This window comes from Poecile atricapillus, chromosome 1 (genome assembly GCF_030490865.1).
Source record: "Poecile atricapillus isolate bPoeAtr1 chromosome 1, bPoeAtr1.hap1, whole genome shotgun sequence".
Taxonomy (NCBI): Eukaryota; Metazoa; Chordata; class Aves; order Passeriformes; family Paridae; genus Poecile; species Poecile atricapillus.
This window is the reverse complement of record NC_081249.1, coordinates 24,944,928-25,233,285: the sequence shown is the minus strand read 5'-3', so window position 1 is coordinate 25,233,285 and position 288,358 is coordinate 24,944,928. Positions and strand designations below refer to the sequence as shown.

Below are 288,358 nucleotides of genomic sequence, written 5' to 3'. Positions count from 1 at the left end.
CAAAAACAGCAAAGAAGCTTTTGGTGAATACTGAAAAGACTACAATTTAGCAAGGAAAGAAACTCCTTGCAGACATTGGAGAAGGCTGAAAAATAGCTGGTTCTCCACGGAACATCCCATATCAGACAAGCAGAAGTGTATATCCCTCTGGATCACAAAAAATGCAAAAACCTTGGGACAAAGGGGAACATGGCATGACAAAGTTCAAATGGCCTGCAGACTCCAAAAGCAATATTTGCAAAAGGTAGAGCATTTTTCCCCATTCATCCATGTGTCTGGTATATAGAAAAGGCAGCAGATAAAGAGGAGTAACCTCTTGAGGAAACTAACCTGTGTTTCAATTTGTTTAAATTTTTGAAGCTTAAAGAAAAAATGCAGGATATTTTCCCCATTTCATCAAGATTTGTTATTTCACCTTGATTTTTGAAACCTATATATTTTTTGGCATTTTCTATTGCATATTTGTGCATATATTCAGGCACCCATTTTGCATTTCAAATTTTACTTTTAATCTAAAACAAAATCAGAGGACTCTTAGGAGTAAACGAAGGCACCATTGCTTCCAACATAAGAATCAGTACCTAAGCCAAATTACTGTTTAGGGCTATAACCCAGAAATGCTGTAATAAATTGATCTCAGTATAAGAACAAAAATCAAATTCCTGTATTTTAACATATGCATCTGTATGCAAATGCCCACATAGGCAAGCATAAGTATACCTGTTTTTAAAACTAAATGTTGTTATGATGATTGAATCTGTATTAATTTGTCCTGGAAGAGGTTGTCCAGAGAAGCTGAGGAATATTAATCTTGAAGATATATAAAACCCATCTGGAAGTGGTCCTGGGCAACCTCCTGTAGCTGACCCTGCTTGAGCAGGGGGCTTGCACTTAATGACCTCCAGAGATGCACTCCACCCTCCAGAGATGTACCTCAACCCTCCTGTGATTCTGTAAGCCTCCTGGGTTTCATCCATTATTCACATATCCTGTGTTATTTGACATTTGAAATTCCACAGCCATGGGATTCAAATCATCATTTAAAGCTAAAGGCATTTTTAAATTCTCTTAGTAGGACACTTATCAACTACATGTACATATATTCTAAAATCACTGTAGGCAATCCTAATTACTACAGGAAAGCATTTTAAGAGGAATCTGACCTGAGAATTAATGGAAATGGAACTGATCCTCACTACATTTCAATTTAGAACTAAACTCTAGAATTTCCCTGATCAGCTCCAGTATGTTACCAGTAGGAATTATGGCAGCCACTGCACCTCGCATTCAGATTTTATGGTGGTTTAATATTGGACTCTGTATAAATCAGTGCATATAATATTTTTTCTCCTTAAGAACACTTTTAATCATTAATAATCAATAACAATAATTAAATATGAGTTGGGATGCTTTTCCTCTTAGGCCTGGACCCTACAGGTTTTGAAGGTCATAGCAAAATTTCAACCTCAGTCACACACAGCCAGGCGCTTTGCCCATGAATAAAGACATTAGAGCTGACATCATTCTATTTTAGCATAATTTTGCTGCTTGAAATTGAGGAAGCCTGTCTGTGTTTAGCAGATGTGTTTCCTTAACTAGCATTACTAGAATAAAATCTCGAAGAGGATCATTTTATGTTTATGAAATATAAATATTTTCCAGGTTCTACTGGGGTTTTTAGATAATCACTTACACAGTCAAATTAAGCAAAACCACAAATGCCACCCTACCTCAACTAGAAAAAGATTAGCATGTCAGCGTTCATTAAGTCTGTTCTCAAAGGAGCATGTCCATTTTTATTGTCACACAGAGCAGCTAGGATGACAAAATAACGTCCCATGAATACCATCAGGAGTTCACCACAGCATATCAAGTAATGTGACAATCCAATCCATGGATTAAAAACCAAGATGCTGCTTGTAAGAATAATTTTTAGCTCATTCTGTATATCATTGTATTTCCCAATCTGGCACCGTGAACCATAAATAATCCTATCATTTATTAATTACATTTTCTAACCTAGTCAAGAAGAATCCTGCAGTGTGAAGCAGCAGATCATGAATAAATGGTTCATTGAAAAGCAACTCTTATTGCCAAGTAGTTGTAAATTAGGGTTGTGATAATTGCTTACTTTAACCTTTTTAAACAGGTTCCTCTAAAAAGCTCCAGGATGGATGTTTTATTGTAACAACTTTGACCTCCAATTTGTTTTGCATTATAATAAAGGGATGTTGTGATTAAAAATTTGGTACATTGCCTTACGTTATAAGACATCAGAACAGTAGGTTTGTTTAAGTTTATATATACATACAGACTTATACACATATGCATAAAACTATAAAATGCTCATCATAAAAAGCACAGCTACAGAAAACACAAAAGGCAGCTGAACTGCAATGTCTTGGTGCAGCCAAGATAGTACTTTGCTAAATATTCTGTAAAAATACACCTTTACAGAAAAAAATCCATGTGTTGCTCCTTCCCCTGCTGATCATATAAGCTGTGATTATTGAGCAAGCAGGGTGAAGGTTTGTCAGGGGAAGCAGCTGGTTCTGGGGACCTGAAGTCTGCACTCTTCAGGTGGTTTTTATTTCAGACTGGGTCTGTTCTGTTCCCAGACACAACATGCCTATTAGTGGAGTGCATTAGGTGATTCCCAGAATGCATCTTCCAGTTTAATCCAAAAAGAATTCACATACTAGGAGGCTGTTCTGCAATGGGAACTGCAGTGCATTACATGGAGTCAAAAGACTGATGGTCTCAAATTCATGCTCCTGAGCCAAAATAAAACACACCTCCTCCGTGCAGCACAAGATCACACACCAGGCTAGAGACAGCACAGCCACGCTTCCCATCAATGCCGCTAAAATGACTGCAAAAATATTACTAAATACTGCTAAAATGACTTTGCACCAGGAATTGGCTCATGACCCCTGACATGTGGCTGTCTGTACCTGTACCAGTGTTGCCTCAGCAATAATGGGACTGTGCCCTGCCACAAGATCACCAAGGCAGCAATGGAGCTTTAGAACACTACAAAAGGACAATGACAGGGGAAAATTTAGTTCTTAATGTGCTTTTCATGGTCATAAGAATCATCACATTTCCCTCTCTGTTTCGCCATACAAGGACTGGCTTGAAGGGGAAAAATTGGCAACCACCTGCCCTAGAAAGAAAAGAGCAATCGCATATATGACCTTTGCTATTGGTGGCTATAATTGTTTCTCACTTAAGCAGCAGAATAAAAAAGAGTTTTAGGATTCACTGGAGAATTTAGGAGGTAAATTTGGGTTATCAGCAAACAGTCCTATTCAAACAGTGTAAACAGCAAATACTGCACAAACCCACGTCAAAATAACTCTGAAACCATCACTCAAAAATCCTCTCAAACCTCATCTTTGTATTGCTACCCTTTCTGCCACATGGGAGGTCTTAATTTTGGATTTACCCACTTGTCCTCTGTTTCCCATGTCATTTTAGATTAAAAGACCCAGTCATGGACACAACTCTGGAGCTCTCTTCCAAGTCTCTCACCAAGCTTTCCTAGAATTTGCTAGAACAGTGGGTTTAGCCTGCAATTGTGAAGCAATCATCCACCTGGAAACTTTCTGTTGACACATCTTTCCAATCATACCAAATTCACACCTTTTATAGCTGTGCATCACCTCATTAGTCCAATCTGTTATTTAGCCAACTGGTACCTGTCAAGGTATAACATGTGCTTTAAGTGTTACAGTATTTCAACACTCCTTTAATGTACAGAAACAGAAATGTCATGTTCTGAACATTCCCTTCTTCATAGAAGTAATAGGAAAAAAATCCATTGAAAGCAGAAAGTTTGCCAGCCAGAAGCAGGAGTGGTGGGATGTTTTGTTACTGTTTGGGAGAGAAGTACCATACTCCCAACTCATGAAGTGTGGCCTGGGATTAAGCATCATTCACTTTAAATGTATTGTGAGCAAGATGGAGAGACCATGGCTGGAGGAATTCTCCTCTCTAAGAGCCAAAGATGGCTCCCATGGACAGCTTTAGATAACCAATGTAAGGTCTATGAAATACTTTGTGCAGATGATGTGGAATTAGTTCTCTCTGAACTAGGGATAAGATTACACGCCCTAAGAAAAATAACTTCTGTACATTCATTGCAGTTTTACCAGACCTTGTGTTCAAACAAAGTACCTCAGACCATACCTTACTCTTTTAATGGTGGCAGAGGTACCAGAGGGCTCCACAGGGCTGCAAGTCTGGCCCTGCTTCGTTGCTACATACAGGTGCCTCGGAGCCCCTCATGTTACTGGGTTTTTTTCTAATAATGAGTTTCCAGTGGTATATTCTCTCAAGCCAAAATCTGATGAAATGCAATAGCAAAGCACGGATTTCCTAAGTACATGGTTTCCCTTGCCCAGGCTGCAGCATAAAAGCCTGAGGCACAAACCCCATCTAGCTATAGGTGAAGGTGGATACTTAAGGGTCATTTAAATACTCTGGAGCACAAAAGAGCTGCTTCAAAGCTATTTACTGGCATAGAAATAACAAAAAAAGCCCACAAGATGTGCAAGGAGTAGAGTCCAGGACAGGTAATAGGGCAATGTGAGATTTTTTGAAAACATCACTGCGTTATCATCTTCAAGAGGAAAAGAAAGGGTATTTAATGACTATTTGTCAGAGTAGAGTCATGGAAGTAACTATCGGCTCTACAACTATGCACAGTATCAATATTTGCTTGTTTCTATGGCTCAAAGATTTAAGATACTAGAAAATGAATAAATGTGGTTTTAATATGTTTTATTTCTTTTCCCGAGGGATTTTTCCCAACAAAGACATGAGTGGCAGAAGTAGATTTAATGATGACATTTCAGCTCTCACTTCTTTGGTAGCAATTATAAATGGTTTCATGATATGAAACAGGTGTTCCAGCATGTTCTATTGGGCAGCACAAGGAGTATTTTTCTCCCTGATGTCATCATTGTACATGATGTGTTAAATAATTGCTATTTTCCGATAGCAAATACCTTTAGATGTGCACTAGGAAGAAATTCAGCCGGCTTGTATGTTTTGATTGGTCTGTTAAACAGGAATTTCTTTATTTTCTGAACCGTATCAGCTTTTCCAAGCCCTTGACAAGTGACAAAAAATTATACAGGAAGAACTCTTCTTTTGATTCAGTCACAATGAGACTAAGAAGTCCCATGCACTCATGATAAGAAACAGATAATTTCCAGGATGTTTTTGTTTTTTGAAGAGCAAACACTTGATGCCAAAACAACTGAAATAACACGTCCAAGGATGTCCCTTGATGACTCTCCTTAAGTATGAATTCAGGGATGCATGAGTTAATAGGCCCAAAATGCATCTCAATGCTCTTTTATGCTGTGATCCACTGCTTGATAAAAACGGATTTCCCCTCCTCTTCCAAGACTCTGTTCTCCACCAAATACAAGTCTGGCACACAATCAGAGGGCTGACTGTTCAGCATACTCACACACTATCCAGACTACCTCTGAATGCTGAAGGAACCAGGATTCTGGAATGCACTAGACACATCACTACAGTTAAACCCAGCTTTGCTTCACTGCTGGCAATGATAGGAATACTGAGATGAAAGCATGAAGGAAGACCAGGAGAAGCTACTTTGGGAAAATATCACCTCAGCAAAGTTAGAATGAGAGAAATAACACTAATTATGATATGATAATTGTACAAATGATAGAGCAATAGCTGTTGTCAGGATGAAGAAGCAGCTGTTGAAATGGACAAGAGGAACATAAGGGCAAAGTCAGCCATTAGACTCCTTGAGCAGTCATCAGTGCCTGGCAAGTGTGGAATTTACTGGGAGCATCTATATTACAGCCTGCCCTCTACTTCCCTTGTGCTGCCATAGCCCCCGCTTCCCAACATATGATCCCAGTGGGCTCCAGGAAAGGCTGGAACATGGCAGAAGCTTGCAGAATTAATTACAAAGAGAGCTGAGCAGGTGTCATAGCTGAAACAGTCTTTGTCATCAGTTCAGATGAAATTCAGAAAACACCACAATGGAGGCAAAAGTCATCTCAACAAATTTTTTTTTAAACAGTCTTTATTCTGAAATATAACTTGAATTATTTTGAAAAAAGGAAAAAACAGTCATTCTGCCAAAATTGGCAAGGTGCACTAAATCTGAAGTTTCAGCAGAGATGACTTTTTTTCCCCTCAGAAAGCCTAACTTATTTTCCTTCTGTGATAATCTAAAACGTGACATCCTTACACTGATGTTTTTAAATAGGCCACCCAATAAATATTACCCATATTTCAGACAAGTTTTTTTACAGGCATACTACACATTTAACTGCAGTTGAAACATCTTTTCCTCTTATTTAGAATTTGGTACATAAGCACCATTGGTAGCACTTCTCAATTCACCTTACCAAAAAAAGCCCATATTACTGGACATAAACTGGTTTAATAGCAATTCTTTTTGTTATAATTAGTTATTTTATGTTTTCTTTGATACATAAATGTTGGTAGTACTGTCAGGTTTGAAAGATAAAAAAACACCTTTCTTGATGTTTTTGTAAGCAGGAGAAAAAATACCAGACAAAATACATTTAAATTGTATTGTTAAAACCCCACATACATCCAACATGTATTTACATTGCAAACTATGTTGAATAAAATAATTACTACACTTTATATCCCAGATAAATGGTGGAATAGAAATAAATCATCTCTTTAGTGTGGAATTACTCTCCACACATAAGTAACTCTTCGTTGTAAATAACCAGCCTCTATTGTTTATGCTGCAGCCAGCAAACAAATGCAATTTTCAAGGATATGCTAAGCACAGGCAATAACCAATGCTGGCCTTGGACAGTGAACATCAGACACCCTCAGAATGTGAACTTCCCTTAAACATAACTGCTAAACCTTGGCTTAGCCAAAGTCAATCACAAAATTCCCATTAACCAAGGCTAGGCCTGGTTATGCATTTGGCCTTCCTAGTTACAGACCCTAGTCACACTGAGGCGTGGATGAATTACCTGAGCTCACAGATCCCCTGCAGAAAGTCTGTGGATGCTCTGGATGCATCCACAGACTTTGATGGGGAAGATGTGGAATCTCCCAGTTCATCCTGGCTGAAGGGTATCCCTGAGACTCACTGCTCCACTTCTGCACTGCAATATGTTAGCTGTCCTACCTGGAGAATCAGTCTACAGAAACTGCTCTCCTATTTTGCAGTGGCTTTTAAAGTGAGTTTCATTGATTGTACGCAGAATTAAATGCAAATCCAGACACATGGTTTAAATGTGCAGCATGTACAGAACACAAGTGCATCTGTTCCTGAGACTGAATGCAATTAAACCAAGCACACAAGCCATTCTTCATCATTATTAAAAGAAAAGCCATAACCAATCCAACAGGGGAGAAAAAGAAATCCGTAACTCAGCCCTTTCAAATTAATTTCAGATTTTGGGTACCAAGTACAATTTACAATGAAGAACAACCTGAGAATTGTTTGTGCTGAGTGAGTGACGGAAGGTAAATGCCAGGGAAGACCCATGTTAATTGCAACAAGCAATGCTGATGAAGGTTAGGGCAGTACAAGTGTCTGCACACTGTCAGAACAGTCACCTTGTCAAGCCTGTGGGCTAAAGGTAGGCAGCTCCTGCTCTTCTATCCTCTCTGTCACTAACTATTGATCACTTCCTATTTTTAAGCTTCACACCAGTGGCAAAGGAATAAATTGACAGCTTAATTATTTGGCAGCCCTATAGACATTCCCAAAGCCTATCCTCAAGGGGAAAACTGCCTACAGATGTACATATAAAACCAAATGGGAAAAGTAAATATTCCAAGCAGAATATCCAGAAACATGGAGCCATTTCTGAAACTGACTCCTCTCTCTTTGTTCTTTAGTTAATGCAGGTAAGTTCAACCTCCCTTGGCTCCAAGAAGCCAAATGTACTGTATTGGAACCAATTTCAACACAAGAGGAATAAAAAGTGACCAGGTAAGATCAGGCCAGACTGCTGTTGTTTGAAATGAGAGACTTCTGTTCCTGGTGAATGTGCACCTGTAGCCCTTTGGGGATGGATTGGTAGTCCCTCAAATGGACTGAATTCAGAATGGCAGAAACACCTTGATAATGCCATTGCAGAACTTCCCAGAGTGCTCTGCCGGAGTGTTGGGGAGGGTGAAACAGGGAAACCTTATGAATGTGATTGTTTGGCAGAAGATTCTGAAAATATGAAGGCTAGAATCAAAGTAGAAATGAAAGCCTGCTTTGAGTCATAGGATACTGAGTACTGGTTACTATATAACCAAAGAACAATAGCCTAGCCAGCTAGAGGAGAATCCCTGTTGATTAAACAATGTCCTTCTGCTGATAGAAAGTCCAAAGTCAAGAAGCAAGGAAAGAACTTGTAAAGCTTTGTAGAGTCTAAAATGCAACACTGTATGTTAATATAGGGAAGCTCATAGGCTGTATGTAAATTTTTTAGTGGGTGTGTCTCTTAGTAACCAATGGTGATTGGTTACTAAGAATTAGAATATTCACTATAGGAAAGCATATATTGGATTGTAACAAGAACTTCGCTCTCTTAGCTTTTCTCTCTTACCTCTGAACCCTTCTCCCTTAACTCTTACCCCTTTACCCCTCTTCCCCACTCTTAACTCTCAGCCTCCTCTCCCTGCTCCTACCCCTCTCTAGTTTTCCCTGCTCTCTCCCTCTGTTTTTTCCCTCTTTCCCACTGTTGTTCTTACTCCCTCCCTCCCCTTTTCCAACCTCTCCTGCCCTGCTCTCCCCGCTCTCTCCCTCCTCCCCCTGCCCACGTGGACGCCGAGGCTGGTGGCGGACACGGGTCTCCCCCTCTCTTTACCCTTATAATAAATTGCTTGTACTTGAACAGCTTGACCCTGGAGAAGTCTCTCACCACGAGCGAGTGTTTTTACACACCAATACCAGAGGAATGGGGTTTGACCCCTGACTCAGGATGTACCCTAGACCTCAGGGCTCTCAGGAACCTACCCCAGAGCATCCAGCTGCCAACACAGCACCTGCTGCCCACCCAAGGTGTGGCAGCCCAATGCCAGCAAAGCAGGGTTCTCTAAGGGCTACCCTGTCCAGGCTGAGCAGCTTTGTAGAAAAGATAATTCAGCTTCTTTGTAAAGCCTGTAAAGCCACAGAGGGACATGTATGATATACTTCCACCTGTTTCCCTCTCTCTTGAGCTTCACGAAGTCCCTACTCTCTCTTCTTCAATGGGCAGTTTTATTCTCTTATTTGTCATTTAACTGCAAGAAAGCATTCCAGTGTTTTACCTTTGATCTCTCCAGTCTTACATAACAGCTTTCAGAGGCACACATGGCAGCTCATGCAGGCAATACTTTCCCTTTCTGCTGCCACAGACATTGGTATCACCCTCAGTCAAGGCAGCTCAGTATAGTGCTTCAATTGACTCTAACACCCTTCCTCTGGGGCTTTTTCTCTTCTTGTCCCACTGAAAGGCACTGCTCAAAGCAATGATTTCCCACCTGGCACACCTTGCTGATGTGGACTAAAGGCAAGAAAATTGCTGTATTTGTTGAACTCCATGACAGCTGGTAATTATTATAAAAAAACCCTCACCTCTTAACGTTAAGGTCTGTTCAGTGAAGTTACAAAGTAGCAGGGTTTAAAGTCCCGTTACTACAGAGACATGGCAAAGCAGAGAAAAAGCTGGATGCCTGATTTTGTATAGGACATGTCCACTTCATTGCAAATCCTAATTAATATTAACATATGGTAGCTGTCTCGGGTATGAGGATCTTTTAGATTAAAAACAAAATAACAATAATCTTGGTAGGTAGCTACAATTTTATTTGTATGCATGTATTGCTCATAGGGAAACAGGAGTTCTGTGCTCGTACTTCCAATTTCTATAAGATTTAACTCTGCACACTTTGTTTAGGTCAAGAAACTTCTCTAGGACTGAATAGAAGACAATGTCTGGAATATCACTGCAAATGTAATGGACGGAGTAAATTGACAGCAGCTCCAACTAAATTACAGTTTAAAAGACAAGGGAAGACTCAAGGGACATCAAACAAAGGAAACTCTAGCTGACCAGCGCTCAGGTAAAATTGAATTGGAAATGTTCCCTGACTGATTAACATAACAAAAGTCCCAGTGTTTAAAAAGAAAGTCATTCTGCAGAAATAAGGGAGGAGGGGGGGAAAGAAACTGATCTTCCTCCAAACAACAGTAGGTATCTTAAAAAATACACATTCAGAGAAAGATCTAAAATACTAGAGTAAATAAGGAGGGTTTTAACAGTTTTTTAGCATTCAGAAACATATATATTTTTAATAGAATATGATTTGAAAATGTCTCCAGTGTTATTCCCCCAATTTATCAGACAAAAATAAAAGAAACTCCAATTAAAGATTTTAAATTAAAATTTGGAAATATATATATATTTAAAGGAGAAAGAGAAGTTTAAAATAACTGAAAATTAAATTAAATGAATGTAGCTTTATTTCTGATAAAAAAGTTGTGTGAAAACATAACTATTGAAAAAATCAAATTTTATTTAACATATGTGTAGATTTGGAGGGGTGTTTAATATATAACAAAGGTATTTTATTAGTCTTATCTCTCAAATACATAAGGAACAGGAATAAATACTGATGGTTTTTAAACCAAGTGTTTTCTGTAGTGCTTCTCTAGTTAGATTTTTAGAAGATCATCTTATTCATGTATCTGCATGCTTGGAGGATGCATGCAGGAGCAAGCAGATCAACAAGGCTCTTCATAGCCTTCAAAACTTTCTGGGTTGTAATTCAGGGAAAATCTTTGTCTCGTCACAGTGTTGTCTCTGAGTGATTTTGTTTTATCATCCCAAGAAACTGTGTGACACAACACATTTCTTTACAGCTTTGCTGGTGGTGAGAACCCCTTGGAGGTGGTGCAGCAGCCAAGCCCCTGCAGAGGCCAGGTAAAGCCCAAATTCACCTATTTATCATGAGGGTGATCCATTGTCTCAGCACCCTGCCAGTTTGTGCCGTCCAGCCTCTCAGCCCACCCTCTCTGAGACAGGGAGCTCTCCTAATGGTGCTCAGAGCACAGCTTATCCCAGGTTCCCAGCTCACAGGGGCTCCTGGTCAGCTGCCCTGTGCAGGGAAACATGAGGGTCCTGTCACTTCATCTAAAGAGATGCTGATGAAGTAACAGGTATCAGTCTTTTTATAGTATATTAGTTCTCAGGTGATGGACATTTTTTAAAGTCTGGATCTACAAAAAGATTCAAGTCTGTGAAAAAACAGCAATGGCAAGACTCAGAGCTCAACTTATATTTATCAGCTTCTTGCTTCTTAGTTATTGCTGACAAGTTCCTGGTTTATCTGGGATCTCAAATGCATCACCCCACTGGGAATGGAAGCAGGTTCTAGTTACTAGGCATAGCCAGAAGAAAGAATGCTCAGAAGAGTATGAACTGGAGTGGGAATGTAAAAAATTGCTCAAATGTTTTGCTGAAATGTATCTAATTTACAAAATGGAGACTTAATCGAAAAGAAGATTTTTTCTTACATTGCATGAAAATGTTGAGTATTGTGAGACAGCTAAAAATAAAGAAGTTGAGCATCATGACTCACGATGACATGGGGACCTGCCAGACAAGGTTAGCCAGTAGATTTTGTCTTTTCTACTTGTGTGGAGGTACTGGTGCTGTGCCTCTTCGTCCTCTCCTGTTCCTCCTAACCCTCTGGAAAATGACAATGAACATTCAAGTCTGACACACAGAAAATCCCCACAGGTTCCAAGACCTGGGTGTCAGCAGTGGTAGTGTCCTTATTAATGTACCTCTGAGTTAGGAGAAAGGGAGGACATGGAGGATCTCCTCCACGGCCTCCTGGAGCAAGGCAGGAGACAAAAACTGTAGAAAAATAACCTTTGGTATTGCACTACCCAGAGAAGTGCAGGTTTAATTAAATTATTCTTTTATTTCTCTTTTTAATGGGTGGATACCAAAAGTAAGAGGCAGTTGCTGGAATAGAGCTGCCTACTCAACTCTAAACCCTCAAATTTTTTTTCCCAGCCTCCTGCTGTTGTCCCAAAGAGTCACAGCTTTCTACCAGGTCAAGCTCTCATCTTCCAACCCAAGGTGAATGTCTCACACACCCTTGGCTTTGCAAAATGCCTTCTAACACATGTATTTGCAAATATATCCAAAGTGTTCCTCAAATAAACGGCTACTTCAGGAAGTACAGGTTGACATTCAAATTATAAATTCCCTGGTTCTCTTATTTCATGATATGGTCATTCCTTCACACAAGCCATGGACACACATGTACAAAGCACACTTGGAGAGGCTTAATTTTCACAGCACAACACAAACTAAAATTCTGTCTTTGGCCGTATGCTAAACTGCATCTGACACAGCCAAGAGGGTCACAATCCCTCCATTGTGCTTTAGCATCCAACACTTAAATGCATGCTAAAAAGAAAATAGTTAAAACACAGATTCTTCCTTTTCTTTACAATATACTTTGTAGAATCAAAAGCAAAGGACACACTAAAAGGGACAGTCAATTATTAAACTGTACTTCATTATTTAACTCTTAGTCAATGGAAAAGGTGTCAGTCTGCCTGGTAGGACAAGTAGAAACAAGTGTGTGGAGGGGATAAAGAGTGGGATGGAGGATGTGCTTCTGTAGAACTGACACAAGACACTGAAGAGAGGATTAGATGCCACATGCTGCCTGTGAAACCTGCTTGAAGAGAGGACAAGATAGCAACTTCAAGAGTTTTACACAGTTTTGCTGTACATGTGTTAGCCAGGATATTCTGACCATATGGTACAGCCTGGAAAATGTCTTTCATCCCAAACCTTTAAATTAAATGCTTACTTCATAAGCTGTTATGATTGTGTTTGGTACTTACTTGATGTATTGGTTTCATCTAAAGAATAAGAGGAAACCTTTAACAAAAAATTCAGGAAATATTTTGAAATGAGTTCTTTCATTTAAAATGAGTGCTAAGTATTTTAGCACAGCATTTAGATGGAAATATCAAGCCTTGTTTGATCTCTGGCTACTTCTTTTGATTTCCAAAATTATTTTTCCCTTTCTAGAAAGATGTTAGTGTTTGGTGTCTACAGGATTTCCTTGAATTGTCTTCATGCAGCCAAATCCTTCCAAGTGCCCAATTTGGAGACTTTGTCCAGAACAGTTCTGTCTCCCTTTTAGGTCAGCTCTCACAGATTTCCTTTTCTGTTCATACTTTTAGCAAAGTTGGCAAGCAAATAGAGTCTGAATTGTCACTATTTTATTTTGGAGTATGTTTCTCATGGAGAGGAATATGGTGGGTGCTTCTGCTGACATTTTGTCCTTTGGAAGCTTCTGAGTATATACACTGAGACTGCACAGGCATTGAGCATGCCTGTAAACACTTGCACTGCAGAGCTAAACAATGAAATAGTTCAGACATCAATCACCCTCCTTAATTATGCATTTTCTTCACAAACACACATTCTTTTCTGTTGCTCACAGAGGATGGCATGTGGGAAATACAGGCAAGACATTGGGAGATCTGTGTTGAGATGAGATCTGCTTGCCACCACCACCTGGCTCATCACATCTGTTTTGGAGGTATTATTTACCTTTAACAGCAGCGTATTTTCGAAAGTCTTAATTCACTTCTGTCAGGCAATCAGATTGTTGCAAAATATATAAATTCTATATACAAATACCATCAGATGATGCAGCAGGCAATCACTGTGGTAATTAATCCCACGTTTTTGTAGTTGAAGTAACAATTCTCATTTCAGGATAGAGTTTGAGTAAGAAGAGCCTATCTATATCTGTAAATGAATGATATCATTATTTTGGGAAATGAAAGTTTAAGCTCTGTAAAACATACAATCCCATGGAGATCTCAGCAGGGGAACTTGTACGTGCAGGTGTTTAATGTGATAAGGTACGTTACCATTTATCTGTGTACTTACAGACAAATATTAACATAGTCATGAATTAAGCTTTTAATCCCTTTTATTATAAATTGAATATCTTTATTTTAACAAACATCAACAATGCACATTATTGTGCTCCAAACTATTCATTACTATTCCCCACAGTGTACCATTACATGATACGCCATAATACATGTGTTAATATAATGCCAAGCATCTGCTTGAGTATTCCATAGTATATTTCATTCTCTCCCTCTCTCTCTCTTTGTTTAAACAAAGAGGCAATCTCACAAAAGACGTTTTCTATATAAGAAACCACAGAGCCATTCAGCCTCATGCTGGAGAAGGACAGAAACACAGTGTGTGTCATTTTCTGATGATTCAGGCTCTAGTTCCAAGTCTTCAGATTCCTTGACAGCAAGAAATAGACTTGGGAACAAAAAAATATAGAGGTAGATGTGAGGAGGTGGATTTAAGTGATAGTGCTCATATAGGGTCACCAAAACAATGTGCAAGCAATTTGTTCGTGATCTCCAGGTGCCTTTGCTCAGAGCTGCAGTACCAGGACCTGCCGGTGCTGGCACCTGGAGGGAGAGTCGTTTACTCAAACAAGTAACACCATTAACTTCAGAATTAATTCCTCAGGACAATTACCTTTGCGTTAGGATCAGAGAATCACGTAATCATTAAGGTTACAAAACACCTCCAAGATCATCAAGTGATCAAAGGTTGGGCTTGTGTTTCAGTTTCCAAAGAAAGACTTATACTGAAAATATTATATTAGTAGTAACCCCTGATGACTTCAGTTTTGCTGTAACTCAAACTACCAACTGCAACCTTGTAGCTATTTTCCTTGCAAAGGGATTAAAATCCCCCATTTGGAGTCAGCAAAAACATTGAGGCAATATTACTGCTGGCAGAGAAAAAGGTACATTTCTGTCTAAACAGCTAACTAGCTTGTTTGTTTCCATTTTGGTAGAATTTTTGTTTTTCTTCTAGGCAAGCCTGTTAACAAAAATGGCTAATGATTATTGCATTAAATGAAAGGTTATTGTTCCAAAGACATTATCCCAGAGATCTCGTCAATTACTGTAAAGGAATTCTGCTTGAAACATATTAGAATAGTTCAGATAAATTGTAGGTGAGCAGGAAGAAAAGAGAAAATGGATGATGGTACATGGGTTATGTTTTAAAAGCTGTACATTGAGTCTAAACAATTCAGTGTAATCTGCATTATCCCCCAAAAAGCCTTTTGATTGTTTTATTCCTTCAAATGTGCCCTATTTAAATATTTTTCAAGGTTTACATATGGTATCTATGTTATTAGCTCTCTAAAGTGTTTACATGTAGTCTCAAAACGCAATCCTCAAGGCACTGTAATTTACAGAGAAGCTAACACTGTCATAATAACATTTTTATCCTACAACAGATCAGAGCTTAAAGTAATATTGCAAAGTAAAACAAATCCCATTAAATAAAACAGAACTACCAGCAATAAAATTACAGTAAGCTGAATCACCCTTGAGAGAGCGCTGCGGAAGCCAGGCTGTGGAAGGGTGCTGAAGCAGAACGCAGGAGCAAATGATGGGGAGTGAACAGATTACAGACTCTGCTAAAAGTTAAATATGCATTCTTTCGCCTCTAGGTCTCAGGGGAAAACAAAGACAGACTTCCATATGTAGTAATTAATGCGATTTAGCAACTTCTCTTTGAACAAGTCTATGGCCACACAAAGTCCAGGACTTAAGGGGTGAGTATGTATTTTCTGCATTGCATGGAACAGACCTCCACTACAATAAACCACAAACCTGAACAAAATACAGAACTTTGTTCCTACAGTTTTTTAATTGGCTGTGATAAATCTGCAACATTTTAAACATTTCTTGAGTTTCATTGGCAAGTAAAGAATGTGTCCCACTGCATGCAAACAAATAGCAACAAAACACCACAACAGCACAGGGGAATTATCAGGTTGACATGCTTGTCAAAAAATACCTGGTAAAAAAGCATGATTCTAGTGGTAGGGTACCATGAGGTTTTGGGGGAAGAAATACTATTTCCAGTCTATTTTCTGCTATGTAGTTGCCACTACTTGTAATGTGCACTGTAAGTGCCACCTTCTCCATCTGACATTGTGAATTGCTGGCTGGCAGCCCCAGGCTGGCTGACCACATTATTCTCTGCAGTCTCTGTAGCACATTTAAAACAATATTTCAAGATAAATACTGCAGGAGAAAATTTTGCATGTTTTCTCAAAACTTACTGAGTAAAATTTTAGATTCTGTGAAACATTTTGCCATTGACTTCAGAGAGTCCAGGATTTTATTCTCTTGGTATTTATGTGCATGTTAAATGATCAGTGCTACTCTCTTTGTAGCTGAAAATAATTTCATCTTATTCTGAAGACCTAAGATATACCAAAATGATCCTGAAAAGTCACAATTTGCTCTGTCTCAATTGGCTTGAAATACATCTCTGCTGAAATTTCTTTCAAATGCAAAATATCTATCACTGCACTGATTAAAATACAGAGAAAAATATTATTGCAGAATAAATAATTCTTTCTCACTGAACTGGGAAAGATTTGGAAAGAAAAGGCTGTTTTTAAGTATAAACAATTGACTTTACAATGACCACTGCCATATATTTAGGACTGCAGACTAGATTTTTAATATGTTGAGGTGTCTCATTAGCCATTTCTTCTTCAAAGGTGTTTTTTTTCTGATTTAAGAAGTAAAAGCAAATCCCAGATGTCTTGAAAAACTACAGCATTCTCATTTTTAAAGAGTCACATTCTCTTCCTTGAAATGTTGAAATTTTTTGATGAATGTGTCCCCTGAAATCCAGAAATAAAATGTGGACAATGTTTAAAGAAATTGAATTAGATTACAGTAGCTCCTTCAAATGTGACATTTTCTGTTCTGCACAAATGCACTTGGTCAACATACTATAAGAAACACATTTATGATTACATTCAGCTATCCTTATCTCAGATCTTGAGCAAACTTAAGACCCCCTCTGAGTCTTATGGCATTATAAAATTTTCTTCATTTTCCATATGAAGGATACTCCTCAGACCCCACTATTACTGCAGCCAAACAGCCTGAGATGAGAAGAGCAATGACACGTGTTGAAAAAAAACAAACCCAAATGGGACCCAAACCACCAAACTGTATCATGAAAACCACAAAAACAACTTAGCAAATTCCCTTGTCTGCTCACAAATATTAGAAAAAGACAAATAAATTCCAACACACTGCTCTTTACTTGAGAAACTGGATAGGATCATGGGATAATCATAAGGTTGAAAGCTGTGGATACTCATAAAAAGGTTTTCATCTTTCTGAAAGTATTTCCAATCCATTCTTTTGTTCCACCAACAATATGTAAACAAGCTAACATATTAGTTCTCCATTCTTAAACAAGTCTCTTAGAAAAATCCCTCTAGCTAATGGATAAAAAATGAAAATAAACTCTTTTCTGTCAAACTGAATTCAGAGACATGGAGTATGTCAGTTCAGGACCATGGAATTAGTAAATTTAAAACAAATTAAAACATTTTACACTGAAAGAAAACTTCCACCACCGTATAACATTTATGTAGTCCCAAATAAAAAATGAATGTTACAGCAGTGTTGCATATTTGTAGACAGCAATATTTGGGTGCATATTCTAAATGTCTGTGGTAGTCTGTGCAATTAGCCAGTGGCAAACAAATATCTATGACTGCTCTGTAAGATCCTCAGTGTGATTCCTGACACACAGGAATGTGCCTGTGCACAGGCCAAGGAGAAGTCTGTCCTGTGAAATGCCCTGGACACTCAATGGTCACTGCTGCCTCGAGGCACTCCTTGGAGCACCTTCTAACTAGAAGGGCAGAAGGAGACCCAGGCTTTTTCTCCTTCTTTCCAAAGGACGAAATACAAAATTGTTGAATTAATTTGAAAGGAAAATCCCACCATTAATTCACTAGGAAAAGTAGTTTAAAATGTTTTTCCCATTCATGGACCTTCAAAACTCCATTAACAGGATGTGATTCCAGCTTCCTCATATATATAGGCCATTATATGACATAATACAAAATGCATTGTATAAAAATAGTTTTTTGTTGTTCATTGACGCAGCCCAAAATTTACCAGGGAAGCATGAACCTGAAGTTTAAAGCAAACAGAAAACAAATACACTTATTCTATCTTCAGCACACAGTAGACCAGAGGATTTCATCATCAGGGTCATCATTACTGAGCTCAGGCAAAGGTATATGAGATATAAATTGATTCGATCTAAAGACTTACAATCCATTAGCCCCCTATAAATATTTCATGACTAGATATTTATAAAAATGAAAAAAATTACTTTATTTATTTCTACTCTATATCTATTTAAGATGAGCTTCCATCTGAGCTATTTATGCTTTTTTCTGGTTTTTCCTTCTCATACAGGTACCATACATCCACAGTATAAAGATCTAGACCACTAATTCAAAAGGATAATAATTGTACTATATGAATATAAGAGGAAGACAATATGAATTGGATTGGGTTATCTTGACATTACCATCAATTATCATAATTCCCTCTTTCTATTACTGCAGTGTCAAGAGGAACCAAATGATACTAGAGCAGTAAGTTGAAAACTGCTGTAACAGCACATGCCAAACACAGTCACTAATGGTAAAGACACTAAACAAGGCTGGTGGGGCAGCTAATACTGTGATTTTACCAAGTGAGACCTGAATGACAAAGATCTGCTGAAAGCCAAAGAGGCAGCTTAAGAATTCCAGGACCTTCCAAGCCTCTTAAATCTTATCCAAATATTTAGATTGAAGTTCTTCTCAAGTTACTTTCTGATATATTTTCTCAATCCTACTACTCTAAAATTTTAGCAAAATAAGGTTTGCAACTCATTCTGTGTCTTCACTGTGCGCTGAGTAGTTTTCTGTGAAAATACTCTGTCCAAAAGTCCAACTAACTTGGAAAATGACTCTTCTTCTACATAATGTACCTCTTGGCTATTATTGGGGTAGTACACAGAGATTGTGGAAACTCTGCAGCTAGGTAAAAAGCCATAATTCCAAACACCATACTTATAAAACAAAAATGATTAATTTAGCTTTAAAAATCACTCCTCTGTGCCACTTGTCACATCTTAACTAGGCTATCTTGAACTTTCCATTTGCAAAATGACATTAAAACATGAATTAATTAATTCTAAATTGACTCCCTGATGTGAAGGCATAATGTAATAAGTTATTCTAGTTTCTTTGTTGATGCAGGAATCTGAGACAGAAGCTAGGAACCTCAATGTCTAGCACATCAGAGCAGTTTGAGGCTAGGTGGCATGATTACCAGTGCTAGATCTAAAGAGGTTTACAACATGATGTTTCCTTCACAGAGACTTTCTGAATAATACACAGCAGAGTTAGGTCCATCTTTAACAGAAAAAGCTGTTTGTTTGTTTTTTATTTTAAACAACATAGAATTGTAAAAATCCTACAAATAATCAAAATGGAATAGGATGTATACATTATATATATATGTGTGTATGTATATATATATATATATATATATATACACACACACATACAATATCTCTTGCAGAAAGGTGTGTGCTATATTTAACTTAAAAAATCTCACAGGTCTCCTAAAGTCAAAGTATACTTGTAAATAATAAACTATCTAAACTGGTTTACACATTAATAAGCAAAAAGACCTTAGGCCATGCTCACATTAAACTACAACTGTGCCATCAGTAAATGAACATCAATTGAAATCAATTTAGCTAGGATAAAAAGTCCCCTTCCCCTGCTGCTGCTCATCTGGTGTGCTAACAGCTCCCAGTGATGAAACAGGTGCTTGTAAATTAATTAGCCTACTGAAACACACCTTAAAATGAATTTCCCAGAACACCCTGGCAGTGAGCCATCCTGGTCCCACGAGCTGATCAGTGTTCTGTAAATATTGAGATTTGATAAAGTAAACGCTACTCTGGCAGCAGATGGTTTGGAATGCTCTGTTGACATTGCCTGCGATTACTTGGATATGAAGACTTTGCTTCTCATAGACCTCCTTTGGGAGCCACTGGAGGACTTGATCCCCTCTCCAGCTATTTGCCTTCTAATTGAAAATCCTTATTCCCAGATGGAGCATAATGCTACTGCTTCAGGCGTCTAGCTCTGCACTGCTTGACTGTTGATACATGGGTAATTGCTTTCAGTAATGCAGGTTAAATGTGACATTTAGTGCTTAATAAAAATCATCAAGGCCAAAGCCGTTTATCATTCTTACACTTGGGCTGTCAGTTCTAAAGGAATTTTAAATTCATTTGAATTCTTGTTGAAGAGGCAAACAGCTCCTCCCTGGGAAAGGGGGAGAGGTTGAAACCAAATTTGGGCATTTTTCTGCTTTGTTTCTAAGACCTGTTTGCTAACAAAACCCCTTTAAAATTAACCTATCAAACATGGCAACTATCTGCCTTTGTAGTTAGTATGTTGGTGAATAATTTATAATCAGCAGCCACTGTGTACACAAACCACATAAACCAGATGCACTACACTGCACCTTCTGTGTGTGGCTGGAAGCTGAAAGTTATTCCTCTTGTAGCATCATAAAGAAATGAACCTGAAAGGAATGGACTAGGCAGAATTGAGTAATTTCAAATTCTAAGCATTAAAAAGAACAAGGAGGGAAAAAACATCCATGTCATGGTAGGCATGGAAGCTTCAGTTCATTGAGAGTGTTCAGAATAGTTTCTGAAGTGCTTTTTTAATCATTTTTGTTGTTGTTTTTTAATATGATCATTCTTATTGGGGAAAACAGAGTAACATTCTCATAATGGATTAGTGATCTGATAATGCTGCGTTCCACAAAGCTTCAAATTAAGAGATTGAAAATGAGGGTAGACTGGAATCTGCTGATTGAGCAGTAAGAGTGCAGTAACATCCCTGCTTTCCCGTCTGGCCATCAGTTTTACAGGCATGATCTTTCCAAAGGGTATACAAACCTCTGAGTTGTGGATAAGCAGATCAACATTTAGACCACTCCTACTCCCAAAAGTTCATTTTCTTAATTCAGAGACTTGCTTCCTGTAACTTCTGTCTTCTTCTGCCCACTCTAAACCAACACAGAAAAGTACTTGCTATAGAAGTATTTTGGGAAAACATAGAAATAAGTATTTCCCCTTCTCATAAAGAAAAAAATAAAAAAATTTGAAGAAGCTCTGCCATATTGTCCATACAGAGGTCCAGAACAGATCTTAAATTTAGAGAGGTGTATGGATCTGTCAGCATTCCTACTGCTGACTAAATTTTAAGGATTAGTTTCCTAAATTTTAAGGATTAAATTTAGCAGAAGATTGTTTGCTGTAGATACTTTGCTCTTTTTCCTCTTTGCTGGAATACCATATATTAGGAATTCCTCTTGGGAAAATAACTTTTAAAAAAATATAGTGGATGCTAAGTAACTTAATGGATAATAAAGTGCCTTGTGCTTCTGGGACTGCTATTTAAGAAGCAACCTGATGTTTTATGTAAAATAAGTATTGCAGTCTTGGGACCTCACCCCACATTTCTGTAGGATTAACTACAGGTAAAGCACTTTTTCCCAATAAGAGCACACATTTCTATGAGTCATTAACAAGCTCCCACAGGACAAATGGCCTTTTTTGCTGCCATCTCCTCCACTCTCCCATTCCTCCCCCAAAACTTGGGAGTTGCTAAGTAAAGAATAGCGAAAAGAAAATCAGTAATAAAGTATCAATACAGGCTGGGGATGAAGGGATTGAAAGCAGCCCTGCCAGCAAAGATGTGGGGGTGCTGATGAATGAAAAGCTGGATATGAGCTGGGAGCATGCACTTGCACAGGAAGCCAGCTGTGTCCTGGGCTGCATCCAGAGCAGCATGGCCAGCAGGGCGAGGGAGGGGATCCTGCCCCTCTGCTCTTCTCTGGTGAGACCCCACCTGCAGGGCTGCATCAGCTCTGGGGCCCTCCGTGCAGGAAAGATCTGAACCTTTTAGAGCAGGCCAAGAGAAGGGCCACAAATACGATCAGGGGGTTGGTGCACCTCTCCTATGAAGACAGGCTGAGAAAACTGGGATTATTCAGCTAGAGAAGAGAAGGCTGCAGAGAGACCTTATAGCAGCTTCCCAGTACCTAAAATGGGTTTATAAAAAAGATAAGGACAGACTTTTTACCAGCGACAGGAAAAGGGGTCAGGTCATGCTTCTAAACCAAAAGGGGATAGATTTAGGCTAGATATGTGATAATTTTCTTTCAAATGTAGTGGGGAAACAGTGGAACTTGTTTCTCAGTGAGGTGGTGGATGCCTCATCCCTGGGCAAGGGGATAAAGGGGCATTGAGGCCAGGTTGCATACAGCTCTGAGAAACCTGATCAAGTTAAATATGTCCCTGTGCATTGCAGGGGGTTTAGAGTATGAAGGTCTCTTCTAAACCAAACTCTTCTATAATTCTCTGTAAATGCTTCTTCACCACATAGGCAGTGGTACTTAAGTATAGACTCAGTTAAATATAGCAGTACCCAAAATTTTGTATACAAAAAGTACTTATTTGTGCTCTCATGTAATGTATTAAAATTTGCAATTAAGCAGTTCTAGTGCATATGCTCTATTGCATATCTAAGCTCACCTATGGCTGGAGTAGACCGCTCATCTGCTGTATTGTCTTTACATGGGACACTATATATTTCTTCAGCACTGAATGCCACAGAGGGTTTGTATAGGAATTTCAACTATCTTCAGAAGCAGTGGGAAGAAAACCCTCATACTGTTCTGTGGGTAGCTGCACACAAGGCATTGTAGTCATCTAGAAAGGCAGCGGTATCTAACCATAAATATTGGGCTAGAAGATCATTTCCAAAAATGATTCAGGGGAGGAAACAAAGGGCACAAAAAATCTATTGGATACTAGGCAATAAAAAGGAAAAAACATTATCCACCAATCTTCACTTGCTACTTTCGCCTTATGCAGACCCATACTTTAGTTTCAAGATGAAATCCTATTTTCAGAGTAGTCTTTGGGATCTTTAGAGAAAAAATCTCACAGTGGCTGGGCAGAGGAAGCAGAAAGTAGGAACTGGTTAGAAATGGGAATCGATTCCTTCTTCATCCTCTTCGAGTAGCGATGTTACTCAAAGCAGAAAGAAACAGTTATTTCAAAGATCTGAAAAAAGAAAGGTTGAAGAAATGCTCATTTAGATTTTGTAGTTGTCACTGCCTTAGTTGAAGAAAAAACTCCTTGAGTAAAACTCGCACTCCCCTGACACAAAAGAGAAAATTACTTCATAATATTCCCACCACTATGAAGAAAATATTCATCTTGCTTCATTTCTCCATGTGCTCAGTAATCACAGCCACAGTAAGTTAAATACAATAAATATAGGAAACGTTCAGAGAATGGCAAAGCATTCTAACAATGAGAGGTCTCACTTTGGTCTCCAAGCAGCTCCTTTGTAGCTTTGGAAGAGCCAGCTGCAGGGTTGGCAAGGCGGGCAGGAGCAGAAGGGCCACCTTCATTAGCACACTCAACAGAGATATGGAGCTGCTGCTGTTATTCAGAAAAGACACATTTGAAATCCCAAGGAAGTTCATTATAACAAAAAGTTTGACTGGGACAAGGCAGTCAGTTAGAAAATGGTATATCAATAGAAATCATGCATGTCTCCTCTGTGTGAATCTCTTTTCCTGTGGTTTAAATTTTCAAGTTCATTTTAGACTTGACTAGTAAAGTTTGAGGTGGCAGTTCCTCAGTTCTAGTTGATGACAAGTCTAAATGACCTACTTTGGTCCAGGATTTTGTTCTCTTTCTAGGCATGGTACAAAGAGTGACATGGCCTCATTAACACTGCCTTCTTTCATGGTTGTACACGTATGAGCCTGGAGTAGTAGAGCACCGCTGGGAGAAGCGGCTTATTGTCAACCCTCTACATTTTTATCTACCACCATCAAATGCTCTCAAAATTCACAAGCCTCCCTGCAACAGACTTGGTCTGTAAGACTTATCTCCTAATTTCCCTTATCAGCTTTCTTCAAATGTTACCTCTAAAAATCACTTGTGCTGTTACTTTATTGTCTCTAAGACTCTAAATTCTCCCTAAGACTCTCCTCCTCAACTTTCCTTCCAACATATCTTGTTTTTAACTTAAATATCTTTAGCCAACTTTAATCTCCCTCTAGCCTGGAAGCAAGTTCTGGTCTCTATGTCTCACTCAACTTTGAGAAAATTATTTCCAGGATTCTGAACTTTGGAGTTTTGAGATGCTGATCTTTTCCTGACTTCTTCAAAACATACAGGTTTTGCACTTCCTCTGCATCATCAGTCCTTCTATTTCTTAAATTCCAGATATGCATCCAGCCTGCATATTTATTTAGTTAGTCCTACACTATAATACCCATATACCTGCTACTAATTGATATCTTTATTAGTAATATAGGGTATACATTTTAATCTAATGTAATATACATACACTTAACACACCCAATAGTGTATGAGAGGTGCCTGTCATGATGCTTCATACGTGATATGGTTAGAATTGAGATTGACCTGAGTATTAGACAGATATTCCAATTTCACCTCAGCAATACACTGGCATGAGATCTCTATGCACAAGTGATTGAGACAGAGTTTACAATTTGGGTGGGAGAAGGAGTTAGTCCCTTACACCACCATTTCTTTTGACTATGTGCCTATCTCTTGACTAATTCCACTTAGACTCCATGACCTGGCAGTACTATCAACTTCATCTACCCAGTAGCAGGCCCAGCTTTGACTCTGTAACAGAAAATAATATTTAAATTTGTTTAGAATGAATTAGCTCTTCTCAAAAGAAGACAACTGTTTCTGAAACAAGAAGAAATTTTACAATGCTTTTGAAGAAAAAACCACCTTTTTACAAGTGTTCAAAGTGGCCTGAACAACTGATTTCAAGGTTATTACCAATGTTACATTTTCAGAGAAGACATTTTATGTCTGTACATTGAGCTGGCAATATTTTTGACCACTAGTGTTGATTCTTTATCCTAGAAAACAAATGAAAAGGGTCTCAACACAGGTTGGCTATCATTATTGTGGGCCAACTGCTGATAATACCCTCCCCAGCACTACTTCAAACTTTTCAAAGGTAATAGCCAAGAGGTACTGAACTTCCTTCTGCAGCAGTCATTGTGTGGAAAATAACACCATTCTTCATAACTGAAATTTATTTAGATGTTCCTTATGTAAAATATGATATACAAACAGTGGGTTTTTTATACTCAGAATGCACAATTTCAGTGGATGTCCCCTGTGCATTTGCCCAAATAAATAATGCCTGCTTCTTTAATGCTACATCAATGTTAAAGAATTTCATTTTACCAGTTTTTGGTAATAATATGTGAATCTACTTCTACAGCTGTTTTATTGTGAAATAAATCAATTGCTCAAGGACTTCTTTCTTAATTTAGGCTAGTGACAATATATAAGGTTCTTAAACCCATTTTGAAATAAATACTTGAAACATGAAAGATAAAAGGGTGTTTTTCTGCTGCCTCTTAAAGTAGGAGTTTGGTCTATTATCATCATCATTTCTGACTTTTTCATTGTGTGTGAACAGGTTTAATATGAATTTTTAAGGGCTGTAAAAAGTCTTGAAATTCTAAATACTCTTTTAAATGCTGACATATAAGAAAGATCACTATTATTATAAAAGATAGTTAATTATATTTGGTCTGTATTAAAATTACACAGATAACATTATTCATTCATGTGATAAAATAAGAAGTTATTAATCAACACCAGACACTACCCAAGTAGGTTAATTGTATGGTCAGTAGAATGAAACAAAAAAAGTGTTTATATTTCCAAATCTGGAAAGGACTGTCAACAGCAAGTGCAAAACAATTGTTGAAAAGGAAAAATATAATGTTGTTATTATGGTATTTAATTAAATCTTCCTATCCATACTATGTTTAAAAATATGGTTTTGTTTAAAATGTTAGGCAGAATTATTAATGCTAGGAAGACATCTACTCTTTAAAATAACTGTAAATTTAGAATTAATAGGTTATGAGCCACTGTCCCTAGCTAAGGATATAACAGATTGCATCTGAAATGCAGTTTAGTCTGAAGTTCATAATATGGTAATAAGCCAAACCTGGGTAGGCTGTAACAGTCACAGGATGCATTAGATTTATGCACAGATCTCACATATACATTAATAATTTGCTTACAGATCAGTTTAAAAATAGGTTTGGGAGTGGATGCTCACCTTTACTGTCCAAAAAACCCCCAAAACAAACCCAATTCCTTTTAGAAGGACAAGAGAAAATGATAGCGAAAACTGAAATGCTGCTTCAGAACTGAAGGAGTCTGGCAGGCCTACAGAAATCTATACCAAAATAAAGGGCACAGGGAGAATATCTATAATGTAATGCATGTGTGAAGACAAGTCCTTCCTGCCTCTGGAAATACTTCAAGAATTCAGAATAGTTTCACAGGAAATCCCACCAAGACTGTGAAAGTAAATACAATTATGCATTGCAGTGATAAAATAAGAAGTTATTAATCAAAAAAAAGACACTATCCAAGTAGGTTAATTGTGTGGTCAGTGGAATGAAACCAAGAAAAGTGAGTATTTTTTCAAATCTTGAAAGGACTGTCAACAGCAAATTCTAAACAATAGGTAGAAAGGGGAAAAGTTTTCTTGGCTTTATATTTTCACCAGTGCTTTGGACAGGCTGAGCTTAATGGGGCAACTATTCCTGTGCTTGCAGTATGTTAACCATTTCCATCCAAAAAAATTTAGGAATGGCTAATTTCAGAGCAACAAATTTTAAGTTGGTGTGACAAGTACGGTTACCTAAGACCAAGTAAAAGAGCCAGACCCTAAAGGAGGTTAAGAACATAGAAAATATATACCAAAATATCTGTAAGGTCTTTAGCATAATAGAAAATTCAGGCAGGGCTGCATGCACAGGCAGGGGCTTGGAACCAGTACAGAAAGGTAAAGAAAACAAAATATCTGGAGGAACGATGATGTGTGAATCTGAAGTGTATAATTGCCATCTGGAAACTATGAAATTAAAATGCAGTATAAAAGTCACCTAGAGATAGAGATGTGTAATAATAAATCCTGTAAGACCAGAAAGATTGACCTTCTTCCATCTGCCAAAACTATTTGGGTTGTCTCCAAAGATAAATTCAAAGGTGTAATTTGCCTGCTATTAATGATTGTATAGTCCAAAACTACTGAGTTCCTGGTTCATCTTATAGCTAATATTTTTTGCTTGGCATTCAAACTGTTCATACTAATGAGGGAAATACCAGTAGCCACTTTGCTCATATTCATATTTTGGCAGAAATATGTTGAAAGAGTTTAAAGATAGGCAAGAAGGAACCTCTGTCCAGCAACAGGGATGAGTACCCCAGGGCAAACTGGGAATACTGAAAGTAATACACAAAAAGCTTTTTCTTGACATTCATCAAGACTTCTTAAACTGCCCACCCTTTTCTCAGATGCTGATTGTGTGAAGAGTCTTACAATATACTTAAATTCACCACAAACAGTCTAATAGCCAGCCTAACCATGGAGCTTCTGTACATTTTATCAACCAATAGCAAATGTATGCTGATTTATATACCTCATTTCTCTGACTCTGATGATTAGACACTAGTAAACACACTATAGTGCTAAGTGTTGCTATCACAATGCTACTGACATTCCAGACTTGATCAGACTTAAAATGACCATGATCTACCCAAGCTTTTCCCTGACTCAAGGGAGACCCTTGGGGGAGAGCTGTGCTTGGTGCAAGTTGATGAGGTGGTTGACTGTGATTAAGTCTTTATGTCTTGAAATGCAGAAGACATTCACAAAGCAAACAGATCTTTCCTGTAGTGAAGTTGTCCTGAGGAACCCCTGGGACAACAGGAGTCCAGAATAAATGATTGCATGAAGGACAAGGGAAGGAACACCTGGGAGTGATTCAGATGAAAGTTCTATGACTTATTTCTTCTAGAAATGTGAACTCTAAGATGGAGACTTATGGTCCCCTCAGCTAATTTCCTGAAGCAAAATTTGCTTCTGAAGTTTCTGAGTTTGAGCTGCAGATAATCATCTAAAATCAATACTTTTATAGCTTTATCATCTTTCTTTTGTTTTTATGGTGTGTGTTTGGTTTGTTTGGTGTTTATTTAACCTCATGCTGTTCTCGGTCCTCATTCTGCTTGCTATGGCCTGGTTTGGAAGGGTCCTTAAAGACCATTGTCGTGGTTTCGAACCAGTAATTAACAAAAAGGGGAAAAAAGAATTACTTATTTCTTGCTGTGAGATATGGATTAAAACAAGAGCAAACCAGGCATAAAACTTAAAAGGAATAAAGAAAGTTTATTGACAAACTACAAGAATAAGAACACCAGAATAAACTTTTAGAAAAACCTTTTCATTTCTTACTGCCCATCATTCTTTTGTTCACATGACAACAGAGACAAAAATTTTAGAATTTTGATGGTTTAAACAATTCTTAATTCTTTCTATAGTCTTTTCATTAGTCTCTGTAGAGAAACAGAAGTTCCTTTCTGTTAATTTATGGAGTTTCTCACAAGAAAACTATTTTTGTTATAGTTTCCCGTTTCTCTGATATCAGCTGCTCAGAGCTGCTGTTATCAGAGCCCACCCCTCCTATTCCACATCACTCTGAAATGTGTTATAGGCCATAAGTTTGAGGATAGCACTTTTAAGGATAAGTTATTCAAAAGCAAAAAGTATTCTTCATCTGTTTCTGTGAGCTTCACTAGAAAACAGTTTTCTCATTGCCTCTCAAGGCTTCAAATCTCCCAGCACTTCACTATACCATAATTACTCTACTTTTTACTCAAATTTATACTTTGAACACTCTATTCCTCCCCATACTCTATCATGAATTAAAGGAGTTCTTTTCAGGACTTCATTGTCCATCCCCATAGTTTTAACAGAAAGATATTTCAGCTTAATTAAAGCATCTTCTTAATTCTCTACCTTTCTTGACGCTTCTTTTCTTTCTTGCCACTAGTAGTTTATAAAGTCTCTTTTCATGTTGATCACTCTCCTTTTCTCTCTCTGGATAAAAAGATTAATCCGCAAGTCTCATCTGGATAAGAAAGAGTTAAAATCCTGCCCAAGCTTTTGTAGATGGTTCGGTAATCGCTGCTGAACAGGAGCTGGAGCTGTCTGCGATGAAAAGTTCCTCATAGCTGCTGTAGAGAGTGTAGTCAGTGTCTCTGCTTGCTGCAAGCTTAGAGCTCTTCTCCTTCTTTACTCGACAGTTTTCTGGTAAATTCCATCACGGCAAAACCTGCAGCCAAGCCAGGAACCGGCCTAGCCCGGCTTGGCTCGGAGCAAGCGCCCGCAGGCCCCATCTCCCGGCCGGGAGACGGGAGACGCGGCAGGCCCAGCCCGGCCCCCGCCCGGCCGCGTGGCCTGGGCAAGGAACCGGAGGCCAGCCGGAGCTCTGCCACCTTTCACAGCCAAGAAACAAAGAGAACAAGAGAGTTCTGGTTTTTTACTTTAAGGTGGGGTTCACAAGTTGATTCCACTTTTCAATGGCTAAAACTGCTGTCAATTCTCAGCAATGACTGATAATTGGTCAGGAGAAAAGACTCCCGGCAGTCTCCAGCAACTCCAACTTTCCTTAAAGGTAAAGTAACCCCATGACAACCATCTAGTTCCAACCTACCCACCATGGCAGGGATACCACCCACTAAACCAGGCTGCCTTTCCAACCTGGCCTGGAATGCTTCCAGGAATGGAGCAGTCACAATTTCTCTGGGCAATGTGAGTTCATTTCCCAGTCTGTGCTCATTTCTGGAATTTCCCCAACCCAGGCACAGCACCTTGCACTTTGGCTTGTTGAACTTCAGCGGGATCTTGTGGGCCCAGTTCTCAAGTTTGTCCAGGTCCCTCTGGTTGGCATTCAATCCATCTGTTGTGTCAGCTGAACTGTTCAGTTTCCTGTTATCTGCAAATCTGCTGAGGGTGCACTCAATCCCACTGTCCTTGTTACTGAAGAAGCTATTAAAATGTCCCAAGACAGAGCCTCAGTGCTCATCACTGGCCTCCACCTGGACATAGGGCTGTTGACCAAAATTCTCTGGCTGCTAGCCAGCTCCTTATTCACTGAAGTCCACCCTCCAAATTCAAATAAATTTGAAGACAAGGATGTAATGTGAAACCATGCTGAAGGTTTTTGCAAAAATCTAGATAGATGACATTGGTCAGTCTGCGCTTGTCAACTACGGTGAGTCTCACAGTCTGTAGTTCCCAGGGTTTTCCTTTCTATCCTTTTCAAAAATAGGAATGATTCTCCCCTATCATCTCCAGCAGGCAGCCTGTTTGCTCTAGCTTTTGTGGAAAACAAGCAAAAGCCTCCATCTGACCTTTGTCCCCCAATTCTTGCAATAGTGGCAGTGCCACTGCCGTAAATGCCAGCTTGTGACAGCTCCCAGAATCCCCACTTGGCTCCAGGCAAGTTTGGGTCTTGGTCTCTGTGGGCTCCCTCTGCACTCCTTGGTGCTCCAAACTGCCTTGAACCAGCAGAAGCCTGAACTAAATCCTTTGCATTAACATTCCAGAGGATGTGGTCACTCACTGCCTCTCCTTATGAAATCCACAGGGTGACTCCTGCCAGATGCTTCAGCAACACCAACTTCTCTGTAAGGAGCTTCCCTTCATAAGACCATGGAAAGCAGAAATCCACCACAACATTATTTGTAAACAGGGAAATCTGAATAATCTTGTATTTTTACCCAGGGTTTTCTGACTGGTATCTTCAAAGAAAAGGAAATGTCATCCATGCAGAAATGTCTGGAAGGTCCAGCTACCCCAAATATACCTGGCTTTTAAAATACATTAATTTTTAAAACTGATTAACCATGATTTTCTGTTACAACTCATTTGTTTAATCCAGAAATACAGATTAGTAGAAATACACAGCTCTCTCTTACAAGTAGTAAGTGAAATTATTAGGAAACAGAGAACAATATGTATGTTTGCTTCTCTGAAACATGTTTTGTGAGTTTCATAGAGCTATAATAAATGATTTTATATTGCCATATTCATGATGATGTTTTAAATGAATTCATAGTAGCTCATAATATTTGCAGTGGTTTTCTGTAAATTCTGTAGAACTAAAATTAGTAATTTCATTACCTCTTTATCTCAAGGGATTATCTTTACAACTTCAGATTTTTAAAGGTTTTAAGTCTACTCTGAAGATTACTAGTTTAAGAATATCTAGACACATTATTTTATGAGTTTTGTCTTTCTCAAAAATTGTATTTTTCATGATCTTTCACTGTCCTTAGGATGTCTTACCAAGTAACAGAACTATGCATGTGCTCATTTTTATTACACCCCAATAGATTTTTCAACTGATATTCCTATGGTATTCTGACATCATGTGCGTGATATTTAATTATTTGTAAACATTCTGTGTAAACAATCAGAACACTGTAATAGGGTAGGATTCTAATTTATCACACTCAGATAAGCATAAATTTTCACTCATAATGTCATTTTGTTTTCTCTAAAATTACTGTTTTGCAGGGTTCTTAGAAGACTTGCTTGCTGTTTTTAGAGTTGATTTACCACTGGAAAAGTCTCTATATTGCTCCCTCCAAATGTTCCTTCTTGCATTCTGCAGGACTGAAACTCAAGTGAAAATCTTTTTTAATCCCTATGTGAAATGACTGTTTTCTGTAGGAAAAATTGCTAAGGAGTATGATGATGAGTAATGAAATATGAATCTGTTTTTACTTTGGTCTAAAAAAAATGAAGTCTTACTAAGAAGGAAAAAAGCCTTTTAGGACTGAGAATATAAACAAACAATCCAGAAATTTCAGTTGAATTGTGTGTATAGGGCACTTAAAGAACAGTTCAAATATTATTTGTCAGAATACACACATACAAAGACTTACAGGCACAGCTCTGATGATAAACAAACACAATTTTAGGTAGATCACAGAAAGTCCAGGGCTTAAGCATGCTAAAGCGTTAGACCAGACATCAAGACAGCTAATATGTGATGGATGGCCTCCGAACAACACTTTTCTTCACAGCCCACCTAGCCACCAGATGCTAGCCACCAATATTCACAGGCCCCAGGACCTGTGAAAATGCCATTTGCACCAAGATTGTATCTTCACGATACCACGTTTTTCACCATCCTTGGGCTACTTAGCACACAAGACCACTGCTAGTTAAAGCACTGTGAGAATTAGCATTAGTCAATACTACAAAATCCTTAATTTATCTCCCACCATTTTTTTAGGTGCTTCAAATACTTATCTCTCAGTTAAATCTGAGAGGGTTTGGGGGGTCACAAAGTGCTGTGTTTTGCTTGGCCCAAGGACCAGGAATCACCTCTAGAAGCACACACAGCATGGGAAGATCCTGACCTTCTCTGATACTCTAAGCATGTTAGGTGAGCAGGAGATGCCTATGCTGACAGTTAAATGGACCACATGCCATGACCAAGGTCACTTTATGGGGTTAATCTTGGCTCCTCTATGTCAGAGCTCTCATTAGGAATACTTTGTGGAATGTACTATCCCCTGGTCCATGCAAGGGTGCACACTACAGCTGATGGTGGGACAACAATCCAGCTGTGGCTTGGCTTTGTTCTACTTCTAAACATAGCACCACCATTCAGTACCTCTCACACAGCAAAGAAACTCTAACCAATCTTACCCTAAGAAGTATCACAGCATTTCCAGCATGATGGATTTTGTACTAAAGGCAAAATTCCCCTGGGAGATGAGGGAGAAACTGTAACCAAATGCCTTGTAATTCACCTTCATATATAAAATGGAACTGCTTTAGTTATCCCACTAACAGCTGCACTGCTTCTGTGTGCCATAGCTATGGACAGAAGTTGGGATTTCTGAATGTAGCTTAGTAGCCAAGAGTGCTTCAAGCGTTTCTGTAGGGATTGGTGCCCAAAAAGAAGTTAACAATTGCATTGCCACTTGCATGCTAGAGATCTGCAGTGGGGGAACCCAAAGGTTCAGGGTCCACATTGGACTAATGATACACATGGGAGTAGCCTAATGGCAGGATAAAATAGGTTTGTAATGAGTTAATTTTATTCAAAGAAGGTGAAATGAAAATGAGATTCTTGTTTCATTACTATAAACCCGATATGGTGAAGCATGCAGCCAAATAGAGATAATTAGCTTTTTGGTTATTTCTCATCAGTTATCTTTAGGAGAGAGAGAGATGAAATCAGTTTAGTAGGTTCTTCTGAAGCTTGCAATACAATTCACCATTTTTCCTGAAAGGTTATATCATGGATGATCCCACCAGCATAGAAGACCAATAGAAAACACATTAAAAAGTCTCCAGTTAAGTTAAATGCAAAATAACTAAGAGCACTTAATATTTTAGAAAAAGCTTAATGTTTAGAATTCAAGTAGTTCTAGCTGAAATATTCAAGTGCTTCCAGAAAATCTCATGATAAGTCATCAGTTAAAGAGTTAACTACCCACTGTTTTAAATACTCTTTTCTCAAATTTCTCTCATCTTACAAAGAGAAAGGTAGCTCCCCAGCCACAGTCAGAAATACCCAGTTTTACTGAATGTATATCTTTGGTGTTCACAGTTTCATCTCAGAGACAAATGTTTCCCGATGTGTAAATGTTATCCTATGTAGCTGAGAAAAAATAAATCAGTTTTCCTTTAAGGAATAAAACATATATAAAGCTACAACGTAAATAAAGCTGAATTGCTGTTGCTGTGGGAACCATAACTTTGAACATCCTCACTATTGTACATTTAAATTTCCTACCATAATGTTGCATTAACTTTTTTTTCTTTTTTTGCATTACATTTATATCTAATGTGATTCCATTTCCCACTCTTTACAGATGCAGATTAGCTACTGTAATGTTCCTGATGCAAAAACTGTTTTTGGTAAATCATATCAAAATGTTTCATGGAACTCACTGAGAAGTGTTGATATATGGAAATTGGTCTTTTAAAAAACTCTTCCTAAACCCCAAATTGCATATTTTGAATGGCACTCCCTCCTCTTTCTCTCACCACTTCCCATATATCTGAAAAATTAAAGGGAATGGCACATTCGTGACATTTCAAAAGGAAAGTTTCTATTATTGCTGGTCTAATACTTATTATGGATACACTGTACAACATGTTAGAGTAACCTAAACAAACAAATGTTAGTAATGAAACTTAACATCTTCCCAAATTTTTCAGGCTTGCATTGATATTTTCCCAATGAATGGTAAAGATCCTGATATAGGAAAATATTGCATAGCTTTGGAACTTATTCATAGCAAAGTAATTTTAGATTATAATTTGTGACCAGTGACCTATGAATCAACAATTGACCGTAAACTTATTACGGTATTTAAAATATACTGTGTGGTATAACTTTCACTGGAAACTGTCTCTCCATTGTTAGATAAACCCTTTGGAAATTTTCACTTCTTTCCCTAATAATTTATTGTCATTTTGGCTTCTTCCAGTTCAGAACAAGATAATGACAAGTTAATTTCAGCTAAGAGTCAAATTTTTTTAGGTACTACATGGAATATATTTATAATGAATATAATTGTAATTGTTTAGATTAAGGTACTTAGAGACAAATAGAGTAGGTTCTAGAGAGAGTATTACAAGAGGGACCATTAAAATCAGGACAGAGCATAGATCAATAGTACTTAAGAAACTGGTTGCTTTCAAACAATTCATATGAGAGATGTTAAATTATATCAATAAATTATATTATTTCAATGAACATACTGGTAACAAAAGTTGAGAGCACTGAATCAGCTAGGGCTCTGTTCATTGCAAAATATTTTTCCCTTAGAAAAATTCTTACAAAGTTGTGCTGCAGTGGAAATGAAGCACAGCAGTAAAAAGCAGAGTGTTTTGTTTCTCACTGTAATTGAATAAGAACGGCTCTGCACTTCTCTTTTTGCAGCGCTGCATTTGCTACTGATTTCCTATGGAATCATCTGTGGGTTTCAGGTCTCTCCAAAAGCCATCCATGGCAGGTATTCCCACTGATTTAAATAGTCTAATAACATGCAAAATAATATTAATGAAACCAAACCAAAACAAAAATCTCGTGGAAGAGAAGGCTCTACTTGAAACTGTATATAAGGAGGTGTGGGTGAGCAAACATATGTATGTGCATATCCATGTATGTATACATATATTTATACAAGCACGGGTCTGCATTTCTACACTGAGCACATGCAGACAGGCAAAACAACACACATTTAATTGAAGGCATCATTAAGGAGAGTATATGTAGGAAAGATGAGTATATTACACACTTCTGTAATTTGAAATTGATCACAAGTCATTCTTAGATGATCCATTCATTACAGTGTCTTGCTAGCTCTGACTTATATTTATAATCTAGCAAGCACTTAATCAAAATGTTACACAGCTTTGACAGAGAACTTTCCTATACTCTACAGGATATGACTGTAAAATGTCTTCCTTTCTTTGACTGCATGATTGAAAAATCAAGCTTTGAAATTTTATTTTAATAACATTGTTAAAGGTCTGTGTATTTCATTTCATTGTCAAAGTCTAATAGAATAATAAACCTTGATATTTCATCAGCCTTAAGTGTTTTCTTTTTTCTCTCTCTTTTTTTCCCCACATAATGGTTTTAGGATTTTACTTACTTAGTAGATTTAAATTGTTCTCTTGGCATCTTTGTTATTGATTCAGGTATCCTTAACCTCTCTGAATATGTCGAGACATCCTTTCATATTTGTATAAGGTGGAGATTTTCACTAAAGCTCCATTTAATTTATACAGATTCCCCAAAAAAACGCTCAGAACTTGATTGCTTTCTGGAATTTCTTTAACTTCTTCTTCTTTGACTTCTTCTATATTTTGATAAACATTAGTAAAAGAATGAGCGTCATAGATAAGGATAAATAATAAATGTTACAGTAACATTTCTCTGAAAGTGATTTCCAAGTACAAGTAATTCAGAAGTAAAAAATTAAAACAAACCACCTTTTTGGTCTAGTATTTATCACCTCTTTAAATCTCCAACTAAAATGATCGTGCAAGTTTTGTTTTGTATGTCATTGATAATAGTGATCACTAAAAGGAAAAAAACAGTTTTTTGTTGAGAGCTTAAAATATTTTAAAATTGGTTTCATTTCTATCATGGTCTAGTTATGACTAAATATACAACACTTTTTTGGGTTTGTTTGGGTTTTTCCCCTCCAATTATTTTTTTTTTTTCCTCTAATAATTGAAATCAGCATTTCAATAGTACATATTTGCATGTTAATTTTAATCTGAAAAGTCAAAATGTCTTCTGCCCAGGTTCTATACCTGAGTTTTTCCCTAAAGAACTACCTTCTTTCTTCTCTCCCTTCCCCCTTGCCGCCCCCCTCCCTCCCCTCCCCAACCTTGCTGGTATTACTCTGAAAGGGGGGAGTAATAGGGAACTATTTTCTGACATATGCACATAGGTACTTTGATACCCATTTGAAACTGAAACCAAGGTGAATGATGGGAAATGCAAGTGAGAACAGATATATTTCAGCACAGAGCAAATCTTTAAAGAGTGCACTTACACTCCTTCAGGGAAGGCTTCCAAATCAGAGCCCACTTCCTCCGTGAACTGTAGGGGCAGGGGGTTCAAAAGGACTTTAGCACAATCTTAGGCTGTAAATATTGTGTAATTGCATCAACTCCGCTTTAACCTTTTAGTTCTCACCAGTTCCTGATTTGTCTCCTTTTTTGTGTCCTTTCATATGGCAAGGTGAAATATCCGTTCCCCATTTGTACCCCGCAGGCTGACCTCTGATCTAGACTGTTCACTCGGAATTCAGTTCCGAATGACTAGTGTTCTGTCAGGCAAAATCTACATAATCTGCTGTCAAAGACTGTCAAACAAATGGTTGACTTCATACACCCCATTTCAGTAAAATGATCAAAACAACAGTAAGGAAAAAAAAATCCTTCCTTGAGCTCAAAAATATAGTACAAAAATTGAGAAAATAGCCTAAAAAGGAAAGAAACCTTTGAAAAGGTAAAATTTAAATTATCCTTGTGAAGATGTAAATAGCTGCAAAACGCTGAATGCATACTCTTAATTTTACTTCAGTTGTGGGAAGAATTTCTCCCATTTCAGAAATGAATTCTGTAAATTTATTTATGTATCTATATATAGAAAATGCTCTCAGATCCAGACTATAGTGCAATTAAATTTGTGAAGACGTACTAAAGAGCAAGCAATTATACATGATCCAACAATTGTATGGGAATAATTATTTAAAGTCCATAGGTCTTTGTTTAGAAATGTCATCAAACCAGTTGATTGGATATAAGCCACCATTAAAAATAAGTTTACATATTAGTTTTCCTCAGGGGAAAAAGAACAGTTAATACATCCATTTTTAAATGTAATTACATTTCCAGTTCTACAGGTATTTTATAGCATAGCTTGTATCTTACTAAATAATTTTCTTTTGTTCTTGCAATAAAGTTCCTTAGAATGTTAAATGAAGAAGCTGTAGACATGCTCCATTTAATCTATGTCTGCTAGAAATTACATATTTTGCGTTCTAAGAGTTTTACATCCTTTTCATACATGAGGTTGTTTTCTTTTTACTGGCTTTATATGTATAACAATTTCACTTTATTCTGTCTCTGTGGTTTTGGTTTGTTTTTTTTTTAATTAATAAACCTTCAGAGATACTTTATGCTTGCCCTGAGAAGCAGCAATTCACTCTGCTAAAGGTAATGTGCTATTTTGTCTCATTATAATAAACATCAATGTTTTTACAACTGCAACAGTTCTCCACCAGTATTAGCATATTTTGGCTGAGGTATTGTTTTACTGTGACCTGTATAATAAGTGTCACATTAGCAACACAACAAATCAAACGTTTGTTAATTTCCCTCGCTTTCCCACACAGCTGCTGGTGTTATCGTGTCACCAGATTTTAATTAATATGATAAGTAACACTTGCAAGACAACAGGCTGATTTTTTCCCCCCTGTGTGTATGTGTGTCTCTGTGTGCACACATGTAGACCAGAAAAACAGCAAATAAGAGACTTTTGTGGCAATTGCCTCGTTCACATTTAAAGCAACTCAGTATTAAAAGATAATTCACTTCTACCTTGTCCTGAGAATCCAGAGGATGAGTCTGAAAATATGTTATAAATGTACTTGATTTTCCCATTCTACTGTTTAGTTTTTTGTATTTTTAAGCTTTCATTGCCTGAGATATACATGGCAGTCTATTTGAATCTGCCTCATTTCTTTTGCCCCTATATAGGTAATAACAAATATGTGCCTGACTTACAAAAACCCCAGCAAGTGGGGTTTTTTCAGGCATTGCATCCTTCTAACTGAATTGCTCTAGTACAAGTCAAAAGTGCCATCTATTTGTAACAGCCAGAAATGCACCGGAGGCCACTGCTGGATGGTTGTGTGGGATAACCACATTCCTCCCCTGCGTGCTGCCTCCCAGCCCACCCTGGGGTCACCAAAAAGCCAAAGAGGAGCCAGAATATAGTTTGAGGGAATTGGCATGGGAAATTAAAACCCATTTTTGTTTGTAGCATGTAAATCACACTATGATCAGCATCTAGAAGTAAATTCCCCACTTCTGCAGAGGTACCTAAATGGGTTTTTAGTGTGCCCTAGGAAGCACAGAAAAGAACTGACTTCAAATTAAACTAGGGAGCTTGCCACATTGCCTGAAGGCAAAGATCTCAGCAACAATTCATTACAACAGGTTTTTAAATATCAATAGGAGCATTCAAGATAAGTGTATATACATAAACCCATAATTTTGTCTTTTTATTGTGTAATTATACAATACACAAATAGATTCTTGTAAAAGATATGGTACAAATGAAACTGCAAGTAGCAAGTTAACTATCACACATTTCTAGTACAGTTTTCATTAGACATAGTGAAATGTCCTGAAGATTTCACCTCAACCACTGCTAAGACCTCCCAGTAAGTAGAAGGATTCTTTTCAACATATATGAAAAATAGGGCCATTCCTTGAAGAAGTTTTGACGTCAATTGTGTTCTCTATTTTAAGGGCAATATCGAGCTTCCTACAACCTTCAAGTGGGAAGGTTGAAGAATATAACATATATCAAAATGAAAGGAGAAAACCCTGAGCAGCAGGGATCTGAAAGCAGAAAAGTGAGATGGGAATGGGTCTTGCAGAGAAAATTCCCCTGCTGATATCAAAGGAAATAAAAGTGCACACACAAAAATAAAAGACACAGAGCTGCCTTTTATAAGGCCCTGTTATAAACTACTGCTGATATTAGGCTGCTGAATTTTAATTCCCTCCTCCACTAAAATGCCCTTTTTCTTTTAACCTACTACTCATTATAGCTTGCAAACCAACAAATTCCCCAGAAGGAGACTGCTGTGAGAAAAAAAATGCCCTTATAAACTCCCAGAATCTCTACACCATGCAGATCCCAAGTTGAATCACTTGTGTGCCAGAGAAAGGGAATGGCACTTGGACATTTTGTTAGAGAAGAAACAAATGTTATTGAGCATTTCAGAAAATATTTAATAGGCAAAGGGAATGCACCAACTGTGATTAAATACTGGTAGATATTATGACCTTAAATTAGTCCTAAGGAAAAGGCACATCAAAGCTGTACAATTCCCAAAGGAACACTGAAATATATATTCAACCAAGCCTGGCAGGCTTAGTCTGTTGCAAATTAAGTTAATATGATATTCCCATTCATATCAGGAATAAGATTGAAGTAGAGTGCACAAATAGTAGCACATCTCCCAGAGCAATGCATTTTGCTAGATGTCTGGACAACACCTCGGTTAAAGAGTGCTGTCTGTAAGACAAATGTAACACCAGAGGATAAATGGATATGTAATAATAATAGCCATGTCTTATGTGTCTCAGCAGAATCAATAAGGCTTTTTATTCTGTGCTTAAAGAGCTGTGAAAAGGCTGTCCCAACATGGTCCTGGATACTGACACCTAATCCCCCTGAAGAAGAGATCAGTAAATTGATATTTCTGTGCATATAAACTAAGACACGCAAGAATATGCACACTAAAAAAACAAACAAACAAAAAATCCAAGCAAAAAAACTTGCATGTTTGATACTACTGGGTCTAAAACCAAACAGGTTTTAGATTCTAATTGGGGGAAAATGTTTAACATCTTGCAAAAAAATTAAAAGAAATAGTGACCATTTTCATTGGCTAAGCAAACAAAAGTTACTTCTGTGACTAAGGGAACTAACTAAAATACATCTTTTCAAACTTTGCAACTCCCTGAGCCATACCAGTAACCTACTGAAAGCCAAGTGCCAACAAAATTTCCATAGATATTTACATGAATCTAAATGCAAATCATACATCTATACAGATATAACACTGTCACTGCATTTTTATGCCCTTTGACTGACGAACAGAAATTTCTTATGAGTTCTTCAGGAATTAAAAAAACCCTGACAAGAACTAGTCCAGAATGGTCTAATAGTTGCCCTATCCTTGGACTTCTGGAGATAGAGAACATTTGGGGTAGATGCAGTCCAATTCCAATGAGGGTGCCAGCATGTCCCATGGCCCCCAGTCATCTTACATGTCCAAGAAACATGTCTTGGCTGCCTGTGTAGATGGGGAGAGCTAGATCTGCACTTGGAAACCCTTTGACTACATTGAGAGGGAAAAGACTTTGCAAAACAGCCCACAGAGCTGCAGGCTGGCTCCTGCCAGAAGCTGTATACCTTCAATACTTCCAAAAGTATTCTCCACCAACCTGGCAATATTTACAAACTGCTCTCAGACAAAGTTAATAACAAGAGCGTCTTTTCCGCCCCACATTACAGCTAAATAAATACATTCTTTGAAGTAAAAAAGCTCAGCTGGAGAAAAAAAGCTCAGCTGGAGAAAAAAAGCTCAGAAAACTTGATTAAAAGACTTTCCTAGGCACTAAACTCTTCCAAGAATGCCAGTTGTGGCACAATTGTGCTACTAGTTAGGTATGTAGTAGGTGAGAGTATCTGGGCTTGAGACAAAAGTTAACAACCATCAGAGACAGGGAACTAGCTCAATCAGCTTGCTAAATCCTTGCTTTCCTAAAACACTACACCAGGCTGTTGGACATCGCAAGGGTAACTCTTTAAACTCTGTGGCACTCCTACCAGTTAGTCATCAGTTTTCCAAATTGGGGTGTAACTACTGCAGTACAACAGAGCTAAACTGTCCAGGATGTTCTACATACGGATGCAAGTAAGGACACTCCCACTCCATGGAAAACTTTCACATTTATGTTTGTGTCTAAGCTGAAGTGTTTAAACTGGATTTTTATGTGCAGATTTGCCATTCATGTGATAAATGTCTACAAAGAGAGACATCTATGGTCTATGTGAGCTCAGTTTTTCTCAAATACAAACTCTCATTCAGGAAAAAATGTCAGCTTTAAAATTTTGTTTCCTGAAAATGTTAATTCATACCCTCCCTCTAATTCATACATTTGCGTCAGTTGTCAGCACTGAGCTGGTAAAAATCTCTGCAAAATTATCAAGCAGATCTTGATTCTCTCTGAGCTTTGTAGTCAAGCCAGCCTTTCAAGGGGCATTTGAAAGAAGGACTGACCAGTTGGCACACTGAATCAGTGATCTCCTCCCTCATCTGTATATTTAGTTCTAACTAGTTAAAATAAATAGAAGATCATTGTGAGCAATGTGGAGCAAGTTTTGTTTGGTCAGTTAAGATGTTTTTGAATTTATTGCAAAATTTTAGGGAATACATTTAAATTAAGAATATTTTTGATTGAAAAAATATACACTATTGAACCTAGTGTGTTTCTCTTTAAGAAGGTGACTAGTCTAGTCTGAACACTGCATTATGGACATTTGAGAGATCTGAGAAATCATGTGAGACAGTAAATGATTCAGTAAAATTGTGTTCTTGTGCTTTTTTTTTTGTTAAATTCCTACAAAATTGTACTTGTAATGTAACAATCGCTTCGTCATGAATAGGGCTCTTTGTCATTTGTTAGCTGACCCATCTCTGCTGTTGCAAAAATCAAAAGAGAATTGATTTTGACGAATGACATGCAGCTTTAGGGTAACACAACCACCAGATGAACAAAAAGCCAGCTTCACCACCAGTAGGCAAATCGATACTGTACCTGTGTCAGGTATATGTGGTTATAAGGAAAGAAGTAGAAAGAAAATCCAAAACTATACTCCTCTTAACATCTGAGACCTTCATTTGGTCTTGTATTTATCTGGGGGTTTTCTAGTGTTCTCATCAAGAAATTTTTATGTCTTAAGAGAGGAGGACCCTGTCCACAGTGATGCAGATATATTCATATGTATGTCTGATCAAGAAACCTTGAAGACATAAACCACACCTTTAGCCCTGAATGTTTCACTCTCCTATAAACAACACACATGAATAAACAGAGAATACAATTTCTCTATTTTAACTGATTATAATAAAAATAAAATTACCACTCATTATACAAACCATTCAAGACAGTGCAGGAGAGAAAGTGGGAAAAAATAAAAGGCCATTACATCATATGTGATTCCTACTTTTTCTTCTAATTTTAGTGATTAATTTTAGTTTAACCTGGACATTTCATTAATTCTAACATCCCTGCATCTTTTATTTCTGCAAATATAATGTTCAGGAAGAAAGTGGCTATGAGGCTTGCTCCTAACTCATCTGTCAGGTCTGCCTCTTATTTGAAATAGAAGTGGCAACCTTAACTGTCTAGACTAGGTAGAGTGGTTGATTGTATTATAAACACAAGTTATGACGTACTGATACATGTCGTGGTGTAGAGCATAATTTTTCATTGTATCACAATGATATTCATATTCTGTATCAGATGCACATAGTTTTAAACATTTCTAGGAAAATATCTCTGGTACCAGCATAAAGAAAAAAAAAAAAAAGCCCTCAGAATGGTTTGTACAGTATAAACAGATAATTAGATGTGCCAAAAATAAACCATATTTTCATTATAACAGCATTGAGGGAGATCTCTCATAGACATGTTGCTGTTAAAGGGGAGTAATTCCTACAGTTTTAATTCACCTGAAACATCTTCACTCACATTAAAGGAAGGATTCAATTGAAGAAAGGCTTTTGGATCAGGTTGGGAAAACTCACTGTTGTCCATTCACTTATCTGCTACACTGCCTTTTAGGAAAAAAACCCAGACTCACCATAGTTCCCACCACTTTTGTGCTCTTTGTGCATCTTGAATAATGTCAAGGGATAGCCAGGAATAGGCATATCCAGGGGGCTGGAGTTGTTTATCTTGGAGAAAAGGGGCCTCTGAGGAGACCTTAATCCTCTACAACCACTTGAGAAGAGACTGTAGCCAGGTGGGGCTCAGCCTTTTCTTCCAGGCAGCTGATGACAGGGTGAGAGGACACAATCTTAAGCAGCACCAGGGGAGATTCAGGTTGGGCATCAGGAAGAACTTCTTCACAGAATGGTATGTTGAACATTGGAATGTGCTGCCCAGGGAGGTGGTGGAGTCACCATCCCTGGCAGTGCTCAAGAATTGACTGGACACGGCACTTAGTGCCATGGTCTAGTTGACAAGGTAATGCTCAGTTAGAGGTTGCACTCAATAATCTCAGAGATCTTTTTCATCCTAAATTATTCTGTGATATGTGCAAATGAAAACTTTGTTTAATAAAATTATGTAGAAAGAAAATTCTTCCCGTGCTTCATTAATAGGATATTCCTAATTTTTATTTCATACATCCAAAAATGGACATATTCATAATGATCTAATTTACTTTTTTACCTCTTCTATAAATCAGTTTCCTATTTGTTCTTAGATGTGTTCATTTGTGTCTTGTGAATTTTAATGATATACATGTATTAGTATGCTGTCATGTGAAAAACCTTGATATATTGGTGTCTAAAACTTGATAGCATGCATGAGAATGAGTAGCAGTTAATTTTATTCACAATTTGTAAGAAAGGCTCTCAAACGTATCACAAAAGCACTAACACACATTATTTCTGGTTTATTATTTAATGGGGGGGTCGGGGGGAGCATAGGCTTGTTAAAGGTCTCTTCAGTTAGATAGATCTGTTCTTATTCCTTGGGAATGCTTCACATATTTTCATATGTAAACATCAGCTAATGCAAATCATAACTAACTGTATATTTATCTGAAAGACTAGAATTACCCTGAAGCATTTGTTTTATTCTCTCAGAACTATGTGAAATGCCTTTAAAGAATTACCTTGTTATGGAATATTTGCCAAAGAGACCGGACCCCAGTTCCTTTTCTTTTCATACCCAGCACTGAATTTCTTTTATGCTTCTATTAAAAATACTCTTGGGTAAATTTGACACAAAAAGCTGTGATTAAGTAATAATATAATGGTGACAGAAACAGAGAAATCAACAGTTAAAGCTCCCATTAGTGCATGCACCTGCTTCACAAAGGTATGTTGCTTCATGTATCAATGCAATATGTGTGACAAAGCAGAATATGTTTTCCTTGAATTTTTTAACCTATGGTTGTCTGAGATAGTTACACATCTCCCTGCTGCAAATCAGCTGAAAACTAAAAGTAATATGTTGTATCTAGACCAAATTTTGCTCTAAATAAGTGTGCTTGCAAGAAAAAATTAAATGTTTATGATGCTTTTTGTGAGCCCTAAATGCTACACAGTACTTTAGTTATGGTGGAACCTCAGACAAGGACACTTTTAAGTTCATAATATTGGTTTTACAGGGAGACTTCATATCAAATCTGTCTGATCATGCCATTTGTTCAGCAGCCAGAATTATAAATAAATAAATGAACCAGAATATTAACTGTAGCTGCAGGAAACTCTCTCAGCAGATGTCAAGCTGGATGATGAATGGTGCCTAAGAAATGGTAGTCTTCAGTACCACCTTGGAGTAAAGTTGGATAGAGATACTTCAACTGTATTTTCTGTCAGAGATGTCATGAGTAAGGGAGCAGTGCTCCAGTGCACTCCCACACAGCTCTGGAAGATAGGGGCATTTAATGTAGCATTAAATAAGTGATAAATAGTCATGTAAAGAACATAAGGAACAGTTTCATAGCTTCCCAAAAACTAAAAACTTAGTTTAGTTAAAAACAAAGCAAAACAAAAAACTTGCCCCAGACCTTAGACCAGGTGAAATAAATGAATGATATATCTCAGGTGATTCAAATCTAAAAATGGATATAAGAGCTGTTGAAAGGATTAGGCAACTAAATATAATGCATTTTTGTTCACTGATAAACATATATAAACTACTTAAACTTCCCTTAAAACTCTTACTGGATACCACTAGTTTTGAAAGAAAAGCTTTGTTATAGACAGACTATATGACTGTAACGTACTTGGATGTCAGCTGCTGTCCTGTCGTGCATCACCTCTGCTAATGGAGTTTCCCATTTCTAAACAAAGGTGCCAGTGCCAGGAAGAAATCCCTATTCTAAAAGTAATAATTGAAAAATTGCCATTTACTGCTTTTATGACTCCTGACGAAATTGTTAAAACCTGGAGTTGCTCCTTAAGAGCATTTGATGTTTCCTTTAGCATCAAAGCCTTTACCCAGTTCTAGTTTGGGTACATCTTTGTATTTTTCTCTATCCCCTATGAACTGCACCCAGTCTTACAAAGGAAGCTATAACTCAGAGGGGTCTTGGGTTCATTTACATGACCTATCCTGCCCTAAAGCTGGAGAGGGATGCTTTACAAGGGCATGTAGTGATAAGACAAGAGGGCATGACTTCAAACTGAAAGAGAGTAGGTTCAGATTAGATATTAGGAATAACTCCTTACTGTGAAGGTGATGAGACACTGGAACAGGTTCCCCAGACAAGCTGTGGATGTCCCATCTCTGGAGGTGTTCAAGGCCAGGTTGGATGGGGTTTGAGCAATCTGGGTTTGTGGAAGGTATCCCTGTCCATGGCAGGTGGGTTAGAACCAGATGATCTTTATGATCTCTTCTAACCTAAACCATTCTATGGTTCTATGAAGGACATGAGTGATGGAAAACCTTTCAATGGTCTTGGATCATAGTATTTATCCTGGAGGTCAGCTGTAAGATTGACAACTGACAACCATTTATTGAGATTAAAATAGAAGAGTACAACTCACACTGCCTTTCTGGAGAAAAAAGAAAAGAAAAAAGAAGAGAAAAGAGCTGGTCCTAGAGGTTGAGGGCAGCTTGTTGTATGGGTCTGCTGAAGCCCTCTATTCATGCTCAGATTGTTCAATGCCTTGCATTGGGCAGATTGGCAACCCTAGATTAAAAATGGGGAAAGATAAATTCAGTATTTCTCTGCAGTGTGGGATGAGCAGAGAGTAGATCCAGAAGGAGCTTATCCCCACCTTCCAAGACAGCTGCAGAGGAAAAGTTAATTTTTTTTGCAATCAGTAGGCATTAAAGGAAAATCAATTACAAGATAAAAAGACTAAGTAAAACAGTTATTTAACTAGTCTGGATGCAGCCAAGTTATCTACCTGAATGGAGACCCACACTCATCAGTTCAGAATCTTTCTGAGTTAAACAGGGGGGGTGAAGTTTCCTATTTGCTCAGTCAAAAGTTCTTTCTCAGGGAATAGAGGCTGTTGTAATTTCATTCTAGTCTGAATTTCCCAGGAGATCAGACCACACTCAAGTTTGAAACTGCCTTTTAAATAAATGAAAAGGAAGAAAGGGTATTTGCATGCCAAGGTGCAAAAATACTGTATTTAACTCAACTTTTCATATTGCAAGCCATATAGCAGAAATCAAGTTTTTATTCAAAAGTAGACAAAAGAGTTTATTAAAGACAGTATAACCAGGGTAACTGAAGATTTTGGCTTAAATATTACTTAAGATTTCTACAAAAATTATTCAATAAGTTCTAAATTGAGACACTCTGAATACAGTTGTCTGGGATATGACTTGATATAATACTTCTGAAAAATTCTCAAAATTCACAACTTTGCAGCCAAAGACTAGATGTAATTGAATGCAATTTAAGCCCTCACATCATAGCATGTTCATTTTGAACATATGGTGCCAGTCTTTGCAATGAAGAACAACTAGACAATGAGCTGCACAGGAGGACAACCCACAGGTCAAGGGAGCTGGTCTGTCCCTTCTACTCAGCACAGGTGAGACACATCTATGGTAGAAGCATGGCATAACTGGAGCAATTCCAGCACAGAGACACCAAGATGGCCAGCTGGCTGGAGCACTTGATGTACAAGGGGACACTAAAGGAGCCAGCCTGCTTGACTTTGAGATGGCAAATGTAAGGGTTTCATTGCTATCTACAACTCCCTAGTGGGAGGTTTGGAGCACAGGAAGCCAAACTGTTGTCAGAGATGCACAGTGGTAAATCAAGAGAGACTACAAGATGAAATATGAGACTTTATGATTTCCTGTGAATTAGGATTTTTTTTTTTATTCAGCAACTTAAGGTACAACAGTAAGGGGCAAGAGTGCAAGCTTGTGCTTCTGCCCCCAGCTTATGTGTGTGCCAAAGAGGTGGCCTGATAAAACAGACACCAAAGCTGTAAACTTATCCCAGAGAAAACATGATGTTGATGCTAGTAGACAGCACAGCAACCATTAAGTTGTTTTACTAACAGAACACACTTGTAGAGCCACTGATCTACAGAAACACATAAAATGTTACTGCTTTATTTATTTGTTTGTTTGTTTTCTTAATTCCGAGAACAAATATGCAAAAAGAGACAAAGTATTCTCTTAGCTAACGGGGCAGTGTAATATGAAAACCGGCGCCCAGACAGATTCCTGGCAATTCTGCCTGTTGTCAGCAGAGAAGAAAGGCCATGAAACCAAAGATGGCCAGGCTATACATGTTTTTGCAAATAACAAGGTAAAATATAAATTTTAAAAGGGAGAGGAAAATGAAGAGAGATGCATAAGCAGGGAGATCATTAGAGTATTAAAAAAAAGCCATGGGAGGAGGAGGTGGGGTGGTGAATATTTCTGGCTTTGCAAGTGAACTCTATGTCCAAGAATAAGATCACTTGTTCTCCCAAGAGCAGGAGGGAACACAAAAAGCTGCTCAGTTGCTTGCACTGTGAAGGGAAGATGCTGCTGCCCCGGGAACAAAGCAACAAGAGCTGCACTCTGCTGCACTCTAGCATACCTTTCTTGCCATTGGTGTTCTCTGGCTCCCTTTCAAATCATCAGCATAGTCTTGAGGGTTTCAGAGGGTCATGACTCCTTCAGAATATAACTGCAAATATTTTAAGACCATCTTGAAATACTGCAAAAATATTTTGCCCCCGTATAATTGTGCTATACACATTTTTCTACTTAGCAAGTGCACACTGGATTTTTTTTTCTGTCCCTTTTTCACCATAGCCACCCAGATACTAAATTTTTCTCCCTGCTGAGTGGAACAATGAGATTTCTTTTTTATCATTATTTCAAATGTTTTTCACAAGCTTGATTCAAAAAAGGATAATTCCCTACTATATTTTTGGTCTGATTATCAGATGATGATGGACAATAGATTGATAAGAGTCACTCAAGAAGATGCAAGCTCTTGTATATAACAGCCACTGCAATTATCAGACACTACTAAACTATTATTGATCCTGTTCACATTGGGTGATAACTGAGCATTTTCCACTTATTTAAAGTGCTGTTAGCCAGAAACTCCCATCAATAAAAAGCAGTAGACGAATTTCTTCAAACGCGGTTCGATAAACAATAACACATGTAGAAGGTCTATAGTTCCTTAACATCAGTGAAACAACTAACTGTGAGGCATAAATATACCATCCAGTAGCTGCTAAATGGTTGATTGCAATAAAACAGGAACCTCCACAAGGTCATTTAATATGAACCCAAGTATTGTGGGCAGAACTACTGCAACCCTCCAGAAAAAAAAAAGAGCTGTTGCCTCATATAGTCTCAATAATATCAAGAAGAGAAAAAACGCTCTCTGGATCAAAAAAAAAAGTGGACTTCTCCTTATAACATCATGGGGCAGATCTCATTGTCTTAATCGCAGAAGAAAGGTTTCTCATATATAATTGCATTATTTCAAAGGTATGTAAAGCTGTGTTTAATATTAGACTGGTGCATTTTGATAGAACTATAATCATAGGAAAAGTGGTCCTTATCAGTGAAATTCATATTACTTTCATTTTGTTCTCTTTAATACTGGGGACATACAGGACGTGATCTGATATTGAGTGTATTATATTTCTCAAACAGGGCCAGAAGCAACATAGCAGTGGACTACATGTAAAACTGGCTATTAAGGATATTAACTAGTAATTGCTTAGAGTAATCTCTCTAAATAATCAGTAATTAAAAAAATAAATAAAACGGCTGACCATTGTGATTTAAACTCAGATTAAAATTGATCAAAAAAGTCAATTGGAATGGTTTTAATTATTTATGGTGCTGTATTTTCCTTCAACAGAAATGTTTTATATTTTACTGCAGACAAAATAGATAATCTGTAGCTACAATGGCACCTCTTTTATCAGTTGAACAAGTAATGCACAGTATTTTGGGTCAAAAATATGCTTTCTTGATGCAAATAAACCATTAACAAGCCAGTTCTGTTTGAATCCTCTGCCATCACAACAGCAAAACCCATCAGCAATATATATAGAGTCTGAATGAGTAGATTTGGTGAAAGACCCGGATACCTTCTCAGCAACTGTTAGAGATAAGTTTTTGCAGTTTATGCCCAAGGGCAGGGACACAGTGTACAGATTATGTGTTTTCCAGACTACAGCTGATGATTCATGCTAGTGTGAGACTCGGCTTGGCCTTGGTGGGGTTCAGCAACATGGGGTTTAGTCTTGAAAGAATGACTGCAAGTCTTCTAGAGTCCAGCTCCTGCACCTCTTGATCCATGGAAAGGCAAGGCAGAGGCAGCAGGAGGAGGACATTAGACACAACAAGACATTTTAGAACAGCAGGAGTACTGATGTGAAAGCCAGTGCAATAAATACACAGTTTGTTACCAAAGAAGACTTTATACTGGTGTAATTTTAAGAAATACAGCTATGGCATCAGTGAAAGTTTGTTACTGCACTTTGAGCTGCAGGTGGTAAAGAACCAGGAAACAGAATTATGAGCCTAAAATGACTGAAGGTGCTTATAATTAAATCTAAGCATATCAAATTAATTGAAATCTTGGCACTTTCATTTGGACAGTGTATATTTCTGCCACTGTAAATTTGCTGGGGGGAAGCAGAATGCCTTTGTTGCACTATTCACTAACAGCTGGACACTGAGTCATTCTTATATAAAATGGAAAAACACTTTTCAGACATTAACAAATGTTGATATTTCCACTTTACTTTAAGAAGCCTAAAAAGCTGATTTCCAAAGTTATTTTCTCAAGATTAAAATTCTCAGACCATCTAGGGGAGGGGTCCATTGTTTTGAACTCAGTGATAACACACTAATATCATGCAGTACTAAAGTAGATTCTAGGACTTCAAATCTGTAAAATTCATCAACACAGCCTACAAAAAGCACATCTAAATAGCATAAACTGGATTTTAAAAAAAAGATTATAATAATGTGAACCCTAGTATCTGTCTCAAGTACACACCCTATTCGAGTTTCAAGCCTTCAAAATCCAGTTGGGTCTGTTTTTCAAGTTCCTTGACCAAACATGATTAAGTTTCTTTTTTTTTTTTCCTCATAATAAATACTATTCCTTGCTCTGTCTTTCTGTCTTATTTTAATGCAGGCTGAGACTCTCCAATATTTACTTTATTTTCTGAAGCTAGAGCTTTAGGTGCAACACCAGATGGTATGAGACTGCCATAATGCTGCTGAGGGCAGCAATGCCAGAGCTGGTGCAGCCCCACTGCCCTCACTGCAGGAGAACGTGCTTCACTTCAGGCTACTAGGGATGTCCACCATTGCACAAGTAAACTAAACTGCTTTTTGGTGCCAGTTGCAAAGAAAAGAGATATTTGTGCAGTTATTCCATCAATGCCTTGGACCTAGATAATATTTAATGTCCCTCCCAACATAAAACGACATATGATTTTATAAGCATTAAAAAGCATTTAATAACACAAGCTGGAATTGTACTTATAAACTCTGTTTCATCAATTAAAATAAATTACTTAGTCCCCTTTTGTTTGTGGGGCTTTTTTGCTTTTTTTCCCTTTCACCCCTGATCCTCATTTTTCTTTGTAATAATTTTTTTAGAGAATACTTAAAGTGAATAATAATAATAAAAAAAAAGACAGGAAATGGAAATTAATCATAAGGATGAGAAGGATTTTCCTTGAGCACTGCAATGTGTTCATCTGGTGTACTTAGGTCTCCTTGCACTTAATAAAAAATAAAACAGTAGACAAAAATGTTTTTGAACACTGACACAATTCATCCACTTGAGTTTATCCTCCAAATCCTTTTGGAGGCACACTTTGCTGGATAGTCTCTGAGATGTACACTGAAAAAAAAGCTTCTTGAGGGGATCTCAGAATGGCAGCAAGTGTAAGATCCTGGAGGGTTTCAGGACTTCACTGGCTGAAGTTCACTGCAGATGCAGCATGCAACTCTCGCTGCTGAACTGCACAAATAAGGAAATGACAGAATCCTACCAAAAACATCTCATAAAAGTAAGGGGCACAACCAAACAAAAATAGGCTTATAAACAGAACTGCAATACCCTTAACTTTAAATACACAGTTTCTGATCATCTAGCAGCAGGGCACAGAAATGCAAGAGGAACTAGTGAGTGAACAAAGAGAGACTTGACATTCGCTTCCTCTTAACACCGACGCAGAAGGCAAGAAGCTGCAGTTCGGTATCACACAATTATGTGGCTCATTCATTATTACCACATCATTGACTACACCATGAAAGAAATGACAAATTAGCAATTTCACAGGACTAGCATAATACTATCATTTGTATCACAAAGTCAGCAAAATCTAACCTCCAATAATTCAGCTCACCATTCTAACCCAGGGCAGGCCATCAATACGGTTTTATGTGGCTTGTACTAATCACTAAAGTCAGATAATATGCAAGGTTAATGGTTGCAGACAGTCTGGGGAAATATCCAAGATCTGATAAGGAAACCCCACATTATTGCCGTTCTATGTGTGTATATCCCAATCAAGAATAGGCAAAGGAAGGAAATCGATGTCTAAGGCAGTTATAATACATCTCTTGGTGTAACATATAAATTGGCCTTTCATTGCCCATTCACATTTCAGTTAATAAACAGTTCAGACATAGGACACATGGATAGTGAAAAAGTGTAACCATTGTATGTTTGTCCCCCGTACTTTAGATTTATGCCGTCTTAGTACAACAGACTCTATCCAGTGCTTTTCAATTACTTCACCAGTCCTTTAAAGAAAATAAGAAGTGATGCTTAATCCTGATCAGTACTTTGTTATATAGTCCACCACCTGAAAGGAACTTGATGCATTTTTCCTCATTTAAACAAACAGATAATCAAGCAGGATATTCTCATTCTAATCATACCCCACCACTGCTTACAGTCACAAATATATATTTCATCTCCATTGCCGATAATGAAAATTCCTTTTTTCAATACTAGTTACAGCAGACAGGTTCTTGATTTTCTTTTATATTTAGCACTGAGCTAGCCAAGGATACTCTATAGTATTTGCAGAATAAGACTGACCTCAATATACTCATGCATATATTTCACATATTATTGCTTATAAAATATAAATTCACATAATTTAAATCCATAAATGTCTAGTGTTCCTAAAATGCCAAACCCCACACTTTAAAACTTTTTTTGAATTTTTTACCTTCTAATGTAATTATATCACTTTACTCTCCGCAAACCAAAACCAGGCAGGCAGTGTATTTAATTCATAACTGTAGCACTAAATGCAAATGTAAAATTGGCAGCTTTGATGTTGCAGCATTAAATATAGCTTATCTCACCAGTGACAGTGAGAAACAGGCACTCTCTTAGGACTGTGAGTTATGACAGTCTCTCCAATGAGTGAAAAATCATCCCTGTACAGCTGTCACTGATGAGATTTTCCTTTTCTTTTTCTTATGGCATATGAGTGCTTCAGTATACTTGGAGCCACCATGCTGGTGGCAAAAATGGAGACTGCTTTGATGCAATGAAGTGTGCCCTTTTGTTCTGCACAGTTTTCTTTGCCATATTTAAAAAAAAAAAAAAAAACAACAACAAAACCAAACCAGAACCTAAACCAAAGAAACCAACTTTTTCTTAAGAAAGGAAACAAAACTTATTGGATACAGTAAGTAGCTGGTGTTAAACTAATGTACTATTTGAAGAAGGGATTAGAAAATGATAAGCACACAAAGCCAAGGTTTAAGAGATGTCTCCAGTGCTCACACTATTCAGAGCATGACTTCTTTTTGCAGATGTGTATAGGTGCACCTTTGCTCACTTCAACATAAGAAATACACAGTGCAGTTCTTTAAGGACAGCATCACAGTACCAATGAGCTTCAGTGACAACTGAGCACACTGTGTAAAAGAACTCAGTGCAAAATGCCTTTCCAAAAAGTTTGCAGTCTGATAAAAAGCAGTTGTTTGCAATTGACATCTAGTGCTGAGAAGAGAGCAGATCAGTAAGAAATACATCTAAATTTTGGAAAATGAGGCTCTTTTCATTATGCAGTTGTGAAATACAGACACCTCTGTCTTTCAAAATACTCTTGGAAGTTTCAATCATAGCAATTTTAGATGAACACTGCGTGATAAATACTGGTAAACAAGGGAGACTGAACATGTCACAGATATCTTAATTTACCTGCTTCTGTCTGACTCTGTGACGTTACATGCCTACCATCCTTTCTGAGTCTCTGTATGGGCAACAGATATTGCAGGGGGGCTGATGGTCAAAGGACACAAACAGGAAGACACAGTGCAGCCACTTCTTCCACAAGAGAAGAGTGCAAGATCCAGACTCAGTGGGCTCCACACAGACTAAAAGGATAGGGAAGTGGCTGCAGAGATCTGTGTGACCAAACTTACTGTTGCTTTACCTATTTCCTATATATCTTTATTTGAATATGAGTTTATTTAATAACAAAACATTTGGGAGCACCTTTAACAACAGACCCACATATCATCCTCTCCCTTTTCCCTCCAAAATTTCCTGGGTGATAGCCTGTATGCTTGGAGCCACATGTTCATATCCCAGGGAAATGAAAGGAAGGGAGTGGTGACACTCCAGTGTTCAAGCCTCAGAAGTTTCCTGAATCAGAAGGCAATAAAACTTCTTATTTCAGGTCTGCACTCTAGAGGAAACAAAAGATGCATCTTATATGCAGCCTATTTCGCAAGTGTGACACTGTCCTTTGACTGCCCATAACCCATTTGTAAATAAATGTGCAAGAAAAGCCTGTAAGCTTTGCTTCCTCCTCCTTGTACCTTCCAGCAAACACATTCCAGTAACACTAATTGTTTGATGGCTAAGTATACAGCCAAGTCTTCCTTAGCCCAAATTTTGATGCCCCCTCTCTCATGACTGCTCTTTCTCTGTTCTTACCATCCATCATGTCCCCAGATTTCCCTTTTTTTAGGGCACTTCTAATGAAACCCTTTGCTGCCCTCAGCTTCTCTCTTACCTTGATCTAGTGGTTCTCAGGAAACTCACAGGTCCATCTACTGTATCCACTATTTTTTATTTGACAGCAGGAAGGGGAAGTCTGTTCACTCTGACAGATAATAACCCTAAATATGTGTGATGTTTTATAAGTAATTTTTCTTAAGTGCTTTTTACGATATTTATGGTTGGGCTGACCCCTGCATGAAAGATCGATCACAAAGCAACCTCAATGATCTTTTTCAAATTTTTCCTCAGAATGCTCATCCAAAGACAGATAGACAAACAGTGGCCTGAGGGTACAGATGTAAAATATCTCCAAAATAATGTTCTTGGTTTTATGCACTCTTTGTGTATTCTCCATGCATATGACACCTCTTGTGTCATGTTATAACACCTCTTTTACTTAGGAGGAAAATTATGAAGAATTTAATATTTTTTCTTTGTTCTAGGACCTTTTATTATGGCTCATTTCAAAAGTGATGAGCTGGCTTGGAGGTCTGGGGATTTCCATTTCAAATGGAATACTCCATTAACTGGAGGGAAGTTCCTTGAATTAGAACTTCCCAAGAGTCTTCAGAAGAGAAGTCTAACAAAATTTCATCCCCCTTTTTTCTAGCTAGAAAATCTGGACAGGTGAAAACTTTTTTTTGAATTTCAGTAACAGAGGATTCATACCAGGGTCAAAGGTAACCACTGCCAGATTTGGACAATGTGGTATTTCTCTGGTGCCTACCCATCTCCTGCTCTCTCTCACATCTTCATGATCAAAGCTGCCTCTTTCAGGAGCAGAAGCTCTGCAGCAACTTGCAGCAGCTCTCTGGCAAAAAAAAACCCTACCTTGAGAATTGCTCAATTATTAAAGCAAGCAAGCTAAAATTGAATCCTAGATTTACCGTCATACTGAAAAAGCAGCCAGGTTTCAAGGGGCAGAGAATAATAATACAGTTATTCTTAAAAATACAAGAGAGAATTGACCATCAATTTGAGTTTTCTTTCCCTCACTCAGAAACAGAATGCTGCAGTCCTAGATTAACACTATCTGAAGAGAAACAAGTATCCAGTGCATCAGCAGTAAGGCCTGGAGACCTCAAACAAGATGAATTCACTCTGAACCCTTTTGCCACCATTGTGCAAAAGAACTGCAAGGAGAGTATGAGATGGCAAGGCATGAGACAGCTGGAGTAATGACTAGAAGAATTCTGAGCCAAAGAAGCAAATCCAAGGTGACAAAATATTTACCATGGTTTTAAACTCCCATTAAGTATTTATTTGCACACAAGATGGAGCTTTTATGTAATTCTCAGCCATACCTTGATCCCATGGAGAGGGATTTCCTCTTGACCACAACACCAGATTCAGTCTCAGCAAGACCCAAAAATGAGTTCTGATTTACAAAAGAGATTACCCAAACTGAATGCCTAAAGGCTACACATGCAGGAACTCCCAAAGGCTGGATTTTTTTAATTTGAATACTAATAAGAGGACTGCCCCTCCAATGTCCACATCTTTCAGCACTATTTATGCTTTAGCAAGGACATTTGAGGACTAAAACGAGTTCTATTTGGGTTTTTTTAATACATAAAATAGTGAAAAGTTTCACAGTTCAACAGGACTAGAATTTTTCTGCAAATGAACAAGAGCTCATTGTGCAAAGTACTGACACTTTCTTTAAGGATAAATGAATAATAGCTCTCTTCAAAACCCTGAAAATATATGTTTTGCATTGTTTCTCTCAATGCAAAAAGAAAAGCATGCAAGGGTTGAAAGAACAATTAAAAGATAAGGACAAGAAATTGTCCAGCAAGTTCATTGCAACAGCTAATTGCAGCTGTTTTAAGGTAGCCTTTTCTATTCTACTACTAACAGTACTTCTTTTTCAACTCATATTAAGCAACAATGCTTAATTGTTTTCTCTCGGTCTCAGGGATACTGGATGAGGTCATTATGTAGCTATGTTCTATCTTTATTTCATTCATACTTATAGATCATAAATCATATTTTCACAAGATGTGTATTTCAGCAAGAAGCTGATTTGACCACTAAAACTTCCACTTTCTTTCCCTTTCCTTTGAAAATACAGAATTATGATGGTTCGGTTGGCGTCTAACACTCTTTTTTTCTTTGTTTTGCTAAGAAAGTGGTTAGATCACAAGAACAATTTTTGAAATATTACCTGAATAATGCATTTCTGAAGATGTCTTCCTGAATCTGAAAAGAGCCTGAAACACCAGTTCTGAGATGCAGGTTACCTCATTCACTGCAAGGATTGATAAATGTGACTAATCACAGAGCTGTGTCTGTCACTGCTGTTAATTACATCACCACAATTAAGGCTTAAAAACAGAAGCATTGTCAGCATTGATGCACAATTCTCAGTGACACGAGAAGCTAACCAAGTAGAAACAGTTGTAAAGTTCAGAGAAACAAGCTCTGGAGATTCTAACACTTAGAATTATAGTGAAGTACCTCAGAAAACAACATCTCATACTAGAACATGATACAAATAAGACATATTGGGAGAGCCAGTAAACCTGGGACTGGGAAGGAAAATCTTCTACCATTAAAATTCATGGCAAAATATTGATGTGAATAGATCTGGTATTTCATACCATTCTCTTCTCTTGGCCAAAGTAGTTACACATGGGACGTGTTGGAAAGAATAAGTCTCAATCCAAAAAGGAGCCGCTACATCGCAACTCTATTCTCCTTCTCATTTTCCTAATGTACTTATTTTGTTAATTAGATTAAAAACATTACTAATACCAATACAATGAAAATAGCATCTAGAATTTTTTTGCTGCTTAGACATAGAGTAAAAACTTTCAAACTAAAGAAGGTATTGAGCTTCCTAATTTGGTATTATATTATCAGAGATCTTTCTGATAGGAAAAAAAAATGAAATGAAATGAAATGAAATGAAATGAAATGAAATGAAATGAAATGAAATGAAATGAAATGAAATGTGAAATTTGCCTGATCATGAGCTTCTCCCATCAGAATTTTTCTCTCTTTTCTCTTTTTATTTTCTTTTTATTCTCTTTCTTTCTATTCCTTTTATTCTTTTCTTCCCATGAGCTTCTTCAATTATTAAAGTAGATTTCTTCTATTTTTCACTAATCAACAGCTCAATGCAGAGGGCAAGATGAACGAAGAGATTGATTTTGGATTGGCCAGTATACAGGACATGGGTCATACAAATATTGGTTCTACAGCAAAAGTCCTGCATTCATGTTTATTACACCCTCTAAGGAACTCTTCAGTGTTATTGTCCTCATTGACAAAAGGTTTATGAGAAAGCACTGGGAGTAACCTTGGATGTTTGAAAGTTTCAGTTTTGAATGCAAGGACTAGGACAGTTTGAGTTCTGAATGGGCACCCTGAAAATACAGTATAAACATAAAAACAAGGTGTATAAACTTGTGACAATTGCCTGGTCCGAAGTGAGTAATTTTATTCAGGAAAACTGAAATAATTTGTCAAACAATGTTAACCACTGAAGCACTGCTGACCATACTCTGAATGAGTGGAGGCAGCTTCCTACTCAGCAGTGGGAATGTGGGGCTAGATGGGTCCTTATCAGAAGCTCCTAAAGTTTGCCTCTAATGTTGGTGGCTGGATAATGATTAATTTTTTTTTTCCCCTTTTTTTTGAAAGCCTATCATCAGTACTTCTCCTACCCCAAATTTTCTATGGAAGCAATGGGGACCAAACATAGCTGATTGTGAACTTGGGAAAAATGTGTAAAGAGGTTTTGATTGTAAGTGTCAAGAGTGAAAATTATAGCTGTCTGCTCCTGGAAACTGAGTGCTTTGACACAGAGGAGTAGCTGAGAGACTATACAACCTCAGCTGTACCTTCCCTATTCAAGGCTGTATCATCTTTCCAGAACCTTCTGCCATAAAGAACAGCACTGCTTCTTGGAGGGGAATATTTTGTATGAAGTTACACAGCACATGGAGTTTGCTGTTCAACCTGATAACTGATGTGAGTCAAAACCTACATATTCCTGGGAAATTATTTTTGTTGCCTTATATGGGATCTGTCCATCCCAAACTGCACTTCTAAAAATGGAATTCAATTAGTAGTAAGCTTACCTATCACTTACCAGCTGACCATGTAAATAGCCTGCAAAATAGTAAAAAAGGCAGGTAGTAATCAAATGGGATAATAGCTCAGGGAAAAAAAAAATATGCTATTAGCCCTGCTGGACTCCACACGGCAAACAGCCCTTTCCACTCATAAAACCAGGAATAGATCTGCTGCACAGCAAGAAATCAGCTGGGTTCGGCAGCATGTGTCAAGGCAGCGAGGGAGTGAACCTGCTCTTGTGAGACAAAGGGCTACACTCTGTGAGATAAACAACATTGAGGCAGTATGATCAAAGAATATTTAAAAATAACCACATTCAAGAAATTCAGAGGGAAAGAAAATGTTCAAACAATCTAAGAGGAATCTGAATGAAAAATAAAATAAAATATTCCTGCCTTACTCATGCCAAAACATTGAATCTGCTACTTTGGAGTCACACTTTGTGTTCTTTCTCCTGCTGTTTCAAGGAAGCCAATATATAGAACAAGAGAAAGAAATGTAACCTTTGCCTGTTCAGCCCAGGTTGGTACTGGAAGCTGGGAAGCAGGGTGTAGGTTAACCACTGCTGACAGTCACCTATCCCTACCTCTGGGAAAGTGCCAAGGAGGAGGACAGAGGTTCTAAACTAAAACAAGTCCATTATTTTGCTACTTTGAGCCCTTTTCAACTATGAAAAAACAGAGTAATGATTTGTATTATTATAAGCCAGCATGAGATTCCCTGTGCCTAGGCCATTTTCCTGTTCCCCGTGAGGAGTCTCACTGTGAAATGTCAGGGCTGGAACCAATGGAAGAATTGGCTGCACAAAAAAATTCCAGTGTCTCCTTCAGCATGTCATTTAACACACCTTTGTCTCCTGTGTCCACCTCAACTCTAAAACAGAGGAAACATGACTTATTCACTGGCTGCATTAGTGGCTGTGTGGCTGCTGGGGACCCTCAGGTAGTCTGGCAGAGGCATCACAGCAAGGATGATTCAAAGCAATGGGCTGTCTGCATTTCTTGGGGAAAAGGCCTAGCTGCAGGCAGCAGGTCACCACACAATTATTAAATCAACAGTTGATTTTTAGTAAAGCAGAGTATTTACTAGTGTTAAAGTCCTGATGGTAAAGTCCCAGTGCAAGAAATTGATGTGTTTCACACAACACTGAGTTACAGTACAGACTCTTTTCCTGACAGATTTGTTTTACTTATCTATGTCTGACATTTACAGTTTTCCAAAGCTCACATACATAGGATTTAAAACATTTGAATTTACTTTACTTCCTCGCTGTGGAAATAGTCTGTATTTAAATCTACTAATTCCTAGTGTCACTGAAAAATATGCACTCAGTTTATCTACTTACACACAGCTTGAAGCAACTCAGCAATAAAAGATTAAACACCTGAAATAGGATTTTCTGAGGTGCTGAGTGCCAAAATATCCAAATGTCCAACAGTAGCTGCAGAAGTTCAAAGCTACAAAAATCTATCTTCATATTTTCCGGTCTGATGTAAACAGATTTAATGAAGGAAGGACTATGGAATTTGCAGTTAGTTTACAATTAGTTCACTGTTTCAGGGCAGATAGTCCTCTTGGAGGCTGAAGAAAGGCTGGAAAGCAGTGGCTGATGGAAGAAAAAGCAAGAATAGACACCAAGAGCAAACATGGAAGAAAAAGTACCACCTCTGTATTTTCTTTCAGGGACAGAGGCACATCTCTCTCCATATGCACACATCACTTAATAAGCATGCTGACTGTGTCACCAAAGCATCTCTGGTACAGATGAGAAAGAGGCAGACCTTTTGCTGTGCAGGAGTTCAGAAAAGCCTTTCAATATTTCGGAAGACATCCAGGGACAAACTGTTCACTAGACCTTGTGCTCACTACCTGGAATCAGTTCTTTGTTACCAGAAAGTGTAAGGACATTGCTTTCAGCAGTGCTGCTTCCACTCTAAGTTTTCCCATAGATACCTTTCAACTTGTTTCAGTGTGGGACAATGCAGGCAACTGCAATGGTCTTCTCTATCAAATTAAATATTTATGTATGCTTATGTCTAATGAAGAGCACCATTATGCTGACAGGTTAATCAAAAGAAAAAGCAAAGTATAGGGAAAGTACATTCTGTGAATATCAAACTTGAATGAAAAATTAAGAATGATAAGTAAAACAGGGATGAATTTATCATCCTATTTCAGTCTCTGACTGACTCTCTCCTCCACTTCTTTGTTCGCCTTGTCTTTAAAAGATGAACAACCATAATTTAATAGAGACTTACAGCAGACACATCAGTACAAGGTTTCCAATGACAATCCTAAAGTATTTTTTAAAGTTTTAGTGGAAAAACAATTGCAAAAAAAAAAATGGCACCAGCCTACTGATTTTTTTTACATAAAGTAATGAACTGAATATACTCAAACAGATCCTCAAGGTGGTGCCAGCCACATGCAAACTACTCTGACTCTGCCTTTGTTTGGTCAGACCTCTCATTAAATTTTGTTGGTTGGCATTTATGCCTCTTCAGACTATAGTTGGTAAGCTAACAAACCTGAGGTTCACCTATTTCCTGAAGTCTCCTCTTCCATATCAGTCACAGTTTTTTACTTAGACATTTTTTCCTTAGACATTTTTTTCTCTCTCTTGAAAATTTCCAGGCAAGAGAATGACAAGCACGACTTTACACAAAGATGTCATTATCTTCTTTTCATACCTTTCAGCCATCAGATCAGTCTGAATTCGTGTTTTTTACAAGAATCTATGTACATGGAGGGGTAAACTTCTGTCCAATTACTTCACAGTTATGTCTTCTGCATTTTGTGTCCCAAGGTACCATTACACCTATTCCTGAAGAGAAGGAATAGATAGAGCATTATCACCAATGGTCAGCTCAGTGTTGCTGACAAAGTGTCAACTTGTGCTGACACTTCTGAACAGCCGCTGTACAAAGAGAGTATTCACGATGATTAAGTGTTTGCAGTCATTTGTGGCCCAGGTGAGGAAGACAACTTTTCCAGCTGCCTACAGTCCAGTTTCTCTTCTACCTGTTAGCCATTTATTGCCATAGGTGCAAAGCAGACCATTAACAAAAGAAGTAAGCAAACAAAAGGTCCTGTCATTCACCCAAGAAGCAAACATCTGCTAAACAACTGATCCAAAAGGTGAAGCACTCCTAATTTTGTAACATTCAAGGTAATAGAAGAAATCAAAACAGGTACAGCCATGTCAACATGCTTTCAAAATGGGATGATATTATGCATATGTACATCCCTCAGTGAGGTGGCAGTTCACATCAGTGTAACACCAGGTGGATATGCACACTGCTCAACATGCAATCACAGTCTGCTTTCATCACCTAATTACCTGGCTGAGGCTCTCAGACCTTGTTCACAAGTTCCACCACTCCCTAGGCAAGGCTCCCTTTCTCTGACAAAGGCAGCTTCGCTGACTCTCTCCTCCAGACAACTCAAAGTATCTCGTTTAGTTGTGAATTGATGCCACCACCCCCCAAATAGTGCCATGCATTCACCATGAGCTAACTGCTTGTCTTCAAGAGCACCACAATTTTCCCAGTGACAAGCAGCCATCTGCTGCCACCAGCCTGAGTCCTGATAGTGAAGTCACTACAAGGGGGTGCCCAGCTCTCCTTTCCTCAGAGAAGTGAAGACCGTGAAGGCAGCATCAGGAGGGCACACAAAAAGCACAACAGACATTTTGCATAAAATGAACCACACCTGTGGCATCTGAGAAAATATCTTTGTCTGCATTGCAAGACTAGCTTATAAAGACATTATTGAATTATTAACAATTCATGGAAAAACAGCACTGAAGTTCTGAGAAGCCAGGAAAATGAAAAAAAGAACAAATAGAGCTAATTATGTAATTATTTTACACATTAAATCGAATGTACACATTGAAAATGCAGGGAACTGAGACAATAATCTGTATCGCTCAAATTAGAAACAAAAATAGCAGAAAATTAGACTTTGCCACAGGTAACACTATTACAGACAAGTAGGGAAGAAAGGTCCACTTAAACTGGTACTTACTTGTTTTAGAAGAAATAAGGCAGCAGAATGTACTAAGTCCCAAAATGATAAAAGGTGCAGGTTGGGGAAATGTTCTTATCTGGTTTGTTCAGTGGGTACGTCAGGATGTTGGATCAAGTCAAATCAAAAAAGTCTGTTGCTCTGGCTCCACTATTAACCTAAGTCCTCTGTCATTACAATCTGTAAGTGCTTTCTCAACAAACACATTTTGCTTTGTCAAAGCAGGTTTGAATCAACTGAACTTTCATCCAGAAACCAAAACCCCTTGCTCCAGGCTGCATGGGGCCTGTTACAGCTCCAGCAGTGGTAACCAGGGATCCCAGTAGAGCAGCCCCAGCCCCAGCACAGAGGTGAGAGCTGAGGATTAGCAGTGAGTCCCATGCAGGCAGGGAGCCTCCACTCTGACAGCTCTGACAGGTGTAAAAGGCATTCTCGCAAGACCAATGGACTGTGAAGGTGCATTCCTTTTGAAGGTGTATTCCTTTTTTCAGTCCTTTTAGGGTTTATCCCTCTTGCTGTCCCCTCAAAGGCCCTACTCCTGCAAGTACAGTAGGGATGTGTAGTCCTCACCAGAAACATCCATGGGAGTTAGTACAGAATAGCTGATTCACTGTAAACTCATGCTTTTGCATACCACTGACAATCTCTCCCATGTAAATAAGCAGTTTAAATGTCACCCCTATTCACCAAGGTGTTTATTGCAGACACAACACTGACAGCATGAAACCAGTGCACTGAGACTTAATTCTTAGATTTTACACTTGGGAAAAGCAAAAATGACAGTCATTCATATTTTGTGTGAGATCACATACCTACATCCCCATGTATCTGCAAAAGATACTATTTGCAGGTATAGGGACTCAGAAGCCCTCTCAGCTCCAATTTTTGACAGAATCAGAATGGGTCAGACTGCAAGACACCACAGGGGATCATCTGGTCCAAGCTCTCTGTTCAAGAAGGGCCATCCCAGAGCATATGGCACAGGACGGTGTCCAGACAGCTCTTGAATATTTCCAGTGAGGGAGACTCCAAAACTTCTCTGGACAATCTGTTCCAGTGTGGGGTCACCCACACAAGAAAGAAGTGATACACGTTTTAGAAACCCCCATGCATGAAAGCAAAGAGACTTTGTATGTTTTATAAAATTAGTCTTAATGATTACTTCAGGTACATCCAGAGAATGTAAGTTATTTGGGAAACTGATGTAAATGACAAAAAAAAAAAAAAACCCTAATCAAAACTGATGTAACTTTTTGCTGTTATCAAGCTTGTGCCCTTGAGCATTAGTGTTGTGAGTTTTGGAGGACTCCATACAAAGAGAATTAAAATCACTTGTAACATTGTATTAAGGAAATGATCACACATATACATGTACAGGAATGAAAGAAAAGATAGGTAGGAAAATCACAAAATAGGTCATAAGGATAAATTAGTGCCTTCTTCAGAGACCCTGAAGTAAAGAGAGAGAAAGAAGCCAAGCAGCCTCATTGTCAGAAGAGCATTTACATCCTGCAGCCATCCATTCTGTCCTGCATAGGAAGTGCACGTGCACAGCTCTTCACTCCATTGCTGCCCTGTTTATCCCTCGCACTTCACAGGGCAGCAAAAGTGAACTGACCTCATGTGACAACCAAGCCAAATGTCTGGTTTAGTTTACTAACTAAACACGTACACTTGCCATGCTCAAAAAGCTGATATTGACTAATACAGAACTGCACGCACAAATTCCTCTTTGCTTACGCAGTTATGTAGGTTTTTGACTGAGTTTCTTGAGAAATTGAATTTTTTGAGGGGAATGTTTTTTGTCACTGATAGGTTGGATTTTTTCATTTCTTTATTTACTTCCAGAGGCTAGATAACAAATTCAAATTCAGGCATCATAGTTGCAATCAGTATTTCATAATACCCCAACTTCATGGGTAGCTTGGCTGGCCATTTTTCCAGTCCCTATTATCTTTATCTATTTAATGGCCCAGATGTCAGAACAATAGAACATGTTAAATATTGACACTGGAGAAGCATAAAGAAAATTAATATTGCTTTTGTTTATTTTTATTTACTAGTAAATGCTTGTTTTGGTGAGTTACCCTAAATACTCTGCACTGTTATGGAAGGCTTTTTCTAAAATTAACTGTTATTCACAGGTTAAACCAAATTCAGATGTCACAGGAATTACACATTTTACATTCTAGCAGTTGGATCACCTCATTAATCCCATTAATTATGGCTAGTCTCGTGTCAACTGCTTTGTGTGACAGATATTTGCTCAGCTGAACAGCATGTATTGCTTCTGTTTGCAGTGATCCTACCTCCACCAGCCTGTTTTTATTTACAGATACTTCTTTCTCACTTGCCTGGCTTTATCTCCATTGCTAACATCCCAGAAATCATGATACAGCATGTCTAACTACAGCAGCTGCTGCAGATCGAGGCACAGCCCAGTAACTCTTCAAGCAACTCAGTGTCCTCAGAGCATATTTCATTGAACAATTCATTTGTGGGGAAAACCTGCATTTTCACCATCTCATGCCACTATTTACAATATGAAAATACATTTGAAACTAAGCTGCTTCTTTGGAGAATGCAGTGGACAAAGAATATAAATATTCCGGATAGATATAAACATTTTGAATAGAGTTTAAGTGACTTCAAGGCTTTGAAATAGCTGGTACGATTAATTCTGGTTTTAAGACACAGTGCAGGACACACAAGGCTATTTTTTTCCCTATAACATCCATCCTGTTTCTGTGGGACAAGCCATCCAACATTATAGCATAATTTTCTCATAGGAGCATTTAATAAATGTTTATTTAATACTTTTAGAGCTCCAGAAGACAGAAAATGAAGATTGACAGTGCACTTCTGTTTGCTTTCCACTGATGATTTATTATATTAACACATTCACAGACAATGACTATGTGATGCCCTATTATAAAGGTGGTTGATGACATATTTTCTTTGAGATTTCTTCAGAAATATAGGTAACATGAAAGTGGCTCTTGGCTCATTACGGTTTATTTCCGCTTATCATAGGAAGATATCTTTTCAGTGGTGTCATTGAATTGGAGGTCTTTGGGGACAACTACAGCTCACTTTTCTGAGATTACAGTCTCCTTAGCCACAAGATAAATCCAACTCAGCCCAGCAGGACTGAATGAACCTGCTGAACAGTTTTGTTTGCAGAGCATGGACACCGTCTCTCCAGAGATACTGCAGGAGAAGGGAACCTAGCATGGAGAGAGGGAAAGGTGCTTTTGACCATCATTGCTTGAAGTCTGTATTGCCATAAGGGCATTTTCAGTTCAGGACTGTAAATCAGCATTTTAGTTTTAGCCTCAGGCCTCTTTATTGACTTGACTTTGTTTTGTCAACCTGACATATCATCTAAGAAATCCAGCCCAGCTACACAGCCTATTTGTGCTGATTTAGCCACCCTGGAGGTAAACACTCCCAAGAGGCTCAGGAGGTCTGAGAATGTCCAAAGGCTGAGGATGAGAGTCTCATGGTTTCCCTGCTGTCCCCTGGGAGTGGGCTCAGCTGAGCCTGAAGGACTTCCAGCACCACAGAGGAGTGACCAAAAGCCCTGCAACCCTCACCTTGGAGCTCTGCACCACGGGAAACACTTTGTACACTGAGACCCTAAGGCCTGCAGGTGCTTTTCACAGCAGTTTCTCTTCTAAATAACTTCTCTCAAATTAACCTGTCCTGTAGAATGTCCTGGTATCAAAGAATAAGGCATGTTTCCCTTCTGGAATGCTTTTTGACATGTTATCTCTGCAACACTCAAGAGTGAATATTAAGCTCAGCACCTTCTGGCCTTGAACACCTTCCGCATCTCCGACATCCAAGGGTATCACTGAACAGGTTCCTGGTTGTGCAACAGAAAGGAGACAAAAGGAGTAGCTATTGGTTTCTAGCTCAATAATGGGATTTGGCACAATTTGCAAGGATTGAAAACCACAGAGCACTGCTGTTTGACAGTGCACGTTGCCTAATTTATTTATATCTTATTTCAAACAAAGACAAGTAAACATGCACTGTACACCAGAGCACAGTGGAACTAAAGGCACAATAGATGCAGGAGTGTATAATAAATACTCCATTAAGGAGAAAAAACAAAAAAAGCCCCATGTTAAAATAATGTTCAAACAACCTACTCAAGCATTCAGTGATCAGAAAATACACACCATAGGGCTGCTTGTACAGTCGGCAGAAGGTGCTGTCCAGAAATTCAGCAGCTACAGCTGCAGCTCTATAGGTTTCCCCGGACACCTCTCCTGCCAGGACGGATGGGTGCAGAAGGAGATCACTCAGATGTCCTCCTGCACAGGTGATGCTCTGTGGGCAGGCTCCCCAATCCCTCTGCACACACTGAGCCCAGCACAGAGCTGCTGTCAGCCAGGGGCAGCTGCTCTAAGGCAGTACATGGTTCTGCTGCATCCAGGTGTGATCAAAGGTTACAGATAAGGTCCTTAAAACAGAATTAGACACAGTCTTTTCATGTGACAGAACATGATGTCTTTGAGCCTTAATAGACATTTTTTTCCTTTGTTTCTTTTCTTTTTTTTTTTTTTTTTTTTTTTGAGTTAACCTTTTCTGTCAAGGGAATTGTGTTAAGAAAAAAAAGAGTGAACACCTGCTTTTGAGGGGAAAGGAGGAGCAAGTTCAAGTAATATGCACTTTGAGATGATAGTTTATATCAGCTGAAAATTAGAACTGTGAGATATTAATCCATTGCATTTTTTCCTGCTTTCAATGTGACTGAGACGGTCATCATTCCAGCTGGAATTATTTAAGCAGAAGTCATATCCTAATGCATCAAGAATGAATCATTTATCTAATTATCTGTATTTGTCTCTGTTCCCATCCAGTTTTGCATATTGAAAAAGATAAGTAACAAGCATGATCTATTTATTCTCCCATTGGCACTTTTAAATATTAGCTTTTAATAAGAATTCATAGAAAAAAAAAAACATGGCAACTAAAAATGTTGAGCATAGTGCTGTTCTTTGCTTTTACACATTTTAAAATAATACACTGTGTCTGATTTGCATTCTATATCTCATTGCTTGAACTAGATTTTTCTAAAGAGAAAAAGTTAACACAAAAAGCACTGGGGCAAGAACATCTGGAATTAAACATAGAAAACCCCTCCCTTTTCTAAAGTAAAATGGACTAGCTCTTTGCCAAAGTTTTGATCAGAAGAAAAAAAATAGGCAAGGCTCCTATCCGGCATTCCAGACTAACCCTGATAAAGAAAATTTTAAAAAGTTAAGAAATGGTGATAAAAGCAGGATGAAGGGATCAGGTGGGATAAAATGATAGCTGAGAAATAGGCACTAAAAGAGAAAAAGCCATAGATTGGAGGTTGGGGATACAGAATTGGATTCCAGAATAAGAAATAAGCAATTACAGGGATCCAGGAGATGAACAACATTGATTTAGACACTGGACTGTGGGTCTTTAATGTCCATGACCTCCTTCTTTCAGAACAAAAGCAGAGAAAGCAAAAGAACATCCTTTAAAAATGCATTTTGATGCTCAGGGAGCATTTTAATCCTCGGTGGAGGATGGAGCAATTTAACAAAGGACAAGGACCTGTACTCGGAGGCTCCTGAGGGACAAAGTGCCTCGGGGTCAAGACCTTGCGGGCTCTCTGTTCTCACCTGCTGTCGCTGTGTCACACTGGCTGCAGCAGAGTCCCAGGCTGAGCACAGAGTGGTCGGGGTCATGGTATGCAAATTTTTTACTGTTTTACTCAAAAATTGCCATTTTTGTACTCGTGTCCCTAGCAAAACGCTCAGGTGTGGATTTCCACGAGCGAAACTCGCTGAAGCCAGCGGCCCTCAGCTCCCCCTTCCCGCCGGCACCCGGTCCCAGCCGGGGCAGGGGGGTTCCCAAATTCCCGGAATTTCCTGGTGCGCCTCCCGTTCTGCGATGTGCGGCAGCGCTGGAGCGGCCCCGAGCCTGCCCCGCTCCGCATCCCTCAGCCCGCATCCCTCATCCTACAGCCCGGCTGCTTTTCCAGAGGGATCTGGCGACATCTGGTGGCACCGGGAGGGACGCCCGGGCCGTCAGGAGCGGGCGAGGGATGACCGGGAGATGCGGGATGGCCGGGGAGATGCGGGATGGCCGGGGAGATGCGGAATGGCCGGGGAGATGTGGGATGACCGGGAGAGGTGGGATGGCCGGGGAGATGCGGGATGGCCCGGGAGATGCGGGATGGTCCGGGAGATGTGGGATGGCCGGGGAGATGCGGGATGGCCGGGGAGATGTGGGATGGCCGGGGAGATGCGGGATGGCCGGGACAGGAGGTGCCGCCTCAGCCCTACCCCAGCCGCCGCTCACCTCCACAGTGAATCGAGAAGGTGAAAGCAAACTTCGTGAGCTGAGACAGGAGCAGTTTTAATAAGAAGTATTATTATAATAACATTCGTTATTATAATAACGAAAATAATAATTGTAATTAAAAGGAGAGAGAGGAATAAAACCGGAGACAGACAAGAGATGCACAGTGCAATTGCTCTCCACCCACTGACTGATGTCCAGCCCATCCCTGAGTAGCAATCAGTGGCTCCCAACCTGCTCCCCACTCCATTTAACACTGAGCATGACGTTCTCTGGTATGGAAAAACATTTTCATCAGTTGGGTCAGCCCCCTGGCCATGCTCCCTCACACTTTCTTGTGCACCTACTTCTTGGCAGAGCATGAGACACCGAAAAGTCCTTGACCTAGGGCAAGCACTTCTCGGCAACAACCAAAACATCAATGTGTTATTAATATTAACCTCATACTGAATCCAAAACACAGCACTGTACCAGCTCCTGAGGAAAAAAATATTTACTGCATGCCAGCCAAAACCATGACATATGCTGAGATGAAAAAGTATCCTTGCCCTAATTAGTACATGGTGGCTCCAAGAAACTTCAGCATCCTAGGGAACTCTAAAGGTCAAATAAGAACAATCTTACTGTCAGGGTGGTTGGAACTAGATGATCCTTTTGGTCATTCCATTCTATCATTCAATATCTACTGTCTTTGCAGTATTTGTGCTGTTCTTGTAATGCAGCCTCAGCAAATCAGAGGTCTGAACCCAGGTATGAGCTCCAAACTCTCTTAATAGGCTGTGTCTCATCATGTCAAGATACAGAACATCTTTCAGTGTAGAAAGAACACACCTTAAAAAATACTCACGATTTTACTGGAAATGTAAATCGCACAGAAACTAGGTGTTTAAGTATATTTCAAACATAGCAAGCTTGCAAGAGTTTAAGACTTTCATGGAAACATAATTCTGCTTCCAAAAGAAAGCAAAAGAGGCATCCTGAAGGAACAGCTATTAGTCAATTTCCAAGTTGGTGCTTTCAGCATACTTTTTTACAGTTTAAATGTTGTGCCTGACTGATTCTCATGCTGCAAAGGAAACCCCAGATAAAATTTATGAGTTTTACCATTTTAACCAATGAAATTCATAGGATTTTTTGTGCCAGACTCTAGATTACATCTAGTTTTCCCAGAGAAGTTGTAGATGTCCCATTCCTGGAAGTGTTCCAGGCCCGGTTGGATAAGGCTCTGAGCAACCTGGTATAGTGAAAGGTCCCTGTCCATGGTAGGGGGGTTGGAATAAGATAATCTTTAAGGTCCTGTCAACCCCAACTATTCTATGATTCTATCATATCAGTACATTGACTGCTATGAAATTATAAACCTTTTCCCCAAAAAATTGATAGCTATTGGAGGTCACTAAGAATACCTGTGCACATATCTTTCAAACATGAACTTGTCTGGTGAATCCTTCCTCATCTGGATTCATCACATGGGCCAGCTGACCTTCCAAGGTCATATTGAGGAAAATGGAAATTTTAAGCAAATGAGTTTCTCAGTTCTGCCTCCTGTGAGAAGCACTGCCAGAATCCCCACACAGCAAAAGTTAGGAGCCTTTAGACTTTAGAGAACTTTCAGAAGAGCTGTAGTTACTTAACAATAACTCATATCCACGCATTTCTTAGATTTGAACATCATAAATATTCCACTAAACCTCTAGCCACCTGGATCCTATAACTGAATGTCATGTCCATAGAACAGCTAAAAATCTTGAGGTTATGAGCTCATGCTCATAGTCAATTGAGCATTTTAAGGTTACCCTTCCTGGTAGATTCAGCACCTCCACTTGAAACTGGAACCATCACATGCAAATGTAGAGAAGAGAAACTACAATTACTATATAAATGGAGTTTGAATTTGGCTTGAGAAGTGCCCTGAGGAATTGACTATAACATGGTTAAGCTCAAGGACAAATTCTTTGCCTGAGTGGTGTAAAGGTCTTCTAAGCTGGAAAAAAAATAAAGATTGGGTCCTTTGCTTCTCTGAACTGTAGGAGAGGGGATTCTTGTTCAGGGCAGTTTAGGACTTACTTGAAATAGGTATTCCCAGAGAATTAATTCATTTATGTTTCTGCCATATATCAACATACCAAATATGTATTGCTTTCCAGGAATCACAGACGTTACAGAGAGGGAAGTAGAGTTGGAAACTTGGGTATGACAGAATTGATGTGTTTCCTCTTTTCAAAGAAGGCAACAGTGATTCAGCCCTAGATAATCACTGAAGCCTTGACTCCAGCATGCTGTGAATAATCCACAGTTAGAAATCAAGGAGTACGGAATGTTTTTCTCTATAGTGGTAGGTGTGTTTCTAAGAGTGGGGGTGAAGGAGAGAACATGACAAGGACTCTCTTGCATCTCAGTGAGTCTTGACTGTTGGAGTGGCCTATTGACACTGCTGGCAGCTGATACAGATTGAAGTACATTGTGAGCCACTCCGTCTTGCCTGACAGGGACTTCAGCTCTACTCAGCGCTGCTAAGGCAGCAGCAAGAGTGTGATGTCTAGATTTGGTCACAGCACTTCAGGAAAGATGGGAGCCAAATGGAGAGAGTCCAGAGAGGCAATAAGAAAGAAGAGAAGTGTAGAAAACATAACCTGAGGTAACAATTTTCCCTAGAAAAGAGAAAACAAAATACACAGTCCATGAACTATCCTCAGAAATGTAAACAGTGCAAACAGAGAATACATCCTTCGGGGTAGGAAAAGCAGTAATTGATTAAAACTGAATCAAGGGTACACTACATTTTCCTCACGGTACAGTGCAGCTACACCTCCTGGTTTTAGTTGGACATGAATCATTGCACTGCTCAAATATAATCTCAATATTTAATCCTTATTTATCCTATGTGCATTTTTCTCTACTGCCTTGGAAAAGTAATCCATATAGTCAAAATACTTCTAACAAGATCAGTGTGTACCAGTACCTTATTTTCTGTATACCTCAGTTTACAACATTCCTATCTACTTCACGCAGTTGTGAGACCTACTCAAACACCTGCTAAGCTATTTGAAAAGTGTAAATGTGAATAGCATTATTTTATTAATACATAATGATATTGTGTATATTTATTAATATCATATCTCAATATATGTTTAATAGTGGGTTTTTTATACATTATTTACAAAACCAATAAAAAATGAGGCCCCAAACTGTGACCCTGCTTTCACCAGAAATTTTTCAATCTGGCATCTTTTAGTCATCTATAATTACACAAAGCTGGCAAAAAGGTTGTTGGGATTGTATTCGAATAACTGAGGAAAGAGACCGGGTCAGTAGAGTCATGCAGGCATCTTAACAGACCAGCATCAATAACCTATTTTTTCAAAAGAGAAATGTAGTCAATAAAACATAAAAGAATAGCATTTTAAAAATTTAAAAGCTTTTCCAAATGCAGAAAGTCCATATTATGACAGCAACTGGCCACTCCAGGATGCACATTACCAAAGCATGAAAGCACTGATGAGGTGACTGAAGTCATTCTGCCTTTAGTCTTGTGTCTCCCAGCACATCCAAGGCACACATTAATGGCTTAATGTGTTACTGCCTAATTAAATGATTGAATGCCTTGCATGTAAAAGACAATATGTTAAGTGGTAGGTTCTGGCACACCTTGCCCTGAAAATACATTGAAAGCACTTGCCATCTAAAAAGGAAAGAGATGGGGGCACAAACATTTGGGTTCACACTACAAAATGAATCCAATAAAAAGTGTCAAAATTTAATGACAATGACTGTGAGTGCACAAAATCATGAACCTGCTTTCAATCTGCCAGAAGGGAATGAGGAAACAAAAAAGAAAAAAGCCTGGATTCATATGTAAACCAGGTGGCAAATGCCTTCTAAATCTCTTGCATGCAGCATCTGTGATGTTTTGTGGAAAAGCATGCCAACACAGAGGTAAAATCTAACCTTTGTGCCAGGCATTTCGAGGTGCATATTTTCACTAGTAAAATCATTGCTGTTTGTGGTCTGACTACACCTGCTACACAAAACATCAAAAATACACTGTAGCTGTATTTTAGTGAGATTGTGTTGCACTTTAAGGGTAGATTATAATCTAGAGATTGCTAAAGGTTAAGGAAACTGCATTTGCTCTTCCTTTAAGTCCAGAAACCATACCACAAAAGATTACTAAGAGGTATTGCTTAAGACTGGGCTTAATCACAAAGAAAAAGGGCTAAATGGTCTAGTTCATCACGTAGTTCTCCTAACGTCCACAATTCTTGTATTTCAGTGGCAAAACCAAAATAGGACTGCTTAAAGCAGAGCACAACCCTAACTCTTGTCAGCTGAACAGAAAACCACTCAGTCACTGTCTTTGCCCCATCAGAAACTTCAAAAAACTACATGCAGTGCTAAAAAAGAAGTTAGAGGAACCCTTGAACCTGATCCCTCAAAAGTCACAGAAGCAGCAGAAACCCAGCCAGCAGCAAATATTTTTCTTAGAAAGCTGAAAAGAGACAGTGCCCAAGGTAACAGCGCATGTGTTTAGGTCAGACACTTAAAGCATATGCAGACTTTATTTTAAAGGTTTTTCTAAAGACAAGAGCTGGAGGATGACAATGACTTGAGGCAGAAAATGCTGTAACAACCACCTGAGGTCCCTGGTCTCCATACAATTGGCCATGTACAGCTGTGCATGTCCCAGAAGCCAGGAGGCTGAGCAGCAGGCTGCCAGGCAGCAGCACTGCAAAGAAAAGTGCATTTCTGTCAGAATGTAGCTGAGCTACACAGCCAAAAATTGCCTTCTGGTCTACTCTGCTTTTAAAGACAAAACCACAAGGCACTTCTGCCTACCAGGACATAGCAAACTCCCAGTCTGGCCGTAAGAAACAGGGTACCTCAGCTCAGTTGCTCCCTCAGGCAGAGGGAGCTCAGTGTGTCACACCTCAAGAGAGGCTCCTGACTGGAAGTAGGCCTGAAACAGGAGACAGTTTCAGACAACTGAAACTTGTTACAGACGATGGGTTCTTGCTCAATGAGGAGAGGAGCATTACAAATTCCTAAGCCCAAAATGCAGCCACTGCCACACAGGCACCCACATCCCAGCACCCCATAATATCATAGAAAAGCTTGGGTTGGAAGGGATCTCACAAGTCATTGATTTCCAAACCCTCTGCCTTCAACCAGGCCAGGTTACCCAAAGCCCCATCCAACCTGGCCTTGAACACCTACAAGGATGGGGCATCCACGACACTACCTCTAATGTCATATTTTATGTGTTTAATGCGACGAAACACATATTTTGAAGATTCTGTAGCTGTAGATTGCTCTTTAAAGCTCTGAGTTTAACACATAAAAGGTACTTTCAAACCGCTTCAGTTATGACTGCTATGAACTATAGCCTAAAGTTTCACTCAGAGCAGTGAGGGTCAGGAATATGTGCTGTGTTTTACTCCTGAAAGGCATGTTATCATCTGAGCATGACAGGAATGCCTAACATTAATCACCTTCACTGATTATGATCATCAGTGAAAGCTGCCAAATTTGGCAAGTGTGAGTCATTTTGGAGGCTAGATATATGTAAAGAATTGATTGTCAGTCTTTGTATTCTCCTTGAGTTTAAAATATTGAAACAATGGTCTCCTCTCTCAATGAGCTGCTGAGTTTACAGGGAAAGTAAAATATATGGGCTTACCTGCGATGGTCACATTTTCATGATGGGAAATAAGAATGGGAGAAATGTAAAGGAAGTACAGGTTTTTTTCATTTCCCTGGTTCCTTTTTTTAAAATCAAATATTTTCAAAGCATTCAAGATAGATTTTTGTCTGGTCTGTTTTCAAAACCCTAGACTGCATTATCTTCACCCAGAACAGTCACATGTGCTAGTATGTGCTTATATTTACTGTAAGAAAATATTGCAGTTTGTCTAACTTGAAGTTTGTTGCAGTTTAAATTCACAATTTCTTATCCTGTCAGTACAGCATGTAGAAAATAGTTTCTCCTGGTTTTGCAGCTTTCTCATCTATTTGATGACCCGTTCCCCTTTCCATTTGTTGTAGATTAAATAATTCCAAATTATTCAATATTTAGTCATAAAAGTTTATTCTATCATTACCAGGCTCACGGTTTTTCAGTGAATTTAAGTTTTGAGGCCTCCCTAGCAGTTTATCAAGCATTTCAGCAGAGCCTTCCTCATACCAAGTAGAGAAAATTACTGCTTCACAGTATGGAAATAATTCCCATGACTTTCTCTTTCCACTAGATATCTATGCTGTGGCCCAGGAGAATCAGTATTATCTTCTAGTACTTTTTTTACCATGCCTCTCATCCTCACTTAGTCTGTTGTTTTGAAATGTGAGGTTTCACCATTTTCCATCCCTGCCTTCCTCTGGTATCCTGTATTTTGTGACACCAAAGTTCATCCTGTTTATGGTTTCCTTTGGGGTTTTTTTGTGTAGAGTACTTTTCCAATTCATTAAAATACTTTTGAATTGACACTGTCCTTCCTTATTCTGAGCATTCTTTCCAGCTTCACACTGCTTGCAAACACTACCATACCACTTCCATCAGAATTGAAAATCCTGCATGGTACCAGCCCAGAGATGTCATGAATACAAAGGTTGCCAGCAAGTTAGTAGTTGGAGAATTAAAATGTCCTTATGCTTTCCCATAGACATTAAGAAATGAGGGCCTTTGGCTTCGGTCATCCAAGGTCAGAATCATGATTCATTCACCCACAAGGTTCTACAATGTTCCTACTTGCAATTTGATATTTGTTCAGCTTATCAGATTTCAGTTATTCTTGTAAAGACTGCAGAACTAGTCCTTATGCTGGCTGTGACTGGCTATGGATTGGCTCCTTTTTCACTGATTCACCCAAACAGTAGACTATTTTTCAGTATCATTAAAAATATAATCTCCTTAGCTGACCTCCAGCAGGAAACAAAAACAGAGGTCTGTTTCCATGAAAGCAGCTCTAAGACACTCCATCATACTCAGGCCTCTCATTGGTTTAGTACCACTAAGCTTTGTCCCTGGCATAATATTTAAACTAGATGACTGGGCAACAGGCCCTTTAGAACTGCAAGTCAACCTTAATAAATTTAGACTAGTGACACAAAACAAATTGAGTCTGACTGCTGTAACGCATGCTGTTGGCATAATTTCGTTCAGGGAAATCAGAAGTCTAGTGGATTGGTCAAGGTCACTGCTATGATGATGTTCCCTTCCTTCATGCCCCTGCTGTTTAAGGGATGCATGCTGAGATAATGAATCAGATTAAGTATCTTGATGACACTTTTGATTACGCTCCTTCCTCAGAAAGGTCATCAGATTTTGGCTGGTGGTTGGCAATCAGCTTTGGAAAGGCAGCAAATTTCAGAGACACAAGCTGTCCCTTTTTGGTAGTGCAATGACCTAACAACAGCAACATATACACTTGGGGCCAGAAGGCTTGATTATTGTAATTCAGTCCTACCAGGACCTTTCCAGTGCCTGCAGCTTGCAGGGGGTTCAGAAACGGGTACGTGCACTGGAGTAAGCATCGCAGCCTTACTCCAGTAACTCTAGAACTATAATTTCCTATGGCAATAACTTTCACCTCAGTCAATGGAGCTGCCCCCAGCCACTTCCCAGTGGCAGAGTTTGGGAAGCAAAATCCTACAGTAGAAAGCTGTCCCTGTTCCCACATATGCCTCTGTTATATCTCAGGACCAGGTACTGGGACCCAGGATGTGAGTACTTATGTGGCAGAAGTCCAGCCACTTGATTCAGGAGGGTCGTGGTGAAGAGGTGCTGCCACCCGTTTGTGCAGCTCCTCGGAGCCGCTGCCAGCTGAAGCAGCACAGCTCCACAGCCTCTGCCAGCCTCGGCAGCCACGGATGTCACAGTGAACTGTGTGTCCTGTGGTACAGGTAATGCATGTGCCACAGGGCACACAGTGAAACAACCCACCGGTTCAGGGTGCAGCCAGTGCGATGAGTGAATGCAGCCATAGCTAGAAAACACGCCTCGTGTTTGGGTACTGTTTCGCTCCAAGCAACATCTTCAACATCTCATCACTAGATGGCGGCGACCTTCACAAATTTCTAATCAATGAGAGCTTTATTTTCAAAAGTGCTTGCCAAATCTCTGCCTTGTCTCTTTCAAAACCACTAGAACCTCTTTCTCTTCTACATAACAGTTTTCTGCAGAATGCCTTTGCAAACAGCGAAGTTTTGTAGTACAGGTATTTTGAAAAATAAAAGTATGTTTCACTAAAACTGCCTTAAAACCCATTTGGCTGAACAGAGAACAAACATCCTGCTCTGAGTTTACATCTGATTTATGTTTTTATACCCAAGTCTGTATGGAGAGAATGCTTGTTGTCTTCATATAGATCAATCACTTATGCAGTTCACCTATGTTATTTTCATGGGACTATCCCATCAGAGAAAATTCTGTGAAGTCATCCCTTTTCATTCAAGTTACCATTAATTTTTCTAGATGTTTTCAAAAGTCATTTCACTCAATGTATAGGGAAAAAAAGAACACAAAACACAAAGAAAGGACACTTATGTAGCAGGTCTTCCCCATCCCCTCAGAAAGTCCTTTGGCCCTGTCTAGCAGACTTGCCAAGTGCCACACCTGTGATACTCACTCCCTTGGCCCAGGTTCACGTTCCCTCCTGCCCTCTCTTGCAAGTCACGGAAGTATTGTCATTTATCTCCTGCAGCAAAAGCCGGCATTGCTGCAGGTATTTCACTATCTACCAATCAGAGGTATGTCACACATGGGAGCCTGGGGCTGAGAAGCAGCTCCAGTACCGCAGAAGCGCAGAATCTGATGTCCCCCAGCACACACGGTCTGAAGTACCTATCTGGAAGATGCATGCATCCCAGTTGCAGGCTTGTACCACAAGTCCTCCATCCCATCCTCTGACCTAACACAGAAAAGGCATATCCACTTCATGAGCAAGCAGTCATGAGCCTCAGGAACTGAGTAGCAACTGCTAGGCACTTTGTCTTCTTCACTGCTGTGCCAAAGCTGGGGCACAGTGACACAGAACAAATCTCAAGTGACAAAGGGACTGAGCAGACCCCCAGCTTTAACCACAGTATTAAGATCACGTCAGATCTGGAGCCAGTTCAAACTTTAGCACTGGATACCAACTAAATGACATCAGCAAGGGTGCAAAGGTAGTTTACTCCAGTTCTGAAGCTCAGAGCAGAAAGAAAACCTGCTTAAAAGAAACTCAGTCTATCTCTACATATCAGTTCATAACAGATCTTACAGTGCTGAGCACAAGGTACACATTGGAAATACATGGTAAGATCTAAATATAAGACTAATAAACTGAAAGAAAACATGTTTGTTAAAATAAATATCTGTTCTGAGTTTTTTTAGCATATTATTATGCTAAATATACATAATAAGACTGAAGATTAAGCTTTTCAAAAGTAATTCTTTTCACTTCATACATGTAGTCTTGTAACGTCACAGTTATTTAATGCTTAATTAAATTATAGTAAAAAATTTATCTAATCCAAGTTTACTATTAAGTTGATCCAATAAAACCAGTTTACCATCATATTTTGTAGTTTAAGGATAGATTTCTTTCATTGGTCCTTGTGACAGAATCAAATTTGAAGCTGAAAGCTGAGACTTTTGAGACTTTTCCTCAAGGTTTGTCACTTAAGAAACCTCTTCAACTTGAATGTCTACATAAGATCTGCTGCAAACAATTACGAGTGACCTTTGCAAGTTGGAGGACAAGCTCAGCCATGGATGGCTGATAATGGGGGCGTAACCCAGGAACACATGGTGTAAAGAGCACAAAAAAAAGGTAAATATGCAGTGGTAATTCTTCCCCAGTGTCCATCAGCTGATCTAACACAGATGTGGCAACTGATGGGCCATGGACGCAGCTCACATTCAGTCAGAGGGAAAGATTACCGTTGTCTTCCTAACATTTCAGTCTCTGGAGTTTTACAAGGTAGTGTAATACAATATTTCATATCTCAATTAGTGAGGCTTTCATCTCCCTCCACTTCACTGCAAGCATCTAAGAGACTGCCTAGTCTGGGAACACAGTCTCTTTGTTGGTGGAATAAATCTCCTTTGGAGAACTCCCTTTTCATCTCTTTATTGACTACAGAGGCTCTTTATTGGGCATCTCTCTGAGAAGCCTGAATTTGGAAGAACTTCCTTAAGTTCTTTTTAATAGTGCATTTTGCTTCAAATATCTGCAAATAAGCACACAAAATTTATGGATTCTCTTGTAACTTAAAGAAAAACCTAATGCATTTCAAGAGAAAATATTTACTTACTCTGAGCAGGGAAAAAAGATGGGAATGATAACGGCAAGCTTCCTGTAAGATATGATGTTGCTCTTCCAGAACTGCAGCAATGTTCAAGATATATTTATTAGGAGCAGCCCAAAGTAAATAGATTTGAGTTTATCAGAAGTATTTCAGTTTCTCAAGCTATCATTAAATCAGACCAAACCCTATCAGACAATTGGAGGTTCAAGGTTTGGTCCCAATAATTCTGACCTGATCCTAATTGCCAAGAGTCGCTTGTCTCAAAACCAAAATTCCACAAGTGGTGAGTCAGAAATTGTGAGAATCCTTAGTCACGTAAAGTTCTGCTCCCAAACACAACCAGAAAGAAGCACAGCCATGCTGAATATACACTTCAACACAGCTTATATCCAAGCATAACCTGAGTACTTTTGAAATTATTATAATCTTAACCTTATGATGTTATCAAGTACATATACTAAAATTGGAACAATATTAACAGAATATTATAGAATATTAGAATTAGAATATTAGAGAATAACAGAATAGCAGAGAATATTAACAGAATATTAGAATATTTTCTACCTGAAAGGAATTTGTAGCCAGGTGGGGATCGGCCTCTTCTAAGCAACCAGTGACAGGATAAGAATACATAGTTTCAAACTCGGCCAGGGGTGGTTGAGATTGGACATCAGGAAGAATTTGTCCACAAAAAGGGTTGTTAAACATCAGAAGGGACTGTCCAGGGAGGTGATGAAGTCGCCATCCCTGGTGTGTTTAGGAAGCAACTGGAGATGGCACTTAGTGCCATGGTCTAGTTGACAAGGTGGTGAGTGCTCAAGGTGTTGGACTCAATAATTTTAGAGCTTGTTTCCAACCTAGTAATTCTGTGATTCTGTGTAATTATTACACACCCAAAAATAATCTAAAACTATTATCGTTTTGTATCAGAGCACAGGCTTCAAAGTTTCCCTGACTTCCTCACATACTTAAATTCCTAAAGCTCCATTCTGAAAAAGATACTGACATAACCCAGTCAAAAGCACCAAGGTCCGATTGACATACCAGCCTCAACCAAGGATAACAGTGTTCCAATTTCTAGTGCTGTTTCATAAATTAAATGGATGCCATGCCCACAATTATAAAACTGATGACTCAAAGATTGAGTCAAATACAGTACCTCTATGGCTTTTCAGAAAAGGAAACTCTCCAATCAAATCAAAAACAGATGGCAACATGGGAGATGGAAAACTCTTCTGCAAGAGTCAACTCCCATTGCTTTTCTAACCAGCTGTCAAGTGACCTTCTGGTGAAACAGACTTAACCTGTTCAAATCCTCGCTTTCTTTACACCTACAATGTCCAACAACATTACCTGGAAAAATGAAGCAAACCAAATGTCTGGTTTTCAAGTAAGACTGTAAAACTCAAAACATTTGGTAATCTTTTTGTAAAAGCTTTTCCTTGAGTTTCTCTCACAGAACTTTATTTTCCTTCCATTAGTCCCAACATCTCAGATTCCAAATACTTTAATATACTTAAAACTCCACTCTTCTGAGTTGAAGTTACAGTATCACCAATATATTTCTCAATTCTATTTCATAGGAAATTTGTATTTGCTTTCAGCAATATAGTTTCACAAGAGAACATCAGTACTTTCAAGAATGAAGACTAGGAACTGTTGAAAAAAATTTCTGCCTAAACAAAAGTAACTAGGAAAACAAAACATTGAGAAAAGAAAATCTTGATTAAATTAATTTCCTTTCCACAATTTTTTGTTGAAAACTGAAATATTAATCTTTGTGTGGATTATTCATTGTCTAGTGAAAGTACCTGTGTGGTTTTAGCCTCCAATCTGTAACAGCAACTTAATGTACATTACAATCTGTCATGATTTATGGCTCTGGTCTTGAGAAAGAAACTCCATGATGTATCAGAATATTAACTCAGCCAGTGGGAAATAACACCAGGAAATAATGGAGGATATACTGGAGCTACTGTGAGGAGATGTCGCTCTATTAGGAACGGCGAGAAGAACGACACAGACTCTCTTGAGAGTCGATCAGGAGAATTTTCTCCCAGTTTATTACCTCAGGTCTTTTTTATAGACCGATATGTGAAAAGTACAGAAAAGAAACTCTTATTGGTTAGTAAACTAACACATCACCATCATTGGTCAGTGGGGTTCACCACCCCTTGACTTTCTCTTGCAAGAAAACAAGGAACAGACAAACAGCACCTGCAAGGCTGTTCTCTATCTCTGAGGATTGTTTTAATTCCTCCCTATGATTTCCCAGGCTACTTTCTCAGGCAAGACTGAGAAAGATATGTGGCCTGCAATTTCCACAGGCACCGTGCTCTCTGTTTCACAGTTAGCATCCACAAGGAGCTATGAGGCATAGTATGGGATTTTTGAACACAAATTTTCCAGCATTCAGTTTTAAATTTTCTCATGGAAGATGTCCTCTTGCTACCTTCACTGCTGCTATAAGAGACATAAGGATCACAATTGCCTCAAACACTGCCAAGGCCACAGGAAGGAAATTACCATAAGATAAGCCTTCATAGCCACAACTTGAGATAAGAAATAGCTGAGACATAAACTTGAGACAAAAAAAAACCCACTGAGACATGAACTTCTACTTGCTTTGAATAAACTGTTTTGGTGCCACTGCAAATTCAAGATGTTTATTTTCATCTGTTGTCGTCATAACACTTGAAGTCACCAAGAATACTCAGTTCTCATGATGAAGTTAAAATAAAACCAGATAATCTGTTCTTATTACATCAATTATATACTGTAATATATATATTATACATATACATATACATACATACATACAGATAGATAGATAGATAGATAGATAGACAGACAGATATTACCTTTTTTTTTTTTCCAAATAGATGCTGACATCCCACACCTTGTAATTGACAATGACTTATTCAAAAATTTTACCAGGGACATGATGTGAAATAAAAAATCCTGTTACTTTAACAGCAAATGGAACCTATGCTGAAAATCTCCTTTGGGCAGTAATATGAGATTTTAGTTCATTTCTTTGGCAAAATAAAACTTAAAATAAAGACCAGGGCAAAGTGGGGGATTGAGAAGAATCCACAGCTGGGGTAAGCCCACAGTTTAAAAAAAAAAAAAAAACAAAATAAGTAAGTCTCCAGAACTCTCAACTTTTGATTTGTATGAAAAATCTTGAAATATTTTTTTTTAATATATGCATAGAGAAAGTTTCAAGAACATAATTGGAAATGTGACAAAATATTCCCCATTTCCCCCTCCAGTTACTCATTTAATATTCAGCTTCAAAAAAAAAGACAGGAAAAAAGTTCAAAGGCCTTATAGTAAATTCCATCTATTTCTTTTTTTTCCTGGATTTTTTAAAGTTGTGCCTATGTATACGGCTTTTATCATATACTTTTTTCTTGCTTTTAAAATGCCATGCTGGTCAAATACACCAGAAATTAAAACCGCACGAATTTGCCTGAGATGTAGTTTGAAGTCTGTCATGTTGGAGCACTCAAAACTTTGCAAGTATGAAATTATAAAACTGAATAACATAATTGTAATTTGTTTTCATGTCACTCCATGAATGCATACACTGGCATGTCAAGACATATCTATCCTCTAGAAGTAACCACATTGAAGTATTAGAAAAACGAATGTAGGTTAACAAGTAATCAAGGACATGCATGATGCAGGGCACTGAGTTCCTTCAGATTGTTAGGTCATGCAGGAAAACAGAAAGTGAGTCAGAAAAACTTTCCACAATGCATCTGACATGTTTCTTCAGGAACATATCCAAAATTCCTTAAAGTATACTTAGTCAGACCAAAGCATTTCTAGAGAACACAAATGGTTTAACAGAAAGACAATAGGTTTTAGCTTTGTATGTTTGAAGGCACATTTTTATCTCCATTATCTACTATTTCTGCAGTACTGGACTGCATCACTTTCATCCGTGTGCCCCTGACTGGGAGCTGCTTATCCCCATTTTCTCAAACCTCTAGCACAAAAGCAATCTTCTTCCCCGTTCCAAGAAAACTGAAACCCAGGGACTTTGCCTAAATAGCATCTGGGAATCTGGCACTATGAATTGGAACAAGATCACTTTGGATGCTGGGGAAGAACAACTCCTAGGACTAACACCAGCATCTCCCTTCTGTGAGTGCTACATAAAAGGCCTGAATTTGAGCCTGCTCCAACATAACTGGATAACTGCTTTTGCATCAGTGTCATGGGGTTACTTTACCTTTAAGAAAGTTAAAGTTGCTGGGGACTGCCGGGAGTCTTTTCTCCTGACCAATTATCGGTCATTGCTGAGAATTGACAGCAGTTTTAGCCATTGAAAAAGTGGGATCAACTTGTGAACCCCACCTTAAAGTAAAAAACCAGAACTCTCTTGTTCTCTTTGTTTCTTGGCTGTGAAAGGTAGCAGAGCTCCGGCTGGCCTCCGGTTCCCTGCCCAGGCCATGCGGCCGGGCGGGGGCCGGGCTGGGCCTGGCGTTCTCCCGGCCGGGAGATGGGGCCTGCGGGGGCTTGCCCCGGGCCAGGTCGGGCCAGGCCGGGCCCGGCCCAATCTCTGGCTCGGCTGCAGGTTTTGCTGTAACTACATTCACTAGAAAACTGCCAAGTGAAGAAAGAGAGGAGCTTTGGGCCTGCTGCAAGCAGAGACGGTGACCACGCTCTCCAGAGCAGCTATGAGGAACTTTCCATCGCAGATGGCTCCAGCTCCTGTTCAGCAGAGATCACCAAACCATCTACAAAAGTTTGAGCAGGATTTTAACTCTTTCTTATCTAGATGAGACTTGCGGATTAATCTTTTTATCCAGAGAGAGAAAAAGAGAGTGATCAACATGAAAAGAGACTTTATAAACTACTATTGGCAAGAAAGAAAAGAAGCTTCAAGAAAGGTAAAGAATTAAGAAGATGCTTTAATTAAGCTGAAATATCTTTCTGTTAAAACTATGGGGATGGACAATGAAGTCCTGAAAAGAACTCCTTTAATTCATGATGGAGTATGGGGAGGAATAGAGTGTTCAAAGTGTAAATTTGAGTAAAAAGTAGAGTAATTATGGTATAGTGAAGTGCTGGGAGATTTGAAGCCTTGAGAGGCAATGAGAAAACCGTTTTCTAGTGAAGCTCACAGAAACAGATGAAGAATACTTTTTGCTTTTGAATAACTTATCCTTAAAAATGCTATCCCTAAACTCATGACCCATAACACATTTCAGAGTGATGTGGAATAGGAGGGGTGGGCTTTGATAACAGCAGCTCTGGGCAGCTGATATCAAGGAAACGAGAAACTATAACAAAAATAGTTTTCTTGTGAGAAACTCCATAAATTAACAGAAAGAAACTTCTGTTTCTCTACAGAGACTGGTGAAAAGACTGTAAAAAGAATTGGAACTGTTTAAACCATCAAAGTTCTAAAGTTTCTGTCTCTGTCGTCATGTGAACAAAAGAATAGCGGGTAGTAAGAAATGAAAAGGTTTTTCTGGAAGTTTATTCTGGTGTTCTTATTATTGTAGTTTGTCAATAAACTTTCTTTATTCCTTTTAAATTTTATGCCTGGTTTGCTCTTGTTTTAATCCATATCTCACAGCAAAAAATAAGTAATTCTTTTTCGCCTTTTGTTAATTACTGGTTTAAAACCACGACAATCAGCAACTGCCTAGTACGAAGTTCCTGGGAAGGGTAAAGGAGATCTTATTCTTTCTTTTGACACCAGGTGGGATAGCTTCACAAGAACAGTTGTAACTACTCTAAACGCACCGAGACATCATAAAAAAAATATTTTGTACATTTATAACATAATCCATACAAGCATTCAAAATAAAAGCAAATCTGATCATTAAAGACTCACATAAGAGAACTTTCAGCCTAGCCAATCCTTCTTGTTGCACCATTTTCTTAAGCATTTTGAAAAACAGACAGGCAATACAGTCTATCTTACAGTAGGATTCCTTTGAGTCTTAGAACAGCATGAAATAGAAAACAGTTTTATGTATGATTCTAATTTACTACCATTGCAATATTTACTACCCAGATTGTAAACTCCAAGAAGTGGTCTCTAACATGTCCTTGGTCCACACCAAGAAAAAAAACAACTAAAAAAAATCACCAAAAAAAAAATAACATAAATCATTTAAAATCCTAGATTTGGAACATGTATTTTCCCATACAGGATAGCCTCTGGTACTCCAAGCACTGCTAGAACCAGTCTCTGAGTATCATGACTGACTGTTTAGCTTACATTCCTGCAAATTTCAGGTACAGAAACTGAGTCAATGCAAACAAGCTGTATTCTCATCCCCTCAACTACTTTGCCCATCCAAAGGGTCATGGAGGGCCTGGTCTACCTCTGACAATTATATGGCATTTTTTCATTGTCTGCCAATTCCAGATCTAAAAATGTAGCCACCATCCATTTTTTGAGCATTAAGGATGACCTCCTTTCATGAACAAGGATCAGCTAATCTCTCATACCCATCATACCAAGCTGCTGGGAGCTTGCTCTTCTTGGACTCATTCTCAGCACCTGCTGCAGCCCAAGAACACTGTCCCTTCCTTCTCCTCACCTTTGGGCAGTGCTAAGCAAGAAATAATCCGTCACTTGTAAAATAGACTACGGAAAAGTATGTGTTTTATGCAAATTTTAGGGAGAAGTCTTCAGAACTAATTGCTTGAAGTAACTGGGAATGCTGATGGAATTAGATTACTGTAGAGATTTTTTTCTGTTCTGCAACAGGGAAAACCTTGAGTTTCTTGGGCTTAGTACAGTATTTTGCGTATCAAATAGGTACCAAATTGCTAGCACTAAAACATCCTGCAGTCCAGCCAAGCAGACATCTTTCCATGAAATATGAAATAAGAAACCAACTTAACCTGAGCTTCAGCTTTCTGAAGTCCCTCTTAACATAAAATATTGAGAAATTTAGGGCACGCAAGTTCCTCTAAACATTCCACTGTGTGTGTTGTATACTAGATGTCAAATTTCTATAGCGCTAAAAAAGTTATCACATCATTCAGATTTTCATGAGTGGCAGGAAATGTCACCATTGCACCTGCAGCTGCATGCTGAGTGTAGCCAGACTAAGAGCTCTGGGTTCCCATTGTTTGGTTTGGTCTTATCAGAGTGGGCACTTTCAGTAAGGATAAACAAAGCAGCCATATAACTGTTCTCACACTTTGTTGATCAATAGTTTTCTCTTGCTGCTTTGCAGCAATTATTCTCATGGTGTCTCTCTGTTGCTCCCAGTATATTTTGGATGTCTCTAGCTAGTTATATCTCATTTTGTTCCTTTGGCATTTCTGATGTTATCTTCACTTGCTTATGCTATCCTTTTATAACCTCCTTTAAAATGAGAATCAGCCTGAATTGTGTGTTCTCTTCTATACGTCAGGGCAGAGTTTTCATTGTCTGAGTTCTTCAATGAATCTCCTTTTTTGTCTCTCCATCTCTGCCCATCATGACCGTTTTTTTTATTCTTTTGTGTATACCTATTCAGTTTTATTTGTGTTTTTTAGAAATCCTGTTTCTGCCACCATGTTCTAACTGCTTCCTTTTTACTCCAACTTCCTCTGTAACACCTTTCCTTTATCTTACTTTTTTTGTACTGGTGTACTCAAAAAATATTGGGAGTAAACTTGTTTTTTTTCTTTCAGCTAATCTTTTAATCATCTAAGTGTATTGAGCTTTTTAGGAGGGCCTTTTGCTTTCACTTTAATGAGCTCATGACAAAACCTGGACTGTTCTTTTGCTTCACAGGTTGGAAATAATTTTTTTTGCCCCATCTTGCATCTCAGTTCACACTGCTAGGACAAACTTTGCTTCAAAAGCAATTTTTCCAGCCACAGGTACTTAGATATTTCTAAATGCTGAGTGTATTACTTATCATTGCTGGTTTAAATACCATGTAGACTGTCACTTATTTCTTGATGTTGTTGTGCAAGGGTTATAAATGTGCACCCTGGTGGGGTAGTAAGATCAGAGGGTCCACATATGGCATTTTTTATGAAACATTTAAGTCATAAAGCCTTCTGCCTTCTGTTTGGAGGAAGTGCTCCTCAGAGGAGCCCGTGTCTGCTGGACAATACTGAGAGCAGACAAAGAGACACTAATGTGGTTCAACAAAGGCCTGCCCTGTATTGTACCTTGAGCAACTAAGTGCAAACCGATGTTTCTGGATTGTCATTACCTGGAAAGGCTGTGCCATTCAGGGAACTCAGACATTCAAAGGTTTCTTCAGATGTTGATCAGATACAGCTCTGGGTGATTCACTGCTGGATTCATTCAATGTTTATCCGTGCCTTGGAGTGGACACACAGCTGCGGTTGTGAACTTCCCATGTCAAGTAGTGCTAACAGCTTCTGAATCTGCCTGGCCAACTCTGCCATTGCTTAGCAACCACCTTGCCCTCAAGAACAGTAGGAGCTGAGAGGACAGAGATAATTCCGCTGCTACTAGAACTTATTTTTGCCAATAAAGTCTCTTCTTGCCTCCTAACTCTTCCTCTGTTCCTATTCCTCTACCAATATTCACATTGTCATCATTATCTGCCCCAGCACAGAAACACACATTTTAGTCACAAGTTCTTTCTCTTGCAGATTGCTGAAGCTGATTCAAATGCTTCCAATGGATAAATAGCACACTAGTCCATGTCAAAGATTCCTATTATTTTAGAGCTTCTTTTGCATTCAAGAAGTCCTAGATGGTTTTGATTATGAAAGCATCTTCCTTCAGTGACTACTACTACTACTACTAATAATAATAATAATAATAATTACATGACCCCTCTACATACAGAGACAAGATATCTTGCTTTTCCTAACAAATTTACTGTTTTATGGCACTTACTGGTATGTCATGTCATCTCTGCTGCTTGAGATATATCCCTTAGAGCCATCATAACTTGCTTTCCCTGTACACAATATTCCAGTGTCATTATGGGGCACAGTCATAGAAATTGAAGGATGTTATGAATTGGTACAGGAAACAGTTTAAATGGGAATTTCCTCCTCTAGAAAGTCACACTTTTACACAAAGCCAGTAGAAGTACTCTGTACAGAAACTGCAGAAAACTAATGACAAAATAAAACCATACGGATCAAGCTTTGAAGAGTAATTTTGAAAGGGTTGGGTTTTCAGAGAGGAAAGTAAGGTACATATTATTTGGAGATCAGATGTTTCAATTATTAGTTACAGTCAAAATCTCAGTCAGTATTTTCATAATTGCAAGATTTTCCAGCTGCTTATTTGTACATTTTTGGGTTTTTTTCCCCCCAGTTCATTTTAATGCATGCTAACTTAAAAAAATAAAAAAATAAAAAAATAAAAAATTCAATGAAAGTCTAAAAAAAAATCATCCAAAAAAATCCCACAGAGTGAGAGAACAAGGATTTTGAAACACTCCTGCAGCTATCTCCACATCCATCTCCCCTTCCAGGAAAGCTAGCAAAGTATGAGGTTCTTAAATGCAAAATTATATTTTTCCCTATAGCTTTTTATTTGCAGATAAGATAAGCATGTGGAATTTTTGATGGAGTTGTGAATGAAAGTGTCCAACCTAAGTCTCAACAGTGGTTAAAATGGGTGACTGATTTGTACCTGGCCAATTTTCAGAAAAAAACAAATTTTAAAACAAATACACTTCAGGTCTAACACAGCAAATGGCTTTACTCAGCTCTCTGTAAGAATATTGTCTTAAAGTTTTCTAGCAGAGTATGAAATACAATGGTTCTGAGAAAAAGCAAGGATTCATGCAAGTTATTGTTGTAAAACAGTAAAAAATTCTTGTGTACCTCACAAGTTTCAAAGGACAAAAGTATTCCACCTTGGCAAGATGTGTACATGCTAGATAGCCTACCTAAAGTAATCAAACTCAGTGTAATTGTAATATGAAACACAATGAAATTGTAATATGAACACAATGAAAGAGTAGAGATGTGAAGTTCCAGTGACCTAGAGATGGTTACAGAAACAGGCAACCTGGGCTTTTTCTCACAATGCAGTCCATGGAGAAAAGCAGACAGCAACTTCACTAAATCTCAAGTATTTCATGACTGTGATTAAAAGCATCACAACATAAATGAGGCTTTGATTATAGAGTGACTTAAGAATCTTCATAAATATTATATGTGGCTCAAGATTTTTTTTCAGGTTAACACTGAGGCACATTCCACTGACTGCTGAAATAACCATAGTGCACAGTAATGTTCAATGACATGTTTGAGAGCATTCTTAGAATGCAACACTAATTAAACTTCACTGAATTCTTATTCCTTAATGATTGACCTGTAGCATTTTCCAGCAACGGGAAAGATTTAACACACCTGTCATTCAAAGATACAATGACTTCCACACTTCCTGTGGATTTTAATGAGCAACCAAACATAATTCTGAAAACAAAGGTAATGACCACTTAAAAATTCTCCCCCAAATTCAGTGCAAGATATTTTGCATTTGCATTTCAAGCAGGCAGGTATTTAAATATCTATGCACAGTTGCCCAATTTCATTTTTGCCTACCAGCCTCTGCAATTAAAAGACTACCTGCAAGCAGGTATTTGTAAGACAAGGTTTTGAACATCAAGTAACTTGCCATATGATTTGGCATCGATTTGATCCCACTGTATTTGCAAATGAAGAAAAGCACTCGCTGAAAAGCATTTGCAAAAAGAAGCCAGAGTGCATAAAGCTGGAGTTAGATAGATCCTTAGATTTGTCCACCCAAGACCTACTTCCCCATTTTGAATACTTGCTCTCTGGAGAAAGATAATTTCTCAAACAGGAAGTTTCACAGCTGCCTAAAACTCCACCTCCAGAAGGAAACATGTGTAAGGGGGCATGTGTAAGGCAAGGCAGTGCTTGCCCATCATCAGCTGCCATGACAAACCTGCACTTTTTTTGTGTACCTTTGAGGTGGGTACATGCCTGTCACTCACCTCAGCCTCCTGAAGGTGCCAAGATGATGGCAGATGATGGCAGGTGGGCTGCTACACTGATAAATAAGCACTAACAACACATAGGTGTGAAGAAGACTGAAAAATAGCACAGTTTGTAGCTAGCTGGCAAAACCACGATGTGACAGGTCAGGAAGGAAGGTCCCAGTTAATTTGGGAATGGCCAACAGCAGCAACTCCTATTGAGAGGTTTCCTGGCAGTGCTGGGGAAAGATGCTCCCTGGGAAAGACAGTGTCTAAATGAGGGTACAAGGGTAAATGTACTGCCCAGCTTCGCTTGTCCAAACTGGATGGACACAAGATCTACCACTAAAAAGCTGGATAGCTGCATGTAGCATAATTCATGAGACACTTGACTTGGAGACCACTGTTACTATGGAGTTACTATGCCCTAAAATTTAGGAGGCGTACAGAAGATGAGCTCTCTGTCGGTGATTCCCTTAGCTCTTTCTACATCTGATGGACAGAGACAAGCATCTCTAGAAAATTATTACTTTCATCTCAAAACTAACAGGTGAAGTAAACTGCTTTCTTAACATGCCCATTTCTCCACAATAGGTGCAAGAAGTTCTCGGCAATTTGCTCAGAGGTAGATCTCAAAAGTGAAGGGAGATTAACTCCACACATCGTTATCTACAAAAACAATCCTGCCTATAACTACCAATAATCTATCATCACAAATCATAACTATTTTGCTTTTTTATCTTTTCTAAAAAGAAATGCAGTGTATTTAAAGCCCAAAAGGTGACTAGACAGCACTTAAATCAGAAGGTCTTCCTCAAAACAGGTATTTAGTTCAGTCTCTGACGTTCATACATTTCTTTCATGCTGTATTTGCCACAAAACAAATGCAGAAAAAGAGAAAAATCTGTGTTATGCAATGCCATCTGAAACCCCTTACCTCACTTCTCTTCCTGTACAATTCAAAAGCCAAAGGAAGAGGAACAAAAAGCTCCCACCAAAGCGCCAGCAAAAAACATTTTCTCATGATGTTGCTATGGCCTTTTATAGCTCCCCATGGTGACTGACACTGCTTTAGAGAGCTGTGCAGACAAGCAAGAAGAACATACCTGGACCTGCATCACCTCAAGCTCAGTCCTCTGTTTTCCATTATGAGTAACTATCAAATTGAGAGTACAGTGTACTTGAACTAATTTCCCCCTTCCAAATACTGGTAATAAAGGGAAACCTACCCTGCCTCACTTTCTACATGCAGAAAATAAAAGAAAAATATCATCTACACCCAGCAGAGTCTTCACAGAATCGGACAGTGGTGTCAAAGGCCTCAGTGTGCTTCCAAATACTTATAAGTGCTACAATATCAAAATAGATGTTTCACAGGCAAGTGAAAACAGAATTGTATTCAGTGTTGTGGGTAAGAGATCAGTCAGATACATACCTTTTACTGGCACTACACTGAAAGGCGAAGTTTGACTGTAAAGGCAGGTGGGGTAATTTCTGGCAGCGCCATTAGGGTGAATCTTTTTCTCTATGCCATAAATCAGTAGTAAATAACACCCTGTGCTGGAAAGGCAGTTCAGAAAAGCAATTCAAAAAATAATTTCTTTACTACATGAATACATGAAAGCAATATGAGACATGTACAGCTTAGTAGCATTGGTTAGTTAAATTGCAGTGTGTGGTGCTGACTTCTCAGTCAACATTAAACTACTTCTGAAAATAAGATTAGAATCTCAAATCTTTTAATGGTCTTTAGTTATTTTGAACAAGTAACTGAGCCCTTCTTGAGGTCATATAATCAAAACTGAAATTCATTTTGAATTCAAAAATGGAATGGATCATAAAGGTTCCATTATGAAAATGCAGTTGACCACAAAGCATAATCAACTAAAAGATGAAGGAGCACAAATAGAGGCACTGTTTTCTGACCAGTAAAAGTACCTGGGGGAGAGAGTTTAGAACTGCATTTATTTTTATATTTTTTGGAAGGATTATGGACCAGATACAGAAGTAGCTTCATCAGAAAGTTGTCCTACTACTAAAACACTGAAAATCATGAAATGGTGTTATATTGCAGTATTGCATAATGGTATTAGTTTTGCATTATAAATTATATACATGTGTTTCTATAAGAGTATATGGTGTCCCATTTTAGGTAATATACTCCAAAATATAGTTTTCTTTCCAAGAAATCTGCTTGAAAATTTATTTCTTTGATGTGAAAGATCAGAATAAAGACAAATTGAAGAAAAGTGAATAAACATTTTTGATAATACAGAGAACATACAATTATTTTGTTTATCTAATATTTTCTAGATTTGTGGAACCAGAGCAGGAATAACATGTCCATTGAGAGCACACACAAGAAGGTTGGGCAGGAAACATCACCACAAGTCATCACACACTGCCCATGCTGTGAATGTCAGTGATAGCAGCTTTCTACTAAGACTGCTGTATTGTCTAATAAAATATTCAAATTTTTGTCAGTGATGCTTACTTTTCCTCAAGTACGGTTGCAGAGAACTACCAAAAAAACCAAATGCTGACCTAAATGACAGTTGTCTAGAACCCTGAAATTAATTTTAGTGAAAAAATTATTCATTTTTCATAATGCTTCTAAAGTCATAAATCCCACAAAATGTAGCTGGGCAAGAGTGACAAGGAAAAATGCTTTTATGAAAGAGTTTTCACCTCTTTCCCCATCCAAGAGGTAGATGTTTCACCAAGATGACAGGGAGAATTGTTGTGATGATGACTTGAGAAGTGCCTTTGATTTGTAGGTTTCTCAGATCAGTCCTCCATCCTCCAAAAATTATCTTGGGAGGCATAAGGCGTTTGTCCTAGGAGAGTGGGCTGGCTGCAAGAAGCCCTAGAAAAATCTCATCCAATCTCTCTCTCTCCCCTAGAGGGATGTACTCTCCCCTCTTGCAACTCCACGAACTTTTTGAGGAGGCATATGAGGAACAAGTAGAGACTGCATCAAAGCTGGGTGTATGGGAGGTGCAGGCATGGAATAGAATCATAGGATTGTTTAGGTTTGAAAAGACCTCTAAGATTATCAAGTTCTAGCTGTTAACCCAGCACTACCACATTTACCACCAAACCACATCCACATGTTTTTCAAACATTTCCACGGATGGGGATTCCACCACTCCTTTTGGCATCCTGTTTCATTATCCTGTACAATTATCTTTTCAGTGAATAAATTTTTCCTATTATCTAATCTAATCTAATCTAATCTAATCTAATCTAAACCTTCACATGCCATAGAGGTTCTTCTTGCTGGTCTACTTCCTGTGTAACTGGACACTGAGCAGAGGACTGCCTAATCTGCTGCAGTGCAATGTGGGTTATAATACCTTTGAAGGGATGTAAGGAACAAGCCATGATTATTCTGCTTTCATCAGAATAACCAGTGATGATAGACAACCACAACTTTCAAACCACCACCCCTTCAGAATGCACAACACATTTGCCAAGTTCTACAAAGCACTGATTTTATTTATTGCAAACTATTTGGTCTTTGCTAAATTGAGAGTTAAATAACAAAGTCATAGCTGAACAAATTTGATATACTTAGTGAACCCAAATCAAAGCTGTGACAGTCTTATTCTCTGCCCAATATCCCTGATAAAGCAAAGGACTTATGAAATATAAACTCTACTTTGGCAGATTATTTTTTTCCAGTAAGTGCTATTGTTTTTTTAAATACCCATTATAAGTGAGCAACAGCCAAAAAATGCTTATACATTATTACAATGGAACTTATTCTCTTACTTCTTAGTTTAAAAGTGATATATTCAAGTGTGGATCGCGTGTGAATTCTGTTGCAACTGAGTAAACAAAATACAAATGACTGAAGTTCCTTTGGACCTGCAGTTCTCAAGACACAGAGAAATAGGCTGTCATAAATATGCCTGTGGAATAATATGAAAACCTTCTCTAGTCAATGTGCATTCATCAGAAATATTACATTCATGTTATTTTCATTTTATTAATTTTAATATGAAAATCAGAGCTTCATTACAGTGCAACAAGAAATACATGATAATATAAAATTTCAGAGCACACAAATGAAATTATGCCTTACCAGCTTTCATTTCCCCACATCACTCTGCAAATAATACAAACAGAAGTTTTGTTTCAGGATCGGTGTGGCATAACCAATTTTGCTCAGGCAGAGAGCCAAGAAAACACAAGTTTTAATCCCTGCCCTGTTGCCTCAGATGAGGCGAGGCGACCTGGTTCGTGAAAGACACGACGGCTAACATACACGCCTGTCGGGCTAATCACACGCAAACACCAATGTGGTGGATGGCGAAAAGCATTTATTTCCAGCTTGCGTGGCTTTATGTGACCATGTTATGCTTATGTCATCACCGCGTTGTTATGGGTTAGTGAACTTTGGAGAAAAAGGGGCCCTACCTTCCCGTACATCACGAGATCTTCCGGTCGGTTTTTCCCAGTCTAACCACATCACTGCCCTCAGGCTCTCAATTCGGCAAGGCACTTATGTCCCTGTGTAACTTTAAGAAAAGCAGTATAGTTGCAGTCAATGAGCCTATTTCACCATTCATGCATTTTCCAAGTACTCAGCTGAGGTGCTAACCTCCTTTCTGCCATTTTTTCACCTGTGATGGGCGACATGCTCAACCACAGCACAGTGTTGCTGTAAGGGTCCTCATCTGTACTTCAGATGAACTGATGCAGTTCAAATACCATGGAATGACAATGTTTTGAGTTCTTTAATATGTTTCTTTTTTAAAACATGAATTCCCTTTGACTAAGATACTGCTTTCTGCTTTTAAACAATGCTAAAACCTCTCTTTTTATTGCTACAAGAGTACAAGTGTATTCCCCTTGCAGACTGCCAGTTTTTGGCAAACCTACCTGAACTCTGCTATAGTCGTTCTGCTGCTTTGTACACATCATTGCAGTCCTCCTCCTTGGTATTTCTTTGAGGGGTTGCCTGTCTATGAAGATAAAGCCTCATTTTAAATTTGGGCCGAGCTTACCTTCACTGTGTCTCTACAGCTTTACATTTGGTGACTATCTGCACCTTCAAGTCTCTAGCTCTTGTTTTGCACTAGCTTTTGTCCTGGTTCCAAGAATTTCCTCCTTTCTAGACATGACATCACATGAGGCCTTTTTAAAGCTACTCATATCCCTACTACTAGGACTAACCTTTAAATTCATCATCCCAACTGCTGTGATCCACTCTTCCAGCTCCCTTGCTGGAGTGATGGATCACCTCAGTTACAGGCTATTACAATAAGACCAGCACCCTATGGAGTACCCTAGCACAGCTCTGATCCTTGCCTTATCCCTGTCAGTAATGCCACAGTAAACATTGTTTTCTTGCTTCTTTCCAAAGTATTTCCCCACTTTTCCAAGCTGTCCTAAATGTGTTCATTGTCTTTTAGTCTCTCAGTACCTCTGACATTCTTCTAAAAACCACCAATCTTTCTGATATCATCAAGGCAAAATATGAGCGGAAATATTTTCTTTTATGTGAAATTCATTTTCCTAAGTTCTTCTGCACTCCAGTCTAATTTTTCTGTTTCTTCCTGTCTTTCCCTTATATGCAGTTCACTTGTTTACTGAGATAAGGTCTGTCTTCTTGCTTGCTCATGACTGCAGCAACACCCACAACATACATCCAAATAGCCATATGTCCAGTGAGCCTTCCTGAAGGCAACCACAATTTATTGAGTCCAAATCACATGCTCATCCCTTCTGTTCTTTCCCAAGGGTACATTTATCATTAGACACTCCCAGGAAATCAGCAGCTACCCATGCTGTCCTTTGCCACTGTCCCACCACCTCACAGTTCAATATTTTACACACACTGAGGAGTACCAGCATGTTATTTAGAACATTGTTTTGTGTACATGGCTGCTGTGTGCATTTTATTTTGATTAAACCAAATGTTCTTCAAAAAACTGCAGGCCTATAACAAGATGTAAAAGCCTGTAATATTTGAGAAGCAAGTTTGAAACTGATTCAAACACATTCTAATGATGACTTCAAAATACTGCTTTCCAATGACTGTAAATTATGTAGCTGCATATTCCAATTTTACACCAGAAGTGAGAAAACACAGTCAGTAGATTCAAGACCTGTTTCTCATATAAGTACTGGACTTGTTTCAGTTTCCCAGCAGGACAGTCTTAGGGAACATCTATTTGGAGGTCATTTTCTTCCAGATATCTGCTCTCATTATCGTAGCTAGACCACTACAGATGTTCTGGTGAATCCAAAACTGGGTTTGATACACCTCTGTTTGACATAGCCTTAAACTTAATTACAAGTGCTTAGACTTAATTCAAGAAATTAAAGTACACTGACTGTATCCCCTTAGTCCTACAATGCTGAAAGCACAAGATCTTGGAGGATGCTTTCAGCGGGGTTTTAGGGGCCAACTGAACATTCTGCTATAGTGTGATACATATCTATGTAATTCCATCAATTTCCTGGAATTTTCACCAATATAAAATCAGCACAGGAAGCAAAAATAAAATCACTGGTTTCTTTATCCCACAAAGGAGCCTGAGATAACACAGAAGATGCATCTACTACACACTGACATGGCCTGCATTCATGCCTTACTCTGTATAAACAAAGTAAGATCACCAGCTTTCTACTTTTAGCACACTTTCCAGTACAAACTCACTACATTTGCTTCATTACAATACTTCCACCTAACACTAATAAGCATTGGTACACAGGCTTGTGTAGCCTAGAGCTGCAATAGAGCACAAGAGCTTTTAGAACATTAGTTCCTGAAAATAGTTCAGCCACTGGGAGGTAGTGGACCAGTGGTTTGGGATCACTGTTTTTTCTAGAAATTAGGCAATATTCCCATCCTACCCTGTGTTAGGGGCTGCATGTTGTCCTAGGTAACAGAAGGGCATTCTTTCCCCCCAGCTCACACCGGTGAGATACATGTGATATGTTGACTCCAATGCCGGGCTCCTTGGTACAAGAATAACATAGACTTACTCAGGTGAATACAGGAAAGGGCCAGAAAGATGATGAAGGGCTTGAATCATCTGTTCTATGAGGAGAGGCTGAGCACAGCATCATATCAGCCATTTCCTCAGATATAAGTCACAGCATTTCAGCTACAGAAAGATTTCAAAGCTTTCTTATCTCAGATCAAACCTAGTACTGAATTGCTAAACAAACTCCTCTCAGAAAAACACAAACACCAGAAATTAAAAGGAGGCAAGAACCCACTAAGCTCTACAGATCTAAACAATCCTTGCAAACTTAATTTTGGCATAGGACAGGACATGTCCTGTGGCATAGGACAGAAGTGAGCCATAAAGGATTGTTACAATATCAAGTTACCATTCTACTGGTTCTCCATGAGGCTGAACTTTATTCCTAGTTTGATGGTCTCTCCTAGCCTATCTGAAAAATTGTTCTGTTGGTCTCATGCTCTTACAGATCAGTCCAACACTCTCCCATGTACAAAATTTTTAAGTAGCTACATAGGATTGCTGTCTTGGCCCTCTCACATCCTGAATCCCCATTGTACCACCCACCTGCCATCTGTCTGAGGACCCTGCAAAGTCATCTGATAACCAAACTGGCTTTCAGACAGACCTCAACAGCAAACATTCAACTCAAATGTTACTGAGGCACACAGAGAGGGACTCATGTCAAGCCTACAAAGCATATAGGATTTAGAGTATTAAATAGCATAGCATTCAAGCTCTTCCAATTCTGGGAACAAGGATGGCATCTTAGAATAACCCTTCATCCTTAGGTTTATATTTGATCCCTCAGAAACAGAATAAAACTACTTGCATTTTAATTTTTCCTGTCTTTCCATATATTTCACTCCTATGCAATCAATAACCTCCAAAACTGAATTCTAGTCAATCACTCTGTCTCTGACACGTCTACCAGGAAGGCAGAGAACAAAAGAGAAGATAAAAAGCGAGGTCAGAGATGCCTCTGAAAAATTAAGCTTGAAAACTCGGGAGTGGAGAGGACTTTTCACACTTTATGAAGGAATAGGGCAGACAGTACCATAGACCCTTGCTTCAACCCCAAATCAAGTGAAACATTCTTGCAACACTGTAAAAAGCTGTGAAAAGCTAAAAAGTTCAGAAGTTAATGGACGTTAACACCAGGGGAACACCTTCACATTAAAATACACTCCATCAAACCTTATTCTTCATCACTACACAGGGATTTCAAGCTTCTTTTCTTATTGAAACGATCCTATATGACACTCCACCAGCCCTAAAATCAGTTGTCTAACCACAGACAAATACAGGACCTGCCTTGGTACAAGCAGGAGACAGCAGAGGGACCTGCAGAGCTCTGTCTTCTCACACACCTCAGCACCTGACTGGACAGCCTCAGCAGCACAGTGGTACTGGTTTTATCAAATCCTTATGTAAATGCTATTAAAACTGTATTTCATAGTGTTGCACAGAAGTTCTGTACTGGATGCACAAGTTGCTATTCATTAACTTTCAAACTGGATCTGTTAAACATAAAATGAAGACAATAAGAACATAATCATAATCCATAAAATGAGAAGTCTTGAATATAATTATGTATTTTTTTCCATATTAATTTAAAATATTTCAGCTATCATCTACCATATTTTACTGAAGTATTTATGATAATTTACATTCATCAGCTTTTTGTTCCAGTTTTCAAGATTTAAAATTCTTGAGGTATTACTACCCAGTATCCATTTCCAGGATGTGCTCATATTGCATTCATAAAAATATCTGCTGAAATACTCAGGCATAAGAATTGAAATTCCATGCCAGTGTTTATTTTGAAATTACAGGTTCTGCTTTAATTAAACAGAGGAGTTTATATAGGTAGACCAAAAGAAACTAAGAGAGTTTCCCATATTTCTCAAATTTTGCTAGTGTCATCTTTCAGCTAGTGTGGATTTTATCTTTCTCCAAGAATTACAACATAGTATGGGATACCAATATTTCCCAAAGCAGTATCTTTTCAACTAATGTATTACAATTACAAATTATTTGAATGTATTGGCTATCATTAATTAAATTATAATAAGAATGATATTATGAAACTATCATTGTTGGATGTGGCTTATGTTGTTTAATCTTACACTGACTTGATGAAAATCAGACTGTTTCAGGAATATTCCTATTGTCACTTGTAACACACCTTCAGTCACAAGCCACAGGTATTTGTTTCTGACTGCTTCTAAGTTTCATCATGAATATTTCATTGAGAAATGCTTGCAAAGTTAGCCCCCTCAGACCAATATATGTGAAAACATGGTAATGTTTTGAAGCTCTGTACATGAAGCATTAGCTTCAATGCACAGAGGAAAACAACAGATAGCTATACTTTATTAAGGTGTGCTCAGAATGAAGATGATGCAAGTCATTTGGTCAAATCTGCTTTTCTCCTGAGTAGAGAGTCAGCACAACATCCAGTTTCAGTCAAGAGCAAACAAGGAGATACATGTGTTCATGCCCTTTAGCTGCTTCTATCAAGTATTTTTTTATTATAGAAATATACACAGTCATTAGAAAAAAGCATTTTTTATTGATAAATGCATATTAATCAGTTAAGAGAGATGAGCAGGTTTTATTTCTCAATGAAGCAAAATGAAGTTACTGGCATAGCATGGAATCTCTCCAACAATGTGAGTTCGTCCTCATCTGTATTTAATTCTTCACAGTTTTTAGGGAATAAAAATACTAAAAAGCAAAAATAAGCATGTGGGGGAAATATAACTTCCCCTTTGCTTCTATGGGCCATGTGATGTGTTTGCTGGGCAGCTTGACAGAAATCCAAAGATGTTTCTGATGCTCAGACACATGTTTTTTGAAAAATCTGATTAAAGAAAATTTTGAAGGCTAGTGACTTAGAGATTTTCCTCAGCTGGTCAATTTCTGATATTACTAATAATGTGACATCACACCACAAACTTTCTATAGATAACCCATTCAGTTGCTTTGTTCACTCAAAGATGATTTAAAGATCATATTCCTTATCTGAACTCACTTCTGTGTGCCAGCAGATCCAGCAGACCCCTCTTCTGAAACATGCTTAGAACTTACTTATAGTACTAAACGGAACTTTTAATAAGTTCCCTTATTATAATAATAAGGGAACTAATAATGGGTCTTGATGTGAACCCAAAGCAGGCACACTTTAACTGTAGCTGCAATGACACAAGGGCCTTTCTATCAGGTCAGTAAGCAAAACATCCTGCACCTGGTACCTCACAGCTTTGTACAAGCCAGGAGCCAGCTTTTTCAGAGCTCCATCCTACATCAGAGTATGAGTCAGTAGCATGGAAAAGCTCTCTTCTTGCTATCAATAAACAGCTGAAGGCACTCCAGAAACTCATGCCCACAAACATATCAAAGAAGCTTGAGATGCTCTGCCAATGTGACTGCAGAGCCCCAAATCACATCATCATCCTAGCAGGTTAGAGATGACTGCATGAATTCAGACTGGCACTAGATTGACAACAGCTTAAGGGCCTGGAAAGACCTAACAGGATTTAAAGGAAATTTAAACAATGCAGAGACTTGTCTATTCCTTTGCTAAAAGCAGAGAAGGTAGAAGATGAAAAGAAAGATAATCTCTGTGGAGCTTAAAGGAACCCAACACTTCCTTGCCAGCAGGTAATATAAAGCCAACAACAGAAGAGAGAGCAAGGAAAAAGGATTGTCCTGATTAAGAGAGGTGATTGTTTCCTTTTCAAACAAGTCCTGTATGATTGCTGGCCTTCCTTTTCCTCACAGAGGAAGTCAGGCAGAAAACAGAGACACTCATTGCTTTCCCTTTTTCTTCCTCAATATTAAAATGAGGTAAGCCCTGACAGCATTATCTTCTCTTCATTTAAGGATCCAGCACAAACTAAAACAAGGAAAGCCCTGAGTGAGAAGGGTGCCAGTGAGGAGGGGAGCCCACTGTAGTGGGTACCTTTGCATCAGCCTCCCAGGGAGTGCTAATTCCTGCACAGCCAGTGTCCTGTACCAAGATGATGCAACGCCACTGCTGCACAAGGTCAGCATCCACATGACAAGCTACCAGAAAGAACTGCCAAGCCCTCGTTGCTGCTTTTGACAATCAGCTTCAATGGAGCATAAGCTCATCTACTGAGAGAAGCATTATTGTATAAAGCTAGGAGACATTTCACTGTCTTGCAGAATGAAAATCATGGGAAGCATTATGTCCCTTGGACATTCAGAAAAGAAATGCAGTTGTCAGATACAGAATCACTACAGCATGTGACTGCTGCTAGAGCTCAGTAACTGAACAAATATCTTTCTATCTTTAGGTTTCTATGTCATATCCAGTCTGGAATGAGAGCAGCTGTAAGTTATTGCCCCCTATGATTATGCCATGGGCTATCCCTTAGGAACAGATAGTCTCAAAGCATTTCTATTTGTCAACATTACCCAGAAAAATAGTCACTTGTGACTTTCTAATGTTGAAAAAGGTAAAGAGCTCATAGGCTCAAGATTCACACACATTTTTATAACACAAAAGATGCAGCTGGATCCACCTTTCCAAACAAATCTAATGTTGTCTTCAGAGGATTTTATATTGTGTCAGTTTTGCACAGCAACAGCCACCCTCTCCCATCTACATGGAAAATGAATACAATTATTTGATCACAGAGCTGACACATCCCCTTCCTGTGTTATAAAGCTCAAACAGTCTCTCATGTTCTATTCAGTGGTATTTTGAAAATTCCTTATCCCTTTCAGTGCTGGATCCATGCCACAAACTGTGCAGTTACTGACTTCCTGTTCAAGCCTGCACTACCACCATATCTTGTTCATATGATGAATTACATAACAAAGAGTACTTTGCTTGAGCACATCCGACCAGGTAGAGACAGCCCTTAAAAACACACAGCCCATCCACAGAATGTGTGTAATGCCCATAGAAAGACATGTCCCCATAAATGTGACAGGAAGATTGCAAAAGTTCACAGAGTGTACAGCTTTGCCAGTTTCTACAGTGGCTTTTTGATGGGACTTTCAACAGCCTTTCATCACCACGTGTGTCCTTTGATTCAGGTCATCTGCACACAGCTACACCCCTACTTTCAGACAGGCCATTCTTTTGAAAATATGGACTCTTGCAATTTAAAGACTCTATGTTGCTTTGGGCAGGACTTTCTTCCTTTTGCTGCACTGCCATCCAAGGCAGCATTTACACACACAAAAGCTTGACCTCTAGGGACAACAGGAATTGAGCCTTCCAAAAAATGAGCTCCCTTATTACATGAAAAACTTTGGTTTTATCTGTATAAATAACTGAGTGTTCATTTTTCTAAGCTGTCATTCAACGTTGAGAGGAATACTGAAACAGGACCAATGCCCTCTTTGCCCTATTCACACAATGTGAGGTACGAATACTTAACTGGACAGAATTTCTATGAGATGATGTATTGGCATTATTCTGGAGCGGGTTGACATCAAAAAGTTGAGTCCCAAACAGTTTTTCAGGAGGATAAAAATTCAGACACATCTGAAGTTGACTGTTTATCTGCCTAGTACCACAAAAAAATCAGGTCTGTTCTGGATTAGTATTGAGACATTGGAAAAGTATCTTCAGCAAAATGTGCTTTCACCATCAATAGAAGACAAAAATGGGTCACCCAGAATTGAACCTGAAATGGCAAGGTTCCCACTAGATTAGAGATCTGTATCAACTGCACCTTTTTCTATATCCATTCAACACAGTACTTTTATACTCCAGCCTCAAGACTGGTGAGAATGCAGACCATCAATGTCAAAGTCTCTGATGCACATCTCAAACTTGAGTAACTCAACTCCCATGTTCTTATTCTGTTAGACTAACCCAAGTATTACCTGATTTTAAGTGCTGAAACATTTTATTTAAGTAACAGCCAGTAGAGTCTCATTTAAAATGCTATTCTGGTTTGGAGACCTATTGAAAGTATTCAATTCATTTTAAAAACTCATTACAGTAGATCTTCTTATGAACTGACAAATTATTTTAATGATTTCAGTACAGTTATGTCAGCTTATGAAGTCAAGTGTTAATCAGTAGTCCATTATTCATCTTACATACTTGGAGCTCAGCCTAATAAAACAACTGGAGAGTCCAATGTCATTTTATCCTTTAACATTTATGGGCATGTTTACATTGATTTTATAAAAAATTGTCAGTTAAAGCAACATAATGCCACATTTCCAATATGGTTTAAATGCAACATTTTCACAATTCCAGTATGGTTAAAAACTTCCATGAAAGACCTTGATGAAAGATTAAGACCAGCTCCAAAGAGACACTGGAGATGAGCTCTCAAACAGATAAATCAAGACACATTTTGCTAGCTGCTATGAGATATGAAGTATTTGATGTACTTTATAAATGCTTTGCAGCTGGATGTTCCATTTCCTAGGGAGACTGTAATGACATTTTTGTAACACTCTCTAAGTTTTGTATCTTTGCTGATTGGTAGAAGTATAAACTGTGCTCTTTCTTCAGTGTAAGTAGTGTTTGGCAAAAAGCTGTATAATTGTCTGAGGATGGGTGTTTAATGCTTCAGATGTGCTACAATCCTAGACCTCATGAAAATGAGTACCCATAACAGTTATAATAATGAGTACCCTTAAATTTTTCTTTTTTCTATGGTACTGTGTAGTGGACACACCAATTACTTCTTGCTCCCATTATTCTGAAATGGCTGGTATCTCTTTGGCTTCAGTGTGGCAGAGGGAACATCATTTTTTATAGATGACCTTAACACTAGCAAACATGGATGGCTTAAGAGGCCAAAGAGAAAGGCTATTCAATTTCAATGCTTTTACATTTGACAAAAAAAAGAGACCTGAGAAACTTTTACAAATCTAGCATTTTACTCTGAGTCCATACCTGATTTCCCAGTGTTTCCCATCACTTTCACATCTGATTTCAAATTAGTTACAGATATTTAAGTGATGGAATGCTCTGGGGAAATTAGGACCAGTGCTTTGAGTAATGATAAGCTAAAACTAAGAGAAGATTAAGTTGTTTTTTAGAGAGGTAAGAAAGCCAGCGAAAAAAACCTCAAGTATGAATAAAGAAAAAATACGGTCATCACAAAGGCACAAGTGAATTTTTTCATAGAAATTGTCTCTTTCATGCTTTGTTGTAGTCTTCTGCAGATTCTTAAGTACTGCTAGTTTATATTTCTTCCTCTGTGTACATACTCAATATGCCCAAAATGCATTGGGCTGATTTTGCAGCAAGTATTTTCTTTGGCCGGTGGCATCAGAGATGATGCTAGAAATATTCTGAACCATCATTTGATCAAGAATTTACTTCTTTAAACATCTGACTCTTCATTCTGTGAAGAGTGACTGAAAACTCCTTACAGATGCAGCAGGTGCTTTTTGTATATTTATACCACTATTATGGTGGGGTAGCCTGAGATCCCAGAAATTTGTGCCCAGCCACCATTTCCTCCTCCAGTTTCAAAATCTAACCTGGAGAATGCCCAGGTCTTTAAACTTTAACCCAACTTACATGCCAGCCTCCATTTTTTACTTACTTTCTGAAATCACCAGAGAATCAGCAAAGAACTAGACAGTGGAGAGTTAGGATCCTGGTTTCCCATTTGTAACAGCAAATTGGAGGAATTTTGCTTCATCTCACTCTTTAGTTGATTTTTCTCTGCTTATTTCCAGCCCATTTTGAACCACTAAAAGCTATTAAAGTGGAATCCCTCTTTTCTTTCAACAGCTGAAGTCCATTAGGTTGCCCAACTGCCAGCAAAAATTTTACATTTATTGACTTATTGTTACTGTATCTCAGAGCCTTAAAGCAGAAAGATGCTGCTCCAACCATCTTTAAGAACAGTTTGGATGAAATGAGCTGAATTATACTCTAAAATAACATTACCCTCAGGCCATCACACTAAGGAAAGTTGAGAAACGAACTCTCTTCATAAAGCAGAAGATTCCTATTTCAAAACAGAACATTGGTATTAAAATAGCTACGTTAAGAAGACACCACACACATTAAAGATCTGCTCTTTTTTTCTGGCCACATTTCATAACGACGAAGTAATGTGTGTGTTTACAACAGGTGACAATGCAAAGCCTGAGCACTAGAAAGCAAAGCCTTGTTTACAGAGCTCTTCCTGGATGTCTTAATAAAAATACTTGAAGCTTTTCATTGTATATGCACCACGTGGATTCAAGTACACTGATAAGGCAGAGTGCATTGAAAGCTGAGAACACAATAAACATTGAAGTATACTAACCTTACACCTAACTCGAAAATAAAAAGACACCCATAAACAAGCTCTGTTTTCAAGGATTGAAGTAGACCGATATGAAAGTATTGAAACTTCAGTCTGCTCTCAACTTTTATCTCTGCAATTTGCATAAAGAAGTACAGCATTTTACTAAAATCTACAAAGTTTAAGCAAATGTAACAATCAGAAGAGCAAAAGCAGGAAGGTGTATGAAACAGCACTCTACAGACATTCATCCACAAAATACAGATTGCACTTTGTGACCTTCATTATCATAATTATTGATAAAAATCTTTTAACATATTTTTCATCTTAAGTATTATTTTCATACATTTTAAAGCCTATCAGATAAGCCTGGTGTCAGAGATATTCTAGCACCAGATTTTGAATATGAATAAATTATCTATATATGCCTTTACTGAAGACTTTTTTAAAATACAGCTACATGCAAACCTAGCCAAGGTGACCACAAACTACTTGAAAAACAAGGCTGGAAAATTTAAATACATTTAGTGCAGAGACAGTGAATATGTTGAATTATGTTTATACTTAATTCACTTAGATTACCTTCTTGTGTAAAAGGTCAGGGCTTTTTTTCCCAATGGTAGGGTATATTTATTAGGTAAGATATCTCACACCTGAATATATTAATTTTTATTTTTACTACAGGGTTTGATGGCCTTCAATTACACTATTGTCTGCAATGGTTGGAACTTGCTTTTTATTGCAAAATAATTACTATCATTTGCCTTACATCTTTAAGGGAAACCATACCCAGTAAAGAATTTAGGTGCCAGCATCATCAGAAACTTAATGATGATGCTCTGTACATTCAAGACAAGTGTACAGAGCATCATCCAACCAACTATGGCAACAGGGGAAAACTTTGTTACAAGTAGCGTGAAACTTATGGCTGCATAGACTGCAAAGGTGTTCCTTTATAAACTCAGAAATGTTAATTTGCAATTGAAAATATCTGCTTTTGTGAGTTACAGCAGTATATATTGTTAACATTGATAAACATCATATTTATTTATATTATAGTCTAAAAGAGGCATCATGAAATTAGTTTGGAGGTCTTACATTGTTCCACTGTTAGGTAATTATTCCTAATACGTAACACTGCTAAATAACAGAGTAATACTTGGGCATGAGATGCATTCTGTCATGGGAAACTTGTACTTTCTTTAGAGTACAGTTGTCCCACTCTGGCGCTATCAGTGTGGGAAATGTCTCATGCTAGTGAAATTTAAATACATCATTTGTTTTCATGGACATCTTTGAACATACCAGAGCTTCATTAGAGCACCTCATACCTGAATTAAGCATCCTTTCTGCATGAAACCCAGAACAAACCATGCATTTCCATGACAAAGGTGAATCCAACATGGGAAACATTAGGAAGCATACTCCACTTCAAACCCATTCACTAAATCTTATTCAAATATGGCAAGAGAAGGAAAATTCTTTCTAAAGCTGTAGACAAAGTAGATTCCTTGGCAAACTTGTTATACCTATTAGATGTATTTGGTACTAGGACAACAGCACTGTCCAACTACAATTGTAATGTTTCCTCCTAAAGAAAACTGATAATGCAATGTACAAGAACTTGTCATTAAAAAGCTAATATCACCACCGCATGTCAGTTTCCCAGTGAAACAAATGCCAAAAACACATTGCTAGATAGTTTATTTTTCACCGAAACAAAATGTTGGTTCTGTTGAATAGACTCTCTGTTCTCATATTAGTAAGTACCAACAGATGCTCTTTTATATGCTAACATACATTCCATTCAAATGCACTCGAAAATTTAGTTATATTATCATTCTTTTAAACACAAGCACTATTATTTATCTCAATTCAACTTTAAATGTAATTTAAAGCAAATTTTCTCATTGTGAAGAAAACTGGAATTGAGTCCATGCTAGATTTTGTCTAACCAGCATTAGCCCACAATTTTTAATTTTAAACATTTTTTCTAGGCAGAGTTAACCCAATGAGCAACAACAATATAAATACTTGTAATGTGCACGAATATTGTTCCAGCTGCAGCAGTAAAACATATACCAGTCTTAAAACACTTTGAGAAATAAAACACTGTATTTCTGAGAGCCAAACACAGAGGTATGTTAAGTGAATAATAAAAACACATTTGTGTGTACTAATTGGATAATGACATATATTGCTTTGACTGTCAGTTACCACTGTGCCTTTAAAAGTTCCTTTTGTTAAGCATGTAATTTCACTGTTAAAAACGAATAAAAACCTCTGCAACTACTTCAAGACAGCCTTGCATATGGTACAGATCTAATGTCAATGTTACTTTGAAAATAATCCCCCATTGTAAGACTTTGTACTTTACATTCTCATTTACTTTTATCTGCCTTGGATATGTTCGGGTTTGGGGGGGTGGAGGGGTGTTGTTAAACTTTTCTAAACCCTCGGGTAAGTTATAAGGATTTAATAAATATACCTGGTATTAGTCCATTCCTCGTTTCTGTTAAAAAGAGTGTGGCTTGCTGGGTCTGGGTTAAAATCCCTTCCACTGTAAGAAAGCCCTTTGCAAAGCTGCTTCCGACTTGCCACCAAGGCATGCTCAGTCCTGCAGTCCTCCCTGCCACTGAAATCCACAAGTAATGGCACAGTTTTGACCAGCTATCGTGTCTCACCCTGCGTCTCCCTGGGCACTCTGACGAGCGGCTTTAGTCATCTAAATGTTCTGTAATCCAGGCAGAAAGACTAGTCAAAATCCACCTAAACCTTTAAGCAATCTCTCACCTCAGCCTTGGTGAGGCTGGTCCAAGTCTGCATCTTACACATAAACAGACTCCAAATCAGCATTTTTGCGTGTCTGTGTCTGCATGCAAATTTGTCACCACTCAAACTCAAAACACCGCACACTATCAGAGCTAACAACAATTTAAAAGCTTAAACTAATGGAGAGGAGCGGGAAGGAGGTAATTTCAGGTACTCAAGACTGAGGTTTACCCTCCACTCCCCTCCAGCTGAGGCAAAGAAAGAGTCACTACAGACAGGACACGCTCCTAGAGTTTTCTGCCAGCTTCTTGCCTTTGCTCACACAGCCTATCTGGTGAGCGACCTCCATCCGTACCAAGACCTTTAGCATCGAGTCACAACACACGGATGTGACAACGAGGTACGCCAATCCAACAAGCACCAGTGCCTCAACAATCAAACCTCCGAAGTCTCGCCCGGCTAAGTAGAAAAAAAACCACCGACCCCCAAAGCAACATTTCCGAGAGCACCTCACACAGCGCTTGGAAACGCTCACTCTTTGCCCCTCACGTCCTCCTCCAGCCCCCGCTCGGCTCCAAAGTGACGGAGCTGAGCCCACGCCATCCTCCCAGGGGCTGGGAGGCTGTTTTCCCCAGCAGAGCTCGGAGAATTCCCAGCCAAGTTGTCCCGGCGCGCCGGCGGCCCCCGGCGCACGCCTTGGCTTACCCTGAGGGGAGCGAGGGCAGGCGGGCTGGCTGCTCCCCGCGCTCCGCCGGCCGGCTGCGCGCTGCCATGGAGAGAGAGCAGGCAACTCTTCACTGACAATCGGCGCTGCTGAGGGGCTGCTCCCGGCAATAGTGTACATCCTGTAGCAGCAGGCTCTGCTTCTAGCAGCTGGCAGCAGCTTTCGCGGGAGCAGTGATGAGCACAGCTTGAGATCTTCCACAATTAACCAAATATTGTATAGAGGCAACAAATCAACAACTAAAACCCTGCTCGCAAATAAAGGCAAAGTACAATTTCAGATGGGAGCTGAAAGCTTAAGTCACCGAATGCTACATCTCTTCTTCAAGATTATTCCAGCAAGCTCCTTCTGCTATTTTTACTGTACCATAATGCACTAGGTCTGGCTTTTACCCTATTGAAAGAACATGAATATATTATTATCCACACAAAAGAGCAGGTTATTGTTTATGAATTACCAGCCTTCCCAGCAACAAAGGCTATTTTCATAAGAAAACTCAATTTCATTTTAGCTCCAATTTGATTACCAGCTGAAGAAAAGCAGCCCTGCGCCTAAACCTCAAAGGATTTTTATTCATACCATTGAATGGGCTTTATTGCTTCCTTTTCAAAACTGATGTAGAAAGCTTTTAGAGTAAAACATTGACAAAAAATTATTGCGCTGCTATTTTGTGCAATAACAGAGCTGAAGAGGGGCAATGATTTCTCAGTCATCCTTCACTGTACTTCAGAACAGTAAAGGCTGGAATTAATGACAGACCATAGAGAGGAGCTAAGCCAAGGTCTCACAATGCATGTCAAATCTAAATGATCACTATACATTGAAAAGACCCAAAAAAGCCTGCAGCTGATTGATTCATGGCTTTCACAAGAAAGACAGGCTTGAAGAGTTTATTGCACCACAATTTACTCTGAATTATCATAAAAATGAATGTAGAGGCTGAATGTCACCCCGGCACACTCCAAAAACACACATCCAGGGACAAAGTTCACCCAGGAATTATAGCAGTGCTGTTCATGCTACTATAGTTAAGGGTCTGTCACTTTTCTCCTATTATAGGGGGTTTTAGCTCAGCTGTAAAGCAGTGCTCCAGAATAAAACTTGGCACAAAGGTCTCATTTTGAGGGAATATAATTTTTTTTAAACAAATGTAAAAAAATCCAAACCTTCCTGGCTGTTTTTAAGTTAAACATTTCTAAAAGCTTCTTGCTAATTTCTGAGGCTTTTAACAAATTGCATAATTCCAAATTGGGTTTAGGAATCGAATAGTTTTTCTTTCTTCAAGAAATAAAAATTAAGCTGTCAAATCATAAGGGGCATAAATTGGTTTTGCTGTATCGGACAGAAAGATTTTTAAATTATTTATTTTTTTAAATGTTTTGTAGGACATGTATGAGAGAAGAGTAAAATTGAACTGCTAGTGCATGGACTTTGCCAGAGACACCTGGACGCCACATTATGAAAGCAGCCTCTGTAATACTACAATTTGAATTGGCTCAGTCACTAAATTAAGAAGTCTCCACAAAATTTTGCATACAGCAGATTGGAATGACTCAAATGCAGCAAATTTAAGGTTACTAATTCTGAGACAATTTCTCTTTCCATTGCTACAGTAAAAATGCAATTAATTCATTCTCATCTTTCGATGGTTTGACATCAACTTTTGAAAAGCTAAAGTGGAAAATAAACCCAGTTGCTACCATAGGGCCCATTTGGGGCTCTTTATCTAACACAGAAACTTTGAAAAAACAGCCAACTATATTAGTTTTACAAGTAAACCAATAAATCTCGGCTCATGCTGTGTTTATACCTTTTACTTCATTGTGCATTTTTTAATATTACCTGTCCTGAGCAGAGATTCACATTTCAGGCATTCTTCTTATCTCACATAGATTTCAGGGGGAAGGAAAAGGTTATCTTTAGGTTTTGGTGGAGTCCAAACCTGGAATTTCAGAATAATCCAAACTTCTCTTCTGGTTCTCTTTCAGAATGGGCACAGCTCACACGGAAAAGCTGAAAGGGTTAAGCTCTGGCTAAAGGTAGATGCTGCTCCTGAGGTTCATCTCTAGGTCCAAAAGGGTTTTGGTTCTTGATGCTCACTACAGTGAGTCAGAGTTTCTGTACTGGGATGGTCTGACTTCAGAAGCCCTTTGTGAACTGCAATTAAAAGAAAAAAAACCAACTGTTCTTGTTCTTTTATTGTGGAGTATTCTCACTGAAGAATATCCAGAGTTTATAAAAGCAAAGAAGCCTGAAAACCCCTCCTTCAGTGCCAGAAAGAAAGAGAATGCACATAAAAAGAACTGATTTTTAGTGAAATACTGCCGTTTGGATTTTTTACAGCTATTTCTGACAGTTGGGTAACTCCCTATGAAATTCAGTGTACACAGAGACCACTGTCAGCTCACTGGAGCTGAGTACAAAGGAGTGTTTCAAAATTCCAACATTTTCTAACAAAAATTCCACAGTCTCATTCATATCTTCCACTGTTTTCATTATTTCATTTTATTTTTTTACTGTGTTTGAAACTTTTCTAAAGAGTTGGTGGCAATGGCTATACATTCCCTTGAGACACAATCAAACTCTGGCAAACTGATGTGGAAACTGGAAAATTTTTCATCCCAAACCAAGGAAAGGAAAAAAAAAAAGAGAGAGAATGGCATAAACCACAGACCATGAACAGTTACTCAAACTGTTTTCAAATTCAAGAGGTTCTAGTTCCACAGAAATTTAATACCCATAAAACATTGAGAATGTTGTATACTTGTGTAGCTATGTCTGAATAAAGATAGGATGGCTACAACCACTTCCATTGTGAAAAACAGTCATTTTTTAGGGAAGTATACTGTAGCTAGTAAAAACTACTTGTCCACATAGACCAATTCCAGTTCCTATTCATGAGGCTTGTTGGCACATCAAGGCAGTAAGAGCACCTGGTACAATACCACTGCCCAGGCAGACAATTTTTAAACACAAATTCAGATATTCTTGGCACCATTTTCAAGTGGAAAAACTACTGAAGGAGAGTATTGAGCACCAAAAGAGATCTCATACTGTTGTGCATTTAAATGTGCATGTGCACACACATGCAGACAATAAAAGTGGTCTCCATATACGTATGCACATGAAATCTAGCTGGTTTTACAATGCTCTCATAAATTGTGTGTAACCATTATATGCAGTCACACACACAGGCACATTTTTGTTTACAGCAGATGCTTTCTGAAAATATCTATTGTCTCGCATCTTACATTTTTTAAACACAGAGGATCTGACAGACTAGGGAAGTCTTACAAATAGACAGTATTTAATATATTGCTGCTCCCTGAAAGGCTGAGCTGACAGTGGGTTTGCACCCCTCTGATAATTCTGATAATTCTGATAATCCATGGCTCGACCCTGTCTTTTTTCCCACTCGTTAACACTTACTATCTTCCTTTGGGACAGGTAGTGCTCAGGGCAGGTGTAAAAAGTCCTTCACACAAGGCACCAGGCAAGCCAGCAGCAAACAGCCTGCTGTCTCCTTGGTAAACCACCACTGCAGGAATGCAGGAATGGCTGGCATAGTGCTGCACCAGCAGACAGTTCCCGTGTAAGAGAGCAGGGGTGGAAACCCATGATAGTTTTCAATCCCACAACACACACAAGAGGCTGATGTGGAGCCAGGAGATGTCTTTGAATGCTGTGGTCATGAATGTGCATTAAGCACTCTGCCAGGACAACAGTAACTAGGGAAATGGTCACAGGATTTGTCCACACAGTTTCATTAGAGCGTTACACAGGAAAACCCAAGGGAAGCTGCCAAGCCACCAGTTAAGCACAAGAGTTTATTTAAAGCAAATGGACTTGCTTGTACCAGGACTTCATCATTCATTTTTCCACAAGAATGATACAGTTACCCCTCCCATGCCTTCATCCTTGGACAAAATATGATCAAGATGCCCTTGGGCACACAGAAGAGCAATACCAACACAGCGTTTTCAGGAGATACTACTTTGCTCCAGGTGTCTTCCTGATCTGTAATATTTCCACAAGCCTTTCATAGGCCCTTTCAATGTTTCATAGAATCACAGAATTGATTGTTTTGGAAAGGACCTTAAAGATCATCTAGTTCCAACTCCCCTGCCATGGTCAGGGACACCTTCCACCAGATCATTGTGCTCCTTGTCAGATTTACCTTCAGCAGCAGCCTTGAATTTTGTCCCATCACATCCTCCTCCACAGGTAAAGGCTGTGCTTTGACTCTCCCAGCAAATCTTGATCCTCCTTGTTCCCTTTACCTCCACTGACTTGACTGCAGTGAGAGTGGAGTGTGCTGGCACAGGAGAGACAGGGAATAAGTGTCTCTGGGTGCAAAGCTAGGATGTAAAAGCTCTTACCTTGCCCTTACCTTGAAATAAAAAAGTTAGGAGGTCTGACCTGTTAGAATGTGAGTAGTAAATTCACCACCTGGCCAATATTGAGAAACTGTAGCTTTGCAAAAGGGGATGACACACTCCATTTTAAACTGTTTGAACCAGCTAGTACTAGGCAATCCCTGACATTTTAGAGACAGGCTCACTGTTTCATCATGGCCTTACAAGTGTGGGTCAAAGCACTGTCAGTCATCCATCTGCTCTCCCAGCTCCCAGCTCTGCCTGCACTTCAGCACTTGGATGCTAAGTTACACACAGGAGACCAGAGGCTTTTTACAAGTGAAGGGGGAGGGATAGGCACTGAAGAACTTCAAACTACAAATTAAGTTACTCATTTGATATTATCTCCAATTCAAGAGAAATGCAAGTCAGATTAACTAATTTGTTGAATTTTTATTATCCACACCTTTTTCATCTGCTCTCTAGGAAATGCCTTAGACTTACTACTAAATTCAAAGCAAGCATCCTCTCAATTTTCATAATTCTACCATAGGAAACCCTCCAGCAGCCTTTCAGCTGGCACAACTGCTCCCTTTCCCACCTATTTGGGAATCTCAAGCAGAGATCATCCTCTATCCAGTCGAAGTCCATGAAGAAAGAAGTTGGTACAAACTGGCTAACAGCATTACTATTGTGCATGTGAGGAGGCAAATAAGGGTTCACCAGCACTTTTTTTTCCCCCCTCTCCCAAAGGAGGGGAATTTTGATGGGATCTTTGGAAAAAGAGCCAAGAGGTACTTTGTCATTGCTGTTTGCATTATTGCAGGAGGTGTTAAAACTGCTGATGGACTCAGAGCCCACAATATCAAACAGAAACTGCTCTCAGATGTGGGGGGGTGAAGAGCCCAAAACAATACCATGGATGTGGGAGCAAGTAAAGATAAGGCTTTATTGTCATTCAGTCTTACTGACTGTGGTCTTTAATCTCATTCACATTTTCATAAGTATTCCTAGAGATTCTGGTTTTCAGCTGGAAACCAGATGAGAGTTTGTTCCTGGTGGAAGGTAAATAGTTTTTCAGTTAGACTGGGATGGGGAAGAGTTGAGCTACTGTGCAATTTGTTAACATGGAGATGGTCAGAACCTAAATAATGCAAACCTAAACCCCAGTTTAAGTATTTGTAAGGATACAGGCAATTGTCTGCTCCCTGGCAGAAATCCTTCCTCCCTCACCAGTAAAGTATTTACATTAGAAAAATAAATAATATTTATTAGAAATGCTATTTAAACTCAGAAAGCAAAATTCTCTTGTAAGAGGTAGCTGGCAGAAAAACCCACGCAAAGTAATGTAAAAAGAATGTAAAGAAAGAGTAACTGTCAGTGGGAGGAATATTCAAAGACAGCAAGAGAAAAAAGCGAGCTCATTTCAAAGGGAGGTTGTGATAAATGACTGTCTGAAGTACACTTAAATGGAAGAGGACAACTTAGAGACACCAAAGAGACAAACACTGAGGACAACAATCCCTAAGATATAGCCAGGAATCGCAGCTAGGTAGCTGAGAATAGTTTCAAACAGAAGCAGCTGTTTTAGGGCAGTACTGCATTTCTGACATAAAAGGACTGCCAAAGAAAATAATCCTCAATAAATAGTCTTATTTGTGACAGAAGGAAATTACATCTTGCTTATCTGGTTCTTTTCTTCACTGTGTATAAACATACTGAGAATGGGTTTGTTTGAAAAAAATGTACTCATTGTGGCAGAAGCCCACTCTTTTGTCTTTCTTTTTTCTTTCTTACCTCGGGAAGAACAGAACCAGGAATATATTTTCTACCGATATTTCAAAATAAAAGATAGCTCTCTAAACATCACAGATATGGTTTGTGACAGGATGCAGTGATATCTGGTGCAGTGCCACTGGAAGGAATTAAATTTGTTTGCAGTGGAGGGGTCTTTTTTGAAAATGGATGGAAGTAAAAAGAAATGGAGAAGGAGGCTGATAGCAAAGGTTGAGGAAAACACAAAGGGTCTATTGGACAGCACTTCTATTCTTCTCTGTATGGTGCATTAAGTGCATTATAGTAAAAATGAAGGAAAATTTTTTCCTTCTCTTTAAAGTCCAACATTATTGAACTTGAAGCCTTTAACTGTGAGGAAAGCTGTGGCTTTTCTTTAATACAATTCTGCTATTGATTTCTTCATGCATTTCATTCGAATGATTCTGACAGTTTAAAAAAAATACATTACCTTGATGAAAGATATAATTTTTCTCATGGAGAAAGGCATTCAAGTAGGTATGTGTGATGTACCAGACATGTGAATCTTAAGTGACACTAGTGATGCTCTCAAGCACAAAAAAAAAAAAAAAAAAAAAAGACATTTCAAAGAATGGAGATCCAGTTCTTCTCATTGAATGGGATTCTGCACACACAGGTATCACAGCTGCATCTTTGGCAAACACAATCTCTTCTTCCTTTCTACTTACTACTTTTCACTGTCCTAAATCCCTTTCTAATCTGTTGACCTCTCTTCCACTGTGTTTCTCGCTTTCATTTGGCATTTGGTCATTGCCACATTGCATTAGTTTTCTCTTTATGCAAATTGTGTAATTTTATCTTTAATAATGGAGAAATATACATTTTAATGTGTCTTAATATCCTAGAATCAGCTGCTTTTTTATCACCCAGATATAACTATAGTTATAGTCTCCCCATTTCCCATCACAGTCATCCCATTGTACACGTGCTCATTTGCAAAACACTACACTTTAGCATGCACTAAAAAGGCTTCTCTTTCCTGCAGAAACTCACAGATCTTACATGAAACTCACAGACCTGAAGGACAAAAAAAATCCTCTAGTCCAACCTTGTGCATTATGGCACTGTAAGATTGCTTTTCTATGTGTTATTTCAAGCTCAAAAGCCTTTCTTGTACTGGAATATATGCCTGAATACTGACCTAAAATTTGTTCAATGAAGGACATTGCTGCCCTTGATAAATTATAACAATGGTTAATTTTCTATGCAGTTAGAGTTTCCTTCATCATACTTTTACTTTTAGGCTGAATTTGTCTTTCAGACATTGTAAAGAGAAAGACTCTATTCAAGTCTCCGCGGCAAGAACGTGTCCTGATTTTGTTCTTATTCTGAGGACAAATACATCTGAGCTAGCAGTGCTGCTCACTCTTTTTTCTGTACTACACACATCCCCAGCACACTCGAATAAGTCACTTGTCCTCCCAGCCCACTGGCAGCTGGCCAAATGTAGGCCTCAAGCAGTCTGGTAGAAATGTGGTGTGGCATTGGCAAGATCCAACTTTGCAAAGAGGTAACTGGAATTTTCACTTTTGCAAAGCTGCCTCCATGAAAATGACACATGGTGGACAGTGAGTGTGGGTGTGCTGGTGAGTGTGAGCTCGAGTAGGGATACCTGTGGGTACATGAGGTGTGAGCCGGTGTCTGTCTCTCTGTCTGTCTGCCTGTCTGTCTGTAAGGGTGATACCATAGGAGGAGCAGGCTTTAGGTGGGACCAGTGGATTCCCACCAGCTTCCAGAGTTGGTGGGGTCTCTAGGAGTGAGGCCCACTTTGTGTGTGTCTCTAAGGGTGACACCATGTGTGGTGGTGGCTGTGGGCCCAGAAAAGAACCAGCCAGCTCAGGGTGTGAGGGGAATGAGTGATGTGGTCTTTGCTAGCAACTGCATAGGAGGTCTCATACATCCAGGGGCCAGCAGCTGGGGGACTGGGATACAGAGGCCATCTCTGAGGCAGACTGATTGTCTGAGCCCAGCCACTGGAGTGGTCCATCCTGTATGGGTAGGTATGCTCTCACTAGAGACTTCCTGGTTCTGCTCAGGGATGAGCAGGATGAGGCTGTCCTTGTTGCCTGTGTTTGTGTGCATGCTCTGTGTGTCTGTCTGTGACCTGTGTGGCCAGCCATGTACATACAGATGTGGTATATATGTGTGCTCCATGTGTCTGAGTACATTTCCAGCCTCACTACTGGGAGGGTCTGCGGCACAGCTGCAGCATCCTCACCTCCCCTGGGCTGCTGGATATCTTGCCCTAAAAGGCTAGATTATCAAACCATTCTGGACTTTTCCTTCATATAAATGTAAGGTACATAGCAGGGTAGGACTCTACCCCAAGGTCAGATGTCACAGAAGGAAAGCGAAAGTTGAACGTACAGACTTTGTCAGCAGGTTATACCAGAGAGTGACAGTCACAGAAAAAACTACTCAAACTGTGGTAGTCAAAGTTCAGCAGATTTTTATCTTGTTATTCTACTATCCCACCCATTTCTGTGTGAATATTTAGGAGCAGAAAAGAAAAAGAACCAAAATCTTCAGTTCATACCTTGGAATGTCCAGAACAAGATGTGGGTGACTTTGCGCCATTTCAAGTCTTCTTATTCCAAGGTGAGAAAACAAGGACTGTGCATAGAAGATATCCCTCTTGAAAGCTCTTCTTGTAAACTCTGTAATACCTTTCCCAACTCACCACCACATCTTGTTCAAGAATCAACACTCTGAGTGGAAACACTGTCATCTGACAGGCAAACTGAAGCTACAACCAGATGTACAGTGCAGAATTACATATTTCTTTGTATTGAGTTTGTGCAGCCAGGTTTTGGTAGCAGGGGGCTACAGGGGTGGTTTGTCTGAGAAGGTGCCAGAAGCTTCCCCCATGTCTGATGCAGGCAGTGCCAGCTGGCTCCAAGACAGACCTGCCACTGACTAAGGCTGAGACCATCTGTGATGGTGGTAGCACTTTGGGAGTAACAGATTAAAGGAGGTTAAAAAGTTACTGGCCAATAGCAGTTGCAGACAGAGCAAGGAGTGAAAACGTGAAAGCAACAGCCCTGCAGACACCCAGGTCAGTGAAGGAGGGGGTGGAGGTGCTGCAGGCAGAGCAGATTCCCCTGCAGCCTGTGGTGCAGACCAGGGTGAGGCAGCTGTGCCCTGCAGCCCAGGAAGACAGTGGGGCAGGACACTATGTAATGAACTGACTGCAGCCCCCACTTCCCATCTACCTGAGCCACTGAGGGAGTATGAGGTAGAGAACCAAGAGGAAATTTAAGTCCAAGAAGGAAGGAGGGATGGGGTAAGATTTTTTCTTTTTTTTTTTAATATTTAGGTTTACCTTTCATTATCCTACTCTGATTTGACTGATAATAAATTAAATTAATTTTTTACCCAAAGTCCTGTCTGTTTTGTCCATTAAAGTGACTAGTAAGCGATCTCTCCCTATCCTTACTTCAACCCATGAACCTTTCATTTTACTTTCTCCTCCCTACCCAGCTTAGGAAGGAAGGAGTGATTGAGAGGTTTTGGTGGGAACTTGGCATCAAAACCCACCATATACGTTCACTTCCTAAGTCCAGGGTCACTGTGTTTGAGGAAATCAGCTTTTGCTTTTGCTGTCATGGCCCCCCTGGAAAAACAAACTCAGAACTGCCTTTAGAAATATTACAATAAATTGTTCTTGCAACATAATGCTTACAAAAATTTTGACAGTGCTGAGATTACTCAGTATTACTGCAGTGTTATTTCAGTCATGCTCCTTAGACATAAGGAGAGAAAAGAACATAAAACCCCAAAATTGATCAGGGTAAAAATCAGTTCAGAACAATATCCTGTTTCTGATGCTGGCCAACAGCTGGAAATATTTGTCCCCAGTATATCCCCCCCATCTCATTGACAAGCACAGGGGTTTCCTAAGGCAAGCATCACAGTCAAATAAGTACATACAATAACCCAGAAATGGACCTATTCTTGAACTTCTCTACATATTTTAAAAGATTTTTTATTATTATTTTACTGCATTCCATGACATATAAAATTATTTAATTACACACTATGTTAATTTTAAAGACAGGATGTTGACTTTGCTCTGTGTTCCATAGCCCTTCTCTTGTGAAAAATAATGAGTAATAATTGCATTGTCATCTTTCTAGATCATCTGCAAATTTATAGTCTTCCATTCCAATTCAGTTGGACATGACTGTCTCTAAACTCTTCCTACAGAAAGCCTAAAAGGCTTGGAGAAGTCATGAAGTTGGACTTGGACATCTAAATTTACTAAAATTAAGGAGGATTAATCCCATCTTTTACTGTCCTGAAAAATATTGTCTGAATATGGCTACTATTTGAACACTCATTAATTTTTATGGTTTTGTTGAATTGCATCCAACTAATGAATCCCCTCGGTTTTTCAAGAGCATTGGAAATTAACATAAAGTGTAATACCTATGAGCTGCTATGCATTGTATTCACCACATAATTAATATACTGGATGTACAAATTTATGCACTCAGTAGAGAATTATGAGCATTTTTAAAAACATGACCTTTTTTTCATACCTATCATAGCAGAAAATGCTGCAGAAAAAACACGCACGCACACACACACACGCATAACCCTCTATTCTGCATTATGGAAACAGAATCATGGAAAGGCTCAGGCTGGAAGGGACCACGGTTGGTCATCTGGTCCAACTTCCCTGCTCAAGCTGGGTCACATTAGAGCACATTGCACTGGATGGTGTCCAGGTGGTTCTTGAATATCTCCAATGAGGGACAACCCACAAACTCTCTGGACAATCTGTTCCCACTGAATAAGTTATTCCTCATGTTCAGCTGGAACTTCCTGTGCATCAGTTTCTACCCATTACCTCTTGTCCTGTTGGTTGGCATACCTCAGCAGAGCCTGGTCCATCCTCTGCCACCCTCCCTTCAGATACTGAGAGACATTGAAACTCACTGCTAGCTTACAGTGTAAGTTATCCTTGATGGAAAATCAAAGATTAAACTTCCTTTGTCATTCATTAAAAGAATATAGAAAATACCATGCTAGAGCTGTTGCTGATGAGGATGAACTACTGTGACTATTTAAATAAGAGGAATGTGTAAGTTTCAAGTTGTCTTTCTTCAGTATAAGTATTCCTACAGTTGACCACAATTCATAAATGTGTGAATTTCACTGCAGAGCTGTGGTACATTTTCAGTGGAAGTTTGTACATGACACTTCTGCTTCATTAGAATGCCCAGTGTAGGTTACCTGGCCCCTGAAGTGCCAGCCAGAATGCCTTGTTCAGCACCACAGTTCCTTTCAGAGCCACAGGTGAGCTGGGAGCCTCCAGGCAGTGACCTCAACAGCTCCAAAACAGCCCCTCAAGGCAGAATTAACTGTGGATTTTCACAGGGGGCTGAGTTGTCTGAGTATGTGTTGCACAGTTCCTTGAAGACGAAGTTCTTCAGAGGCGGGTATGGGTGTTGATACACCTTCAGCTGTATTAGGCATCATCTAATTACCCCTCTGCTTAAACCAGGAATCTTCAAAGAAACTTGGGAGTACTTTGTCTCTACACATCAGCACACAGTCTTCCTAGGCAAATGGTAAAGTGAGGCGTGAAACCACTCACAAAGCCAGTCTGTTTCATGAGGGGAAGCATACATCTCATGGAGACACAAATCATGGAAATTATTCTTGGCTGACAAATACACAGCTATCAAGTCTCCCACTTTGGAGATCGGTTGTTCAGAGTCTGGTAGTTATTCAGAGTATCCACAGTTGAACTGCCAGCTGTTAATGAATTTGGAGGGGCTGGATACTTTATATCTGGGAGGAGATTAAATGATCCTTGGTCATCAAAGGTTGACTTCTTTCAAGGTTAAACTCAGTCACTGTTGCTCTACTGGAGATGAAGCACTGGGGTAGCTGGGAGCAGTGCCACTGCTCTCTAGCTGCTGGCAGCATTGCACCCACATCTCCTTCTCTGCAATTCCCCATGAGCAAGTGAAGTGCATTTGTGTACCTAGGCTGTATTTCAGCTGAGAAGTGCTACGTGCACAGGCTAATGGGAAAATAGTCCCTGAACCTTCAAGTGTATTACCTGTGGTAAATTAATAATTTAATGTAGGTATACATTTATGTAATATTTGCCCAAGAGTTGCTCTGGAGTTCTCTTTAAATAATACACAATTAGATTTAAATGTTTTCCTCAATTTTCCTTTCATGAGCATATTTTCCAAATTTTCTCTGATAATTCATTCCATAGCTGCATTTCAACTGGTTTGTAAAATTTTACTAACTCACAAAGATATAATTTGCATAGAAATGAAATACAGACAGAAATGATGAAGAAAAAAGGAGGTTTAAACTAAGTATAGCATCGCAAACAATTTCTTTCATAGGTGCTTTCCAGTGCAGTTGGAAACAGTCATTTAAAAGAATACTATCAAAGAACATGCTGTACCAAGAAATGGTATATTATAAACCCAATTCAAACAGCCACATCTAAATTCCACATTCATAGGAATTGAATGATTGACTGATTATTACTGGCATTTATTTCACAGAAAGAGGGCAGCTTAATAAAAGTGTATTATTCAGTCAATGGTATGCTATGATGGATAAAGAGGTGAAAATCACAAACATTTAAATCCAAAAAAAGGCAGAAGGCAAAGCAAGTACTGAAAAGGAGGGAAGAGAATTCATTGCTAAGTGATCGTCTTTTAGACTACCCTATTGACAGTCTACTCTAGCAACCAGGCTCAGAAAACATGGAAAACTGTTTGGGACAGAATTTAGAGTTGACTCTTGGGTAAAGAAGGAGGAGCTGCTCATTATTTTTCTTTCTGCGTATTGCATATCTGCTCCCATTGGTCTTTACTTACTGGCAAGATAGGCCTTTGTTGATTAAATCTTGCATGGGTTTCCTAAAAGCAAATCAAATTAGAACAAATGCTAGTCTTACAGGGAGCCAACGTGTGCATTAGTATTTGTACCACATCAGTCAAATCAAACTGAGCCTTCAAACCACTTTTCTCCACACGCAAAGTTCTCTCTCACTTAACAGATTGAATCCAGAACTTGAGCTGTGCTCCTCTAGTGGCCTCAGAGCACCATCCCTCATTGCTGGTCCCGAAGATGCACAAAGCCTGTAGGGAGTTAAGCTGTCTCTCCCTCAGACTACATCTTCTTGTCACCTGGTGTTCACACAAGAAGGGGCTGACAGTCACAGTCATTTTCTTTCTCACAGAAAATGAGTTGAAGCCCTTGGTAATCACCTTTCCCATCAATTCCTCCTTTCCCAGTTTTAGCAGCAACACAAGTACTGAAATTTGAGTACCTGCGAAGACCCATCAGCCCTCTTCAGCTTCTACCTGCGCTCCTGCCCCTGTGAGAGGCAGAAATGGAGCACACAAGATTATGAGGGGACAAGATTGTAAGCAAGTAAGTGTCCTCCCAGCCACTCTTTGCTAGCCTATCTCCTCACAGTACTGCTTCACAGCAGCCCAAACTGCATTCTGTGATGACATTGCAGGAGCTTCTTCTGGGGGCCTCCTAGCCTGGCATATATGCACATTTTCTCTCCTGCTTTAAAAAAACCCAAACTTTAAATACTTATCACAAGTCAGCCACAGGGTTAAACAGAAGAGGCAAAGAAAGCATCGTGTCGACTTTACAAACTCTCCAGTAAAAGCTGAAGATGAGGAACTAAAAGATTTGGGCCACGAGTGCATGGTGTTCCATCATGCACCAAGGAAGAGACCCATCTTAATTGCTGAGAAACATCTGTGTAGCATTCATCACACACTGCTTTACTTCAGCATATCCTTAAAGCACAAAGAAAACAACCCACTTCCATCTGGAAAAAAAAGATACATTAACTTCTTATTTTGAACTGAATTAATTTTTAACCTGAGTTTTTCAGTTATAAAGAAATCCTCATATACACACAGGACAGTTTCTGAACAGCAATCACTGATCTCTTCCCAGAAACAAATTATACCTAAACTATGCTGACAGGTCAGAGTAATTGAATAACCTGAAAATTCTAGTTCACATAAGTCCAGGAGTTTGCAGCTCTCAGAATTTTTCTTAAAGAAGGATGGAGAAAATGTAGTCTACTTTCTGCTTGTTACTGCAGTGGTTTCTCACACAATGTTCATACAAAGGAGATTTGGAGAGCCATTTACCTGAACAGTGCTTTATAAATCCAACCTAAAAATGGCATCTTGGAAGTATAACATTCAGTTTCTGCTCAGGAGACTTGGTTTAATGTCAAAACAAAAAGAGATGTTAGAATTACATAAGTGAGTAAAAACCAGTATTCATCTTTATATTTCCAGTTTCCTCAGTCTTTATTTTTGAAATATAAACTACCTTACCAAGTGTTTAGATTTTTTTTTTTTAAAGCACCTTATAGGACATTTCTTATGGTGAATGAATGGAGCTGAGAGAAGTGAGGATGGCAGAAACTGATGCAATTGATAAAACTTCTTTATTCAGATTTGGACTCTTAGCACTAGTAGTCCCCAGTACTAAAAGAGACTGTGTATATTTTTGTAAAAACAAACCTAGCAAAGAAGTTCTGAAATGTATTGCAAGGCATGTGAATCTTTTAAATAGTCCATTCTTTCAATATTTTCCGGATGTGTGCCAAGAATTTGGAGTTAAGAAAGAATTCTAATTATGCTGTTTTTCCTATCACTCTTTGCACTAGACCAAAAGGTCAGACCAGGTGATATTTTGAGGTCCCTTCCAACATAAGCTAGTCTATGGTTCTGTGAAATGGTCATTCTGTACTGAATTCTCTTGTTTAATGGATATTGATTAGAAATAATTTCCTTATGTAAGTCTCCTTCTGGGGGAAAACGAAAATTTGGTGCCCATTTGGTCCTCACTGGAACAACAGGTGCATGTTTCATCTGCCCATTCTCCCTCTGCAGAGGAGTAGTGTTCAAACTACATGTAGTATTCTGGATATGCTATCAGTTAAGTCTAAGATGATATTTTACATTTGCTTTTCATGAAACAAGTGGCCAAAAAAAGAAAGAGTGAAGAGCAGTCCCATGGGGGCTTTTATTAACCATAACTAATGTGTGTGTGAGCACGGACACAGTGTTTCAGTCTCTTACAAGTTCTCTATGAAGAGTCTGATGATGTTATTATACAGAAAACACACCTCACTCCTCTCATGTCTCATGGTCATATTGTAAAGCTGGATGGACTTACCCAAAAATAGAAGTGAAAAAGATATATCATAATCTCTTCATTCAGGAAGAACATAAGATCTCAGATGGACCTGGAACAGAACCAGAGGAAGCAGGGTTTGAGCAGAAGCTGGCCCTTGCAGCTCATGCAGCTTCACTGGGAGAATAATGCTACAACAGCTGTAGGTGAAGCACCGATTGACTCTGCCCATGGTCCAAGAGAAATGTTATTGCACACTCTGTTTTCCAATCTACCTTCATTGTCCCTTGTAGCTCACCACACTTACTCATGCAAGACTCCTTTTGCAAGTAAAACCCCTGTAACTGTACTGTTATCACAGGACCTAAAGAAATCATAAAGCAGTTTGTTTCCATGGATCCAGGAGTACAGCAGCTTCTCTATCATTTAAATCTGTAGCAGCAGCTTTGAACAAAAAGGCACTACCAAGGCTATAAAATTCCATACAGCATGGGTAAATGGAAGCACATGCTGCATGCATTTTTGCCCAATCAAGAGTTCTAAGCCACATATAGCTTAAAATCATTCAGAATCTCTAAAAGTAGCAATGTTCATGTTCTCATGTGCTTCTTTCTTTTATAGCATAACTTTGTCCTATTCAATGGTAGATGAGTGAAAACAAGGAAAGAAATATACCTGGCAGCTTCAGAATGATAAATCCCTATCAATACATTTTTTCAGATTATATCATAAGAAATTAGATTTTCTCTTCTAAGAGTGACCCACCACAAAAGAGTTATTTAACATAACTTTAAAACTACTCATCCCTAGAAATTAAAAGCTGTGTCAGAAATAGGTACTAAAGGAATCAGCAGCCAATAATATTTTAGAAAAAGCAGGAAACATTAGAAAAACAGGGAACATGTGAAGCTTTTACCGGGCAGTTGCCAAAACACAAACTCCTTCAGAAAACAGTCAAATAGTGAGAAACCTTCAATAGAGAGGCTGAAGGACACCCACAGGAACTCTTAACAGCAAGGGAAAAACCAGTCCCTCTCAACATCTGGTTTAAAACTCCAGGATGGAGTGGAAGAAGGCAGCTTCTGCTCCTGGACTAGTACTGGCCATTGCCATCACCCCGTGTGGAGATAAACAAGCAGCACACTGATAGTGGGTAAGGCAGGAGCACTTTGAGCCACTGGTTTTTGTTGGGCTTTTAGAGCAAATGGGCAGGAAAGAGGGAGAAATAGCTCTTTCCCACTTTGCATTGCAGCATATACCATGACAGTGAGAAATGTGATAGGACAGAAGAAATGGGAGCATATATACATAGAAAGGGTAGTTCTGAAGATTAGGGATTTGGGACAAGGGCTAAAAAGGAGAATATTTGTAGCCACTAAGCAAGGAAAATTGTGGAAGAATGAGAATGTGAGATCAGGGGAGCCTGGATGGACAAGGTACGATCAAAGCTGTGGCAGAAGAGAGTAAGAGAAGAGTACATGCTGCCCCTCCATGAGGCTGAGGAATCTCACCACACTCTGGTGGTCAGCACCATCTTTCTGATCATCTTAAGACTTTGGTAAATTGAAGAAAGACAAAGAAATCTTTCTAAAAGAAAAGAAACAACAGATAGGAATAGTGTTAACACAATTACTTTAGATAAACTGGAACCTGTGTGTTTGTGCAGGTGGAAGCAAACCTTGCTGCCCATGGTCTAGGAATCACATGATGAAGAGTATTCAGTCTATGTTTGCCTCTCTTTTCCTTCAAAGTTGTTCCAGATTTTACCAAGGTGTTAACAACATTTGCAGCAGGTTTTCAAGGTCTGTTCCTCTCTGACTAAAGACAGATCCTGAGAAATAATGACCACTCAAACCATCAGGAATAAATGAAGCAATATCTGTTTCCAGAAATGTGGCCAGTTCATCCTGCTAATGACACGGCAAGAAGCAACAGCCACAGATTCCTGAGAGAAAGGATATTTCAAATATTTTTGAAATGGTCTGATTTTAAACATGTGATCCAGTGCATAGCTAAGGGTCTCTTCACTCCCTCACTCACATTTTCCAGATAGACAAGTTTGGCATGTTCCACACTGGGGGTTTCTCTCTGGCATCCATTCTATAACACTCCACACCTGGGCTGCCCCTTAATTGATAATGTAATTATCAGCGTAGTCATATTACTTCACACTAAGCATTTTCAACCATTTATCACAATGTTGATCTTTATTTTAAATATAAATCAGGCAATCATTTATGTCTTTTATGTTCTTTGTATTTATTCAAGAATATTTAACTGTAGACAAAAGGTGACTTATTCATTATTCATCCTGAACAAGGCAAGTATGGCAATTTGAAAAGCCTGACATTTGAGCTTTTTGCCAACACTAGCAAAATTATATCCTTCCCATTGTAAATCAATGAAGTAGAATCATTGTGCACAAAAGAATTAAATTGCCTTGTCACTTTAATAAGGCCACCTTATATACAACCTTCAGCCAATGCCATTGTGCAGAAAAAGGGTGCATCCTTTGCCTCAGCTGTCTCAGATCTCAGTAGGCTTTCCAATTAAATGAACATCCTCTTAGTCTTTCACTCCACTCCACTCTTTCTCTTTTTGAGAGGCAATGTCAGAATGTCATAGGCATAACTTGCTATCAGTGGCATGCACACATCAATGTGAATTAACTTCCTCCAACTCCTGCTTTCTTTTGGCAGCCTTTTTAAATTGTTTGTCAATTCCAAAATGATGGAAATCCAAGAAAGGGAATTTTTTTTTGTTGATGTTTACTGAGTTTGGATAAAAGCTGCAAATAGCTATCTGCAAACCAAAAAAAAAACCATACAAATGTGAAGATCCTTTGCAGGCAATGCAGATAATGTAAAATGGCAAAGAAACAACATGTCCAATCAGGCAGAACACAAGAGGCATACGCCAGAAAGAGAACAACTTCGTATGTTCTCACTTCACAGGCTAGGACCCTATTATTACAATCAGACTTGATTTTTCCCATCTAACACCCCTTGGACGCATTTTACCCTGAGAGTAGAAACCTTTAACCAGCCATTTCCAGGTTTTTGAGCGACTATCCAGAACAGCTATTTTATAATTCAACAACAGACGGCTGCCCATAATAGTCATGTGCCTGCCTGCCCCTCCTTTCAATCATAGCACACAGAGGTTGAAAGAGTAACTTCAGCTTGGATTTTTCTCAGAATCAGAGAACTGAAAACAATTGAACAAAGCCATGCATGCCAGCAACTGAAACACAGCAACTTGAGTGAATCTTGATATTTCAAAACATACCTAAAAGTCTGCAGCTTTGCAATTGTTTTGGAGTCTCAATATTTTGTCCTGTTTTGATAGTTAACTGATATGTGCATGGTAAAGAAAACAAAAACATGTAAGTATAGAAACAGTGATAATCTTGATGTTGTTAACATTTTGGATTTAGTCAGAAAATGTTAATAACAAATGACCTTTTTCTGAAGGGTATTTTAAGGAGAACAAGCAATTTTCTGTAATGTGGTTACCATAGTGATTTGCCCTCTAAAAAGACCAGAGAAAAAAAAAGATGTACATCTGTAATCAACCAGCTACTGCAACAACAAATGGTCTGACAAAGAAACACTTTAATTCAAGGAAAGATACTTGGTTTGAAGTTAAGTATAAAAGAAACTATTTATGGATGCAAAATAGGTCCTCTAATAACTATTACAGAACATTTGTGATGATTCAGAAGGGATTTTCCTTGAAAACTACATTAGTGCACAATAGATAATTTTTTTCTTAGAAGCTACATCATCTGTACCATATTAAGCCATTCAGTAGAAAAGCTCAGCAAGCAACTGGGGATGGTAAATAGGGACCTCTGCCTCCTTCACTCTCTGTCTCTTCCTTTCCTGGAACATACCTGGAAAATAAGCAGTTAAATGAAATGCTACAGTTTTAAACCTTTCTGCAACCAGACCTACAAGCTAATACCACAAATATTTTCAGCCTACCTGTCCTGGTTATGTTGGTATATTTAAGGACAGGAACTTCAAATCACCCATTAAAGAACATATAACTTGACATTCAGAGTATTCAGTTAGAGTTCTAAAACTTCAACCATCTTTCCAGTTCTCTTCACTGCTTCTTGACACTGGGCAAAGACCATGAACATGTCCCTTTCCATGCTGAAGTTCTCTGGAAGCCTCCTGTGACAAGCCTGCCTTTACTCAGAAAAGACCTTGCCATGGCAAGATGCTGCAGCCTGAAATCATGTAATGTCCAGAACAATCTCTCTTTTTGTAATTCTCAAGGCTTGGAACATGTCTAATAAACCCCAGCAAGGCAGTGCCAAATATCAAGTGACTTTTTCCGTTTGTTTTAAGGCATTTTAAACCAAACTATAAAAGCAGAAGAGCAATCCTCTTCTAACTGTTAACAACACAGCACAGAACAAAAAATGCAGCATGGCACAGCACAGAAGTTCACATTCATGGATAGAAGTTGGCTAGCTCTCAGCTGGGATCTCTCAAAGCAAGGAGGTGGGCCCAGTTCTCACCTTGGTAAGTGAATTCAGCTCTTTCCTTTGATGTTGTAGGCATTTCTTGGTATAATCTTCAGTCTGAGTACTTCTCCACAATCAGTCTAGAGGCAGGTTCTTCTAACTTGGTCTGGAACACCTACAAGTATCATTCCCAAATCTCTGCTGGACACTTCCAGCTTTTTCCATAACCAAGGCAGACAGGCACATCCGCAGAGCACTTTTATCTGACTAAAATCAGTCAGATACTCAGAAATAGTCAGTTAGGTTATAAAGCTTCACTATGAACCCACAAAGGAGCAAAGCACAGAGGAACAACAGCATTCAGAGGCTGAACTGGACACAGCACTTCAGGTAAGACTTTACCAATGCTGAATAGAAAGGAAGGATCATCTCTGCGCACCTGTTGGAAACATTCATCCTACTGCAGCCCAAGATGCCACCGAGCCTCCTTGGGGCAAGGGCATATTCCCTCAGGAATGTGCTCAGGGCCCCAGGTTCCTGCTGCAGAGCTGCTCCCTGCCAGGCAGCCCTGGCTAATGGGGCTCCTCCTCAGGAGTAGGACTTTGCTCTTCTCCTTGTTGAACGTCCTGAGGATTTTGTCAACCCATTTCTCCAGCCTGTCCAGGCCCCTCTGGCCTATCAGACACTCTTCTCAGTAGGATGTCATCTGCTAATTTGCTGGGGGTGCACTTTGTCCCCTCATTGTGATATTAAGCAGGGTCAGAGCCAGGACTGATTCCTGGGATACACTACTGGCTGCTGGTCTTCACAAAGATTTCATAGCACTGACCTCCACTCTCTGACCCCAGACACTCAGCTGGTTGTCAATCTGCTTTACTGTCTGCACATCCAGCCCACACCTCATCAGCATTTCAATGAAGACAGTATCAAAAGCCTGACTGAAGTCTAGGTAGACAATATTTGCTGCTTTCCCCTCCGTTACCAAGCCAGTCATTTCACCATTTATCAGACTGGTGAATCCATGCTAACTACTCCAAATTATTTTTTGGTCCTACAAGTGCCTGGAAATGGCTTCCAGGATCTTTCCATTACCTTCACAGAGATCAAGGTGAGGCTGATAAGCTTACAGTTTCCTGGGTCCTCTTCCTTGCCCTTCTTGAAGATGGGGGACATTTGTTTCCCTCCAGTCCTCAGGCACCTCTTCCAGTCACCACTATCATTCAAAGATAATAGGCAGTTTTCTCTCAATGACATCTGGCAGCTTCCCCAGCATTCATAGGTACATCCTATCATGGTCTGGTTTGGTTAAGTATTCTCTAATCTGTTTTTTTTCTACCAAAGGTAAGTCCTTCTTGCTCCAAACTTTCCCACTGTTCTCTGGGTCCCCACATTTCTGAAGGAGGATCTTACTATTAAAAAGTATGCAATCAGTACTGGTGGAAGAGACCATTCTTGAACTAGAAGGAAGCTGTTCTCTAACATCGACCAAGTCTCCTGAACCCCTTTTATCTCCCATAGGATTATTCTAAACAGATCCCTGAAGAAGCCAAATTCTGCCCTTCTGAAGTCTGGACTTATTGTCTAGCTTTTTGACTTGTTCCCTCTTCTAAGGATCCTGAACTCCACTTTTTTTCAGCTTTCTGAAAAACTGCTTCATCTACTTCTTCCCGATCAGGCAGTGTGCAGCAGATACCCACTGCAACACTACCCACTAATGCTGATCCTGTAAAGTCTAGCCTGGCTCACCACCAAAGCCTGGGCAGTGCTTCATGCAGTCCTGCTGTCCTCTCTCACAAATGCTGTCTCTCTCCTTGCCTTCCTAGCCTGCCCCTCTTGAGAGCCTGTATGCCTCCACTGCAGCACTCCAGGACATCCATCACATCTCTGTGCTAGTGCACACATGCCTCTAAAACCTTCAGTTTGTTCCTCTGCAATGTGCATGACTGTACAGGCACTTCAGAGAGGCACACAAGTGCACCGACAGCCCAGAAAAGGTAAGAGCTTTGCCCACCATATCATCCTGAAGGCATTTCTTTATCTACATGTATACACTCAGAGGTCCTTTCAGTCTTCTTTTGCTTTTTGCAGGGTCTGTCTTGACAATATCACCCTGTACCTTTTACTTGCCACCCTCCACCTCACTTGAATGTGATCATCACCTTCCGTTCCTGTTATTCCTTCATAAAGCTCTTCATACCAGGTTAGTCAGCTTGTTGGGTATGATGCCTTTTCCCCCTTGGTCAGGTGAATCATCGCTCTTCTTAGACCTCAAATAGGTCCCACTGCCATAAAAGCCTCTGTTGCAGGTACCAGCTGCAGAACCAGATTTGTGGTATTGTGTGGTAGTTTCTGTCACCATAACTCTCATTTTCCCAAAAAAAAGACAACCCAAATTTTTTCCTGCAGCTATTATCAAGGATAGCTGCAGCCTAACAAGTGGTAATGAAAACTACTGGGAGGTTTTATTCCTAGTTGGAACTGGGACTTGGAACCAGTTACTAACCAGTGTTAGTAGTGAGGCACAGAAAACCTGAACCCATATTGAAAAATAAAAATGTCCTTCCAGTCTATGGCTCCTGTATTGGCTTAAGGATATATAAGTATGTAAATCTTATTAGTTCTTCAGAAAAGTTCCCCATTGGCCAAGAGAAAGACTGAGCCAGCTGGTCAGGCTGGTCTTTTTAATTTTTGATTTTTATTTTTGTTTGTTTTTTTTCTTTTTTCTTTTTTTGACTTAGCTTTCTTGCTTAGTCAAGATTGGACTCCATGAAGACAGGCACTGAACCCATATCAAATATGCTCCACAGTTAGACTGTGTTTCCAGGTGCTTGCTTTAAAAAACAAAACAAGGCATGGATCTCTGCTCACATTTGCCATAGTTACTACTTTTCAGAGCTCATAAGCCTATACTGGGAGTAGAAATTTGACTGTATCAGGGAGGAACAAGACTGAACTTGACTACATCATCATCTCCATCTGAGCACTGATAGTGGGATCAGCTAAAGCAGTAGAGGCTTTGTTATGGGCTAGGTACATGATTAAAAACATTCAGGATAGAAAGGACCTTGAAAGGTCTCTAGTCCGGCCTCCTGCTCAGAGCAGGGACAACTCTGAGATCTGACCTGATTGCTCAAAGCTTTGTCCAGTCAGGCCTTAAAAACTCTCAAGGATGAAAAACTCACCAGAGAACCCAGTGGGCAGCTGCTCATGCTGTGAAGGAACTTGACTCCAAACAGCAGGAGTACAGATAGGCTGGGCACATCTGTAAGGCTGCAGTGCAGCTGTGCTAGTCCTAGTTCAAATGACAATGTGGTGCTCTCTTCACTGCTTCATGTTGAGCATCAGGGTAGGTACCCCTATACCACAGCCACGTTATGCACTGCAGTATAAAATATGGTGCACTACAATGCCTCTACTTCCATAATAAACATATACTTTTTAACGTGGGAGTGGGTTTTCCCTTCCTTATCCGTGGGTATGGAGAGACAGGTTTGCAGGTCATGCCTATGGCTCTGGACCACAGATACTTCCAAAAGTGCTGTTCCAAAGGGCTTCTGTTGAAACAAAATCCTGTTAAAATTTTAATCTATTAATGTTTGTGTTCCATTAATATCAGCTCTTCTTCTGGGATATGTCCCCTGATGTAGTGCGTTCTTTCCTATTGCAGGCTGTGTCCTGTGTGAGTCCCTCAATGTGCCAGCACATACTTTTCCCCCAGTTCTAGTTTTTTACCTAGTTGGAGTGATTTTACAATTCCATTTCCACTTTATATTATAAAAAGATTTTTTGATTAAAATGTTGAACTACTTGTAAATATATTGAAATTGGTCAGTCAGAGTTATACTTTTCTTTATTCTACTTCTGCAGTACATCTTCATTATCTTCCTGCTTTCGTGTCAGAATGGAAGTGAAAAATTCTATTCTATTACACAGATTTGAAATACCAAAACCTCTGATGTGGATAATTTAAACTTATAATACAGTAAAATATGGAATAATTATATATTACAAATTGAATCTCAGCATTTCTATTGTATTCAGTCTGTCTTGTGTTCTGCTGGACTATTCAGACCGCCATCGGCAAGAGTCTTTCACTGAAGTGTATTATGACTTGAAGACTGTGTTGTTATGAATAGTCAATTCTACCTTTATTTTATATGCTTCAAACTTTAATTTATTCTACATATGCATTACAGATTTCACTTTCAGTGATTATGAAGATAATGCAGCCACTTGCAGTGAAGTTAAATGAAAAGTTAATGTCTAATCCACTGCCTTTTTTTCCTCTCTTTTTATTTTCTATTTTGAAATACTTTTTCAAAATATTTTTGAGTACTTTTTGAACTCCATGTTTATGAAATATATCACTAAAATGTTCCAGGAGAGGTGTATGTTACCACAGACTTCTGTGGGCAAGATAATTTTCTGAAAACTAACATTGTTCAGATGTCAAACTTTGCTTCTAATTTTGGGATTAATGTCTTTTCATGGACCAACTTCATGGTGCTCCTGTCTCAAGCAGAAAGAGATGAACCTGTACTCATTAAGTTCACCACAGTCTTTCTGTTCTCATTTCTGTGCCCCTGCATCCTCCTCTGATGACTGGCATCATCATGACTGGTATTACAAAAATGTCCAGGACAGGCTATATATGTTAATCATTAATAAATCAGCCCATTTGGAGGCAGCTAAGGACTGAATAGTGTTTCAGTTCTGTCCAAACTGTAAGCTAGTTTTCCTAAGTTGACTTGTACCCGCATTTCAAAGGGCTGATTCCAGCTTCCTCTCATAGAGCCACAGGACAAGGAGACACGCTAGAGGAAAGAACAAAATCTTTATGAGTAAAGGGGCAGAAATAAGTTTACTCAGAAAAACTATTGAAGAGGTTTGCAAAAATATAGAGCAGGCAGGTTTCCTCCATGAAGGAGAAAGAAACCTGCAAAAGAGAACCTTCAGAGAGAAGTGGGATAGACAATTTTCCTTTACCTTTTCCTGGGTGGGTTATGCACATCTAAAATCTGTATTTATGCAATTATGTGATTCTTTCAATATTGTGTTGTTAAAAATCTTGTTGAAAACATCTGACCTCCATATAAGAAGTCTGCCTGGACTGACTGAAAGTTAACTAGATCAGTGCAAGAATCGGACAGAGGGCTTCCAGGGATACTGAGCAAGTTCACGATGATAAAAAACTGAGAGGAACTGTTGACTCCCTTGAAGGCAAGGACGCCCTGCAGAGAGACCTCAAGAAATGAGAGGAATGGGCAATCACCAGCTGTATGAAGTTCAGCAAGGGAAAGTGCTGGATTGTGCATTTGGGACGAGGCAACCCTGCATGCCCGTGCAGACCAGGGAACAAGAGGCTGCAAAGCAGTGCCACAGAAAGGGACCTGAGGGTCCTGGTCAGTGGCAAGCTGAACATGAGCCAGCAGTGCCCTGGCACCCAGGAGGGCCAACCCTGTCCTGGGGGCATCAGGCCCAGCATGGCCAGTGGGCAAGGGAGGGGATTGTCCTGCTCTGCTCTGAGCTGGGACAGCCTCAGTGCCAGTGCTGGGGGCTGTTCTGGGTGCCACAATAAAAGAATGGCAATGAAAAATTAGAGAGTGTCCAAAGAAGGGGAATGAGGATGGTGAAGGGCTTTGAGAGGAAGCTGTATGGGCTGAGGTCACCTGGTTTGTTCAGCCTGGAGGAGACTGAGGGGAGACCTCACTGCAGTTACAGCTTCCTTGTGAGGGGCAGAGGAGGGGCAGCCACTGATCTCTTCTCTGTGGTGATCACTGACAGGACTTGAGGGAATGATCTGAAGCTGTGCCAGGGGAGGTTCAGGTTGGATATCAGGGGAAGGTTCTTCCCCCAGAGGCGTAGTTAGGCACTGGAACAGGCTCCCCAGGGAAGTGGTCACAGCACCAAGCCTGACAGAGTTCCTGAAGTGTTTGGACAATGCTTTCAGACACAGTGTGACTCACAGGTAATGGTGCTGTGCAGGGCTGGGAGTTGGACTTTATGATCCTGATGTGTCCCTTCCAACTCAGCATATTCTGTGAGAAGCTTGGACAAATAATAATGAAGAATAAAAATACAAAAGGTGTAAAGCCAGAGATAGGAAAGAAATTTAAAAAAAAATCATATTAAAATGAAGACAGTATCTGTGTGAAAGTAGGTAATGGGATAAAATGAAACTGAAAAAGGGCAAAATTACTGACCTATAACTCTTCAGCCTGGTGAGTCTTGCAAGTGAGGAACTCACCTTTGCTCAGCAGACTTTAATTTCCGACTGAAGAAAAAGGTTTCTGACATACAATTTAGGGTATTCAAGGAACACCAAAATGAGGTGCACAGGCATGTTTTCATTTTCAGAAAAATGCTCCTGCCCATAGCAGTGGGATTGGAACTAAATTATCTTTATGGTCCATTCCAACCCAGGCTGTTCTAGGATCACAGCATTATGAGCTTACCAGACCCAACATGCATCTCTTTTATTTATTTTTTTTCCTCCTAATTCCTTTCTCTTTGTGAAACAAGTGTGAAACACACACATAAGTGTATGCATGTCCTTCAGCACCCTTTTCTGAGATCTGGGTTATTTCACATGTTACAACATTTTCTTCTCTGCATTTCCCCATTTATTTTAATTTACTCACTGTTGAAGTAGCAGGTTCATGCTGAGTGCAGGGAAGATGGTGTGTGGTATTGTTTCTTCTGGCATAGGGCACCTCTAACTCAGACTCAGTATGAGGCTTTGCTGAAAGAGCTGTTGTGCACAGAAAAGGGTATTGTTTTCCATACAAATCTCTTTGCCAAAAAAGTGCTGCTTCATTGAAGCTGCTCTGAGTTTCACATCCTGATTGAATTACATGAATAATTTTGGCCAAAAGAGGGGAAAATACATGACATTTTGCAATGCTTGATTCAAATGACCCATAAAAAACATCACAGTGTTTTAGGATGGGCTTGTAGAGAAGTGCAGGGCTGTGCAGGGAGGATGCAATGCTGCTTTTCTCCCTTACTGAGTGGTAACCCCAGGAGGGACCTGCTGGCTGGTGGGGACACGGGGTTCAAACCTTCCTTGTCCTGATGCCAGTGAGTCTGTAAAGCAGGGATAGAAATCCCTTGACTCTTTGTCTTGGCTGGGTAAATAGAACACTGAAATGCTTCCTATTTTATATAAGTTTATTTATGCACCAGTACAAAGATATTCAGAGACTTGATTCCTTCATGGTAAAGGAAATGTGTTTTAAGGTACCTTCATGATTTTGTCAGTGTTTCAGCAGTCAAACTCTGGCCTTTTAAAAACTGTGTTTTTTAAATGTCATGACAGTTAAGATAATATTAACAGTACCTCCAGTGATACATACGGGGACTCTTTTATTAGGCATCTTACCTTTTAGCATAAACTTCTTGTTATTTTTTTCCTTGGTGAGCAAGGGTAAAAAGTATGATTTTGTGGAGGGTCCCAAAGGTAGAATTATCTTCCAGATTACAGGAAAAAAAAAAATAAAAACCTTGTAAGATCCTAAATAATTATTTTTCTGCACATTTTTTTTTCTGTGTATATCTCAAAGGAATCAGTAACCTAATTTTCTAATCAAGATAATTCCCTTTTTATAAGTCAAAGGTGGAGACCAGACTCTTAATTTAAGGAAAATTAAAAGGAAGTCCCAGTTAAGGGTCTAAATCACCCATATCTATTCCAACATTACCCTACAAGTGTCTCAAACTTATGAACAAGTGTCAGAAGGTGTTGGAAGAGGAAAACTTCCAGTGATATCCAATATTAGTCACACCACTAAGTGTATGCTGTCAATGCCACTCCTGTATGTAATGTGCAGGCTTCTGCCATCATTATTTAAAGGAGGAGGAAGAAATAATGTTGAGGAGTTGTAGATGACAAAATGTAATTGTTTTTCAGCCTATGTGAAAGTGCTTGCCAGCTTGATAATACTTGTCCTGGGCATCTTCATGGTATTTATGTATACAGCAGGCGAGTGCTTTTACTCTATAAAGAAAATGTATTTCTATTGACTTTGCCAAAATGGAATTAGTACCATATATAACTTGATTTCAAGCTTATAGGGGCTTTCACAGATATTGAATTATTTATTTATTTTTATCCCCAGAAATGTCTGTGCTGCCAGCCCAGGGAATACCAAATGAAGATAGGGTAGGTGAATGAACTGTGTGATGAGGCACAACCAGGCTGTTTTGAGTATCCTGTCCTATAAGCTTGGATGGTGATTAAATGCCACTCACTCCCTTCAGCCATGTAAAAAGGATAATGGATGAATTATGACTTTATCCCACTGAAGGGAGGGTTTGAGAAAAATGATTTGTGCCCTTTTGAACAGGCCTGAGCTGCTCAAGCAGCTGGATCCTGCCCTGAGTGCATAGTTGAGCTGCAATTAAGACATCTAAATGGGGGCACCTTTGTGTGTGTGCTAGGTGTCTAAGCCTCCTGACAGAGTCACTGTAGTCTGTGGAGCCTAGAGAAACATCCACCTGATGTTTGTTTTAGGATGTGAGCTGAACCTTGCTCTGGGATCCCACTACTCTGCCGATTAGTAGAACTCATTCCAGTTACCTAAATCAAATATAAGCATGTCTTGGCAGACCTGGTGTGCTAGGGTAGTAAGACATCTTCAGCCTCATGCAGAAGTCTCAGAAGACCTGTGGGAAATCTCTGCCCTGCTGGAGAAAGAAAAACCTCAGAAAACCCAGCTCATCTCAGTGATAGCAGTCACACTGACTGCATAGGTCCTGAAATATTCCTGACACCAATAAAACCTATTGAAAAGATTCTGGTTTCTCTCATTCATTCCTTCATTAAAGTAATTTTTCTAAAAGGTGTTGGTCACCACTTCAAAGTGATCCTATTTCAGTGTGTTCTCTGGGATTTGTGAGGGAATTGTCAGTGATTTTGGTCCTGTGGCAAGACACAACTTCTTTATGGACCTTTAGTACTCATAAATGCAGAGATTTTTTTATTACTATTTATGAAGATCTGGAACCAGACGGATACTTGTTTCAATAAAGGTTTTTGAGAATTCCTAGATGGGACAATGGGGAAAGAGGTTGTGAACTTGTTTATAATATCTTCTATTGGTCTTAGAAACACTGGGGGTGGTGAAGTGCGGGGCTGTGGAAAGGCTGAATGTTGTGATGTTTGCTTGTGGCTCAACAGTGGCTGAAGTCTTTCTTCCTGTTACACAAACCAATGACAACAATATTTGGCTTCTCCACACTGTAATTTTTGCTGCATTGTACAGTGATTAAGGTCCACAGGCAATATTTACCACTGTGCCTTAGGCTTCCACTCATTAATAGCAGCCTCCCTCTGCTCCATGGGTAGTAACAATTATTTGTACAATGACTGGAGAGATTGAGGGTAACTATGGGATGGGGTGCAAGGTAAGATGTTGCAGATGTTATAAGTTCCAGCATTTCTAGAGAGGGTTTCTTGACCCTGCAGTAGGAACCTAAAGAAGTCACTTCACCTGGATTGATTGATTTCAACTTTGTCCTACCTGACAGAGGTTTTAGTTTTTAAAGTCACCTTTTCAGTTTCTGCCCAAAGTTATCTATAGCATGTTGTTTGCTATCTTGTATGAAGCATGAAAATGAAAAATGAAAAATGTTGCATTTTGGTTAAAATACTTTCTACGGGAATTTAAAAAAAAACAATTTTGACTTGTTTTGTTGCTCATCATAAATCCATAACCAATATTCATTTAATAGAGGCAGACTGTAACAATCATTCCAATGATACACTTTCATCAAACATATTCTGATGTTGAAATAATCAAATTATCTAGAGAAATTTAGAGCAGTATCAGATCAAAGTCAAACTAATATGAGACCATAGGCAGCACAATATACTCTCATTATGAACTGGTCATTAATACCTGTTTAAATGATATATAGAGACTCAGAACATTTATCCAAATAAATTGTTGATTTTAAAGTCAGTTAAATGATAGCTGGAAGAGAAAACAATGTGATTGTTGTTAAAACACTGGCTTGTATTCATGAGATAATGGCCAGTTCATTCACACTCCCTGCCTGCCTGACTGCCTGGTGAATTTCAGGGTTTTTTTTGTTTTATATATTTAGAAAACTCACATGCCTTAAAGACGTAATGAGATACCAGCATAAAAACACTTGTCTGTAGGTCCGAAGGCACAAATATTTATTATCACTAGAAATGAGAAAGGATTTTCAATTTCTGATGTTCCTAAACTAGATGTTGCCTAGTATTTTCACAGAATACTTATCTGTAAAGTCACATCACAGCTGGATGATGTAATTGTTACCTGGATGAATAAGCCTAAACAGATTTCTTCAAGATTGTAAGCACAGAATCAACAGTAGTAAGGAAAGAAAGAGCATGTATTTAATTTCCCTAGCATAGAGAGAATCCATAAAAGGAGGGGCTTTGCTAGCAACAATAATTTTCTATAGAAAATGGACAGTGAACATGCAGGCTGAATCTGGCCAGATGCAGTCTCTAGAGGCCGGTGAAGTATCTAAAAGCTGTACTTGGTTTGACCAGAATCTATTTTTTTTCCTTCCTAGTACTTCGTATGGTGGTGCTATGTTTAGATTTGTGATGAAAACAGTGTTAATGCACTGTTACTGCTGAGGAGGGCTTACACAATGTCAGGACTTTTTCTGCCCCCCACCCCACCAGCAAAGAGGCTGGGGCTGCACAAGGGGTCGGGAGAGGACACAGCCGAAGCAGCTGACCCCGAGTGACCAGAGCGATATCCCACACCATGTGGTGTCATGTTCAGCACGTACAGCTGGGGTGAGAAGGACGAAGGGGCAGGGGGACATTCGGAGAGATGGTCTCTGAAGCCACCATTAAGGATTGTGTGTGGCAAACTAATTAGATGGGAAAGATCATGCCCTGGACAGAGTTCCAGCACGAAGGGAATAAACCTGAAGCCTTGGGGGGCAGGGTGCGGGGGGGGGGGGGGGGGGGATGCTCATAGAGTCATCCTAACCTTGTCCTGAGGCTGCGATTGGCTATTTTGTCCCTGGTGACCCTAGGTATTGTGAAGCCCACCACGCCACTTTGGAAGGAGCCCCTCGGACCATACGGTCTCTCTGTGAACATTAAAATCTATCCTGGGCAACTCCATGGAACGCGCCCCGGTACCATTGTCACACCGGGCGGCCGGGCCGGGCCCGGCTCACAGAGCTGGTGATAATGGTGCAGCCTGGCTCTCCTGGAGATGTCTGAGCACCTGCCTGCTCCCAGGAAGTGGGGGATGAATTCCTTGTTCTGCTTTGCCTGTTAAACGTTTGTGTTTATCCCAACTCACGAGTTTCTCACTTTCACCCCTCTGACTCTCTCCCCAGGGAGAGTGAGGGAGGGAGGGAGAGGGAGGGAGGGAGGGAGAGGGAGGGAGGGAGGGAGGGAGGGAGGGAGGGAGGGAGGGAGGGAGGGAGGGAGGGAGGGAGGGAGGGAGGGAGGGAGGGAGGGAGGGAGGGAGGGAGAGGGAGGGAGAGGGAGGGAGGGAGAGGGAGGGAGAGGGAGGGAGGGAGAGGGAGGGAGGGAGGGAGGGAGGGAGAGGGAGGGAGGGAGGGAGGGAGAGGGAGGGAGGGAGGGAGAGGGAGGGAGGGAGGGAGGGAGGGAGGGAGGGAGGGAGGGAGGGAGGGAGGGAGGGAGGGAGGGAGGGAGGGAGGGAGAGGGAGGGAGGGAGGGAGAGGGAGGGAGAGGGAGGGAGAGGGAGGGAGAGGGAGGGAGAGGGAGGGAGAGGGAGGGAGAGGGAGGGAGGGAGGGAGGGAGGGAGGGAGGGAGGGAGGGAGGGAGGGAGGGAGGGAGGGAGGGAGGGAGGGAGGGAGGGAGGGAGGGAGGGAGGGAGGGAGGGAGGGAGGGAGGGAGGGAGGGAGGGAGGGAGGGAGCGGCTGCCTGCAGCTGGGCTGCCGGCTGGGGTTCAACCACAGGAAGTCAGACAGAGAGCAACGAAGAGAACGCCAGAGCAGCAGGGAGAGGCCCTGAGAGAAGGGGTGTTTTGTGAGGATTTTCGGCACTGTTTAAACGCCTCCTTTTCCTCGGCCGCCGCAGCGCTCCCGGAGCCCGCGGGCTCTGCCGGCAGGAGGAGCGCCTCCCCCGCTGGTGCGCACCCGGCTCCTCCGCCGGGAAAAGCCCTCCCGGGACAAGGCCCTCCGCACAGGGCAGGCTGCTGTCCTTTCAAGGAGGGGTAAAAAAATACACATGTAGGAAACCCCAGTGGCAACAGCAGAGCGCGTTGTTTCCTCGCCCCAGCGTGCTAAAGACAGCAAGTAGCACAGCAGGCGGGATTTTTGCCAGACCGGCGGGAAGATGATGTGTGGGAAGGGGTCTCCCTGGACTTCGGAGTTTCTTAGTGCCTTCTGCATCTAATTAGAAGGCACTAGTACAGCACATGATGCTGCTTTGCTGCTCCTGACTGATGTAATTCCTCCAAGTCCTACTGCACTCATGTCGAGCACAGACAGAAAACCTTACCAGCAGCAGCTTGTTCTCCATGCCTTGGGGACTCGTGTTGAGTTCCCAAGATGTTGCTTTGTTCTACTTGTACTCTGTGAGCTGTCCTTAATTTACATCTTCTTCATGGGCTCCTTCTCTTCCCACCACTGCTCCCGTGTTCCTCTGCTCCTGATCCTTGTGTAATGAAAGAAAATGATTCCTGTGCAGGTGGGTGAACAGCCACGCTCGGAGTCACCTCTTCACTGCAGGCAGGCACAAAGCCCCAGGTGTGTTGCATTTTAGAGGATGCAGGTATCCAGGTAGCCAAGAGCATTATCCAGGAGCTCTAAGGAATTCATCCAGGCTCAGTGCTCCCAAGCCTCAGAATAAAACACACATTTCATTGTCTACTTCAGACACAAACAGCAGGACACTGGAATGAATACAAATGAAAGAATAGAGGCTAGCAGACCTCCAACTTGCCCAGCCTGTATCCCTACATCATGGCTTTTGTTAGGATCGTGCTTGTTCTAAAGATAATACAATATATATTACAAGCTTCTCTGGACCTGGTTTTCTTTTTCTACAAATTTGTCCGCATTGAAAATGCATTATATGGGATTATTCATCAAACCACACAATCTCCTCATGATGCAATGTCCCATAGTGAACAAAGATAAAATAGACTTTGCTGAAATATTCTGTGAACCTCATCTGTCCATCATGTTTCAAAATCTTGTCAATTGCACCAGATTTCAGAAGCACTCAGCTTTTGCAGAAACTCTCCTTCTTTTTAGTTTTTCTGATGAGTACAGGACTGGACTGTGCCACTGCACTTCTGGATCCTGTTTACTGTTTTACCACATTTTAAAGCAGTGACATGACTCATTTACAATACATACCATTTTGTGGTGAAGTGCTATAATATTGACTGTCTACATTTCAGAATTCTCTCTCATCCATGTGATGTTTTCTAGCCCTGAAGACAGGTTGTGTATTCTCCTGGGGCCTCACATAATGGAAGTACAGCATTTGCTTTTCACATTTTAGGCATGTAAACCCAAAGTAAATATTTTCATCCAAAGCAGTTTGCTTCCTGTACCACAACTTATGAAGTAACAGCTTGTCCCATCTATCACCATTTCAAAGCCAAATGCTAGGAAATTACTTACTTTGAGTCATTTCCAAAGCCTGGCAGGACGGGAAAGTCACAGGATTTTCAGTCATTGTATTACAGGTATGTTTTTTTACCCCAAATTTGGCAGAGGAGAGGGAAATACTTACCTGTGCAGCAGTAGCAGCTACAGCAAATGGCTGGATTCAGTCCTTCAAATACTCCCTTTTTGCAGTTTTCAACTGTACACGTATTGCTTCCAGAAAACAGTACCTCACAAAACAGGAGCTGAAGAAGAGATCTGTCACACAGGAGGGGCTTTATTTTTTGTTTCACATAACTTTTCATTTACTTCTCAGCTTAATGTGGACAGTCATGTTGGTTCAATATTCATTTAATCAGGTTAATTTAAAATATTTTTCTGTGAACAATCGTAGAACACATCCAAACAATGTCCCACAATTAGTGCTCCAGGATAGCATCTAAGCAGACAGTTGTGAGTGTTTGGTTCAGACCAGGGGCTTTCATGGAGAGATGAAAAAAGGCAGGTTCAGAAAGAGATGTGATCAGGGTTGCCTAGAGAACAGCCCTTGCAGAGGCATTGAACTGGATAAAAGAGCTTGTCCATGACCACATCGGCCAGCACAAAATGCATGGACTTTGTGCACTCAACAGCCAGCAATCAAAAGGAGAATGAGTTTGAAGGAAGCAACAGATCCTGAGCCATGAGCAGGAGGGACAATGCATCAAAGAGACAAGAGGGTGCAAGTCTGTGAAAAGTTCATAGAGTGGGGTTTATAAGTTCAGTTTTGCTCTAGTCACTTTTGTTCAGATTGCAGACAGTTTCTGTGAGTCAGTGGATTTCCCTCAATCAGTATGCCTCAACTTTTTATACATATTTTTTTCCTTCAAATATCCATGGCATTACTTCACTCTGAATAGGGGGACAGAAGTCCAGCAACAACATTCCAAAATTGTTGGGCAGCTGTTCTTAGAAATTGGCAACTAAACAAGCGAAGTGTTACTGGCTTAAGAAAGATGATTTTAGCAAAACTGCAAACATCCACATAAACTTATGGCTGTCCACAGGCGCAGCCTCCAGCAGCTGGCAGACTTCAGCTGTGCTGGGCAGCAGCCACACAGGCACCACATCCCAGTGCCTCATAAAATCACAGAGAGCCTTAGGTTAGAAGGGATCCTAGGGATCATCTAGTTCCAAGCCCTTGCTACAGACAGGGACATTTTCTGCTAGACAAGGTTGCTCAGAGCCCCATCCAACCTGACCTTGAATACTTCCAGGTGTGGGGTATCCACAGCTTCTCTGGGCAACCTGCTTCAGTGTCTCATAGAGATGTCTGATGTAGCTCAGCTCCATCGTGTTATTTTCAGTTGTTTCAAGACTGGCAAGCAATTACTTGATTCATTACAAGTCTGTACACAGTTTTCATTTCACTTTCCTAAAGTACCTGCAAAAGCCACAAAATCTGACAAAAATGGCCAGCTCCTCTGCTTTCCATACTCCCTCCAAATCTGAACAATTTCTGAACCTCCTAATGGAGATTCAGACTTATCTTTGACAAAGGGAATGAGTTTTTTAATTTTCCATAAACCAACACTCATTAGACCCAAAATGCACTGTAAATTATTCTCCTTAAATCAAGATTAAAAAAAGATTCTACCTTATAAATGTTGATCATGGAGCACTTCCAAATGCTGCAAGACACAGTCAAGGCAAGACACAGAGCAGTCTTACAGCAGCAAGTTTTTGCCTAGGAACCAAATAATAGCTCACTGAGTAGTTTAATATATTACAAGGCACACAGTCACTGCCTGCACAGTGCATGAATGCACAGGATAAGCTACATCTCTGCTTTCTAATCTTACTGGAAAAGCTTCCCTGTAGACAGAGATCCAGATCTCCCCTGTAGAGATCTTGCCTGAACACAGACAGTGAGTTTACAGTCAATGATGACGTGTGACTCAGAGGGAAAGGCCAAGCCTGGAATCTGAAGGGAAGCTGTGAGGAATCACACCAATAAAAAGCATCAGTACTACTCAGGATCATGAGACAAGGGCATTTTCACTGTGGTTTTCTATGTCACAAGTCAGCCTCATGTCACAGCTCCCTGTTTCCTTTCTTGTGTCCCCCCCACAGGGCACCTTTGCACAAGGCTGCCTACTTTACCTGGTGCAAACCCACTTCTTTTGGTTTGGAATGCAGTTCAAAGCATGACTGTTGTTTCCACAGGGTGGTTGCACTAGCCTTTAAAAGTCTCTGCTGAGAAAAATCCTCTGGGCACACACCACATCAGGCTGTGCACACAAATCCAGCCTTATAGACATGTATAATGATTAAGGTAGAAATTACTTTTCCGCCTGCCATACACCAGTGCCTCTCAGCTTACACAAATACATCTGAGCTCTTTATCTACAGACTTGCAGAACATAGAACTCTTCATGTTAAGTATTTCATGGTGGATGTTGATAGAATCTGATGCTCTTAATGAGTGGGAAGTTGTTCAGAATAGCAAGAGAATTATATGCTTTTTGTTTTAATCGAGTGCTTCCCTACTAGTGGGAAATACATTGAAATGCATTGAAATGTTACATTATTTCTTGCACTGAAGTGTTATTTCACTTCCTAATAGAACCCAGTTCATCTGAATTGTTTTAAAGTCAAGTCTAAACAGGTTCCAGAATACCAATACCCTAAATGGGAAGAGAGAGATGGGGAGCAGAACGAAGCTCCCATAATCCAAGGAGACCTGTTACACCACTTAGTCACACAAGTCCGCAGGGCTGAATGGGACTCACCTGAGCATACTGGGGGAGCTGGTCGAAGTCCTCATTGAGACACTTTCCATCATTTCACAGTCACTGGAGAGACAGGTCAAGATTTAAAAGTACCACCATCTAGTCCAACATCCCTGCTATGGCTGTGGTTTACCTGGACTTTAGTAAAACCTTTGAAACTGTCTCCTGCAGAATTTTCCTGGAAAAACTGGCTGCTCACGGCACACATGGGTGCACTTCTCAAGGGGTAAAAAACTGGCTGGATGGCCAGGCCCAGAGAATGGTAGTGAATGGAGCTACATCCAGATGCTGGACAGTCACAAGTGGTGTTCCCCAGGTCTCAGCACTGGAGCCAGTTGTGTTTAGTATCTCCAACAATCTGGGTGAGAGGATCAAGTGCACCCTCGGTCAGTTTGCAGACAGCAGGTTGGGAAGGATATTGATCTGCTGGAGGGCAGGAAGGCTCTGCAGAGAGATTTGGACAGATTAGTTTGATGGGTCAAGGCCAAGGGTATGAGGTTCAACAAGGCCAAATGCCAGGTCCTGCACTTTGGTCACAACTCCAGGCAGCACTACAGGGCAGAGAGGCTGGAAAGCTGCCTGGTGGAAAAGAACTGGGAGGGGCTGGTGAACAGCATCTGAACATGAGCCAGCAGTGCCCAGGTAGCCAAAAAGGCCAATGGGGCAGCCTGGCTTGCGTGAGCAATAGTGTGGCAGCAGGAGCAGGGCAGCTCCTCACTCAGCACTGCTGAGGCCACACCTCAAATCATGTGTTCAGCTTTGGGCCCTCACTACAAGACATTGAGGCTCTGGAATGGGCCCAGAGAAGAGCAACAGAGCCAGTGAAGGGTCTGGGGAATGAATCATAGGAGTGTCTGAGGGAGCTGGAACTGTTTAGCCTGGTAAAGAAGGTTCAGTGGGGGCCTGACAAGTAAAGATGAGACAGACAGCAGAACATGCAGCCAGGTCTGGTTGCAGTGGCAGAAATCCTGCTGAAAAACTGGTGATCATGGCAAGGCAGGGACACTTTCCTGAACCTGTATTTTCAAATGCTTATCTTCAATGCCCTTCCCAGCACTGTTAATAGTCCTGAATCATAAACTCCCAGCAGTGATGAAATTGAGTGCAGTGAATGGAGCACGCATTGCATCATCCCAGTGTTCTCTCAATTCAGTCTCAGAAAAGAGATTTCATCTGTTAGATGCTATAGCAGTAGATTTTTCTCAGTTCCTCTGAAATTCTGCCTGTTGTAGAGCAAGGCCAGAGATTTAAATGAGTTAGTGATCACAAATTCCTTGCTTAGTTCTGCCTGACAATAAGCCTAATCCTGTGTTACCTCCACACGGCAGCATGCTGAGAGAGCCCTAGTGATGCTGAAGGTACAGACATAATAAGCCACATGTGCTGTGGGGAAGTGCTTAAAACCCCACACAAATCCCATGGCTACAGCTCAGTCAAATGCTTCATGAACACTCAACTGTGACTGTCTACTTCTGTACTACAGGACAAAAGGTATTTCATAGACTGTACCTCCTGAAGCTTGAAAAGCTGCTCCAAAATATACAAAAAGCTAACTGCATTTGGTTACAAAAGTAGAAATATTAACAAATCCAGGGAAAGTGAGTAGTTTCTGACATAGCAGAAGCTAACACAGTCCCCTGCTGGAAAAATATTGCAAAAACATGCTATTTCTATATTACTCATCTCTGTCTACTGCAAACACACAGCTATCATAGGCTACTTGACTGACAAGAGGTGGCTAGCAATGCACTAAGAAAAAAATAAATTGTTTGGGGAATCTCACCAGGCCTACACATGACAGCAGAATGGACACTAGGAAAAGGTTTGTCCTGGTTTTAATGGGGACAGAGTTCATTTTCTTCTCACTAGTTGGTACAGTGCTAAGTTTTGGACTCAGCAAAACGTTCTTCCTTGCCCAGGCTGGTCAGCAGTGCCATGTTATTGGAAAGCCTGCAGGTGTGCACACCCACACAAACGGGATGGGACGGATTCAAGACAGTGGATGGGGAAAAAAATACATAGAAGTGAGCTCTGCCATGCATAAAGGAGAGCCTGTGCATGTTCAACTGAGAAAGGGAATGAGATCAGTGAGAATATGCAGGAATTAATGGCAGCACCTGAGCAAATTTTGAACTGTGAAGACCTGCATAAGTAATTGGTACCACAGTTGTAACTATTCATAGTAACTTGCAGAACTCATTTCTTCCTAAGGACACAAGAATTAGAATTAGGCCTGGACAGTAGCTTTTTAGCAACCACTCAAATTGTTGGAGAGCTCAGGAGGTTAATTTAGTTCCAAATCCAGGCTCAGATTCCCTTCCAAGACAGTATTTGATTTGAGTATTAAAGAGAAAGCTCAAGTGCTGAGCACACAAGGTAAAATATGGCAAGCCTCCACCCATTTTCCAGATGATTAAGGATGTCTTGCAGAGCAAATTCATCTCAAATTTCATCTCAGCATTTCTCTAACCCATCAAGCTCCCCTTTTCTGGGACCCTTCAGCATCAGCACTGTGGGACTTAGAGAGAATCTACAAATACACGCACACATTAACCCACACCACCCCTGACGACTGTAGGCCTCTCCCACAATCAAGGGTTACATGCTCCTTCTTTTCCCTTCCCATGACCTATCACAGCGAGCAAAGGTGTCCACTGAAAGTGGGCAACAGCAAGTTCTGCACCTGAACTTCTGAATTTCAGCTGGTAGGTGTAGCAGGTCCAACAGGATGCAACTGAGACATCCTTTGAACAAGCAGGATGCAGCTAAGCCTCACACAAAATGGTAGTGCCTTGAGGAAAACCCACTTTAGAGTGCAGCAGTGACGGAAAAGTGCAACAAAGTCCTGTGAACACCTGGGTTGAAGGAGAGGAACAAGGTGCCAGAGGTGTGGAGAAAGCTCCCCTGCAGCCTGTGGAGGACACCACGGTGAAGCAGGTTTTCCCTACAGCCCGTGCAGGACTCCACACTGCAGCAGATGCGTGGACGGAATCTGCAGTCCACAGTAAGCCCTCAGTGGGGCAGGCTCATTGGCAGGAACTATAGCCCAGGATGAACCCACCTTGGAGCATCTCTTTCCTTAAAGCACTGCCAGCTGTGGAGAAGACCAACACTAGAGCAGGGAAAAGCATGAAGAGGGAGCAGGAAAGAGGAATTGTTATAGACAGACCAAAACCCACACTCCTGTACTGCTTGGTGGGGGGAAAGGGGAAGACGGGGCAACAGAAGAGTCAAGCTCAGCCTAAGAAGTGGGGTAAGGGAAAAACGGCTTAGTTTTTCTGTTTGTTAACTATTAGTGATCAGTGGAGTTTATCTCAATGCACAAGCTTTTCCAGCTTATTCCTTCCCCCATCTCCTGCTGAGGGAGAGGAGTAAAAGAGTGGCTGTGTGAGGGTCTGGCAGCCAGCAGTGGTCAACCCTCCACAATAAAAAACAAAAAGAAAAATCCCTAAAACACTTCAAGTGACAAGGAAATGGCCATTTCAGATTGTGTAAAAGACCCATCTTTACAGTGATGAACCCAGAGAAAAGCTGGCAAGTGAGACTTCTGAGAATAATCATAAACCTGTACAATTAGAGTCCTCTGTTCTACGTATATCTCCTTGCTGAACTAAGTTGGAATAAATATATCATTTCACATACACAAAATGTTACTAATCCCTTCAAATGCCTTGTCCAAAGACTGAAACCATCTTTTCAAACAAATGGCTCTCTGCACTTTCCTTAACCCATATCCCACCATCTGGCATAAAGCCATATTGACGATGCTGCTACCATAGAAATCATCCCTCTCCCCTATTTCAGACAGCACCAACCACAAAAAGTCTCTATGACACACACATCACAAATTTCTACCTATTCAAGTAAATTGTTCATGTAGACATATTTTACTCGATGCAGTTTCTAGTATTTCCTGCTTTCTTTCCTTTCACTATTTTCTGTCTTTGATCTTCGCCGTTTCTTGCACTACCTGAGCAGGTCAGGTTGCCAAAGAGAGTGAACATTTCTCAATGCAAGACAGTTAAGACCCTCCTTCTCACCCCCCTAAAGAACCCTTGCTATGTTGTTTTGTTTTGTTTCTTTATTTCCAGGCATCAATTTACTATTCTAAAAGACCACAAAAAAGCTCTTTCAAGATAGTATAGCAGCTACTAAATTGGAGAGGTGGTTATTTATATGGAAGGCAAAAAAATTAAAGCAATTTCCCTTCTTTATCTCATAGCCCACATATTAGATGAAATGCAACACTTCATAGGGTAGGGGAAAAAATTCATGGTTTAATTACAATGTAGCATAAACGATTTAGTAGTGGATACCAGGATATTATTGTGACATCTAAACTAGAGTTCTCCACAGACACTGTAAACAGATACTCTAAATTCCCTAAATGATTTGCATTAAAAAGGTTTATACAAAAGCAGTCAGTTATTCAATCTTTAGAACGTCATGACATGGTGAGACAAACACACATACATCAGTAAGTACAGAGAAATGTTATGCTACATTTTGGACAGCTCAGAACTGAAAGTGCTTCACATCTACAGGATAAGAAATGGCTTCATCTCCTCATCCCTAAATGATGAGAGCAAACAAACAACCCTTTAATAGGTTAAATAAACAGTGCCCCATTCATCCATGCTTATATAAATTTACCAACGATTCAGAAGGTCCATGGTGACATTTACAATCTATATACGCTGTAACAAATCGCCAATGAAAACAAGTTCAGGTACTTCTTGGTTCCCAAAAGTCGGAAGCTGCTCTCTGCACTAGAGACAAAAGATACCTACAACATTAGGTCAGTTTTCTTTTTTGCCTCTTCTGTTTTGTGTGTGTTTGCATAAAAATTAGTCCTCCAAATCCACCTTGAATAAAATCAGCCCCTAAGTCGTGGTCAGATTTGACAACTGTTTCATCCCAGTGTTTAAGGCATGTTTATTAGATGTCAATGTAGGGGTACTGTCAGAAATTATATCACAGGTACTAAGAGTCAGCAGATATACATAGCAACACCGCTCTTTACATTATAATTAATGTAAAACAAATTGTTATGATGGAAGTTGTTCCTGAGTTAAAATTTGCTAAATACTGCCAAGGTTAATGTTTTCGTTTTATATCTCTTCTTCTGGAATGTCCTTTCCCATATGCTCAATTGAAAACTAAAAATTACTCTGAAAATACCCTGGATGTCAGAAAGTGAAAATGTCAGCAAAATTCTAATTATATTGATTTTCCCAACTATAAATTTGGCCATGATAGTATGCATTTACAGGGGTTAGTATCACTTAGTTTTTAGCAAGGATATTTTCTAAATGTGAAGATAAATAAAATGTCAGTCCACAATTTTGTGCAACCACAAACATCAAGGAAAGATTTTGGTATCAAGAATTAACAAATTTAAAGTTCTGTGAATATATATAATACTCTGGTAATGTAAATGTTTTTCATTTTCTCCTCCTTTAGAATTAAAGGAAAACATTTTTAAATTGCAGGAACATGAGACACCTACAAATATATTCAGCTTTCTAAAAGAGACAACTCGTCTACTCAGGTTATGAAGCATCCGTTCCCACAGATTTGTTTCTCAAGTATGTAATCATTGACAGAATTTCCTATTTGAAGAATGTTGTTCTTGACTGAAAAAAGTGGGGAGCTTTAAAAGTAGATTTTTCATTAGATTCAAAATGTGCATGACAATTCTTACAACCCAAATCATCCTGGCTCCAACTCACTAAAGTTCGTACAAACATTTGCTTAAGTCTGAGCATTACATTTAACAGGAGTTAAAGGGCAATAGAAAATCAGAATGACAAAAGGTGTGACTCAGGTCTGTGCTATACCTGCACTTCTGACTCAACTGAACACAAACCCCTCAGAAAGCTGCACTGTCTGGAGTTGAATCCAAAGTTGGATGAAATCCATGAAAAGAATGAGCTTTAATGGGATTAGTATTTTAAGTGCTCCATCTGAAGCTCACCATTTACAGTGATGTATCATCTCCTATCTTAAATACAAGAAACTGCAGTGATTGCACCTATCAGACTAGGGAATTAATGTTCCTTTATGTATTTTAAAATCTGTCAGCAGTGCAAATTATGAATTACAGTACGATTTAAAAAAAAATTAAAATCTTACTTCCACATTTCTTTCCATTTAAATCCTAGTAGGACAGAAATCAGCAACATGCAAAGGAAAGAGGGTGGGAAAGGAATGACTGCTTCCGCAGTATGGGAACTCCAAACAGAGAGTCTTATATAGTGGTATGGAAACAAAGCTCTGAATGAAATTTGGCCTAGCCCATGTGTCTTATACACAAAGGTTAGTCAAAATTTAATTGCTGTGACCATAAAATATAAATAGCAACAATTTATTCACAAAATTCTGGATTAGATTGATTTTTTTCCTTTAACAAACTGTATGATCTGTTATCAGCCAGCTGCATGTTTAAGCACAACAATAGAAAATGTAGTACATAAACACCTAAAAATCACAGTCATAAAAAGCAGGCAAGTACATCAGTCTTTTGGTGGCCAAAGCATAATAGATTAATCTGCCAAACAAGTATATGTGAATGTAAATTGTGGGCATTAGATTTGTTAAAAATTGTTTCTACAGTCAATAAAAAATTTCCTGTATTTTAATACTGTTCTTAAGGAACTGTAAACTGATCAAAGTAACAGGTAACAGTAAAGGATTTAAATATAGTGGTAAATAGGAAAAATAGGGGTTTAAATTTGTATGTGTGGTGAGTGGGTAATTTGGAACTAATTCATAATTATCCACAAAGAACTCTGACCTTTCTTAGGTAAGACAGTACTGCCATCTGCCACATTCTAACACTTGTGACCATTATAATAACACAAGAAAAAAACCCAACATATCAGCCCTGATACATCAATCACATATGCATTCTAAATTACAGCTATTTACAAGAAAAATATATATTTAATTAAAAAGCCACTGAAAAACATGGACTTTTAGTCAGGTGCTGCACTTTCTGCAAAATGAGGTAATTTGGATGCAAACAAATTAAGTTTAGTAGAGTTCAGGATCCATGGTCTCCATGCTTAAAGTACAGATTGCTTCAGTAAATGGCTTGACTCTTTCTGTATGTTCAGAGCAAGAAATCACTAGATCCAGTTAAATCCTGTTTTATAGTGCTCTTGATGCAACACTGACTAATGTCAGAAGGCTTTCCAGCTCAGGTTTACAACTGGTCTTTCAATAGAAAGAAGGGAAAAAAAAAAAAAAAAAAAAGTGGTTATAAGTTGGTTTCATCCCAAGATGGATCATTCATATTCTTTAAAACTTTTCTAACAAGCTTCTCCAAGTCCTTGCGAGCTCTTTGTTCCTCTTCTAATGATTTCTTCATCTTTTTGTTATCCTGTTTAATAGAGACAGAAATGTTACTGGTTTTTTTGGGGGGGACTTTTAACAGATTGACTACACATACACTGTCAATTACAAACTCTGAAGGCTCTTCTCAGTAAAACCAATATTAGCTGCTCAAAAGCAAAGCTTCTATTAAATCTTCACAAGTTACACAGTTATTTCACACAATGCAACAAAAGCTGCCAAATGGAAGCTGGGCTACTTCCTATTTGTACTTAGGGGGCCTTTATACAGGAAATGCTAGTAACAGATGGCCACTAATCTTGAATTCTTCTGCTCAAATCTGATCAATGAGGAGTAGAATATATTTGTTGCTAATGGAGAAGGGAAATGGAGCAGTAAGTAGACTAAATACCCCCTGTAAGAACCTCCTGTGATTTTAATGGTTTCAATCTCCAAAAAGCTTCCTAAAACTTTATGCAAATTATCTTGTTTCATTAGGAATGTAAATAGTTCAAAGGAGTATCCTGAAAACCATTACATTCTCTGAAAAGTGTTTTGTGACTAAATTTTAAACTAGACTGATGACTACCAGCAGTCTAAGTCTGAATTTCAAGGATCACCCTCTCTCCATACGTATATTAACAAGTGAGTTCTCACACTTAAGTGCCATCAGGCAATACTGAAATAAATGAACAGGACTGTAAGGATGGCAGGGACCAATTCCCAGGAATGCTCACACTATGTAATCCTGTACAGGTCAAGGTGATGCTGGGAACAGTAAGGAAGCAACCAGAAGATAAAATAACATTGAAATAAGACCCCAGTACAAGTCTAATGGTGTTTAACAAACATAGGCCTTCAATCCAAGGGTCCAACAGGACTCCCATTAGCTGAAATTTCAGAAATAGGATGGGATCATAAAATCATAGACTATGAGTTGAGTTGGAAGGGACTCATCACAATCATTAAGTCCATCTCCTTAACGTTGCACAGGACACCCAAAGAACACCACAACATGCCTGAGAGCATTGTCCAAATGCTTCCTGAACTCAGACAGGTTTGGTGCTGTGACCTGGGGTGCTAGGCTCCCTGGGGAGCCTGTTCCAGTGCCCAGCTACCCCCTGGGTGAAAAACCTTTTCCTAATATCCAACCTAAACCTCCCCTGACTCAGCTTCATGCTGTTTCCTCAAATCCTAACAGTGGTCACCAGAGGAGATTGGTACCTGCTCCTCCTCTGCCCCTCACAGGGAAGTTGTAGACCACAATGAGGTCTCCCCTCAGCCTCCTCCACACTGAATAAACCAGGTGACTTCAGCCCATACAGCTTCCTCTCAAGGCCCTTCACCATCCTTGTGGCTCTCCTTTGGACACTCTCTAATTGTTCAATATCATTTATCTCTTGTGGCACCCAGAACTGCCCCCAGCACTGGCACTGAGGCTGTCCCAGCTCAGAGCAGAGCAGGACAATCCCCTCCCTTGCCCACTGGCCATGCTGGGCCTGATGCCCCCCCAGGACAGGGTTGGCCCTCCTGGCTGCCAGGGCACTGCTGGCTCATGTTCAGCTTGCCACTGACCAGGACCCCCAGGTCCCTTTCTGTGGCACTGCTTTGCAGCCTCTTGTTCCCCATTCTATACTCACAACCACGGTCTGTCACCTCATTAACTCCATTCCCTCAAGTTTCTTGACAAACTTGGAAAGTTCATTATTTTATGTAGGAACACATTTAAGTTCTTAAGTCTGCCAGTTGAGAACCAGTTGAAGTGTATTGCCTGTGGAACAACAGCTATGAATAACCGATTGAAGATGCTATAGGAAGGACCCCACTTTGCAGACTGGTGTCTACACTGACCAGGACACCATGTATTCCCAGAGAGCCTTTACATAAAAAGCCCTTGCCAGCTAAGAGATTATTTCTGACACTTCTCTGGTTGGCGGCATCACAACAGTGATAAATGCTTACAAGATGAGATTCCTGAATTCCTGATACATAAGAAAATTAAATCAGGCTTTAATATGACTTGGCTTGGAAGACGTGAGATTCTGAAGAACATCTATTTGGAAAGGCAGCAAAAAAAAAAAGAGCTATAGCATGAAGCTCAGAAGAAGGTGACTTTTTTTTTGAAGGGTCATGGAGCTGTGCAGAGCCTCAGTGAGGCTGCACATTTATTCTTTGCATAAAAGCAGGAGGCCACAGGAGTATTAGTGGGCTATTATTGCTGCTTTTATTATACAAATTGTATTTTTTAAAAGACTTCCAAATTCAGATCTAACCCGGGATATTCATTCTTTATATGCTGAACACAGCAGAATTTAAGTATGCAACACATTAACTGTCCTATTTCAAGGAATATGGATAACATCCTTAGAAATACTAGACATGCTTACAGATGGTAAAAAAAAAAAAATCACATTTATAGCCCCAGACCTGAAGAAATTTGAATACAAATTCTTTTTACATTAACACAAGAGATTTTATCGAACTTCCAGTCAGACTGGCAAGCAAATTTACACCTTGCACAGTGAGGAAAATCCAATGCTACTTCTCACCTATACATTAAGCAAAGACTACATGCAGTACCATTAACATGGTTAAAACAAGCTATGTCCTGAATAGATGATATTTTTATTTATTCATGGTGGATATTTAGAAAAAGTGTTTAAAAAGCACCCAGAGCCACTGTGAAGCCCTCATGCAAAAAAAAGCCATGTGATAGGCACTGAAAAGGACTCTTGTCTCTGGAAATGAGCGGTTTTAAGAACTGATTCATAAGAGGTGCTCAGGTTACTTTAAGATTGTATCATTTTAGAACTGTAAAGATCTGGTTCTATTTAGGCTTTTATTAGCATTCTCAAGCAACTACGATTTCTCAGTTTCTGTAAGCTTACTTTGCTGATGATACAGCACAACTGAATTTGCTTAACATTTCTACCATTTCAGAAGCTGCAACATCCAAAAACAGCTTAGTAATTCACTTCAGAGAAGCAATCCTCCATGCTATTCTTAAAAAGACCGATGACAACAACAGGGAGTGCTTTTTGGCAAATGGTATTTTACTTTTAAAAGTAAATCTAGTCCAAAATTCAAGTTCATGACAGTCAAAGTGAACTTGCAAGCCATATTTAGTTTTATAACAAGCCTTACATCTTTTCCTACTCCATGTTGCTATAAATGTAGCAAGTTACCAACCTGTCTTAACTCCTGTACTTCATCCTTTAATGCATATACTGTGTCAACAAGGCTTCTAAAATGAAAAAAGAAGATAGTCTGTAACAACAGTTTCCAGAAATACACATCTAAATCTATTATTAGACAAAACTGTTTAATGAAATGCAATTAAACAAAAACCACCCCACACACCTAGTATCTAATTCCAAACCTGTATTAAAAAAACCCAAAACTTGTCTCCAATCCCAATTTATATTCAGTAAGGCAAGGACTTGTTACCAGCTTCTGTGACAAGAAACACCTCTCAAGCACTTACAGACCTCTACTGGTTTCTGTATTATGCCTTTCTACAACAGAATTGTTGTTTCATTTCCAACACACACTTCACCAAAAAAGTAGAATGGTGCCACATGCTAACTAGAAGGATGACACCAATTTAATACTGAAATCCAGCAGTAAAGCACATCACTTCTTGGGTGGGATAGGTTGCACAGTGTATACAGAGAAACCAGACGTTAAAATGAAGGACAACTGCACTTAGAGGACTGGCAGCATAGTCCAAACAGCTCTATTCCAACTACAAACATACCATACACACCCTACTATAATGGGAGACAGTAGGAAGAAGAGTGCAAAGTTTACTACTTTAATTCACCATTCATTAAACGATTTCTTACTTCTCTTCTATAACAGTCTGACCATTACTTTTAGTTTCTTCTACAATAATTTTTTCTTCTTCTGGAAGCAGGACTTGAGGAGCTGATTCTTTACGGGAACCTGTTGCAAAAATAAATTACAAAATGAGCAACTCACAGATACCACTGGGGCATTTTAAAGATTCTTTAATGTATCGCATGACAGATCCCCATGACCAAGGTATATCACTTGCCATTTCCCCCTTCCCTCTACACATGAGTTACTGACACATTTTTCACTTTTGAAACCACAGCCTTACAACAACAAAAGGTTGTCTGACACTCCTATCCCACTGGTGACATATTTCCCAAGTCATTGATGGGGATGTTACACTACTCAAGGAACAGTGCACCATTCAACCATCACTAAAAACTGTTGAAATTCCCCACAGCAGACTGAGAAAGACATAGCTGTGTTTAAGTAACAGTGATTTAAGCGTCAAGGACAGATTCTGATCTCACACTGATACAAATCCAAGGTATAACTCTGCTCTAAACCCATTACTCTGTCAGTAAGGAGCAGAATAGTGGCATCAAATGACACAGCAATTAAAAAAAAAAGTAAAACCCTTTCCCCAAAAATACTGTAAGCACCACAGTTTGTGTGTGAACACATATACATGCAAATACTCCTACAGATAGCCCTTTAGTCCTATAATACATTCCTACCAAATGACACACCCTCTTTGTATTTAATAGATGTCTTAAAAGGCACTTCATGGTTTGATGATAAAAACTCAAAACATTCCAACAGCTTCAGAACTTTTTCTACATATTCCAATTTATAACCTTAAGATAAAACATATAGATTCTAAAAATATAGTTCTGACTAGGAAAGTTACAATTCAGAAATGTGCATCCACCCATAAGTATGTATTCTATAAACATTATTCAATTAGGCTGCAACAAATTACAAGGTTTTTTTTTTTTAAAGAAGGTCTGTAAATGAATTGGTGCCTAAGCATTTGCTCAGATTTTGAACACTGCAGATAAAGCATTGAAGTTCTTACATTTTTTAACTAAGACATTGGTTTTAAGAAACAAGGTACACCTGCCCACCAATTGACTGCAATGAACTTTTATTAACCAGGAATTTCTCAAGTCTCATACAGTTCGAACTAATAAAGTTGGTACTGCAAAGCACATGCCTGTCCAGAGAAATTAATTGCTGAACAGCTGCTTTGTGCTAACAGTGCTTTTCTTTTATGGTTCATAGTAAAATACATAATATAAATGAATAAAAAAAAATGTTGAATAAATCACACTCATTACAAAATACTAACTTCCCAAACAGCTGCAGTCTTGAGTTTTAAACAGCAAGCTTGTAAGAACCCTATCTTAGCCGTAGATGTTTAGCTATTTAAACTATTTTAGCAATGACAAACAATGTCTTTAATGATTAAAAACGTTTCCTAAAGCTTACACATACATTAGATCTTTACTGTATGTGATTGTCAAAATTATATAGAATAAAGAGAACAGCAAATTTGAGAAAGAATCTTGTCCTTGAAAGCTGCAAGTTCTTCTTACAGAGTGAAGAAATCTTTTAAGGGTTAATACATTTCCACTTACTTTCCAGGAGGAACAACCTATAAAACAAACACATCCAAATTCTGTAGGGAGCTCAAGGACACTTCCTTGTTTGCGCTGTCAATCTCTAACTGTAAAAAGCTCTCATGTTTATTTCAGTTAATTACTTACTGCTCTTCTTTATTAGCCTTGCTAACACAGAACTGTATTAAATGTTGTATTAGGAATTAGTTGGCAGCAGCTGCTACCAGATCACTGCATTTTGGGTCTCTGTACTGATGTGGAGCACACCTCAGCCCAGCACAGGCCAAGGGAGACTCTGACCAAGGGGAGAGAACTGTCACACGTTTTTCACCCGTGACTCCCTCCACCCAAATGGAGCACACATTTTTCCCTTTGTATAGAGCTACATCCAACTGTCTGCCTGGGCAGGGTAACGCGGGTCCTTGCAAAGCACAACTAGCGTGGAGGAGACAGCTGGACAACAAGTGTCCCAGCTGTTCAGTTTTACACACACATGCATGTGAAGCAGATGTCTACAGCAGCACATCCTGATGAATGTACAGCAGAGCACAGCACACAACACCGCAGAGACACACAAAGCACTTCACCAACATTACACACACAAGGAGACCTCACGCTACACAAAAACACACACAATGGAAAACTGCTGCTGTGAACACTGACGTGCCTGTGCCACGGGACAATAACTACTGTGGAACACAATTTTCACTCTTGCCTTCACTGCTCCAATACTCTTGGTCATACAAACTCTTATTTGTATGTCCGAACTTTTGCTGCTCTTATGGTTTGTACTTATGCAGAAACCCCCACACTTTCTCCTTGATCATGGTTTGGGTTTTGTGAGCTTTGGGGGGCATTTATTTATTGTAGATTTTTTTTCCTAAACCCCACAAGCACTTGCTTGTATCAAAGGTACAAAACACACAGCACATCCATCCTGCCACAAAGGATCCGGTCATCAAATGAGTACATACACAGCAACATCAGACAGGAGGTGTCAAGTTCTAAAGGTAAAAGGAAGCTATTTCAAAATCCTGCTTTTCTGCACCATTTATGCCAGCAGTTATCCTTTTATTTTTAAGGTTTTTTTTTTGCAATTACACATCTGGAAGTAACTTCAGGCAGAGTCACCACTGGCACTCAGCAATATCCCCTAAATTCCACCTTATGCCTTCATCAAGTCCTTTTATGCCTACCCTCTGTGTAACCATTTCCCTCTGCAAAAGCTTTAGGACATGAAGAGAGGGCTGTGTTACAGTACAGTGGGCACTTCCCACTGAATTAATACTGAAAGGACAGTCTAGGAAGTTCATACAGCTCAGATAATCCTAAACACCTTTGAGACATACTCCACATTTTCATGAAATAGGGTGGAAGAATCAAGTTACTTTAGTTTGCAATATCTGCTATTCGTCAATCCTAAGCATCCAAGTTTCACACTGAATTTTATTACACAACACTATTCCAAGTCAAAAAGGCCCAATGACTGTATTTAAACTGACCTCAAACAACTGCCTAATTCACCTTGAGACAACATAACCACAAGTACTAGTCAGTTAGCTTGTTGGGGTTTTTCATGTGGATATTTGTTGTTGTTTGGTTTAGTTTGGGTTCGTATTTTTTTTTGGTTTTTTTTTTTAGGATGGACACCCCATACCCCCCAAGCTACCCAAAACAGGGTTTCATTTGGCTTGCGTTTTTTTTAGTAGGCAGTGGGTATTGAGGGAAGTAAGGTACATAGGACAAGAAATTATGTTTGACAAACCCAAACAATTACTTCAAGATTAGCAAACAAATATTAAGGCCAAGTAAGTTACCATAACTTCTCAACAGGTAACTCTTAAATCCAGGGTCTTGGAAGAATGCCCCACTGCTTAGAAGTCTGTTGAATAATAAAGGCAAACAACTGACCACTACAATCAAGATTCAACTAAGTTTCCATAAACTGAATTCCATGAAAAAAAATAAAGGTATCTAGTCAATATCAATACTTCACAGTGTAGAGTGGAGAATAAAGAATTATAATGCTTTTTGACAAAACCATACCCTAAATTATAGGTTTAGCAAATTTAGCTTCCAGAGTAAAGCCAGTAACACAGCCCACCTGACATTTCAGACCAGAGCTCCAGGCCTTAACAATACCTCCTACTTGATGTGGTAGAACACTTGAAATACAGGAATAGGCCTGTGAGGAACAGGCCCCAGCTTTTGGTTTTCAGTGTCTGATCCCCTTTCCAGCTAAATCAGTCAGTCAAAAATAAGCAAGCAGTTCTGAGCATTTCTAGAAATAAGGAAAGCTGAAACCTGTTTGGGTATTTACAAGGTTGAAAGACTTCATAACAAAATTTCACTTCATACCTGCCTAAACAGGTAGAGTGTCACTCCTAGCCTTGGAGTATGGTCTAGACAGCAATCCTGGAAGATACTATAGCAGAGACTGAATGTCACAGCAGTTCTCGTCACTGTTGGACACGAAATGAGTCACACGTACGCAGCTCAAGGTGTGGTGAAAGAAGGAGAGCACTTTATTTTTTCTCTCAGTATTTATAAGTCTCTGACCACGGCCAGGGATTGGATAGTCAGGTTAACATCTTCCCAACCACACTGGCCATGAGAGATGCCCATCAAAAGACGTGCATCAGAAAGAATGTATACCTATCTATGTTTACAGTCACTGTCCTGGGAAAGTCTTTAGAAACTATGTCAACAAGATCAAAAAACTGAGTTTTCAGGGTGACAGGTTCTCACTAATAATCTGTTTGCAATCCTAGCTCACAACATCAGCTTTTTGTTCACTCTACACCAAAAGGAGCATGACCTCTTACAAAATGGTTGATACAGAGTCAACACCCCTGCCATGGGCGGAGACACCTTCCCATAGACCAGGTTCCTCAGAGCCCCATCCAAACAGGCCTCGAGAACTCCCAGGGATGGGGCATCCACAATTCCTCTGGGCACCATGCCATTTTTATACAGCGCCATCATGGCTCCTGACAGAAGCAAGGCTTCAGAAAGAGATGCACTGGTAAACAGTCTGGTCCTTTGTTTTGAACCATTTAGAAGACTAATACTGAAGGCGGTTCAAAAGTCTTCCAAGGAGAGAAGTAAGAAAAGGGGGGTGAAATTCAGAAAACTTTCCACTTTAACTGGATATTAAATCTCTGCCTACATTCAAAGACTTTGTCTGTCCAGGAACCATTTAAGCCAAGAGTAAAATAGAGGTGGGTATTCACATCATCTGCTCAGAGTAGCTAATTTCAAGCCATCAGTTAAAAGACAGCTGTCCCCACTCAAACAAGAACAGCTTCCTCCAGCTGAAGAATGGGAGAAGGCTCATAGTCGTAGAAGATTATGAGTGCCCTAATTTAAGGTATGGAAGTCAGATATGTTGGGATGGTGGTAATTTCAGGAGGTGCACAGCATTATCTGAGACCATGAGCAAAGTCTCTGTTGCACAGCTTTTAAGTATTGCTGTTTTCTTCGCTTCTTCATATCTTTACTGTGATTAGGAGAGGTAAGGAAGGGAACAAAGCAGGATAAAGGTCAAAAATTTGAAACAGTACTTGTAAGTATACAATACCGTTTTTCACCAACTTTACAAGCTAAGAAGCTCTCAGAAATTAGTTTTAATGAAAGGAGTGTGACTTGTCACTGAGAAACAAGTGTTGTGTATACGCAACTGTTTAGATCTACCATTAATCACTGGCATGTACAGACACGTACAATTCCTAGTGAAGCAAATGTCAGACAAAAAAATTACTTGTTATTTTAAATACTCAGTGTTTCACTGTGTTTGCTATATTAAAGATGTTAAAGCAGATGAGAGCAGACCTGCCAAATTAAGCTTCTCTTCCTTAATAAATTTTTCATGAGGTCCTAATAGAGAGAATTCTAAAATGCTGCTCTCAGACTCTGCATGTGTTGAGATTTAAAAACTGGAAAAATCTGTGCTACAGATCTGCCAAAATCAAAAGGATATCCTTTACTATCTTTGCAAAGAAAACACAAATCAGAACCCAAATATCAGCTAAACTTTAGTTCACTGTATAGGATACACCATTGTTTGCAAATTTTTGGGAATAATAGAAAGGCTTGGGCATGAAGTTGTTTTGTCTTTCTTTTTAACTAATAGAGATACACAAACAGGAATAAAACCCCACATGACTCAGTTGACTGAATTAGGCAGTTTACAGCAATATGCTTGAATGAGTAAAATGGAAACAAAGTGGACTGAAATATAACTTCATATGTAAGTGTCAGTCATATAAGAACAGAATGAATAGCTTGAAAAGACAGATACACCATCTGAAGACATGGGAGATTCCTAAGACAACATTTCAAAAGAGCTACTCCACTAAACTGCCTGTATTTCGCTAACCAATACAAAAACTTCCAAGCAGATAGCTGCAGGACTAGAGTTGCTACAATGATAGCAAAACAAAGTTAAGACTTTTTAATAGAGAGGGGTGGTTATTAAATTTATTGTGTTGTAAACATTTTAGCACATAGCAGATTGAATTGTTTAAATTCGGTCATATGTAAACATATTTTAAGTAGAAACACTAAGGATAACTATTGCTTTAAAAAGAAAGATGATGTAATATTAAATCATGAAAACACAAAGTTATATACACCCTTAGTATATTCATAAAATTTCTCTCTGGCAATAGGACCTGCAGAAGTATCAGATTGTTTCAATAATTCAGCCCATGCTTTTACTGAGAATATATCAATAAAAAAAAACCCCAAAACAACAACAAAAAACCAAACCAAACCGAAAAACCAACCAACCAAAAAAAACCCACAAAGAAAACCAAACAAAAAAAACTATAAGGAAGGAAATAAAATTAATTTAACAGGAGAGGAAGGCAACAGAAAAACAATTTATAGATGGCAATGTCTCAAACTATTTTTACAAAAAAGAGGATATAGAAGAATACATATTTCACATTACATTGAATTTCCTGTAGATGTCAACTACATTAAACAAAGATTACACACTTATGTCAAAAAACGCCTTTCACGTCAGCATTTGATTCCTCTGGGAAGAAGGGAGTAAAATAAAGGAGGCACATAGGGAGAAGAGGATGTATTAAGTTACAAGTTCTGCTGTCCTTTCCCCCTGTGTAATAATTAAATATTAAAGTCACAGTCTAGCAAATGCAAAATTTATTTCAACTGTACATAACAGATGTCCTTTTCATATAAAACAAAACACTTAATTGATATATGCAACCACAAACAATATGCATACTGTACAGTACAATGAAACATTCAGATATACATCCATTTTGCATTTTCCAAAGGCAGTCACCTACTAAAGATGGCTTCTCCCGTTCACAAATGAAGTGCACAATATATATTATTCTTTCTATGTTTTACGTCACTATATACACATTACTGTGTTTTGGCAAGATTATGCAAAACACCCAATCAATATTGGTTGGCTTCAGTTTATGGTTACGTACTAATTTATATGGAAACACTGCATAAGCCATGAGAAGAGGGCCTGACAATGGCTTGAACCTACCTTCCAATTCAGCTTCTCCATCCTTCCAGTGTATTTGTAACTGTACACATACAATTTACAGAATTGCATAAACATAAGGTACTGTTATTACCATGACTAAAGTTCCACAAAAATAGAAACACTGAACCTTTGGACTGAATACCACCATTTCCACATTTGCCTTTTTTTTTGTTTGTTTGTTTCAAGCATTTTGCATTAATACTCCTGATCAGTTCACAATAGTTTACAGCCTGTAACATTGAAGACGTAGAATGGTTTTAAATGTGCTATGATGTTAATATGAGAATACACAATATGAGAGATCTTAATTATGATAGTACTTAATGACTTAAATGCTACAATAATTAATGGTGGTAAACTGTCAAAGCTTTGGTGCATAGAAAGTCAAAATCTTCGGATCTAGATAACAAAACTTTCTGCGTGATAAGGAAAGTTCAAGTGCAACAACTGTATTACAAACTCATATTTACACTATATAACATGAAACAGACATAAAGGAATTATCATTTATCCAGTGCAGAAAATATTATTCAACTAGAACACCACAGCATAAGAAACAGGGCAAAAAACAATCCATACTTTCCATATATGTTTAAAAAAAAAAACAAAAAAAAAAACAACTGAAAAGAAGAAGGGAGTGAAGTGAGTTACAAATGTGCTGTGAAATGATATGGAGCACATATACTTTGCTCATTTCTCTGAGCAAGACCCCTCCATTTGCAAAAGGTTCAACATACACAAGTTCCTGGTCATTACATTAATATATGACCAGCAGTAAAATGCACCCTTGAAAACCCTCCTTGGTAAGCACTACTGCTTTTTTTAGTCACATTATAGAATGCCATCAACAGTGAGAGAGGATAAAGCAGGGGATCAAACAAGACTGAGTGTAAATTGAAGACATGAACTGCCTTGAAGTATCTTCTCCACACTGACCACCTTCTGGAATCGTGCACATCTAGCAATTGCAACTTTCTGATCATGTAACCTGCAGAAAGGTATTGATTACCTTTTAAACAGTGTGATCAAGTTCCCAGGCTGCTGTTGAATTTCATCACAATCACTCTGAACTTGTTCATAGAATAGTATCTGAACACTGGATGACATGCTTACGTGAAAAGCGATAAGGGTGTGTTGCACTTGGGAACTCTGGCAAAACTGAGAACTGTTTCTGTCCTTTCATCACTTTCACCACACTTTTCTCTAATGATTATAAATATTTGGAAAACATGCCATTTTTGTTTTGATGCCAATTACTTTAGCAACAAGACAGAACACACACACACAGTTCACCCCAGCAGTGCCCCAGGTGCAGGTTTGAGACCTTCAGCTGTGCACAGCATGTCAATTCTCTGAAAAAGCCAACATGACTGTAAGTGAAGAGCTGCTGCTGAAAACAAACCTGCTTATGAAAGAAGTTACAAGACACAATAAAATCTGTCACAGACATGCTCCAAACAGAACAACCCAAAAGCCAAGCATTCTATTATTCAGAACTTCAAACAAGCCAATTTGATCACAGTTGTACCTAGAGTTTCAGATGCTGAACACTGGAGCCTCCACCAGGGGAATCATTTTCATCTCGTCTTTTCAAGAAGAATGGTCAATTGAGAGTTGACAGTTGTGTATTTTAACAGGCAAGTAAACATCTAAACCCTGCTTTCTGCCACACTACTGCATACAGTAAAGTGACAGTATGACCACAGGTAACATGAGAGTACCAAAACACTGCATGTAATGAGCATGGACTGCCAGGTTTTCATGACAATTGCCAGACTGGGGTGGGGAAAGAGCAGTGAGGTCCTTCATATAAACGTTTTAAGCAATGAGCAAAAGACAGCAGTATAAAACCAGAAAATTTTATGGATTAGCAAATGCTCTTCCAAACAAATAGGCCAGATACGTGAATATCTGAATGATTTTACAGCTCTTGTACTGCTTACTTTTAAGCTGCATTTCACTTACTCTACCAGCTATGTATTTTGTTAAGAATATGTAGAAAATCCAACCACTACCGCTAAGGTATTTCCATATAGCTGGCACTCAGCTCTCAAACCAGTATGGTTTCAGTACAAAATATAAAAATGTGCTTATCCAAAACAAACAAAATAAAGGACCTGTTACTACACTGACCAAGTCAAAAGAAAAAAAAAAAGACCATTCAGAGCTACAAATTAACATCTATCAGTTAAAAAAAACCCTCAAGAAGTATCATCCTGAACAGGATATACACTTTTTAGAATGACTTATTTGTACGTGTACTGAATTGGCAATAGAGCCTTCCACCAGGTATAACTGAAATTTCAGGAGCTCCCTCAGAGGTTGTTAAAATATCACATTAAAGAGACAAGGAACAGCAAGAAAACATCTAAGAAAAGCAGGCTGTGATACAACAAGCATTTGTTAAGAAAAAGCTCAGAAGTGCATTAGTTCTGGTGAGAGATATATGAGCAACAGCTCTTACGAGATGTAGACCCCATTCTGTAACTATGGGCTGTCCATATACTGTCATAGTCAGAGTCTTCTGAGAGGTCTGAAGGCTCCAAACGAGAAAGACTACTGCGACGACCCAAGGAGTCTAGACTTGATTGGTCATCATCAGCCAAGACGTGATTATGCATCAGGTCAGTGCCTTGCCATGCTAAGGATGTACAGGTGAAATGAAATGGTGGATGTGGATAGGCAGAGGTGGGATGAGGAGGAGAACGTAAGGAATAGCCACAACCAAACACATGAAATAAAAGCAAAAAGGTGATGGGAAGAGAAGGAAAAGAGAAAATATTGTTAAAAAGGCACCAAAGTTGGGTTTTTTATTTTTATTTTTTTTCAAATTTGTTTGGGGTTCAGGTATAAATTACACTCGGCATATAATAATGTTTGAACGGTTACAATATAATTTTGAAGTGATTTTTAAGTTTCTAGGCAGTCTCAGCTGAGAATTTTGAGCAACAAAATATTGTTTGAAAGTAGAAGTTTTTGAAGAGGAAGTCAGGTTCTTTTGAAATACAGTTAGTTCTGGTCTGGAGGGAATTTGACTGGGCACAGAGCAGTAAACAAACACAGTAAGCCAGCATGATCCAGCACCAATGTGAAAAGCAACAGCCCCTTCCCCATCACATATCTGTACCTCATCCTTTCCCTCCCTTGTAATGACACAGTCCTTTGTAGAGCTGCTTCATGAGCCAGGTCAGGAAACAGCTTCAGATGAAAAAATCTTTTGTAGGGTTAGTTTTTTCAAGCAGATAATTTTCCCACCAGCTCACAACACAGCCAACAGAAGTGCTTGTGTCACCACCATGAAGAGGAAAATGAAGGGGGAAAAAGAAAAGCAAAGGTTCTCATGCAGAGCAGGGCTGCTAATTACTAAATCAGCAGCAACATCTTGCACCCATTGTCAAAGCACATTTTTTTCTGTGCCCACACCCCTTGTTATTTGTTAAACCATGTGGTAAATTAACTCATAGAAAAACATGGCCAAGAGCCTAAGAGTGACACAGTCTAGCCTATTCTGACCCCTCACACACCTCTTCCTACATGCTTGAGACCATCCCCCCATTAAATACCTTTAGATCTCTAGGGTAGTTGGTCAAACACAGTAAGGACAGTCTTAATTTCTCAGGGCCTGACAATATCCAAGGAATGAAGCTATGTAAGTGGACATGTTATGAGCCACCATAAACATGATATTGCAGAGAATTTTAAGTCTTCATTTGAAGCAGAAATGCAAAATAAGCTCAGTGTTCAAAATGCATGTGAAAGTCAGATCTACCCAAATTAAATCCCACTTCTTTCCCACCCAAAAAACTGATAAAGAGCTGCTCTGCTACTTCTAATGCCACACCTTACCAGGTTGCACTGGTGCCATAGCTCTGTAGTGACACTGCCAAAAGCAGCAGATTAAGGTGCAGGTAGGGAAATTGCCCAGTAAGTGCTCTGAGGGACAGGCAGAATATTAACAGGGAGGTAAGAATGGAGTATGCAAAAAACCAGCATACTTCACAGGTGACAGGCAACTCTCCCATTCTATTATTCAAAACTGACTACTGCTCCAACAGAAGCAATTCCAGCTTTATTGGTTCTTTCCCCATTTCCAATTCCAGTTTACAAATGGACCTTCTGAAACCTAGTCTTAGGTGACAACACTATGCTTTCCAAACAAAGCTGCTGTGTGCCTAATCAATAAAAAATTGTATCTTGCTGCAATTAAGAGCCAATAAAAGCTGCTGACTTCTGATGTATGCAATGATGCCCACAGCACTATGTATATTTCTTAAATATACATAGACAGAAAAAATAGGCAAGCAAAAAAAATTGTATCCAATTCATATCTGCACACACACTACTGTGCAAGTGCAAATGTTTTCCCAACCATTTCTTGTCACTTTATCCTTGGAAATAACAGATCACAGTGGAGGTGTTTAAACAGCAATCATCTCATTTGATTTTGTTTGGAACAACAGTATATCTTCAGAACTTTGAACTCATTCATTCCCTTTATCCAATTAAACACACTACTGTAATGACTGTAGGACTATAAAAAAGATTAGTATTAATAAAAAGTAATAGTAGTAGCTGATTTCATGATCTTGGAGATCTACAGTTCATTAAGACAGAAAAATTAAGGCTTTTGTTGTTACTTGAGACTTTTATAGTCTAATATAACTGCCATATTCCCATTGTAAGTTACATAGGAATACAAAGAAACTTTTTTTCTAGGTGGCAATAGCAAATGAATATGTATTAGGAAAATTCAAGAACTAAGTCTACAATTGCATTTTAGGACTTGAACTATCAGCATGAAGTACTTTTGCTTGGAAGCAAAACAGGCCTAGAGCACTGTAGGCAGCAGTATGAGTGATTAATATCACAAAATTTAAATAGCTTTAGTGGACAAGAAGTTATGATGTCCAGTCTTCTAGTTCCAGCAAAACCAGCCAAGTACTTCAAGATGATTATACTGTGTTCCAAGGATCTCCAAATTAAATTTGTATTCAACAGTGCAAAAAGGAACAAACGCAACAGCATTTTCTCCTTCCTTGTGTAAATGGAACACATGCTGGTGGACTCCCCTGCTTTGAGCAATGTTTTACTTACAATACAGAGGAACTCCACATGGCAACCTTGATTTGGATTAAATGAAGTAGGACCCCAGAGGCACGTTACAGGTTTTCAATATGCTAGGTATTGATCTGAGAAACTAAAAATGGCTTTAAGCAACACACATCTGAGAACAATCTCTCCTGAAAATGTTACGAGACGGGATTAAAATTGGTAATTAATACTAAAAGCAACTAGTGGCAATAAAATTCAAGAATTTTTTATAGGTCTAGGTTACTTCTCCATGGAGAAAGTCTTTGTTGAACAGAACACAACAAAAATACAGTCCTCCAAAATTATGATTCTTCATTCCTCCTACTTACCAGCTTCTTGAAATTTATCCAAAAGCATGATTAGCAGTTATATTCAGTTCAGACACCTCCTAATCATTGGTGAAACTTTAGTACGATTTTAAACCATGACACGTAGTCACATTTGGATTTTTGTTGCTTTGAATTGTTTCAAAATACTGAAAAAATGATAGTCTCTAACCATGCTCCTTGGCAGACAATACATAAACACCTGGCATTGACATTAAACCAGAAACAGGTTGTTATTATTACTTGCAGGTCCAACTCGTTATTTGCAAAGGCCTGAGCATATACAGCACTCTCTTTTGCAAACTATCTTATTTATGTTTTAGTTAGCCATTTCTACCCATTTCAGTACTTTCTAACTTACTTGAATTTAGTGTTTGACGTGTTTTGGCACTTGTGCAATATGCTTCAATGACTTTAAGAATTTGAGCATCTTCTTCTAAAGCAGCTGTACCTAGAATCAATGGGAAAAATAGAATTTTAAATGTGGGCATGTTTCTTAATATAGAAAAGCCTTTGTAAATCAGTACAGTTCAGTTGAGTTCAAAGGTCAGCCTAATTAACCTTTTAAAATTATTTTAATCATACCATTTTAAAAATCAAACTCCAATTAACAAAAGTAACAATATACTTACCATTCTACTATTTAATAGAATAAATCAAGAAACAGAATACTAAATCACAGAAAAATCTTGAAAACTTATTGTATTTGTGCACATATGTGTGTCTAAATATGTATATAAAATAGATTTACCCCTTTCAACATCTCATAATTCAAAATAAAACTCAGAATTAACAGCATAAATTCAGTGCAGTGTGCAGAAGGAAAGATGTCACTATCATGTACATATTTCTGTGAAAAGTGACTACTCTAAACTACTCAGACTTCAACGCTGAGACAGCACTACCGAACAAATGTAACTATTCAAGCTTAACAAGATAATATTTTCCAAAAGGTAAAGCTCCACAGCAAATCCCATTAGGTGACTCAGTAAAAATACTGTCAAATTGTTCATTCGCAATAGAGTGAAATTCCAATCAGAAATCAGAGGTGCGTCTACCATTATTAGTTTAGATGAAACCAGAAGTCTATGTGCAAGACAAGACAATTTGTTTTTTTAAATGCATTTTTCCTCTTTTCCCCTGTGAAATAACTAGGTTTGAAGATTTCCTGATACACGAATCTGAGCAGCCTTTGACATCAAAATGCAGTTGTATTCTCTGCCAGCCAACACATCCTGTTGGGTTTAGTCATTATCACCAGAACAAAGCCAACTTTCCAAACATTTGTTGGGACAATCTAACTACTGCAGAAATTATCTTGACCAAGTGAATTTTCCTACAGTTTAAGAGATGCAGGAACTCCAAAATATGGGTTATCCCTCTTTCAAGGCAAGAAAAATAATTGCATTTTGTATTTAGAATGCAACACCATATTATTACAGTGGCAGGACAAATCATACACTTCTGAAATAGCATTTTGAGGGAACTCAGTTGAAACATCTCAGTTGTTTAGTCTGTTGAAATACTAATTTGACATAGCAGTTCTCAAAACATAGCCCATAAATCCTCTGGATTCCTGAGAAGGGAAGTAACAAAACCCATACCTCTCTATCAATATGCTTTAAGTTCGATAGAAGTGGGAAACTTCTATAGTTCCACAAAATAGTTGAGAAAGTTGAAGGAACACTAACAGAAGCTTCCACATACTGATTAAGGAAGATGAATACCTAAAATCTGTAAGAAACACTCTTTGACTAAAAGCTATAAAAAAGTACCTTTCAATAAAAGTTATTGAATCAGTAGAACAATGTATTTGCAAGCTACAGACACCTTCCTTCCCCAAGTCATAACCCTTAACTCCTCCCACTGTGTTCTTTAACAGTTGCTAAACCTGCAAATTGACAGCTTCATCATCATCATTACAACTACTGAATCTCCATTTTCCAACAGCTCAAATGATACGGTATTACAGTACTTTTATTTTTCCTAAACAGATGCCTTCTTGTAAGGATAAAAAATCCTGAACTACAACATCCACCTGCACATCCATGAGCAGAGAATCATTCTACTCACTACCTTAACCTTTACCACATGAAATTCACAGAAGATTTAGAAGGACTAACACCTCAGACAAACCAAGAGCACCCCAAGGAAAAGCTTTTTCTCTCCAACTCTATATAAGCCTGTGAGAGAATGCCGTCACAATAACACATTTCATGCACAGAACAATCATGGCACAGGCTCTATCTTAAAAAGCCCATGAACAAAGGACAGACACAGAGAAGCAAAAGCTACAGGAAAAATCTGTCCATTAAACACTTTGTTTTTTATTGATACAAGTAATCAGATTTTTCATTCACACAAATTTCTAAGGAAAAATTACAGCAACACTGACAACTAAGTGAATACTGTGTTTGCTTGGTAACATTAATGCTCCCTCCCCTTCAAATTATCCCAACATCCAGATTTTGACCTCTCTCTTTCTGTGCATTACTCACTCTCTCTTACATCAGCATTTTTCTTCAGACTTCAAGCAGCCTAAATATCTGCAATTTATTTAGATACAGACATGAGCAAATGACTTTATTTACAGGAGATAAGAGAAGACTGTTGGATCCTAGGAGGAGTGATTGTGGAAGAAACTTGTCTTAAAATCATCAGCAATAACCAGCTTTCCAGCCCTGAGGACAACAGAAGCTCCCACCAAAATCAACTTGAGAACATAGCTACGAAGTATTCTTGAGAGGTTCAGTATCTTCACTTTGTTGTTTACAGTACTAAAAGAAAGGTTTACCTCACTGAACTTCACATGGCTCTCTAGTTAACCTCCCTCCCTTCTGTAACAAACAGAAATAGGCACTTCACAAGCAGACATCCACTGTAGCAATCAGTAAAGCTCTACAAAGCAATTAATGCCATCATAGCATAAGATGAATATAACAAACCATCCTCTGGAGATACCTACCCCGCTCCCCTGACATGAGAGAGGAAACCAGCTGACTTGCTTACACTGTACATCTAACTTACAGAATTTAAACTGATGTTAATTTCACCCTTTGTATTACGCAGATATTTGTTCAAGTGTCTCTTACTTTTTCTCAGTGCAAACTCCTCATCTGATGGCTTCCGCTCTGGCTTGCGTTTGGGAAGCAGCTTTTTCATGGTTTTAGGGCTTTTACTGAGATCCTGTACAGGAAAAAATAAAAAGAGTAGAGCCTCTAGACAGTATTTCAAGAATTTATAATTTATCAAGATGCATACAGGAATTACTAACTAAAAACCTTTTAACAGCACCAAAATTCAGTTTACTAATATTTTTTGCCAAGTCCAATTTGCCTGAATTGGCTAATTTCCTCTCTACCTTTCCTCCAACTATACATACACACAACCAAGTATTTTATCTCTTCTGTTAACAGAAATATACATAAAACCTGCTGCAAAGGCATTCAGCCTGTTTGGAAGCTCGGAAGAGGCAGGAATACATTAACAGGTCTTTCTCCTGAACAGACAACCCATTTCACTTGACTACTGGAAAGCAAGTAAAGAAGGACCTAACAAGGAAGCTTGGCAGGTACTATACTCTTCAAAGAGAAATTTTGTAAAAGTTTAGGTCTGGTCTTACAGAGATCTACAGGAAAAAAAAAACCAAACAATAACAACACAACAAACCTGCAGCATTTCTGCTCAAAATGTGGTCATGACAACTTACAGGAACAATACTAAGTTTCAAGAACAAAAGGAATATGCTGGTCTACACTTTACCTTAAGGATACAATATATCTTCTGTGAAAATACAGAATAATAAAGTAAAAAGGTGACTGAGCAGAACCTACCAAAGATGTTCAAGATAGGTTTTGAATGTTATTGCATGCTAAACACTATAAAGACGATTGAAATTTTAATACATCGGAAAATTTATTGGTCTACACATGAAAGCATAAAAGGATTTTAAGTTAAATTACAAAATGAGTGCATAGTGCAGCCAAACTGATACAGTTCTACAAATTCTACAAATAGAACTCTTATAGCAGTTAAGTCTCAGCACAAATCTTGAGCTGCAGATAAACTCTTTACTTTTTTCCTGTTGTTTGGGAGATTCACAAAATTAAAGGAAAGTCACATACACACAGCCACCACAAAAAAAAATGACTACTTCCTACTGAAGGCCAGCCACACTTGTCTTTTCTTGGCTGCTGCACCTCACCTCTTTATAGCAAAGAGCTGCTGAAGGCCGTAGTGGAGGTGCGGGCCGCAGGCAGCTCAGACTCCAAGGCTTGGGTGTTTTTGGAGGTTCCAGTGGTCCCCAGTTTATTGTGGTATGTGGAGTGCCATGATGTGATGGATGAGGGAGAGTGTGGTAGGCAGGAGTCAGTGGTATTGGCTTGCTGTCTGAATGCTTGCTGGAAGGAGTCACTGGGTGGGAAGGAAGCTGTCAAACGTGATGGGAAAGGAAAGAAAGCATATTATCATAATGTCACCAGTGTCATCAAGGATTGGTGAAATAATCCCACTTGCTATAGCATTTCTGTTTATTACAGCTGGCCTTCGAAAAAATTTAAATTATTTTTATTAAACATTATATTTTGTATAATTTATGTTTTATATTAAATATTAAATTATTTTTATTAAATTAAATTTTGGAAAAAATGAGGTTTTTTTTGTCTACCCCAGATGGAGCAGAAACTAAAGGAAGAACAGCTACAAGCAGCCCTGCTCCCACTTCTCTCACCACTAAGGGTGGAGCTAAATTTAGAACCATTCATATCCAACAATTCAAATGCAAAGCTCAAAAGAAATTACTGTTTCGCCACAGCCTGTCAAGTAGATCACCAATTGCAACCTACTGTTCTAAGTATACTTAAAAGATGGTGATGTAAGCACTTGGTCAAAACAGAAAAAGTAATGATAATGAACTTTCTTTCACCCCATTAAACTGTTACACTGAATTTTAAGCATTTTATTCTTTGTCCACACAATTAAAAACAGAATTATCTTTTTACCTATTAAACTACAGTGACAAAATTCAGTTCTTGTTACAAATGACTACAAAAAAAAGGCTTTCCATGGTGTTATATTTGCCAGACAACTAATTCTGCTCATTCACTTCAGTCCAGAAGCTCTTTCTTACCGTGTGAGATGGCACAGAGTGAGGTTTAATGGTGGGATTCCCAACAGTTGTGACTTTGGTTTGCTTCTGCAGGTGATCCACCCATTCATGCAAATCTTGTTGGTTGTTACAAGATACTAATATCCTTTCAATCATATTGCCTAGGTGATAGATACCAGAAAGGCATAGGAAATGAAAAAAGAACAATTTAGTTCCCCCTGACATGATTAAAAGGGATGCTCATTTCCTAAAACATTATGCCCTCTCAATACTAAGCAAAATTTTAAATCACATTTTCAGTATGACAGCATCCCACTTTTCCAGGTTGTAACACACATTGCCTCCATTGCTTACTCAAGCACAGGAGCTCTAATTTTTTCCCCTGGCTCTGGTAATGAAGCACAACCTTAAATGATAAGAGTAGGAGACAGACTCATCTACTAGCCTTATGTTTTTCCATCTTCCCCAGTAAAGCCAGCACATAGCCTATAAAATGTCATTCTTGAGTCCGTACACTACAAAACAGGAAAAGTTATAAAATAAGAATTCACCAATCTTCTCTCAGAAGAAGGCATAAAATTAAAGCTAAGGCAAAAGTCACTTGGGACTGTAATCTCAACCAAAGATAACTTTCATTTCTGCACTTAACACCATTTAACCCATCACATTCCTGTTGAGGTCAGCTTCACAGCTATTATCTCAAAAAAGTATTTTTTTCTCAACATAAACAATTTTTTCCCTTGTGACTCATGGCATGCATACTTGAGACAGTCAACATTTGTTTATTTAAATGCAACCTGCATGGAGGTAGAACTGATCCAGGAAATGAATGAAGATATGAAACTCCACCATGGGGGCCCTGCACTGTCCTTTAAATTGTCTCAGGACATACATAATGAAATGAAAGACTAAACAGATAGAAATTACCCAATATAAACATAGGGGCAACCATCACTAACATCAGAGATGCTAAAGGAACATCTCATTTTCACAGACGTGGAAAATTTCTAGAAGAAAACCCTTGCTCAAAGCTCTTCCAGAGCCTCTCAAATTCCTATTCTTTAAGTAAATAGTGTACTTCGAACTGCTTCATCACAAAAGATTCTCTCCAAAAGCTACTGCCTCCATTCATTAAGATACAGAAATTCCAGGATGAATCCCATGCAAAGAGCTCCTTAACTGCTTAAGAGAAGAAGTAAAAAGCACCCTTCAAGTGAGGCCTGGGTAGCTGTGTTGTAAAGGTTGTACAATCACAGGATGGCTGAGGCTGTAAGGGACCTCTGAGGGTCACACTCCCCACTGCTCAAGCACAGACATCTGGAGCTGGTTGCCTGGGACCATGGCCAGGGAGCTTTCCAGTACATTTCCAGTACCTCCAAGGACAACCATTTCCCCAGGCACCCTGTGCCAGTGCTTGGTCACCCTCACAGTGAAAAAGTTTTTTCCTCTGTTCAGAGTGAGCACTTGTTGCTTGAAACAGTATATCCTGGAATAACTAGTAAATAAAAATACTAATGGGCAATACCTGATATTTCAAATGCATTTTTATGGTTTTCACTGTCTTCTAGCTTTGTAATAGTCATTCCCGTCATAGGCAGTTTTCCCTTAAAAAAAAAAAAGACGGTAACATTGACATTAAATACAAAATACATAAAAACATTACCAATTCAAGAATATACTAACCTCTGAAAAAAGACATTCATACTAAATTGACACATACACCCTGATGGGTTTAAAAACATTCAAAAATCCATATAAAAATCTCACAGTGGGAGTTTTTCGTATGTCCAACTTCTGCAAATGACATCTGTGACATCAGTAAGTTTAGCTGATAGCTATTCTGGCTACAAAATCCATACAAATACAATAGTGATCATCCCTCAGTCTCAGGTTCTTGAAACTGAGACCTTCAGGATCATCCATATTACATGACTGAAGGCAATAGTGACTCCTCTTTAAGCACATTTGCTTGCAAACTGTTTGATTAGCTCCCAGAATAAGTGTGAAGAACAAGTGAATTTATAAAGGAGTATTTCACTAAATAAATGAATCAATCATTTACTGAAGATTTATCTCTCTAATAATGTCACTACTAAATTCCCTCATGGAAATACTTTGAAGGAAAAAAAGAAAGCAGTGAACACCTTCAAGTTTGTAAATTTTCTTCAGAAGAACATGCTAATTTTGCAGAAGATCCTATTTTAAACCTACTCAAGCAGGAAAAGAAAAGTCAGTTTAGGATAACTTTTTGACCCTTTAGAAACACGGAAGAATTAATAAAATTGCGTATTTTTGGGATGAAAGGCTTTACCAAAAGTGAAGCTTCAATAAAAGTTCTTTAAGACAGATCCAGTATTCTCCTGCACAGAAACACTATTCAGCAAATGCTGGCAAAAGCATAAATACTATGTACTGTGGAATTTTGGCTTCAAGCAAAAAGAATAAAAATCAACTTTATGTTTTCCTCTCTCCTAATGACAGCAGAATGGACAAAGGTTTCTTAGAAACTTGAAAGTAAAAAATCACTTGGTATTCTGTAGGCACAGAGCGTGCTCAGGCCCAAATACCAAAGAGAAAGGAGGACTTCTCTTGTGGCAGCTTCCCCACTGAAGGAAACATTGTGGCCATGCGTACTACACAATGCAGCTAAAATTTGCTCTTTTCCCTTTCTTCCCCATGTTTGCTGGTTCATTAATAACACAGCATACAACCACAACAAGAGATGTGCAAAAACTGCTGACACAGGTAGGGAGGCAATATAGGGGCCCACTGGTGACAGAGATCACCTGAACCATGTAGCAAGAAAAAGTACAAAGTCATCAAAACCAAACCGAAGTGAACTTGTGAATCATTTGTATTTCCCTTCTGTTGATAAACAATTGTGTAGCCCTTCTAAGAAGTATGGTACTTGCTCCTTGTGACTTCAGCTTGCCACTGGTAAAAGTTCTTCCCATTAGTTCACATGGTAGATATCAGCTCTGTCAACTAGAAAATCTGAAGCCTGACCACAACTGGGCTATTCAGAAATGCAGGGAAGGTGTTATGTCAGGTGATGCCTCCAGTGGCATAATTTCCCTGAAAATGGCTGAGGGAACTGCATCATGTCCTGCCCATATCCATCCCTGTTCTGAGATGTGAACCTCAGAAAAAACATCCAGGAGGCCCATGTTTTGCACTCTAGACATGGGCTCTGAGCAACTGTCTCAGACACAGACAGTGATGGAATAATTTCACCTTGTTGTGAACACAGTCATCAAAATCTGAGACACCCTCAGTAATGGGACTATCACACATGAGGTTGAGAAGAAATTAAGAATTTTGCATTCAAGAGATGGGCATACATTGGAGCATGCCTTCCACTTCAATGTCAACCAGAGAGAATCTAGTATGTGAGCCCCAAAACAACTTCTACTCTGTGACTCAGTACTCATTAAACCGAAAAAACTAAAAGATTAATTTTAAAAGCGTGCCACTGATTCCAAGATAAAACACTAATGTGAATGCATCTAAACAAATTGATGGGAACAGCCTAATTCATACTGACAAAAGCTTAAGGGGGCTGTGCAATTTTGTTAAGTCTCAATCAGCAGTCAAAGAGCACTAACAAACCTATGCAGAAACACTGGTTTCCCACACAGATCTAAAAAGCTGCCAATACTTCCTCTCATCAGCTACTACTAACAAGGTTAAAAAAAAAACACAGCTACTAAGAAAATCAAGCCCTGGGCTTCTAGGCCAGAATTTTATAAGACAAATGATCACTTTTCTAATTGCAGATATTACCTTTTATCTTTATAAATGAAAAAGTTTAATCATCCTTCCAAGTTTCCTATGAAATATCATTTGGAAAGAACACAACCCCAACATATTTTTACATATAAATAAACATATTACTTTACCTGGTAGATAAACCCACTCATTCTTGGGCTGGCAGACAACATTAGCAAAATGTTAGGGAAGAGAAGAAGATACCTTTCATTCTTTTCCTTGTTAAAAAAAGAAAATGAAAAAGTAAATACACCATCACAAGACCCCTTTCCCATTCTTCTATCACTAAAAGCTATCACCATTATAACTGGATGATTACTCCACAAATATTTTCTCAGTGCAAAACCACCTCTCCATTGTATTTAGAAAAATAAGAAAAAGGGGGGGGAAAAAAAGGAAAGAAGACAAAATTACTTATTTACTATTTTAAAAGTGCTACTAAAACATGCCTATATTTTTTCCAGAAGAGTATAGCCTTGTATTTTAAAACAGGAATTGTACAGTCTGGGTGAAATACTGACCATGTTTAATATGATAACAACTTCAGCCAATTTCAGTACAACCAAAATTACATACTAGATCTATTTCTTCCTATAATTTAGATGGATACTGTTACAGTCATAAAGAGACCGTGGTCTCTCAAATTGGAGATGAGATTTTACCCATTTTAGTGGATTATACCCATAAGTAGCAAGAGCAAAGGAACGATTACTATAGTCACAACAAAAGCACTCATTACTTCATTCTGGTTTTAATTTGCTGGTTTCATGTATGAAGTTATCCATTGTGGTTTTGTTTTGGGGTATTTTTATGGAAGGAAGAGTAAATTTACTCTGAATCTACTGCTATAGACAACAAAAGGGAGAAGCATTTTAATGGCAAAATAAGTATATCCACTGACAAAGCCACTATCCTAATTTCAATTATCTTTGCAAAATTACAAGTCCTAAGCAGTTTTAATGTTTTGAAGTAAATATTTGCAAGTGTCTATATCACTTTAAGAAAGACTAAACCAAACACAGTTGGTGTTGCACAAACTGAAGTTGTCCTGTATCTCACCAGAAAGCTGAAATGCTAAACAGAAATGTCTAGAAGTCTATTGCATTTGACATTTTACCTCATGATGAGAGTGGGGAGGGTGATCTGTTTTGCTGGCTTCAAAAAGAGACATGACTGCAGAAGATGCACTATTAGCTCTACTGAATCTTATTTATTTACTTTATCACCTAACAAAATATCTGAGAGAAAGATATCAGGTGACTAACTTCTAAATATTCAGTTGCATAAACATTTTCCTTTTTCTTCATATTTATGGATCTCTTTGTTCTAAGAGAAGAAATGGACTGAATGAGGTTGCGAATCAAAAGTAGGTTCAATTTTCAGGAGAACAACACATAATAAAAAGACGTCAGTAACCTGTATAAAGTTGCCTTTCTGTTAGCACTTGCTTTTAAGATTATTTTAACATTATTTCTGGTTTTACAAGTTTTTCTTTATATTTTATTTGCTTCCTTGGTTAGGAAAAAAAAAATCACTCAACTTTGTCACTTTTAACTTTCTAATGTATCATCTTATTCTATTTCTCAAAGATCATCTGGTACTCAAGCTTGTATTTCAAAATTTACTACTCGAGCAATGTGTCCATAACAGCCAAAAAAAGAGTTTGTCTCAGACACCTTACAACATACAACTTTAAACCTTTTGCTATCTAAAACACATTGTAATAAGTGCTATGCACAATGATCCTGTAACATAAGAACATATGGAAAATCTTGTTTAATTATGCCCTTCGAAAAAAGCCCTGCAAAAACCATCTTACAATGTTTATAACTACTGTATTCAGTCATTTTTCAGTAAATTTTAGAGATGAGACCATCCATCTTTAAGGAATTTTATTACAGGTTTTGTAAAAAAATGCCTGAAATCAACAGAGAAAGACTCCAGCTTAGATTACCATCTCTGAAGCACTCTCTTTATTTCTGTTATATAATGATCATAATGAATTTTATTCAAAATTGGAAGAACGACAGGAAAGATGAGAAGGACATTACCTCACTTCCAGCACACTGAATCATGACTTGGGACATGTAAATCACATTGCCAAGTGTTTTGATATCCTCTCCCTCCCAACAACGAATAGCTTCTGTCAGTATTTGCAGTTCAAGTTCTTTCCGTTTCCTTACTTCTTGACATTGTGCCTAACAAACATAGGGAAAAATATCATCCCTATAAACTCTACCTATTTGGAAGGGTTAAGGGTAGAAATACCCTTAGAAACACCACTACAGTTGTATTTACTGCTGTGCTTGTAATACACAGAAGACAGCACCTTACTTCCATTTCAATGACTATTACCAATATTTTTATAAACTATTTTTACTAACCTAAATATTATGCTTTTTCAATACACTGACTTCAATTACCCTTCCAAAATCAGTCATAGCTCTGTTACTCAAATTTCTCCTTTATATTTCAAATCCTGCTATGACTAAGCAAAAATGGACATGCTCAACAGCAAAGAGTAACACAGCTGTCAGAAATTTAACTTTAACAGTTGTTTTCATGGTGTTATATGAAATTCAGTGTTTTCTTGGATGTCAGAGCCAGGTATCAGAGATAAGGGCACACTCTCTGTGTGTTCAACAAAACATCTTTCAGTAAAAAGAGACATGCAAAAAAACAAGAGTGTTTATAACCTTGTATTATTACTTTTATTAACTAACTCCAACCTGCTCTACTTCTATTCATTTGAATTTTTCTCAACAGAATTGTTTCCTCTTCTTTGTATAGCACCCAACAGGATGTAATAGACAAACCTCTTCTGAACACTGATAAGACTAAATTTCTGGTTTAAAAAAATTTTAAAATGCCACGTTATCATCAGCACACATTCCTAACAGGAAGCACAACACATTAAGTTTATTGTAACTGAGAACGCATTAATCATTAGATGTTGCAGTTGAGGCATAGTTTTTCTTTTTTTTTTTGTAAAGACAGTAGTAGACAGCTTATCTGTTCAAATTAGGCTTCCTGTTCCAATTATTACTAGAAGTTTTACATCTTCTGAACTGCACTAGCACTTTCCTCTTCAACCTCTCTCAAATCCAACCATTCCCTGAGAAGGAATGCATGTAGGAAAAAGAAATCAGAACATGTACTCATTTGTTGTAAAGAAGTCCTTCTTCAGGACACTAGTCATGCAAGCACTAGTGAAAAGGGAGATAAAGTATAATGAGAGGGCAGACAAGGAGGTGCAGAATACTTTGCACAACTCTTACACCAATAGTCTACTTACTACAGCTCCTCAGCAAATTACCATCCTTAGCTCTGCCCGCATACAGCATTGATTTCCAGGCTTTTAAAAATTTATTAATTACATATTTAGTTCCATATTTAATGAAAAAGCTTCACTTTTTTTAAGCAATAGAGGGAAATGCAATTAGAAAACATTCTACTTAAAATATATAACCTATTCTTTTATCACTCTTACAGAAAGATTTTTGAAGGCAGTCATGGATTTTTGAATATCTGGACGATCCGGATGATAATCCTAAAAACAATGGAGAAAACATATATGAAAAGTTCAGTTCTAGCAAAATTAATTTTAAAATAAGTGTCAGAGACTTAACTAAAGACAAATAAACAATTCTGCAAAATTGAAATTGTACACTGATCTGGTCTTTTCATGGCCTTCTTATATTAAACACTGGTGGGTCTAGCTTCTAAAACTGCAGTTACTTAGCACAATCCTAGTTATCCTTAAAAGAGAGCCAAAGAAGTTTTACAAGACCTAGTGGATAAGAGATTTTGAAATCCTTAGAGGAAAGTATTTACAGGGTTTTGTTTAGCAGGTTAGCTCTGTCACAAAGGTGATTCCCTATAAACTAACTAGCACTTCTGCTGTTACTGGCTGACAACCGAATCTGTGACAAGACCCCCACACTTTCTCTTTTTTTCCCACTCCAAACATCTAACCTATAAAATGCAAAGGTGAAAAGAGTAGATCGTCAAACACCTCATCCTGTCAAGATCACTTTAGGACAGTGTTCATCAGCAGTCAGTGGGACTATTTTGCCAATGTGTTCAACCTGCTAAGGTGAAAAGCAGTACTCCTTCTACAAGTTACCTTAAGTAGTGTGCAGTAGACACATTCAATGTCAACTAGAGAGCCTGGCAAGACTGTTCTAAGAGTGACGATTAACTTCTCTGGATAGTTTTACTTTGAATGTTTAGCTTTTATAGGAAGTTTTACTGCACTGACTTTTATATAAACCACTGCAGCCTGTAGTTCAGAAGGCTGATGGAAGAGCAAATAAATGCAATTTTGGGTCCCATCATGTTTGACATGTACCTTTAAAATAATTGTTGTCAAATCATCATTAAGCTGGAACATAAATGCTGATAAGATATACCTCCATGTGCCTTTCAAGCTCTTTGAGTAAGGTGGGGTATTTATCCAGACGCATAAAAGGTTTGCTGAGGCCCGTGGTCAGTACAAGGATCCCAGGGCTGTTTGCACCTTTCATCTCCATGAATTCTCCCAGTTCCTCACTGTGTACACAAGACATTTAAGCAAATTAAGATTAAATTATCAAAACAAATAAATTACATTTGGATTCATGATTCAGTCTTTCACCTGCAACAAAGATGCCAATAAAACAGGAAGCCAAATAAAAAAATTAATTCAAGTACAACTTAAGTGCTGTGACCATTTTGTGTATTAAATAAAATACATGAACAAAGCCATGTGTAGATTTGGGGTCCAACCAGGGAAAAACATACATAGGATCAAATCTACTGTTCTAGACAACCAGTGCTCAAAGACAGTTTCTAAATGTTGCACATTCTAGCAACAATTACAGAATAAAGCTGTATTTTATTACTCAGCTCTTTTTTCTAGTAAAATTACATATGACGTTAAAGGTGGTTTACACAAGTAATACACAAGCAAGAGTCAAATGCTTCCTATATAATTAAAAAATAGGTATTTTTATGGTGTCAGACACTAATGAGAGGACAGAACATTTCAGAAGTTTTTTCACTCCCACACTTATATGTTTAATGACTTCATATCACACTCAAGGTGTTAATGCAAAAAAATGACCAGCATCAATACAAATGGTAGAAATAATCACTGTGCAGCCTATTCTCTAATGAGCTAGGGTTTCATTAAGTGTGGACTTGTACAAAACGCTTCTTTCCACTGTAAGAAATCCGTTCTCTCCATGTATCATGAATTGCTACTTGCCCTCTCCAGATATTTTTTGGTATATGAATAATTCAGAACTGGCCCAGCCCCTCAACTTTTACAGCAACTGACTTAAAACACCAGATCTCAGAATTTCAGCCCCCTTTGCTATCAAGGACATAAAATAGCTACATCTTCTGCTTATAATGCAGAGATTTTAGATGACTATGGTGGAGGAGGACTAGCTTTTCAAGAGTTTAAATTACCAAGAACAAAATGAGCCCTCTCCATTCAGAATGGAAGATATGGCAGCATCTGGGCTGATTGCCAAGCTTCATAAAGTACAGGTTGCCAAAGAACACAGAATTCTAAAGGCAAAAATCTAAATAAAAGAAATACAGAAAGTCATTTATTAAAAATGTAATGCCTTGCTGCATTCAAGACAAACACACAATCCTTTTCATTTCAGAACAAGTGACATTGCTTATTAATGCCATTTGTCCAAATAGATGATGACAACAGAACAAGAACACAAACATGGTGCTTAGGGGCATGGTTTAGTGGTGGACTTAGCAGTGCTGGATTAACAGTCGAATCCTATCTTAAAAGTCTTTTCAGTCTAAACAATTCTACAGTTCTCCAAACTGCGACCTTCCCATCCCACTATAAGCGCTCTACCCACCATCCCACCTGGATCATTCACCTCACAGAGACCAAAGTTTTCCGCAGTTCACACAAAAAAGGTACTTTTCCATACAGTTTACTCCAAGTTTACTTATCTTCAGATTAGTTAATTGGAATTTACTTGCACTACCTCCTTGCTTATGTATATCCAGCACTGTTTCTGAATTGTCAGGTCCATCATCATTTTACATCATCTCTTTCAAGAGCTTTCTGTCCCCATTTTAAGGAGGCCCAGGCTCTCCTCAGCATTTGTGCCATTTCAGCTGCATTTAACTACAGAGTGGAGAAAGAGGATGAGGGGATTTCTCAACATTTGCTGTGCATTTAAAAGATGCAAAGAGAAGGGCTGGGCACACTTGGGAAAGACCTTTCAACCCTCTTAAGCAGGATATATCAGCAGCTCCAGGCCTTCTAAATCAGCTTCTGACAAACAGGTTTTAGCCAAAATTAAAACACCTTGAAAAACTTTCTACAATACTTTACATGAAGAGTTATAATAATGCAACACAGTTGAAGCCGAGTACTTTTTGAGCTTAAATTTAAAACTAAGTAAAGCTGACCAGCACTGAATACCTAGAGGCTGAAGACCTACTTTGCCTAATGCTTCCTTAATCACAGCCCTTGTTCAGCATCAAATCACACCACCTGAGAACCTGACAGCTGACTCAAATGGTACCCTAAACAAGACTAAAGATTTTGACTTGTAGCCGTGGCTTGGGTTTATGGCGTTACCAGATACTTCGAGGTCAAGTATTCAGGTTAATTCACTGAAACATCGGGCATGTGGCTACAGTGTGGTGGCACCTCCTCTCCTCCCGATTCAGTTAAGAGGAAAGAAACTGTTTCCAGTAATGACAGTGTGACACCCAGTTTACACAGGAAGCTTTACCAAAGTTCACCTGGGAAAGCCCTTCTGCCAGAAGGCAGTCATTGGTTTAAATTTCAATTCCCTAGTTATATGACACTGATCAAGTGCAAGTCATTGCTTTTCTGTTCTATTCATTCCTTGCACCTGTAATCACCTCCACCTATTTCAGCATCATAAAGCCTGGCATTAACATAAAGCCACACAGTACTTGATACCTCATCTTCTTAACGTTAAAGACATTTCCTACAAGAACCAAGAGGAAATAGCTGTTTAAACTAATTCTTTGCATTTTGTTTGCTTCAGTCAGACACAGCCCCTGCTGCCTCATTCTACCACCCCTGCCCTTTGACGATATCTACTACTCTTCTCCATTTCAGGCAGCACAATCCATAAGTGTATTACACAGATTTTCTTTCTCCCCTACGAAGCTGCGTTTTCCACATTGGATGTGCCAATCTCAAACTCCACAGTACACTCAATTTAACACTGCTATGAACAGTCCTCATTTTTGCCCTTAGACTGCTAAGGGGCTAAACCCTCCATTCCTAATTACTTTCCTAATTACTTCGGCCATCTCCATACTGTCGGGTGCATACAAATGCATTATACAAATAGTATTTGCTCAGCTATCCACTCAAGACAATGCTTGCACTTCCTCCTCCCCATTTTTTTATTTTAATGCTTTTAGCATAGGAGAAACTTTGGTTACCATTTCACCCATATTCACATTTTTAATTTTCATTATCTTTTCTCCATTTCTTCAGCTTGAGCATTTTGAAAGAGATGTGTGAAAAAACAGGGGAAAATACGCTATAGCTTGAATTAAAATTGACTTCTTGGAAATCTGAAATAAAAACCTGGTCTTATCTTGCTTTCACTGTCTACTCTGCATTCCCTTTAACTAAACACAATCTGTGGTTATGCCATTCTCTGCTCAAGTGACACTTGGTGTTGGATCATCACATTTTTTTACTTAATCGCAGTATAGGAATCCATGGAGCAAGTTTAAACCTCAGCTCACTTGAAATGTACACAAAGTCCTGAAAAACAGGCTTAGCAATGGCATCATCAGGAAGCCTTTAACAGGGAGCAGTGTTAATAGGTGTAATTAAAACTGAATGACGTAGTTTTCCTCCCAACAGTCCCAAGAGGACAATGTTTTCTTTCATACACTTCTACGCTTCCCTCTGACAAGTTTTGACATGCCTGCTTGTTCAAACTCTAGTCTGAACACAGGCACACACTCCTTTAATACAACAGTACCCAAAATTTTGTCTGAGGAGTTCCATCATGCAGACCACCGTAGCATTCTATTCATGCTATACCAACCTGGCATCTCTGCAGCTTGGTGGACATAAAATATCCATCAAAATGTGGACGTTACTTAGAGTTTAAAGTGAGTATCTTCTATTTAGCAACAAAAGACAAATAGAGTACAGGACATAATGGAAGGGTTTACTTTTACTTTCAAAAACATGAGTGGGTTAAAATACTGTTCAAACATGACAGCTCACAACCATTTTTTAATTATTTGCAACATAAAAAAAAAGTCTGTGTCAGCTGCTTTGCCAAAGACAATGGCTCTTTCATGTCACACTTTCAATTGCTGCCTGCAAGTACCACAGTCTCCTAGGCAGTAAATGCTAAATGAAGCTCCAGCCCACAGCTAAGAGTATGTTTTAATAAAAAGCTATCATTTAGCTGAACAGGAAAAATCTTTTGAACAGTGAAATCATCAACTCAGTCACAACTGCCTAAGCAAGTAGCTTTTCAGAAACAGGCAGATGAGACTTTAATTCACTACTTGCATCCCTTTACACAATAAAATATAGAGAAGCACACAAAAGTGCTGTGCTTCATTTATTCTGAAATCTCAAGCTGAAGAATTTTCCCCACTCCAGACTAGAGTTGGTTCACAGCTTGAGATATTTTAAAGGTCACCATGAAAAGTGTCTTTAAGCCCTACTAATTAATTCAAATCTTTCTTAGAACAGCTGCCTCAAAAGCTGCAAATCACACTGGAAGGGGGAAGAAAACAAAGTTCAGATGTGCCTACAAGTAATAGAAGGAAAAAAAATAAAGCCATTGAACCTTTGAGGAAAGCAGATCCAGGAACTAAAAATGTACACATTTAAAATCACAACTTACGCTTCTGAAGGAGGTCTCTGTTTGTAATAGATGGAGCACGAGCTATCACTGCTGAGGGGTCTGAGGACTGCACACAGGCACCGCATTTTGAGAGCGTCGTGACACAGCTTAGCTCAGCAACCCCTCAACTGCAGCTTTGAATTTCCTAGGGCTAAACTTCCCAGTCAAGCTCCTCTCCCAGGGACTGCTGCTCAGTGTATGACATCAGCCTGTGCACTTGCAGGCTCAGGGATCCACCAAAGTGGGGGAGGCACAAAGAGTTTTCTGACTCAATCTGATCTGTATTCCATGCTCCAGTTACTCGGAGTAATTGTGATGTTCCAGCTCCACAAATTTTATCCAGACTGCTAGGTCTGTGATGCCAGTGTAGAATATGTTTGGGACATGTTATCTAAGAGAACAGAAGAATCTAGCAAAATTAACATTTCAACAAGTAAAGATTTTTGAACAGCTTTCTTGCTGCTAAGAACTGGCTTGATATTTGCCACTTTGTAAAATGAAAAAAGCAGGTGTGTGTTAGTAACTTTCAACTTCAACTTTCAACTTGCCTTTTCATCAAATTAAATTTTCTTCTGGTAAGATTTTTCTTCTGTTTTAAATATACTGCTGTTTAAACAAAGTAAAGAAGTTTAACACCACACTCTACCCTTCCAAGGTTACATACCTGATGCTGGTTACATTGGGTCTGTCCATCTTTCCTCAAAAGAATTTTTTGTCCACTGATCAGTGGGGCCTGTTACATTTGGTGTTTTAAATTATGTTATCCAAACTTCAGTAAATCCCATACTCAAATACCTTTTCTCTTGTCATTTTTGGATATAGTCCATAGGAAGTCTCAGTCCTAGCTTCTGCCTGCTCTTTTTTTTTCTTGCTAGACTTTCTTGTTGCACTGAACTTTGTTGCTTGTGATCTTTCTCAGCTAGGTAACATTTCATGTTCCTGGCATTCCTTATCCTGCTGCAATTACCCACTTCTGTACTTTGTATCCAACTGGGTTTTTTAATCTGCAGGAAATTCACTCTTTCACGCCTTCGGTTGCTCATTCTGCTCCTCCTCTTACTGGAAGGCAAGCATATGTCTATGATCAGAAGCACACACAGAAACAGTGCTAGTTTGACTAAACTCTACACCCTCAAGGCAGTACTGGTCTCACCAGTCAGCAAAATTATCTACTAAAATAATACCATATATTTGAACATCTACCCTTAGACCTGAACTGGGATCTTCAAGCAAAACTGTGAATAGTAGAACCAAACCTGATACAGTGGAGCCAAAAAGCTGGCACTGTTGTGGAATAAAGTAAATAAAATAGGGATGGTGTACAGTGGCACTAGAGGCACCGTGAGAAGGGATCACACAAAACCCTGAGCTCTGCCAGAGCACCACCCAACCATACCCAGCAAACTCCACCTCTTCAACTCTAGGCAGTGGCTTAAGACACAATTACAAGATTAAGACATAATTACAAGATACAATGGCAGATCTGAAGAAAAATTACTTAATCCTTTAAAATTCTTGATTCATTAAGCAGAAAGAATTTAAACTCTGGGAAAAAAGTATGCAATAGCTCCAAAATTATTCCTGAGACATAAAGTACTTACCAAATTTCAAGACAGTATAAAATTGGAGAAATTATGTTGCATACCAATTTTAACACCTGGGTAAAATCTACAAAGCCGTAACTGGAATCAAGAGGAGAATCTGTTCTCAAACTTAATAGAAATATTTTGTTGTTGCTGTGATTATCAGAGGCAAATACATCTTCAGAAATACCAAGCTCTGAAACCTGAACTCATGTATGAGCTGCATTAAATTTTACTCCTATGTCTTCATGTTCACATACACTTAGGTCTCCAACAATTTTAATAGTCTTTTAATTGTCTGACTACTAATAATTTAATTTAATGAAATGAAAGATGTTTGTGGCTTTGAAGATTTGAACATGATAAATGTCTTATTCTTTAAATAACACAATTGACTCCCTTCAGCCCAGACTGTGTATTGACATGAACATGAACATACATGCACACACAAACCCTTATTCTACATTAGTTGAATAAAAGCCCCCATGTTGCTGCTGCATATTATCAAGAAGCAAATGACAAAAGACAAAGTGGAAACAGATTTGCATTCATACTGGATGGGACTGAAAAGAAAAGAAAAAAAAAAAGACAGTCACATTCCAATTGAATGCCCTTTTTAAATCTCCAACCCCATCCCTAGGACTGACTTATTTAGAATGTACTCCACAAGAATACTATTCAAAGAAAATTTTTGTCTAGAAGTGCACAGTAATTCTGGTTAATATCACGTTTTACCTATACATACACACAGACCCTTTACAAGGTGTCAACAACATCTTAACAGGTCTTAAAACTCTGTTTTAAGAGGACCTTTGACAGCTGACATATAAAACCCCCACATGTAATGCTCCGGACAACTGCTTACGATTTTAATGTGATCCAATCACTCTGAAGAAAGAATAAAGTTAATACTTCAGCCAACTTCATTAAAGCATTTTTTGCCAGTGACAGTTAAAAAAATAAAAGTAGTATATTTCATAAAATTTTAAAAAATCTTCATCTAGAGCTATTATGTAGGAGATTTTTTTTGTTGTTGATATGGGTTCCCAGAGAAACAAACAGCCTAATAAACTGAGTAGGAAATACTGATTTTGTGATACAAGAATTTGACATTTGCTAGGTTTTCTTTTTTTCTAAAAAGGCTTTCAGAGGTACAGTTACTGCATATATGTTCAGTTTATGAATTGCACAAAGCTCACGGCAAGAAACCACCTTTTTTGGAGAGTAAGAATTTATGTTCCAAATCAAACTGCTCCAGACAGTTCCCTTTTCTTCTCTAAAATGCTACTGAATAGCACAGATGCTAAAAAGATGATATAAAGTCCAAGTATTCCACATACACTTATTTCTTTGCCCTATATTTGGTAGTATTAAAACATATGGGTTTGGACCTTCTTCCAAAATTATAATGACAAAACAACCAACTAATGTCTTTTCTTAAAAACCTTAAACCTTGGCATTTTAACCCAGTATAAACTGCAGTGTAATTATTTCCCTATTAGTACAATCATGGCTATCCTCAAACCTCATGGCAATTTTTAAATTAAGATTTATAGGGGATTTTTTACACACTAAAATAATTTCAGCTAAACAAAGAGTCAGTTCTGAGTATTTTACATTTCTTCATGCCTCCAACCCGTTTATTATTTCTCTCTTTCCCTCTTCTTTGAAATAATGTAATTAAAAGTTTTTCTGTATTCTGAGGAAGAGATTCAGAACTGCTTAAAGCCACCTTCTGATTTCTCATGGCAGCTGTCTCAAGCAGAATATTTAATCAGGCCACTTGCTACCTACAGCAATATTGAACAACAAAAATTAAGATATTACAGTAATAAAAGTGAGGTGGTTAGAAAGAACAGGATGCAATTCTGTTGACTCATGCCTACTAACACAATAGCATTAAACAGAAAACTGTCTATCTCCTCTTCTCTTGAGCTATCTCATAAGAACAACCTTCCACAACCAAATTACTTAACTCCTCTATGATACTTATATTGTCTCCACCAGGATTTGATGTCAAGCTGACTTTAGAGACCTGAAGCTGAATTTTTCTTAGGACATCTTACACAAAAGGAAACATGAAAGAGAAGAAATACTTCTCTCCTCCATTTGCAGAACAAACAGCTTTCCTCCCTCCATACATTTCTATCACCGTCTCTCTGAGTTCTGAGATAATTCTTTACAGATATCCCTGAATCTAAAGAAATATAGATGATCATTTTGCTGTCACATGCCATCTTCCATCTATAGGTTAAATCCCAGACCTCTGTATGAAAAGAGCATAAAGACTCAAACAAACAAACAAAAATTTCTAAGCCCAAGTGTATTAAAAACCATTGACAGAAAACAGTACTAAGAAGAGAGTCATTTGAAAGAAAGCAAACACGTAGGGATTTCATCAGGGGGGTTTAAATAATATTTTTGACTTGCTGAATTTTAATGACAAAAACTTACCTTCTTTCTGCCTATATTGTATTGTAAATTTCCAGCTTGATTTTTCCAGCTGGGGTTGGAATATAGTTACAGGTATTAATAACGTAAGTGAAATTTCAGAGTATTTGGTAACTAGAAGGTTTTTTGTCATCATAATATTATATATAAAGCTCACAAACTTGCCACAACATTGCTGTTAAAACAAAATTTGAGTTCCTGAAAGAAGCTAACACTATAGGGGAGAAATCTATTGTGATCATCTTTGTTTTCCAAGTGTTAAGAGTACTCAAAATATCTTTAATCCAATGCAACAAGACAAAAAGGAGAGGGATGTGTGAAGCAAAATGAACATATATCCTGCTAGAATGTGTCCTATAGCTAAGCTCCAAGAAGTTATGGTTCTGTCCTGCAACACAAGCAAGCATAAATAGCCCCAAACTAACAGCTGCTTCAGCACGAGGGTCATCAGAATACAAGTATATAGCAAAAGCTAATGAAAGCTGACTTGTTTCATCAAATTCTTACCTCAAGACTTTTCCCTCAAGGTGATATAAAGCATCTTCTATGTAGATTTAAGGTCTGTCCAAAAGCTGAGCAACCTACATCCTGTTAAATAAGCATCCTACTTCTTATGGAAAACAGTAATTTTGTAAAACTCACAATTCTTTCATAACACTCAAAAGTAAGGCCAAGGGTATAACTGCATTATGCAGTTAAGTATCTACAGGTTTTTAGAGGGCTCCAACTGTCTAAGCAGCCTAAGTCATGTCAGTTTTGCCATAATTTCACAAACTTGTTTTGATCTCAACATTTTTAAAACAAAGACTACAATCAGTGAAGTTTGGTTTACATATTCAGAGTCCAGCATGTGTTCTTTCAAATAAAAAATTCTCTCAAGTAGTTCATAATACACTATCACAAATGACAGACAAGCTGCCCACATCACATGAAACAGCTTTGTTTTATGGGACATTTTCTATTTTTTTTATTACATGTGTAATTTTTTTTCCTCAAGTTCTACTACACCAAACACGTCAAAAGAGATATCACAGCTTTACAACTCAAGTGTATGTTACATTTTTGCATCAGGCTTGAAAGACCACAAAGTTAACATACCTGTGTTCTGTAAGAACATTTACTGCTGATGGGTGGTTGGCACAGTACGTAAGGTATAAGCTTTTCATCTGTGGCATCAAATTTAGAAAACATCCTCCAACCCTCTGCTGAGCTTCAGGCAACCTAAAAACAGAGTAATAAAGATGAAAATACTATAATACCAACCAGACAGAGAAATAAATTAAAGCCCAGAAAAGCAGTGTATATTGTGTGCTGGGTTTGGCTGGGGTAGCATTAATTTTCTTCACGGTGGCTGGTAAGGAACCATGGTTTGCATTTGTGCAATAATGGAAAGGCAACAGAAGGGATAAAACTCTCCTTTTCTACACAGCAGCTCCCACTTGAAGGACTAAGCCTTTTCAGCAGAAGGCCAATTGTATAACCCACAGTGAGGTTATACAGAAGATGAGCCACTAGCTTTCATCAGTCCTAGATTACAAACTTACTCCTGACACCTTGTCTAAACCATTGTAAAACATGTGCAAGATGAAATGTTTCAATTTCTCCATGCACTTGCTCTCCTTCCATAAAGGCTGCATAGCCTAACATAAATATCCTTAATTCTTGCTTCTTTGCAAGACATGACAGTGGATTTTACTGTTGTTGTTAATCTTTTTAACTACTCTTAAAACCAGTACTTCACTCTTCACACCAACTGTAAAGCTAAATGAGCCCTCACTGAGTACTGAAAGCACACATTGTTGGCACACGCAAAGAGCTTCATTCTAAGAATAGTTCCAACAATTCTTTCTGGAAGAATATTTTTTTTTCCTGAATAAATTTTTTTTTTTAAATGTCAGTATTTTCTGTAGTTGTCCCAGACATGTATACTAAGTTCCTAAACATCAGTAATCAGCATATCCCCTTCAGAAAAACATGAGAGATGCTCCAATGAACTTCAGTAGGAAAGAAACCATTCAGCTTTCCAGGACAACCACTCCTGCAGGCAGGGGATGTTCCCATTCTGCTGGAACACAATCATTTAGTTTCAGTCCTTAGATTTGCTCATAGCAGCCAAAATTCAAAGTTCATCCCAAGAAATTCTCCCCCAAATTCCAAAACAGTAAGTCTGTCTCCTATTAAGCTGTTCAGTCCCTCTGCACAGAATGGGAAGACTACCCAAAATGAAGTAAAGGTTGACTGTAGAGGTGTTCCAAACACGAGGCAGAGGAAATGCACGCCCTGATTTGAGAGCAATGCTTGTTACAGACACCCAGAAAATGACAGCTGAATCCCCAGCTAACACATCATGCCAGACGCACTCAGGTCACAGTGTCAACACTCCTTATATCAAAGGTTAGGGCTCATATTTTAAGTCTGCCTCTTTTATTTTTAAAAAGTTTAATAAATTCTGAAGTTAATAGAGTGGCTGCTTTTGCAGGTGTTTAGGGGAAAACCAAGGGCATTCCCCAGCATACTGAGGGAATGCTATTCTTACAGCCTTGCCAAGCAGCATTTCCTGCCAAGCAGCTGGCCCCCTTTAATAAATCCAGCATGAGCTAATAATACATTCTTCGAGTAATAGATGCAGCCAAAGTCTCAAACTCTGAAGACATATTCAAGGCATATAACTCAGTATTAAATAGCAAGAGGCTCCAATAAACAGTTGCTAAAAATGGTTAAATTCCCATTTCATACTGTAGTGATGGGGGTGGAGGGTGATTTATGGCTGTTTGCACTAAGCAGACATCTGTGTCTTCTCAGTCTGCTGTTCTTTTAGAAAAATCAAAGACTGACATTATTCTCCTTCATACATTGCACATGCATTGCCACTTTATACTGTGCATTCTTTGTTGAATTAAGATAATTAACAGACTTTGTAAGGGGGTGGTAACTCATCCCCTTTGACTTTTCTAATCCATGCATTTCAGTTGCAAGTGCTTTACTATTTTCAACAGATAAACTATTTTACCTGCTTAAAAAAACAACAGTGCCTATCACCACATCATATAAACCTTTTATTAATTAATGTGCTCCATAAAGAGTGTATATTTAACATATGTATATGTATTATATAGACATATGTATATTAACATGCATTTAAGTTATACTAACTTCAGTTAAAAAAAAGGCTGGATACATATTTTAATTCTATTTGCAAATGTAAAAGAACCATAACAAAGCCTCTGCTGTTGTACACATGCTTGAGGAATCACCACGTGACTACGTCTAAACTACCTAATGTCGTCTGCTTGCTGGGATTGCATCCAACAGCTATCAGTTCTGTTTCTCCAGACTTCCAATGGGCACTCAGTGTATGGTAACTTGAAGAAAGAAATAAAAACTAAGTGTAATTGAACTCCAAAGAGAGTTCTGAAGAAACTAAACGTTATCTCCTGAGGCTTCACAGTTAACAAGGTTACTGAAATAAGGTGCCACTTTGCAACTTTCTGAGCTACTGTTTGCACAAATTGAGACACTACTGAACTTATCCACAATCCTTCAGACTAATTTTCACCCTCTTCATTACCACACCTCTCACTAATTGTCTAATTGTCTTAGCTCTTGGACATCAGTTACTATGCATGTTTGTTTCAGGATATCTAAAGGCACCGAGCTCAAATTCCCTTAATATCCATAGCCTCATTTCTGTTGATACTCATGATAACAAAAAGTAAAGGATGATACTGGGACTTCACAGACTTAATTTGTATCGGCACTCCAACACCAAACCTGAAATACTAATGAGTTTTGCACTAGATTTAAATAGCCTCCCCTTCACACTCTGGCCTCTCCCCTCTGTTTTTGCTTGGGGTTTTTTGAAATTCCATTCCACTTCAGGATCATCCCCAAACATGAAATATCTGCTTGCACTTAGAACAAGACAACAGTTACTGTGACTGCAAGAGCAGGGACATGAGGGAAAGAGAGGATAAACCCCAGCCATGGCTGTTACAGGGCAAGGAGGTAAGCCTGAGGTACTGCATAAAAGACTTCAATTGACTACAGAGGAGATCAGATCTAGCAACCCATGTAGGCTGGTGTCACCAGCCAGCCTGTATGTCACATGCCCCTCCTTACTGAGAAATACAGGCATGGACTAACAGTTTTACTTCCAGGTAGAATGGAATGGAATTCAATGGAAGAATCTTTTCTGGAGCAGGAGATCAAATCAGGTTCACCATCCTGCTACAAAAATACCCACAGAGCTACACTTCCAATAGAGATCATTTAGACCAGGCAGAGATCACCTGAAGGACACTGACTTTGTTCACAGAGACTCTTCTGCAGTGTGAACTACTGCAGAACTGATCCTTGGCACCGGACCACAGACCTGGAATGAGGCTTAGAGCACTGGACCATTTTTTGTCATCAGAAGATCAGAGCATGGGGCACTCTTGCTATGTTTCACTGTCAAAAATCTGCTCTTACACAACCGAAGACTCCAACAGCATCTCCAACCTTGTCTTTTACAGTTCTTTTCCACCATGAACCAAGTGCACTGGAAGCTGATCAGCCAAAAAAAAAATCACCTTTGAAGCCTATCAGCTAGAAGATTCTCACTCAATGCTAGTTAGATTTATTCCATGCACCACTTTTGTTTGGTAAATTAAGAGAAGTTAAAAAGGTCGAAATGACTACAACCTGGACAAGTTTAAAGGGGACAAACCTTTAGAAATGAACCAGATGACCTTCAAGGCCATGGGCAGGGTGGGAAGGTGGCACACAACTAAACCCAAACCATATCCAAACAATCATCTCCCCCAAAACACACAAAGAACCCACTACAGCACCTTATGTTCTGAAAAAAAAACCACAACCCAAAGTTTAACACCATGAGGATTAAATAAGACAAAGTGGCACAGGCAAAAAAGGAGGAAAGCATAAGGAAGTTTCTGTCATTGAAGTACATGCAAGGATTTGTTAAAGAGAAAACTCAAATGACACTGTCTTAAGGTGGGTGTGGAATTCAAAAAACACTAAACTCTTATGGCCAAGAAAAGGAATTTGTCAAGCAAGGTAGGTTGGCAGCATTATAATTGGCAGGACGACAGCATTTGGTCATTCTGACATGTCTAGTTAACTAAAACACTGCACTGGATGTTGCAATATGAAGTGCCTCAACGACGGAGCTATAAGCTCTCTGCCAAAAACAAAATAAAATGATAAATCTATTTTCAGCCCAGGAGCTAGTCTGAGTTTACAGAACAGGTTCACCAGCCAAAAAAACATGGCAAAATGACAAAACAAAACAAAACAAAAAAAAGGCAGCAGAACAAGCATTCTTCTACATGATGGGAATCATGATGGATTAGTGGATTAGATTCCAAACAAGAGGATTCTGTATGCTCAAGTTAATGTGCTATGATGAAAATTAAACTGAAAATACAACTCGGCATGATAAGCATATTTATGAAATGAAAATAAGACAAAATGTTTGCAGTAATGCTCCAGTAACTCTAGGGCATCACTTTCTCTGCCCACCTACTAGTATCCAGTATGTTCCTAGTTTATAACACAGCAACATTTCATTTAGCAGGAAGAAGAAATAAAGGACATTATGAAAAGGTGCTTTAAAAGAGTTTAAGCCAAGCAGAGTTATTAATGAAGCTTTCTGAGCTTGATATTATTATTATGATATCACATTAACCTACACTGCAAGTTAAAATGAAGTTTGCAGTAATATTTGTTTGAAGGTATATACTCTATTTCCTCTCATTTTTAAGACCACCTTAAAGAAAATTAGAAGATGACAGTCTGTTCCATGAAAAGTTTTTAGTTTCCCTAACTTCTGATGCAAAAAAACAAAATCATAGTAACAAGCAAATGAAACAAAGAGCAATGACAAGAACCAAAAGGAAACATTTGAGAATGGTGACAAATGGACACTTCCAGAGATTAAGACATTTAAATAATCAAGTCAAACTTGCCAGAATGACTATCCTTCTTTCTCACAGCATGACAGACAGACCATTTTGAGAATGTTTCCATAACACTGCTAAATTGCACTACGCACCATCCTCCCTTCCCCTCTCTCTGTTCTACGTTATCTAGAGGCAGGAGAGAAGGACAGAAGGCAGGTGGCTGGAGGGCGTGGGATCTGAAGTCAGCAACAGAACCAGGCATATGTTACTGCCTAGTGGAGATGTAGCTTATCCTGTCATGACAAGGCTGCTGCTTCACACAGAGCAGCTCAGGGGAGAGGAGGGAGAGGTCAAAACAAGACACACTGACGTGATACAACGCTCACTGCTGCCAAAAGAGGTATTTTCTTCTCTATACAGGACATTAATTTGTTCTCACAGCAAACAAACTTATTAAGCCCTCAGTGGCAATTCAAATTACTAACTTGGCAGAAACCAAGAAAATTTGGATTAGGAAGTTGCCTTAGCTCACTATGTGGTCAGACAAAACTAGAATATAGGCAAGGAAAGTGACACAACTGAGGTTAGGATTGTAAACTACACTTTCAGTGGAGTTTCAGAAAATTGTTAGGACAATCCAAAGGAAATATGGTCACTTTCTTTTTTACATGCCCAAGTGCTGAGATAGCAAGCTGAAAAATACCAAGTTACCACTTCAGCCTAAATTATGGAAGCAGGACTAGTGTCTTCATGCTCCTCCTACTGTGTTCCATGCTTCCCATAAGGTGCAGGACAAGCACTGAGGGGTTTTATTTAATTCAGGTTGCTCTTTCTGCCTGTCCTGCAGACCTCTCCCAGCACACCTTGATGATGACTTTTGTTCAGGCCAGAATACTAAGTACAAGCACTCTCATACAGTATCCTTCATCCAAGTCACTTACCTCCTTCTCCATTGTTCCACCATCACATAAGGCTCCTCCATTCTTTTTCTTACTTTGAAGAACATATTTACAATTCATGCCCTCAAAACCAGCACTTTTCTACTGGTATGCATTTGCATCATGAAAACTCAAAATTTATTTTAAACTATACCAAAATTTCTACCTTTGCAATTGCATCCTATGGCAAACATGTTTCTGTACAAAGAATCAATATATTCACCAAACATCTATTACTGTACAGCTCTGGCAACAACACTTGAAGTAAAAGGAAAAAAAAAACTATGCAAAAAAAAAAATGCAACAAGTAATAGAAAATATTTGCATGTTAGCATTTACTCTATCCAGTATACATGGTACTTACTTGGTGCATTCTTCTAAAGATTGTACAAGCATTTGCTGGAAAGAACTTATTTCTTCCAGGTTTCCCATTAAGTATGAAGTACTTGTCAAGGTTAACCTGGAGCCAAAGCAATTAAAACATGTTTAGGTTTTCAGCTATTGACTAATTGTGCATTAATACTACCTATTGCCTTATAAGAAAACGCCTACTGGTTCTTAGATCAGGGACCAGACTGTTTCAGTCAGCAAGCAAACTGAATCAAAGCAATCCCTGCCTCAAGACTCATACAGTTCACAGAAGTAAATTCACACTGACATCGACATTTTGACCATGTTAACCCTCCCCAATACATGAGAGATCTCAAGCTTAATTTAAAACCCAGGACAAACTCACATACTTTTCACTGGCTTGTAATGGTCGCAGGTAGTTTGAAAGCATTGTTTGTAGCTCCTTAGCATAGTCATTTTCTGTTTCTAATATATTTTGTAGCACCTACAATAAATGACAGTTGCTAATTGGTACTTTTTAAGATATATCAATACCAGTTTTAAAGCATACTAAAATTTATTTAGCATGAGAAAAACCTAAATGAGAGTTCCTACTTTAAAAATTCAAATATCAGCAAGAAATCACTAAATACTACACATCTATGAAATTCACAGGGGAAAAAAAACACTGCACACAAGTATTGTTAGCCATACAAAGAAAAGGTAAACTAATGGGATTACCACTACACATTTTATTGCAAAATTTGAGTTACACTGAGCTCTCTTCCATTCTCTTCCAAAGCCAGGGGTAATTATTCCCCCTATATACTTCAGAACAGACACAGATCATCAGAGGATGGTAAAGCACAATAGAGTTGCAAGAGAAATGAACCGTGTCATTTTCTCAGTCTCAATTACAACACATTACATCTAATGTTCCTAGTGGAGTGTTCAGATGCACTAAATAACCTGCTAGAACACCTGAATATTAACAGATTTACAAAGATCAAGTAACTTTCAACTTCATTTACCAATACAATTAGCACTATTACTGTATTTTTAAATAGTGCTGCCTAACCTTACACTGGGAGTACACTACCATAAGAAAATTACAAAGACTGATGCAAAGCCAGGTATTTACAAAATAAAGTACACACTTAGGTTTTGGCTGAATATAAATAAAATAAGTAGAATAACCCCAAGGATGTACAGGAAAACATTTTACTGGGCCATTTCTTGGGAGCCTGCTTTAATATATCCTCCAATATAATCATATCAGGCTCTACTGTACTTTTAGAATGCAGCTTCTTTTTCACTTCCAAAAAGTTATTTAGCAAGAGAACCATCAGAATTAAATGCAGTTTAGTGAACAGAGCTGAACTTCGAAAACTTACTGCTATTCACTGGTCATAAGCCACACCACAAACCTCATTTTGTTACTTGACATATTTGTCAAGCCTACAGTAATATCTCATTTCAGCATTTATAAGAATGACTGTAATTGAGTGCATTATTCATTGTTGTAGTCAATACTCTTTCTCAGGAAATAAAAAAAGCCATTCATTCCTAAATGCAAACCTGATGAAATAACTTTAAATAGTTCAGTATGTCAATGAAGAATTCACTGTTCCTTTCATTGGTGTCACTGATTCTGCTTATTCCTTGAATGCTTCTATTCATTTGGGGAGAGAGAGAGAAACCATTTTTGAGTCAATTCTTTTGTTGCAAGTCTGAATCCTGAACTCAAGATTAAAATGTCTCCATTCTCTGCTAAACACTGTGACAGAAGAACGTCACAGGGCAAATTATAGCTACTAACTGGGAAATTACAGCATAAAGTACAATATGGGCACACAAATTTTAAAAAAGCTAAGGGGTTTTTTTGACCGTTTAGATCAGGGAAATAAAATATCTCTGCCAACCATAGCACAAATATACTATACTACTACCCTATATTCTCTTACATATATAAAACAAGGAAAGCAAATTGTTCATATGGTAATATAAAAGTACTTTGTATCCATGAGGTTGAAAACTAAGTGCAAAATCAGTATTTTTCAATATGTTTTTCCCCACAAAAATCTCCCAGCCCAAAGTCATTACACTGGCAGGAAAAATTAGTAGGGAAAAGGAGACTGAAAGCCAGGGACAAAACCACAGCATCCTGATGAAGAACTGGACCATATTAAAAGACACCAAAAGACAAAAATCAACAAATTTGCTAAAGATCTTGAAAGACTGCACCACTATCCCCTTTTTTCAAAGACTACTTCCATTCCATGACATGAACAGCTGTCCTAAAAGCCTGAAATAAAATTAGTTTCATGTTGGACACACTTCATTATTTTCCCTGTGCTGGTTTGTATTTTTCTTTGAGGATTTTCTTTGCCATATGTAGAAGATGGGATTAGAGGAAAAGGACTTAAGGGCAGGGGGAGGTAACAACAAGAAAGCTTAAAAACTAGAATTAGTAACCTGACAGTGTTACACAATACTTGAAATACACACAGTTTCAACAGTCCCCAGAACTCATTAAATCTATTACACTTTCTTTTAAACAACTAGTTTTCACTGCATATGACTTTTTTTTTTTTTTTACTTTGAGCTTATTTTTAAAGCATAACCTTGCTTACATAGCTCTAAAACAATTTCTGTGGTATCTTGCATTCTTCCAGCTTGACTTACCTACCTCACTGAGAAGTTATGAGGATTAAACTCCTGGTCTGTGCTTTGAAGTGACAAGTAGTCATTACTGCATCTCAGTATTTTGACACCAGAAATCCCTTACATTCCTCATATCCGCATCTCGTCCACATGATCTAATAATCACCTTTCTTCCCTTTCCTGCTTTCTGTGCATTCTGGCTGCTGCAAGAGCCCATGAGACCTCGAAGACCTTGTTTCCACAACTGCACCACAACATTTGCGCAGATCCAACCGAGTGCCAAAAGAGCAGCACTGAAGTGGCAGCCTTTGCAGTCCCTAACACTGGTGAATGGCAGGCACACACAACTGAGCTCATACAGCACCGGCTCTCTTAATCACATGGCATACAAAATTCAAACATGGTTAACAATTCTGTCACACAAAACCTCAGACTTCTCCCTAAGGCCATAACTACCACCCAAAAATGCATTTAAAATCACCTATGTGAAGACTGATCACCTTCCAAATCGGTGGGAGAAAAGACAGAGTTCAGAGATACATTTGAACATGATCCTGTAGCACATTCACATTTTATCATAGGAGTGTGGCACTTAACCAAAATAGCACATAGTTGAGCAAAACCGTGATCAGTATGTAATTTTCCCAGATCACAAGAATTTGCATGATGAACTCCTTAAAACAGGCCCTTGAGACAGGCAACGTAAAGCACTGCACAAGTATAGCATATCTTGAGGAGCCTCAAAAACTTCTATGTACTTCAGTAGACAACTTGATCCAACTTTAAAAGCGCAGCCTCAAAAGGAGTGTTTGCTTTCTACTACTTCTCAAATACTTAGAAGGAAAAAAGGTCAACCAAATACTCAGAACTGTGGAGAAATTTGCCCATTTCTTCATCTGCTTTTAGAACAGCTACCTAATCTCAAAGCAACTGTAAATGGAGAGAAGCTAATTTTATTCTGGAAACAAAGTTATAAACTCTCAAGGGATCTGATGTAAAAATAAAACTCAGAGTAACGCCTGCTCTGTCTTCAAGGAATAACATGCAACAATACACCCACTTCTTCAGTAATAGGCTACTAAATTACTTCTACATGAAAAACACTTCATCACAAGTCTGGTTCATATTACACACTACTATAGACTTGTACCATTTTGTGGAGGACAAAACCTCAGCATTCTCTACTAACCTGAATTCCTGAGCCAAGCCAAATGTACATACATAACAAATGTCTATGTTCTCAGCAACACATAATGCAAGGAGCAATTAATTAAGCACGCTGAGACTAGAAGGCATGTGATTTGTCTCACAAGCTCCAGACAGAGCTTGTGATTCTGTGAATCCACAGAAATAAAGAACATGTTTACAAAGGGGTGAAGAGCAGAAGAAGGTGGTGAAAGCAGTCTCATCTTTACATTAAGTACTTTTCCCTTAGCCCAGTTCTCCTCCCAGAAAGGGAGCCTCTCCTACCACTTTCTGAACTGTCCTTTGATTTTGTCCTCAGTCCAATAAATGTACCCTCAGGTGCTGCCTGCACAAAACATTCCTTAGGGTAAACAGCAATAAGTAACCATGAGGACTGTGGAGTGTCAGCACATCCCCATGAGGGGACAGCTGCAACTCAAAAATAGTACATAGTCCCAAACTACCAGTCCCAACTCAAGTTTGGTAGCCAAGAGAGCCTAAAACACAGATTTTAAGTCCTTCACTTGAGCTCTATCCTTTCAGCTACCAGTTGCCAAAAGTTTTTTTGGAGTTCTTCTGCTTTTTCCTCAACTTTATTATCAGTACAGACGGATGATGTTTAGCACAGGGAAGTCCCATGTCTGCAGCTCAGGAATTAGGACAGAACTAAAACTCAACTCACAAGTTCACTTGTTCACAAGTGAACAGGTTTGCTGTGTGTCTTATCTACATGTAAAACATGCAAAAATCATACATATTTAATAATAATTGAAAACCTTTTATAGATATATTGACATAGAAGCACAAAACGTATTTCAAGAAAATCTAAATGTGAGCATGTCTAATTTAGATTTCAGACACAGCAGTACCGTCTTACTTCTCTGAAACAATGGGCATGCCACAGCACAGCCCCTCATTTTCTAAACCAGAAAAAGAAAATGGTGAGTTAAAAAAAATGTAGGGGTATTTGCCACACTGGGGAAGAACATGAAACCAAGGCAGTTATACAATTTATTGCAGACAGACTTAAAAATAGCACTCTAGGGTCAGTGCTGTAATTCACAACATATCCGTATATTATTATGAACTGGCCATCTTCACCCTCTACAATGTCATCAACAGTTATTAAGTAACGGGCAGTCAGAACAGTTGGCATCTCATTACATCAGGTTAATTGTACCAAGAAAGCTGCACCTGAGCAAGATGAAAAATTAACTGATCCTAAGAATAGGTATATGATGGTCACTTGGGTTTGGGGATTTTGTTTGTTTGTTTTTTAATTAAATACTTTAAAAGTCAGTCACAGTTGTATCTCCCAAAGTGTAGTAGCTCGAGCCTCCACAATTAGAACAGATTACCCAGGGAACAATTATAAAAATCACAAACCAAAGGTGATATTTCAAAATTGTATGGTATAACTTAGATGCCTGAACAAATTCAACACTTACTTTCTCTTATTTTCACTTAAATACACTCTCACCACATCCACACACTAAAATAACTTAAGAAAAAAACCCCCAAAAAAGCCACTATAAAGACAGGGAACATAAAAATAAATTAAATCAATCCACTATTTTCTCACTGGATATAGCACAGCAAGACCATTACGTCCTGCAGTTAGAGGGAAGGGTGTGCCTGCACGGATACTTTCCACTGTGACCACCAGTTGTGAGACCTGCCAAAGACCTGCAGCCCTCCCCTCACCATAGAACTGCAGCTACTGACAGAGGCAAGAAATGAGCCAGATGGAGGAACAGGAGTTTGCTTCAGAGCTTTCAATTAGGGACTAGAGACAGAACACCTCTGTTCTTCCAGGTGCTATTCATGCCACAACCACACAAGACGAAAACAGAAAACGATGTTTTATGATCCTTTTTTAAAAACTGACATATAGAACAAAAACCCATGGCAGCTGCTTGGAAGAAAAGGGAAAGAAAGGTTGTGGTTTGGTTTTACACCAGCAGGGAGCAGTGCTTAACAAAAACAGTAAAATGCTTTTTTTGCTTCCCAGCGTATCTACTCAATAAATAAATGATTCTCAACATGGTTACAACACACTTAAAGATGAAGCTGGGTATGTTTCTTACATGCATCTACTAAAGAGGTCTGAGTACCAGGTTAAGAATTCCTGAGGGCTAAAGGCTCACTCTGCCTGTACTGCCTTGCTGTGAAATCTATCCACCTGTATAAGGGAGAGGTTCCTTACGTTAGCAAGAGTTGATTTACAAACATGAGTACAAAGTAAGCAAATTGAACATTTTGAAACAATCTCTTATTCAACAAAAAGGACAAAAACATACTTAATTTAACACAGCAGAATTTCAGTACTTCATGGAGATTGGGGAATATTGATGGCACATGTGGGGGATGGGAGGAAAAAAGGAAATTCACAACTAAAAAAACAAGTAAAATGAGCATAGTATTACATAAGTGCCAATCATTCACTTACTTTAAACTATAATTTTGGTATCACATTTAAGAATCCATGTATGTGATATTCTATTAAACTAATAATGATCTTGTTTATATGAGAACCCACCAATACCCCTATCTAGTTTTGTACTTCCTGGCAAGACTGCCTTTATTTTGTGCACATAAGAGCATTTAGTTAAATGACATTCTACCATGTATTAAGGTTCACATGGAGGAAAAAATGATCACTTACCACATTGTAATAGCTTTTGTTAATTGCAGATGTATCAAAGCCTTTAGGTGGACTCTTCAATGTACCTGATTTGGGGGAGACTGGTTTTTCTGAAATACAAGATATCTTGGGGTCAATGGGGTGCAATTTCACAGCTCAACACTAGAGGTCAAACAAACTGCTTTAAAATATATATCAAGATACAGTCAAAATCGTGCTCCACTGAGTAACATACATAATTGTACTTAAAATTATTGGTAAAGAATCAATATGTTCACAATGAATGGAACTCTAGTCTCATCAAAGGCAAACAGAAAAACTCCCATTCTTTTTCCTGGAACCAGAAAGACAGTTAATAAAATTTGCTTTTCCAAATTTATTTTTCAAAAACAAGATGTTGTAATAGACTGCAATTAAAAAAAACAAACAAGTAAAAAAAAATCAGTAACAGGCATTTCCAAACCATATATGCACTTTCAAACAAAAGTAGCATAAAGTTTTAATATTGATTTAATGAACTCTGTGAAAGCAAGTGACCAACCAAAAGCTGAAGACTCCAGAGGTGAGACATTACACTCAGTCTCAAAACAGAGATTCAAAACACTATACTAGTGAAGTGACTTACCTTATGCCCAGAAAATTATCATTTAAAACAAATTATCTTCTGCTATAAATGAAGTATAGAATAAAAATGTTTATGCACTGGACAACAGAGTTTTTCATAACAATAAATGCTTCCTGTAACCCATACGGAATCTACCCCTCAGTAATGCATACTCTTCCTAGAAGGGCAACATTAATCTTCAAGATCAAAACAACAGTCCTAAGAGTTACCCAAGTGCTGACCCAGAACAGAGAGGCAGAGAAAACACACTCCTAAAGCCTTCCCTCCCACCACTACCACTCCTCTAAGTCAATCACAGAGGAGCAAACATGAGGAGAGAGAAAAACAAAAGCAACATGCTGGATGCTGCAGAAACAGCAAGTAAGATTTACAGCATCTCTTTTTGATCTCACACTTGATTGACTGTGTACTCAACTGAGAATGCTTGTGAGACTGTGTTTATCAGGACATTTTGGTGTTTTGGTTTGTCTATTTTTGTATGTTTTTTAAATAATCAGGCCTGTCTATGCAAATGTCAAATAAGCATTTGAGTAATTTGCATCCAAGCTATAAAACAGCAAATTGTCAACTGAACTGCCCCAAACAAAACCACAGAAGCATCACCAAAACACACCTACTGAAGGCTCTACCTTCACTTTAAAAGCAAGCTCCTGTTTCAAACACATTTTAATAAAGATACATGAATAATTTAACTCCAGTTTACCTGATACCTCAGGCTAAGTATAAATTATGCAAGCCTCAAACACCTTTCCAGGAGAAGCCCAGTCAGCCAAGCAAAGGGCCAGCTATGGAAAATTCCCATGGACAACAGAGCTGACCAGGGAAGCACCACCATAAGCAGAGCACTCCCTGTAGTACCAGCCTCTCCTGAGCAATTTAGGCTCCCAGCTGCAGCCCATGGATGATTCCATTTCAAGCAAGCTGACTCCAGGTGTAGGTCATCCTTTCATCTCCAGTACCAGGACAGCCTGGCAGGCCAGAGGCTTTAGCTAACAACCCATGAAGAGCAGCTCAGGCCCTACGGGCACACAAATGCAAATATCTTTAAGGGGATTTGCTCTGTATGCCACTAGAATGCCCCTCAAAGAAGCTAATCTAAAAATAAAATACAGTCTTAAAACTGCCAAACATGAGCAAAGGAAAAAAAAATTATCCTTACCACATTCAGGGATGACAGTAAAACCCTTTTGGTTAATATCCTCTGCCTACCCACCCCACGTCAGATCTAAGCTGACACACAGCACAAAAACTATTAGACCCAGCAGTTATCCAGCTGGGAACACTGATGCTCTCAGCCACCAGCCCTGCAAAACATACGTGCTCTGCTACACAGCCAAGTAATTCCAAATGACAGGACTCCTCCCACCCCTTAGAATGAAGCTGTAAACTCAAGCAGATTTGCCACAAAACAGTGTGAAAGAACCTAAAATAATGTCATATGTATGGCTGCTCATTTATATATTCATCTATAATGCTACTCTATATGGGACAATTAAAAATCTTTTCTTTGTACTGAATGATGAAAATTATATCAGTCCCACAAACTTGGTAATTTGCTTTCATTCTCTGTGGAAGCTCTTGGACTTATCCTACAATTTATAGTGACTTTCAGGTTCACTAAAGGTTTATTAATCATGCACCAAAAAGCGTGAAAGGAAAAAGAGTTATTTAAGGATAAAACTAAATACTTTCCACAGAATTTATCATAATACATATGTCTTGAAAGGAGGAAGAAAAGTTATTTAAGGATAAAGGTAAATACTTGACATTGAATTTATCATAATTCAAATGGCTGACCATTGTTAAGATGGCTGATCACAGAATTCTGGCTCTTTGTTATCTTAAAGGGTGCAAAAATACCTCTCTTCCCTTAAGCTGCTGAAGGAAGTGGGAGATTTTGTTACTGAAACATATAGTAATTTATATTGCCAGCTGTTTAGCTGAGTCAGTTATACATCGGAGACACATGTCCAAATCCAGATTTAAAGACAGGACAGAAAAAAAAAAGAGTCACACATTCATATCATCTTGCCTGAACAGTCATAATCAACATTTAGCTTTTAAAATGTAAAGGCCATTTCTATTGCAGAAACACAGAATCAGACACAGCAAATTAGTCCAGCTGTCTATCATGTCTGGTATTCTGCCTCCAAGCAGTGCCTTGCTTCATAAGGAGGAATGAAACAGTCTTGTTGCAATTAGCTTATTGCACAATGCATTACACAGAAGAAAATCCTGATCTTGCACATAAGAAATCACTTCCTTTGTTTATGCCAAGCATCATTTATTATCCTTGGTAACAGAACATCAGAGTATTTTGCAAATAGAGCATATTTCATTAAACATTCCAAGGAGGTACCACCCCCATTCAGCACTCTATGTCTTTTAAAGTCCATAGGTTTTACAAACATTGGCTAAACCCTGGCACTTTGCCCACTCCAGAGAGGCTCTATTTCTCAAAGCCCTGGAAGAGAGTGCCCTGAGCCAGACACCAGCTTTTCCCACACAGAAGATTTTTGCATCTCCCCACTTTTCTCCCAGCCACAATGCAAATCCCTTATACTAACACAGAAAACACAAGGAAAATGGCTCAGCTATGGTCAAATCCAAAACTGGCAGGCATCTGCTCAGGTACAGGAAGAGATAGTATCCTGCTGGTGACTGAAACCAAGAGCTGAGTTACCACTGTCCATCTCTCCTGTGATCAAAGCACCTCATCCCACTGCCCTCAGCCACACCTGATAACACATTGTCTAGTGGATAGATAAACCAGATGGACTTCACTTAACAGATCATCTTTGAGTGGAGAATGAAAGTAGCACAACCTTTTTTAACATTACTCTTCCACCAAATAATTATCCTCAGTGGAAGCAATTGCTTTTATAGCCTTTCCCTAAGTAGTACATAAGATGCCACAAACTCCCTAAAATGAAGTTACCTTATTCTACAAATGTCTATTTATTGGCTGTAATAATTTAGACAGAATTATTATTCTGTCTAAAAAAAGACAATTTACCCAATCCTTCCCAATACTTTGTTTCTTTCCATTTTAACTTACACGCCTTCAAATTACTTGACATTCCCACATTCTCTTCTGTCATATCTTTAGTTCATGCCATATTCATTTTCATGCAACACTCTACTTCGTGCTACTCCAGAGAGTATTTATTCCCTTCAGAACATACTTTACTAAAGCACTTTGACCCTACTGCTCCAAGAACACCCCTGCATGTTTCTGCAATTACTGCACTGTGGTGCGTAATCCAGATAAAACGATCCAATTTGGGCTATTTCATCCTATGTTAGGGGATGAAAGATGTGCCAACAAGACACCAAAAGCTATGTGGTCCCTATCAGTGAAGTGCAACAAGCAAGCTCCATACAACATTTTAAATCTGTTTTTTTCTTTCTTGATTCTGCTGCACTTCTTCTGCACTTTTCTTCACTTCTGGATTTCTCAGTCTCCTCTGAGCTGAGCTCCTTTGGGATACTCCCTCACGGGGAGTCCCGCTTATCACACTTCTCTGGGTCAGAACAAAAACTCCAAAGCCTGTTAGGATCTTGTTTCTCGTGTTTATTAGGATGTTATTACAAAACTTGGCAGGTCTCTCTAGACTTTCTGCACAAGTTCAATTCACTGCAACCTGGCTCATTTTTGTTCTGATGGTACAAAATGGCCCTGAACCACACGGCCGCCTCATCTTTATATCTATTTTTAGTGTATTAATTATGGACACATGTATTGTTTTTATATTTTAGCAAATAAGTTTACTATAGCTACTTACATAGCTAAAACTGTGACTAACTTTCAACCAATCACTTTTTGTGCTTCTAAAAACTGCAGAATTATGGAGAAGAAGGAAGGAGAGTTAAAAAACACACCTTTTTTTCTCCATCCTTACTCCATGTATTAAACCCTCTAAAATCTATATTTTTCACTTCAGTGGCATACTAAACATTCTACTACTTTCTACTTAATTTTTTTTATAAATCCTGGTTTACCCAGGGGTATTTGGAAGCCTTTCTGTCAGTGACAAATACGATAAATACCTTTTTGGAGAATAGGACAAACAGAGAAATGTTTCTCCATTTCTGGATTCCTACACTCCATCTTCCTAGACTAATCAGTGAGTCTAGTTTCCATCAGGAGGGCAGAGCTAAACCCATTCCCAGTTCTCAGGATGGCTCAGGCATTCTGCAGTGCTCTACTCTGCAATACAGACACACCCAACACTTCTGCCCCAAACCGTATTCACTGCTCCCAACCTCTATTTCATTTATGTCTGTAGAGTTACACTTGACAGGAGAACACAATACTCCTCTGAGTGTACATGGTTGGGGAGAGAAAAACTAATATTCTTCATGTGGTTTTAGTTATTTTTCCCTTTCTTTTTTTTTTTTTTTTTCCCAAAGCCAAGTGTAATTTCTCCTTCCCTCACACACTACAGGATGGAAAGAGATGACACTCTACTCCTCCACTATATTCTAACCTTTCCCCCATATAGATTTTGTTTTTTTAACATCCCACCAGAAGAAACACTACCACTGTAATTTGCACTGGGCCTGATACTAACAACTGTCAAGAAAGCATAAGAGAGGCTAGGGCACTAACAATACATTAATTTCTGCAAAGAACTAGAATAAACTTTGGGACTTATCAAATACAGTTTTTACAAAGCTATATTCCCTCCTGTGTAATCTCATGACATTTTTAGGGATTATGCTTGGATAAAATTCAGTAACTGACCGTGTGATTTTTTTAAAAAACGGATTAACGTCTGACAGCAGCTAAGCAAGTGCATCCCATTCTGGCTAACCACTCTTCATTGCAAGGGAGCCCTCAAAACTAGGTCTCCAAATCTCTCTAAGTACCATGTGAGACAGAAGCAGCACTGTAAGAGACAAGATTCCACCTACACCTTCACCCCTTTCTGTCCCATTTTATGTACGCAAAAACAACCTCAAAAAGGCCACACTGTCAAGTATCTTAAGTCTTCACATTATTTTTTACCCTCTGTCACATGTAACAGTAGAGCAGGATAAAAACAAAATTCTTGCATTTCAGAGTACTTCCTGACTAGCGATCAAAGAACATTTAAAAGTGTAAGATGTTAAGGGGTTCAAAAATGGAAATGAAAACATAGGCACAGGGGGAGGGAGAGAGAAATGGATCATTTTTTTTTAGCTCACAGTGAAGGTACATACCTGAATAGAAAAATACTGTGGTTTTTTTATATTTACATGTTTGATTATAACTATCACAACTTTAAACAAATCCTCTTTTTCCCCTTGGGTCAGGGAGGGGGCAGAATAAATACACACTCAAAAGCAAAACAAAACCCAATTGGTTATCCATCTCAACTAAATTTATTCTCCCCCAAAAGAGCCATTGTCCAGGGCAAGAAAATGAAATGCTTTGCTTAATAACCTCAGAATGTGTCCCATAACCATTCGTAGCTCACCTCACACATGTATCAGCACTGTGTGCTAACTCGAATCACTCAGGCACAGCTAAACAAACAAGTTACAACCAGGGCACAACCACTGTGAGATACCTTATCATGTCATATGCTCTGCTGGTGTAATTTATGTAATGCAGCTTACTTTTCTTCTAAACTCTTTAAGAAATCAATGTGGGTAAAGGCAGTTTTGTTGCCATGTATCTCTTTCTTCCCTTCCTTGAATATATAACTTCAGAGCTACTATCAAAGCTAAGATTACATAACTACAGTTTTCTTACACTTGAGGATTTTAATTTAGAACAAAAATCCATCTAATGCCTATGAAGTTTGTGAGAATTAAAACAAAAACACACATGCATAAGTAACTTCACTCATTTCTTCTTTTTACTCAATTTGCAAGAGTCAGTTTACAGCAGACTGAGAGGATTCAAATAATGAAAATCAGGAACTAACTTAGTCATGTCCTGGGAGCTCTTCATATAATGCAACATCCTAAACAGAATTTCTAACTATTTACAGTATTTTCAGCTACATTTCAGAGAAGAAAGAAGTGCAGAGTCATACTGCCAGTGCTAGAACATTTTACAAAGTATTCTGAAAACATAGAGATGTCCAGGATCAACATTTTTTTTCACAGAGACTTTAATCAAGGGCATGTATTTCAACAATCTTATCTGGATTTTTTAATATATATCTATTGTAACATTGACAGAAAGCATATTTTGAATTTGAGCTAGCAAGGCTGCAAGTTCTCCTAAACAGTTTTAAAATACATAAGGCAAAAAAGAGCACTTTTGTATTTCAACCTCATGTTTAAGGCGTAAAGGCACTTAAAACACTTCTGAATTAAGAAAATCCTGAAGTGTATATAGTTACTAGGAAGTCAAGAAAAATGGACAGCATAAGATTATCAACTCAAGGAATACCAACACTCCTAATGAAGATGAACCAAGAAGAGCAGGGACACAGGAAGGCAATAGAAATTACAAATAGCCTAGATGAAGCTTCCCATGAACACCCACCTATTCACACAACTTCAGAGCTTTGTAACAAACAGCATTACATCCTCGTTTCAACAAGGACAGCAGAAAAAGTCCAGCAGCAAGACACACTGGCAATGCACTAGATATAAAAGGGAGGAGAATTCCAGAAAAGCCCTCTCTCTAGGATCTTCAACAATAACCATAAAGCAAAACTCAGCTGAGAATAGAAATATTCATAACAAGTTTCATGGAAGCAACCAATAAAATAAAAAACAGTGCAGAAAAATTATAACAATGGACTTCAAGTAAGAAGATTTGAGTAAACATAAAAAAAGAAGTCCCAGTAGTAACAACATAAGCAGAAAAGGCTAACATGAATGATAATTCTTTTAAAAATTAGCAGCATGTCAAAGAAAGAACAGAAAAAGTGGATGCAAACTGACATGGAGTAAATATTACAAAGATATACACTGACCACAAACACACAAAAGAAGCACAAGTAAGCAAGAGAAGTCAGGTCACCACTTAAAATACAACTAACATGGTCATGAGGGTAGTAGCAGCAAAGCATTCCACAGCATGCATGCATACATGAAGGGGTAAAGCTAATCTCCAACTCCACAGTTACTAACACACTAAGAAGCTCTTGGTATGTCATGCTTCCTTCTACCACCCCCCATCCTCCTCATAAAAAAGTCAATTTCAGACAACTCAAACATATACCTACAAATGCATAAAAGCAGGTTAAAATTACTATTTTGATAAATTACACAGTACCTGTTGTGCTGATTTGATAGTAAGAGAACTAGCTATATCCATATCTGAAACCAGAGAGGACAAGTGAAGTTCCATAAAGTACTGGAAAAAGCCAAACACAGTAATTTTAAAATGGAGGAGGAAAACAGAGAAAGCTAGTGAGCTACAGCTCAGTCATTTCAACTTTGTAATACTCAGTGAGCTTCCTGAGAAAAGCATGGGCACAAACAGAATAAACTTCCATAGAAGAAACTGAACATATGAGACAGCAGTCCAAGAATGCAAGAAGTCTTGCAGAAGCCAGAAGGGATAAACTGTTGTGGCAAAGAGAATACACCTATAAAGTGGAGGGAAAAGTACTTGGGAGAAAATTCTCCTGAGGGCAAGAAGTGAAAATAAAAACATGTCAGCCCCAGGGATCAGACAGGGCTGCAAATAGTCACAAGTATCAGACTGCACTTGGTACTAACCTTGGCACTACAGCTCGTCTCTTCCTACTTAGAATGGTTACTTGACCCAAGTGCAGTATTCTTAATAAAACAAGAATCACTTAATTCCAGCTACTGGCAACTTCTGGTTCTTGCATGTTCACTGTTAAAGCATTTCTATCCTGGAGTTTAATTGCCCACAGGTTCCAGGAGTTGGAAGATGTCAAAACTGATGAAATCCAAACAAAATCTCTGCAGCAATCACTTAAATGAGTAACAATGAGACAAGAGAGTCATAGTGGCTGGTGCTACATCACTACAAACCAAAAACAGGCTTCAAGAATTGTTTCTCAGGATAAACTGCATCTGAGAGATCTCTAAAGAACATTAAAGCCAAGTCTTATGTTGTGATTATGTCTGAGAGAAGCTGGTTGAAAAGGACAATGAAGCTGCAGATCTAAGACTAGTATTTTGCAGCAACAGAGTGGAGATATTAAATCAAGGAAGAAAATAAGAGGATGCGACTGAAGGAGAAAAGGTTAAAAACAGACTTTTTCTCTCACAACATCACTGCAATCAGGCATCTGAATAGCTGCCTCATAATGGGGGGAAGCCATGCCAAAGACTAGCTTGGCCCCAAAAGATGTGTGTTTTCACTGGAGCTGTAACAAAGGAAACAGTGGTAAAGCCTTCCAGAGACCCTGGGTAATTTTATCCTACCAGGCTTATCTCTAATCTCTGAAAATAAACCAAGACAAGGAAAGACAGGGGGTAAAAAAAAAGGAAATAAAGGAGACAGAGAAATTATGTCACCCACAGCAATGTCCGAGTGGATTAAAAAGGAATGTTAGTTCTGATATTCAGATGACATTTAGAGAAGGCAGTTTGACTGTATAAAACTCCAGCAGAAGGATGAAGCCTGTATGAAAAAAAGCTGAAAGCACATGAACAAGGAAAACAAAAAAAAAACAGAAAAATCAAAAATATATCATCTTTCAAAAGTAGATTTTGATAGAATTGGGTTTCTTTCCTGCAGTTGTTTACTTCTAAGTAATGAAACTTGTTGAGTAAATTTTGTTTGGTTTGGAGGTTTTTTCTTGTTCATTTTTTTGTTGTTTTTTGTAGGAAATCTCTCACTATTTAAACCTAAAGCACCAATTAAAAGTCTGTCAGCATCTGAGTCAAAATTACATATTCTAGGAATTCAGGAAGGAAGTGAGAGCAGCCCAAATGTGACAAACAAGCAAACAGAATGGGGAGTTTTCTGCACACCTACTGCTAATTCAGAAGCCACTCTATACAGTGAACTGGGGTGGGGAAGTGCAAGTTCCTGAGCATTAATCATTGCTGTGAATGACTTTCAGTAAATAAAATCAAGCTTAAACAAAAAGCATTTGAAGTTGTAATGAATCAACCAACCATCAACCTATTCCCAAAGCAAGAATTTCTGCAAATATGCTCTCCCCTTCAAGACTCACCATTTGATTTAATTTCTCGTACGTAGTTACTTGGAAACCACCCTGTTTTTCCATTTAAAGTTCCTTCCCACCAGCCTCCTTCTTCCACTCTTGTAACATGAATAATATCACCTTTTGAAAAAGAAAGTTCATCTTCATTTGTCTGTTGAAAATTAAATTTGGCTCTCACCACCAACTGATGGTTGCCGTTATCTGTCATGTCCTAGTAAGAGAAAAAAGAATGAGATGATTATTATAGATTTAAACAATATTTCCATGAGCAAAACAGAAATGTCCATAAAATGGACTTTCCTCCACACACAACAGTCCCCACACATTTTTACTCCAAAGCCTTTATAAGGAGTGATTTGGCATTTCCAGTATTATCGTCATTTTTCATCTATAGATTTTTATCAGCCATGGGAGTATATATTTTACTTATTACAGCCCCTTCAAATCAGAAGGGGTTAACAGAGCTGAAATGAGAATAATTATTGCTCTCACAAAAAAAAATATACATTTTCTATAACAAGCATAAATTGAAACTGCCTTTGACAACTACAAAGAAACAAAGGCTTTACATTAGGGTTTTTTTCCCTAAAATTCTCTGTGATGCAAGGAGAGAGAAACTGAGTTGTGTTTAATTTAATTTTCGTTATATCAAGAGTTTGAAGCTCAAAACTTTTTCCTTTTCTTTTTTCCTGTAACAGATCAGGTTGGTGGCTTCCACAGTTGAAGGTGTAAGTCTCCGTGGCCTGCCAATGAAGGAGTGTTCTTACACAAAACCTAAAAATGAGTTATGCAACTTACCTTGAATAAGTACTCCAAAATCATTTCTCTCAAGGTTAGCAAAGCTGGAAGCCTGCAGCAGTCAGACTTGCAGCTGTCCATATACACTATGTATGCATGCTCATCCCCTACCATGGATGTGAAGGCAGATTAACACTCTGTCCTAACATCTGAATGTTCTCTTAGAAATAAATAGTAACTCTTTTGAATTAATGATTTGCAAATTCAGCATTTTGTTCTTGGATGTCAGCTTTGGGTATCTGCACCATTCAAGCATTTCATGAGAGTTTGGGCAAACCTTTATGCTAAAAAAGTGCAATACTTGGACAACTTTAAAAACATTGTGCTGGAATTGAGAGAATGCTCTACAAATCACGTTTGTCTCTACCATAACTAAGAATCAATATCTGTACAGCTAAATAAGTATCTTAGTGAGAAAATGACTGTGTAAGCAGTCCTAGTCAGCTATCCACGTAGAAGAATTTCATCTACATGTTGCCTATACAGTTGAGGTGATGAAAAGACTGCATGCTGTCATGAGGATCTTACAACATGTCAGTTTAATTCATAACCCCAGCAATCATGTTATTGTATCACAACTCAATATGACTTCCATCAGAGTTAGCAGCTGAGAAACTGCAGGAAAATGAGGACAAACAACTTTGAAAACATGCAGAAAGCCCCAAGACAGTGTAAGTCCCAGTGCTGACAATTAGATTGGCACATGTTCATACAAGTGCCTCTGCCTTAGTCCTCTGCTCGCACATTAAGTGCTTTGATCCTCTCTGCTCAAAAAGAGAAAATGTTTTGGAAGCCACAAAATAAGCAGAAACATTGCACAGTGAAATCAACTATAAACCCTATGCTCTGCCAGTATGGCTTTCCAGCAGGAAATTAGCACAAACTTGGTGAGAACAGTTCCAAACAGATCATCTATAGCAACAAAACCAAACTAGGAATTTCCTGGGTTTGGCCACTAGCTCTTTTTCCCTCCGTGCGCTTCTCTGCTCTAACTTTGCACAGAGCAACTCAGATCACCAAAGTGATAGAAATACTGAAAACTCTGATTAGTCCAGAGATCCAGCAAGTCCCACCAACTGCTGCTTCTGCAAAACTGAGTGGGCTGTGAACAGCAGAACAGAAGCTGGAATTAGTGGACTAGGGCAAAAACTTGCACAGGCTCTGCTACCAGAGAAAGCACATTACACCACACCTAAGTAAGCCACAGATAAAGCAGCTTTCATTAGGAATCTGAACCCTCCTAGCAAACCTTCAACTGAATAAAACTATGTTTTATCACAGTTTCCATTAGGTCTGCAACCCTGGTTTCAGCTGTACTACAAAACAATGGCCCATACGACTCAGTTACCCAAAGGCAAGTTGAAGGATCAACCTTGAAATATAACAGAAAACAGGAACAACTGCCACTACTGCCAACATTAGAACTATCACCTTCACAGAGGTTTCAACAACCTTCAATCATCACCCCTAAACTCAAGAGAGAAAATGAGATTTTTGCCTTTGGAAAAACAAGTCCTTAGACTGAAAAGAAAAGCATAAATCCAGGAAGACACTGTCTATGCAGACAACATGGAGCACTAAAGGAGGAAAAAATAGTTTGACAAAAAGCTGCATGCATTTTGAAACATCATATGACAAGCTGCAAAAATAAACTCACAGGCTAAAAATATAGAACTGAAAGAGAGGAAACAGTTACTTTGCTACGCTATAATTTACTTACAAAACTCATTTAAAAAAAAAAGGGGAAAGAAAGGGGGAAAAATAATATCACACCACAGCTTGTTTCATTCTTTCAGAACTTACCAAACTCCGATACTGTCCCTGAAAGAGTTTTGAAGTTCTACTGTGCGAAGACTGGGATCCCAGAGAATCAAAGGATTTTATCCGATGAGATGAGGGACGTGCACATACAGAGTCACTGCCCAGCCCTATGTCTATAGGAGGGTGGAAAAATAAAGCAAATATTAGAATTTGAAAAATCTGCATCTGTAACTTCTACTTACCTCTGTAAAATTCACATGCCTAAAGCAGATTTGATGTATCTGCAGTTATTCAGTAATTCAAGATTTAAAAAATGATAGCAATAAATAATCTAAAATCCTGAGACATCAACAATTTCTCCCCCACACAGACAAGAAAACAACTTGGCCTGCTTAGAGAGAGGAGGGTTAGAGTTGTATTTCTCTATTCCTACTCACTACTAGTCTATTTAAAGGTAATTAACCAGCATCATTTTAGCTAGTAGCCAAGAACTTTGAATGCATAAAACTTGCTTGAAGTGAAGCCAGCCACATCTGTTTCTTAGCTCTTCCCACAGCCTCCCATCTCCTTCTCAATTAAAACATTCCTTCCACTGCCTTTTTTCCTACATTCCTTTGCCTCATCCCATTATTTTGCCAACTAAGCTATTTTTTCTTCTTTGGAAGGAGGACTAGGAATAGAAGAAAGGAAAACGCTGCTTCTCAAGTAAACAACACCCTCCCAAAACATTTCCTCACTACTGTTTGTCTCTCCTGAGAGGCAGATCCATGAGATAGGTTCACCTGAAGGGCTGTGTGCCATCAGGGGCTGCTGGGGTCTCTTGTGGGCTGGGAGGCACTGAGGGAGCAGCAGGACAGGGCTCATCCCATCATCCCACCATCCCAGCCAGGAATGGGACAGCAGGGGGCACCAGGGCAGTCCCAGCCCAGGACACCAGGCTGGCACCTCCCCAGGATGGGATGCTGGCAGCCAACAAAGGGGTTGTGTCCTGTGGCTTAGGAGCCACAGCCAACCAGGTGCTGCACCAAAAGCAGCTCCCAAGAGCCAGGTTCAGTGCTGGCTGCAGCCTCCCACAGCCCTGCTGGGAGCCTCTCCCCATATTACAGGGGCACAGGGGTTGCCCATTCTCACAGCCAAAGCCCCAGGAACAGGCAGCTCCCAGGCCCCCTGCACAGAGCAGCGGGAAAACACTGCTTCTTCACATGAGCATGGCAAGTCATTTCTTTTTCTCATGTTTTCCACATACAAGAAAACTACTCAGTGAGCATCAGAGTTTAAGAAGCCCTGAAAGCAATACAGTATTTTCTGTTCCAAACCCAGATGTTTTCACCAGACTGCACAAGACTCCCAACTGCTCTCCTGGCTTTTATCCCTGTTATTCTCTTTCCTAGTAGTTTGCTTTTCTTCCATATTGAGGTAAGCATACAACTGTAGTCTCATAATAGTTACATTCAGACTGAAGTACACCATGCTTATGCAAATCCAAATTATTTTTTGTCCAAAGGAAACAACATATATAATATGATATAATATACAGGGTTCAGATCCATGTACATCAGTGAATAACGTATATTTCCTGTTCCACAACAAACCTGAAGAGACAACTCAATTCATCTGAACTGGCAAGTCTTTAAACCTCAGCACAGCATCCAACAGCAGAAGAGATGCAGGAGGAGGGAAAGGGATTGAGATTGAGAACAAACAGCAGTGTTGACAAAGGATGATCCAAGTCTGCAGAGACTGAAAGGAAAACATCTTCCCCACTGCATCTTTTTAAATGACTCATTGATATCCTTCAAATATCACCGTCCTTCAAAAAAACCCCATAAATTTATACTCCCTAGTCAAGTAGTGCAATATTAATACACATATTAAGTTGAGTATTTTGTATCCATAGCATCCTCACACATTGAAGTAATAAAAGACATCACACTTTGTGAAACTGCTTTCCTAAAAGCATTTAAAGGCTGCAGTATTAAGAGAAACACTGATTATAGTCCATTACAAAAAGGTCATATATGACATGTTTTCACAGGCTACCAGGAAAGAAGTGGGATTACACCCTTAGTTTGTAAATCATAACTATATGGATAACTCTAATGCTTCCAGAAACCTTTAAGTTGCCATAACCATCATTACCTAATAGAGTATAAAGATTAAAAGTAACCTGAAACATCTCCATATCCAGCTTGCTATATTACCTAAGTGCAGTCAAGTTCGAGGACTGACAGCCATCTAATTCAGAATTCTACCTTGATACATCTTGCTTAGAACAACAGAACCAGGTTGACTTATGACAGTGTGTTGCAGCTTCTGGGCAGCTCTAAAACACTACCTAAAATCTAAGTGTGGAATGATTCCTGAAATATTCTAATTTCACAGCAGCAGAGGTAATACACCAATACAAGAGCACCTTTTTAGGCTTGAATTAGAAACTGCATGTATCTGAGGTGAAAATAAAATTATTACAAACTACATGCAAATTTAAGTATTTTTACCATTAAAATCTGAATACCTTCAAATCAATCTGAAATGCTGATACATTTAAAAGGCTTGCAGACCCCATGTATCCATTAAGTTTCTATTAAAATACCTAATAAACAAGTTCAATGAATTTCTCAATGGTATTACCATTATCATAATGATATTACCATTATCAAAAAAAAATCAACTCTGCTACTAAAAACTCAAGAATCTTGAATGGCAACTGTGGGAAGCTAGGGCCCAGCGCTCGGAAGATATTGGGATGTAACAGAAAGCTAGTCCCCTCCTCCATAGTGTATGGTAATGACCCCCGTAATTAGCCAATAGCACCTAGCTGTGATGAAAGCAGATGGGAGTAACACTGTGAACCTAGGTTGTCAAGTGTCAAATTCTTCACCAATGAATGCCATTTCTGCCATCCATCACATTGATGTTGCGTGCGGATGGACAGAGCAACCTGAGGAGGGTCACCGTGCTGCTCCTGAACCAGGGTGTCTGCCTCGCATAAGGCAGCAGAATGTGCATGTTTAATAAATATTAATTTGGTAATTTCCTCACAAACTTCATTCTTCCACCCTTTTAAAGATTCACAGTGTTTGTAAAACCCTTTCTTCCTCATACCACTATCTCAACTTTCCTATACCAGTTCCTCTCCCCTCATCTGTCTACAAACAGCAACTGCTTCCTTGATCCCACCACTCCAGAGATTAATACTTTGATGGAGTGAAAACCCACAAAATTCTTTCATCAGTAACCATGTCCACTACTCACATTCCTCATATTGTAGGAAAGCCTATCTCAGAAGAACCTGTGTATGCCTGAAATTCTTGCAGATCCACATGAGGATCTGAAAGCCATCTTCCAACACTAGAGCAGAAAGAGATAGTCTAAAATGCCTGCTACACAATTGCCCAGTAAATGAAAATTGTTTGGAAGAACAAGAAGGTTTATGCTTGCTCCTTGGAACGAGACAACACCACAGTTTGCATGTGGCTTTGATTTTTGGTTTCCACACCACCACCACATGCCCCCGCTGTGAAAGGGAATCAGCCCAGGTCCCTTCTAACCAGTTGTGGCTTTTTGACGTGGGCATTAATCCATAGACATCTGGACAAAACAGCCACACACACTTCTCCACATTAATGGCATCAAAGGCAGCAGTGGCCTGTGTACAGCAGTTTTAAATATGTACTGCACTGGTTTGCATTTGCACTTACACTTGAGATGAGAGGCAATATCTTTAACTGGTCTAAACAGCTTCAAAGAACTTAATGGTATTACTCCATGTCCATTCATTAAAACTAGACTTGGTTGCAAAACTTAATTTTAAGGGGTGCTTTCTAATGCAAGGAAAAAAGTAAGGCTCCAAAACCACAAAATCTCTCTGGAAACAGACCAGAGAAGTATTATGAATGTGACAAGATACTTTTCTCATTGGTATTAAATGAACTCTTCTGCATCAATGACTTTCTATCACCTTCCTTTTCTTCCTCACACAAAAACTGACACATATGGTTCAATTTTAGACTCTCAGACTCTGACCTCATGATTAGTACTGAAACTTGCTGCTGATGGTGGAACAGGAAGAAACCCAAGAGGCCAGTGTTAACATTTCATGACTGTCCCAGGGTCCAGTTAGCATAATTTAGTACAGCCTCAGCCTACAATGATGGAGGGATACCTCTCACCTGTCTGTTATTTCTACAGCTCTCTCCCCTCCCACCAAAGAGCTTGAGGTGAGTGGTCCATGACTTCTAGCTGCTAAATGAATTAAATAGCAGCTTAAGGGATCAAAGACATTTGATATCCTTTTGTTATTGACAAGAAAAGCTAACACTGGAAAATGTAGGCTGGGGAGGGCAAAAACGCTGCCAAGCTGTTCAAGTAGGAGAATGACAGAATGGAGCAAAAGTCAACTTTAGTATTTCAAACTTGGAGGACAAAAAAGAAAAACAACCTAAAAATGGGTCCTTTTTCTACATTGCTTGCCAACTTAAAGGTTTAGCCTTAGCTCTACCACAAAGCTTCCTTCTGCAGAAGACATGACTAGAGAACCCAGAGCCACTGCAAAGTTCCAAAAACATGACTTCAACAAAAGTTTTTTTAAAATGCTGCATATGTTCGCCTCATCATGGGTACAGCACAGGTATAAATACACACCAATGCAAGGTGAAAGTAGCAGTAAGCCAGCACAAGACAGAGCAGTCAGTCCACTTACCTGCAGTCACCTTATTTAAAGCCACAAGAGAGCTAAGAACTTTGCTGAAATTCTGTCCCTGATACAGGTCATTTGCATCAAATGTCTGAAAAAAAACCCAAAAAACATTAGTTAAGTCTTAGAAACAAGCCTTTAAGGTTGTACATACAAACCACAACTGCAGAAGCTATTGCATGATCAAGGTGTCAGTCTTTTTGTGTCTGTTATGAACCAATAAAATTGGGGGGCGGGGGGGGGGGTCTCTCCTTAAAAAAAATACAGTAAAAAAACCCAACAAACTATGACACTTTTAAATGAAAAGATAATATAGCAACTGCTGCATTTGAAAAAAAATTAAGAACAGAGAAAGTAAAAACATCAAGTATCATTTAGGTTACAAGAAAGTTGAATAAAACAAGTATCAGAAGTTTTCCTAAGGCATTTTGGCCAAAAAAAAGTTACTGGGTACCATTACTCTTGGCATACTCTTCTTTTTCTGTAGCAGTGCACAGGCATTGTACCTGATTTTTCATAATGTACTTTGAAAATAACTAAAAATACTTTAACAAGTACTAAAACCTACATGCTATCTCCTTACAAGACAGAGAGGAAAGCAGCATTACTGAACATTAATGAATTTTAAAAATAATTAAATTCCTGGATAGGTTAGATCAAGGATGAGGTTTGTGAAGGGGGCGGATGAAAGGAGAGGTTTCTTTTATTTTTATTTTTTAACTGTGGTAAGGCAATCCAAACCTTGAACTATCTTGCAGAAAACACTGCAGCAACTCTCAAGCACTGGATGATGACATTAAACATCTGGAGTTTTTTGGGGAAAAGAAGACTTTTTTTTTAAAAAAAGGAAAAAACCCCACAAACCCATAATTGCCTGAGGTAATGGAAACACTCATCCAAAGCCTCATGAAAATAGCTCTTGCAATAGATTCTGCATAGGTTGAAAGGACTCACAGTACTCCTTTGTGCGAGACTAGAAAGCTGACAATAAAAGACAGCTGCTACAGCTCTTCCAACTGATTTAAGAAACAAAAAGAGATTCAGTTTTTTGCAATGTAGCAGTTTTTATCTAAAAAGTCAACAAAAACCTGTTCACTTTCCTGATAACAGACCCATCCCACAGACACTATCAGAAAGTCCTTACCCCAGACAACAGCCTTCACAGGCAGGAGAGGAAAAACTCATAATCCCAGGAGAGAAGCGAGAAAGGAACAAAGAAAGGCTAGTTTAACCCAAGAGAAGCGAAAATGTTAACAAAAGCTATGAAAGTAACCACAGAAGGGGCTGCCAGGCCAGTTCTGACCGGTGATGCAATATCACAGGAAAGGTAGAACAGATTTAGGAAACATTTAATGACCATGTTAGTCAGTAAAAAAACCCCAAAACTCACAATGCATCCACAATATTTGAAATATCTGCAATCATTAACATGCTCATTTCTCCCCAACCCCAGACTGAGGATCATCTCTGGTCCCAGAAAGCAGCAGCTCTAGCTGGGCTGTACAGGTGCCAACATCCCTCAAGCTCAAGTAGCATTTACGAAGCTCAGAAAAGCAATGCAACACAACACACAAAGCATCAAGCAGTCAGAATCACACACTAGCATACTCCAAGCATTTGTTGCTCACATAAATTAAGTCAAATGACTGTTTCAACAAGTTTCCCTGGACTACAGATAATTTAAAAGATGTCTCTTGTTTATTTGAACCTGTAAGGAGTAAGGAGAGACACCAGGGAGTTGCCTAGATGTGAATTTTGTAAGGCTTTTCCTCAAACACAATGAATATTAAAAGACTATGTACACAAAAAAAGGCATTAAGGAAATAAAAAATAATCTGATTTAACAAAAAGACATGATAGATTTTATTAACAGCACAATTTAAAAAGTCAAAACCAGGCTGAAGATCAGCTTAACCACTGCTGAAAGGGAAGAAAAAAATTAAGCTTCTGTGGAACAAGAAAGTCTTCAGAGTGTGAAATGTCCATTGTAACTACACGCTTATTGTGGTAGTTTTTAAATAAGTAATCTTGACGTGTGAACAGAATCACAAAAGCCTAGCCCTGATCCTAAAAAAATTAAATACACAGACAGGTGCTTAAGCAGAAACCAGAACTGGATCAGAAAAGGACAACACGGGAGAAAGAGAGACTAAGAAAGGGAACATTTAAAAAAAGGTTAAAAATTATAGCTTAAACTTACAAAAACTTAAAAACAACCCAACCCTAAATCCATTTTAAGCTCACCTTCATTCTGGATTCTGATAGAGCCAAGAGCTCTCCAAAGTCAGGCTAACTTGAGAACAAAAGGTTGAGAGGAAGCCTCATTTCCTGCTATGCTCAGACTATAGGGGATACCAGGAACAATTTGATTGGATCATCCCAACACGTATAGTCCATAAAAAACCCGTATCCAGGACATGCATCCAGTCTGCTCCACAGGAAACAACACAATGGGAGGATGCAAGAAACATTTGCTTCCTTGTGATTTTACATGAAGCAATTCTGACAGGAAGCCACCCTCAGCAGCTCATGGCCAGTATGTTCAGCAGCAGCCTACAATACAGGGGGAGAGGGACATAACACCCTCCAGAGGGATCTACTTATAACACAGCAAATGTTTAAGAAATAACTAACCTAGAGACATAAAAGGTGAGGAAAATAACATCAGCATTCTAAAGTTTTGAGGCTAATTCTTGATTATAAAACCCTTATCTCAAAAAAAATTAACAAAACCAAACCAAAAACCCAAGAAATAAACAACCCACAAAAAAACACTGAAAACCAAAAGCCCCCACCAAAACAAAATGACAACCAAGCAAAAAACTCCCGTGTCAAACACTTACACCCTTCTTTCATCTTAGCAGAGGTTTGCTCATTTTACAATATAACTCAAAATTTTAACAGAGTAAGAGCATCAAGTAGCCAGAGAAAACAGTGTACTCCAGGTTTTCAAGAGAAGTCTGTCTGACTTGCATGTGGTCTGAAATCTTCATTCTGGTAATTTTGGACAAATCAGCTGTAGAACTGACACTCAAAATTTACCTTGATGATAAAAAGAGTAACTTCTCATTCAGTGACACTGGATAACCAACAATCCCCCTCCACCATACAGCACTCCCAACTCTTCAATTGCAAAAATCAAAGCTGAATTTTGAGATCCAAATATCAAGCAAAACTAGTTTTATAACACAATATATTACCAAATAATAAGGTCTGCATGCTATATTACCTTCTGTAATACTGGCATAACCCACTTTCCTTATCACAGCAGAAGCACAGCATGGATTCAAATTTGCACACCCTTACAGCTTTTTAAGCCTAAAAATGCAAACACTTAGAAAGGTATTAGTTTGCAAATATTAAGATATATCTTTTGAACAGTATGCAGCAGGTATATGTAGACATTAAAAAGGGCTTTTTGGAAAAAAATATTTCCAATATGCCCCCAGCTTCCAGGAAAACAAAATTTATATCTCTACAGAGACTCTACCTGTGATGAAATTCACCCCGTTGTTCATGCAATCCTTACCTTCCACCAAGAGTCAGATTAAACATTAGGAGGAATACAAGAATAAAACCGTCATAAATCAGATCAGATGAGGACCCAGCTAAGCCAAATCTTTTGAACAAGCTCTTTAACCAACACACCTTTGTTTTTAAATACCACAGAATTACCCACATGCACATATGTCCTACATAAGCATTAAGATGAGAGGAGGAGAATGGGGTGATGCTCAGAGTGGTGCTGTTTGTCTTCCCAAGTCACCACTAGGAGTGGTGCAGCCTGGCTTTCCTGGAGATAGCTGAACATCCATCCACCTGCTCATGGGAAGTCATGGATTCACTCCTTGTTCTGCCTTGCTGGCATGCACAGCTTCAGCTGTACCCATTACACTCCCTTTCTCTCAGCTGGGGAGTTTTCTCTCACTTTTGCCTGAGTCTGTCCCCCACCCCACCAGGGAAGAGTGAGAGTGTGGCTGCCTGGGGCTGCGGGGCTGGACGGGGTCGAAGCACAACAATATCCCAGATGTATACTGTGTTCTGAAGGCAGACCAGATCAGGCTAACAGTGGCCTATAAACAACACCACTCAGGAGCACTCTGGCACTTTTGGTCACCCGCTGCCAAGGCCTGCCAATTGCTTACCCTCACCCACACACCACACTAATTCCAAACACACGAGCCTGGCTTCCCACAACTACATGTGCATTCTCTGCCCCCAGATCTAAACTGGCTACACACTTTATTGATAACAATGTTATAACCTCTTCCAGGTCATTAATGAAACGTTACATAATGTGGTGGATTAGAAATGGCAGCAAAACCCCTACAGCAAGATATACACTGGATGGTCATTATGCATTTGGAATTATAATGAAGTTATTAATAAAGACAGTTTTTAAACTCACTTCATGAGAGCCATTTTAATTTTTCCATTACTGACATTTCTTCAACACCAAACAAAATGCATTAGAGATTCATTTCATCCACATAGTGGCTGTTCAACTACCACATCCACCCTCTGATTTCAAACAAGACTAAAATCTGCATGAACCTGCTTAAACTCCATAACATTCAAAATTACCTGAATGTATTATTAGGGATATTTTAAGTCATCTAAACCACTAACTCTCAGTGAATAGAGACTTCTGTTCAGTGTTTCTCATGTAATAGCAATAAGGAAATAAAATTAACATAACAATGCTTATCCCTGCATTATCCCTCCTATCCCTGCAAAAACCAGTACCTACTGAAAGGAAAAAACACTACCAGAGAACTTGATGAAAGAAAAAGGAAATGAGAAAATAAAGCTGAAAATATACCTGGTGAGAGCAGACTACAACATGCAGTAAGCCTGCAGCAAGATTCTTTTCTTCAAATTAGTCAGTTTTAAGGCCTCATGTAACCTTCTAGATCTTAAAGTCAGAATTCAGTTACACAGGAAGTATTTTTAAAATAAAGGTACTTCACCTGATAAAGCAAGGTGTACAACTGAAGACAGGAAAAAAAAAAAAATACAAAACGGGGGTAGTTCAGTCAAGCTTTCTTCTGAAACACATTTTCTTCAAATGTCTTCTGTGAGCCATAACTTGCTTGTATCCTTAGACCAGCAGAGCATCAATAACGTTGTATCTTAATAGTCATAGAAAGTTCATATACCGGTTAAAACAGAGTAAAATAGAAATTTTTCCTTGCTAAACTACTGCCTTGGCTATACACAGGTACAGTATTCCCAGTGAGTCCTGACACTTAAATCATATGACAAAAATAGGTGACAGCTGTCCTTACAGTACTGCATCATCCACTGCAGCAGCTGAGGAGCTGACTTAGGAGCAGCCCAGGCATCTATGCACACAGATAGGGCGGCTGCTGCTAACCTCACCAGCCAGCCCCAAAATAAGCTGTAACCCCTGGGCTGTGTGCACTAAACCAGCAGGACACTTTCCAGCTCTGTTTCGCAGCCTTGGGGCCCCCCCTGCAAAAGATTACGAGAACATTGGCTCTCTCACCCGGAGGAAATGAAAGGGCACGAGCAGAGTGGCTTGACAAAGCACAGCGTGACACGACAACGTGTCACTCCACCTGTTCCTACTGCACACACTGCAGTGGTTTTGGCCACAGAAGCATGAATAAACAAGTAGGAAAGGTAGGAAAAACAAATGTTTAGAAACAGGTGATCGTAAAAAGCACTGAGAATCCCAACACCTTGCTTTGTTGTGACACCATCCCCTGTGTGGCACAATCCCTGGAGCAGCTGGCAAGGGGAAGCCACGGAGGCCATCCACCTCCAGTGATGACACCTAATATGCCCAAGCTAACAAAAAAAGGATCCTGTAGGTAAGCCCACATGCAAATCGCAGATTTGTTCATTTATTCTCACATTAGGTCAGCTCTAAGTGGTGCTGCAGCTATTATGCAGCAGCTGCTGCTCGAGCTCTGCATTATCATCTGAAAGCTGCAGCAGTGAAAAAAAAAGATAAGAAAAGCAGGGAACTATGACAACTGAGAGGAAAGGAAGGGGTGAGGGGAAAAGAGATGATTACAAATGTTTTAGAAATCTCTATGAAGCACACTGTTGCCCAAATGCAGCACAGTACAGCACAAAGGAGAGCTAAAAGAAAAAAAAAAATTCACAAGAGAAGCATCAGTGGCAAAGAATAAATAAAACTTAAGAGGCGGCCCGGAATAAATTTTGCTGCTCATATAAACCTGTTACTCAAAAGTAAAAACCTAACTGTACTAGAAACACCATATCACTTAGAAAGCCTTAATTCCTGCAGCTAGTAGTACTTTGAAGACATAACATGTTATCTACATGTTAAAAAAAAGCAGAACCAGATGTAAAAATGTATATAGAGGTTTGTAGTGTCTGTGTGCACATCTGTGTGTGCATGTATCCAGATACACATTTAAAACACAAATCCAAAGAGGACAAAGGTTTAAAAACCTGGTTTAGAGTCGTAAACCTTTCCAGCTCCAAGAATTTTTCCCCAAAACATCAAAGAGATAAGGATTTTACAGAACATTAATTTCAAATACTAAACAACACTTTGCCTAAATGCTTCAAAGTAAACTTCTAAACATTGCCAAAACTAAACATACACAACCTGTTTTTCATCAACACAAGCAAAAGTATAATGAAAAAAAAACCAAAACAGAAATAAATGCTATGTTTCCTTTTGGAGATGAACTGTACAATTTCTTAAGCTTTCTAAATCTGTTTTTAGAAGGTAACACTGCAAGCCAGTAGCCTCAAATGAGTTCTTTTGTAAGAAGTCATAGAATTTCATATTTTTGAGCATAAACACCTAGTAGTAGCAAAGCAAGATGTAATTTAAAAAGCAGAAATAGAAAGATTAGCACTGCCTACACTTATGTAAGAAAACATAAGAACAAGCCCGTTCCAAATTTCTACCTGCACAGCAGACCAGAAACTACATTTATCACACCTTCATCCTAAAACACTTTCAAATTGCTTCGTAGGTTTTGGATTATAGATGATATCACAGAGTGATAATCTCAGCTGACATAAAGAAAAGACATTCAGTAGCACACAGTATTAATACACAATTGAGTACCATGGCTTAAGGAAGCTCACACTCCTGGAACTACAGGCAAAAATAAAAGTTGTTGGAATTAAATTACCAAAGGAAATTTGATCAGGACACTGAAGCTGAGATGTCTCAGTCCTTGCCAAGGTAACAGGTTACACCTACATGCTTGGCTGAAACACAGCAATTGCATAAGCACCTTCTAGTGCCAATGAAGAGAGGCACCTCAACAGGAAAATTGGCCAGAAACAATCTGAGAAAGATTCAGCCCAGAAAAACCCACCTCTCTTCCTGGTATACACAAGTACAACTATGTAAGCTACTCTCCTAAAATAAATCAGGAAACACAGCTGTGGAAATCCAGGCCAAAATGCAAAGGGAATACTGTGTCCAAGTAAGAAAACACACAGCATTGAGGAAAAACAAAAAAAAAAGTATACATTTAGAAATAAATACAGACAGCCCTGCTATCAAGTAGAGTGGGCAGTCAGTGAAAAATGGTAAAACTTAATTTTCACTAGTAACTGCACAAGGCAGACACTGCCAGTACATCTTATAAACAAGAACATGGTTAAATAGCCATTCTCTTGGGGAAAACCACATGAGCAAGGTAAATGAACTATACTGAAGAGAAGGAAAGCAGCTTCTAGGTCTCACTACTCTCCTCCCAACTCTATCCATTGCAAGAACAAACATCTACTCCAGGACTGTGAAGCTGATTCTGAGAGTAGACACATCTGTTTCATGAAACCAGCACCTTGTATGATTAGTTCATTAAAGATCAGTGTTGTAGGAGAAAGCCTGTGAAGTCAGCTTTAAGGGATGCCTACATAACAAATGCTGGTAATCTGTTTGTCAATAACTTGCAATTACAAAAAACCTGAAGATCTGGCATCACAAATCCATGTGGTGTCTGTAACGCTATCAACTGGGTACCTTCCCAGGACTACAAGCCCTTTTGGACATGAACAACTGTGAGTAACAGGAGTAGCTGGACCCTTGAGTGGCAGCACTGCTTTTTATATCATAGTATTAGATGATGATTTTGGGAAGCTACTCCTTCGTTCCACAGCTTCTGATACTCCAGACTCTTTCGGGCACCTATCCTTTCACCAACCCCATTCAACACTGATGGAGCAGCATGGAGAACATAAGCCCTCCTTGAGTTTCAGTTTAGAGCATGTCTATTGTGCCCTGTAGTACTAGTACTAGCTCATAGGTAGGTATCCCACCTTGTCCCCCATAATCCATACATGAATGTTAAACTTTCAAGTAAGCTTACTGCAACAGAATCTGTAAACTATTCCCATTTTAGAGGGGAAACATACATTACGGCATCACCATTTTCATACATCTGCAATTTCTTCGTGACTTTTCTTTTTTTCCTCAGTAATAAGTTAAGAAGAAACAAGTTATGAAACAGCCTTAATAAAAGAACAATCTAAAAAAAAGGTTTCTGGAACAAACTCCTGACCAACACTTCACGCTAACTAAAAGTATTGGAAGCACTGAAAAGGAAAACTGACCTGAAATAGATCCGTCAGTCACAGTAGAAATCAAAATGACACAAAGGCAACAATGACAGTGATTAAGACTACCAAAACAGGACGCCCAAAGGGCCTGGCCAGGGTCTGGAAGTAGTTACTGAACATAAGCACTCAGAATAAAATCATCTCTTTCCCAATGGCTGAACTGAGTAGTGACACAATAAATATTTTAAGGCTCAAATTATACCAGTTCCTAAGAAAGAGGAAGTTGATATATTCAGGAAACCTTCAACTGGGTTTCAAATGTTACAAAGGGAGAGTCTGCTTCTGGCATACTTGAATTGTAGATTTATTTTCCAAAATAAAAAAAATACACATCAGTTAAACTGTGAACATCTCCATACTCTTACCTAAAAACAGGAAGGATGGCTTGCAACAACTGATTTCAGATGCCTTCTGTCTAGATTCATGTTCTGCCAACATTTCTCAACTAATTTCTGAAGAATCAGCTTAGTTTCAAAAGTCATGCTGTATGGAGAGATGAAGAGAGGCCTATATAATGAAGCAAAAAGCTCTATTTATATAATGAAAAATTCTGAGAGAAAAAAAAATTAAAATAAAAACTAGAAAAACCTGCTTTCAAAATAGAGATTGTTAACCAGCAATCCAAATATCCATTTGCAAAACAAATGGAGATTTCCACAAAGCTCAAGTACCACAGGCACACAGTAGGATTGCTGAGACAGATTTGCTTCAGAACAGCAGTGTTCAGGGAGACACAGGCACGCCCCGAGCTTGTCAGAGAGCATGAGCTGGAGGTGGGTGAAAGGAGGCATCTTATTGCAAAAGATTTTGTACTACATGAGGTTATTATCTCCTTCCTAAAATAGACTACTGGCTGTTTTACTACACTACCATGTGCTCCAACCAGAACCTAAATGCCATCACATGCTCACATTTCCTCTGGAACAAATTTGTGCAGCCAAGTGATCAGATGATGCACAGATTCAGCATCAATGGAGAATGAACTACGGACAGAGCAGGAGCCAGAAGCACAGACCCACTGACCTCAAGTGCACTTATTTCCCCCACTGCTTATCAGCTTGGGAGTCTCGTTTTGCTGTAGGCATGCATTTTTTTAAAATAAACATATTAACAAATAGTAAAATCTTTGTAACATTAAATATGTACTAGTAGCCAAAGAAGAAAGACTGGGGGGGAATTGATATTCTGACAACAGTCAGAATTTGACTAAATGTAATTAAATATGTGGAAAAGGAAGTGGGAGAGGTATAAAGATAACAAAGAAATGCAAGAATTAAAGGGAAAAAAATGAAAAAAGAAATGCTAGACCTTTCTGTTAAAAAGGGATTTAATCAAATCTCAATTGCTTCCTTAATACACTGCAGAGAGTGCCAAAAATTAATAAAGGCTTACTCAATTTTCATATAGCTTGTTGAAACTTTCATTTAATTTAGAATCACAAAATGGAAAAAAAGTAATTCTCAAATAGTTAGCAGAAATGAACAAGCCCCAAAACCAACACTTCAGGTTTCAACAAGAGAAAATTCACTTCAATATTTCCCTGTTAAAAGTTGATTGAAGAACACAAAGCTGTATGCAATCCCTGAGCTACAGCTCCCCCTCCAAGCACACCCATTTCCATCCATAGTTTACCATTATGACAGTACAGTCAGTACAAATACTCTTTAAAAAGGGACCTAGGGATGGATCTCTCCCTCTCTCACAGGTACCTGCAACAATGTGATCCAGCACCCTCCACCATTTATTAATACTCATTTCGAAAGAGCAGGCACAGACTTTATGCAGGAAGCAGGAACAGGCCTCACCACCAGCTGCTGCGGTGACCAGCCCCTCCTGCCACGGCAGGGCTGGTGGAGCTGCCTGGACAGCCATGGGACCCAGTGTCTTTGGCCAAGACAAAACTGAAGCCAATTTAATGCAACAGCCTGGAAGTTGAGGGCATCCAGCAGCTGCCAGGACAGCAGACAAGTCACCTCTCTGAAGGACGAGGCAGACACCTCAGGGTGCATGAGAGACATGCAGCACACGTCTAGGTAAAACCATTCCTGCTCAGGATTTGCAAGACCACAGATCACTGTAAGATTTCAGGAGTAAAATCTCCCAGACTTTCTTTCACACCACCTTATACTGCCTTCACTCAGGGTGAAAAAGTGAAATTAAGGGCTATTAAACTCATAGAAAATTAATCCAGCAAGTGGAAAGCTTGCTGCAAATCTCATGAACTAAACCAGTCCAGTATCAGACAAGACCAGCACCTAAAACAATACATGGGGGAGAAATATCCTATCTGCCAGAGGGACAAAAAAAAAAGAAAAACAAACCTACCCAAACACTTAGCTACAGTCCAGCCACAGCCAATCATCCAGCATCATTCACTAGTAAGTTTCTGTAAGAAATTCAAGCTTAACATTTATGGGAATATCTATACAATTTTCCACATTTCAAACTAATAAAAGATGCCCTCTAGCAGGTTACAAGCAACCGCAAAAATTCAATCCACACCAATTCTGCTTATTCATAGTAATGGCTGGGAATTCAGTCAGAAAGAAATAAAGATAACTTCCTTCAAGGAACTAGCTATTGCAAGAATTTGATAGTTCTGATTCATCAGGTGATACACTATATGATGGGCTTGGGTAGCCAAGCTGACAAGGGCAGCTAGAGGTGATACTGCGAGCAGGCAGGTCCAACAGTTTATCTTAATTCCTTCTTAACAATCTCATCTCCACAGTCCAGGGTTCTTCTAGCCTCATCACCTCCCCCACTGCAGGTGCCTTAACTTCAGTGTCCTCTCCAAAACACAGCCGCTCCCACTCCTACCTTCACAGAACAGAGTCCCCAGCCCAGCCTCCCCCTGACAGCACACACTGCCTCACCAGTGCTGCCTGGGCCCTGATCCAGCATCCTGATCCAGCAAGCACATCCCGGGTTTCCTACAGCCATCCGCGGAACACAGCGAGCCCCAGCCACCATCAGAGCAATGGCAACCATGGAGACAGCCCCATCCTATCACCTTAATGCAGGCACCCACTGCTGAGGAGTCCAGGCCCCTGGTAGTTGATGCCCTGTACTGTCAGGAATTTGTCAATACACAGGCACAAGAGCTTGGAATCTGGTGGAAGATTCAGGTATGCTACCTTGTCCTTTTACAAGTTACAACAGTTCAGCGACTGGCAAAGATTGCTTTGGTGTGAGCTCTTTTGCTAATGTAACTGCTGCTCCTCAACACCAAGAATTTCTAGCAGAGGGCCATACTCTCCTCCAAGCAGCAGCTAGGAATGCCATCTGCGGACAAGCACTTAGGAAAAATCAGTGACAGCCTATTCAGGCCCAAAACCTGCATCTCAGATTTGCCAATAAACAAGAATAGAGAAAGGCAAATATTACGTAGTAATACTTCAAGGTTTTCCCCAACAGTTTGTCTCAGGGACTATCTGCATCTAAAAATCTCAAATGGATTTTTTCCATTTCTTTAGTTACTTCATAAACTATGCTATTTCAACTTCTACAAAAATCACAGAAATCATTTGCACAGTTTAGTTACAGGGTGAAGAATCACTTCCTTTCATTTATTATAACCTTGCCAACTGCTTGGGGTTTTTTGACTAAGCCTTAGTTCCTGTGCAAAGAGAAATAGAAAACCTTTCCACGCTCTCCATGCTGCCTGCTACCAAGATCCTATTGACCTCACATATTTATCTCTTCTGTTGACAGAAGAGTCAATTTATCTGCACCTCACACAGACTCAATTCCTTCATTTTCTTGTAACAGGTTCTGTTAAGTTTTGAAATGGCAGACTATTCCATTTCCTTTAAATATAGCATTTCTCCCAAGCACTGCTGTAAATATAATTTATCTTGATGCTACAATTCACAGAATAGTGAGTGACCAAGCCAGGAGTGATATGCCAGGACTCCATGACACCCATCAGTAAAAGAATTCACACACTAAATTGAAATTTTAACTACAGAGAGTGACACAATACTTGGCACAGCCTCAGCAGCAGAGGAATGGAAGGCAGCAAACATGACCCAAACCTTTAAAGATCAAGGAAGGAAAGAAAGGAAGAGATCCAGAGACCTATAGACCAGTAAAGCAAATACTTAAGCCTGGTAAACTGATAAAAGATATAATACAATAAAATAAAAAAATTATGCAATAATTTTTGCATAAATAGGTTTGCATAAATAGGAAAAAAGAATAGAATTAATATTGCCTTGGTAGAAGGAAGAAGCCTTTCCAGAAATGCTTCTTAAAGCAATTAGCCAAACGTAGGGTAGTTCAGTTAATACAATATATCTGAATATCCTTTGAAAAAACAGCACAGCAGGGGTTGGTTTTATTTTAAACAAAGGTAATTTGTTTACCTCCAAGAGGAGCTATGAGACTCCTCTTGAAGATTCAGAAGAGCTACAGAAGAAACAAATGACAACTGTATACAAACAGCTGGGTTTCACTATGAAGGGAATATCAAAAGTGACCCACAGAGATACAGCTTGGGAGCCACATTACTCAACACAATGTACCTGCAATTTCACAAAAGGTATGAAGAGAGAACTTTGATGAGAATATCAAATTATTTGAATTAGTCAGAACTTGAACTCACAGAACAGCCACCACACAATGTTGTCAATGGCCAAACATTAAAGTGGAGGGTCAAATCCAGTGTCAACAAATGCAAAACCTACCCAAAGGCAAAATAATAGAAAAAACCCCACCAAAATTCCATCATTATACCTGTGCAGAAATAAGCTCGCAATTAGCTATTTACACTGGCAAGTAAAAGATGTCAGTAAGGTAACAACCTCAGGTCATTAATCAGCTGAGTCATGGAGTCCAAGAAAAACAATACTGGAAAATTAGAAAAGACAGAGGCAACAAACTGACTTTTTTTACTATTTCCATAGTATTTATGTAACCTAAATAAAGCTGTGGTCCACTGTGATACTACAAAACAAGAAAGGATACAGAGATACAAACTGTTTAAACAAATTAATTAGTGCAATAGTATTCACATGAGGAAAAAGTAAACTAAATGTGTTCATCTTGGAAAGAGAAGGGATGTAGTGCAGTACCCTAACGCCATATGAACTCAGATACAGTGTGGAGAACATCTCTGACACAAAAACAAAGGCACTCACTGCCACCAGCTGCAGCAGCTGAACAAACAAGAGGAAACTTATAACAATAAATGCATAATTTAGGCATTGAATTTACTGCCATAGGATACTGTGAAGGTAAAGAGAGCTCAACATACCTTTAGAAAGCTATTTAAATGAGCCATAGAATGAGTTCCATTGGGCTGTTAAATATATAGGGATACATCCCTGACTCTACAAGAGTCCTATAGCTCCTCAGCTAGGGACTGTCAGAAGCTGGAAAGATTTAACAGCAGGTATCATGCTCTATTTTCACCATTTTTTATTTTTATCTGGGCTTTTTACCCTTTTTTCCAGTCAACTACTATAGCCCCACATCTCACAAGATAAGGTAAGCTAGCCTTTGATCTGAACTTGCATAGTTATCCTTACGTCATTGAAGACAGTAAGACTACTATTGCAACACTTTTAATGTCCACAACCAAGTTAGGTAAAAAGATTTTTATGCTAGTGCTCTTACTCAAACAGTGTTTTACGGAGGATTTTTTTTAGTAACGGTAATTAAAATTTTTTCCCCAAATTTTCAAAACCACGCATCAAATTTTGTTTCACAAATACTACAGGATTCAAAAGTTGAGCTAAGCAATTAAATTGCCATATTGGAAGACACAGAAATATTATGACAGGAGTTACTTCTGAGAAGACAGACAACATTGTACCTAGCTCTGTCTAACTGCATCCCGTTACTCCAATGGCCAATGCTGGCTCAATGCCTCCCATAGGTGTGCCACCCACACCTCTCCAGTGTGGGATCTGCTCACAGATCACAGAATCATGGGGTGAGTCACAGAAAGCGGTAGGGCTGTGTCTAAGACTATGGACTATTGGGATTACCCAATTTTACACTAGCAATCCATAGCCAGAGCAGAAGATGTGCAACAAACCTTATTCACCACCAAGAGAGGCAAACACACTAATGCTAATACCACTAAATACACCACCTAAACACTGACACAACTTTGCACCACTTCAAAATTAGCTAGCAATAACGTCTAGGCTTAAATAATAGCAAGGAGATGAGCAAGAAGAAACAGCTCCAAATATCACTATACCAATATATTGAAGTTATTGCACAGAAGTAGCATTTTGTTATAAAAATTTCACGTGATACGTTAACACATGGTCAAGGCAAGTTTGCTGAGTTAATGGTGAGGCTTCAAATACAACTGAAACCCTGCTTCAGAAAGCATTCTAAACTGAAACTATGATTTACATAATACTTTCAGATAAAAGGATACCAATCAAATCACGTGGATCTACAGCATCCTCAGAAACACAAGTCATCACTGTAAAGCCATAAATGCCGTAACACTGGCATTTAGCACAAGTCTCAGGAAAAGCCAAATTAAAAGCACATATAGATCCTTTCCAGATTATTATTTCCACTACACTCCTCAAAAATCCCTGCTGAGATCACTAATGTGACTAACATCAGTCTCAAGACATCAACATTTTAGCCATGACTCCCAAGTAGAGGTCCACTTATTTCCAGAGTCACACAGCACTGGAAATCTAACTTCTACAAGACATGCTGACTGCAAAACATACTGATTTATTAACACATAATATGCCAATGAAACAAAATAGAAAAGCAAAAGGTCATTTATTACAAACAGTAACTAGGGCAGTGATCACAAAGATCCAGCCTCAGAGGAGCGCACTCAGAGGCGCTCTGTGCCTGGCAAAAGGAAGCATCATATCCTGTGTGGATAATGGAGTACAATGTGCCATTCTAGAAGAAGGTTGAAAAGTTAAGCCAATCTTTCCAATTGGATGTTGCAGAAGCATTTTGAAATGTAAAGACATGGTTGCAACAAAGCAGAATTGCTTAATCTTCAGCAAAGTTATCCCAAAATGTTACTGCTACTCAAAATGGTACTGCCAGCATCTTATCTTTATGGACAACATCATCAGGAAAGTGACTTGTGTTCCAAAAAACAAAACAAATATAATGAAAATTCACCTCTGTGGGTGAGAAACCCTTTCAAATACACTGCAAGAAACAGCGCAAAGCAAACAAAGCGCAAGTTAGGACAATATTGAAGTTTTCCAACAGATCACAACTTCTAGTGAACAGTATCAAGAGAACACTCTTTTTAAACTCTACATAGTAACAGTAGCTCTGGAAATAAACATAAGTTTTAAAAAAACTGACACAAAGTAATTATTAAAAAGCACTTCTTATTTCTTTAGAACTGACTGAATGCTTGTTCTGTACTATCAAACTGCCAAGCAGAATTTGTTTTGCCCAAGCCTTTGCCAGGCTTCTAGAAGAGCCTGCCTTATTTTGCACCAATTGGGCTGTTGCTCAGTACAACACACCTGATAAAACAGTACACATATACTGTACAGGTACAGTGCATACTCCTCATATTTGGGCACTGCAACTCATTTAGTTTTAGTGTACCCCAACAATAAATCCACCCATGAAGACTGTGCTCAAAGCTTGCAAGCAATGGTTTCCACGCTACCTTTTACAAGCAATTCCTTTCAGACAGACATTCAAACCATAATCCCAAACTTCATGCCACCTTTTAAAATGGAGTTAAGCCATAATGCAGTATCTGTATCATACCAAAGCAATTCAAGTCCTGCTTCGTGGCACTTCACCACCCTAAACTCCATGATTCTAATGCTTTCTGAACAATTTCATTTCCAAGTACTAGAAGCCACTGGGTCTTCCAACATAAGATTATCTCCCTCCCACTGCCACCCTAACTAGTGGCCAAGATATTCTGTCAAAAACTCTTCAAGCCATGAAAGCAGGTGAGCAGCCATGCTCTCTCCAAGTTGCTTGAGAACAAGTTTCTGAATGTCAAACAAGCCACTGCCTGTGGGGAGGCTGCATCTGCCTGCATAAATTCCCTCCGAAAGGCTCTTTAAAATGCAAGAAAATAAAGGAGAAATGAGTTTCATGCTGTGATTTCACATTCTTCACTAACTCACAAGAAGGGTACCCAAGGCTTTGTCTTCTGGACTACAAAGCTTCCCTACTCTACAGAAGAAAAATAAATGCACAAAGATGAAAAAGTTGTCTTAATATTAAAATCAGGATTATTTCAAACAAGCCTTGGTATATCTCACTTCAAGCATCACCACAGTTACCTAAGAGGAGACACTGCCATGAAAATATAATTATTTCCCTTGGGCCATTTATCTAGTGAAAATATTAGTATTCAGTAGGTAGTGAGGACACTCCTTGATGAGACCTGCCTTAACTACTACCAAGAACAGACTGAACTTGAGAGCAATTACAAGCAGCAATTAGAATTCAATCCAGCTTCAGCACTTTCAGTAGTGAAGTAAAACAACTAAGACCCTATTTGAAGGAGTGAGCATTGCACTACATCCCTCCAACAGTTAAAGTCTCTTAAGAGGCATGAGCAGAGGTCTGACAAGCTTCACCTCCAAGAGAAAGCAACTGCCCAATTAAAACTATGTAAAACAAAAGCTACATCCAGAAATGATGGGGGGGAGCATGCCAGACAAAAAACTACACTGTCAGTAACAAGTTTCACCTAAATTGAGGAAAGTATTTTTCAGGTGTCTGGGTCAATGCTGTCTTCTTTTGTGTCCCTAAAGACTTGATCTCACCCACCACAGGTTATCCTCTAGAGAGGCTTCTGTTGTTGATTATAACAGGAAGGCTGTCCAAAATTAACTTTAGCTGGGATCCATAAGACAGTGCTGAAGCCAAGTGGGGCAAAGGCTAGTGTTACAGACACCTGCAGCCTTTCAAAACCCACTTGCTTTAACTACACTCTCCGCTATAAAATTGCACTCTCCCACTAGTTTTTGAGGCCTTCACCTGCTTTGCTGTAACAAACCAAGTTGGCTGAAAAATAAATCAATCCAGTTTTTTTTCCTGGAGTAGTTCTCAGCATTTCGAGCACCCGACCAGCACTACAGAGGGTCTCCAGTAAGTAGTGGCAACAGATGAAAAAATACTTGTCTCTTCAATCTGACACAGCACTGACCTTGCAAGCATCAGAAATCAGGGTTAGATAGCTGATGCTAAACAAGGAATGACAGGAATGAGGAAGCAGAGGCAAGACACCTAGGAAAACATTGCAGAAGGAAGAAAAGAACTCAAAACACAAGTGGAAAACCAGAGCCAAGGAGAAAAGAGAGAATGGGAGAGGAGAAACAGTTACTAAGAACTTGGTGTAGAAGCCAAGTCACATCATCCCTCTACTATCAACACTTAGAAAACACAGCAGTTGAGAACATGCCCATCTCCTCCCAGCTCAGCACAAAGCAGAAACCTGAGCTTATCACCACTGGCAGATAAGCTGACAGCTCAGGTGCAGAGGCTGAGATGGAGACACAGCAGATCTCCCACACATCACCAAGCTGCCACAAAACTTTCTCTTTACTTGTTTTGAAGTCTAGGATCACCTAAAGATGATCTACATATTCACTGTACAATAACCTATCCTCCCCCTTTGTGCCAGCCCCAGCTCCTTCTTGACCTCCACAAGGTCAATTCGGTAGGAGAGAAAGCAGGTTAGCAGGGTTATTTCCACCAGCTGACCTTCCTGCACCATCTCACCTTGCAGCCTGCCAAGCACCCATGCTAGACTGTGGATGGGCAAGAAACACGTGATAGCATGTGTCACTGCTGCTCTACTGCCACAGTGGTTTATCTGCCCTAGGACCACAGCCTGCTCTGCGTCATGTTCTGCACTCACAGCTCCAAATGAGGCCCAGAGGAGCTGTGTCAAACCACAGACACTCAAGGCTGCAGCTCAAGCACTGTGAAACAAAGGTAATACCACTCCTTCAGAAACCAAACCAAAAAAAGTATTGTGGAAAGCACTACATTCATACAGCAGCTACTAATTCTGCCTCCAAACTCATACTTAAATCCAAGTCTGAGACCATCCAATGAACAAAGGAAGAGCAATGAACAGCTTTCCAGCTGGAGCCAGGCAAGTTTCCTGGAAAAAACAGAGCAATTACCTATTTAGCACAATGCACTTAAAGAGGGGGCCCAACAACACTTTTTGGGTTTGGCATAACAATTTCTTTGGTCAAACAGACAAAATCTCTTTAGTAACATCCACATCAGAAATGGAATTGAGGAAAGTGTGGTGTGCAAAGGTTAAGCCTACAGTTGCTCTAGTCTTGCAATGCTTTTACAATACAAAAGTAAGCATTCCACTTACTTATTTTAAACTAAACTAATACAAAAGCTGATTTATTTACACCTTTTTAAAACAACCCCAAATTACATGTTTTTGAGTGCGTCAGTTGAGGACAACAGACTGCAGCATTTTAAGTTACAAGTCTCATTTCTGTCTCAAAGTGTACTTTCCCAAGACCTGAGATTTTTTTGGAGTGCTCTAAAGGCACATGTACACTCTTCTGCATTTGCTGACAACAGTTAGAAATAAAATTACATTCATTCACTTAGTTTTGAATGCTATAGTGACACCTGAAATACATCTGGCAAGAAATATTAACAAAAAAAAATAAGAGAAAAGCCATCTTAATAAGCAAGTACAGGCAGAAAAGAAAACAACTAGCTGACTGGCATCCTCAAAACTGCTGAGCCCTCCAAGCCAACTAATTAACTTAGGCCATAAATAATACGTAGATGCGGTCAATTTAACTATCAGCAGTTTACAATATCAAAGTCAGGTAATTATTACAACTTTGCATTTGAACAATGAGGAATTGCTCTTTCACTTTTATTGCCAAGTACAGAAAATAACTTCAGCTGCATTTATCCGTGAAATTTATCTTTTGCAAAATGTTCATGTGACACCAGGATGAAGAAGTAGCCTAAGGCAAAGGGTGTGAAAATGCATTTTCTTGTCATTTACTTTATGCTGCTCACAAGCCCACAGGGTGGATGGATTTAAATAGCCTATTCAAATAATGATTAGATTAGTATAGATTAACATCCTGTTCCATGTTTGTAATTCAAACACTTTCCTAAACATTTGGCATCCATCTTCAGAGGAAAAAAGTGAGTGATTACCCCATCCCCACACACTTAAATGCTTTAACATACATGATTTAAATGTGTTAACAGCAAAGACTTTGATTGAAGAACAAAATATGATTAACTATGTCATGATTTCTGCAGAGGCTTGCTTTTAGACAAAACATGGTAATTGCTTCAAGTGTACATTTTGAGGGCACTCTGTGAAGCTAACAAACATATAGAACATTAAAAAAAAAAGGCACTTCAATATGTTTGGAACCGAAAACCAGTGAATTTAACAAGTAGGAATCTTTGTGCCTGATGATTTAAAACCAACTGCTTCCAGGCACCTTCTGCTAAGAGACTTAAGAATTCGGAACTGTCTTCTTCTTATCTCATTTTTATTCATTAATTAAGTGAACAAGTGTGGGGGGTGTGATAAATTCCACCCCCTCTCCCCGTCTCCTTGCTTTGTACTGACTGAATGAACCTCAAAACATTTGAAGAATAGTCTGCTCCAGTTAAAAAGTATGTAAAGATCTATTTATTTTAGATTGGATGGCTGCTGTCAAAAGAGGACGTCCCAGACTCCTCCCTTCTCCACTGTGTCTTCTGTGCCAACCACTCAACCAATCCAGTTCTGAGGGTCAGTTACAACTGGAAGAAAAATCTAATGCACAGATTGGCAGGGAAGCAATGAACAGTTCACTGGGAGTCTGTCAGATCACCTAAACACAAAGCAAGATGCGTTTCTGCTCCCATTTCTTTAGAAAGAATCGTGAAACACAATGTAAACTCATCTAGATGATGTAAAAACACACAGACAATACACACTTGCTTACAAAGTTTACAACTCTGTTAGGAAACATGGAACTGATTTGTACATTGCTAGGGGTGCTCCCATTGCAACTCACATTGATCTAAACCAGTGTGCCCTTCTCTGCCAGGCTCAGCCACTGCCAGGCAGGTGGGCAACAAGAAAACAGATACCCAGAGTATCCATTCTTGAAATTTTTCAGAGGGGAGCTTAAAGAGGGGAGGGGGAGGAAATAGGAGAGATAATTTAGTTAAAGCTAGGGCAGCGATTTGTTTTGCAGCAGTACTTGCCTAGGAGAACTGCTTTTGCTGGCACTTCCAGACAAAACTCTCCTAAAAACATCATGCAAAACAGCCTAGGGATTGCTGTGAAACAAGAGTGGACATCACATTGAGAAGACTTGACAGGCAGGAATTCTACGCATTATTTAACAAGTATATATATATCTGGAAAAAACTATTAAGCATGTCATCACCATATTCTTACTAACCATCACTAGTCCTGTCTCTGATAACAAGACTTCTACCCTCCTCAAAGAAAATGTGTCAGGGGTAGGGGTTGAAAATAAGAGTAGAGAGCGTGGGAATAGTTTTTTTTTAAATCTAGATGTTAAATAATCACTCACTAGCAGGAGAGAATCTGTGAAGATGCCCTTACATCAGCTAGTAGTAGCATGTATTTGTTTTTTGGTTCCCCTACCTCTAGTTTTTCCTTTATTATTTCACAGCCTAAGACAGCTGCACTACTACCTTCCATAGGGCTGGTGAAGCAAGTAGCATTGAGGATTCATATCAAAGGAGCTTGGCTCAATATTTAATGTTTTATTTCTAAATTGGACTCAAAAGCAACTGCTACTTAACAGTTTTAAACACTCCATTCAAAGAAGCGTGGCCAGCAACAGTCAAAAAACTGGAAGAAGTCTATGACTTCAGCTGAAGTTTGGGGGGAGAGGAATTAATGAGGATTTCATCTGCTAAAAAAGAGCCTCTAGCCCCAGCCCTTCAGAAAGCAATGGGTACCCCAAGAACGCTTCACCCTCTCCCTGCTGGCCCCAAAAGTAAAGAGGGCAGCTGCTGGGCTGCTCCCACACAGGCTCCCAGCAAAAGCTGCCAGAAGGGCAGAGCCACCCCAGGACACCCCGCAGGCAGCCAGCCCTGCACCAGAAGGAACACCCCTCTTCTTTCCCAGGCTCAGGCTCGTGCTTACACTCGGCCCACAAGATGGCACTGACAGAAAAACTTTGCTCCCTCTTTTTTCCTCTCCCCCTGCCTCTGTAACCAAGCTCATCACTGGCCCTGCACTGACTCAGAGAAGGACTGCCACCTACTGAAAACACCATATCGTTTTCCCACATAGCTCCATCTCCCTCCTCACCTGCCCCCAAGTTACCCAACCAGCTGGATCCTGCTGGCTTCATCCGCGATGTGGAATATGAGGCACACAGCTGAAGGCAGCTTTTTTCAGTAACAAGGCTCCCTGGTTTTCAGCACTACAATTTTCCCCATTACCTAGAATTTTTTAGTATTTACTGAAAAACAGAAAGACTTGAGAAAAGCTAGAAGTGTCAAAAAAGCATGCTGCTCTTCACACAGGTAAACTCCAGCTCTCAGTAATACTGACAGGACCAGCCCAGCATCCGATTAAAACATCTAAACACAGTTAACTATAGTGAAATAGAGGGCTCAAGCTGAAACACGCAAGTTCTAGAGCCATTTGTGTATTCAGCTGAGCACAGTAAGATAACTCCCCTCAAGGAAATGTAGAAATCACCATATTCTATTATTTCTTTTCCTTTTAATTAGAGCAAGGTGCTTTTCCCCTCTCATCAACATCATCCTTCAAAATCAAGCCTGTGAAAACTACTCTCCACAGCACAATGTGTATCACCTTTCCCACACATGCCAGGATATTTACTTGCAAGCAGAAGTCAGGAACAGCTGCAAAGCTGGAAGCACTTTAAAATTCAGAGCCACTCACAAAAGACCTAGATTTGGTACTCCATCATTTACAGATAACTGAAGTAATTTATGTCGACTCTTAAGTTCAAAGTAGAATCAAAAGACTCTGGCAAGATGACAGTAAACAAAAGCAGCAGCCTGCTTTGCCAAGTTGGACTCTCTTCTGCACAGTCCTCATTTGAGGTAAGCTTCAAAGCAACTGTTCTGCCAGAATTCCTCCCTTGCCAAAATGATGCAATACAGTCATTGTCACAAGAAGAGAAAGTTTTCCAGGTTCCTGAAGAGCACTGTCATCTCACATACTGCAGGATGCACTTCAGCTCTGAGGACCTTCTTAGTCCAAATGCATACGTTAAGAAAACACAACATTACGTCATTAAGATCTGCAGGTACTCAAGTTTTCTTTACACGATATACCACCACCTACAACCTATTTTATATATTTTCTGGTTTTCCTCTGTCACACACGTGCTTGGGAAGTTATCTGACACCTAATAACAATGTAAATGTGTTCAGTATACACAACTGTAGTTGTATAGTACAAGATTTACCTACATTTCTATTTTCAGTATGTTTGCCAACTAAAAAGTCTCTTCAAAACTATTCAAGAGAAAAAGTCTGTGTGTAGGGAGGGATTCTGGCAGTTCCTAAGTCCAACTTCATAAGGCATTCATAAAAACTACAACAGCAACTAACAAGACCATAGCAATCCTCTGTTAAGTAAAAAGGCAGGCAGGTCCTGATAGGAACAAGACTTGACTTCTGAAATGCACTTCTCTGTTGAGCACTGGGCTCACAGCAGATGTCACACTGTCCCAATGCCACCTCCATTCCTCTCTCTGTCCCTGCTGTTCTCTTGCTGAGAGGGACACAGCAGCTCACCTGCTCTCCTCCCAGGACCTGCCTTCACACCTGGCATCCCCACCACCTCTGCACGGCTTGCTTCCTGCTCAGGACTAAGCAGAAGGGTCCCCCTTCCCACAGCTCCCACCCTTCAGAAAACCAATAGATGAGCCCTTCCTCACTGTGCTTCACAACAAAGGAGGGCACGAGAAGGCTAAAGAAATCAGAGAGCAAGAACTCCTCTGAAAAGTCAGGACAACAGCGTCTAAATTGGGAAGCAGATTCTGCTCCCTTTTTATGCTTTAAGGACTCTGAAGTTCTGCTCAAAACCCTCCAACTCTCTCTACCCACACTTTTCTCCCAACTTTCCTATTTTGCACACCTTCCTTCAGAGGATTAACTCTATCACAGAAGCAATGAAATCCTCTTGTGAAAACATTTTGCTATATTTGAACATGAGCATAACATTGAAGCCTTCTGTGCATTCTCAATTAATCGTGCAATACATTTTAATTGCTAGATGAAAGTTCATTTTATTCTCAAGACCCAAACACCACAAATGAAGCAGTTACACAGAAGCTTCTCACAAACCACAGAGCAACTCATTTGCAAAACTGCTCTGAACAGATCTATACCAGTGCTGTGGTTTAACCTAGCAGACAGCTAAACACCACTGAGCCATTCACTCACTCATCCCCCAGCCCCCTCCACAAGTGGGATAGGGAAGAGAATTGGAAAGAAAGGTTAAACTCATGGGTTGAGATAAAGGCAGTTTAATATGACAGAGAAGGAAGAAAAAATAACAACAACAATAAGAGAATATAGAAAAGAAATTATGCACAAGCACCTGCTGACCAGGACCCAGCCAGCCCCCGAACAGCAGGTGGACACCCACGCCCCACAATGGGTGGGACAGCTTCAATGCTGAGCATGACACCACATGGTGTGGGATATCCCTTTGGTCAGCTGGGATCAGCTGTCCTGGCTGGGTCCCCTTCCAGCTTCCTGTCCCCAATCTCCTCCCTGGCAGGACAGCACAAAAATCTAAATAGTCCTTGCTTTAGTGTAAGCCCTGCGCAGAAACAACTAAAACAGTGAGTTATTGCCATTATTCTCATTCTAAATCAAACATTCAGCACCTATACCAGCTTCTAGGAATAAAATTAACTCAATTCCAGCCAAAACCAGGAGGACTAGTTAGTATTTACTGTGTCACTGCAACTTGCCTTGTGCATACTGGCCACCGAAATATATGACCGAAACATTTTGGATGAATTCTGACACACTAGACTCACCCTCACATATGCTTCATGCAGCAAAGAAAGGAATCTGCACCCATGATAGATCCATTGTGCCAGACTCTACAAGCACACTGTCTTATATGTTTCTCCTCAAAGTACCACAAATCATACAATACAAAAGAACTGCCAGGAACTAAAATGGTCTAATTCAAAAATATTTTTTACTTGGAAAATACTGAACATAAACCTCAAGTAGCAAAAAAAAGGTACATCTCCCAGCTATTTGTTACATTATTCATTACAAAGGCAGGCTTGTAATCCCACCTTTGTTACTTGATAGCTTTTTTCTAAGTCTTTTTAAAATATTCATATATCAGGTGATTTTGAACATGCACCTGAATAAGGAGGTTCATTCTTCCTCTTTATTGAAAGCCACTGGACTCACTTTAGCCAAGAGGTGATAGCATAATTCCATGCTACTGTTGATGCAAGAAGCCCACACAAGGCAGAATCACAAGAAATAAATTCTCATGGAAACAGAAGGAAGGTCTAAATGAAAAGGAAACTGTGTAAGGATTTGAAAAGCTACCATGGACATTTGTGCTTTAGACTGGGTTTCACTAAATAAAACTGCAACAGTTTCTGATACTAACACTCCTTCCTGTCCAATATCGTATGTTCCTGTCTCTCTGTCACCTTCTCAGCCAGCATGACACTATACATGAATAGTATACAAGATGAGGAACTGGCTTAATCTCAGAAAAAAAAAAAATACTGATTTTCCACCATTCTATCTGTAAGACACCATTAAAGTAGTATTCAAAGGCTCCTCTTCAATAGGAATACAAAGGATTGGTAAACACATGAAACACAGTCTCAGTCCTAGGCCTGCTACTATGTGCATCATAAAAATTATTCGTATCACAGGAAGCCATTCTTATGAAAATAACATAAGTCAAGCAGAAGCATCTCCCCATCTCAAAAACACATATTTACACATGAGAAAAAGGATAGAAATGGAGGGTGTGAGGGAGAGAGAAGTAGTCATATGTTGGAAATCTGTATGTATCAGACAAGTTGCAGTCACACTACATTTTGCTGTAAGCAATATCTAAAACATATTCAAAATAGTTCTGTGAACAAGTAGAAATTGGGGAGTTGGGGGAAGGAATACAGTAGACACATCTTAATTTAAAGATAAAACTTTTCCTCTTTGAGAAATATACCAGTAAGATCTCAGCCTAGAAATAAAAGTTCACAATGTGCACTCTGTAAGCAAAGAATGGTAACTTTAAAACATTGACATTCTGGAAAATGTTAATGACATTTAAGAATCATGAAGGCGTTTGGCAGCACACCTTCTGGGTTAGAAAGGCATTGTGTTGGAACAAACCCAGGAGCAAATCTAAGGAATCTTGTTCTTGCAAAATAATGATAGTCTGAACGAGGGCTGAAAGGAATAGATCGGTGATTTAATTTCTGTATCATCATCCTAAGACCTGCATAAAGCTCTTCAGTACTAGAAACCTATTTATTCCTAATTCACTAACAAGTGAATGTCAGCTAAGTCCATCCACACTAGCAGCACAGCTCTACACCTTCCTTATTCAAATAGGTCTTTGAAAATCAACTGGCAAAATACCTTTCCAAGTCCACACTGGTAGTAGGATTGTAGCTGTAATGATCTAAAGAAGTGGGCAAGGCTCAGGTGAAAGAAGCATCATCTAACAGATGAACAGCTGTGTTAGCAGTGGGTGTGAGGGAACAACACAGATAGGTACCCTTGCTCCCAAAAGATTACCTGCTCTAACAGAGGGACATTGGCACTCCTACAAACATTTCCCCAAGGCCAGAGCTCCATTGTAGACATTCACAGGCATTTGTATATCTTGATTAAATCTTGAGTGCTATGCATTATATTTTACTAATTTGCATGCAGTGTTCTGAACCTTAAGGGCAAATCCCTCTTGTACAAGAGAGTTTATAATATACAAACACAGGATCTCCCTAGACTGTGTAAGACTGCCAGGTTTGCTTTATTTCTTCTTTGGTTTGTTTATTATGGAAAAAAGTCCTGGGTTTGGCATTGCTGCCTCTGTAATAAAATGACCATCCTTGAATCCTAGAGGCAAGCAGGTCTCTTGGCAGGTAAAGATTCTCAGATCCATGGCTTGTCTATTTCCATTAAGCAGTTGCTATCTTACCCATCAGTATAAAAGTCAGAGAAAAAAAATATTTTTGAGCTCAAGAAACCTGTTAACATTAGATATTTGCAGATAAGCAAGCATTAATATTTTATTTGATGAAAGCCAGCAAAAAAAAATCCTGCAAGATGCTACTTAGGGAATTTGATCACACAGACCATGACACTGTTCACAGGATATATCAAGCATTCTGCCCTTTAAACAGCAGATATTAAATGGTTTCCATTAACCTGTTTTTGTTATTATTCTACATTCAACTGCTCCTCCAGCAAACTTCACTGCTGTTGAACTATACAGTGATTTCTCCAGGGCTTGTTTTGGTCCTGCAAGCTGTCAAACAGCTTAGGTCAAAGAATAAGAAAAGTGCATTATATTCAGGAAGCTCAAGCTCTTTTGAAAGAGAACAAAACTAGACTAACGTGACATAGGTACAAGACAATCACAATGGTAAAACTTGCTAGGGCTCAGGCAAAAATAAGCCATCACTTTTTCATTTTTCTCTCCTTTACCAGACTTCTGTGGAAGATATACCTGCGGTGAGTTCCTTCTAAACTATAAATATCCACCCATATTCTTCTAGATCAGAGTCCCTCCAGTACAAGTATCTAGGACCATGTTTTGAAAAGCTGGTCATGCTCCTCAGAAGGGAGTACAGTTAAATGTCTTCTCATCCAAAGAAAAAAACTGGATGGGAAAACAGCCTTTAAAGGAAAAAGGCAAGAAACAGTATATAGCAAATATTCTATTTGCCCAAGGAAAAGGTGCACAATAAGATGTGAAGTGACAACACAAGTAGCTATTCTACAGTCTCATCTATAAAGACATTCAGCAACAGGACTGAAGGCTCAAAGTAGGATAAACTACTCAACACGACAATGATACTAAGGAAGCATTAATGGCTTTCTGAAGTGAAAAAATATGGAAATTCAGTTCCTGGTGGAGGTCTTAGGAACATTTTTTAATTAGTAGGTCTCAGTTCTTTGTATCCTCATACAAGAAAACTGTATTAAAAATAATTTTAAAAGCCCAATTCTTGCAGCACATTCTTCTGGTTATTTCTGGAATCATGCTTTGCTTTACAAAGATTGCTGCAAGCTCCAAATTAAGTATTCTCTTTTCTCTGGAACACTTAAATATCAAAAAATACTAGGGGGTGTGGGAAGGGAGCCATTGGTTTCCTCTGAGGAACAGCGATCCTCCTCATTAGAATTTGAAATACCCTTTCTGAATGTTTTATTATCTTTCTAACCACCCAAACTTACTGGGAAGCAAGAGGAAGAAAACAAGAACAACTTTCAGACACCAGCACTTTTTCAAACCAACAGATTTTCTCACCTCTGCCCCTTATCTTACATGTAGGAAAACAACCAAAGTTATTGTGTCCTCTAATAAATAGATCCACAGATGAAAGCACCTCTAAGAAGCCATCTACTGCTGTGCAACTTTCCATTAACCACAGCAGTTTATCCAATTCTCAAACATGCCATAACAAAGTCTCCAAAACTGGGGACCTACAGAGCTCCAGCAAGGCAAGAAGCTCTGACATGGCTTCATAAAAATACAACACCACTGCTTCCAAGATGAGTTCAGATCTGAGAGCAAAAAGTGCTTGTGCAATGCTAATCTTAGGCTAATCAAACCACTACCATGCCTTTACCAGGCCCACAAAATTACACACACAGAAATCATCTGATCCAACTACATGTAATTCACATTCAGTGTAAGGCTCAAGCACAACCCTTATAGGTCACAAAATCTCCACATTGTGGAATACTAATTAGGAAAAGCACCAAATTAGTGCACAGAATAACATCACATCTCCCCACAGCAACCTAGATTTCCCTCTGATTCCCATACTGTCCAAATGTTTCTGTTATTTAAGGTACCACATACGCATCCACCCCTTTGTCAAGTATTTGTACTCACCATTAGCTCTTCGTTCGTTCATCTGCCCTCTCAGAAAATATCCCCTAAAGCGGTTCCAGAGATGCTCCTCACACTCTTTGCTCAATGCAATCTCTAAACCTTGACTGCACCTCAGGAAGCATTACATAGACTCTACACAGGGGAGCTGTGGCATCTTCCCAGTTCCCAGAGTGAGGAAGGCACAGATTCTCCAGGGCTGACTCACACCTTGTTAACAGAGGGAAAGAGCCCAGGAGCAGCGGATGGCCAAGAGGCCCCTGCCAGCTCCTCCCTGGTTGAATCCAGGTTGCCATTGCCCTCATCTTTGGCCACAGTTAGGGGGTTGGAAAAATTAATGAGAAAACAACAGGGAACAGACAATGTACAAACCATAAATACACGCACAAGAGCTCCATAAGTCCAAGCATTTGTGCCCTTTCTTGCCAGCTTCTGAACTCTCTGGTAGCTTGGGAGTAATTCCTGTTCCAACATGCTGAGCTGGAAGCTACTGCTGCCAGTTACCTCCACGTAAGAAAGGTGTTTCCGGCAGTCTTGCTGAGAAGCCCCTGAGGCCAGGTTAACAATTTGACTATTCCCAAAAATATTCAGGCTCTCAGAACAAGGCCAAAATTATCTCCTCTTTTAATCATTTTTCTTCATTTTCTGGTCACCCTAAGGAAAAGAGCTGACAAAAGCTCTTTGCAACTTTCTGCAACTAGACAAGAGAACAAATTACAACAGTGTAACTATTCCCGGCCTGTCACAATCGCAATAGCTTCCAGCTGTGTGACAGACCTGATAAAGGAAATTAGAAAAGGCTACATCCCCCTCTTTAACACTTACAACACTCACTTTATTTCTGCATTGCGATCTGAAGCACCTCCTCCCCAGTTAATGAATGACTACCACGTGAAGTTTGGATCTGCTTACACACATGAATGTTCAAAACATGGAAAACTTAGTGTGGCCCTAGAAAATACAAATGGGAGTGACAGCTGCTCCAAAGCAAAAAGAATGCTTGATATAAAGCACTGTTCACCCCAGAATCTGGTTTCTGAGTATTTCAGAACTTGATTTGGGTTTCTTCCCAAGAAATCTTAAAGGGATTTTCTGTGTATTTGAATGGGAGAAGGGAGATAAAAATGTAAGGACTTATTAACAAGAGGAGTGCTAAAAGCAGTCTTAATTTCCATCTTCATCCATGTGGGAACCTGAGATTAAGGACAAGTCCTGCAAGTATCATTTATTTCACTAATGATCTTTCACTGTTTAGAGGCCTCAGGAAAGCAGTCTTTTTTAATGACATTCAGTTACTGCCTGGCAAAATCACAGGCAAGACCAGAGGTACCAAAAGACCCTGTGAATTAATTAACACAATAATACATTAATTTAAGTTCAGAAGCACTATAAACCAATTTTTCCACACAAAAAAAAAATGTCTCCAAGAACTGAAATTACAATACCTCTCACTTTCCAACGCAGAGAAGCTGAAACCTGTTTTTAATCTCATCAGTTCCTTCCCACACACCAACATCAAGTAAACTCGACAGCAGTATGTACTTGCTATAGCTAAATATACCAGCAATATTCGAGAACCTAATTTGCAACCCTGCGAACACACGTTCGGAAAAGATGGCAGTTTGCTGGGCTTTTATGTAACGCAAATTTAAATAGAAGAACCAGCACCTGCCATTTTCTTCAATTAGCATTTCACTCGGCAGTAGGCAACTTAATTTCTCTAAGCCGACCCCTGCGGTTCCACGAATAAATCGGACACAATTTGTACGTACCGAGAATTCACTCGGACAGGGGAGCAGCGGTTTTAGCGGCCCCGGGGCCGGGCAGAGCCCGTCCCCGGCACTCGCTGTCGGCAGTGGCGGAGGGACGGGGCGCGCCCTGCCCGAGGAGCGGCACGGCCCTTCCACGCGGTGCCGGGGCCCCGCTCCCAGCCAGCGCGGCTCCGCCGGGGCGCGGCACCGAGACAGCCCCGGGCTTCCCCGCAGTATCCCGGGCTTCCCCGCAGCCCCCCGGGCCCGCAGCCAGGGGAGGGGCGGCCGCCACCATCTTGTCAGCCGCGTCCCCAGGCACAAAGGGAGGGCGAGAAACCCCCCGCCCGCGGGACCGAGCCGAGTGCCCCCAGCCCCGACTCACCTCCAGGCGCAGGGAAGCACCGCAGCCCCGCAGGAACTCGCGGATGTTGCTCAGGCACTCGCCCTCCGTCCGCGGCTCCGGGTACACCTGCAAGAGAAGAGGCGGGCGGCTCAGCGCGGGGAGGAGATGGGAGCGCACCGCGGCGGAGCGGCGTCCCCCGCCCCGCCGCTCCCCTCACCTCCCGCTCCCTCGGCGGGCAGCGGCGCCGATCGCTCCCACTGGCGGCTTTGAACCGGGAAGTAAACACGGAGCACAGGAAATGGCGTGCGAGGGCGGGGGGCGGCGGGCAGGAGCGCGGGCAGGGGTGCCCCGGCCAGGCGCGGTCGCGGGCGGCTCTGCCCCGGAGGGGCGGGCGGAGGGAGGGAGGGAGGGGCGGAGAGAGGGAGGGAGGGGCGGAGAGAGGGAGGGAGGGGCGGAGAGAGGGAGGGAGGCGCGGCCCCGCTCGGCTCGGCCCTGCCCAGCCCAGCCCAGCCCAGCCCAGCCCGGCCCTCCCCTCCCCGGCCCTGCCCAGCCCCGCCCCGGCCGCGGGCGGGAGCGCCGGTGGGAGCGGCCCCGGGCCTCGCCGCACCGGGCTTCTGAATTTTTGGGAATGGTGCTGCACGGAGCCCGGTGCCGTGGCGGGTTTGGCTGCAGGGCGAAGCAGCCCGGTGGGCAGCCCGAGGACAGCCCCTCCCCGGGACGAGCAGTGACCGCGCACAGGGTGCAGCCGCGGGTGGCCGGTGTCGCCGGTGGGGCTTGTCGGTGCCCTCGTTCTGACTCCGGTCCACCCTTGGGCATCGGTTTTTTAACGAGAAAACATACCAGAAATGCACCGGAAACCCCCGCGGAAAATACCAGCACTCGGAGTTAATAATCTACCAATTCCAGGGTCTGATGTTAGCGACCTTTATCTGTAGTTTATTAAACAGCCCCTTCCTACCCCAGCAGAAAAACAATTTCACAAAGAGGAAAGCCTTGACTGAATTTAAGACAGTTTTTGGCAACACTGCTGTCTGCTCTCTGCAGCCGCACTCACGGTGCCTTCAGCTCAACCTCTGTCTACCCCAAAAGCAAAGTGCAGCCCTTCCACGGAAAAGCAGCCAGCCCCAAGAGCTTTGGGGACATGGCTTAACGTACCACCACTTAACTAAACTCTGTGTGCACATTAGCATCCTTTCACAATAAATTCATTGATTTCTGTGAAGTAGTTTAGCAAACAAATCACTCCCCAAACTGAACACCTCGTTCTGTCAGAAGGGGAAAGCCTAACACCGAAGTGCACTGGCAAGTCGCTGGAAACCGAGGTGTTGCAACACACAGCATCATGGCCTTTGATCATGCATTACACTCAGAGGAGGTTTTGTCAAACACACGTGTATGTCAAGGTTACATAAACTCACAGCATAATCCACCTGCACAGCACTGGGAACTTCACATAAGGTTGACTCCAAACATTCCACCAAGGTGAAACCAAGGTAGTGCCTTCCCACACGATTATATGTGAGATACCTCTGACCCCACGATACCGCAAAAAATAACAAATGTGACAGCATGACAGGGTGAACCTGGCACAAAGAAATTTAAGACACAAGTCACTATCATTTTCTACACAAAATTCAGATGAGTCTTCAATTAAAGCCACTAGTCTGTAATACAAGGAATTTTGTAACAATAAGAGTTGAAGAATTTTCCTTTCCTCAAGGAAAGCACACATACCCACACCCCTCCAAACTCCTCAAATTGTTTGGTACTACGATAAATCACTGTGGGTTGAGCATAACCCTTTACTACACTAAAAGATAAAGGGAATCCTAAAGAAGCCCTATGGAAGTACTACAGCCCAAAAGATAAATTCAGCAAGTTTGAAGGACACAAGAGGTGAGAGAGCCCTCCTGAAAACACCACAACCTTCATGTCTCTTGTAAGAAATACTTTTTGATTACTCTATTAACTTACTTCTTAATTACAATAAGAAATCTAAAACTATCATGCCAACATCCCTTGTAAGAATAAGATGCTGGGAATTTTTTCGATGTTGATGCTTCTTCTATGCCCTCTCCTATATGGTCTTAATATTCACACAACAATGATATAGTTGCAATTTATAAGTTTTATCTTAAACTATTTGCACAATAACTGAGGTTTATCTCCTTTTACACGTGCTACTTCCTAGTCACTTTTTTGTACCCACCCCATTTTCTTTTTCATCTGCTTTGTTCATCAAGGCCTCTTTTCACTCTGAGAAACCTTAACATTACTTCTGCTCTTCAAACACAAATGACATCTCCCAAGAAATCGCAGTAAATCCAGGTTTCTCTTAAAAGAAGCAAATGTCTTGTCTCATAACGTAACCCACATTAACATAAAATGTCCCAAAGGCTCCAACACATTAAACTCAGTAATTCTAAGAAACTCAGACGTGTACTACTACCTCATACGAGGCTACACATAATTCATAAAAGACTGAACAATAACCGGAAATAGGCCAAAAAAAAAAGGTCCAGGGGGAAGAAAAGGGAGAGGGTAAGGAGAGATATGATTAGAGAAAGGCAAAAACTTTAAATTGCTGATTAAAGAAACAACAAATAAAGAAAACCAAAGCACTGCAAATTGTTCCCTGTCAGATCTGAAAGCTTAAAATACATGCCAAATACACCACTGAGACCTTAGCCATGCCAGCACTGTAATGCACGTTTCCAGTTAAAAATCACCTTCCTCAAAACAATAAAGTAAGATACAGTAAATCTTTAGAAATGCTGTTTCTTCCTTCAAAACAAGGGAAAAGACTTTGGAGAGATAAAAGAAGCAGGGTACATTTTCTCAGCTCTGTGGCTGCAGTGGCATTTTTATACAACAGAAGACAGAAGCATATGGGTAAAGAATTTAAAAATATCTTAGCATTTCCATCCTGCTAGAGATGTAAAGCATTAATGATCCCATAAAATGAAGCAAACCCACTATTTACCTGGAAAATTTTAATGTGATTCTGGCAACCTTCTCCTACAGACAGCTGAAAAACACAGTAAGGGACCTGAAGAACAAAAATCAGCCCTGCAACAGAATGCTGAAGTGCAGTTACGTGGGCCAGGCCCATGATAAAATCACACATATGGTACATGATATCCTTTACAGTTAGAGGAAGCTCAGGAGCATGACCTCTCACACAGATCACATTCATAGCCTCACACACTATTCAAAATGTACCAGAATAACACTCAAGCAGACCACAGGCAGGTAAGTCCTAGTCCACCTGAAAGACAGCAAATACATTCAGAGACAGAGGATAAACAAAAAAAAAGTAGGGTCATATTTCCAAATTCCTTAGCTTAATAAAAAGTAGGTTAAGTGTACATAAAGCCAGGGAAATAAAGAGGTTGGGTATTTTTCTCTCCAGTATTTGCTTTATCCTTTCCCTACCACAGAGCAACACCATTAGTTCATTAATGGGGGTTGTCTACTTCTTATATGTATACACAGCTCTTAATACAAAGAGGCCTCAGTGTCCAACTGGAACCTCTGTGTCCTCTAGTAATACAAATAAAAAAGGTTAATAGTAATTAGAAAAGACAAGGATTCCAGAGGGGCATGACAGATTCTTAATTAGGGACCAGGGTGCCACGGTGGAATCCAAAGAGACAAGAGGAAGGTAAAATGCAGAACAGCCACTGTTTAAACCACTTCTTGATGATTCAGGGACAGGTTCTGATTAAGATTTAATCTCTTGGGGAGCAGTGCTGGAAACCACAGCTAGTTCACTGAGGACACTTACGTGATGCACTGCAGCTATCAAGGAGCAGAGTAAATTTCCCACCATCCAGAAAAGGCAGGGAAGTGTGTGATGCAAATAGATGGTACCTAACTAAATGTTACATCCCTTTTGATCAGTTTGAATCTATGGTTTTAAACAACATAAGTGAATAATAAAGGACAATGCAGAGAGGCTGCATCAGGAAAAAGAATGGTGGGTGATCTTAGAAAAAAATGAAAAAGGCTACTACTAGTTTATTTGGACAGGGAAATTACATGAAGAAAATAAGCAGGAATGTGTATAATAATGAAAAAAAAAAAAAAAAAAAAAAAAAGAAGAACAAGAAAACCCACAGTTGTTTGATTGCAATCTCAATTAAACATGAAACATTAATAAAAAGTAGGAGACATCTTCAGCTGTATATATGGAAAATTAGCTGTTTACTTGCATTCATCTGCTGAACAATATGACAAGCTGGGTCACAGAGTGAGAATTGTACAAGGTCTTTACATAGAAACTGGAATCTACCAGATAGACAGAGTAACAACACGGTTCCTACATGCAACTTAAATCAATCATTTATCTAGCACAACATATAGTAAGTGCAACATGGTTTAGTATGTAAGAAGACTATCTCTGTTACTAAGAAGCAGAAACTAATGCGGAATGTAACATTAGCTGCAAACTAGTAGCCAAGTTCAGCAGACATGTAAAAACTGCCCTGTTCACGTGTAAGGCTGCTCCAGCCAGAAGTTCAGTGACTGAGCCTGTAAGTAGTGAGAAATCCTATTTATCCTGCCTGGAGCCTTTTACATCAGATTCCCTTCACAGCACAAAACAGTTTTCTCTCCATGTTTCAGAACACCTTGTACACACAGAACACTACTGCAATCTAATCAGTAAAAATATCATAACTGCACAACGCAGCGAGGCTAACGGAAGGGTCCTGTGGATAGCATTCAGTCCCACAGCAGCTGTGTTTCCCTTGCTTCCAACCCCTTTGACTGGTCAAGGGCAACTGCTCTTCCAATGAAGCAAACACCTCCTGCACAAGCACTACAGCCTGGGATTTGTTGTCAGGATTTGTGTTCAGGGATAAAAACAAGATTAAAAACATCATGAGGAGGAAGCTTGGCCATTCTCACACCAGTCTGGGTGGTGAAGCTGCAGGTGTTGAACTGTCCAACACCTCCTGCACGTTCCTTCCCTCCCCACCCCTCCCAGCTGCTGCCTCCTGCCTGCACCTGCGCCCATGCCCAGCAGGGCCCATCCCTTTCGGCATTCGGGTTTCCTGCTCTCTTCCCGACCACTGGTCCTCACAAATTGCACCCAGCAGGGATGGAAAAGAAAAAGTGGCTACACAGCTACACAGGAGGACATCCTCTGCTTCTCGAGGAAGCATCCACCGCTAGGAACAAATGGCAGGTGCAGCACTTCCTCCACAGTCAGTGAGCAGTTGGGCTGAGAGGACTGCAGATGGAGCCCCGTGCTCCTCCCAGGACAGCAGGAGGCACAGCTGCACTTCAAAGGATCACATCTTCCACATCTCTAAGTAAGGAGCACCCTGCAGTTGAGCACAATCACTTAAAGGATCGCACACCATACTGATGGCACATTAGCAGGGTGCTATAACTAAACTAAAAACACAGATCAGGATTCTCAGCAAAGTGCAGTTTTGCTTTAAAATCAGGTGTCTTGACAGAGCACCAGACCTTAGCATGATACAGTTTCTGCAGTACTGCAGCTCTTTAGCACTGACTTTTCCCACCCTATAAAGCCTGCGACCCACAAACTTCTCAATAATAATTTTCACAGCAGTCAGCATGGGTGAGACATCTGCATTTTGGCTTGAGGGAACCCATGCTCTGACAGCACAGCAGCAGGCAGTCAGACAGACACACAGATAGTAAGAGCTAGATCCAGCAAAAGACTGACACTCCTACAGGTTATGCATAAAGGTGCCAAAATTTCAGATTTCCACAACTCACCTAGGCTCTACATACAATACAAAGAGGAAGGAAGGTGCCTTATGATATGCCCTAAAATTCTTATTTGCTGAATAGGATACCCAGCCAGGAAGTTAATCAAAATACAGCAGAAAGTAAGAGCAGGTATCTAATTAGTATCTTAAACTCCAGTCTTCTAGACTTACAAGAGTCCTTTGAGTGTAGTTTCGAAGAACTCTCTGAAAAGTGGTTAATGTCCATTTTTTATTAACAATAGAGTACAAAGGTTCCCAAACCTCTTGCCCTTGGACACCACTATTAATGACAGCCACAGAAGCAGCTCTTAGATCCCATTGTTGCACTCCAAAGCCATCAGCATGACTAACCCCATATGTGACACTCCTCTGCTTTACATCCTACATCCCCACACTAGTCCCTGTATTCCATCTCTTTCACCTCAGACCACACACCACCACCTTCCAAACTATCAAACCCAATCCCACACTTAGCTACACAAACGTAACCCACTGCCTTTTCTTTACCATGCCACAGGCCACATCAATTTGTCAGCCAACACTCTGTGTTCCCTCAACCTCCATTTGGCGATGCTATCTGAAACCAGGAGCGCTTTTAGCTGGCTGAAGACTCCTCTGATATCTTCCTTTGCACATGTTCAGAAATGCTCCTCTGCCTGACTAGCCATCATCAACAGTGACCTACATTCAAACACACAAATGTTCTGCTTTAGCTGCTTCAGTTCTTTAGTGTAATAGCCCTCAAAACCTAAGTTCAGCTAAGTTTGCAAATGAAATGTACAGTTTGGTTAAAATGCCAGCCGGGTCTTGTGGCAGCCTTTATAAACAGGACCTTAACAGGACCTTATGCAAAAATTAGAGCTGCTTTTTTCCATTAATCTGCCCTCCAAAAATTACTCTGTAAAAGTAATTCAGCTGTTTGAGCTCATCTTTTCAGATATGCACCTGAATTAAACAATATTCAGGAAAACAGTACATTTTTTGCAATAGAAGTACAGTACTTTTGCCACTTCCTTTGGACCCTGATTAAATTCCCATCAAAGTACATTGACTCAAGTTGCATCAGGGAAGGTTCAGGTTGGACATTAGGAGGCTTTTCTTGACAGAAAGTGTGATTAAACATTGGAATGAGCTGTCCAGGGAGGTGGTGGGGTCACCCTCCCTGGAGGTGTTTAAGAAAAGACTGGATGGGGCACTTAGTGCCAAGGCCTAGTTAACGAGGTGGTGTTCACTCAAAGACTGGATGATCTCAGAGGTCTTTTCCAACCTAACTGATGCTGTGATTTTGTGGAATGCTATAAACTGACTCCCATGAGGCAGATTTGTACCCAGCCTTAAGTTACAAACATGATAGCCTAAGGGCACCAGAGCAGTCCATACGATACTTTTATTTTCTCAAGTTTACATCAAATTTTTGTTTTTCATACAGAAAACATGGGTTGACAGCATTAAGAAAATGAGAACGCCATGCATGTAAAACTTACAAGCTGTCTTTGCAACTGCTACAAGGATCTTGCAGGCCCCCCACCTGTGACCTGAGCTAGGCAGGAGTCCTACCAGAACACATGCACAGGAGTGTGCCTGAAGGATGTGATATACACACATAAGAGAGACTGGTTGCAGCTGCAGCAGTAATCTGCTTTCCCTTCTGTCCTAAAGACTAAGAACTAATATTCCTAATTCCTGTGGTTTTGCTTATTTTCTTGCTATTTTAAAGAAAAAGAGGAAATCAGCTAGCATGCAACTGACCCCCAACCCCCAGCAGCATCATCAGCCTCAGGCTGCAGAGCTCCAGGGGTGCCAGCATTAAGCGTCCAAAGCAGGACGTGTATTTCCCTGAAGTCAGTGGGTGAAAAAAGCCCGATGAAGTGTAGCTCCAGGTGTGGGCTTGGCAGGAACTGAACTGAAGAGATTCCCCTGTGAAGGAAGGCTAATGGGGAAGGATTTTGCCCCCCTTGTCACGTAAACCCTGCAGTGTTTCCTGTGGAGCATCGCTGTTTTGATGCAGCGCAAGCTCAGGCTTCAGGAGTCCAATCACTCAGGGTTTGTTTACACTGGGAGAGCTCTGCTGCTAGATATGCTGGCATCGCTCCTCAGTGTGGATGTAACATATGCCAGAGAGGGAATTCCTCTGCCAGTCTAACAGTACCACTTCCCCCAGTGACATTAACAAAGCCAACAAAAGCACTTCCCTGACAGCACAGCTGCACCAGTGGGGGGTATATGATTTTTACTGCTTTCCCCCTTCCCCCACCCCATGAAAATATTCCATAGGACTACCAAAGCCCTACAGAAGGGATGGATTCTCTTCTGGGCAAGCTGCCAACATCATCCAATAGCACTCACTGCAGAGCAGGAAAATGGAGACCTGTATTAAATGCACTTAGACCCAAGCAGTGTTTCATCAGCCAAGAAGGGACAGGGGCCCACAGGGTGTCAGTGATCTGTGATGAGGAGCAGCACAAAGGAAATTTCTTGCAGATGAAGCTGACCACCCCTCTTGAACTCCCCATCACAATTACAGCATTGAGGCACTGAAACAGGTTGCCCAGACAAGTCATGGATGCCTCATCCCTGGAAGTGTTCAAGGCAAAGCGGATGGGGTTTTGAGCAACCTGGTCTAGTGGAAGGTGTTCCATGGCAGGGGTGTTTGAGCTAGATGATCTTTAAGGTCCCTTCCAACCCAAACCATTCTATGGTTCTATGACTCTGATGGTGGGTAATGGCAGCAATCACATAACACTGAGAGATGTGGAGAGAAAATGGCTTTGCTCTAGGCAGCAAAGTGAGGGAGAGAGCAGAAGTGTCACACTGGCTGAGGATCAGGGAGTAAAGCTTAGCCAGCCAAGGTGCAAGCCACTGCTTCCATTCTGCCAGCTCACACTATTTTTGTAAGTCCTGTCATGCTCTAAATGTTTTAAGGTTCCAGCTCTTTAAATCACAGCCATTGGATAACAACTAATTAAAATTGTTATTTAAGGAAGATGTATATTGAATTCCCCTCAGTGATAGCCAGATTTTAATATTATATATGCATATTATATATAATATATATAAATATATATGTCAGTGTATGCATAAATACACTTACATACATACCTAGTCTGCAAACTTCAATTTTAAAGCCAAACTTACAGTTTTCTAAGGCTGGAATTACAATCTTAAATGTTTTCAGCTGAACAATGTGGTGCCATCAGCCACTAGCATGCAGTGTAACCAGAGAGGAGCCTGCTGGTGGCATCCCCACATTTCTTCTTTTTCTCCACAGAGACACAGCAACTGGAGGATAGTCTGGGTAGCAGTAGGGCACCTGAGGGCTAAATAATCACTTTTTCTCTTGTCCATATTGTGTACAGGCATAGAAAAAACATATATAAAAACTCTGGAAAAGACAGTAATGAGAGTAAGACCAGCAGAACCACATTATTTTTCCACATTTTCTCACAAAAAACAATTTAATGGCCAACAGTTTTCTTAATTGCCCTCTCTTCTCAGGATCTGGCACACATTTAAGCCATTCTAGATCTTTATGCATTGACAGGATCTGGTTTTCAAGGAAGAAGGCAGCACACATAGATACAAGTCCTCTGCTTCCTAATGAGCACAGGCAGATCATATTTCCTCAGATAATATCCCAGTCATCAGAATTATAGAGCCAGTACATAGACAGGAAAGCAAGGGCATTCTCCTTCAAAGCATTCGTGCATTCCTGCTCTCACAAGGCAGTAGGAGTAACATGGTTAATCACAAGTCTGTTACTGGACCAAAAAAATCCTACACAGCTCACAGTACCACTGATGAGAACAGCACATATGCAGGAAAAAGGCACTCTAATGACTTTGTTTGGGATAACTTTGGAAGGCACTGCTCGTCCTTGCAGTGCTTCCACTCTGGAGCAACAGCATTCACAGACGCAGCGGTGTTCCCCGAGCACGCAGCCACAGCAGGCACACCTGTCCGGCACGGATTATTCTTGCCAGAAGCACAATAATCTCCCTGGGAGGACTGTTGCTGAAGGAAGAGAGCATATGCACATTAAAATGCAGATTTTGCTTCCTGCCTCCCAGGTCTAGTCCTGTGATGACCTGCTGCTGCTGCTGCAATACAAGCAACCACAATACCTTCCCAACAGATTTCACTGAGAGAAGGCAGGACAGACTTTGGGGTCAACCAAACAATCCCCAAAAACCTCACCAAGGCTTCAGGGTGAGAACATCCTGCCAGAACTTCCAAAATGTAGGTTGCTCAGGGCCAACTAGCACCTGGAAATTTACACCTTACGAGTAATGTCTGCACTGCTGGTGGGACGTTCTCAAGCTCTGGGCTCCACATTCAGCCAGCATTGCACCCTCTGCAATGACACTGGGCTACAAAAATCATCACTTGTTATTAACTCTGGGTCCAAAACACCTTTCCTTTCTTCTTCCTTCTCAACATGTGAAATACCACTTTCAGGTCACACCTTGTCACAACAGGAGAAAAGTATACTTAGCCCCGATATTTACACGTGAATTCAGAGATAAATGAGCATAAATCTCCCTTTGCTGAGCCGTAGGTGCACACGCTCCTCACAGGGACAAGGGACAAGGCTGGTGACATGGCTGCCACACGTGGCTGCCCAAACCCTCCTTTTGGATACTCCCAGTGCTTGTGCTCACACAGAACAATCCATTTGCCTTGTGAATCCCAAAGGGTTAATTTATTCCTAAATTACAATTCAGAATGCCTCATTTAGCCGGAGACCTCTCTCATTAAAAAGAGAATCATACAGATGTATGAGGTATTTGTACAAAGATCTTAATCTTTGCTGCCATCAGACCTGGTACTATCCCAATTAATAACCAAATTAATGTCAACGCCAGTACCCAGTCCTCCACAGGGAATAGGAATGACGTTTCCTTTCAGCCATGCACCAGGTCTCCTCCAGCAAGAGAGAGAGCTGGATCTGTTTTCCCGGGGCCAGCCCCGTGCCGTCCGTCTCCCACCTCAGCGATGCGGGAGCAGCAAGAGGAAGCGGCTGTGTTTTGGATCAGCCTCCCACGCGCAGCAGAGCAGCTTCTGGGCTCCTCAATCCTACGCTCAGTGCGATGGCTGGGGATGGTCCATTCGACGGAGGGGGGCCAGGGCGTGCGAGACCCAGCCGCACCCCCAGCCATCCCCCGGCTCCAAAGCACCGAACCAGCTGCTCTCCTGCCCTTCAGGAGCCTCTGACGGGAGGGGGGCACCACGGGGTGTCAAATGGCTGCTGCATCGCATTCCCCGATGCGTCTTCCCCGCTCTCCCCAAATAAGAACAAAGCTGTCCTCAAAACGACGCTTTCTGTCGAACAGCTGACCAAAAATAAAAGTACAAACAAAACTTAATGAAGCGCAAAGCCTCACATGACAAGGAAAATTCCCGCTCCAATTCTGATCTCTGTTTACAACGTTGAAAGTGGGTCAAACTGGTCTGCGATGGAGGAATCTGTTTGGAAAATGATCTCTGAGAGGAAAAGCATCTAAGCGGCAGACAACTGCACTGCAATGCTTCCACGGGGATCCCTTCCCTGCCATCAAACTAATTCAGTTTTACCACACAAGGTTGAAATCCTGTAACTTGAAATTATGGCTTTTTATTCAAATTACTGAAATTAAATTAAAATCAATAGAATTCCCTATCTTTTGGAGCAAATCAACTAACCATGTTTCAGCACAGATCTCCATGCCTTAAAAAAACTAAGACATGGCTGGGTTTGGACGGGGGGAGGGGGGGGGGGGGGAAGCTGTTGTCGGTTTTGTTGATTTTGCTATTTTTTTTATTTTTTTAAAATAATTGCCCTCGCTTTTGTTCATTTCCTGTGTTCAGGAGAAGGTTACTGTGCAGTACCATCACACTGCCTAACCCAACTATTTTGTTTTACCCCGTCATGGTCTCTTTCAAAACGCAAAGGAATGTTTATGACATTAAATGGAAGCCCAAAAATAAGAAACAGTCTGTAACAACATTATTTTCCAAGGTATTTTCATTCTGACTTCCAGGAATCTAGTGAATTTAATATCTGTCCTTTCCTGTTCAAGATATAAAATGATTATAATGTAAACAAATTCAGCCAAAACTTCCTGGCAAGAAGCTCTGTAGGTTGTTCTGAGCAATGCTGGTATACAAATACACAGCAATCTAAAGAAAGAATATACTAACCAGCCGTGAAACCTACTAATTTGTTTTATCTACTTATGAAAATTCTGTCCTTTGACCTTCAAATGCTTGATTCCTTTTATGGTCGCATAATCTTTATTTATTAAAAATCTCATACTAATTACTCTCGGGGTACCCAGAGGCTTTAAAAAGCACAAAATGCCAAAAAAAATATAACTACATTCTTCCATATATTGAATCCTCTTTCTAATCTGTTTCTGAAAGAAATAAATTTATAGCATTTTCTTGAAAACATCGTTAAAGGCACCCCAAGCTGATAAACATTTCTTCATATTTATAATTGGTATTTTTTTTTTAATGTTCTCTTTGGTTATAGTTACTATTTTGTATTTACAGAAAAATGAGCTCTGTGAATCTTCAAAGTGTCTGCTAATCTCAGATATTTATAGAAAGTTATGATCTCAAATGATTTTAAGAACTGAATCAGTCTACATCCGTGGGACAAACCTTGTTTCTTTTAGACTTCAAAAATGTCCAGTTTTAACTGAAGATTTTCAGGGCAAATAAGGAATAAAAAGGCTCATATTTTAAATGTACTCAGTATAAAAAAAAAGTAGCAAACAGTAGTAGCCAAAAAGACCTGGAAAAAATACCATGGCACAGGAGAGGATGGAAATTTTATATCTGTTTACTAACAAGCAAAGAAAATGAATAAAGTAACATGTAAACAGCTCAGACATAACAAAGATATGAGGATATGAAAGAGATATGAGGTATAAATCCTGAGCCTACAGAAAAAGAATATTTACAAAGTTAGACGAAAAAAGGAGTTTGTGAGTCTCTCAGACACATCTATGAATTAGAAAGTGCTTTGTGAATGGCCCAGGGGAAAAGTACAGTTACCCTCACAAAACCAAGGATCCCCCTAAAAAAATTTTTTTAGAGGGCTATTTCTCCCCAGACTTACAGCTAAGTCAGGGCCAGAGGAGACACACGGTGTCAGCAGGGACGTCCAGGGCTGCCGCCTGTCCCAGCTCCGTGCTCCACGCGGGGCGAGCTCGGGGAGGATGGGAGGCTCCTCCCGCCCTGGCTGCCACCGCAGCCCGCACGGTCCCCCTGAAGCCGCGCTGCTGCAGCACCAGGGGCACGGTGAGCCCCACCGACAGCTCCTTCACGCCACGCTGGGGCCGTGGCTGCCTGCGGGGAGCTGTGCGCCCCTGCAAACCCTCCTCTGCGGATGGGGGCTGTGAAGAGACTCGCACCCGAACGTGAGAGGTGTTTGTTCCTCTGAGATGAAAAGAGAGCCTTTCATTCAACTAACCGAGCTGTCCCCAACTACACCGTAACAGAAAAGCACACTAAGTTGGGAAACACTCTTAACACTTATTTCTGTTATGCTTTTTTGTTTAATTTTGTTTTCACTAGAGCCTCTTTCCCAGACTGAGTGCAGGACCCCATTTTACTAGGCTTGACATCTACACAAAGGGGAAAGACCTTTTCTGCCCTAAAGCTCAGAACCCAAAGTCCAAGAGGTGCTCAGGGAGCGTGCCTGGAGCAGCGGTGTGGGACAGGCTGCCAAAACCCTCCTCGGGCTTGGTGCCACCGGGCAAAAGAGCCTGGGGACAAGGAGGCATGGGCAGAGCCTGACAGAGCCAGTGGAGAGCTAGGTGGAGGAGCCCCACCTGCCCCCAGCCCTACGTCACATGTGTCACCCCGGATGGCAGAACAAGACATTTACTTGATGGCAGAACAGGACATTTGCCTGCTCTGGAGCCCCACTTTGCAGCCCAGTACGCTGGACAACAGTTTGCTCCTCATGTACTACCTCTACCAAGCTGCAGCCCCTTGTGAGCAGGGATATCCTCTTCAGCTCTACCGCCTGAACAGCGACTTAGGGTAAAATGATGGTGAAGAAAGCTGTCAGCAGCAGTGGCAGGGGCTCCAGCTGTCCCAGCTAGCCCCACTGGCCACCAGGGTGGTCCCCGCGTTACCCACGCTCACACAGCCACCGACACACTGTGCCCGCTTTCATCACTTCCATCGCCCGCCAATAGCACTGTGGACTGCTGTGGGGTTATATGGCCATACCACCTCCTAATGTACCTGTGAATTTGGGAGGCAAGAATGATCTACTACATCTGCAGAATGGGACTCCAGCCCAGAACCGAGATCTCCATGCTACAGTACAACATGAAACAGTAACAACCCTAGTGGGTGGCAAACTGAAGAACCGAAGAGGGACAGCCCAGTCCACTGTTCCGCTGGGCTCAAGGCACTGGTTTCAACTTTGTGGGTCTGAGAACTACTTGAAATAGAGGCACAGAAGGTAACAAAAGCCCACTGTCAGCAAGCTCCAACGAGTGGAGTACTCTGCTAACTGCAAAAGGTGAAAAATACGATGTTATTTTCAAGCAAAGAGTCATCCCATCAGCATAGCAGATGACCTTCATCAATCTACCCTTCACCACCTTGGACTGGCACACAAGGAAAGTTTTTTGTCAATATGTGGATCTCTGTGTGCGCTAGGTTATTGGACATCAGGTTAGACAACGGTACTGTCCCAAGTTTTGAGGCACAACCAAACCCCTCTCGCTCTAGCTGAGTTACAACGGGAATTACGTACACACACAGAACACATAAAAGTTACCTGACAGAGTACATTTTCTTCAAACACAATGCAGACTAGAGCTGTAACGCGTTTTTTCAGCCCCCCCCCCAAAAAAAAAACGAAAAAGAAAGATATTTTTTTTTTTCCACACGCTACCGAACAGTGAAGGACCCAAATAACGCTAAAACAGCCTTCAAGAAAACTAAGCATCAAACGCTAAAATGTCCTTCAGAGGCTGGAAGGGATGGGGTGAATCACCTCCCAAGCGAGGTGAGGCACCGGCTGTTCCAGCAGTTGCGTAGATAAGTTTGCAGCCGGCTCGTGGCACACAAGAAAAGGGTCCATAGTCCATGCCCCAAAATTAATGCATCTCCCGTGCACAGCCAGGACTCCGCTTTGGGGAGAGGAGCGTTTGTGAAACACTCGCAGAACAGTGGCCCGCAGGGGGAAGCCCCTCCAGCCCGGCTGCCGCTCCCCGCTCTCCCCCGGCCTCCCGACGGGGACTGACCCCCGCTCCGCCCCCCGCGCCCCCCACCGCCCTCCCCGGGCCCGGGGGTCCCCCCTCCGGCGCGGGGGGCGGCGCGGGCGGGGCCGGGGGCGGCGGGCCCGGCCGCACAAAGGGCGGCGGAGCGGGGGGCGCCGGGCACTTACTTTGTCTATGGTGCCCGGGAGCAGGCGGTCGAGCAGGCGGCACAGCACCACGCCGTCCTTCAGAGAGGACTGAAGGAAGCCCTCGGGGTCGGAGATGGTCTTTTTGGGCGACTCCAGCACGCCCAGGGCGATCAGCCACGTAACGGTCTGCTCCGCCGAATTCATGGCGATGGCGGCGGCGGGCGGGGGTCTCGGCGCCCCGCGCCTCGCGTGGGTTTTGTGTCTCCCCCGGCGGGGGCTTCAGGCGGAGGCCGGCGGCGCCGCCCCCATGTGAATGCAGATGACGACGCCCCGGCCCCGCCGCTACAGACACATGCAGCTGCAGTGCCGCCTCCTCCCCGCCCCGCCGCCGCCGCCGCCGCGGCCGCCGCCGCCGCCGCCGCCCCATGACATCACTGGCAGCGGCGGCGGGCGGGGGCCGCGCGCCCGCCGAGACCCGCGCTCCGCTCCGCGCCCGCTGCGCGCACCGGCCGCCGGACGCCGGGCGCCCCCTAGCGGGCGGGCGGCGCCTCCGCGGGCGCGCAGCGGGAGCGGGAGCGGGAGCGGGAGCGGGAGCGGGAGCGGGAGCGGGAGCGGGAGCTCGCCGGGCACCGCCGGCCGAGGGGAAAAGTTGTGGGATCCCCCGGCCGCTCATTTCCTCCTCGGACGGCGCCGTCGCGCAGGGAACGAACCCCAACAAGCCTTCGGCGCCAGGCTCGGGGAGACCCGTTCCGGACCGTCTACCTCTGGGAGCACCGGCAGCGGGTTCCGGCCCGGCCGGCCGCATTAACGCGATCTCTGCCTTTGCCCTGCGTTCCCTTGCGGGAGGAAAACCGTTCGGGAGCCTCGGCCCAGCGGCCGGATCGCGGGCTCGCCCCGGTGCGCAGCATCCCCGCCGTGCCCCTGCCGGGATGCTCCATCCCCGGAGCGCCTCCCGCCAGCTTCCAGCCCGATGGTCTGCGGCACCGCCTGGGAAGCCAACAAAATACTCAGGACTGTGAAGGCTAACCTGAGACAGAGCCTTCCTGTGCCTCTTATTCTGACAAAAACCGTTCCTCAAGGCTTTGCTTGGACAGGACACTATGAGCAATCAGTATTTATTTGTTAGGAGCCGGCTGGTGTGGGCTCGCAGGGTCCCTCTGTTGCCATCAGCCTCCCTGAATGCAGCATACATGCCAGGAGATACCACCACAGCCCCTGCTCTCCCTTCTCGCCCCACCTGTCCCCCTCGAGGGGCAAAAAGCCTTCAAGGCAGGGGCAGAGGGAATAACGCCAACCCAAACTCATCTCAACTGTTCTGTTTCCAGCCTGGCGTACTGCATCCACCACCATCACAGTCCCTGAGCTCTGGTAGGTTCTTCTGACCCAGGATCTCCTCCCAAACCACGGGCCAGCCCAGAAAGAAAGAGATTAATTTCGACTTGAGACAAGATAATCTAATTTCAACACTCCATCTCCTTCTAACCCATAATAGGCGCAGATTTTCTTAAATTCTGGCACTTCAAGTAGACACCTCTTCCAAAATTTGTTTTTCCTTTTGCTTCCTGTTTTGGTTGAGGTCAGAGCAGCAGACTGGCCTCTGCCAGTATTAATGCCCACCTGCACTCAAGCAGGATGGAATAAACAAGTACAATGCACACAGCAATGGTCAGAAGGCACTTATTACCTCTGCATCCCCAGCAGGGGTTCCCCAGTAGCTTCCCAAGCAAGGTAAGCAGCAACAGGGGACATCCTTGGCACTGACCCATGGTAGAAGAAAATGGGCATGAGTTTATGAAGCTTTTTATGTCAGAGATGTGATGAAAACATGATCGAAGTGAAAAGCGCATGGCTGATTTCAGTAGAGAACATGATACATGACATGTCGTGGGAAAACCCATCCAAAGGCAATGGAATAACAACATATTACAACACAGAACAGTGATCTTAACAAAGCATTAGGGGTTTCACTATAAGCAATATCTGGGTTACCACTGAATGACATCCATCATGTATCTCCTCACCATTCTTCTGCACTTAACTGTACATACACCCTTCCATATTTATTTGGAGAAACAGATTCTGATCAAATAATTTGCCAGCTATCAACAACACAAACATGGCAATTCTTTGCCATTGGAAAGCCATATGGAGGGATTGCTGGGAGACTTTTGAAAGAAGCTTGACACAGGTCAGGAAATCATTTCAAGAACTTTAAAGGAAAAAAATGGAACTGCCCAAAATATTTAGAAGCATGCCACTCCCTTCCTGGCTTCCTTTCTTGTCAGACTTTTCCCTACAAGGTATTGACTGTAAAGCACCTGAACTCTCTGCACAGGTCCCTTGTTTTTTCTCTCCTCCTGCATGTCCCAGTACCGTCCATTTATACTTGCAACCTTGTAGGACAGACAGATATTTTGCATCTGCACCATCTGGCAAGTGGTACCCATGCCATCGTGGGAGTTGTGAAGTAACACAAACAATGAAACATACAGTTATTGCAAGTCCACACTCCTTTGTTTCACAATTAAAGATGTTCTGATTCTCTTATGTCCTGATTCTGGTTCCACTGTTGCTTCTAAATCATACACTCATGACATCTTTATTCAAGCATCCATTTTGATAGTACTTAAATAATCTAAATCCTTTTTTTCTATTTAAATAATCTAATTCTTTTTGATAGTATTTGAATAATCTAAATATTCTAAATCATCCATCATAGAGGGATGATTTTAACCACTTTTTTCTGCAAAACATTTAAATTCATGCAAAGCTGAAAAATGTTGGTACTGACTCTCATAAACAAAGGATATATATGAAGCATATATGTAGGTTCTGGTAACTTCCAGGCCTTAAATCTGTTTATGCAAGCAAAAAGATTCTTATATTTGGTGGAGGAGGTGTCTCATTTTAATAATATCTGGACCGCTTTTGAACAAGAAAGAAATCAATGTTCTAAGAAATACATCAGACAGCTTTGACAGAGACCTAGTAGATTTAACAGCATATCATTTTCTATAAATAAAGATTAAGCGGTTGACAATTTATTTGGTCTTTTCCAAGCTTTTGTCATATTCTTATGAGAAGTTACTAAGGAAACCAGGTAGGCACAAGGTAGAAGGTAAATTTCTGCCATGGCTGAAAGACAAAACAGCAGGAATAAATTTCCAGTTTGCAATTTGACCAAAAAAGTTATGAGTAGAGATATTTCCTCTGTTCTGCTGTATGAATTAAGTGAAAGTGTCCAAAAGATGATTATACTTCTGTGTGTTTTATTAATTCTTCTAGCCTGAGCAATTGGTTTGGGAGGAAGGAGAGCAGGAAAGAAAGGAAAGAGCCAGTAAAGAAAGCTACTCTTTCATTTTGGACTTTCATTTGCCATTTTCCATTTTCAGCTGTTGACACCTTGTCTACCTGCCCCTGGGCAGCAATGAGATGCTTTGGCCAGATACATAAGTCTCTGTTTTCTGTGTGCCAAGCCAAGGTCAGGATTTCAATGTGGAGGTGACTAATTAAATATCAGTCCAGCTTGAACAGAAATTGCCTTGACAATCTGTAATTAACCATATAGGGGTCATACTGGATCAATTGCTGTGCTGGGGTTCCTATGCTATACGTAATTATCTCTGTAGTTTTAGCCTAGGGAGTTTACACCTCTCTGTAGTAAAAGCCTCACCTCAACAAAGCACACTCCTGTGTTAAACTCAGAGATGTATTTCCATGTCATTTAAACCTTTCTTTCAAAAGAATCTTGAGGCTTGTAGAAGAGCTAGTCCTTTGCAGTTCCCAAAACAAGCTATCACAAGTTCAATATCAGCAGCTCTCTCTGCTGTTGATTGACTACCTGTCAGTTAAAACCCATACACCAAAGATTGTGTTGGTGAACTCAGGACAGCAGATCAATGAACTGTGTGGTGCTGGCACAAGTGTCACGGAATTTTAAAAAAACCCAAAAACACAACAGAGAGAAAATTATTTCATTATCTTCCAAGTTGAGAAGTATTTTAATAGGCAAATGCAAAGTTTTTGTCCAGAGAGGCGTGTCAATCAAGCATAAATAAATGAGTACCATACAGAGAGCAGCTAAAGTGCTGATGCAGAAACACAAATCCAGGACTCTGAGAGCAGGTGTTTGACCAAGGGTGACAGCAGCATGATGCTCAGGGCTGCAGTGCTCAGCTCCAGGGCAGCATGATGTGTGCCTAGGCAGGCTTGGACCTTTCAAACAGGGATCACAGAATGCAGTGTGTCGAATACACCAACATCCAAGCCAAAAAGGAAAACAAAAACAAAGAAAGAAGGTGCTTTTAAACCACTTTCTTCCATGGAGGCTGCAGACACCTGTTGCAGAATTTGAGGGAAAACAAGGGTGCTTAGCATCATGAGAGCTTTTAGCTGGGAGAGAGGTGCCCAAGAGATCAAGTCCTTAATCTATTTCCCCTGATCACAGATCCCAAATCTCTCAAGGATCTAGTGCACTTGCTCCACTGCCTCCTGTGCAAGTTCCTTTAGGGCTTACTCAAAAGCAGAAATACTGTCACCAAATCTTTACTTTAAATCAATGCAGCCTATTGACACCATGCCCTGATTGAGCTCAGAGTCCAGCTGAAAGACTTGCTGCTCTTTGGCTATCTTAATCCTAGCAGTCAAAATTTTTGTTATCATTTGCTTGATTTGATGAGGCAATCCTGTGTTACAAGATTTATCACAGTCACCTGTGCTTTTGTAGCTTTTACCCTGGCTATGTTCTTAGGTGGAAATATACAGAAGAGTCCTCTGGCAAATCTGCAGTAGCCCAGAATGTAGCTCTGCTTCTGTGCTCCCGAGAGCATCAATTCAAGATCTGCCTTTGTCTTCTAAGTGCGGTTCAGGATAATGGCATTGATCCGCTACATTCTTTATACTTTCAGAAACCAGTAAATGTCTCTGCTTTCGGCAGAGATGAATATAAAATTAAGGTCCTTGCCACGAAGAGCTTCGTCTAAATCACAGATGATGGAAGATGAAGGATAGACCTGAGAAAGGAAGAAATGAAGCAGGACAATAGGCAACAGCGCAGTCACACTTAGGTTCTCTCCACAGGAAGAAAGCTATTTTAATTGCCATTTCAAAAGTTTTATTCACATTTAATAAGGTCTGAGAATGAAATGAAGGACAAGAATTGAACAGCAAGAAATCAAAATTACTGGAATGAATGAAAACGTTTTGAATTTAAACAAACAAAAAAAAGGAGCTCAGATTCTTGGATGTTTTTAAACAAATGCATAATGAACAGAGTATTTTCCAAATTTTGCCACATATTTTGTTAGCATGAGTTGGAGTAAGTGCTTTTTTTAACACTGCAGGCTGGACAGAAGCAAATCTGTGGTTCCCCTGTGGAAGGACTTGGGGGAGGGGAGTTGGCAGTGAGCTCCACCATTTCAGGCCAGACGCAGAGAAAACTGTGTCCTGCAAGCTGAAATATCAGATGCAGATCCCCAGCTGGTGGAAGCTGTCACAGCTCCCCTAAAGTTGATGAATCTATGACATTTTTAAACCACGAGCTCAACAATTTGCCAAGAGCTCTGATCACAGGGGACTGACATGACCATCCATAAAAAAGGCAAATTGGATTCTAAATTGTATCTGATGAAGAATTTTGGGCAGAGTAAATGTAAGAGTGTTACTGAGTCATCAGTAGAAACTCGTTTGGATTACAGCACAGAAACTTGGACACTTGCTCTCTGGAAAAACTAAATCACGCAGCAATAGAGTCATTAGAAGACTGACAGTGATCTTATGGGAACTCAGCTTGTTTGCCCTGGTGAAACAAAGCCTGAGAAAGGGTACAGGAGGGCCGTCTATAAATACACCAGTGGGTAAATATCACAGATAGGCATGCAGCTATTTAAGCTTCAAGGCAATGCTAGCGCAAGAGCAAATGGATATAAACAGGTCCTGAATAAATTTATGCTGGATATCGGAAAAATATATTTCCTTCTTCTAGCCATAAAAATTTTTAATGCTGATAAGAAAGATCAGGGCAAATAACCCAGCTGTTTTTAGAAGGTTGTAAAATGTGCAGGTTAAAGTGATTCTATGGTTTGACTGCAGCAGCAGGGACTGGACATCGCCCAGGCTCCGTTCCCCAGCAGACTGTGCGTTACGCCTACCAGAATCAAAGTGGGCCAAGCATTCATCATGATGGATAAGGTTTAGTGAGAGAAGTCAAATAAGCAGAACCACAGTCAAAGCCATTCTCTCACTCTGAGTGAATGCTAATGACACTTGTTCATTGCTGCTTGGAAAATACACTTAGTAAACTAGGTTAATGGAAGAAAACCCTCTTCTCTGAGATATAGGTTCACAGAGCTGGAAGCTACACATAGTGACCCTTGGAATTTTTTTAGAGCCCTTTTGTATTCAAATTTTTCAATCCTATAAACGTCTGCTATAGATCTATGCCTCTTTTGTTTTTAAACACAGCAATTACCAGACTGAAGGAGCATCACTGCCTGTCCTCCACTTTACTGCAAAATCCTTGGCAGTAGACAGACAATTTTGAAGACATTCTTGAATGTGTGAGGATGGAAGGGCAGCACAGGGAATGAGAGAGAGGAAGAGAACATAGGTGATAGAAGCTCTTAGTCAATACACTGAGCAGGAGCATCAAAATATACAGCTTTTCCATCAGTGTATTTATGACAAGATTTCCACACTTTGCTCAGGTAAAGAGAAAGAAAACTGATCTTGATGGAATTGGTTAGCTGGTGAGGTTTTCAAAAGGATTTTTACTTACAGTTGTATGAGTGTCAAAGTACTGGATACATTTGATAAAACTGTAAAACTGGATTAGTCCCCATTCACAAGGGAAATTGCTGTCTCCCTGTAGCACAGCAAGTGTCACCATCTGCTGGGTCACCCTTGCTCTTTCTTGGGTGTGAGGGTTGCACTCACTGTCCTTGAGAGCAGGGCATGCTCAGGGGAGGGTTTTGGGAACCTGCTCCCCTGGCACCTGGCCAGAGCCCCAGCCTGCTGAGCAGCAGGACTGGGCAGAACATCTATGGCTCGATCAGGCTTTCAAGAGCTCTCTGGATTACTTTTGCAAGAGACCACGTGAGCTGATGGAGCTGTTATTTTTAGTCCTACAGTACTATTTGTTGACTATGGCTGTTTCCTACACAGTAGGTACTGAAGGGCCAAGGCACTGGAAGCCTTCTAATGATCCATTGATAAATGTTACAGTCAATAAATTTTACTGTCATTAAATGTCACCATCTGCCTTACAGTTAGCATCTGCACTCTTCAAGCCCATATTTCTATTCTATTCTATTCTATTCTATTCTATTCTATTCTATTCTATTCTATTCTATTCTATTCTATTCTATTCTATTCTATTCTATTCTATTCTATTCTATTCTATTCTATTCTATTCTATTCTATTCTATTCTATTCTATTCTATTCTATTCTATTCTATTCTATTCTATTCTATTCTATTCTATTCTATTCTATTCTATTCTATTCTATTCTATTCTATTCTATTCTATTCTATTCTATTCTATTCTATTCTATTCTATTCTATTCTATTCTATTCTATTCCATTCTATTCTATTCTATTCATAGACCTTTGTATCATCACCAGCTCACTTCAGATTTATTTGTGACACTCTCAATCAGTAGTAAGATGGTCATCTAGTGCTCCTTTTGGAAGAAACCAAATACTAACTTCTGCTGAAGGCTTAGCTAGCTTATGGGAGCCTCACCTCCCTGCACTATAGGGTTTTCAGGGGTGCTGTCACCAGGTACCAAGAGGAGGTAGAGGGCCAGTTGTGAAAACTGCTCAGACAGAATACGCAGATGGCAACAGCTGAAATCTTGTGCTTTGCCCTGCAATCTCTGGGCACCTCTGGCTACTTTCTTTTTTGCTCATTAAAACTACAGCCACCCAACAAATATGGATTATGATTATTTGGCTCAGCTCTCTACCATTTTCTCTTTAAGCTCACAGTGTTTAAAGACATTAACCTTGTGTATTTTTTCTTGGCTTTTATAGTCCTGTTGGAAGTGTTTATAACTTTCGAATTTTGGCAGAATAAAACTAATAAGTATGTTCTGATAAATTAGTAGTCACTTGACAAGCATCTTACCAAAGTCTTCCAGAGGGCCTGAATCCTAAAGATCTACAATGTTATAAAAGCCAAGGTGGTCATACACTAACACCATAGCTGATTAGAAAGCAGCAATAAGGATTACTGACATGCTGAATTTCCTAGAGTTCTCAAGCTCAGGTGACACCACAATTTAGCAAACAATTTCTCTGTAAGGTCTGCCCTCATAGGCCATGCTCTCCCATGCCATATTCTCCTTACAGTCTTTCCTATTTAGATTGGAACAAGCTATCCGGGAGTCACCATCCCTGAAAGTGTTCAAAAAACAAGCAGTTGTGGTACTTCAATCTGGGCATGGTGATATTCAATCCAAGGTTGGAATTGATGTTTTTTGAGATCTTTTCCAACAATAATGATTTTATGATTCTAGAATTCCAGGTGTAATCCCACTGAAGATATTACCCCATGTAAAAATGCTCCTTATAAGGAGAGTGTCAAGCTTTCATGACTTGATGGCCTCGTGTTAAATCTAATCTTGGTTTCCAACCAAGTAATGGGCTATTTCTGCTTTTAAACAGGAACTGGACTATGAAACATTGAAAGAACCCTGGGGTGAAGATTGTCTGAATTTTTTGCCGCCTTTCATTTTCTATGTTGTCTATGCCCCCAACAGAGAGTTGCTATATTCATGTAAAGCCTGTCTTGAAGACAGCTCTGCAGCCATTGCTGCCATGTGTTCATGCTTCAGACAGCAGAAGGCACATTCCAGATGTTTATCAGACCCAGCTGCAGAAAGGAACAACATTGCATGGATAAGATAAAATATTTTTTAAATTAAACAAAGTAAGTTTTTCAGTGTTTACCTTGAATTTTCTAGGGCACCTTCAAAGCACGGCAGATCTCTGTATTTTTAGCATGTTACATGTGATGTCTTGATGTGATGACATTTATAAACCTGTACTAGATTAATCAGTAATTGATGTAATGGATTGTCTCTGTACCTAGTTATCTTTCAACCTGAAGAGTGTTCTGTCCCATCTCTGTCAAGAATCTCTATCTGATCAGTGAAATAGACCATGATAAAAACTGTAAAAAAGCTTCCTTCTTTACTAATTGGACTGGACTTGGAAACCAGGGGCTTTCCTGGGAGCATTGCCTATTTTCCTCATAATTATTCACATATTCAGTTCAGTAACAAAACAAGTCTGTAATTGTTCATTTCAGAAATTAAAATTTCCTTATCATGTGTGTCAGTCAGAAGAAAATGTGCAATCACTGCATCAATGCCATATAGTACTAAATTGGTACTACCTGCACTAATTTAGGATTAGGAAGCATATTAAACAATAACTTAAAAAGCAAAGAATGTTAAGGGAAGGAAATTTGCTGGAGACATTGTTCAGTGTATCCTTGTTAGTATAAGGAAGAATTTTTCTACTGTTCAACATGTAAATTACATTCACCCTCTAATTACACCAATTGAGGCAATCTGAGGTAGTTTAACATTAAGAAATGTTTTGTAACCAATTCATATTTTATGTTTAACTCACAACAGTATCAACATAATCTTAAGATTTAATAATATGGGTGGGATCAGACCTAAGTGTGAGCCTTCTACTTTGATGTCTGACATAAGTAATGTACACAGAGATGCTCAAATGCTGCTTTGCTGTGTTGCTGTGGCTTGAATGTCACAGCTTAATGGCACTGGGAAGAAATAGCACCACCAAAATAACTTGATCCACCTATTTAACCTTCCAAATATATACTAGGAAATGAGATAAAGCCTAAAAAAAAAAAAAAAAAAAAAAATTGGTGTGGAGGTAAAAAAAAAGAAGCACCTGAAATAGAGTGTAGTTCTCACCATTCAAACCTGCATTGTTTTCTCATGATTTTGTTCCACCCAAACTCACAAGACTGTCTGGACCAGTAATGATTACTTTTACACTATTACATTACATTACATTATAAAGATTTGTGTCTACTGGTCAAGTCCTTCTTGAAAATAGGATTATTTACTTAACTAACACAAAAGTCAAAACACCAAAGTTCATGCTCAAATAAATTTGCACAAAGTATATAGGATGTTTACATGAGGAAGAAGTAACAAAAAAAATTCAAAGCCCACTTCTGGCATTTTTCCTACCCTAAATTTCAGTACAAAACAAAGGAAAAATACTGTCCTTAACATGAACTATAAAATCTCATATTATTATTTATTCAAAAGATGTCACTGCAGCAGACAGATTTCAACTGTGGTAACTTCTGTGGATGAGAATAAACCATTCTATAAAACCTGTAGCTGAATAATATTTAAAAAGTTATTTTCTTGGGTGCAGTTTCCCAGGCTGAGGAGTTCACCATATAAACCTGTATTGTTTATACCATACAGACAGTGTGAGAGCAGACACATGAGAGACAAACTTTGACCAGCTCTATTCCACCTTCGATTTCAAGCTCAGACAACTTAACTGGTATGGCACAAATGAGGCTGAGGCAACAGAAAGCAGGTCTTACACAAATGGGCTCCCCTGTGCAGTTTCAATATTTTGTTCTTGACAAGAAAGATGTTCAGAAGTTAACTCCAAGTTTGGAGTTGTTTTCTAAACCAGCAAGGAGGAAAAATGCCATTGGTTACTGTCATGCCTGTATAACTGTACTATTTTTGCTCAGAAAAATATAAAAATAGTCCTTTAAACAAAACTTTCGTCCATATATGAAATATTTCAAAGGAAAAGGAAAGCATTGCTGTTTCCTGCCATTCATACAGTTCTGAAACAGCAAATGAGAAGTTAGAGACACCATTCACTGCTGCTATTGCCTGAAAATAGGAACTGGACTGTTTACAAGTGAGGACACACCCCTCTGAATCTGCACTTCTCGTCCTTCCAGGAAGGATGCTCCTCAGTTGCTACAGGAGACTGCTCATACATCACCAAACAACACTGCACTATCCTGAACTGTAGAAGAACTGCACAAGAATGAGAGAAACAGTGATACAGGAAGACTGTACATTTCTCAAGCTTCATAGCTTATTATGTTGAATACCAAGTTTTAATTTTTGCCAAACTAAAAAGCAATGGAGAGAACTGTGACAGGATGTTTACAGGGGTTTTCCTTCCTTACTCTCTCCTAGATCTTTAATGCATGAAGAAATAATTCATGTCCAGGGAAAATTGTTCTGAATTTCTCTGGATTTTGAATACTGATGTAAACAAAGGTTGGTATTTATGCAAAAGTTGCAACAAATTTTGAATTAATAAATGCAACATGGTGTTTGGACCATAGCTAAAGATCATGAATATGTAAAAAATAAGAAGTGAAAGTAATAAAGTCATAAATGCTGCAACTACTTGAGATCTTTATCAATGCTCTTTCAGCTAGTATCCATGTTGATTCAAAGGAAAGGTGTAAGCCTTTGAAGACTCCAACTGGAGAGAATTATGAATCAAGCAGTTCAACACCATGTATACTTATTTAAACTTTACACAAAAACTGTAGTGTATTTGATTTAAACAATACCAGCAACGAAGTGATCCTATATTTTTTATTCAGTCCGTGATAAACACACTGAGATCTTTGCCTTAACAAGTGTAAGAGCAAGTCTCCTGCAGTAGTAATGAAACAAGATTAAATATTGTGTGACAAGGCTGGGATAGTCTTATTCACATGGAGATGGGTTTTACTCCTCAAAGAGACACAGCAGGACTGTTTGAGGAGCAGATACTGTACCACAAAATAAAGAGATCAGAATTTGAGCCCAAGACACTTTTATTTAAGACTTAGTTTGTACCTTTGAATTTGCAAAGCACAAGAGAGAAAATTTGCTTTATTTTAAAGTACATTTTAGAGATGCATTTATTAAAGGGTATAGGTTATATGAAATATACATATTTTTTGCATTTAATTTACAGCCAAATAGCCTAATGAAATGAGGAAGAGAAAGAAGAGCACATCAGCCTGCAGCCTGCAGGACTACAAAGCTGGCTATAATTTACCTTCCTCTTCCAAAACGAAAATAAAAACTAAGCAAACAAACTTTGAAAGATTTCCACTTTTTGTAGTCAAATATTGTTCTTTTACTAGATTTGTAAATACTAAAATCTCACATAAGCAAGTTTAGCCTCCACAAAGGCATTTAATTGTTTACTGAAATTACAGCTGTATATGTTTTTGATCACTGTTCAAGCCAAGAGAAATCCTGTTTCAAGTTAAGAGACCTAAAAATAAGATGACTGTCACAAAATATTCACTTTTAGACCATGAACTTTGATGCTGCCCTTTAGTCATAAGTCTAAAAATAAATTTTAAAACCCCAGTGTGCTACAACTGTACTTCCTGTAACATATGTTCATGATTATCTCTCTTGCATAGGATGTGCTCAGATGAAATAGAAACTGTCCCTCCATGACAGCCAGTCGAGCTCCCAAAATAAGGGTGAGTTTGTAGACCACATCACAATTAAGCCTCAGCCTTTTACTCAGGCAGGGAGGTATAAATACAGTGACAGCAGGAATGCTACAAATAATCTGAATATTCAGTTAATAATATTGAAACTTATTCTAGAAGCAAATGAGATGTGCAGACAGCATTTCCTTTAAAGGCTTTGGACAATGCAAGCCTACAAATGTATCCATGTCCCACTTGGTCATTAGGTACCATGATGTGTTTAAACACACAGGAAGCGTGGGGCACTGGTAGCAAGAAGTGGAAAAGACTTTTTGAGACAGGCATTCAGAGTGAAGCTGAACTCTAAGTACAAGCAACACATATGGGGACTAGGCAAAAATATTGTTTTGAAGAAAACTCATATAAGCGGCCTGAAGCAAAAGGGAAAAGAAATGAAAACTTTTAAATCTATACAAAAATTTTATCTCATCTACATCAACCCCCTGTTGCCTTGAGCACTCAGAGAGTAACCAGTTGTTTAGAGAAGTGTTTTTTCCTCTCTTGCTTGTAAAGTCATTATTCCCATTTGAGGAGCTACCTCTGGAGGAGTACCTCCTGCTCTGGGCACCCCAGTACTGGAGACTTGCTCACAATCTGGAACCAGACCAGTGCAGGACCACAAAGATGATCCAGGGGCTGAAGCACACCATCCAAAATGAGAGGCTGGGAAAGCTGGGCTTGCTCCACCTGGGAAACAGCAGGCTCTGTGTTATCTCGTGTAGATGAGACCAGATCAGATGCTTGTATTTACTCTAAACCCACCCAGAAGAAGTTCTTTATAAGCCTTGCCAGACTGGAGGCTGGGCTAGAGACCTCCAGGGCTTCCTTCTGACCTAAGTTATTCCACGATGCTGCTCTAAGATTATGTGGGGTGAAATGATCCAGATTTTTCTTGAAGGGAGCACAGATGTTTCATGGTGGGAAGCTGGGCATGGAAGGCTACTACTGCCCAACAAGAGCTGTCTTCTAGGGGCAGACTACTCAGACTCTCCACCAGCTGGTAGCACAGACCATCCAGCTAAAGTTAAAGCTTTCTGAGGGGCGAGATACACAGCCCTGCTGCACAAAGCTGTTTCCATGGAAGGAATGGCAGCTGCATGAAATCGTCCAGTCTGACATCCTGAAAACAGAGGCAAATGCAAGGGATACTTGCTTTTCATTCTGGAGAGCTGGAAATGGAAATCAGTGTTTAAAAAACAACAAAATAAAACATTTAAGTTCCAATGACTTAGCAGAATTTTTGGTTGCATTTACCTTACAAATCCTATGTCTTTGCCAGGGAATAAAACCATTTAGATAAAATATAAAAGCAAATTTTGATGCTTCACTACCAAGAAGTTACTCACTGTGGAGATTCTGACTCCAAGTACTTGAGGCAAAAATTAAAGAACTGTAAGAATAACAACAGATTCATGTGTGAATGAACCTACTGATAATAGCAAGGAGAAAGTCAGAATGTAAGGCAGGAACAACAGCACAGCACACAAAATATATGACCTATGCAAAAAGATGGAACATATCTTCAGATATATAGAAGGGCTATTGCAAACCATATGGAAATAATGTGTTTTTCATGTCTGTGGTGCATGCAATGAAAAAGAACTGCAGCAAGGCAAATTCAGATCCGATATGGGGAAAGGTCCTTACAGGTTTTCTGGAGAGGTGCCATAACTTTAATATTGTTAGCAACCTTTAAGAAAACACCAGACCAGTATCTGTCAGAAGGGATATATCTACACGTGTTTCTGCCTGGCAACAGAAAGATGCACTAGATGAACTTTGATGTCCTTTCAAGGCGAATGATTTCATACAGAAACTTCTACATATCAAAAAATTTAAAAACCCATGAAAAATCCCCTAAATCTAAATTACAATCTAGAATAAAATCTGAACTAGAACTACAGCTATAAATTAAAAATCAGTAATCAATGACTTTTAGAGAAAAATAACCAGTCTTTCTTTGTGATAATATTTGCTTATGAGAATTCATAGTAATCACCTTGACATTAAAAAAAAGCCCATACAGGAATAAGCTCAAGGCATTTTAATATTCAGTATTGAATAAGCAGATGAGACAGCATCCCCTTATCAAGCAGAACCTCTGTGACTCTAACTTGAGATGTGACCTGTGCTGTGAAGAATGTCAGGCTAAATAACCATCATTCTCACGTCTGGTCTTAAAATGTAGGCATAAAACAGGACTTCTCTTTGGTCACCAAAGACCAGAAAGACTGAAACAGTTAAGGTGATTGCATATGATTTTCCAGGACAAGAAGTTGCATTCACAAGAATGTGTCTGATCTACTCAAGAATATGCAAGGAAAGAAGACAAAACAAACCAAACCAAAACAATCCCAAATTTTTAACATATTCTTCATGATAAAGAAAATATCAATTCAAAATTAACCTCTTGGTGTTAGCAAGAGACTATAGGATTTTTTTAGCAGGATGGTGTTAGACAGCCAGTACCTTTTTCTTTTTCTCTTCTTCTCAGCTATTTCAAGAGGTTATCTAATCCAAAAATCTAATAAAATCACATAAGCTGAAAAGCATAGTATGCTGAGCTCACTGATGTTCTTAGCAGTGCCTCTTAATAGTTACTCTTACAGTGCCTCCTCTTACCAGTAAGATGAGTTCAATGAAAGGGAATTAATTTCATCATGTGTCTCTGCCAGAAGCGGCTTCTCCTTCCTGTCACGTTCTGGCAGTGAAAGGCTCTCCCCAACTGTGGAGTTCAGACTGCTCAATACATACAAATTTTGTTCAGGCAGTAGGAATTTTGTCCACACTGATTTTACACATACATGTTGCAACAGTAGCTCAAAACAACACAGCTGCTGCATGATTCTCTTAATTCTGCTGTAGTGTAATTGTCCTCCTCTACTTTAGCAATGGACAAGGCATTTTTGCAAGCAGTTAAAAATAAATGTATCTGAAGGATAACCTGTAGAAAATAAATAGTAATTAAACAAAACCTATTTATATGAAGATCTTAAAAAATATCCAAGCATAACTAACAATTAAATAAACCTACTGATTTTGTAATTGTTAAAATAAGATAGATAAAAAGAATAATCTTTCTTAAGACTTACTGTAAGTGGTATATGAATAAATATTATTTTAAACTTCCATATAAGAAACAAGTCCATTCCACCTTCACTTTTCCCTAGCCTTTAGCTATATATATGGCAGTACTGTTTGCACACATAAAGCAGTGCAATCAGAAAATATTATTTGCATTTGCACAATCAGGATCAACTTTTGAAAATATAAAAGCCATAGAGTCGTAGCAAACTCACAGAAAGAACATGTATAGATGATGTCTCCGTTAAGAATACCCTGTCTTACATATAGCTGTGAATTACTTATATTTAGCTGGAAAGTAGCATGGTATGTATCATATATATAAACTGTATTAGATGCCTTACCTGGCATCAGTGCTAGGCACCAAAATCACTAACTGAATAGAAGGCTTAAGCTCAAATCCCAGACCTGAGGATCAAACCCCAAGAATAATCATTCCCTCTCTGACTCTACTCACATGGTACATTATTTGCTACTCTCTTTCTTGTTGTTCTCTCCCTCCTCTGTGTACACTTCACTTATCCTCTGTAGGTTTTTTCCTCTTTTTCTTTTGTCATTACTGGTAGTTATTGTTGAAACATAAGCTTTTCTGCCTGGAGGAATTTGACTGCACATGCACATAGAAATTGGTAGTTTGTACTGCCCAAACCATTTCTGTAACCAGTGGTCAGACAAACTAAGGATTTTAAGGCATACAGAATCAAATGATAACGAATGCCATGGCCAGTTTTAAAAAATATTTTAAATTTCTTTTTAAAAAGAAATTGCATGTTTTTGTAGGCAGAAAAACTTGTTATTTGGTCTGCTTTTGAAAACAGTCCAGTAAGATTGGTAGAACTATCTTCTGGTGGAAAAGTGGGATATTGACCACATACAAATATGCCTTGAAATCTCCTTTTTAAACAAAAAATAGTAGAAGCTTTTAAAATTTTTCTCTGAGTTTTCTAATGAAAATACTTCAGCTTTCTCAATTTATAAGCCAGAATCCAGGGACATTTTTGAATCAAAAAAATTATTTTTTTTGTAGTGATCCATACCTTTTAGGGACAAGATTTTCTGAGATGCATTTTCCAGTTCACCCCTGTCCTTTTATCCCTGATTTTCAGCTATGTCGTTTCTGCCAGGGATTGGTAACTACAATCACAGCAGCTCACAGGCCTGAACAGTCATTTAGAAAATTTCCAAAGTGTAAAGGCTCTCTGCCAACTAGAGAAAATAACCCCCAGCCACCTGTTCCGAAGGTAAATGTTAGCTCAGGGGTTACAGATTGGGAATCCGTGCTCCAGCATGGACATGCTGAATCAGCACATCCCTCAGCTGCCTTGACCACAGCCCCAGGTCTTGAGCATTGCAGAGTCTTCATAGCAAGAGTGTGCCAAGTGGCTCCATGCCAGGCCAGCTCCTCTGCAGAACGGCTGCACACCCTGGAACCTGTACCCAGGAGGGCTGCTACTGGTTATGCCTGAATCTGCCCCAAATTCTTCAAATAAGCAGCAAGGCCAATGTAGGACAGAGGACTGGAGGGCACATTTTCTGTGTAATGAAGCAATGACCAGCCAAAGTGGGAACAGAGACAGCAACTGCAGTTTAAAAAAAGAAAGGTCTTGTGATTACTGCATGTGGGCTCCACACCCAGACAGGGATGCCTGAGTTTCATTCACCATTGAGGCTCTAGGGTGCCAGCATAAAATAATATAGGATCAACATAATCCAAGCAGGCAACAGGTATGTTAAACAAATAGCTGAAAATAATAACAAAAATTTGACAGTGTGGGTAGCTGCCTATTTAACAGCTTAGAAACATCATGAATGACTTCACAAATTGCTGCTCAGATATAGTGACAGCATTCAGCTGTCTAGGTCACTCAACTGGACATTTAGCTTCCTTCAAGAGAGTAATATGAACCTGTTACTAAATATGGTCCTAAAGTGTCAGTAGTCCAAAAAATGCATTAATCCTTTTGCTACACTTCAAGAGTTTCACATTTGATTGGAAATATTATACAGATAAAAAAAAATATATCTGCAAAGTGAAGATGCATAGGCACATGGATTATTTGAAACAGCATACAAAGCAGAACTTTTAAGAAGGTTGCTCTGTCTAACATTCATTTAAACTTTCCAGTCATATGACATGATGTAAAGTAGCAGAGAACACAAAGTCTCCTGTGTAGGGTATTGACCCTTTCCAGGTGGCATAATAAATTCTATGCAACCTTACTACATCCACAAACCTGTTTAGAATTTTTTACCATATGTATACTTGTACCTCAGTCCTCCAAACAACTCTATACAGTGCAGTGTTTGTCCTTCTCAGGACACAATTATTTCATAAAATCTACCAAGATTAATTTTCCTAGTTTGCAAAACACAACAGAAATAATATCAGCACCTTTATGAACTGGCAGAATGCCATCCATCTTTGACCCAGTTATAAGACAGCAGAACATAGAAAACCCAGGTCCCTATCAGCAGATTAAGAGTAATAAAACATATTTCTCTGGAGGAACAGAAGAAGAAAAAACCCAAAGAATTCACAAATCTTCATTAGAAATTAAAAGAAAAGCTTTAAAAAGTCATGAGATTTGCTTCAAAATCATGACATCTGATATACAAATAAATTTGCAGTAATTTATCTGCCATTGAAATTTTGAGCCTCTAGAGTGTGCTCCAGCCATATTTTCAAGCATTTCCTCAGAAACTGAAATGTGTAGATACTTTATGTCCAATGAAAGCTGAGATGCATTCATAAAGGTAGTAATTCAGAACAGCAAAATGTGATTTCTCAAAAAAATCTGAACATTTGGAAGATATTTTTAAAAATTAGTAAGATTACATAATTAGTACTACAGCAGAATATTAGAAATATAATAGAGGAGGACATAATTAAACTGACAGCAGAAGGTCTGGAAACAGATAAGCATTTCTGAAGAAAGGAAGAAAAATTTTTTCTGGTGCCAAGAAACATTAACTCTAGAATTTAGGGGGTAACTTAGCAAGCCACTTGGGGTGCCAACTCAGTTATCCTCTCAATAAGCATTAATACCAACCGCACCAAAGAGAGACTTTTCACAATTTTGAACACTCTATGCCTTTACAAGTTCTGAACTGATTCCTCAAACATAAAGAGGGTTGGCTTGCAAAAAAAGTTTCAGATTTTCTTTACAACGATTCGTTTTCAGCTGCTTTTATTTGCCTTCCAAGCTCTTATCACTTTAACATTTCAAGACACTCCAATATGTAAGGCTAAAAAGGTTGCTTTTATTTAAAAGAAAATAGTTTTTTAAACAATAATAGAATTGCAAAACATCCCACATTAGAAGTGACTTCAAAATATTGCCTGGCCCCAAGCATTTCATGATGAAAGGGCGCCTTGATGAGATTATCTGGCATCCTGTCCAATAGCATCTTGAAAATCTCCATTGGTGGGGATTTCAACACTGAGGAAGTTGTTCCAGTGAATGATTGCTATCACTGTAAAAATTTTCTTTCTTATACGGAGATGAAACCTCTCTTGGTGCAGCTTTTACTGGAATACTGTGACGATGTACCACCCAAGCCTTCTATTCTTCAGGGAGAAGAGACCTGACTCCTTCAGTCTTTCTTTGCTGCGCAGTTCTCCAGCCCTTTGGTCATTTTTGTGGTCCTCCTTTGTACACCCTCCAGTCCATCTGCCACTTCCTGGAATTGTGGGGATGAGAACAGCACTGCAGGTGCAGCCAGACAAGCGCTAAGTGGAGTGGGATGATCGCATCTCTGTCTCTGCCTGTCACAGCCTTTTGGATACAGCCTGGGATCTGACGTGCCTTGGCTGCTGCAGTGGCACACTGCCAACTCCTGCCCAGCTTGTGTCCACCAGCAGCCCCAGGGGCCTCTCAAGCCTGCTCCCCAGCCCCACTTCATTAAACTTCATATTGTTCTTGCTTGCCCACTCTTGCAGTCTGGCCAGGTCCCTGTGTGAAATGGTTCTCCCTTCTGACATGTCTACCTCAACCACCCAGGCTGGTGTCACCAGCAAACTTGGTGAAGCTGCTTTCAACCCCATCATCCAGATCATTTATGAAGATGTTGAATAGCATGGGGCCCTGTGTTCATCCCTGGAGAATTCTGCTTGTGGCAGGCTTTCAGCCTGAGTACAAACCATTGATCACTTCCCTCTGAGTGCCTCCTCTTAGCCAATTTCATACCCATCTCACAGACCAGCTGTGCAGTCATTTGCCACTTAGTGCAGGGGAAGGCTGAACTAAACCATGTTGAACTCTCTGTTGAAGTTCAACAAAAGGCTGAAATCTTAAGGAAAATCCAAATGTTGCACTAGAACCATGAAGACCAGCAACCCTGCATCCTCTAAGTCAAGCATTTACTTGAGAGACCAAACCGATATGAGACGGCAATGCCTGTTGGCTCTGTCAAGTCCACACCAAGTCCCAATTGTTCTGTTCACAAGTAGGAAAGCAAAATTCTGTATTATGCATTAGATGTGGAATACAAATCAACCATGTCAATAATCTTCTAATTTTCCCAGCAGTTCTGCAATAAGGATGTAGAATTAACCATGGTAACAGGCATAAGTGCATTCAATTAATATTTGTTCACTGACATGACACATTTGCTCACTGAATGCTTACATGATAATTTGATAAGAAGCTTCTAAGTGGGGAAAAAAAGGCAGGGCTCTGCTCCTACATATTCAGACTCAGATGATCAGTTTATTTTCTATGCAGAAGTCATGTACATTTGAATCTAATATTCCATTTTTCCTACTGTCCCCAAGTTGAAGATACAGCACTTGAGATTGTCTTTAAGCTTCCCATGTCACACATTGGCCAAGCTTCAACTCGAGCAATGAATTCTTTTGCCCTCAACTCGTCCTATAGCCTAGTGGGTAAAGTACTGGGTATTTCAGACTTCTCTGCAGCTTGTGATGTGTGTGCTGTAAGTACTAAAAATTAAGAGTCCTTCTATTGACCTGGCAAGAGTATGAACAGCTATCAGATTAATTTTCCTGTAACTCAAACCTAAGAATTTCTCCATTAATGATGGTAGCATTTATGTTAGATTGGTAAATGAGGATGAAAAGCTCTTCCTTTCTGACATAACAAGAAGGAATAAAACTCTAACACACCTTAAAAACTGTATGGATTCAGATCTGGTAGCAGGTAATTGTTGAATTGTGAAATATGGCTCCATAATCATTTGATTTGTCACTCAGCCCTCACCCAGGTAACACACACATAGATTTATTCTGGAGATTTACTTAACCACTCACTCCAGTATTCATGTGTACACACTTCACTCTGCAAAGCCATGCTTCCAAGCGGGCTGGAACACAGCCAGATTTGCTCATACAGTAGGGAGAGACAGATTTCCTGAGGGACAAAAACTACTGTCCAGAGTCTGACAAACAGTTCCAGATGCATAAAGCAGTTCAAAAGCACACAGGTGCAGCACGTGCACCGGGAGAGGATAACGAACAAAGGATGGCGAAAATATCTTGGCAAATACACAGTCAGGAAACAAACCCACATGACAGTAGGACTTCAGGGTGCATAGCAAATCACTAATAGATTCTTGTACTGAAAAAAAATTAACAGGAACTGGCATTGGCCTCCATTTTCCTATTCATACCCTATGCAGGGCTCCATCAGAATAGCAAACATAA

General features: G+C 39.6%; 1 protein-coding gene across 6 annotated transcripts; it reads right to left on the bottom strand.

The window, feature by feature from the left end:
- Nucleotides 1-149,341: 149,341 nt before the first annotated feature.
- ARHGEF7 (Rho guanine nucleotide exchange factor 7) lies at nucleotides 149,342-267,480 on the bottom strand. Of its 6 annotated transcripts, none has more exons than XM_058840761.1 (22): nucleotides 267,118-267,480; nucleotides 252,016-252,102; nucleotides 221,229-221,313; nucleotides 216,569-216,699; nucleotides 213,977-214,178; nucleotides 204,266-204,354; nucleotides 198,162-198,256; nucleotides 197,786-197,881; nucleotides 191,679-191,801; nucleotides 182,071-182,209; nucleotides 181,149-181,208; nucleotides 179,710-179,856; nucleotides 177,790-177,876; nucleotides 175,416-175,494; nucleotides 173,912-174,051; nucleotides 172,988-173,212; nucleotides 171,876-171,969; nucleotides 169,145-169,234; nucleotides 165,831-166,007; nucleotides 156,265-156,364; nucleotides 155,609-155,663; nucleotides 149,342-152,468 (listed from the first exon to the last, which is right to left on the bottom strand). In XM_058840761.1, the coding sequence occupies exons 1-22, from the start codon at nucleotides 267,280-267,282 to the stop codon at nucleotides 152,346-152,348; spliced, it is 2,589 nt and encodes an 862-aa protein (XP_058696744.1). In that variant the 5' UTR covers nucleotides 267,283-267,480; the 3' UTR covers nucleotides 149,342-152,345. The 6 variants fall into 6 exon arrangements, with proteins under 6 accessions (XP_058696744.1, XP_058696720.1, XP_058696710.1 ...); XM_058840737.1 differs by lacking the exons at nucleotides 165,831-166,007; nucleotides 267,118-267,480 and adding exons at nucleotides 253,395-253,559; nucleotides 254,960-255,034; XM_058840727.1 differs by lacking the exon at nucleotides 165,831-166,007.
- Nucleotides 267,481-288,358: the final 20,878 nt, after the last annotated feature.

What these genes read in the sequence shown, in the direction of transcription:
- ARHGEF7 (XM_058840761.1), bottom strand. Translation starts at nt 267,282, where the DNA reads ATGAATTCGGCGGAGCAGACCGTTACGTGGCTGATCGCCCTGGGCGTG. An exon ending in AGGGACAGTATCGGAGTTTG is followed by an intron (nt 214,179 to 216,568) that starts GTAAGTTCTGAA and finishes TTCTCTTACTAG; the next exon opens with GACATGACAGATAACGGCAA. An exon ending in AATGTTCTTACAGAACACAG is followed by an intron (nt 182,210 to 191,678) that starts GTATGTTAACTT and finishes TTGTGTACACAG; the next exon opens with TGAGGAACTGGGAGAATTCA.